The sequence below is a fragment of the Mirounga angustirostris genome, unplaced genomic scaffold, assembly GCF_029215605.1.
Source record: "Mirounga angustirostris isolate CCGP_5_RB_7025 unplaced genomic scaffold, mMirAng1.0.hap1 SCAF_7, whole genome shotgun sequence".
Classification (NCBI taxonomy): domain Eukaryota; kingdom Metazoa; phylum Chordata; class Mammalia; order Carnivora; family Phocidae; genus Mirounga; species Mirounga angustirostris.
Window position 1 is genome coordinate 122882868 of NW_026991715.1, and position 288358 is coordinate 123171225.

Here is a 288358-nt window from a genome sequence, read left to right on the forward strand (position 1 = left end):
GTTGCTCTAAGAGTAGTTTGAATACCAAGTGCTCATTGTCCACCAATCTTTTTCTTATTCCAAGTCCTTCATGGTCTTGTTCTCTTCTTCAGGTGCTTTTCATCTTCTTTTTTTTCTTTTTCGGATTTATTTGTTTATTTGAGAGAGAGAGAGAGAGAAAGAAAGAATGTGCATGTGAGTGTGGGGAGGGGCAGAAGGAGAGAATCTTCAAGCAGAGTCCCCACTGAGTGCAGAGCCCAATGTGGGGCAATCCCACAGCCCACAAAATCATGACCTGAGCCAAACCAAGAGTCAGACGCTTAACTGATGGAGCCACACAGGCATCCCAACTTTCATCTTCTAATCACTTTTTCTCTATTGCTCTCCTATTTTTTTTTTCAGTATGTTTTACTTTTTATTGGCATTTCTCTACTGTCTTCACCTTCTCCAGAAAATCAGTATGGCAGGGTCTGAAGGCCCCAAGTATATCTCACTCATTCTATTGAAATTTTTGAAGAAGAGCGTATACATTAAGGACCATAAGTTGATGGTGTTAGTGATGCTGATATTTTAATGTTTAATGAAGCATCATTAAAACATCAAAGCCTCCAGAACATGAAAATTGAGCATTGACTATGAAATTATGATTATATCTAATGGAAGAAATGTGATGCCTCTACTTGGATTCTCCAGAAAGTAGAGACTGAACCAAAAACTGAAGTTGTCATACTTCATTGGGGGGAGTGACATCCAAAGAGGTGAAGAGAGGGCCAGGTAAACGGGAGAGAAAGGAGAGCAGAACAAAGATGCATTATGAAGTTGACCAGAGCTACGGGTGACTAGTTGTTTGAGCTTCCAGGTCTGCCTAAAGAGGCATATGAAATGAATCTCAAGATTATCCATATAGGGAAATAAAAGGGAAAGTAAATCTATCAGCTTACATTCCCCCTTAGTCATAGGATCACCCATGGGATGATAATTTTTCAGCATTTTCAAGTTGTGCATTTGTGAATGTCAAGAGGATTCCAATGGGGTTCACTATTACAATGTCATTTAAAAAGCTCCTGGGCAGAAAGTAAGTGATGTGTTGTGCAGAACTGAGGTGAGGCACCATCATGTTGCCCTGGTGTGAAGGTCCAGGTGGCCAGAGTAAGAAACAGGTGAGACCAAGGGAACTTGAAGAGGTGTCAATAAATGTTTAAAATACAGGGAAATAACAACATTTAAAAAGGGTAGGGGAGAGACAGAAGACCGGGAATAAGACAGAGAACAATTAACCAGCTGAGTGAACCTTATAGAATGCAGTCCATCTCTTACAACCTCAGACCCTTCAACTGTGAAATGATGGAACTAATGTTGGCTAAACAGTGAAATCAGCAGTGATCTTTAGAAACACTAATGCTTAGGTCCCACCTTCAGATATTCTGATTTAATTTGTCTCTAGTGCAACCCAAGCATTGGAATTAAAAAAACAAAAACAAATGAACAAAAAAAACTGCCTAGATGATTCTCATATGTAGGCAAGATTGAAAATCTTCATTTAGAGTCTCTAAGGGCTCATTCGGTTCTAATGTGTTATTATTCCATCTGCTATTTTAAAAACTTTTTTTTTTTTAAAGTAGGCTTTGTGGAGCCCAATGCAGGGCCTGAACTCATGATCCTGAGATCAAGACCTGAACTGGGATTAAGAGTCAGACACTTAACCGAATGAGCTGTCCAGGTGCCCCTTTAAAAACTTCTAAGGAAAAATATTCTCCAGCCATGTACATCCAGATGTGTTTTATAGGACCTTTCAGATTCAGCAAACTTATATTCCTCCTTTTAAGAACCATATCTCAGTTAAGCAGATGATTCTGGATTCCTCAATTTTAGGTGAACTATAAGTTAAATTAATTATTTCAATGGGCCTTTCATTAATATTCTTTTGTTTCTCCGGAATGACTCTGTTGCAATTTCTATTGGCTGCATAGTATGGTTCTGCAGAAAGTCTGCCTGGTGATCTTCCCTCTTGCCAAATTCTTTTGGAGAAATTGCTGACTGGAAACTCTTTTTTCCTATTTTGCAATAATTGGACTGATTTTCAGTTACTTGTCTCTAAAAATATGAAATACTAAGTAGACATAAAAATTTTTAAATATAGGGCGCCTGGGTGGCTCAGTCGTTAAGCAACTGCCTTCAGCTCAGGTCATGATCCCAAGGTCCTGGGATCAAGCCCCGCATCAGGCTTCCTGCTCCGCGGGAAGCCTGCTTCTCCCTCTCCCACTCCCCCTGCTTGTGTTCCCTCTCTCGCTGTGTCTCTCTCTGTAAAATAAATAATTAAAATTAAAAAAAAAATTTTTAAATATAAAATATATTTAAGGTATAAAGAAGGAAGATGTAAAAAAAAAAAAAAAGTCCATGAATCCACTACCTATTTTAGAAGCAAAAAATTAAACCAAAATTCCCTGTGGGGATGCCCTTGCATTGTAATTTATTCTATTATGGTCACTCAAAGGTAGTCTCCACCATGAATATTATGTATGCATGTGATGGAGAGAGAGAAATAGAGACCAAGATTGAGAAGAACAGGGAGTGGGGTTGGGGGAGAAGGTCACTGCATGAGGCATTTATGACCACTACTAGAACTTATGTACACAAATTTTCCCACGTTTTCGACAGAACTCAAATATGTAGTCCCACCCAGATGGCAGTATGCCCAGTATGAAAATAAAGTGGTTTGCAAAACACATGACATATTCTCTGCTATACCATGATACTTTGATGAACATTCAAATTGCTTTCCTTTATTACAATTGAGCTGTTATAGACATTCTTTTATAAGTCTCTCAGTGTCCATGTGCAAGAATTTCTCTTAGTAGCTCTTGAACATTTTTTTTTGCCATAACTCAGTGTAAGAAATGTATTTTACATCATCTCTCAGTGTAAACATATACCCATATAAACACTTAAAACTGGAGGGAATTTCACCAAGAAATAGTTATCCATTATTCTCTAAAAAGAAATCACCAATTTAGAGTTCTGAATTTCTGTTGCTTTTAACCTGTCTAAATTTTAATACTAATTCTCCTCAAGCAGAAAGAACTAAAGGCTAATCCTGAGATGTTACATTCTTTTCTTGATTCATCAGACTTTTCAGTTATAACTTTCCCATGAAAAACAACTCACTTATTTCTGAAAATTAGATTTTTTCCCCACATTTCTCTTTTTACCAAGATCATCTGATCTCTTCCCTGAATCTGGTTGGGGGTTATGAATGAACCAACATAAATGAAGGAGTTTACTCAGGTCTCATTGGACTACACTGATTTCATGATCACAGCCCATTTTATTAGTAGTTTTTTTTTTTTTCCCTCAATTTTGTCAGGGGGTAGGAGAAATACCATATTGCTTTATGAATTTCCTCTGGAATGTATAAAGTGAACTTTTTATTTCCAAAATGTTTGTGGACCACTGAATGTGTATATGGATGTATTTATATGTATGTTTTTAATTATAAATTTCTTATAAAGTCCTTTGCCTCTCCCTTTTTTATTAAGTGTTCATATTTTTCCATATTTTGAACTTTTTATATAAATTTAACCATTAATATTTAAATGTAAAAATAGGTATATTTTATCTTATATGCAATTTCAGTATATATGTAATATATAACCATGCATGTGTGCTTTTCTTCATTTTATGATGCCAGGAGAGAACTATAATTTAAAATTATTAATGAAGAAGTAGTAGGAAGATCAGTTGGAAAAAAAAAACAAACGTGAAATTGGTACTGAGACAAATTGGGAAGCCTTTGCATTAATCCATAAGAAAAGGAAGTAAAATGTGAAATATAGAAAAGAGGAAATAGTAGAAGTTCCAACTAAGTATTTTTCAAGAAGTTTTGGCAGTTAATTTACTGCCTGTAAGAAGAGATGTTACAATGTCAATTTTAAGTTATTGCATCTGTTGCCTGGGAGGAAGGTGCTGCCAAAAAGAGAAATGAGAGTTGGTGTAAGGAGCAGTTTTATGGCGGAAATGATCAGCTTGGGAGATTTAAGAAGTATAAAGAAGCAGAAAAAATTCCCATAACCCTAGAGGGCAAGGGATACTAAGATTTTAACGTATATCCTTTTAGACTACTCAAAGTATACTTTACAGAGCTATTATTTTAAGTACAATTTTTAAAACCATTTTTATACTTAATATGAGTATATCTTCATGTTAAAAAACATTTTTTATAAATAGCTATTTAAATATGTGCAGAATAGTCTTACATAAATGTACCACTTCCTTAATTTTGGACAATTTGATTCACTTCAATTTGCCATTATTTTTTAAAGAAATCAGCATAATTTGAAATATTTTTGTGTACAATCTTAATTAAATTTTTGTTTATTACCTATAATAGAGTCTCAAAAATGTTATTATTACAACAATTATGTTTGTTTTAAGCCATTTGTAATGTGGCTTCTCCTCTCAGAAGAGCTATGCCAATGTATATCAGAATAGCTGCTCACCTTCTTCTACACTGAATACTCACATTAAAACAAATGGACAAAAGCAAGAAAAGAAACCTGCTGATTTAACATGGTGAAAAACAAAATATCAGCATCACATTGTTGCTTTATTTTTTATTAATTTTTTCGCCTATTCAAATACTGTGAGCTTTTAACATTGTATGTATGTGTGCATGTGTGTGTGCATAAGCATATGTAAAAACTGTTTATTTTGACTATTGAGACTCAGTATTTTAAAATCTGTTTATAAGTGTTTTATATATATCAAGGATTTCTTTTTTCACTTTAATATTTTTTTTGCAAATACATTTTCCCATTTGTTAAAGAGAGTCATGTTCAGTGTGCTCATTTTTATGGAATTCCTTAATGTAGTTAAAATATTTATCAAAGAAGTAAAATAGTAGGAGTCTCAGGGAATCCTTAGGTCAGCAAGTGGGCAATAGGCATTTGAGGCCCCACGATAAAGGATAGGAACATGAAAATGGAAGGATACCAAGGATAAATGTTGTCTGTGGATTGCCTAGAATATGGTAGGCACTTAAATATTTGTTGGCTGGTTGCTTCTAAATCCTGCCTAGGATTTGTCTTACACCTGTCTCTCCTCCAGTCAAGATATAGTAATGAATTTCTTATGTTCAGTGAGGGCAAAGCATTTCTGTAACTTACAAGTAGGTAAAAATCAGAAATCTTTCTGCCTCCGTGCTTTGAGCCCCAGTGTTGCTAGACCTGGGTAAACTTTGGTGGATCATGTTCTTAGCCGTAACAAAAGCCTATGGCTTTGTCTCTTTTCTGTGTAATGTTGAAACTTCCTGGCATAGTTGTGTCTTCATGTAACATAGAAGCAGGATGGGGACCCACTGGCTTTAGAGGCAGGGCAATATTTTAATAATAGTACCCCCTGAGTAGATGAGGCAAAGAGGGATGTCACCAAGAGGTTTCTTGGTAAAGCCAGTAGCTTTGTGTTCTCTCCCACATTATACTGTATTTGAAAGAGATAAAAGGTTTGCTTCAGATGGCTTTATCTCTTTATAAATAGGCTGCTCCACTATACTTGATGGCAAGTTCTAGTTAGCATGATGAACCGAGCCTTCTGCTACTGATTTAGATTCATTCTTAGATATGGACTAGAATTCATCTCCAGCCTTCTAAGATTCTTATGGTGGATGATTGAAAAAAAACAAAACAAAACTAATTGTGTGAGATAAAAGTGATTTTTCGGGTATTTTTTCCATCTTCACAATTGACTATATGCACCAAGAAATGGCTGTAAGTGTACAGTAAGGGGTGTACCTGAAGGGGTGTGTGCTCAGGGACAATCTACCTGACAAGAGTCTTGATTCCACCACCTACTAACTGTAGTGACTTCAGGCAAGCCATCTTATCTCTTCAACCTAGAGTTCCCTCATTCTTAAAATAACCTCCAATATCAAAGCTCTTGCATCCTGCAGTCTTTTGTTTTCTCAACCCTGGGTCTCTGCAGATCCTTCCTTCTCTGAGTCTCTGGGTCCCACAACCAGGGCACTTGACATTTTCTGGGTCTCCCACATTCCTTATACAGGCCTTGGAGAAATGGAAGTGTTGCCATGTCCTTAAGTATCGAGCCATCTCCCTCTTTGAGTGCTGCACTCAGGGTACTGGTGGGGCTGTCTAGAGGGCACCAAGCTGTATAGGGGACAACCCCCTCACAATATAGACCCTTTGTCTTCAGGTGCCCCTTTCTCTATTGAGAACTTTCCATGGGCCCCCAAAGCCCTACAGATTTCAAAAGGAGCAAAGGGACCATAGTAGTATTTGTCCTTTGTGCTCTAACTCTTATTATCTCCCTGAATCTTTCAGTGTTTCTCTTTCTTCCCCTCCAGCCCACCTTTTCCATTTATTCCCTAGGCTTCTATATGTTTCCCCTGTGCTATAGCCTGGTAGATCTTTCTACCTCTGTCTTCAGTCAATCAGACCTGTATCCTGATAGTTAATTATAGATAAAAATCTAGAAAACTGTTTTATTTTCTTCAGTAATACCAAGTCTTCAAGTCTCTTCTTTGCTTTAAATTTAAAATTTCTTTTTTGAAAGTCAAATCTGGATATTAGCTCTTTGTCTTTGAATTCCTGCTATAACAACCTTTATCATCCTTAAAGTAAATGAATGCCTCTGACTGACTAAAAAACGGTTGGTACAAAAAAGTCAAAAGAGAAAATATATTGACATTATTCAGTAATTTAACTCATTGACCTTTCTTCAGTTATTATTATAACTTGAATGTCTACAATTATTTATTAAGATATCAAGTTTCAAATTTCAAAATTTAAACTTTATTTTATTTTTTAAATTTTATTTTTAAGTAATCTCTACCCCTTATATGGGGCTTGAACTTACAACCCCGAGATCAAGAGTCACACACTCTAATGACTGAGCCAGCCAGGCGCCCCCAAAACTTAAATTTTAAATGAAAGTAGTAAAGTTCTACTTGTCATTAATTAATGCACACTGGCCTTTTGATAAACTTACTGTATCACATTTGATTGGAAATGTATTCTATGCATCTGAATATATTTATTCTTTTTTGGGTGAACAACCTTCCTGAAGCTTTATTATTATTATTATATTAGCTTTACTGGCCTGTAACTTATAGAATCTAAAATTCATCTATTTTAATTGTAGAATCCATTGACTTTGGACAAATATATAGAGCTGTGGAACTACCACTACAAACATGATGTAAAGCATTTCCATCACCCCAAAACATTTCCTTATGCTCCTTTGCAGTCAACACTCACAGCCCCTGATAAACATTGATCAGCTTTATTTTACTATAGTTTGGCTTTTTCTAGAATTTTATGTAAATGGAACTGTACTTTTCTGAAGTCTTTTTTTGTCTGGTTGACTTCAGATAGTATAATGCTTTGGAAATCTATTCATGTGTCGCATGTATCAGTTGTTTCCTTTTTTATGCCGTGTAGTATTTCATTTAATGGATATATCACAATCTGATGAGTTGTTTGGGTTGTTTCCAGTTGTGGCGATTGTAAATAAAACTGCTCTGAATATTCAAGTTTAAATTTTTGTGTGGAGAGATGTTTTCATTTCTCTTGGGTGACTCTATTGGAATAGGATTACTGGGTTTTATGGCAACTGGTATTTAACTTCTTAAGGAACTACCAAACTGTTTTTCAAGTGGCTGTTTTATTTTAAATTTCCACAAGTGATATGTGAGAGTTCCAGCCGCTCCATATCCATACTAACACTTGACATTTTCAGTCATTTTAATTTAAGCCATTGGAGAGGGTACATAGTGTCCTCTCATTGTGACTAATGACTGATGATGTCAAGCATCTTTTCATGTGCTTATTTGCTATTTGTAATAAATTCTTTATTGAAGGTCTGTTCAAATCTTCTTCTACTGGGTTATCTTTGAATTACATTGTAAGTGTTCTATACATAGTTTGGCTTCAAGTATTTTATTGGAGATATGTCTTGAAAAATGTCTTCTCCCTGTCTGTGTTTTTCCTTTTCAATTTCTTAACATGTCTTACAAAAAGCGAAAGTTTTTTTCCCTTTAAATATCGATGAGATCTATTTTGTCAATTTTTTTCATTATGTGATTGTTTCTTTATTTTATATATTTTTATTCTATACATATATAGAACATATATATATGTTCTAAGAAATCTTTAACAAATTCAGGGTCACAAAAATATTCTTCAGTTTTTCTTCTAGTATATAGTAATTATATAGGTTCAGCTCATAGATGTGGGTCTATAATCTATTTTGCGTTAAGTTGTGTATATATAAAGTTAGGGTTGAGTTTTTGTTTGCTTGCTCTGTTTTGTTTTTTTTCCATATAGATATCCAAATGTTTCTGTATAATATGCTGAAAAGACTGTCCTTCACCACAAAATTACCTTGGCATCTTTGTTTACAACTAAATGTCTATATATGTGTTAGTCTATTTCTGGACTCACTTTTCTGATCTATTTATCAATATATGGTTATGATTATACCAATATTATACTTGACTACTATAGATTTATAATGTCTTAAAATCATGCTGTCATTTAGTATAAATCCTTCAGCTTTGTTATTCTTTTCAAAATTGCTTTGGCAATTCTAGATCTTTTGTGTTTCCATGTAAATTTAGAATTAGCCCATCAATTTCTCCAAAAGCCCTGGTGAGATGTCAATTGGGATTGTGTTGAATCTTGACATCAATTTGGGAAAAATTGACATATTAACACTATTAAATCGTTCTATTCATAGATATGGCTGTGTTAGCTCAGTTGCCATAAGAGAACACCATAGCCTGGGTGGTTTAAACAACAGAAATGTATTTTCTCCCAGTTCTGGAAGCTCAAAGACCAACATCAAGATACTGACAGGTTTGGTTTTCAGTGATACCTCACTTCTTGGCGTATAGCCAGTCACCCTCTTTCTGTGTCCTCACATGGCCTTTCCTTTGTGCACATGTCTGGGGGGGAGGGCAGGAGGAGAAAGAGAGAGAAAGGGAGAGAGAGAGAGAGATGTTGTCTCTTCCTCTTCTTGTAAGACACCAGTCTTATTGTATTAGGGCCCCAGCCTGACAATATGTCAAATCATTCAAACAAGCCAATCCCATCTTCCCATGGGAAGCAGAGGTCACTCTACTCTCTGGGTTTTACTTCCTGGCCTCAGGAAATCTTGAAGGCAGGAAACAGAAATTGTTGGAAGTCTAACTACTTGCCAATATTTTGTGAAAGCCTGCATCATATAGTTGAAGAGAGTGAGCTAGGGTATAGGAGGATGGAATAAACAGAGGACAGTAGGGGTTGAAAAAGAGACACCGCCTTCAGGACCTATGGCTTTGAAGTTTACCTAGGGACTCCAAAACTTAGCTGATTGCCAATCCTGGAAAATCTTCCATCCTATACTTAGTGTGACATGGAAACAGCAGTCATTGGTTTAGATGAACTATGAAGGCTTAGGTCAGTATGGAGAAGAGACTCGAAAGTCTTTTTTTATAATTGAAACAGTTGGCCTAATGTAAGAAATAAAGGTCAGATTTAAATTGATTTAAAAAAAGTAAAGAGATTTAAATTTCTTGAATATATGAGTTTATGGTTTATATTTTCTAAAATTGCCAGATTGTTACATATGCTTGGACTAACTAATGAGTAAGTAGTCACTGGCCATTGAGTCAAAGTCTTACAGTTCTACAGAAATGACAAAAGAAACCCTTGGTGCCACCAAAGTGAAGGATTATGTATCCATTTATTCCTTCTCAATGAATACAAGTGTGGGAATTCATGTATGACCATCCACAACTATTCACAACAAATAGACTAGGATATTGAAAGGTGAAACCCTAGACCCCTATAAACTGGGATCCAGTTTTGGTAATGCAGAGTATCTCTGTTACAACAGGTATGGTTTTCTTTATAAGTGTGAAAACTTCTTTGTTTCAAGTGACAGGTGTTGGAAATATTACCTTTGTTTTTGGCAAAGGCTTGTAAGGTCTAGGCAGAAGAGAATGTTTTGGATACTCAGTTCAGAACCTAATCTCCACAGAAGCTAAGTCTGTCAATCAATATATACAACTTTGTCATGCTTCTTGTCACCACTTTGAGATGCTTCTTTCTTGGCTTTGAAAAATCTTATCAAACAGCAAAAAAAGTTGGCTAAACAATTATAGAATGCCCAATAGGAAGCTCTAGACAGTGTTTTCCCTGGGGCTTCTATCTCCGATGGCTACCTTTCTCCATCTGACAATTGAATGTTGTATTATGAAAAGAGAAAACTGTACTGGTGTTTTAGATTTCAAAGCCATTATGAAATTTGTCACAGAATAAGTTTCAAGTATTAGCATTGATCTGGTACATTGTCTTCTATCTTTCACTATAAATATCTTCTGTAGTTTTGGTAAGTAGGAAAGGTCACTTTTGCTCTCCACCATTCCCCATCCCTCCACCACCCCACCTAAAATAACATTTTTATACTCCCTGAAGTTTTTCCAGATTTAGTCTCATCAAATTGTAATTTTTGATGATCTTCATACAGGTGTGAATAAAATGTGACAATTAGGATAAGTGTCATATTTGGTAGGTCTTTCATCAGTTTTTAAGCTTAACAAGAGTATGTTTCTAGAAAATTTTGAATGCATAAAACTTACAAGTTATTATGTTTTATGGCTCCAATATAATTTAGAGTTCACAGTTGTAGTGAAATGAATCCTGGATGATAAGTAGAAGGCCTGGCTTTGTGTCCTGGTTTCACCAATTCCTATCACTGTGATCTGTTGTTGTTGTTTGAAATTTTTCTTTCTTTTTCTTTCAAGATTTATTTATTTATTTTAGAGAGAGAGAGAGAGAGAGAGCGAGCACAAGGGAGGGGCAGAGGGAGAGAGAGAGAATCTCAAGCAGACCCCATGCTGAGGTGCAGAGCCCAAGGGTGGTGGGCTCAATCTCACTAGAGATCATAACTTGAGCTGAAACCAAGAGTCAGATGCTTAACCGATTGCGCCACCTAGGCGCCCCTCTTTTTTTTTTTAATTGAACTATAGTTGACACACAATGCTACATTAATTTCAAATGTACAACACAGTTGTTCAACATCGCTATGTGTTACGCTGTGTTCATAAGTCACCATACGACACTGTTAAAACACCACTGACTATAGTCCCTTTGCTGTGCCTTTTATCTCCATGACTTATTCATTCCATAGCTGGAAGCCTATATCTCCCACTGCCCTTCACCCATTTTGCCCATCCTTCCACCCCTTACCAATGTGATCTTTAGTATATTTTCTGTGAGCTTCGTTTTCTATATTTTTACAATGGAAATTCAATCCTTGCCTTTCTAATCTCACAATTTATTGTGAGAATCCAAGAAGATAATGAATGTGAAGATGTTCTGTAATGAGTGAAGTGTTCTATAGATTTGGGTTATTACCTGCTCCAAAGCTGTCCTTTCATAAGTGAGTAAACCAAAGCCTTGGTTTCTTAGTCATCCAAGGTCAAATAAACAACTCTGAGAAATAGAAAGTTTTAATATAATATTTCTGAAGTGCTCTGATAAGCCCTCTGGATTTTCTCCACTCTAGATTGTATATTCTTGTCTCTGTACCCAGATCTGTTCATGTAAAAAGTAAGTAAAAGATCAATCATTTTTACAGTGGTTAAGTATATCTTTCATACCATGATTGCTTCTAGTTATCCACTTGCAGCTAAAAAAGGAATGAATTTTGAGGGACATATGTGATTTTTAGTTGCAAACATAAACACACTAATTCCCTAGGCTCCCTGAATATAGCAAAGTCATGTCAGGTCTCAGTAAACTATGGGGAGATGCCATTGCTGTGACTTCATGTAATCTTTAAGAGGTTTCCTTTTTGTTTACTTTGTTTAATAAAAGAGGATCTCTCTGAACTCTCTATACTGTTAAATCTATACTACCTAGAATATGGCCTAGCATATATTAGGGTTCAATGGATATTTATTGAATAAATGCTTTTATAATGGGAACTTTTAACATTTATTGAATAAATGCTTTTATAATGGGAAGTCATTTATGTGTATTTGGAAGGAATGTGGTTGATAGATTAAAATATATTGTGTATCAACAACTTTGTAAATGATACTGGGAGATGTGTAGGAAAAAGCCCTTTCTTGGAGTTTCTTTTTTGATGTCCAGGCAGGTGGGAGATGGAGTGAGGAGAGCACTGAGAGAAAAGAACAATGAGAATTCAAGTTTTATAGAGAAAAGGAGCAAAACTTTACTCTGTAGCCCCAGGCAGCAAAGGATTCTTAAAAGAGGTAGAACATATGGGGACATGTCAATATCATAATTGGCAATAGAAAAAATTATAGGAGACCATTTCTGAGACAAGATGTTTAAACAAAGAAAACAGACTAAAGATATGAAGACAACCTAGAGAGGGACACATGCAGAATTCTAAAAAAAATAGTTTCCCAAATGTGTGTCTGTGTGTATATATATATATACCTATTATGTGTGTGCATATATATACCAAAGTTGTTCTATTCTCTATATGAACTCTCCACCAATATGCAAAGGCAAAGCAATATTAAGTTACTTTCTTGGTTTCATGTTTTTCAGGAAGGGACAGGGGCTCATTTGATAGAGGGTGTATGGTCTTTGAATTCAAATTCTGGCTCAGCTGGTTACCTGACCTCTTGGAAATTCAGTCACCTCATCTCTAAATGCAGATAATAATAATGATGAGATTTGTCGAGGTACTTAAATATGTAAGTACCCAGCCTAGTGGCTTGACATGTGATCTTTCCTTTTCTTCCTCCCTTCCTTCTGTTCTGCTACTTACCTTCTTCCCTCCCTTTCTCCTTCCCTCTTCTTTCCTCTGCCTCCCTCCTTGAGGAAAAAGAAGACTTTCTGTACTTAAAAGAACCATATATACTCTGTGAATACTAAGGGACAATTTTATTTAACCTGAATTTATTAAATGTCAAGGTCTCTAATATTTCGTTGGGTGTCCCTTGGTGGGGAAGCAAAATCAATATGTGATATGATCCCTTAACAATATTTTGGGGGAATCGAGATTTACTCATGTGACACAAAGAGCCATAGGTGAATGGTAAGATTTTAACTAAATATAGGCAAGCACAATATAGTACAAAGAAAAATTTCTGTGACCAAGTGAGGAAGGAGAATGACTGATCCTACTTCTAGTTGCAGTGAAAAGAACTGGGACTACCAGGCTTGGGCAATCTCTCTGGGAAATCTGCTACTTCTGCAGAAAAATGAGGGAGGCAATTTTCACAGGACTCATTGACACTGTCTCTGTACCACACTTATAAATAAAATAAGATAAAGTATTATGTTAAGTACAGACTGGATACTTTGGAAGAGGATATATTTATTTCTAAAGATTTTTTTTTTTAATTCTCTGAGGCTCTAAGAATGTGAATTTGCTCAATCTCAAATTTCTTGAATCTTACCCAGTTTGGGAACAGGGTATTCAGAAGATATCATAAAATTAAGGATATCCCAGTAGAGAAGCGAGCGAATCAAACATAATCCTAGAGAAATAATTTCCTCAGTTTTAACCTTCATTTTGCTCTTTCTTCCAAACCCCATACTATTGGTCAAAACATATCAGATTAGAATTAAACATCCTCCCCACCCTTGGGAAACTTCAGCTATGTTAAAAATGTAATTAAAAATGGAAAATATGACTTTTGTGTTTTGTTAGCATCCTATCTCTGCTATAAAAATACTTGAATATATCATCAGACCAACCACCCAAGGAGGTATCTGCTTATTCTTAGGGAAAATTACAGCTGCTAGACAGTCCATGTTTTGGGGGGATATTAAGAGATATGAAGGTACTTAACAATTTTGAAAACACCTTGTTAAGAGTTTGAGATCTGACAAAATATGCGGAGACTCAGTGCACTGAGATCCCATTATTGGTAAAAATTAAAGTGCACGTATCTGGACCTTCTTTGCCAATCTAGGCTAGTTTTTGGAATACTTGTTTTTATACTTCAAGCAACAAAAAACATGGAAAGCAATAGTGGCAGGAAGAAAATATGCAGTTTCTGCTTACATAGCTTTTATTTCATGCCTTTTGCTTTAATACTGAAGCATGTATAAAATTGTTTTGGAGCCCAAACAATGTGTCTTGTGAGTCAGCTTTTCATAGGACATTGTAACATTGTAACAGGATCTTATATGTCTCACAAAAGCACAGGTGTGGGATATAGATACTACACACACACACACACACACACACACACACAGAGTTATTCAAAATGGCAGGTGAAACATAAACAGATGTTTCTGGTTTAGGAATCATCATTCAATTTGCTGATACCACAACCCTATTTTGTAATCTGAATCCAAATGCAAATCATGGAAGTGTCAACACTGTTAATATTCTGGTGGTACATGAGTTGACAGTCTGGGCATCTGGTTAGCTTGGAGAGAAGCTAGCAGCTATACTTTTCATTAAGTGGGTACAACATGACTTGCCACGGAGCTGGCAGGCATTTTTAAAGCTGAGTTACTTTCATAACAAATGCCAGATGCCAGCTAGATTTGTAAACATGAGCCAGGTTTCAAATAAATCTGGTTGAACTTGAAAATATTAATGTGTCCCATTGGAGACTCTGTGTTCTACCCATAGAGCTTTCCAAAGCTTCACAAGTGCAATTTAAGGAATGAATTCCTGAGGCTCCGGGATGGGGAGGTAGAGTGAGAGCTGGGGGCAGGGGTTGGAAGTGTGTGATTTAAAAGGAATGGAGTTGGTCCCTATAAGCCAAAGAGGCTGGGGTGCAAAGAAGGAGCACTCCTAGTTTTTTGGGGAAAAAAATACTTTGTGATCCTAAAGGATCATTATGATGAAACCAAGAGGCTTTATCTCCTGTTTCTCTCAATGCCAAGTAATAGTGGACTGGAACTAGTGAAACATGAGTTGTAGATTTTGCTCTTTTACAACTGATGTGAACACTCCACCTTTCTGGGCCTTCGTGTTTGTTGCCATGTACAAATGAATATAGTAATTTTTCCTACCATACTTAATAGTTCAAAAATTGTAAAGAGTAAACTGAGATAAAACTGTGAAGTTTTGTCACTGATGGTTCTCTGGAAGGCTTTAGAGACACCAGAATATTCTCTACAAATATCTACTTGCTTCCATTGTTATATATATTTTGAAATGCATTTTGGAATTTATTTGATTTTAAATTGTTGCCAAAATGAGATAATTCATGAGCTAACTATTGAACTTGAGTACATGCATCCTGTGCTTGTTCTTCATATATGAAAATAATTGAATGGACATGTAAAGTTGGAATTTTACTGCATAAGGAAAGAGATCAGATATTTATAATTAAAATCTTTCACAAAATGGTACACTAAGTATTGCATATATGAGATAATATTTGAGGACAACTAAATCATGGTTACATTCTGATTTCACGTTTTGTGGTTGGGTGATCTTGAGAAAGACATCTTGGTACTATTGGCCTCAGTCTCCGTATCATACAATGGGGTTATGTTTCAAAGTTAAGAAGACATGCGCATGTAAACTATTTAGTATAGTTCCTGGCTCATAGAAAGCACAATATAAATGTTAGCTATTAATACTGGTTATTATTTAGAAGACAGTTTTCTGCTAAGCTTTCAAAAATTGGGCCAGCTGAATACAATTGAATAAATATATAATCAGCATGATTGCTTTAGCACAAAGATAAAGGAAATTGATAAATATTTAAATGGAATATTTATCAATTCTCTTCATTCTGTTTAACACTGTGCTTCAGGATTACAAAAATGGTATAGTCATTGTATGAAAAAGTTCATGTGCTTGGGGACACAGTATGACCAGTGACTTTATAGTACAACTAGTGATCTGATGGAGCTGTCATGGAATTTCAGAGAAGAGACACCTGCATCTGACTCAGCTCCATCATGAGGCAGGGATAGCGAGTTCTGTGTCCAGAGAGACTTCTTAGATGAGAAGATGGTTAAGCTGAGTTTCAGTGGTAGCAAAGGGAAGGAGATAATTTCCAGGCAGAGAAACAGGATTCGCCAAGATGCAGAGGCCTGGAAAAGTCTGACAAGTTCATCAATATGAGTAGGTGTCAGAATGTCTTGTAGGAATTACTGCTTTGGGAATGTGGTGAGAGAATGGAATGTCCAGGAAAAGAGACACAGTAAAGGATGTGGGCTCTGTCTTGAAGGCAGACCTTTGGCAGGGTGATTTGGAGGTGACTGAATGAAGAGAGGGGAGGAGCATGGGCAGAAGTAAAACAACAAAACAAAACAAAGACCCGATGAAGATGTTGCTGCAATCCAGGTGAAAATGATGATGACATAAACTAAAGTGGTGGCAGATGAGGTGGAACCAAGTGGCAGGATGAGAGAGAGAGAGAGAGAGAGAGGTGGAACCAACTGGCACATGGGGAAGAACATAGGATAAAAGATGAGTCACAGATTTCAGGCTTGGACAATTCAGAGCAAAATAACAACCTGTTCCTTAACATCCTTCAGGAACTTCCCCCCCCCCCCCCCCCGATTTTCTCATCTCCATAATTGGCTTAGTGCCTAAAGCTTTCAGAAGGTCTTGTGTCTTAGAGCAATTTCCCAGAAAACAAATATCACCAGGTATCAGATTCAAAAATCTGAGCAACTCCTTCACCCATCCACTCCCAGGGACATTGGTGATCCTTCCTGCACATTAAAATTCAATTACATCCTTCTCTTTATGTAAAGTACACCTCAACCAAATGTGATGTTTGGGGTAAAAACACATTTTTTAAAAAAATACTAAGCCTGAATTGAAAGGATGTAGGTGAAAACCTTCAGATCAATATAATGGGATGTCTGACCTTAATTTTAGTTCACTTCTCTAGATCTCAGTTTCCTCTTTTATAAAATAAGTATACATCGGTCTAGACTTTTGTTCTTACCTATTGGAGCATAGAGAGTTCTTTGAGAATGTGTCTCCATTTCCAGAAATATGAACATACCTATGTATAAATAAATACCACTCAATTTCAGAGGGGATCCTGGATCTTTCCTAAAGTCTGCTAATGAATCCCAAAATAAAAACCTCTGATCTAGATGACCTAGGAGGTCCCTCCTAGCAATCTATGCTAGAAAGAATGCATATATGAAGATAGGAAGCCAAGGGACAGGAGAGAAAGAGAATGTATGAAGGAAACTATGGCCCTAACTTTTCCTTCTTCTCTTCCTCCTCCTCCTCCTTCTTCTTCTGATGATTATTATATAATCATATATAATTATACATTATTATTAATTATTATGTTAATTATTATCATTGCCTTGATTTAGTACACTGAATTTTAATGGAAAGCATACTATTAGGTTGAGTCATTAAGTCACCAATTAAGTCATTGGTGGTGAAGCCGATAGCTTAATGTGTCTCTTTCTTTAATTTATCATGTAAGATAAAATCTATTTCAGGTGTCTAAATTAACCCTAACCAAACCAAACTGAACCAAAAAATTCCTTCCTTTCCAAGACAAGATTCCTTTTCTCCACTTGGATATGCATGTTTTCTTAATAACATTTCTAACAAAAACATCTAAAAATATTTGTGGCAGGTTGTACTGGTGGAGATGTACATTTGGGATGGGCCAAGTGTGTTGGATGTGTAAAGAAAGATACTGAAGGGTGCTTTTGCATATTATTTTCTAATTGGATTAATCTGTCCTTATGAATTACTATTTTAGTTACAAATAATAATATATCTGTCAGGTTGGAAAGACGGTCACCTCTTAACCTTGTAACACCGTGCTTTGAGTTGGTTTTTATGAAGAGGAGATAGAGAAATTTAAAAATATGCCTTACAGGGGTGCCTGGGTGGCTCAGTCATTAAGCGTTTGCCTTCGGCTCAGGTCATGATCCCAGGGTCCTGGGATCGAGCCCTACATCGGGCTCTCTGCTCAGCGGGAAGCCTGCTTCTCCCTCTCCCACTCCCCCTGCTTGTGTTCCCTCTCTCGCTGTGTCTCTCTCTGTCAAATAAATAATACAATATTAAAAAAAAAACAATTAAAAAAATAACACATTGATTAAAAAAAATATGCCTTAGATGTACACTTGTCTTTTTATTATTGCTCAACAAAATAACAATGTGCATTATTTTTCTCTCCAAAGCATCTAGTTATGAATCATTTTCCAAATTGAGAATTTTCAAAACTGAAACAACCCATATCAAGTTCTTATTTGGTTATTTCTTTGGTGGACTGAAGTTTTCATCCTCCCTATAAATCTAAAGTTAGTTGCAACTTTGATTTGATATTTAACTGTTGAATAAACGTCATGAATGTGGTGACAGAATTGTGTATGAATTTCAAAAGTTATATTTAGTACAAGTACAGTACACCACCAACTGCTTTAGTAAGTTTAACATATTGTGGTTTTTATTTTAGTTTAAAATGGAAAATGCACTTAGTTTCTCAGTATTCCCAGGATTTAAAACAGCCAGTGAATCACCAAAACAAATAAAGCAGGAGAAAACACAATATTTATGAGGAATACACAGTATATATAAGAATATGAAAATCACCAAGAAAATGAAAACTTTTTCTAAACAGTGCTTTATATTAAATTATTCTAATTTCAGGGGCAAATATAAGCCATGTGATACATTAACTTTTTTTAAAATTCTGAACATGTATCTGTTTGGCTTTGCAGAATAGCAAAGGTTAAAATTTTGCAAACAGCTGCATACTCTTTGTAAAATTGGAAGGACTGGAAGGAATAGACTTGGTGGTTAAGAGCTGTGGAGTCAGGTAGAGATTGATTCATAGCTTGGCCCCATTTCTTGTTGATTGAGTAAAAGTGGGCAAGTTTCTTAACTGTAAAATGGAGATATTGCCCTTTCTTTATGAGATTGTTTAAAGGATTAAATAAGATGACATGCATCACCTTGTATTAATGGCTCTATAGGACTTTAATGCTATTGGAATGATCTGCTTCACTCCTGTCCCTCTTAGAAAGTAAACTCTTACACACAGAGACTTTACCTATCCTGTTCACCATTGCATTACTTACTTTTTAAAAATTTATGTTGAAGTGTAGTTGACACACAATGTTACATTAGTTTTAGGTGTACAACATAGTGATTCAGTAGATTATACATTATGCTGTGCTCACCACAAATGTAGCTACCATCGGTCACCATACAATGCTGTTACAATACCATTTATATTTCTTATGCTGTACCTTTTATTCTTGTGATTTATTCATTCCATGCTGGAAACCTGAATCTCACCCTCCCCTTCATCTATTCTGCCCATCCCCCATCTGCCACCCCTCTGGCAACCATCAGTTTGTTCTCTGTATTTATCAGTCTGTTTCTGCTTTCTGTTTGCTTGCTTGTTTGTTTGTTTTGTGTTTTAGATTCCACATGTATGTGAAATCATATACTAATTGTCTTTCTCTGTCTGGCTTATTTCACTTAGCGTAATACCCTCTGGGTCCATCCATTGTCACAAATGGCAATATCTCCACCATTCCATTTCTTGGAACAGTACATGCACATTGTAAATGTTTTATAGATATTGAATCAATGGAGCAATGTTTAATGCCAGGCTAAAAGGGTTGTGTATTATTTTCTGCAACAATGAAAGCTACCAAAAGTTTTTAAATGTGAGGAGGAGTAGGTGGTGGTAGCAAAATAAGATATCAAAGAACACAGATCTAACAATAGCATATTAAATACGTGGTAGGGAGATGAGGTGGAGATCAATACTAGAGGGAGGAATCATCACTTAGATCTGATTTCAACAACTTTGGAACAATAAAATGAGTTTCAACAATCCTCACCTTAAAATAAGTAGCTCCACATTAAAAACCATGGCTTTTTGGTTTGATACTTTACAATGACCTCATCATTTCTAAAATATCACTGTAAAATCTAAATCTCCAAACATTTCTTATTAATTAGAGAGTAAAATGGTTGCATGAAAAAGGCATGGATTCTGCTGAATAGAAGTTACCACTGATTCATCAGTTTTCCTACTTTTGAGGAATAGAGGAAATGCTGAACTGTCATTTCTATACACATGTTGTGGTCTCACTTTTGAAGTTTGTACATCCAGTCTTTTCCAGGCTGGCTTATTTTGTTTGGATTTGTATGCTCAGAGGACAGAAGGGCCACTTCTCATCTTGCTCATGCATCTGAGCCAAGGCTGAAGTGCCCTTGAGATTTCAACAGGAGTGCTAAATTTTGCAAAGTTATGCCAAATTCAGAACAAGATGAAAATGAGCCATGCTGAGTAATTGGCTTTATTTTCAGAGTCGCTCAGTGAAAGAGAAATTTATGTAGTACAGCTTAGATACGAAGCTAAAGGTTTTCAGCGACCACAGGAATTTACACTGATGTGCAACGACAGATCTTTCTTCTTCCTATATTTGCCTGAATAAAAAACACATTTATATTTCCTTCCTCCCACCTACCCAGATCATTATTTTACACTTCTCAATCTTTTGTCTGTCTCTAATATCTCCTCTCTTCCCATTCCCAGCTGATTAGCTCAGCTGATATCACAGTCATTGTGACATACCAGACAAGAACTACTACTCATCCTCCCTCCATAAAATCTATAACCTACTTGCATGCTTACTGCTTCTGCTCTCTCTCTCCTTCTCTTTCATATATATATATAATAAATATATAAAATTTATTTATATTTTTATATATGTACATGTATGATAGGTAGGTAGATAGTAGCATTATGGAGCCCATATTATATTACATATATAATAGGCAAAGGGTCCCTGCTCCTCACAGAGACCTCGCATCCACCTGGGACCTGGATCCCATTGCTTCTCACCTACTTATTGACTTTGTTCCTCTAATTGCCTCACCCCACCCCCAACCTCTTCTACATAGTCAGTCTCTCCTTCTCCACAGAATTAGTTCTATGGACAAACAACTCCTAATATCTCTTCTTGTTCTGCATCTTCAGCTAACAGCAATTTCCATGCAAACTTTAACAGGAAAATTTTTTTTTTAAAGATTTTATTTATTTATTCATGAGAGACAGAGAGAGAGGCAGAGGGAGAAGCAGGCTCCCAAGGAGCAGGGAGCCCGATGTGGGACTCGATCCCAGGACGCTGGGATCATGACCTGAGCCAAAGGCAGACGCTTAACCATCTGAGCCACCCAGGCGCCCCAAACAGGAAATTTTCTATAAGAGTTATCTTCAGAAGCTTTTTTATTTTGCACCTTCCATTCTTCTTTTCACGGCTCTAATTCAGAAGTGAGATAGTTGAGCCAAACTTATATAAATATAAAACTTTAATAAATTGTGCAAGTCTGCCTTCAATACAGATTATACGAATGTATATTTTCACCAAAAGGCTATTTCCACCACAATCCTGAGATATTGAAAAGGCTAATGAAAAACCTTTTGTCTCATAGTGTGGAAAAAAAACTCTATGATTTTGGAGTGGACTTAAAAAGGTTTTTTAACAGAAATTAAACTAAAATTAGGAAGGATTCAAATTAAAATGCCTTGATTTACTTCAAATGTTATTCTATTGGTGATTATAATATAATAACTTGGGGAAAAACATAGTAAGCGAGGTTCACAGATTTGTTTTCCTTTCCTTTTACACATTTCTGAAAATAATAGCACAAACCCAAGAAAGTCTCATATATGTCCAGGCTCATTCATATCTACTTGTATTTTTCAACATATCCCCTAAGTTTACAAATTTAGAAATTTATAAATTATTTTCTTGAACAAGCACAACTAATTTATTCTCCACCCAGTAGCATGGATGCAATGTGCATGTAAATATTTTTTGATGTTATAATTTCTCAAGAAGCTAAGTAAAAAATACAGTCAAAATTAGCTTATTAAGTTGATATTTCAATGTGCTTCAATGCATAATTCGTAATTATATCTGTCAACTCACAGATTACATGGACCTTTTTAGTGTGTTTAATGAATTTTTCAATAACTCTAAGGCATTAGTCCAAATACAGTTTTTCTTAGCAAACTGAAAAGTAACAATAACATCTGTGAAGCTTGTGATCCATTTTTTATACTTAATAAATTTGACAGTTTATTTGCTTGGCTAAATAATTGGACATGACAGCTGACAACCTTTTAAAACAAATTAAACATTACAATTTCATCATCTTTTATACATAAATATTTCCTGTACAAAAATCTGGCCTTTGAAGATGTTTAATGAATGATAATATTTGTGTTTCAATCATTTATAATTTTGGAAGTTTCGTTTTGAGACATATTGCAACTTTTATTTTCTATGCATTGAATTTATCAGAGTTCCAAAGCACTCTCAGGACATATATTCAAGTTGCAAATTAATGACAGTTAGCAACCTTATGGATTTTCAAAAGGTTCCCATGGCCAAAGCATTTGGTCATAAACCTATGGTAACAGATATTCTGGTGAATGTGTTACTGTTCTGAAGACAACTCATACAGAAACCTCATTTGTGGAAAAAAAATTTTAAGGTGTGAAAATTTTAAGTATTGGTGAGATGGTGAAGCAACCAGAAGGATTTTAAATTTGTTCATCCATTTCAGAAAATAATTTTTAATTATTAAACAAAATTGAAAATATGTATTTCCTATTATTCAGAAATTCTAAGGATACACTCACAACTGCTTATTTGCACAGGCTATGGTGACAAAGATTCTTTAGCGTACTGTTTTAATATGAAAAGAAATGGAAACAAATAACAAAGCCCATAAAGAGTTGAAAGAATAAATGAAACATGAAATTTTGATCTATAATAGTTGAAATAGAAATACTACACAGCAATAGAAATGAATGCAGCATAGCTACATGCAAGATTAAAAATTAATATCAAGGCATATTTTAGAGCAAAATGCTAATTTCACAAGATGATATAGCATATAATACATTTACATGAATATTAAAAATATGCAAAATGAAGAAGTGTCTTGTTTAGGATACAAACATTCCTGGTAATGCTCTAACAATAAGCAAGAGGGAGATGAATACAAAATTTAGAATAGTGGAGGAAGGGAGGGAAAGAATAGAACAAAACAAGGTGGTGGATATGCAGGTGTTTATTGTATTTTTACTTTATACCTCATATATAATTTATAAATATTGCCTTGTAGTTATTTAGTATTTAACAAAAATAAATTTTCAGAAACTCGGTTGAACATTTTAAGAATTCAACATTGGGGAAAAAACATTGTTTTAGATGTACATCTTGGCTCAGTAAGTTTGTTGCTTTAGTTAGGGCTATCTTGGAAACCAATTCAGGTAACTCAAAAAAAGAGGTGGGATACATCCTAAAAATACCAATATTTCATGCATATTATGCCCAGACAGGCTTTATGGGGCCTAGAACCAGGATATAACACATGAGGGATAGAAGCAGATCTCCCTCTCGCTCTTCTTTTTTCTACCTCCTTCTCTGCTGCATATTCTCTCCTGTGGGAGCTCTTGGATTTGTCACTTCCCCACCAACACCCAACTTCCTCTGTTATCCACAGTTTTCTGTCTCAGTGCAGTGACTCAGTCCACATCATTACATGCTAATTCTCAAGTGCACCTACTCCAGCTGTCCACAACCCCTCTGTTTCTTAGTATATTTCTAAGGAAACAGAATCTTTTTTTCCCTAAAATTTGAGTTTGTTTGTTTGTTTGTTTATTTATTTATTTATTTATTTATTTATTTATTATGTTATGTTAGTCACCATACAGTACATCATTAGTTGTTGATGTAGTGATCCACGATTCATTGTTTGCATATAACACCCAGTGCTCCATGCAGTACATGCCCTCCTTAATGCTCATCACCAGGCTAACCCATCCCCCCACCCCCCTCCCTTCTAAAACCCTCAGTTTCTCGTTACTGAATGATGATCATTTTGACTGACTTGGAGTCAGTTGCCTCCCATTCATCCAGCTAGCCATGGCCAGAATGAAAGTGATGGGACAAGACACAATGTGCATCCCACAGGGGCTGAGGTCTGGAAAGAGATTCTGAGAAGAGAGGGTGGGATAGGGCAGCCACTTCAAAATATACTCACATTTATATTATGTTGAGTCTTAAGATCCTCCACATGGGGCTTGTGGTGATTCCAGTCATTTAGTCTGAGCTAACTATTCTCGAGGATAAATAAACATTTCCCTAATGGATGTTGTGGTCTCCTAGCCTCTGCATTTCTATATTTTAAGGTGATGTTCTGCTACTCCAGGAACTTCAATTAGAGATCAGGAGAAGGGGAATTGAATTGTCTTCCCCTGAGATGACTAGTTCCCTGAGGAGGTGTTTTAGATTTCAAAGAGCTATCTAGCAGCTGGTGCTTCCTCCCTAATTAACCCCTCCTTTACCTTTCCTTTAAGCAAGTCGATAGTAGGATAAAAGCGGTAAAAATCCCAGATCTCTTTCTCTTCTCCGTGGGCCCACTAGATCAAGTCATTTTGAGGGATAGATTACTCACGTAACCCTCTGCTATTGGCTGCAGGAAACAAAAGGGACCAGTTGAAAGGGTATGGGTGGATGACCAGGCAGCTACTTTTAGTACGCAGAAAAACCCACAACTCATTGTGGGCAGAATAGCATAACGCCTCCTGTGCTGGACATGCATCTGGATACTCTCAGATCCCATTCTCCCTTCTGGACTCTGCTATGTCATTCTGTGAAACAAGAGTCTACAGATTGCATTTATCAGCCTCCTATGACCACTTGATTCCCATTAGGTTCTGCCAATAAGAGGTACTAGTGGGAGAAGGTAGAAGTGAAACTTCTTGCTTCAGATTTCAGTACTTCTTTTCATTTATCTTGCTCTTCCAGTTTTCTGTGTTAAAGTCATGTTCTGGAACTACCTGGGGTGTTTTTGTTTTACTTACTAGATGCATATACTGCCACTATGATTTCTCGTTCTGGTTAGGCGGGGGCTTTTACAGCACGACTTTGCCCATCTGGGAGGGGAAGCCATCTCTCTGCACCTGAGAAGAGGAATTTTGGAGCAAAACTAGAAACTCGAGAGTACTCTGTGGATGCAGGCTTCTGGGTGTCACCTTACTCTTTAAGTATGGTAAAATTTCTAGGAAATAAGAATCCCATGCACACTATGTATGTACATTCGTTGTTCGTTGGTGCTATTCCTTACAGTATCAGGTTGAGTTTTCAAAAATTCGAATGGAACATCTTTCACAGAATGTTTATTTTCATTTCCACGAAATGTTTTTGTTTTAGCAGAATGATGAGTAAAATAACTAAAAGGTGTTTTAACGCTTCCTAAATTGGGTCTCTATGCTTAACAATATTATTTTATCAAATTGAAGTTGGAGGCATTATAAAAAATAGGTTTGAAAATTTGACCATAAAAAATGTACCACTTCAAGACAAGAATCAATGATTTGTGAATGACCTCCCTCTAGAGGCACTGACAGTCTAGCATGAAATTTTATAAATGATTGTCCCTATTTTTGAATAATCCATCTAGCACTCTACTTCAGACTGTTTTTAAAATCTAATTCCACTTAAGTTTTTTTTATTCATTTGGAATTTTATTTATTCATTTTTAATTTAAATTCAACTAATTAACATATAATGTATTATTTGTTTCAGGGGTACAGGTCTATTCTTCATCAGTCTTATATAATACCCAGTGTTCATTACGACACATACCCTCCCCAATGTCCACTTAGGTTTTTAAGCACCAAATCCCTTCCAATTGCATATAGCAGGAGTCTTCACTAAGGAAGGGCAAGTTGCTTTTTATTCCTTCTGCTATTTTCCAACCAAGAATTTGCATGCATCTTCTAATTTATGCAGGACAGATGAAATAAGAGAAATCATAACAAAATGCTATTTGTGGGCAAGTGTTGGAAAAAACATTATAAACATGGGAATGACTAAAGCTGGTGCCTACTTCTCCACTCCTTTCACAGAGCCATCCCAAAATAGCTTGCATGAGGGCATATCTCTAAAGGGATGTATTTGTAAAGACATTCTGGAATTCTATCCAAGTTCGTGAGAATCTTGAAAGATGGGAGATTTCTGAACACAAATGCTTCTGAATTCTCAAACATTGTGCTTGGAATGAAAAACTCCAAGCTGTAAAAATAAAGACATAGAACGTGAGTACAAATCAATAGCCTAACTTGGGTCTGTGGCAAGAAGCAGCATCAGGATTTGTAACTACAATGAAATAAGTAGAGTCTCATTGGATTCAACATCAAAGTACATCAATAGAAACAACCACTGAAGATCATTAAACCTTCCATAGTGGTTACCTTTGTCCTGGAAACTTAAGCAAACCGAAACGCAGAAGCCAAAAAATGAGAGACCTTGACCTATCACTTTAGTCTCTGAGAATAGTAGTGGTGCTATGACAGCTTAGCTTTCGGAGACAGGACTAAATTGTGTAAAGAGGAAAATACCACACATCTGCCCCCTAAGAGTCCTTGTTCTATGCCAACAGTTTAATTAATTCTTGCTGGGATGACTGAGGAAGATTTCACAGGGCTGGTTATATTTGAACTTGGTCTTTAAAAACAGAGAACTTGGACAGTATGAAAAGAGGAAAAGGCAAACCAAGTGGCCCACTTAAAGAAAAACATAAGCAGCATACGTTTATGAGAAGATAAAGTGCCTATTTGAGAAACACATAAAGCACCTGCAACAGGCAGAGAAAGAGGATAGAAAATGCTAACTTTCTTACTTTGGGGTCAAGGCATGGTATTTGGGACAAATCGATAAACCAAGGATTTTCTGAGTATGTCAGCATCGTAGGGATGATAAACTCTGGTGGTCACTTTGAATGTTAATAGGGTTTTAAGGTGAGGAAAGGAAGTATCAGCTGAATTAGACACAGTTTCTGAAGAGGATTCCAGAGGAGTTACTCCTTTTATGGTCAGTGTTACATGCATTCTTTGGAAAGCAATAAACATAATACAATGCAACAGAATGAGCATTAAAAGTATAAGCCACGGGCCAGAGAACTGAAATGGTATTTGACATCAGGTGACTTGCCCATCTACATCTTCTGAAGATTCTGGATTTATCAAAAAGGTGTAAAAAAATGTTTTTAAAAGTGGGCATGCAAGACCATCAGGATATTTAGGTTTAATCATTACAGCTCAAGGAAGGAAATGGCCTCTCAAGTCAGACCTTTTTACCTTTATGATTACAGTTCTCAAATGCATGTCCTGCTGCATATATTTTTTTGGAGATAGTAACAACTTAGTGACGTTTTACTTTCCAAGTCAACAGTGGTTTTTCTGAATGGAAATGCAATTTACCTTTGTGCCCAATGATCTTGAAGGAGTTTAAAAGGTGCCTCAGACACACACTTCTAAATTCTTAACTTTAATGCAGAATAAGAAAGCCCTCCGCAGGTGAACTTTTTAAATCATATAATCTGAATACCCTGGCAATTTTTATTTTATTTTATTTTTTACAAGATTTTATTTATTTGACAGAGAAAGACACAGTGAGAGAGGGAACACAAGCAGGGGGAGTGGGAGAGGGAGAAGCAGGCTTCCCGCCAAGCAGGGAGCCCGATGTGGGGCTCGATCCCAGGACCCTGGGACCATGACCTGAGCTGAAGGCAGATGCTTAACGACTGAGCCACCCAGGCGCCTGTACCCTGGCAATTTTTAAATCCTGGTGTATCACCCTTGTCTGGTTTAGACTTTCATTGTTTTCATTTGAATTCAGGAGAAATTATCTTAGCAATCTGAAAGAATCACACTTCCCTCTCTTTGGATCAAAATGAAAACAAATCTTTTTTTTCCATGGAAAAATCCAAGACAAGCTTTTCCCTGGACAGTGAATCTAAAAAACTCTTTTTAGCTATTTGGCTTTGTTTTCCTGAATCGAACATGCTGTCTGTCACTAAAATTAACCATTACTTATCATTGACTAAACCAATAAATCTGGCAGAAATCAAGTAGGCTACATAGCAAATTGAGTAAAAGCTAACATAGCCATGCCATCTCTTTTTCCTGAGAAAAAGAAAAATCAAATTGTGAAAAGTCACTCAATCTGAGTTAATTTTTTCTTTTTCTTTTTTTTTTTTTTTTAAGATTTCATTTATTTGACAGAAAGAGCATGAGAGAGCACAAGCAGGCAGAGGGAGAGGGAGAAGCAGGTTTCCCACGGAGCGGGGAGCCCGATGCGGGGCTCGATCCCAGGACCCTGGGATCATGACCTGAGCCGAAGGCAGACGCTTAACGACTGAGCCACCCAGGCGCCCCTGAGTTAATTTTTTCTATTGAAAAACATTTTTTTGTGTGTGCAAACGCTTTCTTTTTCTAGCCTATTTTCTCTACATTAGAGATACTTATTTCATTCAACACACACATGCACAGTCTGATTTATCTTTTTTCTTTTTAATGCTATACCCAAAAGTGTTGAATCCTACTGTTTTCTCCTTCACCATATTTTCCACATACCTTTAAATGCTTTTGAAAACAGTAATAAAGGGTTAGGCTTTAATTTTTATATACAGTTGGACATATAAAATTCTACAGATTCTTTGTAACTTTCTTTTCCTCTAACCAACTAATTGATTTAACCATCTCATTTCAGAACTCATCTAATGATAAAGATTTTCCCTAATATAAATGTTCCCATATATACATAAAAGTGAATGGAAAAACTAGTGTATTTGTTTCTCTTTCTACAATTTTTGGGTAGTTACAAATCTATTCCAAGTTTCCAAGAGGTTGGAACTAAAGAAACTAGGCCAGATAATAGGTGTGCAGAGATGAGGGACCTGTCTCTTGGCCCCAACACCTGTGTCTTTATATCACATCTGAGTATCTCAGTTGTTACAGGGAAGTGATGAGCTAAGTGACTTACCATTCTGTTGCCATCCAGAATTTACATCTTCCCTTGGTAGCATCAGACTGTGAGCATCTCAGTTTCCTTTTTGGTGCTCTGGAAATAACAGAGTGACCACTTTAGCAAGTAATTGGAAACTGTGAACATTAATGAAGATTAAGAAAACATTTTAGGAGCTTTCAACAAAAGGTATGACTGAAAAAGTTCTATGTGGCTCCTTCAGGCAGGAGTTGTGAATTGTCATATGACATATTTTTTCACCTATCTTGTTTTGCTTTCAGGGACTAGTACTAACAGAATCCCATTGGTTGTTATCATAGAAATATCATAGAAAACACCGTGATATCTTGATAGTGGTTATCTAGCTCACAGGATCTCTTTCTGAGGCTAAAATGTAACTAGAGAACAGAACGTCTTCATTAAATGATACTCCCAGAGTTAACAATTTAAGCTTAGCTCTTATGAAAAGTGCAAAAAAAATCGTTTAAAAATTATCTCATTTATTCAAAATTTGATTGAAGGTATGAAAAACTATTGGTTAATTTTTGCAAGCCATCTACCTAAGCTCCTGTTGTTTTATTACTTTATACATATAAAGCTTAAATAATATATTCATGAGAAGTGACTAAGAAAATTAATTGTACAAACATATGATTAAAAGGTACCTACAGAGAATAAAGATGTAGTAGGCAGAAATATAAATGACAGTTTCAGGGATGCTATATTTATGCTGTGGTTAATCATTTTTCTACAGAATTGGAAAATTTAATGTAATGAGCTATTGAGCTTTTAATCTGTTTGGAAGTTATTTTCCATATAAAAATATTAGCTTCCTTCTAACTTGAGAATAATTTAGAAAAAATTTATATGAAATATTATTGACCGATTAGAAAGATCTAGTGCTATATAAATTTAGGGTACTTTTTTATTGTGCAAATAGACTTGATATTAATAAAGATGAGAACACCCTATTTTGGAAAGGCTCAACCTCTCCCAACCTGCATCACCATCTCTATGATGATGACCATCACCTTAGGATGTCCACTCCTTCCTGTTCTACAACATATATTCAGCTCACTCTAGATGTCTTCACTTGAATGTTTCTTTATCATTTAGGCATAGGCCTAGGAACTTAGAACTTTTCCTGAGCTTTGGGAAACTTTGAGCCTGGAAAAACATGTCACCAAGATATGAAAAAGAAAACTTCAATATCAAAACAATATATGGCATGATGTCAACTATTCCAATAGCCACAAACCAGATACCACATTGTTTTAAGCAAATTGTGTTTAATGTGAAATGAATACATTTAAGACTTTTTGTTGTAATGTGGGATACGATTTCCAAAAGTAAGACTGTCTAGTATTGATGTATGGCCTTAAATGACCTTTGCTCAAACCCAAAATAGTTAAAACTGTTCTCACTTCCTCTTTCATAACATTCTTACTCATTGTTCTCTAATGTACCAGAGTAGCACCCAGAAGTCTGGTCTCCACACTTGCCTTTCATCCATCTAAACATTCTCTCTCAGTCCCTCCAGAATACATGCCTTCCTTCCATTCTTCCTGGCTCTTCTTTAGTTTAGGTCCTCATCTTTCTTAACTGTGAGCTGGACTCTGGGTTTCCAGACTCGATCCCTTTTGCCCTAGTAGTTTTCATACTTAAACAGCACGTGGGGTGCTTTTTAAAAACATGGATTTCTAGGCTCCATGTACCAGTTAGACTGTGATTCAGTTCATGTTGGATGCTGCTTGGGAATCTGTTGGCTTGTTTGCCTTTTAAGAATCTCCCCAGGTAATTTTGACCCATACTTTGAGAAATATTATAAGGTTCCTTGTCCAAGGAATAACTAGAACTGTTTCTCTCCCAAGACACCTATTTCATTCTTATGGCTTAAAATAAATCATTGCATTCAGTGTAAAGATCTATCTTCTCAGAATGGTGCTCAAGGCTCTCTGATGAGATACTTGCCTGTATCTCATCATAATGCATTATGTCCTTATATGCTTAGAGAATTACAGCAAAGGAACACTGGCCATAGTCTAAGTAGGCTAGATTATGCCAATGTAAGTTTTTGGCTTCCAAATCTCAGGGGCTAAACTCAGTAAAAGTTTATCTTTTGTTCCTGTTACCTAGACAGTGCAGGTTGCTTCAGGGCTCTGGCACATGCAACTACTCAAAAACCCAGGCAGACAGATGATCTGACATCTCAACATAAAGCATCAGAGGTTACTTAAGAAGCTTCTTTTCAATGTTTTAGTATGCATGTCCCATGCCACTTTTTTTTTCATGGTCTATATGCTAGAGGTTGCACACATTACTTAACCTTTCAAGGGCAGGAAGTAGGGGGGAGAACACATGGATATTCAGTGAAGAGTAAATGTCTCTACCACAGGAACTTATGTGTGGAATTTAAAATCTCCCTCTAACTGAGCCCACAATCTTCTGGAGCTGTCATTCCTGATATTGACTGTCTATATTGTTTACATACATGGCATAGCAAATGGAAGACTTAGAAATCAATGAATAGCAACAGTCTCAATTTGAAACCCTTCTAAATTATTTCATCTATAAAAGATGGTCAGAGAAGTAAAGAATAGTGTAACTATTAATTTCCTCTGGTTATTTCTTTATTTAAAACTGATCGGATTAATAAAACCTGCCAGAATCTTTTAATCAGTTCTGTATCTTTTGTATTTTATTCAAGTTAAGTTTACTGGTCCTAGTTTTTGTCTTTAATTTGTATACCTTTATGTGGTGAAGTATGGAATATATGCCAAGCACATTCAATCCATCAACATAAGGACCTTGGTGTTCTTCCAAATGTCGGTGGCCTTGTTAATTCTTAGATGTTGTATGCTGGGAAAGGCCAGTGCAAATAGATGTAATTTTCTACAAATGGGGGACGTATTTCCTCAAATTATACTGTTTGGCTAATTGTCATCTCTGTCATAACTCACAATATATTCAATAGCTTATTTTTTATAGATATTTGAAAGAGTTGGGGCTTTTTAGTTATCAAAACTAATTTTCAATAAAATAGATTTAACCCCTTGTCTGTTAAAAAAAAAAAAAAAACCAGTTCCTGGGAGCTGAGGCAGGTGCAGCCATCCTGCTGGTTTCACCCTCATCTTACCGATTAATCTATTGGTCAATAATAGCACAGGTAACAAGTTTCAAAGAATGATGCAAACTGGCGCTAGCAGTTGTCAAGATGTTGATAAATGTCTTTTCTGTCACTTAGCTCTCCACTGGTCTCTCCAATTCAAAGACATTTTGTCAGTCAGTAGCAGCAGTGATTTAAAAATAAAAGAGGGAGTTGGAACGGCATCAATTGAACTTACCCAGTCAAATTTGTGTCTTCATTGTAGCAGGTCAACTGACCATTTTGAGCAGAAAAGCAGACCAATTTTGTGGCAGTTAATGGTATTGATTGTCATGTGTGTTCCATCTTCCCTGAATGAAGTGATTATTTATAATCCACTCCAAATTACAAGGGAAACTGAGGAACAACCCAGTGAGAGGGCTTGAATGTACACTACCAGCAATCTAAAATTTGAAAAGATATATAGATTTGAAATGATACTCTCCTAAAGAGAAGGATTCTCATTAAAACACACACACACACACACACACACACAGTATGCTTATATTGCCCGTCTTAATGGATTGTGCATCCAGATTATACCTGCATTATTTCACTCATCTTTTTTTTTTTAAGTGGGAAAAATTTAAGATCTGGAGTTAATGTGAAGAGAAATCAAAATCTTTCTTTTGACAACTTGGTAGGTCAGTTTCAGGGGCACCAGAAAAACATAGGCCCTTATTCTTAATTTGTGGCTACATTTATGTCAGTGTTTTCTGATTCCATTCAAGTGTTTTCTGAAAGTTTCTCTCAAAGGAAAAGCTCTGTGATCAAGTAAGCATGAGTACATTGCATATTCTATTTAGAGAGACTTAATGTACATTTTTAAATTCAAGAAATATTAAAGGGCTCCTTTGGTAAAGAATCACATTTAATTTTACTTAATCCAACAAACACAGAGTTTTTCTTTCTTGGTTTAGTTACACTTACCAACATTTCCCAGAGCACAGCTTTCAAATGATACTCTACTATGTGCAGTGAATTATGTGTGCGTAAGTAGTGAAATAGGAATTAACACAAGGCCTGTCCCCCACTGGCTTCTGGTCCTCGTAGGGAAGAGGTATGCGTAATGGACCACCTGTTGCAGGGAGTGATTAGATATGCAAATGCAATCAATGTGTTCTTGGTTTCCATCATCCTTCCATCACTTGTATGACTCAGTTTGTTTAAAAATCATTTTACTGCTGTTTTTTCTGAACTGCCACATGGAAGAGGCCCAGCTCATGCCTAATGCTCAAACACCAGGGTAGGAATATTGCACAGGGGAGTTGTTTAACTTGGCATCACAGAGTAACTGACTTTCTGCACATTTATGGCACTTATCACTGAGAACCCAGGTGGTTGTCCTCAATATGAATGAGAACTTGAGCTGCTTCTCATTTCTTCAAAATGAACTGATCATAATGTTCTTTTGCAAAAATCCTTTTTTTTATTCATAGGAAGTATCATTTGAATCAACTCTTATGTTCAACATAGTCATTTCAAGAGAGATACAGTAGGATTCAAATACTCATTAATGCAGCAGGGAGCATGTGTCTTTTGATGTCTTCTTACTTTCTGACTGTTATTTTGATGTGGCTTTTAAGGAATAAAAAGCCGCATCTTAAAGTAGATGACTACATCCTGGGTGTGAATATAGGTAAGTTGGTTTGATTGTTAAGTCGATTCAACTTCAATATATTAAATCCAAGAGGATGATTAAAATGTCCTAAATGGAACTAAACATTATACCTATCTCTAACCTATCAGAAAGAAAACAAAAATCTCAAAAAGACTGAGACAAATCATTTTGGACGAATCATATTTTATATAACCTCATTGCCCTGAAGGATTCTATTATAGACTGAATGTGTCTCCCTAAAATTCATATGTTGAAGTCCTATCCCCCAATGTGATTTTATGAGGAAGTGGGTTTTTGGGAGGTGATTAGGTCATAAGGGCAGAGGCTTCATGAAAGGGATTAGTGCCTATAAAATAGACCACAGTGAGCTCCCTTGCCCCTTCTGCCCTATGAAGATACAGCTAGAATATGGCCATTTATGAACCAGAAAGCAGTTCCTCACCTAACATGAGATCTACTGGCGTCTTGATTTTGGACTTCCCAGTCCCCACAATGATGAGAAATAAATTTATGTTGTTTATTAGCCTCCTAGTCTATGGTATTCTATTATAGCAGCCCAAATAGACTAAGACAGGTTCTGACTACTATTTGAGTATAAATAAGGAAAAGATCAGAGTACTTTCACATTTCCGATAGTGATAGCATAACAGATGTCATCCCTTTTTCATGTGCAAGGTCATGCACATAATTATGCTTGGGTATTAAAGAAATCTGCTGAAGGTGAAGTTGGAATCAAGTATTCACAATTTAAGACCACTAGAAAAAGAGATTTTGTTTTCAAGAGAAAGGATGTAGAAAAATTTCACCTGACTGGCCACCATAGGGAAGGTTTATCTGTTGCCTGGGTAATCTATTTCAGGGTTATCATATCAATCAAAATTTCATGGATAAGGAAAAGAACAAGCAGTGAAAAGCTAGCTATTTTGGTGCAGAAAAGAAGGAAATTTATATGATTTGTTTTTCTATTCTAAGAACTGATTTTATGGTCTTATAAAAGAGTATGGGAGCTTTATTGCTTCCATTTCCCATCTTCTGCGCATTTGGGGTCAACTTCCAAGCAATGCCTACTGCAGAGCTTTTTACATTAGCTAATGTGCTGTTGACCACTATTGTACAAAATAGCAGAGTTGAACTGCTTAGCATGCTTCATAATAGCACATTTACTGTTCTCCAGCCATGACTTGGAGCTGCATCTTAAATTACTAGGAATCTGGACAAGCAGTAGACAGAAATCATTCACACTTCCTTGATTTGTTTTTGTTGTTGTTTGTTTTATTTTGTTTCAAGTTTTTATTTTAAATTCTAGTTAGTTAACATATAGAGTACTATTAGTTTCAGAGTAGAATTTAGCAAAATTCCTTGATTTGAAATTTTACTTGCATGACTAATTCTTTGTGTTTCTATTTCTTGTTTGATTGTTTACTAATTTATTAATAACTTACTTATTCATATAGTCATCCAACAAATATTTATGAAGGGACTGTTTTGTACCAACATTATGTGCTAAGTTTTAAAGACCCAATGAAGATAGCATCCTTTAGTAGCTTCCACAAGTAGCTTCCACTTCAGAGAGGAGCAGAGAAATGTGCAGCTACCAAGCCACATAGAAAGGGCTAGACTGCAGGCAGCACAAGGGTTATACTGAGAAATTAACTCAATTTAGACTAGGGAACTCAAGAAAGTCTTTCCAGAGGAGGTGAAGATAACCCCAAACAAGTTAGGAGGAATGGTGGGGAAGGAGTGTGAGAGGTGGGAGAGAAGCAAATTGGAGAGGGGGAGAATAGTTAGGAGGCTGCTGTGGTAATCTAGAAGAGAAATGAGGAATGACTGAACTGGAAAAGGGAATGGAAAGGTAAGGTTCCATTCACAGGTCCTTGGTGACTGGGACATGGAATGGGAACAGTGACAAGCAGGTTAGGGAGGAGCAAGGTGACTCTTAGGTTGCCATGCAGAACATGACTCCAAATCCATTTGACTCATTCATTTTTGCTTCCAAAACTGGCTCCAAGGATGTTGAGCTCTGTCATGGCTTCACATTCCTTAGAGAGCCCTAATAAGAATGAATTAAAATAATTCAGTTCTACAAGCTGACCCAGTTCCATATCTGTCTTTATAAAAGTCCCAGGAAGATGGATCACATACAGAACACAATGGTAGTGAAGCTAAGTAGATGGTGAAACTAAGTTATTTTTAAAATTGTCTTCAGCTAATTATAAAAAATCTGGGGGAAGAATGTATTTCCTTGCTTTGAAGATCAGAATTTCTATTGGAAAAAAATATGGTTGATCTACTGACTTGCATAACATTAAAATCCTCATCAGAGTTTTTCTATCTGGGTTTACCTAAAACTCCAGGTATAAAGAATACCATAACATGTGACCCTCCCCTAAGGAGACTGCAGTTTTCACTGAGAAAAATAAAGGGTTAAAGAATTACCAACAACTGACAGACCATCTAAGATCAGTACATCTCACTAGGGAATTTCTTGGTCTATTCTGAGCAGATTTTAATTCATGACTTGGTAAAATTCTTTTAATCCGTTTATCAAAGCAGAAGAATGAAAGATCACTGAATTTATTTTTAAACTATAGAGGAAGCCTCCCATATCCGTTATCTTATTTGAGTTTGCTTTTGCCTCCAAAATGGACATTAATATTATATTCTCACAGAAAACTACAGAGCATTATATTATAGCCAGAATGTAACAGAAGTATAATAGTTACATGGAAATGTAACTGAAGGGGTTGAAGACACAGTCACAGGATGTATGTGATGATAAGGTGAAGTTAGCAAAAATAACAGCAGCAGAGAAAATTCAAATATACCTTTAAATGTGTACTTATATTATGACATCTTTTTGTTGGATAACTAACAACTGACTCCCATCCAATTGTGCTTGAGGTGGTTTACTTGTAGTAACTTCCTGAAGTCATAAAGCAAGACCATGGTGATGATGGGAACAGATTGTTCTAAGTCCCACAAAAAGATTCTGCCCACTAAACTATCATTAACATTGCTTTGAAAAGTGATATGTAAGAGTTTGACGTCACTAGGTTTCCTGCATTGCTAGTTATTTTGTTACATATTCTCTCATCTTTTACATAAGTTTTCCTATCAAAAAGACTTTTAGTATATCTATATTGATTTAATGCCATATATTTTATCCTTAATATTTGTTTATTGATAAACCAAGAAGAAAAATATTTAAACACGTAGTTTTGAGGATTGTATAAGCTCAACACATTTATTTTCACAAGTGGAGAAACTGACATCCAGAAAGATGTTAGATCCAAAATCATACTGCTAATAAGAGAGCTCTCTGCCACGAGGATATGGGACTCCTGGAATCCAGACCCACACTTTTTCCATCATCACTCCTGTTCTTCCCCTTTATTTGATATAAAAAGCCTATTTCCTGTAGCTCTGATAAAACATTACCAGCTATATGTTGCTTTGAAACTAGAGTTTTTGTTTCGTTTGGCCTTTGCATTGTTTTTAATGACCCCCAAATGCTCAGGGCCAGATTGGCTTCATGGGCATTTCTTTCTTATTGTTAGTGCACCTATATTCCACGAAGAAAGGTGTAAATGTCTATGTAACCCTGTTCTCTAGCAAAGTCCCACATTTTCCCCTTGTTTCTGTTTTGTCGGTCTGTAATATAGTGGTCCATCCCTGCAATGTGGTGGACCATCATCAAAAGGCTAAAGAGAAGGTCAAAGGTGAGCAAATCCAAAGGAGTCCATATTAAAGGTAATGTGCACACATCTTAACTGGCATTCAAGGTTCTTAATAACCTATTCCTACTGGGCCTATCCAGGTTTGCCTTCTGTTAGATATAAGGGACTCTCTGCTCCTATTGGAACAAATATTTTCAGTATTTTCTCTGGTCAGTTAGTATATACTTTTCAGTAGTGTGCTTCCACCCCTGCTTCATCCATTATGGTTACAACCATGAATATCCTTACTCATTTCATTTCACACTTGAATCCAGCAATTTATACATGGTCTCACCTTGTCTATATGCTTCCCTGACTCACTCATCCGCGTTTATTTCTTCTAACTCTGCAATTCTTAACCACTTTTTTCCTTAGCACTGCACTCTGAGACTTAGAACATTTTATATCTGATACTCAACTTTGTTTACAACTAGTTTCTAAAGTCTTTGAAAACAGGCTTGTGCTTGTGTGTTATTTGATTTCTCCTTAGGTAGAGCTGTGGTGTTAGGACTATTCAGATATGGCTCTTCCCCTTTTGGGCACTTGGTAGGATTATACTTCCTCGATCCCTTTAAAGTCAGGCACAACCTTATGACGTCCTTTGGAAAACAGAATGTGAGAGAAGCGATGTATGTCACTTCTCGGTGTAAGTTTTAAGAGCCAGTGTATGGTTCACCTTATTCCCAACCCCTGCCATGATATCATGGCAGCAGATATGAAAATAGAATCTCCATCAACTTGGACCCTTGAATGGCTATGATGGTAGAGTTTACTGTTGATCTATGATGAAAATGTACTCTGAGTGAGAAATAAATAGTCCTTTTAACATGGCACTAAGATTTGGGCATTCTTTGTTTCTGCAGCATAACCTATGACATCCTATCTGATTAAGCATCCTAGGTAAGTGTCATACCTATAGTAGATATCCAATAAATAGTTATGCTGTGGGAGCACCTGGCTGGTGTAGTCGGTTGGGCCTCCAGCCCTTGATTTTGGCTCAAGTCTGATCTCGGGGTTGTGAGATCAAGCCCCGCATATGGCTCCACGCTCAGCGAGGAGTCTGCTTGAGTTTCTCTCTCCCTCTCCCTCTTCCCCTCCCGACTGTTCTCTCTCTTTAATATAAATAAATCTAAAAAAAAATATTTGTGCTGTGAAGAATGAAAAGAATCAAACTAGACAGCCAACTAGACACTGTAACTTGTAATTAATTTTGGAAAATTCCAGTGACAACCAGTAAGCATAACCAGGGATACCAATGAGAAAGTAAAAACAGTGAAAAGGAGATTTTTGTACTGACATAAAAAATAAAGCTTAACAAATTCCTTTAACTCTGATTGACCTCAGAAGTACTGACAAAGTCCGGAACAGCCTGAAGTTGCAAATATTTGATGTCTCAATTCCTGGAATATTCATTTCTAAGGCCAGTTAGGAAATGGAGAGGAGGTAAGAAAAGAAAAAGAAAGGAAAATCTGGAAAAATGGATGTTTTATAGAGTTGGCTGACTGTGTGAGTGAATGAACTGAACGGGGATTAAAAAAATTATTATTTTGAGCGCATGTGAGACATGCTTACCCATTATACATGTATGTATTATATGCATTTAATACCTATACATGTTATATGCAGAAACATGACAGAAAGCAAAAGAGGCAAGTTGGCATGTGTTTTATGAAAATTATTGCTTTCAGAAAGATGGCTGAACAAAAAAAAGTAAGATTTCAGTTATTCAGACAATTCATCCCAAACCTGTAAGTAGCACCATTATGACAAGTTTTGCCTTACTTGCAGGCATCTACAATTTACATGTTTTTTTCAAATAAGCTGTGTGTGCTTGTATAAGTGTAAATCATGGCAAGGTCCTTAAAAATAACAAAAAACACTGCAATATCCTTTCAGTTCTCTGCGTTTCCATTATATAATTCACACAGTTTTATTCCAAAACTATTGGTTGCCAACTTATTCTGTACAAAGTAGTGTTCTAAAGCAATCCTTAAAATTTAATGTGCATAATAATTAGGAGGGAATTCTTGTTAAAATGCAAATTCAGGGGCCCCAGGGTTTTGAGTTCAAGTCCCATATTGGGCTCCACACGGGGTGTGGAGCCTACTTAAAAAACAAACAAATAAAACAAAACAAATAAATAAAATGCAGATTCATAACCAATGGACTAAGATTCTGCATTTCTAACAAATATCAAAGTGATATCAATGAAACTGGTAGGGACCACCCTTAAACCCAAAGCAAAGCTTTGAGTAGCAAGGTTTTAAGTAAAGCCTCTCAGGTCACCATTGGTGGCCATTGGTTTGAGAGGTCAGAGCTCACTGGAGACAGTAGCCACTACCTGAGTGCCCCATCAGAAGAACCTCAAAGGGAGGCACCACATGGTCATCTCATGTCCAGCAGTCATGAATTTGTCCCAACTCATTGAGCCTAGCCAAAGAGAAAATCTATTTGAACAGTTAGCTAAGCGCTCTTCTCTGCTCATCGTGAATATGGGACTTACTGAGCTGATGAATATGTGTTCCTGATATCCATGGAGAAAAATGGGCAGCTTCCCATTAAGGAAGAGGAAGCAAAGAAACCCAATGAGGACTCCACAGGAATAGAGCACCAAGTGGCACATTGAGTGCTGTCCTCACATATGGAAGATTCTTAAGCTCATTTGCAGCAGATACGCTCTTGCCACAGTAACCTGGTTAGCTGAATGATGACTGCTTCAAAGATATATATATATATTCTGCAAATTAGAGCTTTTTTGTTATTCTGAAACTGAAAAGTTTGAACATTCCCATTATAACAAGATATTACAACATTATGTTTATTGATGAAAATAAGAACAATCTGACAGCTACTATAAATATATTTCTTTTGTACAAATTTTTTATCTTTTTTTTTTCTAAAAAAGTTACTCATGATGCTATTAAGAATTTGAAAATATCGGGGTGCCTGGGTGGCTAATTGGGGCACCTGGGTGGTTAAGTCATTAAGCATCTGCCTTCAGCTCAGGTATGATCCCAGGGTCCTGGGATTGAGCCCCACATCGGGCTCCCTGCTTGGCGGGCAGCCTGCTTCTCCCTCTCCCACTCCCCCTGCTTGTGTTCCTGCTCTTGCTATCTCTCTGTCAAATAAATAAATAAAATCTTAAAAAAAAAAATTGAAAATAGCATCATTAAAAACTCATCAGACATTATGCTCTTATTTTAAGCACAAAGCTTAATAGAAGATAGTATATTCATAAATGCCAGATCATATTTCATATTACAATTTTGTAAAGGTTTTATTTAAAAATGTTATACAAGTTTAATATTTAATGTGATCCCTAGTATTTGTATCCTATTTGTCTTATTATAATTATATACTGAATATAATATTTTTTGTTAAGCCCTATATCAAGATGCTAAATCTCCTTCAATTTACACAAATTATTTTTTATTTTATTTTTTATTATTTCCATGTGTCCTACAATGTCAAAAGATTGGAAAGCAACGTTATTGGAGCTAGAGCAGTGAATGAGACAAAGTCCCTGTTTTCTTAAAGCTTTCATTCGTATGGAAGGAAAAGAAAATAAATGCTTAAACAAGAAAAATATCAGTGAGTTATAACTGTTACAAAGAAATATATAATAGGTTGTTTTATTAGGCAGTAATGGGGTGGCTTCTTTCAGCGTGTGATCATAAAGATCTCTGCTAGGAGGTGACACTTAAAGTGGGATCTGAAGGCTAGAGAGAAGACAGCCATATGATGATCAAAGGGATGGGTATTAGGGCAGAGGGAATAATCAGTTTCAAGACCCTGGGAAAATAACTTGGCTTGTCAAAGGAAAAGAAAGGTCAATGTGGTTGCAACATTGTAGGCAAAAAGGAAGCAGAAGAGATGAACTTGGGAATATCTGCAGGGTCACACTATGTGAGGGCCACAGCAAGGAACTTATTCTGAGCATGACAAGAAACTATTGAAGGCTTTTATTGGGGATGTGGCAGCATAGAGCTGGTGTTAAATGCATGGCCTCTGGAGTTGACCAGCCTGGGTGCAGATCCAAGCTCTGCTATTTCCCAGCTATGTGATATGGGTAATTTGTTTTACTTCTCTGTGCCTCAGTTTCCTCATTATAAAACATAGGTGACAATCTCAATAAAGTATGTAGGTTTGTTGTGAGAATTAAGTTGAGTTATTATTTGTAGAGATGATAATAGCATAATATACTGTAAATATTAAATTGTGTTTTGTCAGATAGTCATTATCTTGAATTTTTAAATAGCCTTCCCTAATCCAACCCTATATTTGAGATTTTCCAGGAGCCAAGCCTGTATTTTTCAATGAAACTCTCTAATCCTATAACTGAATACTTATAAACTTTGATTCTATTTTGCCTTGCCATTGGCTCCTCTCTGTATAAAAATATCTTTGCAAGAAATTAAATTTTAATAACTTTTTGAAAACAATGTGAATAGGGAAATAATTTATATCCTTTTCTAAATTATATCCCTTTCTAAAAATATGTTAACTTTCTAGGATTTCACCATCATTGGTAAAGATTTTTGCATGGACTTTCATTTTGGATCCAAATGAATATGGTAAATATTAAATCATCACTTAACATTTTTTTTCTGCATCAAAATAAGTTACTTTTGAAGAAAAACATCTTGCTTATTCACAGCTGCTTATATAGTCATATAAATGGAGTAGAGGTAAATTATATACTAAGTTTAGCCTTGGTTAGAGATTCTGATTGTACTTAGACAAGAATATAGGAAAAGAGGTAGAATGAACAGGATGAGAATTCAGGAGCCTGTGTTCTATTCTTAGCTGTTAAAATAAGATATATCTCACAAAGTTTCAGAATCATGGTTGGCTTCAGTTTTTCATCTGTAAACCAAGAAACTAGAATAACATTATCATCCCTACTTTACAGAGGAGTAATTTGAGGCAAGATAAGTTTAAGTAATCTTCCCAATGTCACACAGCTATTAAATATAGAAAGGGAGGGTCTTGCTTTCATTTTTAGAAGGATTCTGTTTGATAAACTGATGCTGCTGTCTATTTTACATTTCTCATTTTTCTCCAGTATTATACAATTTTCAGTGAAGAAGTTTTCAGTAAGGCATTACATTTATGAAAATTTATGAAATTTAGGAAATTTCTCACATGAAATACACCTATGAATTTACCCTAGCAGTTTCTTGATTTAAACAAACAAAAACATTTTAAAAGTTATAAAATCACTCTCCTGTTGAAAGGAGAGAGCATAAGCAAGCTATAAAAAGCCTTCTAAATTTTTCTAGAAGTAGTAGAGTTCTGCAGAGGTACAGTTTATTTATTATTATTATTATTTTTAAAGATTTTATTTATTTATTTGACACAGAGAGACACAGTGAGAGAGGGAACACAAGCAGGGGGAGTGGGAGAGGGAGAAGCAGGCGTCCTGCTGAGCGGGGAGCCCGATGCGAGGCTCGATCCCAGGACCCTGGGACCATGACCCGAGCGGAAGGCAGACGCCAAACGACTGAGCCACCCAGGCGCCCCTGCAGAGGTACAGTTTAAATAGTATTGGAAACATGTAAAAAAGTAATGCTGGAAACATGTAGGTTAAATTTCACTTTATATATGTGGGAATTGATGTATGATAGGAAGAAGCAGTTTCAGCGAAACGTAATTTGAGTTTTTAACCACAATTGATGGTTGAAACAAAGTACAAAGGAATCCACTTATCTTCCTTGAATATATAAGAAATTCTAGCTTAAGGCTATATTTATATCAGAACAATGATCTAAGCTTAGTGCATTGGTGTAAATTTAGTTTCCAGCTAAAGGTTAACTTCTGATATGATAGGAACAAACAAGCACAGACTTCTTTCTTTTCACTTGACCGAGTCTGGGTTGTACCTTATAGTGATGGTGGTAGTGTGTGTGCCAGTGGGTGGGGATGGGAGTGGAAGAAGTTAGTCATCAAGAGTGCAGACCCTCAGCTGTGTAGGTAGTGCCCTCTGCTGGTCACTAATCATGTGAGTCAAGACTCTCTTTGGAAAAGGAAGTTGAAAAAAAAAAAATTATCCTTATTGCCCTAAAATAAGCATTCAATTCTAGACTGGGTATTAAATTTATTTTTCTAAGTCTCAATTATAATATTAAAGGAATCAGGGGTCTTTTATTTGTAATACCTAAGTCAGTTTATCACATGATTTTGACTATGGCTAACATGAAGATTTATAGCATAATTTTAAAAATTTGGTATGTGGAAATACAACTTTCTAAAAAATAATTTTTTGAATAGCAGAAAATATAATGATGCATTTCCTTTAAATATCCACTTCTCATGGGGATGTTTAAAAATTTTAAATTGTTATTCTACTCATATTAAATGCTTATAATAATTTACTTTAAACACACAGTTTGCATATACCTCTACTGGGGGAAAAAAATCTGGTTTTCCACATATGTTACTGTAAGTCTTACATGGGAACAAAGCAAAGGTCAAGGAAACTAAACCGAGATTGGTTGAGTAAGGCTTATCATAGTATGGAGAAGAGATTCTTCAGTGCCTCCTGCCTCAGTCAGAACCAGTCTGGGCACTGGACCAGTATTGAGGTGGTAGGTGAGTAACAAGTAGCTCAAACTGTGGGGTTCAGGTAATAGTTCTAATGAATCTGATATCTATACCTGGAATCCACTCTTTTGAATTGCTCTGATTTCCTCTTAAGGAAACCAGGGGCAAGGCTTCTGAACTCCAGTTTTTTACAGAGGATAGTTGATAAGAATGTTCTCCCTTTACTTATTATAGGTCCAAATCATGTGTAACGTAGATATCTTTCATTAAAGACCAGACAGCAGGATAATCCATCCTGGCCCTGCACCACTTGAGGAAAGTATTACCTTTTATTGCCTTTAGAGTAATCATAGAAGTTAACATTGATCATAATGCATATATTGAAGCTAGAAAAGGAGAGAGCAAGGATTAGTCACTCACAGTGCCTTACGAATGACAGATCTTAGTGAATATTGTCCATTTCTCCAGTGTGCATACATAACCACTATTTCAACTGTTAAAGAGACTTCCAGTCACACACTGGAGGGGAAAAAAAGCCAGAGCAATGTCAAGTAGAATAATTAGAGAGAAACAGCACACTAGACTCTGTTCTGACCACAAGTCCCTGGATATGGCTGCCATTGACGTGAGTGAACGAGACTCATGCCAGGAGAAACAAAGTCGGGCTCAGAGAGATGCCTTAACACCAGTTAGCAGAGTAGTAGGGGAGTCCGTCATTCATTCAGTCAACATTTTCCTTCACTTAGAGTGTAAAATCGGAATTAGATAGTGTTGATTTTTTTTTTTTTAAGAAAGCAATGAACAAGGAGAAGCTGTGATTTCCATCCCCCTAAAACCAGGGATACGACAGGGGTCTAGCTACATACTGTGTGGTACAAATGTGTGTGTAAATATATTTGGGAGTATGGTGACAAACACATGCATAGCAGAAACACATAAGCTCATGAGCAATGTGTCCTTCAGAAAATCTTTGGGCTTCATTTTCTTTTCTGTAAAAAGAAGGGATTTAGGCTAGTTAAATGTAATGTTTCTTATAGGTCTAAAATTCTATGAGTCTGTATATTCAGCCAGTTTTACTTGCATATAAAAATGTTTTGGAAGAAAGATTGAGAAATTTTGGAACTGGCAGAATGATGAAAATCCGCGAAATCTCCCTCAAGGAAGTTTAATGAGGAAATGGGTCTTGTTTGTGTAGATGCTTATCTAAATTTGGCACCTAATATGTGAGTTATCTTCTGATAACTGAGAGAAATGTTTTCCTTAAATTATTTTTTTTTCTGAGTTGGAAAAGCCTTACATAGAATTTTGAAAGAGAGAAGCTGGGTTTGAGAGGATTGGGGTGGGTATGACTAGTAAGGGAAATCACAAGGTTTAGAATTTTAGAGTGGGAAGGTCACTTGAGATTAATGAATGCAGTTTTCAACCCAAGCACAAATCCTGTCCTGAAAGTTTGTTTTGTTTTGTTTTTTACATTTTTTTATTTTATTATGTTATGTTAATCACCATACATTACATCATTAGTTTTTGATGTAGTGTTCCATGATTCATCGTTTGCATATAACACCCAGTGCTCCATTCAATACGTGCCCTCCTTAATACCCATCACCAGGCTAACCCATCCCCTCACCCCACTCCCCTCTAGAACCCTCAGTTTGTTTCTCAGAGCCCATCGTCTCTCATGGTTCGTCTCCCCCTCCGATTTCCCCCCCTTCATTTTTCCCTTCCTGCTATCTTCTTCTTTTTTTTTTTTTTTTTAACATATAATGTATTATTTGTTTCAGAGGTACAGGTCTGTGATTGTCCTAAAGAGTTTTAATAAGTTTTAGGGGCAGTACATGCACAAAGTGGGATAATATCATAGATATTAAGTATTTGAACATGAGTCAGAGTTAGCCAGATAAATAAACGTGAAAAAGAAACTCTAGAGGGAACACCATGACCAAAGGTGAAAGGATATAAAAAAATCATGGGGGTGAGGAGACATTACAGGCATCTCCCTATTATGAAAGCATTAATTGTGAGATAGGGAATAGTGGCAAATGTTACTGGAAAAATAGTATTTGTGTCATGTTTTGTGTTGAGCCAGGAATCTCAGGATTTATCCCATTACTAGCAAGGGTTTTAAACAAACTAGTTTTAAACAAACAAGCTAGCTTAAACACACTAGATTTACATTTTCGGTAGAGCAACCCAGGTACGACATGGAGAATGTATTTGAAGGGGGCAGGACTAGAAGCAGGCTCTTTCGTAGAGCTCACTCGAGCTGGGATCTAGGGTAGAGTCGAAGTAATAGGGGGGAGGGAGGAAATCAGGAGTAGAAATTTTTGGAAAAGCAAATCGGCAATTTTGTTTAATTGCTTGCTTTTCCGAAATAGTAGACAAGAGGCGGAAGTGGAGCCGCCGCCGCCTGAGGAGGGGGCTGGGGAGGGACGCGGTCACCGCGCTGCCGGCTTCGCTCACACGCGTCTCTGCGCCCTGTTGCCCTCCCCCCGGGAACGACCGCGGGTAAAAGTGAGCTGGTACGGCGAGCCATGGCTGCGGCCTCGGAACAGGGGCACGAACTCTCCAGTGGGGAGGCAAATCTGCTCTCCGTCGCCTACAAGGACGTGGGGGGCGCCCGCCGCTCGTCGTGGCGCGTCACCCCCAGCACTGAGCAGAAAACCGGGCGGACGGAGGAGCAGCAGCGGCTGGGCAGAGAGCGCCGGCGGAAGACAGAGGCCGAGCGGCAGGTATCCGCGATGATGTCCGGGAGCTGTTGGACAAACATCTTGTTCCCAGCGCTACACAACCAGAAAGCAAGGTGTTCTGCTTGAAAAGGAAAGGAGATCATTTTAGGTATCTCTCGGAGGTGGCATCTGGAGGTAGTAAACAAAGCACTGTGTCGAACTCCCAGCAGGCTTCCCAGGAAGCATTTGAAATGAGTAAGAAAGAAATGCAGCCTGCACACCCAGTTCGACGTGGCCTGGCCCTGAATTTCTCAGTCTCCTGCTATGAGATTCTAAATTCTCCTGAAAAGGCTTGCAGCCTGGCAAAACCGGCCTTTGATGAAGCAATTGCTGAATTGGATACACTGAATGCAGAGTCTTACAAAGACAGCACCCTGATCATGCAGTTGCTTGGGGACCGTCTCACACTGTGCACGTCGGAAAACCAGGGAGATGAAAGAGATGCTGGGGAGGGAGAGAACTAATGTCTGTTGTGCTTCGTGATCTGTTCAATGTCACTCTGTACCCTCCACATATATCCCTTTGTGCGATTAAAAGAAAAAAAAAAGAGTCGGACGTCGACTTTCAATTTTTCACAGCCTCAGCCTAGCAAAATGGTCCATGGGATAAACAGCTGGTGTTTGTATCTAAAACTCAGATTGGTCACATAAATGCCACGGCATTCTGAAATTTTGATTTTGATTGACATTGATAGGATTACTGTGTGTTGAATTTTTTTTAAACTGAACACTGTGATTATGGGGTTTTGTAACTTAGCAGAACTCTTACTGGTAGAAAAACTAGACCTGAATTATGTGTAACTTTTTGGAAAGTTTAATCTGATATCAAACTAGTCACTGAAATAACAGTTCCACGGTAAAGTTGTACAGAAAGTTATAGAGATTATATTGGGACGTGGAGTGAGACACCTGTCCTGTGACATTCAAGTGTGACAGTAACTCACAGTAGTTCTGCCTGTTTTTTGGGGATTACAGACACTTGGCCAGTTGGGGCTGTTGCCACTCGAAAGTTCATGACTGCAGATGTCCACAGTGTCTTCCTCTGAGTAAACTCGAAGCCTGAAATGGAAACTCTTTGTGGCAGTTAATTGGATTTTGACACCATGAAAAGGTCCAGTGTTCCTAAAACATGTGACTGACACCCCTTTCCCACAGCCATCTGACTGATTTGCAACTTGTGCTCCAGTAGTGGAATCTGTTTTCCTTGTAACCAGGACCTGAAGAAGAAAAAAGCCGTGTATCTCATGAATGGCCTTCTCTGTTTCCTGGGTAATACCTTAAGAGTCATGTTCTGCAGAGATTGCCTTTCACTTAAGAAGTACTCAGTCTTTGGGTGCTTCCTAGCTTGGGGCTTTTAAAATTTTGAAATCAAACATTCTTCCCACTGTCCTTTTTGACTGACTGTTGACTTTGGTTTTTCTTTTCCCTCCTTAAGTTTCTGTCCTGTTTCCTTACATTTTTTTCTTTTTGAATTCTGTCGTTGTCTTCTGTTCTTTGTTTAATACTGTTTGGGCAGGGCGGGGGCCTGAAGGGGGTGAGCAAAGATGGCGAGCACTTTGGTCAGCAGACCTCGCTTCAGAGAGTTGAGAAGAGCTTCCAGCACACAGCTCTGGCTTCCTCCGGTTCTCAGCACGCTTGTTGCTCTTCAGTCAGACCGAGATTGAATCAAAAAAGTGTTTTTAAATACCCATGATTTCTCCCTGTGTTGCAGCCAGCCCTGATAACGCTTGTTAGTACCTGTCACCAGGTCTCCCAAGTGTGCTCCTCCAGCCAAGTTCACAGACCTGTTTGAACAAGACCCTATAATGCAGGGAAGTTGCATGAACACCGCAGTGGGGAGAGTCCAGAATAGCCAGTCCTACCAGTCTCACAGTACCCCCTCTCCCTTGAACATTCCACGTAGCTGTAGTGTCCACCTGTTTGTCCATCTGCTGAAATGAGAAAAGAAACATTCATGCACTGATTTAAAACCAAAAAAAAAGAAAAAAGAAAAAAATCCCTCCCCCCCTTTCTAGCTGAACAAAAACGTGCAGTTAAACGTGCACTACTGCTTGAAAATGCAGTAGTGAATGTGGAACGAGCCTGTCTGTATATCTGGTAGCTCTTTCTTGCTTCCGTTTTTCCTTACCAGTATTCTGCCTCACATTTGCTTCTGTGACGGTCAAGCACTCCTGTGGTTGTGAAAATAGTATAGCCAAAAAAAAAAAAAAAGAAAAAGAAAAATCCCCAGTTATTGATGTACTAGATTTGTGTATGTCTTTTAAACAGTTCTAGTTTCCACCTTAACATGGAATAATCAGGAAAAGTGTGAAAATTCAAAAGTGAAATAAAAAATTTTATCAGTTGCCTGTGGAAAAAAAAATTGTAGAGAAGACCTACGGATTTTTGGTTTGGTAACCGTTAACATAGGAGGAAAAAAAGGGTGGTAGATGAAGGGAGGAATATGGTAAGTAAGCACATGGCCTTGGGCATATTGAATTTGGGTTGTATGTGGGATATCCATGTAAGTCTAATTAATGCCATGTTTAAGACGGGGGGGACAGAGACAGAAGAAAATGATACTACCATCAAAGATTGAACAGTGCCTAAACATAGGGTTTGAATTATTTGATAAGATTGAGTTTAGATGAGTTCATGAAAAGATCAAATTATAGGTAAAACATACAACTTTTATTTTTCAGTGCATCTGAATTTTTTGAGCAACTTAATTGCTCCCACTACTTAGTAAAAACCTTTAGCACCTTGTAAATATTCAAGTAATGGTGACTATAATTATTATTAGTTAGAATTTAACATCACCTTGGCATTGGGGAAAATCCCAAGATTGGGATGTAAAAATTCTTGTTTCTTCCAAAATCAGAGTCCATAAAACTCCATGTGTGAACTATGCAATTAAATCATGTTCTTGTGATTAAGTGTCTGATAGAGTGAGAAAGAGATGAATAGACAGAGCTGGGTTAAGAATAGAGGACATTTCTGAAACAGACGGACTTGGTTGGTTTTGAAGGTCTGGAAAGGCAGGTGGGGACAGATTGAAAAAGGACTCATGTGAAGCCAACGAATATGGACTTGATCTTGTAGGCATCGACTATTTAAACATGAGGAGACTTGCTTGAACAGATATGATTTTGATGATGGCATCTGTGTGAAGACACACTGAAGGATGGAGAGGTTATAGTCACAGAGCTTAGGGACTAAAGCAGTGGGAATGGAACAGGAACATGATGGAGAAAACCTAGAACCAATGTTGTCTGACCCAGTGTAGTGGTGGGTGGAAGACATTTGTGTACAATACTCTGAGGTTTCTAGCTTGATGTAAAATAATTGCTTCATGGTGAATGTTTACTTCACTTTCTTCAAACTTTGCTGTGAAATGTTTCATCTATTTTTTTTTTTACAAGGTAAAGTGTAAATGATCGGCACTTTTGATCTTTGGGTTTCCCATTACTAGATAACTAAAGGCAAATCATATCATTGTTCTCACTGATTTTCAGAGGGAATATTAATCCTAAACTAAATATCATTCTTCTTAGTATAAGATATTTATTATTGCTTTTTTCATCATCCTTGTTTCCATTAACATCACTGGTCGCCCTTTCGGTTGTAATGCTTACATTTATTAATATTTGTTTAATACAGGTATATTTAGAAGTGGCTCTGGGTTAAAGTTAGCCATATTGGAACAAAAAGAGTTCAAAAAAACCATACTCTATGAAGTGATTGTCTGGAAATGCTATGAGGGTGCATGATATTTTCTTTTAGTCACTGATTCTTTTTCATTTTATAATCTAGATTTAGATCTAGATGCCATTGACTTAGTTAGGCTTACATAGTAGTGTTTCTCATTGTTTTAAGCCCAGGTGGCGCTAAGATATATACATTTCATACAAACATACATACACTTCATATTGTGAATTAGGACCCAGTAATTTCCTTCACCTTCCGGAATTCCCAAACAGCCTGACAAACAGTCTTGTTCTAATTTTTATATAGCCTTTAAACAGAGTTCCATTTTAAATTGGGGTTAAATGCTCTTCTGGCACAAATTTTCTTTTGTAATGCAGATTTATTTCCTAGAGCAGCAGTTCTCAAGCTTTTTGGCTCCAGACCTCTTTATATGTTTTACATTTTTGCAGTGTACATCTTAAATGTTTGACTGGGTAATAAACTGGATTTTCATATCTGCTTCTGCATTCAATCTGTTGCAATATGTGTTTCATTGAAGTACAGGGGAAAAATCTGGCTTTACACAGACATGTAGTTGACAAAGAGTGGTGCATTTTAACAGACTTTTCAGATAACTGTGTATGTGCTTTCATACAACACCAAAACTTGACAAGTAGTTTCTCGAAGGTTGGTTACAATGTAGAATCTGAATATGTAGCGCTATACCTTCTATATTCTGTTACATTAAAATCTATTGGTTTATCTTGCATTTTGAGGGGCACCTGGGTGGCTCAGCCGGTTAAGCGTCTGCCTTCCGCTCAGGTCGTGATCCCAGGGTCCTGGGATCGAGCCCTGCATCAGGCTTCCTGCTCAGTGGGGAGCCTACTTCTCTCTCTCCCTCTGCTCTTCCCCCTGCTTGTGCTCTCTCACTCTCTCTGTCAAATAAATAAATAAAAAATCTTTTATCTTGCATTTTGAGTGGATCTTTTATCCATGAAGTTTAAGTCGCATAATGCATTGGTTATTTGGAAAATATTGTTCACTGAGTTATGAAGATGTACCAAACGTGGACACATTTCATGATTCAATGTCATTGTCATGTGGCCTCTGGAAAACTCCACCGTACACTTGCGTGACAGGGTGTGAGAAAAGGGTAAATAATATGTTGACGATGATAAGAGAACCCCTGTAAGGGCTTGGGGACCCTGAAGTGTTTGTGGACCACACTTGGAGGACTAATATTCTGGGACAATCGGCTTCCTTTTATAAAGAAAATGAAACTGTTGGCAAAGTTGTATGTCTAGCTCATCTATATTCTCTTTTCTCTTTGCATTTACTAAGAAAATGAAAATAAGAGGTGTCAGTAGGTTTAGGAAGCCTAGTAGAACATGTCTCTGACATCTTGGGTTCCATTCCTCATAATCAAATAACTCATGATTTTTATATGAAGGACTCATTTCACATAGATTAGACACAGCAAGCCCAACATCTATTAGTATTCATGTATTCTAATAATATATGAGACAGCTACTGCATAAAAAATATTTTTCATGAAGAATATGGGAAATACAGAGAATTCAATATGTTATGCCGAGAATAAACAGGAAAGAACTAGAATAAAATGTGTGATTATGTCTTTTTAAGATCTTTTAGTGCTTAGATACAATGGGTGTGAATATAGTTAAATTCCATTTTCCTTTTCCATGGAGACTAAATATGAGCTCCATGTTGAATAGGGTATGAAAAGTTTCCATTGTCTAATATCTTATTTAATGGTTAGATAAGCATAGAGTATTTGAGAATTATCAGATGGCATCTAATATCAAATAATTTAATCATTCCAGGAAACTAGCTCATCCTTATGGTCTTTTATTGACTAACTTATATGCAAATATTGAATGATATTTAACAGCATACATACATGCATAGGAACTAAAGTATTAAATGATATTTTTTTCCCTCTGAAGGACAACAACAGGTATGAAGTTTGCCTGATTTTTGGTTTACTGTTCTGAAGACAAGAGACATATATTCACTACTAAGAAAGCAAATTTATCAAACTGGAGAGAAAAATATCCTTTTCAGATTGGTCTTATTTAAAGCAAGTCTTCATTTCTTGAGTAGTCATCTAGAAAACATTATATTTCAAGCTGCATAGATCTTTGTAAAAGAAGTTTTGAAAGTAATTTAATATAGTTTTTTCAGACTTGGGTTTTATGGACAATAAAATGTAATTTAATACAAAAGAAAAAGATCTGATTTTATCTCCAACTCCTTATTTTGCTAAGACATTAAAAACTAACAAACAAGATGCAAGCAAACTATTAATATGTACTTATTTAGAACCCTAGTTATCATGGTCTGGGGAAACATATGTTATAAAATAACAGTTAAGAGAAGGTTGGAGAGTGATTCTGGACAGTAGCATTAATACTACTGGTGAGATTACAGACTAGTCTCAAATATGACCAACAATTTATGAACTTGTTAAAACTGATATTTTTAGATATTTTATCATTAGCTTATTAATATGATTTCACTGATTTCATTGGTGATAGACTCCAGGCTGAATCTTTAACCTCCTGCACATAGACTTCATCTTCTTTTCCCTTCCCTCGCCTTCATCATACAACAATACCAATAAAACATGAAACAATCAAATGGCTATTCTTTATATATAAAACACTATAAAAGTGATTTGACACTACGTGAATCACTGGTAGTGTCTTCTTATCATGGCATCAATATATACATATATATTAGAGCATAGATCTATATGTGGATTCTAAGGAAATTATCTGTATATTTTGCATTTAGATTACACTATCAAAAGAGAATTATGTCAATGAGCAAAGTAGATTTAGGAAAAATAATGGAATTCATAGAGTAGTTATGTATCGAACAAACACATCTTCACACTTGGACTTAGCCAAAAGGCTGAGAAGCGATGAACAAACACATCTTTAAAAAAATGTTTCTATCAGCCTGAAATCTAGGCAGGGATTTGTGTCTGTATACAAAATAGAGAAGTTTTGAATTGGTTTCCCCAATATCTGTAGGCAAACATTTCTAGGACTTATTCTTTCTATGAAGGAAATTCAGTAGTATTTGGTGATTCAACTAAACAAAGACTGATATATAAGTCTTTTTTCTGCTGAGTACCTCTACTCTACCCCCTTGTCACATAATTTTTAAATCATTGACTCTTCACTGATTAATTCCTTGGAAAAGGTGTCAATCTTCCATCTCTTGTTTTCCAAATCTATATAATTCTTCATCTTATTATGAATTATTCTACATGTAATGCAGTTTTAAGTTATCCCCAATAAAACTCAGGTATCAAACACATAATTTCATGTGCAGAACAATGTTTAACAAAATAGCTTTGTCTGAAGAACAATTATGAGGCAGTGGACTCTGACAACATTGGCAAAACTTTTAAGTTCAATAACAATAAAAAGTTTGAATAAAAAGTGAGGGAAAGGACACTAACACACTGAATGGTTTAACTTCCTGGGTCATAGTGAATAAGGTAATGCTAAGTTTTTTTCTGTTGTACTACAAATAGATCTTGTATATTTTTCTTTTTTTTTTAATGAATTACTCAAGAAGTTACATTTACTTAGTGCTAGTGAATATCTTTTGTCTAAGACACATACCATGTTTGGTTCATTTAAGATTGTCATGTTCCAGTTAGACAGTTTCCCTCATCTTCTTCTCCCTGGCCATCTATTCTTCTTTCCAAGGTGTTTACCAATGTCGTAAGAGGCAATTATTTAGAATTTCTTGTCTATGTTTTGCTTCCTGGTTAAATTTGTTACTCCTAAAGCATAGTGTACATCCTCAAACGTGAATAGAGTTAGTCAAACTACCTTGAAATGGGGGCAGCAAAGGCTTTTATGTTTATTTGTGAGAGCTGATTAGGGCAACTCTTTTCCCATCTTCCAAACACTTTTTCATCTTTGTTTCTGCTCACATTCATTCCTAACTTTAACTCCTCTTTTGTTTTCTCACTTTTCTGTGAGCCTTCCTTCCTGTGAGCACAAAGGTTCTCATTTCTGTATTTATTTATTGTGGTCAAGTAGTAGCTTTTTAATTAATAAAATTAATTTATTATTAATACCTTAATTATTTATTAATTATTCTATTTATTAATATATTATGTATTAATATATCCATTAATTCAAAGAAATGACTATTAATTGAATACATGTTATGTTGTAAGTATAAGATATAGTGGTGGAAAGACAGATATGGTCCTTGCCCCTACACTGCTTCTGAATCAGACAGCTCAATATAACTATAAATTTTAGATTCCATGAGTGCGATGATGCGAATGCACATAGTACAAACATCTAACCCAGCCGAGGAAGATCCAAGAAAGCTTCCTATTGGAGATGATCACCAGCATAAGTCGATAGAAAAATAAATAGAAGTTATATATAAGTTTACAAGGCAAAAATGGGTCAGGAAAAACTAAGAGATGTTCTAAGTAGTTGGAACAACCTACGGGAAGGCTGTGAAATCAGAGAATATGGCAGGTTTGAAGAAGGAATTTGATAGAGTTGGGAATAAAGTTCATGAGAGAAGATCTTAAGAAAAATAGGTGAGGTAAAGCTAAGGCTAAGGTTAATTAATTAATTTGTTATTATTTTTATTTTTATTTTTTACCACTTATAAATAGTTCGCCATTTTATTTATTTATTTATTTATTTATTTATTTATTTATTTATTTTTGTTTGTTTGCCATTTTAAAGAGATGTATCCTAAGGGCTAGGAGAAATCATTAGTTTTAAGCAGTAGACTGATAAAAGCTATTTAAGTTTTAGAAATAATAGTCAAAGCTGAAATGTGTGAAGTGATTGGAAGAGTCATTACCAGAAGTAAGATGATCAGACTATCAGAGGAGTCCAGGCAAAAAATGAATGGAAGCTGGAGTTAGGGCAGCGGAAAGGAGAGAAGAGGAAAGTAAGAGTAATATGTAAAGATTTAAGGAGTAGCTTCAATAAGGTAAGTGAATAAGAAAGAGGAAGAAGTCAAAGACAATAGCCAGATTTTTGTCTCAGGAAACTGAATGAATGGAAAATTTATTAACACTGATAGAGAACACTGAGAAAGCATATTTGGAGGGCATAGAAATGAATGAAAACAGATTTCAGAATCCTGAATTGTAGTTGCCAGTGTGACATGTTAGTGCAGCTAGTGGATCAGAATCTCAAGTGGTATCTCAGTGGTGAAGATATACATTTTCAAACCGCCAAAGCACTTGCCAACTGAAATATAGAGACTGGATGAGGTGAGGTGCCTCATGGTTTGTGGAGTAAGAGAAAAACAAGGAACAGAGCACCAAGGAACACCAATATTTAGTGGATATACAGAGGAAAAATAATAAAGATAATTTGGAAGAAACAAAACAAACGAAAAGATAATTTGGGATGGGTGGGACAGTTAAGAAGGAGGACGAAAGTCTCAGTGAAGGGAAGGAATAAATTGTTTCAAGATGGGTTAGGCCGGTGATGGGTGTTAAGGAGGGCACATACTGCATGGAGTACTGGGTGTTATACGCAAACAATGAATCATGGAACACTACATCAAAAACTAATGATGTAATGAATGGTGACTAACATAACATAATAAAAAATAAAAAATAAGAACATCTGTAAAAAAAACTAATGATGTAATGTATGGTGATTAACGTAACATAATAAAATTTTTAAAAATGTAAAAAAAAAAAGAATAAAGGCATAGATAAAATCATATGTTGTAATAAAATAAGTAAAATTATTCCGAGAGTATATATCAGTTCTATTTTTCTTCCTTATGGAGAAAGCACTGTTAATGAAGTGCGGTAGTACTGTTCAGTTTCAGGAGTGTAGAAAGTATAAAATTCATGCAGAACCTAACACAATATTATCTAATCAATAGACATTTAGAATATTATTTCTACCAGCAGTGTATGAAAGTTCAGTTTTTTCTTTCTTTCTTTTCTTTTTTCTTTTAGATTTTATTTATTTATTAGAGAGAGAGAGAGCACACAAGCGGGGCAGTGGGGCAGAGGGAGAAGCTGACTCCCCACTGAGCAGGGAGCCTGATGCGGAGCTTGATCCCAGGACCCTGAGATCATGACCTGAGCTGAATGAAGATGTTTAATCGACTGAGCCACCCAGGTGCCCCAAGGGTTTCAGTTTTTTTCTTAACACTTGATATGGTCAGTCTCCAAGTTAAGCCATTCTTATAGATATCTAGTAGTAGCTCATGGTTTTAATTTGCGACTAATGATATTGGCTATCTTTTCACATGCATTTTTACCATCTTTATATTTTCTTTGGTGAAGTGTCTGAAGATTTTACCCATTTTACTTTTGGGTGCTTCTTATTATTGAATCTTGGGAGTTCTTTATATACTCAATATATAGGTTATTTATATGATATGAAAATATCTTCTTCTAGTCTGTGGGTTATCTTTTTACTTTCTTAATGTCTTTTGAAGAACTTTTAAATTTTAATGAAATGCAATTTATTATATTTTAAAACTGTACAGATTATTGTTTTGGTCATGTATCTAAGAAATATTTGCCTATCTTGTTAGTGATAATGTAAAACGGTACAGTTACTTTGGAAAACTAATTTGGCAATGTCTTTAAAATTTAAACACATCTACCATATGCTCTAGCCATTCCAGTTCTAGGTGTTTACCTAAGAGAAATGAAAGTATATGTTTGCACAAAGACTTACACATAAATATTCATAACAACTTTATTTGTAATAATCAAAACTGGAAATAACCCAAATATCCATCAACAGTTGAATAAATAAATTGTCGCATATCCATGCAATGGAATATTACCCACCAATAAAATATAACAAGTTATTTTAATACAACTTTAATATCCAACTGGATGGGGGGAGAATAATTACAAGAGGCATGAGGAAATTTTGGGGGATGCCTGAATATGTTTATTATCCTGATTGTGGTGATGTTTTCATGCATGTATTTTGGGTCAAAATTGTACATGTGCAGTTTATTGTTTGTTGATTAACCCCCAACAAGGTTGTAAATATTATTTCTACACTCCAACATCACAAATATACCAACTCAAAAGAAAAAAAAATCCTGCTTGTTCTTGTGATTTGATCAGATAATTTGCTTGAAATCATCAGGCATCATCAGTTTCATGGATTTGTTCAGTAGTTTTTCACTCAGAATGTGAGAACTCTGAGAACTGATAATGAAGCCTGGAGAATGTGGTAACAAGTTGCAAAATATGTCCCCTTTTGCCTTGAACTCTCACACACTAAGTTGGGATCACTGCGTTCAACAGAAAATACCTCTCCCTAGTTTCTAAATAAACTTCCAGGAAATGATATTAAATATATTTTTTTTGGTCTCTTTGTAAAGATCTGTTTTTCATGGATTTGGAAAATAGATTTTTTTTTACAATGTTTTGTTTTCTAATAAAATTTTCCCAGAAGCAGATGTCTTAGCAAAATTATATATTGGAAACACTGAAAAATGACTTCACATTTGCAATTTTTAAAACATGTTTTAATATTTCACAAGTCTTTCGAGTCCTTTGGTTTCTTGTATGTAGTGTTTTTAAAAGAAACTTCATCTCAATTTTCTTCATCTTAAACATTTGTTGTAACCGTAGCACTTCAATGCCATTTTTAAAAAGATTTTTCACACTTTTGCCTTTTGTTGTGGGACATTTAATTTAAGAACATTCAATTAGCAAAGTAAAGTTCACACAATGGGCTTAAAGTTATGTTATCTTTAACTAAAAAATAATCATTTCTTTGATTGAAACTTTTTAATAGTTTAGGATAAAGTAAACAATTCTCTCTCTGGTCCTGAGGGATTGTGATCAGAAGTAAAAGAAAGGAAAATCAGTCCCTCAGTCTTCTAACAGTTTTATATACCAAGGAAGTAATGGGATGGAGGCAGGATGAGCACATATTCCTGTTTGCCTGGGACAGTCTTGGTTTATAGTTGTTGGGGGGGGGGATTGGTTGTTTTTGTTGTTGTTGTTATTGTTGTTGGCATAATTATCAGTAGCTGTATCTTTAATTTCAAGATTATCTTTGAATGATGTAGTGGATCAGATCTCCTTCACTGGGCTGGGGCGCCTACCCCACAGTGGTCATAAGGGCTGGTTGCTGAAAACTCACAGCCGGTCCTTCCCAGGAGAAATGACCTCAGCTGAATCAGGTTCAACATTATGGGGAGGTTATGCTCCACTTTCCTAGACTCCATCCCCAAGCAGCCAGAGTCTGAAAACTGACTAATGAAGCCAGGTTGACTCCCTTGCTCAAGGTAGGACCAACTCTATGATTCCAACTCCGCATTGAATCAGACTAAAACTAGTCTCTAGCTGAGACCACATCCCTGTTTGTGTTTGTTTTCTACTTTCTACTGCTTCCCTTACTCCCTTTCTCCTGAGATTTCTTGACCAATAAATTACACAGGAATCTTAGGTGCTGCTTCTAGAGAACCTGACCAAGATGTGCTGGAATTTGTACCCCCAAGCTGTAAAGATGGGACTCAGGAATTGGTTAACTTGGTGGCTGGATGGCAATGAGAGCCCAGTCACTGGTGGAAGGCAGAGTTGGTAGTCTGTGGCTTGCTTTGGCTTTGTGATTGCTTTAAGAGCTTATCAAATAAATGGAAACTTAAACATAATAATCTATTTGATAACTTTAATTATACTTTTATCAGTATCTACTAAAATGAAAAGGAAATTATAGTTAAATGTCATTTTATTTCTGAGTATATTCTCTAAATATCCTATTATCTTAATATTTTGAAATGATTTTAATTATATCAAATTTGAAAAAAAAAACTTGGTTTTCTAAGAAGATCCCTAAAGGTAATGACTAATAACCAGATTTTCATAAACTCTGTCTACCTGATAAAGAAAATAATTTAATATATTTTTAATTTGATTCAAAAAGTATTGCAGCTGAATGCCAAACATATAATCCCTATATGTGTTTCTACAGAGTGGTGCCAGATGATCATTTTATGGGAAAATCAAAAAATACATTGTTTGATTAAAACAACTCCGTTTGGGCTAGAAATTCTGGACAGAAAAAATAATGAGATTGATATATTAATGCAAAGAAATAGAAAAAGAGAACCAGCATATATGCCGTTATTGTGAGACTTTCCACTTAAAAATTCGATGTAAATATCTCTGAGAACCTCTTCAGACTGCTCTATAGTCATGATTTTCCATCTACGATCTTTGAGTGCTAGAGCTCCCTCACTGGATTATCATTTGCAAACACAGGACAAGAAGCGGGGCCCTAGGCTTTCCATTCTGTATTGAATGAGAGCAGATTCATTTTTATTTACCCAAAACACTGAACTTCTAAATAGGATTACATTTGAGGAAAGAAATAATTACACTTGAAAACCATTACCTTAGTTGATAGCTAGTCAAGAGGAAAATGATTATAGACTTCTGTCTCAATTGATTTTATCTGCTAAACTGGGTCTTTTGTTTAGAGTAACAAGTTAACTATCTCATCATTACACCTTAATGTCGCTTGCAAAGATCCTCATGTTGTGTCTCCCTTTGCTATATCTCCTACTACTTTCCATTACAAGCCTTCTGCTCTTTGTCAAATTAGTGTCCTGACTATCCCCTGCCGCAGCTGTGTTTACGGCCAGCCCTATAATCCTGCCCGCACTGATGTTCTCATCTGGAGCCTTTTCCAGGTCACTTTCTTGATGGCCTATTGTATGTATTGCCCATATTACATATATCCACTAATCCACCATTTTCATATATTTCCTCCTTAGTTTTGACTAAATAGCAGCCATGTCTTGTCATGTAGACCGCTGGAACCCACATGGAAATTCAATAGGTAAATGTCCATTGATCGATTTCTGTATTACACCTATATCCATACATTCTGAAACTCTTGCCTCCTAAATTAGGTTAGGAGATTTTTGCTCTTTTTAAAAAAATAAATTCTAATTTTGAAACAATATCGAAGTTACAGAAGAGCTGCAAGTACAATGCAAGAGCTTTTCCCCTGAACGATTTGAGGAAAAGTTGCCAACCTGATGTCCAATCACCTCCAAATATTCTGTGTATTCCTTTTTTTTATGTTATATGTATTATATATTGTATTCACACAATAAAGCCAGAGAAAAGAAAATGTTATTAAGAAAATCATTAGAAAGAAGAAATACATTAACAGTGCTGTACTGCAAAAAATCCATGTGTAAGTGGACTTGCACAGTTCAGACCCGTGTTGTTCAAGGGTCACTTGTAAATCAGAAAACAAGATGTCCAAAAATGGTATCATTTCAAGAGCCATTAGGACAGAATTGTTAACACTATTGATGCTATGTGAGGTAAGTCTATATATATTTCCATTTATTTAGATTTTCTCTAGTGACATTCCATAAATTTATATGCATCTTTCTATGAAGGATTGCCCTTTTTCATTAGAGTTATTCCTTTTTTTTTTTAATTTAGTGATTCATCACTTACATGTAACAACCAGGGCTCATCACAATGAGTGCTCTCCTTAATACCCATCACCCATCTAGCCCATCCCCCATTCACCTCCTTCCATCACCCCTCAGTTTGTTCTCTATTGTTAAGAATCACTTATGGTATGCCTCCCTCTCTCTCTCTTTTTTTTCTTCCCATATGTTCATCTGTTTTGTTTCTTTTTTTTATTAAGATTTTATTTATTTATTTGACAGAGAGAGAGAGACAGTGAGAGAGGGAACACGAACAGGGGCAGAGGGAGAGGGAGAAGCAGGCTCCCCGCTGAGCAGGGAGCCCGATGTGGGACTCGATACCAGGACCCTCGGATCATGACCTGAGCCAAAGGCAGACACTTAACGACTGAGCCACCCAGGTGCCCATTTGTTTTGTTTCTTTCTTTTTTTTTTTTTATTCTTATGTTAATCCCCATACATCACATCATTAGTTCTAGATGAAGTGTTCCATGATTCATTGTTTGTGCATAACACCCAGTGCTCCATGCAGAATGTGCCCTCCTCAATACCCACCACCAGGCTAACCCATCCTCCCACCCCCCTCCCCTCTAGAACCCTCAGTTTGTTTTTCAGAGTCCATCGTCTCTCATGGTTCGTCCACCCCTCCGATTTCCCCCGCTTCATTCTTCCCCTCCCGCTACCTTCTACTTCTTCTTTTTTTTTTCTTAACATATATTGCATTATTTGTTTCAGAGGTACAGATCTGAGATTCAACAGTCTTGCATAATTCACAGCGCTTACCAGAGCACATACCCTCCCCAGTGTCTATCACCCAGTCACCCCATCCCTCCCACCCCACCCCCCACTCCAAAAACACTCAGTTTGTTTCCTGCGATTAAGAATTCCTCATATCAGTGAGATCATATGATACATGTCTTTCTCTGTTTGACTTATTTCACTCAACATAATACCCTCCAGTTCCACCCACGTCATTGCAAATGGCAAGATCTCATTCCTTTTGATGGCTGCATAATATTCCATTGGATATATATACCACATCTTCTTTATCCATTCATCTGTCGATGGACATCTTGGCTCTTTCCACAGTTTGGCTATTGTGGACATTGCTGCTATAAACATCGGGGTGCACGTACCCCTTCGGATCCCTCCATTTGCATCTTTGGGGTAAATACCCAGTAGTGCAATTGCTGGATCATATGGTAGCTCTATTTTCAACTTTTTGAGGAACCTCCATACAGTTTTCCAGAGTGGCTGCACCAGGTTGCATTCCCACCAACAGTGTAGGAGGGTTCCCCTTTCTCCGCATCCCCGCCAACATCTGTCGTTTCCTGACTTGTTAATTTTAGCCATTCTGACTGGTGTGAGGTGGTATCTCATTGAGGTTTTGATTTGGATTTCCCTGATGCTGAGTGATATTGAGCACTTTTTCATGTGTCTGTTGGTCATTTGGATGTCTTCTTTGGAAAAATGTCTGTTCATGTCTTCTGCCCATTTCTTGATTGGATTCTTTGTTCTTTGGGTGTTGAGTTTGAGAAGTTCTTTATAGATTTTGGATACTAGCCCTTTATCTGATATGTTATTTGCAAATATCTTCTCCCATTCTGTCAGTTGTCTTTTGGTTTTGTTGACTGTTTCCTTTGCTTTGCAAAAGCTTTTTATCTTGATGAAGTCCCAATAGTTCATTTTTGCCCTTGCTTCCCTTGCCTTTGGCGATGTTTCTAGGAAGAAGTTGCTTCGGCTGAGGTCAAAGAGGTTGCTGCCTGTGTTCTCCTTTAGGATTTTGATGGACTCCTGTCTCACATTGAGGTCTTTCAACCACTTGGAGTCTATTTTTGTGTGTGGTGTAAGGAAATGGTCCAGTTTCATTCTTCTGCATGTGGCTATCCAATTTTCCCAACACCATTTGTTGAAGAGACTGTCTTTGTTCCATTGGACATTCTTTCCTGCTTTGTCGAAGATTAGTTGACCATAGAGTTGAGGGTCCATTTCTGGGCTCTCTATTCTGTTCCATTGATCTATGTGTCTGTTTTTGTGCCAGTACCATACTGTCTTGATGATGACAGCTTTGTAATAGAGCTTGAAGTCCGGAATTGTGATGCCGCCGGCTTTGCTTTTCTTTTTCAACATTCCTCTGGCTATGCGGGGTCTTTTCTGGTTCCGTACAAATTTTAGGATTATTTGTTCCATTTCTTTGAAAAAAGTGGATGGTATTTTGATGGGGATTGCATTGAATGTGTAGATTGCTCTAGGTAGCATTGACATCTTCACAATATTTGTTCTTCCAATCCATGAGCATGGAATGTTTTTCCATTTCTTTGTGTCATCCTCAATTTCTTTCATGAGTATTTTATAGTTTTCTGAGTACAGATCCTTTGTCTCTTTGGTTAGATTTATTCCTAGGTATCTTATGGTTTTGGGTGCAATTGTAAATGGGATCGACTCCTTAATTTCTCTTTCTTCTGTCTTGTTGTTAGTGTATAGGAATGCCACTGACTTCTGTGCATTGATTTTATATCCTGCCACTTTACTGAATTCCTGTATGAGTTCTAGCAGTTTGGGGGTGGAGTCTTTTGGGTTTTCCACATAAAGTATCATATCATCTGCAAAGAGTGAGAGTTTGACTTCTTCTTTGCCAATTTGGATGCCTTTGATTTCTTTTTGTTGTCTGACTGCTGTGGCTAGGACTTCCAATACTATGTTGAATAGCAGTGGTGATAGTGGACATCCCTGCCGCGTTCCTGACCTTAGGGGGAAAGTTCTCAGTTTTTCCCCATTGAGAATGATATTCGCTGTAGGTTTTTCATAGACGGCTTTTATGATATTGAGGTATGTACCCTCTATCCCTATACTCTGAAGAGTTTTGATCAAGAAAGGATGCTATACTTTGTCAAAAGCTTTTTCTGCATCTATTGAGAGGATCATATGATTCTTGTTCTTTCTTTTGTTAATGTATTGTATCACATTGATTGATTTGCGGATGTTGAACCAACCTTGCAGCCCAGGGATAAATCCCACTTGGTCATGGTGAATAATCCTTTTAATGTACTGTTGGATCCTATTGGCTAGTATTTTGGTGAGAATTTTTGCATCCATGTTCATCAGGGATATTGGTCTGTAATTCTCCTTTTTGATGGGGTCTTTGTCTGGTTTGGGGATCAAGGTAATGCTGGCCTCATAAAATGAGTTTGGAAGTTTTCCTTCCGTTTCTATTTTTTGGAACAGTTTCAGAAGAATAGGTATTAATTCTGCTTGAAATGTTTGGTAGAATTCCCCTGGGAAGCCATCTGGCCCCGGGCTTTTGTTTTTTGGGAGATTTTTGATGACTGCTTCAATTTCCTTAGTGGTTATAGGTCTGTTCAGGTTTTCTATTTCATCCTGGTTCAGTTTTGTTAGTTGATACATCTCTAGGAATGCATCCATCTCTTCCAGGTTATCTAATTTGCTGGCATAGAGTTGCTCATAATATGTTCTTATAATTGTTTGTATTTCTTTGGTGTTGGTTGTGACCTCTCCTCTTTCATTCATGATTTTGTTGATTTGGGTCATTTCTCTTCTCTTTTTGATAAGTCTGGCCAGGGGTTTATCAATCTTGTTAATTCTTTCAAAGAACCAGCTCCTAGTTTCATTGATCTGTTCTACTGTTCTTTTAGTTTCTATTTCATTGATTTCTGCTCTGATCTTTATTATTTCTCTTCTCCTGCTGGGTTTAGGCTTTATTTGCTGTTCTTTCTCCAGCTCCTTTAGGTGTAGGGTTAGGTTGTGTACTTGAGACCTTTCTTGTTTCTTGAGAAAGGCTTGTATTGCTATATACTTTCCTCTTAGGACTGCCTTTGCTGCATCCCAAAGATTTTGAACAGTTGTGTTTTCATTTTCATTGGTTTCCATGTATTTTTTTAGTTCTTCTTTAATTTCCAGGTTGACCCATTCATTCTTCAGTAGGATGCTCTTTAGCCTCCATGTATTTGAGTTCTTTCCGACTTTCCTCTTGTGATTGAGTTCTAGTTTCAAAGCACTGTGGTCTGAAAATAGGCAGGGAATGATCCCAATCTTTTGGTACCGGTTGAGACCTGATTTATGACCTAGGATGTGATCTATTCTGGAGAATGTTCCATGGGCACTAGAGAAGAATGTGTATTCCGTTGCTTTGGGGTGGAATGTTCTGAATATGTCTGTGAAGTCCATTTGGTCCAGTGTGTCATTTAAAGTCTTTATTTCCTTGTTGATCTTTTGCTTAGACGATCTGTCCATTTCAGTGAGGAGGATGTTAAAATCCCCCACTATTATTGTATTGTTGTCGATGTGTTTCTTTGCTTTTGTTATTAATTGCCTTATATAATTGGCTGCTCCCATGTTAGGGGCATAGATATTTACAATTGTTAGATCTTCTTGTTGGATAGATCCTTTAAGTAGGATATAGTGTCCTTCCTTATCTCTTATTACAGTCTTTGGTTTAAAATCTAATTTGTCTGATATAAGGATTGCCACCCCAGCTTTCTTTTGGTGTCCATTAGCATGGTAAATGGTTTTCCACCCCCTCACTTTCAATCTGGGGGTGTCTTTGGGTCTAAAATGAGTCTCTTGCAGACAGCATATCGATGGGTCTTGTTTTTTAATCCAGTCTGTTAGCCTGTGTCTTTTGATTGGGGCATTTAGCCCATTTACATTCAGGGTAACTATTGAAAGATAGGAATTTAGTGCCATTGTATTGCCTGTAAGGTGACTGTTACCGTATATTGTCTGTGTTCCTTTCTGGTCTATGTTGCTTTTAGGCTCTCTCTTTGCTTAGAGGACCCCTTTCAAGATTTCCTGTAGGGCTGGTTTTGTGTTTGCAAATTCCTTTAGTTTTTGTTTGTCCTGGAAGCTTTTTATCTCTCCTTCTATTTTCAATGACAGCCTAGCTGGATATAGTATTCTTGGCTGCATATTTTTCTCATTTAGTGCTCTGAATATATCCTGCCAGTCCTTTCTGGCCTGCCAGGTCTCTGTGGATAGGTCTGTTGCCAATCTAATGTTTCTACCATTGTAGGTTACATATCTCTTCTCCCGAGCTGCTTTCAGGATTTTCTCTTTGTCTATGAGACTCGTAAGTTTTACTATTAGATGTCGGGGAGTTGACCTATTTTTATTGATTTTGAGAGGGGTTCTCTGTGCTTCCTGGATTTTCATGCCTGTTTCTTTCCCCAAATTAGGGAAGTTCTCTGCTATAATTTGCTCCCTTATACCTTCTGCCCCTCTCTCTCTTTCTTCTTCTTCTGGGATCCCAATTATTCTAATGTTGTTTCGTCTTATGGTATCGCTTATCTCTCGAATTCTGCCCTCGTGATCCAGTAGTTGTTTATCTCTCTTTTTCTCAGCTCTTTATTTTCCATCATTTCATCTTCTATATTACTGATTCTCTCTTCTGCCTCATTTATTCTAGCACTTAGCGCCCCCATTTTTGATTGCACCTCATTAATAGCCTTTTTGATTTCTACTTGGTTGGATTTTAGCTCTTTTACTTCTCCAGAAAGGGTTTCTCTAATAACTTCCATATTTTTTTCAAGCCCAGCTAGTATCTTTAAAGTGATGATTCTGAACTCTAGATCTGACATCGTACTAATGTCCGTATTGAGTAGGTCCCTGGCAGTCGGTACTACCTCTTGCTCTTTTTGTTGAGGTGATTTTTTCCGTCTTGTCATTTTGTGCAGAGGAGAATAGATTAATGAGAGAACAAAATGCTAGCAGAGTAACCACGTCCCCAGAAAATATACTCTAAACAAATCAGAAAAGACCTGAAGCAGTGGGATAAGAAAGGGAAAGAGAGAAAAAAGAAAAAGAAAAAGATAAAGATAAAAACAAAAACAAACAAAACAAAATAACAACAACAACAACAAAAAACCAGAATGTGATCAAATATGATCTATATGGTATATAGATCAGTGCCACACACTAGATTTGGGGTGTATTTTGGTCTTTTAGAAGAAAGTGCCTCCCAAAATTTTAAAGAAAGAAAAACTTATATATGTACAAAAATGAGGGTTGATATGATGAAGGGATGGAATATGACTGTAAAAATGGAAATTATAAAAAATTTTATAAAAGGAATTGATAAGAAGTTGTTTGAAAAGAGAAAGAAGAGAATTTAAAAAAAGAAAAAAGAAAAAGAAAAAGAAAAAAAAAGGGAGAGGATGTGATCAGGCAGGGGAATAGAAAACACCATATACTAGAGATTTAGGGTATATTTTAATCTGTTAGAAGAAACTATCTCAAAATTTTAAAGAGAGAACAACTTATATATATAAGCCAAAAATATGGGTAACTACTATGAAGGGATAGAATATGACTCTAAAAATGAAAAATAAAAATGTTTCTTTTAAAAAAAGGGATTGATAAGATGTTGGTTGAAAAAGGGAAAAAGAAAAATTCAAAAAGAAATAAAAAGACAAAAAGACAGTTAAAAAAAATTAACTTTAAAAGACTAAAGAATCATGGTAAAAAAGCCGTGAATTCTATGTGCAGTATTCCCCTAGCGCTGGAGTTCTGTCGTTCTCATTGATGGGTAAACTTGGTCTTGGCTGGCTGTTCTCGCTGATCTTCTGGGGAGGGGCCTGTTGCCGTGGTTTCCAAATGTCTCTGCCGGAGGCGGAATTGCCCCGCCCTTGCCCCCTCCCGGCTGAGTAATCTGCTCGGGTTTGCTCTCCGGGGCTTTTGTTCCCTGCGAGCTTTCCGTGCAGCTTTGGAGGCAGAGAGTGAAAACGGTGGCCTCCCAATCTCTGCCCCGGAGGAGCCGAGAACTCGGGCCTGCTCCTCAGTGAGCCCCCAGAGAAAAGCCGTCAGTCACTCCCGCCTCCCCGGTCTCCGGCTGCACTCCATGCTCACCCGGCCTGTGACCGCGCGTTTCTATCTCTGGCCCCCGACCCCGGGTGGAGTCTCCAAACCCAGCAGATCCCTGCGGTGCCCTCCCGCGCGGCTCCCCCCAGGGGAGGAAGGTGAGTCTCCCCGGATCTGCCGCTTGTTGGGTCCCTGCTGGAGGAGCAGTGGCCCGGCTGTGCCGCGGATCACGGTTTATGGCCACCCCGAGCTGAGAGCCCGCGCCTGGGCTCCGCCTCTGCAGCCGGCTTCCCTGCTCCGTTACCTGGGAGCTCTGCCACACTCAGGCACCCCCGGTCTTTCTGTGACCCCGAGGGTCCTGAGACCACACTGTCCCGGAGGGTTCCACCCCCCCACTTAGCCACCAGAGTGACGTCCCTCGGCAGAGCAGACTTTTAAAAGTTCCGATTCTGTGCTCCGCGGCTCTATCACTTGCCAGAAGCGGCCGACGGAGGCCCCTCCCCCGCCGTCTATCCTCCCGAATATCGCCTCGGATTCACTTCTCCGCACGTCCTACCTTCCAGAAAGTGGTCGCTTTTCTGATGAGAGAGTTGTTGCTCTTCTTTTCTTCGATCTCCTGTTGAGTTTGTAGGTGTTCAGAATGGTTTGATCCCTATCCAGCTGAATTCCTGAGACCAGACGAAATCCAGATCTCCTACTCCTCCGCCATCTTGCTCCGCCCATTTGTTTTGTTTCTTAAATTCCATGTACGAGTGACATCATATGGTATTTGTCTTTCTCCACGACTGACTTATTTCACTTAGCATAATACACTCTAGCTCCTTCCACCTTGTTGCAAATGGCAACATTTCATTCTTGGTGATGGCTGAGTAATATTCTGGTGTGTGTGTGTGTGTGTGTGTGTATGTATATATATATATACATACCACATCTTCTTTATCTGTTCATCAGTTGATGGACATTTGGGCTCTTTCCATACTTTGGCTATGGTTGATAATGTTGCTATAAACATTGGAGGGCAATCACCCCTTTGAATTGGTATTTTTGTATACTTTGGGTAAATACACAGTAGCACAATTGGTGGATCATAAGGTAGTTCTATTTTTAACTTTTTGGGGAACCTCCATACTATTTTCCAGAGTGGCTGCACCAGTTTGCATTCCCACCAACAGTGTAAGAAGGTTCCCCTTTCTCTGCATCCTAGTCAACTCCTGTTGTTTCCTGTGTTGTTAATTTTAGCCATTCTGACTGGTGTGAGGTGGTAACTCATCATGGTTTTGATTTGTATTTCTCTGATGATGAGTGATGTTGAGCATCTTTTCATGCCTGTTAGCTATCTGGATGTCTTCTTTGGAAAAACCTCTATTCATGTCTTCTGCCCATGTCTTAACTGCATTTTTTTTTTTTAAAGATTTTATTTATTTATTTGACAGAGAGAGACAAAGTGAGAGAAGGAACACAAGCAGGGGGAGTGGGAGAGGGAGAAGCAGGCTTCCTGCTGAGCAGGGAGCCCAATGAGGGCTCAATCCCAGGACCCTGGGATCATGACCTGAGCCAAAGGCAGATGCTTAATGACTGAGCCACCCAGGCGCCCCTGCATTATTTGTTTTTTGGGTGTTGAGTTTGATAAGGTCTTTATAGATTTTGAATACTATCCCTTTGCAAATATCTTCTCGCATTCTATAGGTTGTCTTTTAGTTTTGTTGATTGTTGCCTTCGCTGTGCAAAAGCTTTTTATCTTTCTAGTGTGTATTTCTTACAAAGAGTTTCTCTCACATAATTATAACGCAACCATCAATCTTAGGAAATTAACACTAATACATTTCTATCATTTAAATCTTAGACCCCATTCCAGTTTTGCCAAGTGTCTCAATATTGTCCTTTATAGCAAACGTTTTGGTTCAGAATTATGTGCTGTATTTTGTTTTCATGTCTCTTTAGTCTCTATGATACTTTCAAAGATTATAGTTCTATTATTTTGCAAACTGCCCATAAATTCAGGTTTGTTTGATATTTCCTCATGATTTAATTCAAATTATGCATCTTTGGGAGGAATATCACAGAAATGATGCTGTGTTCTACTCATTGCATTCTATTATGTGTCACATGATTTTAATGTTCCCTAACATTATTGGTATATACTTAGATCACTTGATTAAGGATAGTATCTGCCAAGCTTTTCCACTATAAAGTTATTCTTTTTCTCTCTTTAATTAGTAAGCATATCATGGGGAGATTTTTTTTTCAGATTTATATATTTGAGAGAGAGAGAGCATGAGCAAGAGGGGTGGGGGAGAGAGAATTGCAAGCAGACTCCACCCTGAGTGTAGAGCCCAATGCAGGGCTTGATCTCAGGACGCCGAGATCACAACATGAGCTGAAACCAAGAGTCAGGCACTTAACCTGTGACACCTAAGCACCCCTCATGGAGAGATATTTTTAACTTCGTAAACATCCAATGCCTTATGATAGTTTTCATTTGTTACTTTACATGTATCAATATGAACTCATGGTTTCCTATTTTATTCAATGGGTCATAAGACATTGCTATCATTATTTATTTTGATTCTCAATTTGTATCAGATGTGTCCACTGAAGATGCTTCAAACTAGCTTCTGTAAATTCTTGAATATCCCTATCATTCTTTGAGTCCTTGTTGTCTGGCATAAAATGATGCTCCAGGTACACCTTCTATTCTCCTTGCCCAAGGCCTGGGCTCAGCCATTTCTCCAAGGAACCCTAGTTCTTGCAAGTGGAGAATGATAGTTAGAAGCCAGATTTAAGTGGAAGGTGTACTCTTGTTATTGGGCTATTGTTGCTTGCAGGCCATTCTGGAGGATAGAACTTAGAGTATATATACTCTATATTGATGGTTGTGTTATAATTATGTGAGAGAAACTCTTTGTAAGAAATACACACTAGGAAAACAAAAAGCTTATATATATACCCATACACATTTTATATCTACATTTGAATCTGTCAGCATATATTGAAAACAACACATTTCTTATCATCTTCAATTGCAACCCAAACCGCAAGATTCTTTCTACCTTTCTCTAATTTAGTGCTTGTAATTCTTTTCTCTGGCAATACCAATCTGGTCTCCATTATCCTTAATATATTTAATTTGCTCAGTACCCCATATGTAACCAGTTTTCCATTACTGCTTGCACCCCATTCCCTATTAACACTGCTTTGCCTGATTTCTTACACTTGCCCCCCTTCCCCCTCTGGACTTTCTCTTTGCTGGGCTCAGGCTCTGACTCCTCCCCAGTCCAGGCTACCTCCATAAGAGTACCCACTTTCTCACTGTTTCATCTGCACTACTCATATCTTCTCTACACTGTTGTCCTCTGACACCCACAATTGGCTTCCTCTCCACATGGATACCTCCTTTACTATTTGGGCTCTGTCACCCCACATCAAACTTTTCCCATGTGTGGTTAGCCTCATCACTCCCACTGGACTCTGACACCTAATGACAAGCTGTCCCTTTACAAAGATACCCTCCTCATCCTGCTCAGCCTCTAAAACCCTAAGCCAGGTCACCTCTTCACATGGATTATTTCCCTCTCACCTTGTTTAGACTCTGACTCCCCACTCCAAACTTTCCCTTTGTCCCCCTGTTGGGCTTTGATAGCCTACACTGCTCACTCATGACACATAGCTGCTTTCCTCACCTGCTTGGTCCTCAGCACTCCACACCAGGCTCTGCCTCCACCTAGATTCCTAACTTGCCCTGCCTGGCTCCAGAGCGTTGGGACTGAATTATTCAGGAAGGAAATAGAAGGAGAGAGCAAAAGGAAGAAGAGAGATCTTTGATCTTTTTGCTTGCTTATAGTCACCCCAAATTTCCTCTTTCTGTTGTTTTTGTTTCTCTGTCCAAGGAGTCACTTCCAATTTACTTTGGTACTCTTATCCCAGTGAAGCTTTTGTCTTCCTAAGCAATGATTTCAACCCTAGCTTCTCTATTATGTATTATTATTATATGAAAGTCATTGTCAGATGAAACTTGACATCCTGGGTGTTTAATATATACTATTTAATTTTAATTCATACCAATGTAAGAAATTATTGGCTTAGCATAATGTGCTCTGATTTGCATACTCTCATTGAGAAGTAGAACCCTGCAGGAATTGGTAGTATGTATCCTTATTTTATTCATTTTATTTCTTCAGGATGTTTTTATATTACACTGCAGCAATACTTTAAAAGAGAGAAAAATTCAGCCCATCAACCAGTAAATGATTTTAATGAACATGTGACTTTTATCCCCACTGAATTGACTAAAGTCATCTATTATTTGGCATTATCTACTTATATCCTTATAGCAGTGAAATGCTCAAATCATTGTGAGAGCTAAAATAAATATACAATAAAAATGTAAATACAAAGAGGTAATTTTCTCAGGTAGGCAATATTTCTAAAAATGCTTTTTACTATGTTTATTCTTCATATAATTACAGTGGGAAAAATATATACACATAAAATTAAGGTTTATAATATAGTTTTAATGATGTTTAAGGAAGTATTTGGGATTCTGATATAAACATATGTTCTAATCACTCCAATATTTATTCGTGTCCAAAGTAACAAAGACACCACATTCTAGATAGTTTCCCATTGTCAGGCACAGTTACCCTGCAGATAGAGCAGAATTCTAATGTGATAACTTAAGAAAATAAAGGATGTTTGAATAGATATGCTGCTTTAAGTAAGAGTGATATGATTACCTAAATGCATATTATCTTTTTCATGGAAAGACAACCTTTGTTGGCTTCCTCTACTATGAGTGAACAGAATTTCTTTCTCACTAATTTTAATCAAAAATAGTCCAGTGACTGGCTGAGCTCCAATGGCTGAAACAAACCAAAGATTCCAAGTTATTTGAATTGCATCTGATGACAAAAGTCATAAGATTTGCTCCACAGATGCAGGCAATGCATAGGAATGAGTGGAGAGGGAAGGAGATAGTTTTGAGGTACATTGTTTGTGTCAAGTGCCATGATAATTATTTTATATGTTATTTCATTTACTTCTCAGGCAACCCTGATAGTTACCTTTAATCTCAAATAACAGCAAATTCATAGAGAAATTAAGTTACTTTCTTGATCAGTGTATTTTATAATAGATACCATCTGGGGCAAACAAATAAAGCAATGTAAATGGCAGCTCCTGGAGATTGCATATGGTGGCCCCTCGTAAGCATCAAGCACAATTTAATTTAGTCTCTTCCTCAGCTTTTCAAGACATCAGTTTCCTTCCTAAACAAGCTTCTTATAATCATGCAAGAGGTTTGTAGAGCTTTATGAATGTTAAGTAAAATCAAAATCAGAAATTATATTTCTAGTTGAGTTTGCATATAAGATTTTCTTCAATTAGGAAATTGGCTAAAAATAAGAAATAATATTATATGGAATAGGAGAAATTCACTCAAAAGTTATTTATTAAATTTTCTAATCTTACATTAATAGAAAAAAATCCCCTTTTCCTTGAACATCTTCAGCTGTAGAACAGTGATTTTTCTTTAAAGGTTGCAATAGTGAACGTAAAAATTGTTTGATTTTATAGTCTTGTGTGGCTAAGAATTGTAAACATTTTCATTTCTTCAATATGCCTCCTCTGTATATTTCATTATATTCACCACTGATCCTACATTAGTGTTGGTGACAGGCTTTGACAGGTGCCTAATACTGTCTTTTAAAATGTTACTAATGTTAAACTCAGCTGGACTTAAAGGTTGTGCTTCAGATTTCACTTTACTTCTCCCAAATTTTTCTTCTAAAATGACAACTCCTAAAGCTATCTGTAGCTTGGTTTTCTGGGATCGGTTTGTGAAATTAATGTCAGTTAAGAAGCTATATACAAGTGCTTGAAAGAGAGGTAGAATTATTAGAGTGGTATTTAATCAAGAGATGGTCATTGTCACCTGTGTGTGATATTTTTATATTCCATCTACTTGTGATTGTGTCCCTACCACTCTTATGTACCAACATGTACTCACACATTATACATAATACATAGCCACACACACACACACACACACACACACACACACACACACACACCCCCTGTGGCTTGGATTCTTGTTTTACAACCCCTTGGTCTTAGCAGTCAAGCAGCCTTGGGCAAATCACACTTCCAGAATTTAGTTTTCCTCATTGAGCAACAAGAAAAGGGCATACTTAATTTTATTATGTAATTATAAGGATAAAGTGAGTTAATATATGGAGACAGCTTAACATATAGTCAACAAATACTTTAGTTATCAACACAGGATTTGTTAACTATCCTGTATGACCTGGCAATGGATTATATCAAATTTATTATGTTATAGTTTATAATTATTTAAATGTTTAATGTGTATTGGTTTTATCTACCTCATTATATTTTATGTCCCTGAAGGCAGTTGAGGTATAAAATTCATTTATGGGAAGAATCATTGAGATACTGAGTTTTGGAGCTAAGAAAGGGTTTTAATCTCTATAACACTATTTAAAAAAATTATTCAAGTCAATTAAATATGTGTTTATGTGAACTAAAAATGTGTGGTTAACAAAAGAATTCCAATTAATTCATATTTTGGTATTATAGGGATATCATTGGAGATATTTTGAAAGACTAAGATTTTGCTTACAGCTGAATTTGAACTTGAGTACAATTTAATAAAATCAGAATTTTCAAAATTTAGGGTAAATGTTTGTTGGGTTATGAACATTTATTTTAAGCATTATAGCTACAAATAGAAATTGGTCCAGACTTTGCTAAACACCATTATTTACCAACTTCCAACCTTATTTGACCAAAGACCAAAGATATACTCTTGAGCTAAAAGGAAAGCTGTTTCAATTATTAAATTTGTATTATTAAAATTAAATTGTATTATTAAATTGTGTTATTAAAATATTAAGTTTTAGGACTACCTTTTTCCTATTTGGGAAGAAATATCATGTGATTCTATAGCACAAAACAGTAAATTTATTTAATTATTTCTTAGATACAAATCTTCAAAATGAGTCCCAGATGTTGTATCTTAATAAACAAGAACCCTATTACATAATTAAACAACTTCAAAGAGCACTTGTTGAACTGATTCTCCTTTTGGACTCCCTATACTTGATGACAGCAATGAAAATATCATTTTAGCTCTTCTTTGAAAATTATCAACCCTCATGACATAAAAAAAGACACTGAAATGCAAGATAAATGTGTATATGCATATATAAAATTAGGATAGCTCTGTAAATATGCACACACATATAAATATACGCAATTGGTTTTGCTATAATCATTTACGGGTAGCAAATATTCTTGGCGATAGGATCAGTGTTACTGATTTTTCCTTTTGCCTTAGGCTTCAGGATGACTCGGCAGGTCATGGTTACTGATTCAATCTTTATTTAGCCTGTTGATATTTTGTTCACCATGGCTTATTTTGCCTGTATTTTGATTTTTTTAAAAAACATGCATTGCATTAAAATATTATTTCTATTGTTTAGGAGATAACTTTAGTTTACTTCATCTCCACCCCTCATAATATAGATCCTTAGTACTGAATTCTGTTATTATTGGTCATCTGTTTGCTTTGAAGCCCTTGATCCTCTTTATTATTGATAACTAACTTCCTGTTTCTCTGCAAGCATCTGAATTTGTGTGCCTGCTTCGTTCATTAAATTTAGGAAAGCTGCCCATTCCAAGCACTATCAGCTAAATGGTGCTCATGGTTAATCTCAGGGTTTCTTTGTTCTAAGTGCTATCAATGGTATCTACCAAGTTTACTGGTAAGCAAAACAAGTTTTCAGAAAATATTGTGTATCTTCTTAAGAAGAATTTACAGTGGACCTTGTATACCCTACATTCCAACAAAAGATGATTATGTATTTCCATGAAAATACAAATTTTACAAAGAATTATCTGTGTTACTTTTTCACTTGGACACTCAACTGTTGAAAATCATCCTTTCAGGAGTTTGATGGTTTTGTTTCTTGGGGTTCTGAGTGACTGATTTTAACGGCGATTTTAGAAAACATTATTGGATAGCTGTTTAATAAGCTGTGAAGTAGTAAAGCCACCAGCATTTCCGTAACTTTCTGTTGTATTAGTTACTTGTTCTTTGACATTTTTGTCTTGAAATGACCTTGCTGTTAGATGAATCACCTTTGGAATAACCAATGCGGCAATAAGGTGGTGTAAAAAATATGGGTAGATGCATTTGGCACCTTCTTATTTATGTTGCAACTGAGGCCCTCACTTTCATTCCTTTTTAACATTGATTATTATCACCTGCCACGACCACAGACTCACTCTACACAGGTGAGCAACATGGTCCAAATGTGTCATTTTTCACAGAAATTAGGAACAGACATGCTTAAATGGGGGATAATGGCAAAAGTATTAGAAATTTTAACTCTGAGTCTTTCCATTTAAATTTTATATACAATTTATATATAAATTTTATATACAGAGGAACAAGTGGACTGGAGGCTTGTGAGAATTCATAAGAAGGGCTTAAAGGGTGCTTAAACTCAGACACAGTCAAGGAAACCTAACTCCTGTTTAATAAAATGGTTCCAGGCACTGTGGGAAGTCTTACCAATAAAATGAACTCTGTCTTCCTTTGGGATGTGCTGTATCACTTACCAACCAGCATGCCAAACAGGATTTCAAAAGATTACAAAATACATTGTTGTATTTTAAACCATTTATGTTAAAAGCTTTACCTCCTTTAACAATAAAAAAGTGGTAATTGTGCCTAGACATTGAATGTTACATTTAGAATATATACCACATATATTAATACTCTTTCTCTCATCACTACTAAGTATAAAAACCCCAGAATTGCCTCTGACAAGGCACCCAGTGGGGTTTTCTCAAATATAATTTGTAAAAATATTGGACATTGTGGGTCACTTCTTCCTTCAACAAAGGCAATTTTTTATTGCTTTTGGTTACTTCATACTACTAGTTTTCCTTTGACTTCCCTGGTTAAACTTGGTTGTTTTGTATGTGAGAGTTCCTTAGATAATAGCATTATTCAGAATTTTATCTTTAGACTCTCCTCTCCTTCCCTTTCCTCTCCATCACTCCCCAGGTTTCCCTGTCCTGTACACTATCTCTTGGCAATCCTACTCTCATGGGCTATATGCTTGTGACTACCTAATCCATATCTCTAGCTCAGAATCTGCTCCCTAGATCCATCTATCTGCAACTACATACAAAAATCTTCCCCTGGATGTATTGCAAATACCCACATTCAATCCCAAAGTGCTCCTCCTCCGAGTTCTTCCATATAGTAAATGACATAATTCCTACACCCACTTTCCCAAACCAAGAATCTGAAAGCTATGCTGAATTCTGTCCCTGAATCATTCCATCAAATTCTGTCCATTGTGCTCCTTCTTAAGCTCTCAAATTGGTCTGCTTTTTGCAGTTACCATACCACCACCTTAATTTTGCTTTTATTGTTTCTCAGATTACTAGAACAGTCACCTAGCTCCAGATTCCCTGCCTTGAGTTTTGTCACTCCCCAAGCGCATGTCCACACTGCCCAGAATCGTGCTTCTGAAGTCTTCATGGAGGCCTTCTTGAACTGGCCTGTTCTCACTTTTCAGTGAGAAGTTTCTATCTACCCAGCATCTCACTATCCCCTCCTATCCATCAAAGTGATCATCAAACCTGTTATTTCCTATCACTTTCTCCAGGCCTTTGGCCAGGCTATTTATAACACATTCTTTATCCCTCTTCCCTGGGATAACCTCCACTTGTTGTGTAAGGTTCAGCTTCAGAGTCCTACCTTCAGGGAAGAAACCTTGACTAGTAATCTATAAATGCCTTGGCTGGCCCTCCTCTCTGCACCCACAACACTTTCTGCTTCTCTTTGTTATTTTATTGTATCTACCAGATTCTTTGTCTGCTTTCCCAACAGAAGACTCAAGGGTAGTAGATAGGAGACCTTTGAGGAGCAATTCTGATCACATGTATAACTCCTGCCAGATTGCCAAAGGAAAGGATTTGGACAGAAGAGTCTCAGAAAGCAACTGAAATCGCCCCTAATCATTGTGGGGGCAAAAATGATCAAGTTTGGGGTTGGGAAATGAGACCCATTTGTGTTCACTAGTAGGTACAGCCAACTCACATATTGTGTTACATTGTACAGCACATTTTTTAGCATTTTCTTACTTGGAGATTGTTTTGAAATATGTGTTTTGTTCTCCTCATTCATTTTAAGCTCCCTGTGGTAGAAGACTTTAATCTCTACCAGATATAACATCAGAGGTCAGGCTCCAGAGTTGAAGAGTCAGGTTCCAGTCCCAGAAATTATAACAATCCCATGTGAATGTATCAATAAAGTGATCATAGGATGGTGATCAGTGAAATATAAATGGACTGTAACTGAGAACTGTAGTTTGGGGTAGAGATTAAAAATGTTCTAAGGAAAATTTTAAGAAAATGAATAAAAGAAAATGTTAAAGAAAATAGGTTTCAAGTTTTTATATTGGAAAACAATTGAAAAAGACATAATCATGTTAGTGTTGAATTGCATATTTGTGTTAATTCATGATTTAAAAAAGAAACTATTTTTTTAAAGATTTTATTTATATATTTGACAGAGAGACACGGCGAGAAAGGGAACACAAGCAGGGGGAGTGGGAGAGGGAGAACCAGGCCTCCCACGGAGCAGGGAGCCCGATGCGGGGCTCGATCCCAGGACCCTGAGATCATGACCTGAGCTGAAAGCAGATGCTCAACGACTGAGCCACCCAGGCGCCCCATAAAAAAAAAAAAAAACTATTTTTTTCAGTGTTATGACCATGTGGTTACTTACAGTAGCACCCTGCTCATCACTGGTATTCATTGGGAACAATCACATATAGATTCTTTGGCCTATATATTTGATCCCTTTTTTTTCATATTTGATCTCTAATACTATTCATCCTTTATAAGAAACAAGTATCTTTGGAGAGTAGCTAATTTCATGTCTCAGGGTAGGAAAAAAATCAATCTGGGTTTGAAAATCTTGTTTTTGCTACAAATTTTTCTTTCAGAAAATCTCAAAGGGTACAAAAAGGTAACACAGTCAGCATAAAGAATTCCCAGGTCAATTTGTGATGCTCGAATACCCCAAATAAAATAATAAGAATTTTAATTAAATGGAAAGTTGAGGTTGTTATATGAATCATAAAGTTGCTTCAAAGAAAAATTTATAGAGCATGTTGCAGGCTTGTTGTAATATAAAGGAAGGGTAACTATAGTAGGATATGCTTAATGTAAAACTTATTTTTAGTGAGCAGAAGAGTTTTAACATATAGACCTATTTTGTATCTTTTATTAAGTGTATGCCGACTTACAACATGTAGCTTATTGAATTTCTAGCTGTGTAAATAGGGTTGTGAAAAGTTTTACTTCTCAGGTACTGCATAAAATGGCTGTAGAATTCCTGAGAATGCCTGGTATTTAAAGCTGTTTTGTTTTGTTTTCCTTCATTGGTACTTTTGTGAGTTTCTTCAATGCCCATGGTGAGAACATTAAGCTATTTGTGTGTGTGTGTGTGTGTGTGTGTGTGTGTGTGTGTGATGTTGATTACTCATCTTCCTCTAGCTAGCCACTTTCCTTATCCTTAGCCCTGCATTTCTGATGGTCCAATATGCAGACTCTCTCCTTTGAGGTCCCATTTTCACTACAGGTGCCCTCTTAGGCAGCATTTAAAATGGCTCCAGATCTGTTTATCCTCACCTATGTGGCTCCACATCTGGTTTATGGGAAATAGTTATTCATCCTTCCCTTAAAAACTTTGGGAGTACAAACTGCCCAATGCAGATACTTCTCCTTTGCTTCTGCTGCTAGAGTTTATAGCCACCAATTGTTCCCTTGTCATTTTTATGACAGGTTTAACAAAAGCTACAACACTCCCTAGCTGCAGATGGCATATGGCAGCTTCTGTGAGAACTCCCATTGAAACCCTGGTCTTCTGACTTGCGACAAAGGGGGAGAGCACACTCAACTCCCCTTCTTTACCGGTTTAGATAGAACTGGGAGCACAGCTGTTCCTCAGGAGCTCCCTCTCACACAGCTCACCAATCTGTTTTCTGGCCTCAGTCTGAATAACGTTTATGTCCTCAGTCAGGACAAGGTCTTTAACTTGTTCTTCGCCATCCTTTTTGAAATGTCTGAATGCTAATCTCTCTCCCACATCATTTTGGGATCTGCAATCTATTGTTTTTGGGTCTCAGATACAATTTCATTTTAATATCCAGTTAGACATGTTTCCCATAATGCTAGTGCATTTGGGACAATATAAGGAAATAGCAAGAGAATGAGTTTTATAACACTGACCAAATTAAACTTTGAAAATGTCATTTTAAAGAAAGGTACCAGGGTACAGACTCCTTATTAGTCACTCAAGGTTTGCATCATTGTGACCCCATGTGGTGACTTCCAACTGATTGGTTGATAACACAAATCGAATACCCTTGGCATGTTTGAGATAATACAATTGTGTGTGTATTGGGGGCTGGGGGAAGTCTTGTAACATTGCTATAATCCAGAACGGTATTAAAATATTTATTATTGTGGGTCACCTGGGTGGCTCAGATGGTTAAGCATCTGCCTTTGGCTCAGGTCATGATCTCCAGGTCCTGGGATTGAGCCCCACGTCAGGCTCCCAGCTCAGTGGGGAGTCTGCTTCTCCCTCTCCCTCTCCCTGTGCCTCTCCCTCTGCTTGTGCTCTCTCTGTCTCTCTTTCTCTCAAATGAATAAATGAGATCTTTAGAAAAATAAAATAAAATACTTATTATTTTAAGTAGCCTAAAAATTATAAGGCTAGAAATAATGAAGAGATAAGCCCACAGGACTGATAGTTTTAAAAAGTAATGCATTTTAAATTATTGTATTTACGTATGTTTTGCCTGCTATTTTAAGTGTTTAAGAAAACTAAATTTTTAGGTTTTGTGGGGTTTTTTTTGTTTCTGTTTCTTTTTTCTTTTCTTTTCTTTTTTTGGGGGGGACATGGTTAGTAGACACTGTCAGCTCTCTAAAGAGATTATACTCTGCCTCAACGGAATAAATAGTAAAGAATTTGCAACCATCTTTAATCTACCACATTAACTATATGGAACTTTTCCCCCAGAGATTCTTTCTAAAAATTTTAAATGTCTTAACAAATTATTTCTCTACATGAAAACTATTTTATACAGCAAAGTTTAACAGATTGATTATTAATTACATTGCAAGCAATGGTTAGTATGCCTCTTCACAACATAAAAGTACCACAGACACTAAATAAGATTAGCAACAGCTAAACTGATTACACCAGAAGAAGAAAGTAAAATACAGAAATATAAAATTATATGAAACACCAGGGAACCACTCTTAGAGCCATCTCACTGTTAGTTAACCTTTTCAAGAACTATGTGTAAGACACTGTAATAAGTGTTTTGTCCAGATTGTCTCACTTATTCTTCATAAAACCCAATGAGGTATGGTCTAGTATTGTTTGGACAGTTGCATAATTGTACAGTTGTATATTTATAATTGTGAGGAAATGATAACTTGAATTAAGTAAATTGCCCAAAGTCAAAAGATTAAAAATGGCTGAATTCAGTCCAGGATTCTGGGACTAAACCACAAGGCAAAACCTGGATACTCACAGCTCTGTGTTGAACAAGGATTGTCTTCTACATGCTCCCTTATGGTAGTAACAAGATTAAGGAAGTTTCTGCTTTGTGTGTATTTTTTTTTTTAAGCATTGTTCTCAACCATTTGATTTATTGAAAGGAGATGCTGTTCTGGTTCTTGATTTAGCACCAACCATTCTTTTGTTTACATAGAGTTACAGTTTTATTTGTTGTTTTGCTCTGTACTGGAAACATAAATAAAGTTTTCTACATTATTTGCAATCAAGGGTTGTGGTATAGTTTCTTTGTGTATTTGGCATGATATGTACATTGTCTTTCTGGGATTCATCTCCTCACCATGGAGTAAAGAGAGCTTTGGGTTCGTTTCAGCATGAGTGATAATGTTAAGAATTAGTATGCTGAGAAGGAGCCACTGGGCACAAAAAGAAGGTTGTAAATGAGATCCCAATACATAGGTACCAGGTGCTTCTTTCTCCTGTTCACAGAAGCAATCCTCCACCACTAAACTCCATCCACTCAGGGGGCTCAATGAAGGCTAACCAGTCTGATGCATGTGTAGGCAACAGTCCCATTGACTGGCACTTATAAACAGCCAATGCCAAACCCATGAGGTTTCCAATGAGATACATCAAACCCTGAAGAAGCTTTAGCATCTTGAAAGTGGCTGAAATGGCCATAAGTGCCTGAATGGGCCACCAAGCCATCATATACACCATCATAGTAGGGAAGATGGAGATCGTATTACCTGCCATGTACATGAAGAAGAGGTTCATGGGAATCTGCTTGAGGGGACCTAAGGCAATGTCCCAGCAGCGCTTCTCCACCAGGGTCCGCTCTGTCTCTTGCACGCTGGTATCAGGCATTTGCTTGTCGAAGTAACCGACAGGGTACAGCAAGTCTCCCTGGCCACTGCCCTGGTCACTTTGGCTTCTGCTGCCTCCTCCAGGCCCGCTCAGCTCAATGGTCCCCTGGAAGCGCCGGCCTCGGTTGGCCACCAGGCTCCCCTGGGCCATCATGGCCACGGCCGCCTACCAAAGCTGTGAAGCTCCTTACTCTAAAGCAGGGGACCCAGGTCCACTGACACTGGCTACTCCTTGGTCTTACTCTGCTGTGTGTTTGTTTTAATATTGACTTTTCCTATTAATATGTGGTACTTTCTTCCAGTTCCTTCTTGAGTAAGAGACACACTGATTTTTTTTTTAGTGCTTTCAATTATATCTTGTACTTTTTTAGCTTAATTTTATAAAATTTAGAAATAATTATGTAGAAAAAAATCACCCATTATTTCACTTTCAAGATTAAGTTGTTATTTATATATTGAACTCTTTATGACCTTTCTTCTACACATTTTCTACATTGTTTACACTGCATTGGCCATTTTGTGGCCTGCTTTGTATTTTTGTTTACCATATCATAAACATGTTCTAATGTTATTGAAAACATTTTAAACATCATATTAAAATTTTTATACTAAAGAACATTTCAAATATACACAAAAAGAGACTAGTACAGTGAACTCCATGTATTTGTTATGCAGTATCGAAGTAGCTAATAATTCATCCAAAGCGATTTCTACTCCCCTCTGCTCCAATTCCTACATCATTTCATCTAAACATTACTTTCAGTATTTGAATGTTATTCAATCTCATCATGAACCGCATTTTCCCTATATAAAAAATCTAGTTATCATTGAAATCTCATCACAGTGTTCCTGACTAGATTAAACACACTGTTCTATGATTATATTAAGAAGAAAAAACGTTATTTGTGCTCTCGTATGAACATCTGTGCCATATGAAACTTTCTCTAATTAACTTCCATGCTGCTGCTGAATTCTCTAGCATATACATGACACATTGACATACCAAATCCATTAGGCTAATGAAAAAGCAAGGCTCTGGTATTAATCACTTTTGAAACCATAAACTCATAACTAGTAACGTTGAATACACGTGATAAATTGCAGACACAGTCGAGGGTTCTGAGGCAAGCATTAGAAAGTGAACACACCTTTCATCTTAAAATATTAACAGCTCTTCACGGTAAAAGTTTTCTTTTCATTATAGACTCAATTTGTTTTAACACTTCCATTGGCCCTCACCTTTGCCCCAAATAGTATTTATCAGCCTGATTGACGTTTCCTGTCCACGTAATGAAGCTAGTGAAAAATGCCTGCCCTCCAAATACTGCCTCAGGGGCCTTGCTAAAATTCTCTCAATAATCTTTTACATCAGCAAAAATAATTTAGGGGAAAAAAGTCTGTGACAAGAACTAGGGATTGTTTATGAGGTAAAAGAATGTCTTAGAGCCAAATGCAAGGATATCAGGTTATGTGACCATAGGCAAAAGTCTGTCAACAATTTCATTTAAAAACCCATTTCTAAAAGGTTTACAGCTCTGCTGATATGGTTACCATGGGTCCCACTCTAACTTAAAAAAAAAAAAAATTGTGAACTTTTAAATTACATTTGCCAATCCATTTGGGCTGAGGACTTAAGAAAAAGGAAAACAGTAAAGTATTTTACTCTGAAGCATATTTACTCTTTCTACATTAATTACTTTTCCTGCAAATACGTGCTCATTCTAGAATTGAGATACAAATTAGGAACTATTTTTGCATTGTTCGCTCATTTTGCATTTAATTCTCATCCTTTCTCTCTCTCTCTCTAGTCCACTAAGTACATGGATGTTAAAATTGCACTCCGGTCCCATGTATTCACCAGTGTAATTTGGTTCCTATGATTTTTATTAACAAATATTTGCTTCCATTTATTGAATGCTTACCATGTGTCAGGCACTTTACAAACTTTACCTCAAAACTTCACCTCACAACCATGTAAGGTAGATGTTACTACTCCTTATAACAGATAAGTGAACTGAACATCAGAAAGATTAAGAAACCCACCTGTGGACACTCAGGTGCTTGGGTTGTGGAAGAGCATAGCTTACAAAGCCTATCTATTCTTGAATATTTTCTGAATAGATGATAGAAGGAGCTTGCTCTAATAATGCTCATGTCCTTATGCTACTTTGACTATTGATATAATAAAATACTGTTAATTTCAGTTATATCATGTCCTCTTTGGAAAATTTATAATTCAACTAAAGTATATTAAGCTGTCTGTATTTACAGATACATAAAAGTTAAATTTAGAAGCATCTTTAAAAACTAGTTTAGCCCAATACAAAAAAAAAAGTTTTCTTATTCTTTCAATGTTTTGGTTTTAAATCTAAAATATTCTGTAGCTTTGACCTCTGCCAGAGACATGGAAATTAGCAACTACCATCTGAACCCTTCCCATCCCATCTGCCATGTCTAGAAAACGAATTCTAATTTTATAAAAGCAAAAAGAATTTTAGCATCATGGTAATTAATTATTGCTTTTAAAACACTATTAACAAGTCAGGAAATGACAGATGTTGGCGAGGATGCGGAGAAAGGGAAACCCTCCTACACTGTTGGTGGGAATGCAAGCTGGTGCAGCCACTCTGGAAAACAGTATGGAGGTTCCTCAAAAAGTTGAAAATAGAGCTACTGTACAACCCAGCAATTGCACTACTGGGTATTTACCCCAAATATACAAATGTAGGGATCCGAAGGGGTACATGCACCCCAATAGCCAAACTATGGAAAGAGCCTAGATGTCCATCAACAGATGAATGGATAAAGAAGAGGTGGTATACATATGCAATGGAATATTATGCAGCCATCAAAAAAACGAAATCTTGCCATGTGCAACAATGTGGATGGAACTAGAGGGTATTATGCTAAGCGAATAAGTCAATCAGAGAAAGACATGTATCATATGATCTCACTGATATGAGGAATTCTTAATCTCAGGAAACAAACTGAGGGTTGCTGGAGTGGTGGGAGGTGGGAGGGATGGGGTGGCTGAGTGATAGACATTGGGGAGGGTATGTGCTATGGTGAGCGCTGTGAATTATGTAAGACTGATGAATCACAAACCTGTACCTCTGAAACAAATAATACATTATATGTTAAAAAAAAAAAAAGAAGATAGTAGGAAGGGAAAAATGAAGGGGGGGAATCGGAGGGGGAGACAAACCATGAGAGACCATGGACTCTGAGAAACAAACTGAGGGTTCTAGAGGGGCAGAGGGTGGGGGGATGGGTTAGCCTGGTGATGGGTATTAAAGAGGGCACCTATTGAATGGAGCACTGGGTGTTACACGCAAACAATGACTCATGGAACACTACATCAAAAACTAATGATGTATGGTGATTAACATAAAATAACAATTAAATTTAAAAAAACCACTATTTCACTTAACCTTTGCTTCAGGCATTTCTCTGGGTTCATGGTTGTAGCTGAAATACGTCCTTTCTTGGTTCTTTTTAGTGGGGCTCTGTTGGCATCAAAACCCTTCAGTCTCTTTATGTCTGATTATGTCTTGATTTTGTCATGAGAATTTGGATGGGTTGTAGAATTCTAGACTGACAGCTATTTTCCCTCAACATTTATTGTTGCTTTTGAGAAGTCTGTTGTCAATCTAAGTGTCTTTTCTTTAAAGGTAAAATGTCTTTGTTAGGAAATATGACTCCAGAGGTAACTTTTACTGTTTTTTCTTTGATGTTCTGAAATTTCACTGTAATGTGTTTAGATGTAAATTTATTCTATTTTTGCTTCTTGGCATTTGATTTTCATGTTCTATCTGAGGAAACAAATTTTTAAAATTCTGAAAAACACTAAATGAATGTCTCTTTTAATACTGCCTTCTTTTTTTGGCAGGGAGGAGCAGAGAGAGAGATTGAACAGCAAGCAGACTCCATGCCCAGCACAGAGCCTGACTCGGGAATTCCATCTCACGACCCTGAGATCATGACCTGAGCCGAAACCAAGAATTGGATGCTTAACCAACTGAGCCACCCAGGTACCCCTTAATATTGCCTTCTTATCAACTCATCTTTTTTTCACTTCTCATTCTGGCCTCCATGTCTCTCTCTTAACTCTGCTTTCAAGTATTAAACAAGCATTTTTATCTCTCTATATTACTTTCATTGTTACCATTCAGTTTACTAATTATCTACTTATCTCTCTTTTTTTTGTCCGTTGACTTTTTTTATTTCAATGTCAAAAATTTTTTTATTCCCAGGATTTCAAATTGGTCCTTTTATTATTATTATTATTGTTATTATTATTATTATTCATAGCCACATGCTTTTTTCCCTGAAAACTTTTCTTCTTCTTTTTCTTCTTCTTTTTATAAATATGGATATGGTACATTTTTAAATCTCTGCTAATACATCATGTATGTATAGTTTTTAGACTGCCGTGGTGTTTCTAATTTCTCAGGAGTAAATTTCCTATTTATAAAATGTGTAAGTGATCTTTCATGACCTTGATTTTCCTCATGTAGTATGGAGTTTTAGTTTGTAAGATTGTTCCAGGTCTTTCTTTTTAACCCTTTTTTCTGTACCTGTTTCTCCATATCTACTGATTTTTCAGTTGTTTCTACTTGGCTACCTTGAGGTGCAGGTGTTAGGTGGGTGGTTTGATTGTGAATCTTTGTTTCCTCTTCCACTATATCATTCTCCATCTCTTCTAACAATGGTCTGCTGAGATAGTGATTTTGATTTTGAGTCTGACCATATCTTTCAAAAACCTAAACAAGAGAAAGATACATTTAATATTTTTTAAAGATTTCACCTATTAGATTATCTTTCATAAACTGAAACAAAAATTCACAAGCCATCTTGAGCAGAAATTTTACAGTGACATATTAGTTAGAATCATAAGATCACATAAGGTCACAAGAAACTTTTCATTTTATAAAAAAATAAAGTTCAAATTCAGAAAGGACAAGGAACCTACATGATGCCACACATTTGGTGAGTGGAATACAGAAAACTATAAACCAATTCTCCAGACTTTTCACTTCTCTACCCCACATACTTAATCCTCCTTGTGCAAAATGCTCATTGACTTCTGAGAAGAAAGGCTGATGTTACTTTCATTCAAAGAAATAGTTGTCTTAAAATATCTCCAATTATAGATTACTGTTGGTCCATAAGGCTGATTTGGCCTGTACATATATGTGTTTGGTTCACTTAGAGTTGATAGTTTACATGATTTCTACTACTAAAAGTGAAAGATAAAAAAAAAAAATTCAGACGGGAACACTTGGCAGCTGTAGGCCACAGTCTAGCCTGACAGTAATTACACAGGAATGAGTAACTACTGTGTCCATTTCATTGGAACATCGTTGTTCCTTCACCGCTCCCCATCCAGCTGCCTTACTCATTTATACCCCTTGCGTCTCCTCTGAGTTAGGGATCGCTGGTCTCAATGCTCACAGTGTTGTAACGCATCATTGAATTTTCATGTTTCTGCTACAGTGGTGCCTCACAAATATTTACTGTAAACACCTCATTACACATTAGTTTTACCAGATTAAGTATTTCTAGTAAAGCAAAGTACTTTTTAGTAGACATTATTTTCTAGCACCTGGCGGAGTAGTGGCAGGTGCGGGACTTCTGCAAAGTTAGACAGCAGGGAAGATGGCTTGGGCACCTGGGGGGCAGATGCCAAAGAATTCAGGAGCCAGACCAAGGCAGAACAGAGGGTGCTGATGGTGTGTTTCGCTTTCTTTCTAATGGTGCTGGGCACTTGCCCTAAAGCCCTTGTGCTACTACTAGGCAGCATAAGGTCTCTGTCATTTCCTTGCCCCTTTCCCGGGAGGGCACAAATACTCGTGGGACTCAGGGTCTCTCTAAAATTGAGTTCTAGGGCTAAGAGAAACTACCTCGAGCCGGAAGGTCCTCCTCATTTGCCCTCTGTACCAGTAGCCGGGCCTCCTTATTTCACTGGGGGTAAATTGAGGGTTAAGTATCAGAGGAATTAGAATGCACATCGGGCAGCAGCCAGAAAAATACCTCTCCAGCAGCAGCTGTTGTAAGAACTACCCTGTTTGGTGTAGAACTGATCAGCAAAAAAACCCTCAAAATGATTGTTATACCTTTGTGTGTGTGTGTGTAACTTTTATTAAGACCTTACAGTTACTAATCTAGTCTCTCCATTGGCAATCCTGGCCATACATTTCAGACTCTAAATGCCATTAGCCAAACTTAATAGTCATTTGGGTTTTCTGCCTCCTGGCTATCTTTAGCTCATTATATTGGAAATCACCAGTCTGAATTACTGTATATTTGTGTATTTGTACACATACATAGAGATAAATTTCCGCTGACATCCAGTAATATTCCTCAGAGAGTGTGCAGATAATATGGAGTACAATGTGGAGGAAGTTTTCTTCATGGCTGCAAACTATGTGTAGACCCTCTTCTGTTTGCTCTTACGGCATCTTATGCTGACATCCATGTGGAGCTCACCAAATGTATGTGTTTCCTAGGGCTGCTATGACCAAATAACATAGATGTGGTGCCTAAACAACAGAAATTTATTTGCTAACAGTTCCAGAGACTGAAAGACCAAGATCAAGGTGTTAGGAGATTTGGTTTCCGTTCTTCCCTTAGCTTGTCAATGGCCATCTTCTTGCTGTGTCCTCGCATAGCCTCTTTGTGTGTCCAGATTTTCTCCTTTTATAATAATACAAATCAGGTTGGACCAGGGCTCACTCTAACAACCTTATTTTAGCTTAATCACTTTTTAAAGACCCAATCTCCAAATACAGTCACAGTCTGAGGTATTAGGGGTTAGGACTTCAATATATGAATTTGGGCTGGGGCATGCAATTCAGCCCATAACACCAGGCATATTGCATTTGGTCACTTGATCTCTCTCTCACTAAAAATGAACCCTTGAAGGCAGGAGTCATGACATACTTATCTTTGTGTTCCTTATATCCATCATTTTTTATTAAAAAGTATTTATAGAACTGAACAAGCTCACAAATATAACTATGATGTTTTGTGGCTTTTTTTTTTTAAGATTTTATTTATTCATTTGAGAGAAAGAGAGAGAGTGCACAAGCAAGGGGAGAGGGAGAAGCAGACTCCCTGCTGAACTGGGAGCCCAGCGTGGGGCTCGATCCCAGGACCTGGAGATCATGGCCTGAGCTGAAGGCAGATGCTTAACGATCTGAGCCACCCAGGCACCCCTGTTTTATGGCTTTTAAAGAAGTTTTATCTGGTCCTGACATATTTGGTTGGGAATGATAGGTGTCCAAGGGACTTATCTACAACTAAATTACTCTTAAAAAAAAAAAAAGATTTTGGGCGCCTGGGTGGCTCAGTTGGTTAAGCGATTGCCTTCGGCTCAGGTCATGATCCTGGAGTCCCGGGATTGAGTCCCATATCGGGCTCCTTGCTCAGCAGGGGATCTGCTTCTCCCTCTGACCCTCCCCCCTTCTCATGTGCTCTCTCTCTTTCTCTCTCTCAAATAAATTAAAAAAAAAAAGATTTTATTTATTTATTTGACAGCGAGAGCATGGTGGGGGCAGATTCCCCACTGAGCAGGGAGCCCAACGCAGGGCTCAATCCCAGGACCCTGGGATCATGACCTGAGCCGAAGGCAGAGGCTTAACTGACTGAGCCACCCAGGTGCCCCCTAAATCACTCTTATAAAGAAATTCCAGATCTAGCCATATATTCAGAGATAGGTGAGGAGTGTAATATTCTATTTAAAATGAGTGGCGGCAGAAAATAACACAAGGAAAGAAATAATAAGAGAACATGAAAGGATAAATATATATTGGGAGAGGCTGGTTCCTATGTCAGATAAAATAAGCCATTGTCTATACCTTCAAAGGAGTCATAACTAACTTAGAAACAAATATGTTCAAATGCTTAGGAATCCGTAGGAATAAAATATGGACAAAATTGTATCAGTGGGTAGGAGTTAGCAAGTGCTGCAGCATTAACAGAGACCAAATTCCATTGTGGTCTAAAAAAACGGCTGTGGGTTTTGGTGAGCAAAAGTTGTGACTGCATTGAGGACAGTAGGTTAGAGTTGGACTTTTAAGGATAAAGGGGGAAAAGCAGCACAATTTAAATTGTGCTTGGTTCCAGAATTTGGAAATCAGGGATGGTGAAATTATCAGGAGGCAGTTGAAAAAGAAAAACCAGCATAGTTTTCATAGCACAAATCTTGTAATTATTTTATTGACTAACATATTTGCCTTTTTAAAAATGTTCTTTCAACTCTGAACAATGAACTGTCATGAATATTTCAATCATAACATAAATTAAGTCTACCCGGCATAAGCTTAATGTTTTCAAAGGATAAATAGCTAATTAGTCATAACGAAATGACTTATCCTTCTGTCTAGCTGGCATTGGAGTTAAAGTTCTGAGATTTAGGTCATGAATCATGAGGTGATGGGTTCCCCCTACCCCAATCATAAGCAGGGAAGAAAAAGAAAATATAGAAAAACCCATAAGATGTTTTGGATGTCAGTAATCTACTACTGTAAGCTCATAGGAAAATTCCTGTTCGCTTAAAACATGACATTTGGCAAGTATTTTATGTCACTTTATCCTATACACATGCCATGGCATAACTTAATTTTTTTCTTATCTTTTTAGCTCTAGGTGTTGTTTCCAAATCTTCATGGTCAAATGACAGTTTATATTGTCTTCAACAGAAAAATCAGCCCACACTTTAGGTACACCTCTTGGAAAATATGTGTCTGTCCATTGATGTTGGCTGAGTTTTTCTTTCTTTCTTTCTTTTTTTTTCCTGACCTGGCATGGTTTACACTTCTCTCATGTTTATCTTAGGAGGTATATGTCCTAGCATGGAATGCAAATTAGGAGTACAGAGCATTCTAAACTAGTTTCCGTTTGACATTATTTAATAACAGATTATTATGATTGCTTTAAATAGTGTATGAGGTATTTCTTGGAACTCAGGTTTTACATTCATTTATTATAGTTTTTTTAAACTTTGTTATAGATGATAGTAATTAAGATTATTTTAAATGTTTTACTAAAGGTGTATTACAAACCAATTAAGAGATAATTAGATTCTAGGAATTTACTGTATGCTTTTATAAGGAGTTGAAATCCCTTTCTTCTGCATGCTGTTCCTTGGAGTGTTTGAACTCAGAGTCATTCCTTATTCTACCTCCACTCTGATCCCCCCAACCCCATGCTCAACTCCATGTATTTTAGGGGGGTGTCCAAGATGATCTTCCTCAATCATGTGTCAGATAGCTTCTGGGTGGATTTGGCTAGCAGTGGGCACTATCAGGAGATTGGAGATGAGAGAAGGGAGAGTCCAAGGCCCACCCTTTTTCCCTTCCTTCTTTCCTTCCTTCCTTCCTTCCTTCTTTCCTTCCTTCCTTCCTTCCTTCCTTCCTTCCTTCCTTCCTTCCTTCCTTCCTTCCTTCTTCCTTCCTTCCTTCTTCCTTCCTTCCTTCCTTCCTTCCTTCCTTCCTTCCTTCCTTCCTTCCTTCCTTCCTGTCCATCTGTCTTTTTTCAGTATTATTTTTGTGTGTGTATGTATGTTTTTCATTTTTGTTATTAAAGTATAGTTGACATGCAATGTTATTATCCAAGACATTTCTTCACTTCTCTCTTTGCATCAAACAACATATCCATCTGCACCTGTGTGCTCCCTGCTTCCAGCTCCCACCTAACAGGCCCTCCTAGCTTTCTCCAGGTGAGCCAAGCTCTTTTGGATTCCAATAACCCCATCAATTCCCTTTGTCCCAGCCTATGTGTAGTGGCAGCTTCTGCTATTTCTAATCTCAGGGTTACCACATTTTCCTCTCGCTTGGAGTCCCAGGTCTATCTATTAAACCAGTGTCACTCTTATTTTAAATACTTGGAATGATTATCTTTTTCTGGTTGGATCTTGATTGATTCATTCCATTTCTTCTTTCTTTATCTGATGATTGGTAAAATCACTCTCACAAATCTGTTATTATTGTCATCATCATTGACAATGTAATATGTGTATTGCTATCTGCAGGGCACAGTGATCAGTGCTGTAGATAGAATGAGGGATAAGACTAGGCCCGAGTAGTGGAAATGATAAGAAGGAAGGCAGAAACACTGACATACATATTGGGTTTCTGAGTTCATAGATGGCTCAATATATGGACCTTGTTGAATGAAGATACTAGTGAGGAGTATTGGAGCTTCTGATCTGACAAAACTTGGGGTAGAATTTCTTTATTCATTCACAGATAATTACAGGCTCTAACCAAATAGCAGGGTCTTTGCTAGGCGCTAGGATGAGGTACTAGGCAAGACTAGGAACATACAAGATGCAGGGGGAACTGCATTCCTTCTAGAGGCTCTAGGAGAGAGTCCATTCTTTGCCTTTTTCAGCTTCTAGAAGCTGCCTGCATTCCTTGGCTTATAACTCCCTTCCATCTTCAAATCCAGCAATTTTATCACTCCAAGACCTCTGCTTCTCTGACTCTGACTCCGCCCCCCTTACCTCTTTTACTTTTAAGGACCCTTATGATTATACAGGGCCCATCTGAATAATCCAGAATAATCTCTCCATTTCAAAAAACCTCAACTTAATCACATCTGCAAAGTCTCTTGCTATGTAAAGTGACATATGCAGGGATTAGGATGTGGCCATCTTCTGGGGACCATTATTCTGCCTACCACCCCCTTCCCATACCCCCTGAAGCATTGGGATGGTCACAATCAGACTTTGCAAAGGAGATGCTAAAAGCAATAGGTAAACCCAGCTGGGTGCCACATGCCTTTCCTTCCCTCCCTTCTCCCCTCCCCTCTCCCACTCCCCCCTTCCTTTCAGCAGTTCTGCTTCCTGGTGAATTCTGCAGAGTCCAGAGAAAGACTCACTGGTTGTCACCTCCTCTGTTCAGGCCTTGACCTTCAGGAGCCTGCTCCCTTCCTCTCCTGGATCTTCCTGTCCTTCAGTTTTGAAGTTGGTGGCATGGTGGCTGCCCTGGCAGGCTCTCTGAGAAATGTGGCAGAGAAGCCGGTCAGCAGCTACCCAGCAGCCTGAGCTGGGCAGCGTGGACTCCAGACTCACCCTGGTCCAGTTCACCATGTGAGGGGGCAGCGTTCAGTTCTACAAGTTAACAAGTATCCACAGGCAGTTTTCTTGGAAGTAGATGTGCCTCAGTGTCAGGAAACAGCTGCTACCAACAGTCTATCAGCAACACTAATATTTGTTTTTTCAAAACAAAGTGAGACTTGACCAATATCGAGGAGCGATGCTGTGGGATTAGAAGACAGAAAAAGTTAAGCAGTACTTAGAATATGACCCTGGAAGCTGTAGGGACCCAGACATTCCAAAGGGCTGGGTGGATTTAATGTCTCCTATTAACATGCTGCTCATGTCTTAATGAAAGCAAAGAGCATGGGTTTGACCACTGATTCCAAAAGGCATGACCTTGGAATGATTGTGATGAACAGCTACTTATTACTGTAGCACGTAATCAACTGCTAAGCTCTATTCAATGAGATTGCAAGGGCCAGCTAATAGTCAGGGGCCTAAATATGTAAAAAATCTTACCAATCTACCCCAATCTATGGGTTTTGAAGAAGCAGAAAGAAGTGACTAACTCAACCTCTGGAAATAATGGAGGATAATATTAAAGAAGATGGCATTGTCCCTCTTCATTATTATTAATCTTAACAGTGTAACTATAGTTGTTTGGTCCAATCAAGGTGAAGAAACCATAATTTCATATGTTACCTTTATTGGTACTGCAGTCCAAGCAACAAATATGAATGACTTTAAGCCAGTAGTTGGCAAAAAAGGAGAAAGCCGCACAAGATACAAGAAAACCGCACTGAAATCCTGTTTATAGCTCCTGGATAATTGCTTGATTCTCCTCAGAGACTGTCGATATTCCGTTCATTGTTATTACCAATAAATCATTGCTTTTGTTCAGATGGTATCACTAGTATTTTTATTGTAATCTTGATACATGCAATGGCAAATAAAAAGTCACTCATTTTTGCCAAGCTTAAAAAAAAAGGCAATAGCTAAAGCCCAAACTCTAAGATGAACTGGAAAATTTGCATTGTTTCCCAATACCCCTCTTTTTAGGGAAGAGTTTTCAAAATCAGAGAGGTGGCAAGACTCTTAGCAGAACTGATGAAACCACCCAGTTCCTGGATAGTCAATGGAAAACTTTTATTGGAGAACAGTTTTGCAGTATTTTTTTTTTTTTGGAAGATTTCTCTGAAATTCCAATTTAGGTGACAGCAAACAAGTAGGCAATGACGAGTGGTGGTAACAGTTTTTTTCTCAGCAACTGGAAATAGGTGTATGTTTTGTGTGAAATGAGGGCTCAGTAGTACACACCTGTGGGATCTTCCAGCAGTGGCTGGACCCACACATTCTGGGACATCCCATCCATACTGATAGCCATAAGTAGTGCCCCTTCATACATTCAAAGGACAACACCAAATGCATGAAAATCCCATGTGAAAGGATATTTCTAGACTATGGATTCATATATTATAAAGGGACTCTTCCCAATTTTCTGCTGAATATTTTGAGCAGAAAGGTGGAATTTATAAGAGATAGAATGTAATCAAAAGAATTAAGGGATCAGAAAGATGTTCCTAACCAGAAACAGGGGAGAGGAATGGATGCCTGAAAGCCTCTACTGTGATCTCCTTCCATTTAGGGCCTAGGATGTGTGAAGTGAGTCCTAGGACTTCTATGGGGACACATCCTGGAAGAGCAGAAACACTTCTTTGGGGAAGGATACTCTTCTACAAACTTGAGAGTACCCTACATTTCTCAGCTCTGTTCAGGAAAATTAAAGGACAGTTTCAGTTTTATTTTGTTCATAAATGTCTATCACCCTCCCCTCACTCCATGAGATTTCAGGAATAATGCTAAATTGCACATCTGAGAAGTTTGACTCAAATCAATTATCTAAATGTGGGATTGATAAAAACAACTATTTAAGTAGCACTGATAACTGATGAGAAGGATTGTATTGCTTCCCTACTTGCCCCCTGGCCTGAGGCAACCTTTTAATTGTCAAAGTATCATGATGAACTATTTCACAAGAAGATTAAAGATTTCACATCTAGTTCCCCCTAAATTTATGCATGTTCAGAGTAGAGATCCTTCTCTTTCAGCCAGGAAACAAATTTCACAATAAACAACTTATTACTTTTTAAAGTATGGTGTAGGTAATAAGATAGAGCATAAGGTTGATATTTCTCAGTAGTTTAATTCACAGGGCCTGGTCTATTTGGAAAGGAAAAAAAAAAACTGTTTTCTTTTGTTTGCTAAACCCTCTTTTTTCCAAAATCCTTCTTGTCTGGGAATGGGGAGGTTTAGATCACTAGCAGGTATCAGGGGGAGACACAGTAGTCAATGCTAAATAGGCAATGATTATTACACAGGATATGTTTATATCCTTTCACACTCATTTTCAAATTACCATTACTCAATTGAAGTAGATTTCTGTTCAACATTTTCCAGGACCATGTTAAGTAAGACCAATGATATTAGCTACCATTTGTCTACCATGTGGCAGGCATTTTATTATTATTATTATTTTTATTTTTATTAACATATAATGTATTATTTGTTTCAGGGGTACAGGTCTGTGATTCAACAGTCTTACACAATTCACAGCGCTCACCATAGCACATACCCTCCCCAGTGTCCATCACCCAGCCACCCCATCCCTCCCAAGCCCCTCCACTCCAGCAACCCTCAGTTTGTTTCCTGAGATTAAGGATCTCTTGTGGTTTGGTTTGTCTCCCTCTCTGGTTTCTCTTGTTTCATTTTTTCCTCCCTTCCCCTATGATCCTCTGTCTTGATTCTCAAATTCTTTATAACAGTGAGATCATATGATACTTATCTTTCTCTGATTGACTTATTTCGCTTAGCATAATACCTTCTAGTTCCATCCATGTCATTGCAAATGGCAAGATTTCTTTTTTCGATGGCTGCATAATATTCCATTGTGTGTATATATATATATACACCACATCTTCTTTATCCATTCATCTGTCGATGGACATCTAGGTTCTTTACATAGTTTGGCTATTGTGGACATTGTTGCTATAAACATTGGGGTGCATGTGCCCCTTCAGATCACTACATTTATATTTTTGGAGTAAATACCCAGTAGTGCAATTGCTGGGTCGTAGGGTAGCTCTATTTTCAACTTTTTTTTTTAAAGATTTTATTTATTTATTTGACAGAGACAGAGATAGCAGGAGCAGGAACACAAGCAGGGGGAGTGGGAGAGGGAGAAGCAGGCTTCCCTCTGAGCAGGGAGCCCGATGTGGGACTCGATCCCAGGACCCTGGGATCATGACCTGAGCCAAAGGCAGACACTTAATGACTGAGCCACCCAGGCACCCTCTATTTTCAATTTTTTGAGGAACTTCCATCCTGTTTTCCAGAGTGGCTGCACCAGCTTGCATTCCCACCAATAGTGTAGGAGGGTTCCCCTTTCTCCACATCCCCGCCAATATCTGTCATTTCCTGACTTGTTAATTTTAGCCATTTTGACTGGTATGAGGTGAGGTATCTCATTGAGGTTTTGATTTGGATTTAATCAAGGATTAAAATCAATGCACAAAAATCAGTGGTATCTCATTGAGGTTTTGATTTGGATTTCCCTGATGCCGAGCGATGTTGAACACTTTTTCATGTGTCTGTTGGCCATTTGGATGTCTTTTTTGTAGAAATGTCTGTTCGTGTCTTCTGCCCATTTCTTGATTGGATTATTTGTTCTTTGGGTGTTGAGTTTGAGAAGTTCTTTATAGATTTTGGGTACTAGCCCTTTACCTGATACGTCATTTGCAAATATCTTCTCCCATTCTGTTAGTTGTTTTTTGGTTTTGTTACTGTTTCCTTTACTGGGCAAAAGCTTTTTATCTTGATGAAGTCCCAATAGTTCATTTTTGCCCTTGCTTCCTTGCCTTTGGCGATGTTTCTAGGAAGAAGTTGCTATGGCTGAGGTCAAAGAGGTTGCTGCCTGTGTTCTCCTTTAGGATTTTGATGAATTCCTATCTCACATTGAGGTCTTTCATCCATTTTGAGTCTATTTTTGTGTGTGGTGTAAGGAAATGGTCCAGTTTCATTCTTCTGCATGTGGCTGTCCAATTTTCCCAACACCATTTGTTGAAGAGACTGTCTTTTTTCCATTGGACATTCTTTCCTGCTTTGTCGAAGATTAGTTGACCACAGAGTTGAGGGTCCATTTCTGGGCTCTCTATTCTGTTCCATGGATCTATGTGTCTGTTTTTGTGCCACGACCATACTGTCTTGATGATGACAGCTTTGTAATAGAGCTTGAAGTCCGGAATTGTGATGCCGCCAGCTTTGCTTTTCTTTTTCAACATTCCTCTGGCTATTCAGGGTCTTTTCTGGTTCCATACAAATTTTAGGATTATTTGTTCCATTCCTTTGAAAAGAGTTGATGTTGATAGGGTTGCATTAAATGTGTAGATTGCTCTGGGTAGCATAGAGATCTTCACAATATTTGTTCTTCCAATCCATGAGCATGAAACATTTTTCTATTTCTTTGTGTCTTCCTCAATTTCTTTCATAAATATTCTACAGTTTTCTGAATACAGGTTCTTTGCCTCTTTGGTTAGATTTATTTAGGTATCTTATGGTTTTGGGTGCAATTGTAAATGGGATCAACTCCTTAATTTTTCTTTCTTCTGTCTTGTTGTTAGTGTATAGAAATGCCACTGATTTTTGTGCATTGATTTTATATCCTGCCACTTTGCTGAATTCCTATATGAGTTCTAGCAGTTTTGGGGTGGAGTCTTTTGGGTTTTCCACATAAAGTATCACATCATCTGCAAAATGTGAGAGTTTCACTTCTTCTTTGCCGATTTGGATGGCAGGAATTTTTCTTGTGGTATTTTTTATATTCTCAAGAACCCAACTAGATAGTTGATACACTCATCATTTTATTATGAAGAAATCAAGAATGAGTACATTTGTAGTAAATAACTGAGTTGGAATTTCAACCCAGAGAATTTAATCCCAAAGTTTGTCATCTTTCTATAATGATTAGTTGTCTCATTCAAAGTATATCACTGAAAATATTCTCCCTGAGAGAAGTGCAGTCATCAATGAATTATCCAGGTACTGGGACTGAGTTACACAGCTGATGCTCTAAAGCCCCCCTTTTTTTTCTTCTTCTGGCTACATCCCTTTGGTCTCTAATATTGGACTTCTTTCTCTTACCATTTAATCAGATTTCTTTTATTTTTTTTAAAGATTTTATTTATTTATTTGAGAGAGAGAGAGAGAGAGAGCATGGGAGAGCACAGCAGGGGGAGGGGCAGAGGGAGAGGCAGACTCCCCACTGAATAGTGAGCCCTCCACGAGGGATCCATCCCAGAACCCCAGGATCATGACCTGAGCTGAAGGCAGATGCTTAGCAGACTGAGCCACCCAGGTGCTCCTAATCACATTTCATTAAGCAGAAATATTTTCTCCTTTCAGGGAAAATGAGAACAATTAGAACTTAATCATCCAAAGTCATGAGTTTTCATAGCTCTACTTTTGCTAATAGAACAGAATAGAAAAGTATTCAGTTATAATTTTGCAATATTATTGTCACCAAATTTTTCTATTTATGGGAATTTTTAAATATGTACAAGTGACTATGCTGGGATCACAAATGTGTAAATGTGTGCACAGATGTGACAACTTCAACTTGTAGATGCATAGAAGAATTCAATAAATTTATCATAGTCTTCTCATTACTTTTCACCCAGTGGTATCATGTACTAACTAGTAATAGAAAGAATTAGCACTTGAATTATTTATTATTTATTTTTTGGGTGGGGGGGAATGAGCAGGGGAGGGGCAGAGGGAAAGGAGAGAGAGAATCTTAAGCAGGTTCCATGCTTAGCACAGAGCCCAGCACTGGACTTCATCTCAAGATCCTGAGATCATGACCTGAGTGGAAATCAAGTGTCCCATGCTTAACTGACTGAGTCACCCAGGCCTCCCTTAGCACTTGAATTAATAGCTCTTGCCATGCCTGATGTATGTGTGGTCTTCTTACTAAAGTTCATTTATTTGCTAATATATTGGCTAATACATCTGAGCCATGCAAAGGTAATTTCCATACCTAGAAGATACTGAAGAGTGCTCAAGGTTGAGAGGTTTCCAAACCGTGGTCATCAGTAATCTCTTGGGAGCTTGAGAGGAAAGAGGAGCAGGTAGGCTTAACACCTGCAACTTGGCTTTAGACAAAGCAATTCTGCATCTATATAAAAATAGAAAATGAAAAACATATATATATATATGAAATTTTAAAAGATATCTATATAATACATATTTTAAATATTTATAGACATCCCTGTAGGATTTTATTTAAAAAATGATTTTAGCAGTAAAATGGTTATTTTTGTCCATCCCATTGAAAATTCAGATGATCACTCTGATGCTCCAGACACACAGCTACTAAACCTAAGCCAGAATGCACATTTTAAAAATCCTGCTCTTCCCTAGATTGTTATTTGTGAAAATGTTTTATGAAATTTTATTGGTTGAAGTTTATCATTTTCCTAAACACTTAATTTAGTTTTAACTGCAAAGATACTCTTTTTTCCTTCTTTTTGGGGGGACACATTCTTCTCTTTGGAATTGTTCTTGGAAGTTTAGATTATAAAATCGAAATCCTTTCAGAGAATTTCTGAATAGATAGTTTTTTCTAGAAGAGGTTTTTTTTTCGTATAAATTAAAAAAAAAAGATAACTGTGGGTGTAAGTCTTGCTGACTTGTTCTTTTATGCAGCTCAGATGTGGTAAGATAGAATTTTCCCAACCTAAAACTAGAAGTTTACATTTGTCAAGTATGCTTTTGCTCTTGTGTTGTAATATTTTTGCTTCCTTCAGGATGACATCTAGAAAAATCAGTTAAGTTGTGCTCAGAGGGAAATTCTGTGTATAAGTTTTCTTTTATTTTTTAGAACACATAGCCTGTTTAAGTAAGTTTGCTTATTCTTCCAAGTAAGCAAAGTGTTGAGATGAAATATTTGTTTGACTGAAGGATTTAAATAGGTGTCTGTTTTTAGAATCCTTTCCAGATACTACATTGATGTGTACTTTAAACAGCATTTATCCTAGGGGAGCACTGAGGACCTCTTGTTTATAACTAGAGCCATTCTGATGCCTGCTATTTCTTGCCACATTCTTAGGCTTCCAACCAATTTTTGTGTTTCTCCCCAGAGATGCAAGTACAGAACAGGGAATGGAATATAGAAAAGAAAATAAATACTTGGTTTCAATATTTTCTCCTTTCTTTCCCTTGACTTCCTTCCACTAACATTTATAAACATATTGGGATATCAAAATGGGAGACAGTAGCAAATAATAATAATAATAATAATAACAAAAATGGACCTGGGTCAGGATTTGGATTTGAATATCAGTTTCACTATTTATCAACTGTGTGGTTTAGGCAGCTTATTACATCTCTTCAAAGCTTTTTTTTTCCCCCTCTTGTAAAATGAGGATTGCAATACATATGTGGAATGGGTATTAAATTCTATGTCTGATAAATAATGGGTATTCAGAAAAATGTTAACTGAATATGAATGTGATATTATAAATAACAAAGGATCAGTTAACTACAAAATATTCTTTTTTACCATTATGGATAGAACTAGAATAAGTCATTTTTTCTGCAATACATGAAAATTACAATATGCATTAAGTTATAATTATCTAGGGAATGAAGTAATGAACATGCAGGACCAAACATACCTTTTATAGGATGGCTGATTTACCACATAAGATAGGAGAGCGTATCCCTGAAAAAATGGACACTAGGTCATGTAACTTTTGGCAGAGAAGTGAAAGGTCAAGAACAATGTGGCTTGGAACTGATAGCATCTCAGTGGCTAGATTCATGGCTTGGTAACTAAATCTAAGAATATTAGTTATTTGGAAAGAGCTTACCAAAATGACGAACAGGGTCACTGAAAGGAAAAGCTAACAAGAGCTTTAAGATAAATTATATTAGCTACTTGATTTTTCCCAGGTTCTACCTACGCACTGATGTTTTGGGAAACCATGTAGTAGAGAAACAGAGCAGAAAGGGAATAACACTTCTTGAATTATGTGTTCCAAAAATTGTGTTAAGTATGTTTTGCACGTAAAAATAAAATCATTCTGTAAATCATCTTCTGATCGGTAACAGAAAAAACATCAAACAACAGAACAAAACAACCCAATCCTCTCATGCTACCAGAAGGATGCTATAAGAAATACAAGCCGTTTCATTACATGCATATTTAAAATGCTAAGGAGCCTAAATTTTATTTATTTTCATTTCACATCCATGGATATAGAAATAAATGTAAGATCATAGTGAATGAGAATCATAAGTGAAGTGGTATTACTTTGCTAGGGCTGCCATAACGAAGTACCACAGGCTGCGTGGCTTAAACAACAGAAATTTATTTTCTCACAGTTCTGAAAGCTAGAAGTCCAAGATCAAGGTGTCAGCAAGGTTGGCTTCTTCTGAAAGTCATGAAAGGTGGATCTCTTCTAGGCCTTTTTTTTAGACTTGTAGATGGACATTTTCCCCCCCTATGTTTTCACATTGTCTTCCCTCTGTATGGGTCTATGTCCAAATCTTCTGTGTCCAAATCTTTTTTTTTTTTTTTTTAAAGATTTTATTTATTTATTTGACAGAGACAGAGACAGCAAGAGCAGGAACACAAGCAGCGGGAGTGGGAGAGGGAGAGCAGGTTTCCCGCTGAGGAGGGAACCCGATGTGGGACTCGATCCCAGGACCCCGGGATCATGACCCGAGCCGAAGGCAGACACTTAACGACTGAGCCACCCAGGCGCCCCTGTGTCCAAATCTTATAAGAACACCAGTCATACTGGATTGGAGCCCACTCTAGTGATCTCATTTTAACTTACCTAACCTCTGCAAAGACCCTATTTCCAAACCATAATCACATTCTGAGGTATAGGGGCTCAGTTAAGACTTTAACATATGAATTCTGGAGGTGAGGGGACACAACTCAGCCCATAAGAACTACATTCCTCATTTCTCTTCACAATTCCTAGCAGGAATTGACTTGGTTGTAAGAGATGCTCCATAAATATTCACTAACGATAATTCAAGGACTCTTTGCATCAAATATGCAAAATAAAACTTTGTTGTCCTAAAGATACCATAAATATATAGTTTTATAAGTTAAATCAAAACAGAAACCATCCAAATTAGAATACTTTGGGCATTTGAACCAGGCCAGACCACAAAAGCTAATTTAGGTTTGAGGACTGGATGGAATGATCACTCAGATACAGGGTCATTTCCTCTTTGGTTTACAACCAAACCAGAAACATACAATTAAAGATATATACCAAATGAAGACTACAAAAGAATGAATATGGCTCTCTGTCACCTCCTTTTATTCCTACCAAAAACATGCCCAAAGTTTGGTGAGCTTATCAGGTAGACTGAAAATCTCTGAGTTCAGAGGATTCCCAACTGTAGTTTACCTACACTCTTTGGAACTGAAGATCATGGGATGGATGAGAAAGATAAAGGTGTAAAACTTCATTATTCAAGGATCCACCCTATTTCCAAGGAAATTCTTGCTGAGCCACAATTACATACTTCCAAATTCTATTTCTTATTGTGTAATTGGGTCTCTTGAAGTTTCAGGGAATAGGCGTGCTCTATAGCAATTTTTCAATGAAGTGTAAATTTGAGTATGTATGAAAAGCACTTTGTAGAATGTAAAGTATTATGTCAGTCATCCACTTTGAATGTTATAAATAAATAAGTCAGCTACAATTTTTATATATGTATATTTATATTTATGTATGTGTACACACACACACATTGGTACTGGCTATGTTCCAGGTACTTGCTAAGGATTAAGGATACAGAAATAAAAAAAAAAACATGTTATTCCTTTTGCACGGAATATATAGTATAGCAATTTTGACATAATTTTCATAATGCTAGTCTTATCAAGGCTACATACTACCAAAACAGTTGCAAAAAAAGGCTCAGGAAGCCTCCAGAATTTGGCAACACTTTAGTGGGTTGACTTCCATAATTCCAGGATGCTAAATCGAAACATATTTAGTGGTATTCTATACTTCTCTCTTCTTTATATACAGAGTACACACTCTCTCCAAGTTCAAAAAGAGAGAAGGTTTTCTTTGCCATTTTCTGCATTCTTTTCCATGGCTGTAGATTGTGGCACTTTTCAATCTCTTTTTCACAGAAATAGGCAATTTGTGGGACTAGTCATTTGAGAAGAACATAATGTCCCTGAGTCTTGGCCTAAGAAGTGCCAACTAGAGAATGCAAGAGTAGGGACCTTGTATCAGGCTGTACCCAGCAGGCAAGAGTGGGGAATACTCAAATTCTCCATCCACTAATACAGCCACACAGGTTCAGGTGTTATACATAAACTTTCTACTCGTGGATTGAAAAACTGGGATTCTTACTGTTAAGGGTTATAATTTTAAGGGATTAGACAAATTTATCACAGTGTCTCAGAAACCTACAACAAAAGATCAAGGGTAATTCATTGCATTAACTATTTTAATTAAATCCCCAACCTATCTAACATTTAGAAAACATGTCCTCCATGCTTTTGGCCAATTGTTTTTTAATTGAGATCCGATGAGTTCCCTTTTTGTATATCTTCTGTCAGAACAAACTTGTTATAGCTGCAAAGATTGTGTACCAATGTCATTAACCCTCCTTCCTTGCCAGCTAATTAAAGCTAAAGAACAAAGTCATAATTCCTCAGACACTGAAGGATGGGCTTTAGGTAGAATTGTGTGGGCTGTGAATTATCTTCAGCAGTAAATTATTGTACAAATAACCCATTAAAGTCCACTAAAATTGGAAAGGTTGGTGTTAGTACAGTTCTTATCCAAGTCTTGAGTGTTAGTGATAGCCCACTGCCCTGTGGTAGCCTGAAGGGTACATCATGTGCCTCATGAAAAAAGGAAAGCTCTTGTGGTTTTTCTCTTTTCCATTGCACTGTAGGCTGAGCTGAGCATCAGTTAAAAATCCTTGTCAAGAATAACTATTGAGAGTTCAAGAGTTCATCTCTAAAGACCCAAGAAAGAATATCCTGTTTTATTGCTCTTATTTGGACATATATTAGAGCTGTTAGAGATTCTGGTTAAGACTCTTGAGTCTTTTGACTTCTGACAAACACTCTCTGTAAAGAGAAATTTTAGCCTACTGTATTCTAATATGTTATATTGGAATTAACACCTCTCTTCTCACATGGACCTCTGTAAGAAAGAAGTTATTATTATATCCCTGGTAGTCTAGATTACATTTAAATGGGTAAACAAGTAGTTACATTTGTTGTGTGAGAAGTTGGTAAGAGAAGGAGCTAGTGCAGTTGTGAATAATAGTCTTCATGCAAAACAATTTTCCCCCAAATTTCCAAATATTGATTTATCACCCCAAGAATTTTCCAGACAAATACCTACAGTTTCAGGCTATTGTTCGGTTATTCAGGCACTGATCCTACCTTGAACTCCTTCCCCATTTCCCTGTAGTGTCTACCTCTGTCAGGATTTGTCCTTCTCATGGACAACAACTCACTCCAACCACCTTTAGAGCTTTCTAGCTGAGTCAGGGTTGCTCCAATTTCAAGTTCCCCTTGTCACTTATGTCCCTATGGCTATTTGGATTTTTTTCCCCTTTCTGACCCAATTGTTTGTCCCTATTCTCCTGAGTATTTCTGAATTTTGAGTGCTTGCCTAATCTAAGGACCCTCTAGCTTCCTAATTTTTGTCCTGTGAATCTACTTTCCTGGCCTGTCTCCAAAGTCAATTGTCACATGCTGTTCCAACAAGTTAACTATCCGAACTTGAACAAGTCTCTTAATCTTTTTGGTCTCAATTTTCTCACTAAAAATAAGAAGCTCAGTGGTACTTTGAGGCCTTTCATTTTAATGTGTCAATGGTTTTGAGTTGCACTTGATGTATAAATTCACCAGTTTGGGCCCTGGTTATAGTGACTTTCAAATAAATGAATATCATATGTGAAAAGGGATTTAAACAACCTTTTGTTTTTTGTTTTTGTTTTGTTTTTTAAGAAAGTTGGTTTTAGAAAGTGTTTCTAGGGTAGTATTTTATAAAGGGAAAAAATCTAATAGATAGCTATCTCAGTAGCTTTAAATACTCTAAAGAATAAAAAAAAGAATATATTTTATTTTGGCATTAATTATTTACAACTTATATGAGTCTTGATTTTACCTAATTATCTATCTCACACAGTATCAGATTCAAAAAAATATATAAATGCAAATTACTAATATTGGTTTGATTTCCTAATATGTATTATATCTCCTTATACATAGATATTAATTAATGTGAGTTTTCAGAAAAACAAAATGTCTAGATGGAAGCCAGAGGGGTGTTCTGAATCTAAAGGTTTCTGTCTTTAGTTTACTTCTTGCTGTAGGAATTCCCTGGATGATGAAGATGAGGGAATATTTGGGCCTGTGTTATGGAGGCAGATGAATCAAAAAGCCAAAGAAGTAAAAAATTTGGCTTCCATCTAGACATTTTGTTTTTCTGAAAACTCACAGTAACATTTCAAAAGATAATGTCTGCTTTGAAAGAAATGTAAGTTATGATTTGATTCCACATATATAAGTTTCTGGCTCACAAGATGAACTGAATTTCTCACTCTCCTCCTGACTGTTTAGGGGATAAGGAAACACAACTAAGGAGGAAGAGATGGCCTAAGACAACGAACTGGTTTGTCTTAGAAGAAAAAGAAAATGGGGCACCTGGGCGGCTCAGTCAAGTGTCTGCCTTCAGCTCAGGTCATGGAAGGTCCTGGGATTGAGCCCTGCATCTGGGCTCCCTGCTCAGCAGGGAGCCTGCTTCTCCCTCTCCCTCTGCCTGCCACTCCCCCTGCTTGTGCTCTCTCTCTCTGTCAAATAAATAAATAAAATCTTTAAAAAGAAAATGAAGAGACCTAGAAATTTGACATTAAATTTTAGAGCCGTAGAGCTTCACTATTTAAAAAGGGCACATTTGAAATCAGTAGCATGACAAAACTTTCTTAAAAATGGTTTGTGAATCTTAGGTGGGCAATTAGCAAAGGACTTATAAAACCAAGTTATAATTTGGGGCATCTGGGTGGCTCAGATGGTTAAGCATCCACCTTCGGCTCAGGTCATGATCTCAGGGTCCTGGGATCGAGCCCCGCATCGGGCTCCCTGCTCAGCGGGGAGCCTGCTTCTCCCTCTCCCTCTGCCTCTCTCCCTGCTCATGCTCTCTCTCTCTTTCTCTCTATATCTCTGTACCTCTGTGTCTCAAATGAATAAATAAAATCTTAAAAAAAAAACAAGTTATAATTTATAATCTCAAACTGACAATGTTAGTAATTGATTTTATTCTTTCAAACTTTAGAGAATGACTTAATCAGCACCTGCTCATATGTGAGTGTGTGAGCTCATGTTTGCTAATAAAGAGAAGAGTGATAAGTCAAGCTGACTCACCACTGGTACAAGACATTTTTACTTCTGCCTGAGACAAGAATGAACCTCAGATGAGTTTGCTTCTGGACACACTGCTGATTAATCACTATGATAACATTTAAGTAGTCATTCTGCATCATGGATGTTTAAAACAAAGCTTTATTTTCTAGAGATGGAACTCAGTTTTTTTGTTTTTGTTTTATTTTATTTTCACATATTCACTGAACTTACAGAGCTTATTAGGAGTTCGACTATTGGGAATAAACTATTAGAGATGCAGGAAAAAAATTTCTAGCTCTAGGGATCTAAACATAATTGGTAGATTAGAAAAATATACATGGGGCGCCTGGGTGGCTCAGATGGTTAAGCGTCTGCCTTCGGCTCAGGTCATGATCCCGGAGTCCTGGGATCAAGTCCCACATCGGGCTCCCTGCTCCTTGGGAGCCTGCTTCTCGCTCTGCCTCTCTCTCTCTCTCATGAATAAATAAATAAAATCTTTAAAAAAAAAAAAAGAAAAATATACATGAAAATCAAATACTAATAGAATAATCCAATTCAGTGATACTTTACAGTTCCTGGAAATTTTCTTATCTGGGTAGATAAGATTGCTGGCTTGCTAAGAATAAACAAGAAAAAAAAAAGGCCAAATTAAATGCCAGCTATTAAGTACTTAAACACATATTTTGCGTCTTAGATTCCTCCTCAGATTTTCACTCAGAACCTAGTTCTTAGTTTACATACAACCTGAATAACTTTGGTCATATCTTACTCCAACTGTAAGAAAGTGGAGGGCCATCTACATGCAAGGACTTTAAGGATATGAAGGAATGAAAGTAGACTACTTATCCCATGAGATAATAAGCAGAATAACTAAAGACTTAAATGCTCACAGGAATCACATCCAAAATGCCCTCTCAGCCTCCCCTAGGCTACACAAAATCAATGTTTTAGAGCACAGTCCAGAAATGTGTGGGCGTAACAATGACTGGAATTATCAAGAAAAGATTTAATTAATACATCCTCTATGTATGAATTTATATGAATGGATTTTAATCGAAAATGGTTTAACTATTGATATTTATTTAGTTAAATCTTACTAATCTCAAAGATTGCATTCTCCAAAATGGCTTTTTCATAAAGTCCATTTAAGGCAAAAATATAAGAATATCACAGGACATTGTGTAAGTTAAGAATCAAGTATGTGGCGATCATAGTATTCTTGTTAGAGTCAGAACTGTCTCTAGCAGATGCTGTATCTGAGGTGTATATTTAAAACTAAACACAATTTTTCCAGGTTCCACAGTAGCACTTTCAGTTAACTTAAATACCATAAAACACACACACACACACACACACGAACTAAATAGGAGAGGATCTAGGATGAACCTCTTAGGACCAGTTGGGCAATATGAGACTGAAGAAGTTCAGATGCTCCCATAATTCACCTTAGTGGAGAAGGGGGACATTATCTAGAAATATGAAGGCCAGAGCAGATTTAAAAGGTGTGATCTTTAAACTTTAGTAGCTTCCAGAACCGTGTCTCTAATCCTGAACGGTTATTTCAGTGACTACCAGAAGGAATATCTACAATCTGTACCTTTGTCCAAGATGTCAAAGATGATTCATTCTCCTACAAAAGAGAGAGCCAGAGAATTCTAAGCAATAATGGCTCTTTGGCCAGACTACCACCTGCTGCTCCCAAGGGAGGCTCATGAACGATCATTTCCAGCATCGCCTCTCTGAAGTGTCTGGTATTTATTTTTCCCATAGGACTCCGGGGCCTTGGCAGCTGGCTAGCTGTATGAGTCTGTTTCGATCATCTCAATTAACAGCTTTTATCAGAGGAGCTGTTCAGCTTTGTTTTGGCAGCATTGACGGTACACCATTCTTTCTGAGACATACCACTAAAGGAAGTTACATTGAGAACTACATTGAGGCAATAAGATTGTGTCACCCCCACACAAATTGTATCCTGCCCATCTCTTTTTCAAGGGAAGTTCAGAGATCAAAGAAGGAATTGCACATTCATGCATTATTTGGTACTTTGGGTAGCTATCACAGGACATTGTAAAGTTAACTTCTGTGTCACTGACTCAATTTAGTTAATTTGTTTCTCTTTGTCTGGATATGAATATGGTGCTCTATTTTTCCCTATCAAAAATTCATTTTTGAAGAAGAAATCAAAGAGTTTATGAAAAGAACACACAGAAGAAAAATCTTAAGCTATTAGCTTTTATAAAAATACGGGAGATTTTAGTAAACTTCCATAACTTTTCAGGTTTAATATGAATTTTGGAGAGTGCTTATAATTTTACTTGGTATTATTACCTTAATCATAGCTATAAAATTATTCTCATATGAAAAGTGCATCAATTACTAGTTCTCAAATTATTTTCATGTTATTCTTATTTATTTCCCATTTGGTAATATGGTTTACAGGATTAAAGAAAATTTTTTAGCTAATTTAAATTCATATTTGGTGACAATTAGAATGGTATAATTGATATTTTAATAGACAATTATTTTCCTTTTATATTTTCTCAAGAGAATATTCTATATTCCTAATTTTTATATTAGCATATTTGAGAACCAAGTTTATTGTCTAAAATAACACAGTTTTACTTACATAATAAAAGTCAATGGATAGATGAAATTTAAGAAATAAAATATATGGAAAATATATTATAAGTAATATACTTATGATGTGGGAATATATTTTTATTTAGTTATTGTGTCTGTTGCATTATTAGTTTATTGTTTTATAGGGGCACATAAGTATTTGGGGAGCATATTTTTAGGATTTTTTTTAAAGATGTTATTTATTTATTTGACACAGAGAGAGACAGAGAAAGAGAGCATAAGCAGGGGGAGTGGCAGGCAAAGGGAGAGGGAGAAGCAGGCTCCCCACTGAGCAGGGAGTCCAATACAGGGCTCAATCCCAGCAATTCCAGGACCCTGGGATCATGATCTGATCTGAAGGTAGATGCTTAACCGCCTGAGACACTTAGGTACCCCTCTAGGATTTTCAACAAGCAACTCAAACTCTTTGAAGGCTGAGAAATGCCTTTTATTTCTCTGGAATCCAGTACCAAGTATAGTACTTGATAGATTATATGAACCAATAAGATGGCTGTATTTCCAATGGATATAATTGCCAAGGTAATTTAAAAATAAATAGATTCAGAGTCCATAGTCTCTCATGGTTTGTCTCCCCCTCCGATTTCCCCCCCTTCATTCTTCCCCTTCTGCCATCTTCTTCCTTTTTTTTTTTTTTTTAACATATAATGTATTATTTGTTTCAGAGGTACAGGTCTGTGATTCAACAGTCTTACACAACTCACAGCACTCACCATAGCACATACCCTCCCCAGTGTCTATCACCCAGCCACCCCATCCCTCCCACCTCCCACCACTCCAGCAACCCTCAGTTTGTTTCCTGAGATTAAGATTCCTCATATCAGTGAGATCATATGATACATGTCTTTCTCTGATTGACTTATTTCACTCAGCATAATACCCTCCAGTTACATCCACGTCATTGCAAATGGCAAGATTTCATTCCTTTTGGTGGCTGCATAAAATTCCATTGTATATATACACCACGTCTTCTTTATCCATTCATCTGTTGATGGACATCTTGGCTCTTTCCACAGTTTGGCCATTGTGGACATTGCTGCTATAAACATCGGGGTGCACGTACCCTTTCAAATCCTTACATTTGTATCTTTGGGGTAAATACCCAGTAGTGCAATTGCTGGGTCGTATGGTAGCTCTATTTTCAACTTTTTGAGGAACCTCCATACTGTTTTCCAGAGTGGCTGAGGGTTCTAGGGGGGGGGGGGGGGATGGGTTAGCCTGGTAATGGGTATTAAAGAGGGCACGTTCTGCATGGAGCACTGGGTGTTATACACAAACAATGAATCATGGAACACTACATCAAAAACTAATGATGTAATGTATGGTGATTAACATAACATAGTAAAAATATTTTTAAAAATAATTAAAAATAAATAGATTCATTTATTCGTTCATTCATCCATTCTTTTATCCATGAACATATATTTCTTGAATATTTACTCTATGCCATATATTGTATTTTATGTTAGAGGAGAAAGATCAATAAGGATGTATCCAATGTTTAAACTGCTCAGAATTCTTAAAATGATAACAAAAAGGAGTCTGTTTTTCTAAGCCATTCTAACAGTCTAGCATAATTCTGATACAAAAACAAGGTAATAGCATAAACAAAAGGGAAATTATAAATCTACCTCATTCAATATATATATTTATATATATAATTAAACAATAATGTATTGAATGAAAAATTTATCATGGACACAGTGAGTTCATCCTAAAAATGGAAGCATGGTTCAACATTAGAAAATCTATTACTGCAACTTACTGACTTATGACAGGAAAAAAAATTGATATAATGCAATCTGGGTAGATTAAAGATCTGTATTATTTATTTATTTATTTATTTATTTTTTATTTTTAAAGATTTTATTTATTCATTTGAGACACAGAGATACAGAAAGAGAGAGAGAGAGAGCATGAGCAGGGGGAGAGGAAGAAGCAGGCTCCTCGCTGAGCCAGGAGCCCGACATGGGGCTCGATTCCAGGACCCCGGGATCATGACCTGAGCCGAAGGCAGACGCTTAACCATCTGAGCCACCCAGGTGCCCCAAGATCTGTATTTTTTAAATCTGTGAGTGAATTAGGAGAAAAAAAGAAAAGAAAAGGTGCTTAAAAATTGTGATGGAAAACATACACTAATACTATATTCTGAAGACATAAAGGAGAAGATAGACTTACTTGCTTAAGACTTACTTGCTTACAATTTAAAAACAAAAGATAGTTTTTATACAGAAAGATACCATAAGTAGAAAATGCAAGTTATAGAGTTTTGGTTCTGGACAAGATGGAGTCAGTGCCCCTTTATCTTCCATTGGACTCAATTATAAAACCTGGACAGATGTATGGCCAGCTATTTGAGAACTCTAAGAAGTAAATATAAGAAGGCAGATTGGGGAAGAACACCAGAATTCAAAGGACCACTGAGCCAGCTGTGTGTTTGCCATTGGTATGCGCTGGTATGCCGTAGCTGGAACTCAGCACTTTGCACAATCCAGAATAAGCACTGTGAAGAAGACAAAGATCTCTCTAGTTCTAGCTCAAGAAACTGAAAAGGAAACTCCTAAAACGCAGAGACAGTTGGGGAGGTTTCTTGGATTTTTTCCCCTTTGTTCCCCCTCCATTGTCTTGGGAGGAATGGTAGTGGCAAGAGCTTTTCCCCCCCATTTTTTTTTAATTGCTATTAATTTTTCTTTGGAGAAAAACATTCTTTCCTTGAAGGAAAAAAAAAAGGTTGCATAAAATCTACTTTGTTCTAGAAATATAAGTGGCCTTTCCAATACGTAACACTTCAAATATCAAAGTATATGGTAAACATACAAATAAGAAGGTAACATACCTCCTATATATAGTATGCTATTTTAAATCATAAAATTAGCTCCGGAAAGTACAACGGACAAGTCAGAAACCAGCCAAAACCTAGAAGGCCGGGAAGCGTCCCCTCCTTCAATCCAGCTGCAGCTTCAAGAATGTGTCACTGGACCTGCTGTGTTTGTTTTCCTTCTCTCCCTTCCTGCTGTGTATAACCCTGAACTGGGTGGGAAGGGGCAGTCTCTGGTTGGAAGGCTGGAAAGAGCAGCCTGTGGAACTGGAAAGTTCTTGGCAGATAATAAAGAGGAGGCATTCAGGAAGGCCTCGCTGTAAAGCTGTTTATGAAATCCTGGGCTCACCCCCAATCTGTGCTATACCAGAAGGAAGTGGCATGACATCTTTAAAGTGCTGAAGAAATGAGCTGTCCCCTCGGAATCTGGTAGAGGTGACAGTGTCCTTCAGCACTTTAGGGGAATGAGAGACATTCTCAGATGAAAGGAAGCTAAGAGTAGTTGTTGGCAGCAGAACTGCTTTAAAAGAACTGCTAAAGGAAGTCTTCAGATTGAAGGGAAATGATACCAGAAGGAAACTTGGAACACCGGGCGTGAAGAAAAGGGAACAAAGGGAAAATATCTAGGTGTATATAATACTTTATTTTTCTCCTCTTGAATTTTGTAAAACATGTTCAGTGGTTGAAAGCACAAAATAGAACATTCTTTGATGGGAGTTTTCGTGTACAAAGAGGAAATAAAAAAGACAGCTGAAGCATAAAGGAGAGAAGTTATAGTGGTAACATTTCCACATTCCAATTAGGTGGTAAAATACTGATTCTAAACAAACTGGGAAAAATCAGTATGTATTTTGTAATTCCTAGAGTAATTACATACAGTCAAAAGGACTAGGAGGTGTTTAGAACACTGAATAAGAAAAGTATCAAAAGAAAAGATAAAAACACCGATGGCCAAATGATGTTAAATTTAGAAAAAAGTATAGTCTTTCTTCAGAGTCCCTGTGGAAGTTTTCCATAATATATCCTTGATATTTAAAAAGAGGTCATCTGGGACACCTGGGTGGCTCAGTCGTTAAGCATCTGCCTTCTGCTCAGGTCATGATCCCAGAGTCTTGGGATTGAGTCCCGCAATGGGATTCCTGCTGAGCAGGGAGCCTGCTTCTCCCTCTGCCTGCAGCTCCCCCTGCTCATGCTCTCTCTGTCAAATAAATGAATAAAATCTAAAAAACAAAAAAACCAAGAGGTTATCCAATATATCTTTAGGGATATGTTGTGTTGAACACACACACACAGAGCAAAGAGCAGTGAAACCAGTTGAATGAAATAGCTGTAGAATCTTAAAAAATTTTTCTATTACAGCTATTTAATTTATGAAAAAAGACAACTGCTATCATTTTGCCATCGATCAGTCACATTAAATAATAAATAATCATTACTAGTTCCCTTGAATGACCAATTGCTAAAATTTGAGCTGCACATGTGTTTGGCTAAATTTGAGAAGTGGTTATTATAATTTATTAAAATCATCTTTGTTTTACATGAGAAATGCTACATTTCACTTTTAGTTTTATTTCATTAATGATTAATAGATATTAAATAGGCACATTTCTACTGGATGCTTTATATTCTGTGACTACACTTAAAGCAACATGTGTTGATTTTTTTTTTTAATTTATGCATTTGAGAGAGAGAGAGGGAGTGCGAGGGAGAAGCAGACTCCCCACTGAGCAGAGAGCCCAACATAAGGCTTGATCCCAGGACCCTGAGATCATGACCCAAGCTGAAGGCAGACACTTAACCGACTGAGCCACCCAGGCGCCCCAACATGAGTTGATTTTATAGAGCAACTAGGACTCTCATACACTGCTGGTGAGAATATAAACTGGTATTCTGAAGAACTGTTAGCAGCATCTACTAAAACAAATACATGCAAACTCTATGCATTAGTTTTTTATTGCTGAGTAACACATTACCCCAAATTTAGTGGCTTAAAACAAAACCATCATTAGCTAATAGTTCTGTGGTTCAGAAGCCCCACACAGTATGGCTGGGTTATCTGCTCAGCGTTTCACAAGGCTGAAATCAAGCTGTTGGGAGGACTGAGTCAACATCTGGAGGCGCTGGAGAGAAATCCACACCCTAGATTATTCAGGTTGAGGGCAAAATTTCAGTTGTCGAGGCTGTAGGACTAAGGTCCTGTTTCCTTGCTGTCAGCTAGAGGCCACCATCAGCTACTAGGGGCTGCTCTTCAGTCCTTGCATGTGGACCCCTGTATTACCAAGCCAGCCGTAATGCAGCAAGTCTGCCCTGTGCTTCAGATTTCTCTGACTTCATCTTCTGCTCCCAGCAAGAGAAAAATCTCTGCTTTTAAAGTGGCTGGTGCGATTAGATTAGGCCCATCTGGAGATCTGTCTATGATAAAACCCATCTGGATATCTCCCTTTCATTAGGCGTTGGATCCAGGAGGCCATTTTTAGTATTCTGCCTACCTCCTCCCATGACTGAACAGTTCCTATCCTAGATAATACCCAACAGAAATGCATATATAAGTTTGCCAAAATACACACATAAGAATGTTAATAGAAGGAGCACTCATATTAGCCAAAATTGGAGAAATTATTCAACAACAATAGGATAAACTGTGGTATATTCTTATAATTGATATATAGAAACAAGAATGAGCAAACTCCAACTACTTACAACAACATGAATAATCACCCAGACATAATGAGGAGTAAATAAATAACAGTGTTTATGGCAGCAAATGGAGGGGTACCTAACCCAGCCCAGAAAGTCATAGAAAGCTTCCTGGGGAGAGTACAGCTTTCACTGCAAAAAATTAGAATATGAGATGGGGAATGGGAAGTAAGGACTGAATTTTAAATTGAGATAATATGAACCAAAGTAAAAATCTGTAAAAATTATAAGCAGATAGGTGTTATGAATGGATGGCAAAATTGTGGAAAAAAAGGGTGTGCCTAGAGATTTGACAGAGGTCAGAACATGGCAAACCTTCCAAGCTATATTTAGTTTGACCTTAATCCTTTGGGTCAGGGGGACAAGAGAGATCCTTGCAAAAGGAAAGATATGGACATATTTATGTTTGGGATAACTGACACTGCAAAGTAGAAGACAAAGAGGAAAATGTCAAGGAAATTGGACTCGTTCGGAAGCTATCCAAGGAGTACAGGTGAGAGATGGTGGGAGCCCCAGTTAGCTGGAATAAAGAGCAAAAGGGAACAAAGTAGGAAGAATGGATGCCTTGTATCTGCCTCCCTTTCAAAAATCTCTTCTTAAAGTCTTAATTCATGCCAAAGTACAATTGACTAGTAATACAGTTGCTGAATATTTCTATGTCTAACAAGAGAAGGTGAAATTACCAATTAAATAGGGATCAAGGCTTTAAGTTGAAAAGACGACTTCTAGCTGTGCAATGTCAAATATTTTCCTGAATAACTTTTTAATTCTTTGTTTGTTTCTTTGTTTCTAAGTCATCAGGACTTTTCCAAATGCACCACATCTATGAATAAAGGAACCAGGCTGAGGTGACTCAGCAAAATCTACGCTTTAATTCTGTGACTTTCACCAAGTCAACAACAACAGAGATCTGGGACAGAAATTCTTCAGGACTTTCCATACTACTATGACCTGGGTTGGCGGGGCAAGTTGTGTGAAGGAAATTTCCCAAGCCATAGATTTACTATATCTGCCAGAAAAGCCTCACAAAGTCAATTCCTATAGACTCATAGTAGGCCAACAGAGAGGCCAAGGACATCTGCATAAATGTGTGCTTGTATATACAACTTGTATATACAAGTAGAAATGTCCTTTTCTTTTTAAGTTTCTATTGTGATTGTGTTTTATAAAGGCTTCCCCAAGGTTTTAACCCTAATTAGCTTACAAAGAGAATGGACTTGACTTTTGAAATAAAGTGTATGTGCTGATATGATTAATTTCACTCAAATTCTATATAAATTTAATTGTAACTTTTCAATAGAGAAATAAAGAACTAATTTTCTGTTACTTTAATTGAACTAAAATTAGTCTAGAATTAGTATTTAGGTTATTTCTTTGGATTTCCGCTTCCCTTCCTATCAGACACACACACACCCTCACACACATACACTCACATACACATATGTACACATATTTTGCCATGAATTATTTGACAAGCAACCCTTTCATCAGGCAAATATTCCAAACTTTATTTGTAAATAATTTCCCTACTCACAACAGGACTTCTACATTTTTTTAAAGAGAGAAAAAAATAACAATGTATTTTAGCAGAAAATTACTCTTTTGAAAGTTTTAATTTTTCTCACATTTTTCATCATGGTTTAATTAAGCTATCTTAATAAATCTTTTGGTCTAGGTTTAGACTTTTATATAAGAAGGCAAAAAATAACTTAAAAATTGATTACAATATTCCAGATATTCCATATTTCTGAACTCCTTTTGGAGGTAATAAATGTGACTAAAAAGTGACTTGAAGGCTGGGGCTTTTCTAATTATCATTTTTTCCTTATTGGCAGATACTGATTAGGTGCTCAATAAATGTCAAATTTAGCTCATTACTGCACCCTGTTAAGAATTGTTAAATTCTGAGTCTGTCATCCCCGCTCTTGAGATCCCACCAAGCTTCATATCATCTTCATTCTTAAAGATGTCTTCTATTCTTCTAAGTCATTGGTGGATTTGTTGAACTTCGAAAGATTAAGAACTGAATACTGTGATATAACACTTGAAACCTCTCTTCAGGCTTGTAAAAGGATTTCTTTATGTTTAAAAGTAATCATTTAGCAAGGTGCTAATACACATAATTCTACTAACATCCTCTGCAACTTATTATCATATGGGGCTATAATAATACATTGAGAGCTCTTTCCAAATGCCTCACTAAAGTCTATGTTCTCTATGTGAACGAAATTTTCTTGAATTATTATTAATCTAATATTATTAATAAAGATGTGTTTGCTCTTAAGTTGAAAGATTCCTGGCTCTTAGTAGACATTAGGAGTCAGAATAACGTCTTTTCTCTTTGCTGCTTACAAACCATCTATGTGTTCTGTAGCAGATAATATCTTGAAATATTAGCACTTTTATATCTATCTGGAAATTACTTTTTACCCTAGGACATGTTCTTCATTTAAAACTGGACCTTGAGGCTAAGAAATCCATTGCCTTAGTACTGGGTTGTGCAGGAATTAAAAGAAAAGGCAAGGAAGTTAATTTTTGCTTTGATTTTCAAAATATGTGGCTAAAGCACATTTATAAGACAACTCCTAGAATGGTTTGAGGGTTTAAGGATAGCAAGGACCATTCTGAAATGGTCTGAAACTAGATTCAGATCTTAAAAGTAGACACAAGGCCACAAAATAGTACATGGAGACACAGATGCCATATTATCTTTGGATAGAGCGGATAAAGTGGAGGTGGTGATGGTGATGGATTCTTTTCTTTGGGACCTAGAACATGTAGAGAAACATGATAATGGAAATATTTCAGAGGTTGCAAATTTGGGTAAATCTTTATGATATAGAACCAGATGAATTTTTTTCATTGATGCCCTACTTCTGTAAAAACAGGTACCCTGAACTTGGATGTCACCTTAGTGAAAAATGGGAATGAAGAAAATTATCAATAGGAAAATTCTGGAATTATCAAGGATAAAGATTGAAATAAAATTTGTCACTTATTTTTGGACTACTTTATTTTTATTTTTTAATTGAAATATAGTTGACACACAATGTTACATTCATTTCAGGTGTACAACATAATGATTTGACAAGTCTGTATGTTATGCTATGCTCATGGCCAGTGTAGCTCCCGTCTGTCACCATACAATGCTATAACAATATTATTGACTATATCCCCTATGTTGTACCTTTTATTCCCATGACTTATTCTGTAACTGGAGCCTGTATCTCCCATTCCCCTTCACCTATTTTGTTTATCCCCTCCGCACCCTTTGGCAACCATAAGTTTGTTCTCTGTATTTATGGGTCTGTTTCTGCTGTTTGACTGTTTATTTGTTTTGCTTTTTTATATTCCACATATAAGAGAAATCATATGGTATTTGTCTTTCTCTATTTATTTTATTTCTTGTCTCTCTCTTTATTTCACTTAGCATAATACCCTATAGGTCCATCCATATTGTCACAAATGGCAAGATCTCATCCTTTTTTATGGTTGAGGACATTTATAGATATTTTTACACATCTAATTTTATTAATCTGTGACCTGTGAAATTTGAAATTTGCACCAGTCATTCTAGAATCAAGCCTGAAACCACTCATATTTCTCACCACTTGTTGATTTCAAAACTGTGTTTACCCGCCTTCAGTCTTCTAATACTTCTTCCATTCTTTAAAATTCTTCAAAGTTTACCAAAAATAACTCTATCATGATAGTTAAAATTTCCTAGGAAATTCAAACTTATTTGGAGCAGGCAAGATTCTTTCTTATATGCTTTAAAAAAGCTTGTTATGAGAATAGTTGAAAGAATAGTTGAAAGAATAGTTGAAAGGGTTTCACAGTGAACACCCATATATTCACTACCTAGATTCTACAATTAACATCTTATATTTGCCCTATGATCTATTCTTTCCCCACCTCTCCATCAATCTATTTTATTTTTGATGCTTTAAAAAACATATATTAGTATATTTATATATATTAGTATATTCTCCTTTAAATACTTTAGCACCATACTATTAACTTGAGTAAAAATTTTTTTGTGGTTACTTTTTTCTGTTGGTGTAAAATCTATGTACAATGAAATGTGACTTTTAAGTATAACATTAGATAAATTTGATAGATATTTATATTCTGATAAATAAACAGGATATTTTATTGTCTCAGAAAATTCTTCCATGCCCCTTTCCAGTGAATTTTTTTTTTTAAAGATTTTATTTATTTATTTGACAGAGAGAGAATGAGAGAGAGAGAGAGAGCACATGAGAGGGAGGAGGGTCAGAGGGAGAAGCAGACTCCCCGCCGAGCAGGGAGCCCGATGCGGGACTCGATCCCGGGACTCCAGGATCATGACCTGAGCCGAAGGCAGTCGCTTAACCAACTGAGCCACCCAGGCGCCCTCCAGTGAATTTTTACCTACACCGCTCAGAGGCAACCACTGTTCTGATTTTTTTTCACCATAAAGTATTTTCTCTATTTTAGTTGGAGTCATGCTGCATGTCCTCTGTGGATCAGGCTCTTTTTCACTTGGGATGGCTTCAGATTTATCCATTTGTTGTGCATTCGTAGTCTGTTCCTTTTTACTGATGTATTCCATTGTATTAATATACCATTTATGTATCTATTTTTTTGATAGACATGTAGGCTGTTTCAATTTTTGACTGTTATTAATAAAGCAGCTGCTATATTCTTGCCCACATCTCTTTGTGGACATTTGTTTTAATTTCTTGAGTAACTTTCTAGAAATAGAATTACTGGTTCATAGGAACAATGTAAGTTTACTTTTGCAATGAACTGCCAGACCTTTTCTAAAGTGGTATCTTATTGTGGTTTTTACAAGCTTTTAAACTACACTGTGCTTTGTGTTTGTGTAAACACCATTCCTTTCACTAGAGAAGTTGAAAAAATAGAAAATAAAATTTTTCAGCTTAATAACAAAGATATTTGTTCCTCTTTGTCTAAATATAACATTTAAAACCAATCCCCCTTAATAATTGTTCTTCATACTATATCTAAATTCTGTTTCAGTTTTGAACTCTGCTTAGGGGCATTTTATGTCATTAATTTTAAGTTCAAAAAGCATTTGTGAGTATCTAACAAGGTCTAGAAAAATTCTTAAACTTGATGGTTAAATAAATAAGTCATAATTTCTGCCTTCAGTGGTCTTAACAAGAGGCAAATGTGTAAATAGCTATGTTTAAGGATTATAGATACTATTTTGGTTGCATATATATATGTGTATATATATATGATACAGGAGGGCAAGAGGAAAGAACGAACTGTAAAATTTGCCTGGTGAAATGAGAGAAAAGCCATCTTTGAGGGGGGAGATGCTTATACGTAATTTTTTATACAGGTCTTTGAAGATACTATGTGGTTTAAATCCTTCATTACTTGAAGGATTGTTGTTTTTATAGTTTTGTGAATGTATTGGCTTTCTTCCTCTGCAGTCAATATTGTAGACAGTGAGCTGGACCAAAGATGCTCATTCTGGCCCCATCTCTGTCTCTTGGCCTGTGATTTTCAAAGTCCTTGGTTCCTAATCTGTTTCCCTGACAACCTCAACAACACTGGGGTGGGGGGAAGTATGGCAACTTTCTTTTTGAAACCTAAGCAAATGTGAGCATTGTGAAGGTATATTGTCAGTTATAATACTTTTTCTTTGCACTTTTCTCAGATGCTCTTCAAAACACTTCCATGTTCAGTGTCTTGATCCACACAAGTACATACCTACATGAAATAATGCACAATTGCCTCTTAATATGTCTGTTTCCTTGATCGAGAACTCTCTTCCATCACCTTATTTCTGTTATTAGTCTTCTCTCTTCAGGTTTGCATCATATCCATAGAGTTAGAGTTACCAAAGTGTGTTCTAATCTCAAATGTCCCTTGTTTATTATTCCTACTCTGTTTATTAGTGTATGGAGATATTCAGAAAACCAGTTGTTTTAGTTTCTTATTGCTGTTGTAATAAATTACCACAAATGGAGTGGCTTAAAACAATACACATTTGTAATCTTTTAGTTCTGGAGGTTAAAAGTCTGAAATGGGTCTCACTGGGTCAAAGTCAAGGTTTCTGCAGGGCTGTTTTCCTTCCTAGAGTCTTTAGAGAATTCTTTTCCTTGTCTCTTCTAGCTTCTACAGGCCATCTGTAATTCATGGTTCACATTCTCTTCCTCTGTCTTTAAAGCCAACAGGGTAGCATCTTCAGATCTCTCTTTGACTCTGCTCTTTTGCCTCCCTCATCCACATTCAAAGGACCCTTTGATTACACTGGGCCCACTGGATACTTCAGGATAATGTCTTTATCTTAAGGTCAGCTGATTAGCAATCTTAATTTCATCTGCAACTTTAATTCTTTCTTGCCATATAACATAACTTAAACATAGGTTCTGGAAATTAGAACATGGACATCTTTGGGAGTCAATTATTCTGCCTACCATACTGGTATTAATTTTTTTATTTTTTTGTTTTGTTTTTACTTAACAAAATTCTTATTAGAAACCCTGGACATCTCCCTCACTGTTGGCCCTTTGTTCCTGTCACAACATGTTCTGCATGGTCACTTGCTGCCCAACATTGTTTGGAATCTTCTCTCTCCCTTGCATTTAAACATCCTTTGGACAAATGACTTGCTCCCAGAGCTTGAGAGATCTCAGTCCTAAGAAGGGCCCTGGGCTTCAGTCTTGCATTTGGCCATCCATTTATTTCTCTTGCGATCCATTCTCCTTTCTTGTTAAAATGCTAATGGTTAGTGAAAAATAAAAATAACATTTTTATTATTCCTTGCCATTTTTCCATTTCTTTTTCAGGAGTTCAGAAGCTCTTAATAACTTCATGATTAAATGATTTATTTTTGGTAAGTGTCAGTCATGAGTCTACAAATAAGAAGTAATGGGACACACACAAATTTTAGTTAACTGACAATCTACTTACTGTCATGTTCTATTTTTTCATTCCAAGTGGATTCTGTGTGTATGTTTGTATGGGGAGGGGGTGTATAATACTAACTTTTGTAATAAATAACCCTCAAAATTTTATTGTCTCAACATTAGAATTTTATATCTCACTAGCAAATAATCCAGTGTGATTGTTGCTGATTGGCAAATAACTTTTCTCCATTTGGTAATTCAGGGACTCACATTTCTTCCCCATGGAGGTCTGTCAGTCTATAAGGCCTTGAAGTCATCTGTGGAAAGCAACAGAAGAGGAAACTGGTGATTTGATACATGGGAGTTTTTTAATGAACCTGGCCTAGGAGCAAAGCATTTAATTTCTAATCAGTTTCTATTGGTATGAACTAGTCCTATGACCACAGATAGAGTACTGAGAAATAGAGTTTGTGGATGGACAGCTGCTTGCCAGTGACTCCACACTGTGGAAGTGAGAGCAGGAACATGGACAGATCTCTAATCACGTTACAGCCATAGCGTATTTCTTGATTGGCTCTGTTATCTCTCATACCTTCCCTTCCATATCCACTACTCACCATCAGGATCTTCCTTAGTTTTCCATGATTTTTCCCCAGAAATTCTGCATTCTCCTCATATGAGTGGAGAGAGGCTCATGCCCATGAGGTGGTTTCAGACACGTGGATTACATGTATCCCTCCTCCATGACATAGCCTATAACATATCATACAAAGTATCTCGCTTTCATTCTTATCTCTCTCCCCAGTATCGCCCCATAGAATGTTAAGTTTCTGCTTTCTTTAAATTCAGAATGCTGAACTGCTCCATTGAGAGACTTTCATGCTTATCTTGTAACTCCAACAAAGTTGCCTTTCCTTCTCTTCTTTCTGCTACCATTGCTCACCTTAACATAGGTTTCAGTCTTTACCAGATTCTTCAAACTCTCATGCCTCTTAATTTTTTGTATTGCTTTATATTGTATATCTAATATCAGTTCATCCACTCGGACAAATAAGATAGTAAAAGCATTTTCTTAAGACCTTACCTCTCCTCCCTATAAAGAACAGCAGCCAATTTGAATAAACACACTAAAGGTTCAAGATTGCCTCGGTAGGAGACTTTGGAATAATTCCCTGGGCTTCTATGTGGTCAAGTCTGATTTCTCAACTATTTCCTACAGGATAACTCTTTTGGTCAGTGACATGCTGCATATAATTGCTAAAAATGCATGTGGGTGGTCAATCCCAGAGTTGGCCATTCTCTGGATTAAAATAAATGAACTGAGAAAACAACAGTTACAAAATAGTTTAGGTTTCCATTTTCTGGGATAAAAAACACAAAGTAGAGTTGCTTTTTATATTGTTTACTTGATTGAAGATAATAAACTCTTTATTAGGGACTATAAATTTTCTTGTTCTAGATTTTTCCATAAAACTGATCAAAGCTAGGGCGCCTGGGTGGCTCGGATGGTTAAGCGTCTGCCTTCGGCTCAGGTCATGATCCCAGGGTCCTGGGATCGAGTCCCACATCGGGCTCTCTGCTCCTTGGGAGCCTGCTTCTCCCTCTGCCTCTCTCTCTCTGTCTCTCATGAATAAATGAATAAAATCTTAAAAAAAAAAAAAAAAAAAAAAAAACCAAAAACTGATCAAAGCTATGGCTCATCACTACAAAATCCCAACCTCACTCCAATCAAATATTTATAGGTAGAGTTGTACAAGATTCTTTGTACAAATTCAGGGGATTTCAAGATTTTTGAAAGCACATGAAACCTTATTTTATACTCATCTCGAGGAAGTATAGCACAGGGATCAAGATCATGGCCTCTGGAGTAAGACTGTCAGCACACAGGCTTTCTGATCTTGAGTAAGTTTCTTAACTCTTAGATGCCTCAATAGTCTTCTTTTAAATTAGGTAAAAATACTAGACCCTATCTAATAGGGTTGTTACAAGGTTTAAATTAGTTAATATTTCTAAAATAATGCCTGCTACATGGTAGACACTATAATTACTAATTAAATAAATTTATAGTAAATTAATTTATCAGTTATGTATCGTCTTCAGTTCAAGGGCTCCAAAATAGAACAGGTCATCACTATGTTCTTCTTCATCCAAATTTCTGATTACTAAACTCTTAATGAAGCTATTAAAAAATCTATTCAAGTTATTATACTGGCTAATATGGACTTTCCTATTTTTTAAAGTGTTATATTCTTACACTGATTAAGAATCAATGTGTGAATTCTGTAATAAAAAAATCACTTAATTTATAATATTGGAGTATAATCTTATTTTTAGAATAAATGAACTAAAAAAATCTAAGAGAAATTCTACTTTAATAATTTACATATGCTTTCCCAAGAGATGGATTAATTAGGCCCTGGTTGTGAAAGGTAGAGGAGAGGAGAATATTCCAAAAGAATTAGAAATACGGGTGCCTGGGTGGCTTAGTCATTTAGCCATCTGCCTTCAGCTCAGGTCATGATCCCAGGGTTCTGGGATCAAGCCCCTCATTGGGCTTCCTGCTCAGCGGGGAGCCTGCTTCTCCTCTCTCTGCCCCTCTCCTGCTCAGGAGCTCTCTCTCAAATAAATAAATTTTTTTAAAAGAATTAGAATTAAAAAAGAGAAAAACAGATTGTGCTATATTTTATTTTCCCTCTAGTTCCAGTCTTGTCTTTCTCTTTAGTATCTTTTATTCCCACCTGGTTTTTAATAATAAAAACATAAACACTATGTCTGTAAACCTGTAAGACAAACCATACTTGCCAATGGGTCTGATTTTCTCAATTTTTTCTTTTCTTATCTTTCTCTCTCTTTTCTACGATTGATGTGTTTTTTGGAGTAGTGTTGTTGGGGTCCAGAGCTGATGGCCAAGAAAGAATTCTTGAGACATTTTAGGTGCAAAAAAGGTGGTTTTATTAAAGCACAGGGACGGGACCCAGGGGCAGAAAGAGCTGCTGCCTCCAGATTCTGAGGAGCAAGTGATTATATACTTTGGGATTGGGGAAAATAAAGAGGAAGCGATGTTCCAAAAGGACTTTCGTATGCTAAAGAAGACTCACAGGATACTGGAAGACCAGGCTATTGTCAAGCTAAGGTAGTTTTTCCCTCTAGCAGGGCATTAACATCAAGACAGTTGGGAGTTTCCTGGAGGAAGGTTATACTCTGCCTGCCCCAAATACTTGTCAATGGGCAGCAGGTTATAAGGACATTTAATATTATCTACATTTCTTTCTGCCTTTGTTTCCCACGTCACTATTACTTTTTCATTTAGCCTTTAACCCCAAATGCACTAAAACTTAAAGTTTTGGGGGTTTTTTCTTGCAAGTAGAAGGAGTGTGTTTGCATGTGTGTCTGTATGTGTATTGGCTCCAGGGAGGTCTCAAAACACAATTTATAATCGGAAGGTGAAAGAAAACTTTGACATAGAATGCAGTGAATTAGCTGTGGTTAGCACTAAAGAAATAAGTTGTAAAACTTATGGGGCTAAACTAGAAGCAGTTCACAGGTGAAACTTAGAAAATTCTAATTCCTCTAAGAGGAAAAAACTCTCCTGATGTCCAAGTATTCTTGTTTATGGAAACAAAACAAAACAAAAACCTGTATCCTGAATGCTAAATGGCCATTTTAATACTCTACTTCTTAATTCAAATTATCACAATTCTGCTGAAAAAAACAAAACAGAACAAAACAAAAAACACAGTTCACCTTTTTACATCAGTCATTTAAGCAAGCTAGTTCCTTCTACAATTAGGAAAAGGAATCAAGGTTGGACATGGCATTTGAGATCCTTCTTGAATGTTTCTGTGGGTCTTACTTAGTGACTTCTATTTTGTAAGTGATTTCCAGACCCTCATCTGTTCCTGTCCTGATTTTAGCCTCCCTAAATTGCTATCACATTTGCTGTGAAAAGAGTTTAAACCAGAATCTTGAGAAAAACATATTTTATCCACATTGACATTCAACAAAATTAATTAAACTAGAAGCACATTTTTGGCTGTAATAATGCCAGCCCAACAGATTAAATAGACATTAATTTAGCATTAAATTCATGCTCTTTTAGAATAGTGGTTTGACAATATTTTGTTTGGTTTCTACTTTTTTAAGGATCTGAAAAGCTGTTTTAAACATGTATTATCATTTTCCATAGAAAAACTGGAGTCATCTGATAGGATCTATAAAGAACAGAGCACTGGGTATGGCATTAGAGATCCAGGTCCTCCTTCCCCATAAATCCTGGCTCTATTGACAGATGTCGAAAGATAATCCACTTACCCCTCTACCAACAAGGGTCAAAAGCAAGGCACCTTAAGACTTAGAGCATGCCTTCCCCAGGGTATAGCACTGTACATGGAGGAGGGCTCAGTATCCCCGTTGCTCCTCATAAGCATTTTTTGGCCATTCTCCCTTCATTTTCACAGTATTCGTGAAAGCAAATACAAAAGAAAAAAATACAAAACCCACCAACCAAAAATGCAGCTTGAATCTCTTGTCATCAGACTAAATTCCTCTCAATCCTGTAATATTGTCTTTCATTCTATTTTAGCCATTCCCTCCACTGTATTCTAAGCCTAGTCATGACCAGTAAGTGCCACACATTATAATTTCAATTTTGACAACTACTTCCTAAATTTTCAATTTATGACCTCAAAGTGTCAGTCCTTCACATGCTTCATTGATATTATCACTGCTTCAATATTCTTCATCCACTTGATACACTCTCTTCGCTTTCTTTAGCAAGCTTCAGTTCCATGGTCAATCATAATTTTTCTCTTGCACATACTTTTGACTCCAGGGTAACTCTTTTCCTTTGCCTTACTTGGCAACACCACAACCCTGGTTCAATCCAGCTCCTAACCCCTGTGTAGCTTGACCTTGTGGAGAAATACACAACCATGCTGAGCTTGTTTCACTTCATATTCATGAGCATGAAACTCACAGTGGGCCCTTAATATTTTCAGGAAATCATTTTAGTGTCCTCTGATCTTTTCAGTGTCTTATTCTCTTCAAGGATTATTTCGTATCTTTTCATTTCTCTAGAAACTCCCAAAACCTCATCCCCTATTCTTACTCTCAGCTGATTATCTTACTTCTTACCTAACTGAGAAAATTGAAGCAAATCATATCTACCCTCTAACTGCCATCTGCTCCCACAGGCTCAGCCTTCCCATTGATAAACTATCCCTAAGCCTACCTAAAGCTACTTCTCACCATCTCCCTTGCTGCCATCATCAGTTATCTGAGCCATCATCATTGTATGGATTCTAGCCTGACCTCCCTCATCTCCCTGCTTTTACCCTTGCCTGCTACACTTATCTGGTCTCATTACAAACTAATACTTTCAATACATAAGTCAGATCATGGAACTCTCCTGCTCAAATCCTTTCAATGGTTCCCCATTCTACTCAGATTAAAACCAATTATAATGGTCCACAAACTACTGTATTCTCTGAGCCCCTATTACAAGTCACCCCATTATCTTTCTCCTTTACTCACTCCTCTCCAGCCACCCTTTCCTTCTTTTTGTTTCTGGAATACTAGAGGAACACTCCAACATTAGGACTTTGTATGTGCTTTGCCCTCTGTCCAGACCAACCTTGCTTGATATATGCACATGGCTCACTCTCTCACCTTCTTCAAGTGTTTTGCAAATGTCCTCTTCTCAGTGAGACCTTCCTTGACTATGTTATTCAAATTACATTTCCATGCTCCTCAACATTCTTCACACTCTTAACTTGCTCTAGCTTTATAGAACTCATTGAATTCTAACATACTTTTTATGTATAATGTTCATTGCTTATTTATGGTTTCTGCCCACCAGAATATTAGTTCCATAAGGAAGATGTCATTGGTTTTCTTTGGAGATGGATTTCAACTGCTAAGAGTATTGTGCTGACACATAGATATATTGTCATATCACACAGATATTTGGATAAATGATAACTATTCATAAAGATTTGATACTGGCATTTATGAATGAAATTCAATATCAAATTTCTAGATGTGTATATTTGATGGAAATATTCAGAAGCATTTAAATTAGCCATCTAAGATGGAAAATATAAATTATATGCAAGATTTCATATACACACATACTCATAAACACTAACCAAAAAAATTTAGTGGAGAACTTCTTTCATTTCCACATATTAATGGACTATTAAGCCTGAGAAAGAGGACAGCCCTCTCATGTAAGCCCTCTGAATAATATCTTGTTCTTTAACTAAATTGTTCTTTTGTGGAACTTGTCATAAGGACACTAACTTTGGAGGAATGAAACAACTTACATAATTTTGCATCTATTACACTGTGCTTCCAGGTGTCAGGTATGGTTAAGACATACCAATATATTACGACATGATAAATCTCATGCTGAAGAAGTGCAGTTAGTAAAATAATAACCTTAAATAAAAGTCACCAATCTCCTATTTTAGTCTCTTGGTACATGTGTAGCATTAAAATTATAAATTAGAAAATATATGATAACACTGTAGAAAAGAGTTTGGAAAAAAATGTCAACTCTTGTAAAAATGAGAATTTCTTAATCTCTCCCTCATGAATATGTTGGGCAATGCGACAAAGAACAAAAATTCAATCCCAAAAATGCTATTTTGAAATCAAATTTGGTCTACATCTTGATATTTGTAGGAATGTTGCATATCTTTTTCCCTATGATTATGTGGTTGGGTTAGATCTTAAAATTAAGTGAAGTATTTAATGTTGATGTACCAATGGAGAAAGATGCTCCAGAAAAAAAAAAAAAATTGTGCCATAAGAAAACATACTTTTCTACTTGACTTAAAGATTTGGGACCACAGATCTTTCTATGATGGTGAAAGTTTCAGAAATTCTAGTCAGACTGAAGTAGAATTTTTAAAGGAATTGAATTCTTTTTAACTCTACTACTTGACTCAATTTACAACCATGAATTCCAGAACCATGCCCAGGGCCTGAGCCAGAGTCTAAGCTTTCTTCTCTGTTTTAAGCAAACCAACCAGCCTAGCCCTGAGTGTTGGCAATAGAACAAAGTGCAGGATAAACTGATTTTAAATAATGGTGCTTTATTGAAGTCTCAAACTGTCCTTGGACCCTTCTTTAGTGCAATTTATAATTATGGAAGTTCATGAGGTCCAAGCACCACTAGATTCAAAGGAATCCAAACATACTGATTGCACCACAGCACTATTAGCAGGTTCCAAAAGAGGCAGGTCCATGTGTTAATCCCTGGGCCTCTGCCTGGGATTCTGGCCCCACCCTCCATGCATAAGCCAAGGCCAGCACAGGGAAGAGGAAGGGGCCAAAGTTCACAGCTGAAAGTCTCACCCCTCTCCACATTTCTTTAATCAAGGAGGAGAGGTAAAGATTAAGGCAGAAGGTTGAAAGCAAGAGACAGGACACAAATAGGATGGGGGAAAATGAAGAAACAATAAATGTGTATCATCTGCACAGAAGTAAGTTAAAATTTTCCAGAAAGAAGCAACATGCCTCTTCAAGCCACTTCATCCATCACGGTCTTCTTAAGGCAGCCATGTGAACCTAATGGAAAGTGGGTAACCATATGAATATACACATCTATTTGCCAAGTATTTGTGTATGAAAGACTTACCTACCCTTCAAGGCACTGCCCAGATCTCTGGCTGATCCTAAGGAGTACACCAGGATTTGGAAAGGAAAGTCACAATGAATAATGCAAAAATAAAAAGTGACAAAGACTTACAGGTTGAGGTTGTATGGGGGTGCAGCAATAGGGTCAAAGTCAAATATTAAAATGTTTTCTCAAGTTTGGGGCATTTGGAAAAAAATGAAATTTAGTTAAGAGTTGTTCCTCTGAATCGACACTTTTTTTTTTTTTGGCATTGAGGAATATTTTACTTGTATTCTCTCCTGTATATAGTAAGACTTGTTTTCCTTTTTTATTATAGATTGACTACTAACCCTCAAATTATAGATTATACCACTGAGATAATAAAATTTAATCACATCTTTTCTTTGGAATTTAGTAACAATATAAAAAAACAAACATAAAAACTCATGAAATCTAATTAATCCTTAGATATGCTAATATACCTGCAACTTCCTTGGAAAATTAGGCCAAGGTAAACTCAAGTTACTCTTAAGATGTTTATTTCCTTTAGTTTTCCCAAAGTTCAGATGCTCCAAAGTAGAGTTACATTGCAGACTTGGAAACAAATTATTTTAGATTTGTGCTGCATAAAGCAGCCAAAGGAGCCTTTAGCAGTACTAATAATGAGAAGCAAAATTAAACTAAAATTTAAGGAACAGAAATATGATATTATTAAAAAAAACATTACAGGGCGCCTGGGTGGCTCAGTCCTTAAGTGTCTGCCTTCTGCTCAGGTCATGATCCCAGGGTCCTGGGATCGAGCCCCACATCGGGCTCCCTGCTGGGCGGGGAGCCTGCTTCTCCCTCTTCCCCTCCCCCTGCTTGTGTTCCTCTCTCACTATCTCTCTCTCTATCAAATAAATAGACAAAATCTAAAAAAAAAAAATTACAATAAAAATAATAATGATTCTGATTTTTTTAAAGATTTTATTTGTCAGAGAGAGAGAGAGCACAAGCAGGGGGAGTGGCAGGCAGAGGGAGAAGCAGGCTCTCCCCACTGAGCAGGGAACCCAACACAGAACTCGATCCCAGGACCCTGGGATCATGACCTGAGCTGAAGGCAGACACTTAACCAACTGAGCCACCCAAGTGCCCCTGATTCTGATTTTTATCCAAGAAAGTGTTCATAAATGTCATTAATGTTATTTAAATAATGCTGAGAATAAAACATGATAAAGGGAAAAATCCTTTGTCTCCAAATATTTCCTACTAGAGGAGAAATAGTGCATTGAGCCTGACTCTGGGACCAAGCAGTATCTAGGACAGATAGGGTGAAGGGGAAATCAAAACACCGCTTTATTAGCTATTTTTATATAAATTATTTCACTTCTCAACGTCCTTGTTTTCTATTGTATAAAACAAGAAGTTTGGAAGATAAACTTTGGGATCCTTTTCCCCTTTGAGTTTCTGTTAAGTTTAAGGAAGGACTGGAAGTGGGGCGGGGGAGTTATCTTCCATATGGGTGTCTCCTTTGAAGGAAAGTGAAGCTCAGAGAGTTGAGTTTAATCACAGTGAATATGGTTCGGACCTTGTATTCAAGTCCAGATGAGTTATTATATGGAATCCCAGTTCTATGTCCCTTCTCTTGTTTTAAGTCAGTATTAATATCTTATTACATTTTATTCTTCTCACAGAGACAAATAGTCAACTGATAAAGAAGTTAAGGAGCCTTGTATTCTAAGTTGCTCTTTGACAAGGACTCCTTGTCAAGCTCCTCTTCCTCCATCCTTGATACTTAATCAAGTTCCTGTTTACTAATTTCCCATCTTCTCTTTCACCCTGCCCCCTGGTTATGAATCTGCACTGGTCCCTGCTATATTCAGAGTTTAATTAAATCTCTATCCTTTATTACAAGTTTTGAGCTTTCTTGTCATTGTCTTGAGCAGTGTCTTCCTTGACATTTTTAACAAGTGTCTGGTACATAATTTTTCTTTAACATTATTAAACAAAGAGTAACACAGTAAAGTTCAGGCAATGCCAGAGTGTCTCTCCTCCGTCTCTTCTAGAAAAGTAGAGGCACTAGGAAAAATGAACCTGAGTCTATTCCTTCCCATGCAGAGGGAAGGAGTGGAGTAGAGGAATGAAGATCAAGAACTCTGGAGCCAGACACATCAGAAATCAAATTCTATTAACCAGTGCTTAGTGGCTGTGTGACTTTGGACAAACCTTCATTTCCTCACCTATAGAATGAGCACAATAATAGCACCTACTTCAAAGATTATTATGGGGATTGAGATAAATGTTAAACTCTTACTGTTAACTTTATACGTTTTCAATAAATGTTAATAAAAATCACAAAACTTTCCTCAGAGTAGGCTTTCTCTCCTACTGACCACCAGGCCCTCATTCTAGCCCAGCTTCGACTTACAAGAACTGGGCAGACCAAAAGAACCGTATGTGATTTGCAAAACTGAACTCTGGTTTTAGACTAACTTTGAAAGCTGCATTTATATTCTGACCCACTAAGGTTGGCACTGTCTCTAAGATAGCGGACTTCTCAACGTGGTGCAGCTTAGTTGTAGAGATATGATTAAATAAAATGGTAAAGAGGATGTTCTGGATGCTCTGGGTACCCTGCATCCTTAGGGAAATGCTCTATCTCAGGAATAAATGAAGCATTTATAAAAATCTCTTAGCAATGGAGGAATCTGAAGCACAAAGGCAAGAAGGTAGGTATGTAGCCGAAAAACAGAGACAAAATTTCAATTAGAGAAAGGGGCTAAGTTAATTTAGCATGCTTCAGGCACTGCCTAAGCTTTATGTGTTTCCATGGTATTTACCAGACAGCAAACATGGCCATTGTAGTGACAATAAGAGAAATGCTATTTTTGAACACTATATTTTCTGTGTCTATGTGGAAATGTTTTTCTCTCCAAGATCTGATACTTAATGAAATTCTCAAGATTTTTTCCATTATCTTTATGCCACTATAGAATTAGAACCACAAATGTGGAAAGTGGTGGTACAACCAGCAAAGAAATACTGATAAGGCATTTTAAGCCCTGAAAGATTGTGTAAAACATTACTCCCTATTCTATGAGCCTCTGTTCTTTTCTGTGTGTATGTGTAATCAAAAAGTCTATGAAAAAAATCTATAACTTCTCACATATAATAATGTATCAGTGTTCTCTTTTTAATAAGTAGTCCTATCGGTTTTTATCAGAAGATATTTATTAAAAGTCTACTATATAAGGCATTATGTTAGGCAAAACGATTCATAGGAAAGATTACCACCTTCAAGGAGCTTACAACCTAATTAAAAAGAGAAAACACTACAGGGTGTGAGTCACATAATTTTTGTCCTCCCCTCCCTTCCTTCAGTCTGGCACACGCTCATTCTCTTTGCCAGAGCCTGACAAACTCTGAGCCAAGGCCTCAACTGGGAATATGAGTTAATGATATTTAGAATAGACCCAGGAGCCATATAAAGAGAAGTATCAAGGTTTGTTTTTCTTATATTTTCTACATACAAAATCTAAGTAGTTTACTACCTCTAATCTCAGACCTAACTGTGGTGAAGCAAGATGGAGATAATTAATTCACAGTTGTCCCAGAGGCTGGGAAGAAGTGGCACCTGATGGGTCAAGCAGAGATATTCAAGTTACTTAAAAACCATGAAGAGAAAAGCAGAAGGAGAAAAAGTCTCAAAGGCAGAGGGCTGTTAGTTAATGACCACAAAGTAATGGTCATGGATATGGTACCAAATCCCAGTTTGAAGAATTCAAACCTGGAACGAAGTGGAGATTATGTTGACTGGAGGAGGTATCCATCTCTCTGTATGGACTGGGACATATGAGGGAGGCAAAAGTCTTGAACATTTTTCTGAATTAGATATGACTATCTAACCATAAAGTTGTTTAAAACAGTCCATACCAGGGGCGCCAGGGTGGCTCAGTTGGTGAAGCATCCGACTCTTGATTTCAGCTCAGGTCATGATTTCAGGGGTGTGAGATTGAGCCCCACATTGGGCTCCATGCTGGGCGTGGAGCCTGCTTGGGATTCTCTCTCTCTCTCCCCTCTCTCTCTGCCCCTCCTTACACCCTCTCTCCCTCTCTAAAACAAAAAACAAAACAAACCAGTCTGTACCAACCTTCCCTTTCACTATTAAAGGACATACCACCAGTAATAAAATAATAGAAAAACAAAACTTAAAAGTATGCAGCCAATATATAAGCCATAAATGTTCAGAGAAGGAAAAAACCTGTGTGTTATAGTCAGAAATATCATCAGGGAAAAAAATGTAACTGAGCCTTGAAAGATGAGAAAGATTTAGATAAATTGAATGGGATGGAGATAGAGGCATGGTTTATGTTAACCGTACAAATAAAGACTTGGGAATGGAAATGAAGTTGGCATAGGTAGAGGATAGTGAGGAAACCAGCACAACTGAATGCCAAGATTTCTTTCTATATAAACAATATCAGAAATAAGACTGGCTGGGAAGTACCATGTTCTAAAGCCATGTAGATTTGGGTAGAGGACTTTACACTTGTTAAAATAATTGGTAGAAAGCCTTTGGAAATTCTTGAACATTGGAGAGTGATGATGGAAGTTATATTATAGAAAGATTGGTAATTATAGTTAGGACAAATTTGTGCAGGAAGACAAACATTGGAAAAGAGGCCACAGCAAATCAGGTTTGAAAGGAGAGGAATAGACTACCCCGATAGACATTTCAAAGGAATAAGCAACCAGGGTTGGTGCTAGGTAATATGTAAGAAATAGCAGAGAAAGTTCAAAGATGACTTGCAAACTGGTAGACTAGAACAGTGTTGGGGTTGCCTGTTCCCAGGGCTTAAATGGGAGGTAAGGGTATCAAGTTGAAGTTCTGTCTTTTCTACTAACCAAATGTAGGACCTACTCAGGTAGCTTAATCTATTTAGTTAATTAAAGTAAATCTATTTTCTCATCGGTAAAATGAGACCAGCTTAGTTGATCTCTGAAGCCTTGAAAACTTGCTGTTCTTGTGACTTCCACTTTAATTGTGTCAAATTAGTGCACATACTGAAAATCATAATGTTGAGTGAGGCTTAGAAAACACTTTATCTCTAGCCAGTCAATACTTCTACTTTCTTTAATCTCTTGCTGTACATGATGGAGCGACTTATGATGGTATCAGCTGCTGTGACCTTATAGGGCTGTTTAATATTCTAACCAAGCAACAAAATTAACTTGAGTTTAAATATACAAACAGCCCTTTTCCAACTCTTTTGATTGTTTTCTTCTTCAATTCAGGGGAATTTTATAACATTGGTATAACCCTAAGCAAGAATGTAGAGTTCATTCCCAACTCACTGAGTCCAAGGCAGTGGGAATAAAAACAATATCACCAGAACAATAGTAACTAACACTTGGTTAAATTGGAAAGCAGTTTACATACATTGGATCTTTTAATATTCAGACCTTCTTCTGAGGGTTACATACTAATTTTACCCTATTGTTATAGCTGATAAAGTTGAGATTTAACAAAGTTATAATTTTTCTAGCCACAAAGTACTTAGTAGTGGAGTTAGAACTATGTCTTGAGTCTTTCTGATTCCCAAATCGAGTTTCTTAACTTCTAGATCATATTGTGAGGGAATTAAAACAGATTGTGAATTCTTCCAAAGGATGAGTGAGGTTTCTTCATTGACTGAATGAAACTCAAGAAATTAGAGACATAAAAAAGTTGATAGATACTGGATTAGCATCCATTCACCTTCCACTGGGCTGGCTTGGTAGAAAAGAAGAATACTTTGGAGTTCACATTTGAGAGTGGAAAGTAAAGAAAGAAATTAGAACCCTTACTCTCTATTCTTTCCCTTATAGCAGAATAAAGCAGGCAAAGGAAGATTTAGTCTTGACTAACCTCTGCAACAGAGAAATTTAACATTTCTTGCACCTTCTTCTTCAGTAGTCAGAATACTAGGCATGGAGTTGTAATTCACTGTGACATACTTGAAATCTGAAAACATTCGGTTTGACAATCATACAGAGTTTATAGGAAAGGCTGTCAGAAAAAACTTTCTCTAACTAAAAATGTTGTTGTGACTTAGTAGGTAATTACCAGTATTTTTACCCACATGTCATAAAGAATTTAAAAAGTTGCTCAAGCTATGGTATCAGTTTGGGGCTAGTGATATAAAGAAGAAAGAAAAATCAATATATTCCTCATTAACAGCTTGTGTGTCATGATAGATTCTTAATAATTGTGTATCATGTGTCTTTCCTTTAATTTGTAAAGTATTGATTTAGTGCAAAGGGTATGCTAAAGCGATAGCTTTCAGGTGAAAGAAAAAAACAGGGCTGAGACAGAACGTTTGTTCAAAATATAATGGAAAAAAAATCATGTTACTAAGAAAGGATTAGGACAGAAAACTCCTTCTGTCTGTCAGCCCAAACTTAGATTGTTATTTTTCTTCATCATCTATCTTTTGAAGTGTTTGTCCATTTTCAGTCAGGTTTAGAATACATGGACTAAACACATATAATAAGCATGTGAAAGACATATAGCTAGAGGTCTCCTTAGCAGCTTTCGGCTGACAATGCAAAACTGAAGGAGTCATCAACCCATTTGTTGTGAAATTTGCTGAAAGTGTGTCGTGCACTTGGCCATGGGGCCAAGTGCAGGCCATCAAAAAGTGGTGCACAACCATACATCGCTCTTGTAGACTTTCCAATCTAGTGGCTGAGAAATGCATGAAATAAGAAAGCAGACAAAATGTTATCTAATTGTATAGTACAGTAAGTGCTTGGAGAACAGAAAACAAGGAGCAATCCAAGAGACTAGCAATGGAAGCTACATTAAGTGGTCAGGGAAGACTTCAGTGAATAAGAGACATGAAGACAAGAAGGTAGCTCAACAAGGAGAGGGAGCTACAGCACTGCAGGCAAGGGAAAAAATAAACAGATGTAAAAAGTCCCGAGCAGAGAAAGTGCTGGAAGAAGGCCAGTATGGCTAAAATGCCCAGACCACAAAGAGCCAAACAAGGGATGAAGGGGGAGAGGAAGCCAAGACCAGGTCATGCAGGGTCTTGTAGACTACAGTAAGAATTCTGAATGAACTGAATGCAAGAGAATAACAAAACCGAATTTATATTTTGGAAAGATCTTTCAATTTGCTATCTGAAAAATGCACTGAACGGGAGTACCGGTTGGATGTAAGGGAAATGTTTGCAATGCTTTTGTAGAGTTCTAGCAAAGCAAAGGGGATAATGAGAGGAACAAGAGAAAAAAAATGAAAACTGATTTCAGATAGACTTGGTCAGGCTTGTCATTGTGTTTCATGTGGGAGGTGAGAAAAACAGAAGGTTTAAAAAGGTTCAGTAAAAACATAGGAGATCAGAACGTCTGTAATGTTCTATATCTTGATGATAGTTTGGGTTACACAGCATATGCATTAGTCAAAACTCAGCCAAAGTACTCTTATGACTTATGAATTCTTCTATTAAAAGAAAAAACTATAAATAGACATTGAACACTAGTTAATTATGTATGCTGAAGTATTTAGGAAAAAGTGTACTGATGTCTGCAATTTACTTTGAAATACTTAATAAAATAAGGTGGATTTGATGTGAGAAACAGAGGCAGAAGGAAATGCAGATAAAATTAAATGTCCATATAGTGCCCATTGACAAATACTTGAGGCAGGCAGAGCATAACGTTCTTCCAGGAAACTCCCAGCTTTCTTCATGTTAATGCCTTACTAGAGGGAAAAAGTACCTTAGTTTGACAATTGCAAGGCCTCCTGTATCATGTAAGCATATGAAAACCCTTTGGAACTTCCCTTATCTCTACTTCCCCCTACCCCAAAGTATATTATCTCTACTGCCCATCACCTGGGGGCATCATCTGGGGGCAGCTCCTTCTGCCCACGAGTCCTGTGTCCATGCTTTAATAAAACCACCATTTTGCACCAAAGACATCTCAAGAATTCTTCCTTGGCCATAGGCTCTGGACCTCACCCTACCAAACCTCACCCTACCAAACCTCACCTATATTCTGAAACTACATCAGATTGATGGAAAAGATAGAAGGATAAATAGATGAATAGATACAGTATAGATAAAATAAGCAGAGTAAATATCAATGAAATTGCTAAATTGTCATATAGTTGGTAATAATGGTACCTTTGGAGAGGTGTTTGGAAATGTGTATCAAAAGAATCAAAAATGTAGATTTCTTTGACCTAGTCAGTCTAATTCTAGAAATATGTCTTGTGAAATAATCAGAAATGCACACAAAGATTTACTATGTAATGTTTAAAGACAGTGAAAAATAAAGATTGATAAATAAGGACATGGGTTAAATATATTATATCTATATATGATTAAATTCTATATCCTTAGTATCATTCTGTGGGAGAAAATTTAAGCAGCCATGAAAAAAAATCAAAATAAATGTCCTAGTGAAAAAAGTAAGTTTGTAATACATGATCCATATTTTATAAACAGTATTTGAAATGTTAGGTATTTTACCAAATTGTTAACAATTCCATTATTTTATCTTTATATTTTCTCTATTTTCCACATTTTCTACAATATTGAATATATGTTTACTTCCTTAATTAAAAAAAAAGAAAAAAAAGAATTTTACCATGTTGTTTAAAATTAACTTAAATACCAAGATGAACAATATTTATCTATTACAGTAAAATAAGACTAAAATGTAAAGGTGGATTATGGCTTAGAACTTCTAAAATGTAATCAGAATATTATATGGGGACTTTGTTAATTTTTGGTTCTCTTAATTATCTGTAGTATGGGGAAGCAGTCTCCATGAAGTTTTAGAAATGGCCAAGGGGAGTTGGTGCCAGAAAAAGAAGCCAAGAAGATTGTTGGCTGACATTTAAAATCTCAAAGCAGACAGGAAAATCACTATTTGCGTAGAACAAGCCTTGATGTGTCTGAAGAAAACTGTTTATGTTTTGTTTTGCCATGTCTTTGGGTTTTTGTGTTTTTGTTTCTTTTCGTTTGGGCTTGGTTTCTTTGTTTAAGGTAATGGAAGTGCTGTGACCCACTAACCTTCTTATACCATTGTTAACCTTTGACTAAAAAATCGTAGATTCTTTCCCTGGGGCTAGCATAGGCCTTCTAAATCTCAGGCTTTCTGGAATTTTTTCAGGAACCTAGAAAGTCTCTCATGATGATAGTCTTTAGTATAAGTGGTGAAAAATGCAATTTAGATGAGTTCTGTTAGACTACTTTCTGGATAGTTAACTGCCCCCCTTTCCCCAAAAAAACCCCAAACCAAACAACATTAAATTATCTATTGACATCAGTCTGGATAGTTCTCAAATTTATGTTTAGTCCTGTGCTATTTGATGTCTTAATAGATAATTTTAATTAATATCAGAATAAGTTAATTTTTTAAAAGAATAGAGTGATTGGCAATGCCTTCAATAATAGAATGAGGGGTGTCTGGGTGGCTCAGTCGGTTAAGCATTCAATTCTTGATTTTGGTTCAGGTCATGATCTTTGGGTTGTGAGATCAAACCCCATGTCCGGGTCCATGCTCAGTGCAGAGTCTGCTTGAGATTCTCTCCCTCTCCCTCTGCCCCTCCCCTGCTCATGTGTGTGCGCACGTGCTCTCTCTCTCTCAAATAAATAAAATCTTTAAAAAAAATAGAATGAAAAGTCTAGAGATCAACACAGTTTGGAATGATGATATAAACTGAGATGAAATGTAAAATAAATAAGCAAGAAGTCATGTATTTTCATTGCAAATATCAACTGCATATGACCAAGATTGAAGACTATTGGCTTAAAAGTTGTATATAAAATCCAAGGATAGGTGACTATAATTTCATTATTTGCCAACATCAAGATTCAGTTGCCCAAAAAAGCTTATCCATTTTAATATGATCTGAGATCATTTGGGTCTAGATTATCTATTCTGTTCTTATGAGATTATAATTAGGAGTATTTTCCACTCTTGTCACATTTTAAGAGCTCACTATACAGAAGATTTACCTAGCTAATGAAAGATTTGTTTTCCACATTGAGTACCTTAAAATTTTGCATGGTTGTCAGAAGAATCAAATGGAAGCATAATAGATATCTTCAAATATTGAAGAGCTACAATTTTTGGAGTGAATTAACTTTATTCAGTGAGGAATTGGAAGGCAAAATGAGCACTAAAGAGAGTGATTATTAATGTCTTTTCTATATATACTATTGTCTCTTTGAAGTCTAGGACTATGTCTTATTCTTCTGTTTCCAACACTTAGCCCAGTGTCTGTAATATTTAGTCAGCATTTGTGATTATTGGGGGAATGAAAAAATGAATAGAAAAAGAGAGAGTCTCCTATGCATAAGATATTATTTTAACAATTAAAACTGTCCATGAGGAATATTTTGGTCCTATAAGGAATATTTTGTTGCTATCTTTTCATCTTTTATTTTAAAAAATTGTACATATTTTAAGGTGTAGAATATGATGATTTGATGTACATATACATAGTGAAATAATTGATACAGTCAAGTGGATTAACATATCCATCTCCTCACCTGGTACCTTGTCTGTGTGGTGAGAGCACTGGAAATCTACTCTCTTGATAAATTTCCAGTATTCAACACAGTAGTCACTGTGGTCACCACGCTGTACATTAGATCTCTAGACTTATTCATCCTACGTAACTACCACTTTGTACCAGAATAAAACTTTTTTAAAGTTAAAAATAAAACAAAACAGGGGCACCTGGGTGGCATCTGACTCTTGATCTCAGCTCAGGTCTTGATCTCAGGGTTGTAAGTTCAAACCCCCCTACTTTAAAGAAAAAAAAAGGATAAAAATAAAACAAAATGAAGTGTCCAAAAAATGGAAATGGTAACAATGTAATCACAGAATGACATGAGCAAAATCTACATTACCATTTTCAGAAGCATCAGAGAGAAATTTTCTGCTTTTACAGGCACCTTGTTTTATTCTGCATCCTCCCCATCTCCTTTATCTATAAGCAGCTATTTCCCATTATCATTTAAATTTGCTCTCATCTTTTCTACCTTAAAAAATCCTGTTTTTGCTACTATCCTATATCTCACCTTCGCTTTGAAGCCATTGTCTGAAATTACTTTTACATTATTATATTATTATTCTACTTCATATCCCCTTAACTCTTCAACTCAATGCTTCTTTCCTCACCACTCCACTGAAACTATACTCAGCATGGTGTCTAACAAATTCCTTAGTTTTAAATCTAATGGACATAAGTGCTCAGCAACATTTGACAATCTTGACTGCTTGCTTCCTTTGAGACATTCTCTTTCTTTGGTTTCCATGGTAACACAATATGCTGTTTCTGCTTTTTCAAAATACCATCTTTATGCCCATACTTTCCATCCTCCTTTTGGGGTTCCCATCTTCCCCCTCATTTGCATTCTAACTAGAGCTTGCTTTTCTTCTCATTCTACCATTCTCCTTCACGACTCATCCAATCTTTTATTTTAATTAGTGCATATATACTAATTACTCACAGATCTATTTTTTTTAAAATCCCAGGTCAGCTAACTAATTTCCAAACCCATATATGTATCTTCTTATTGACCATCCACATTTGAATGACCCATAGGAATACAAATCCAACTTGTCTAAAACTAATCCCTTATTGTTATTGCATTCTGAACCTGATTCTTCTTTTAGTGAGTGATACAACTAAAACATTTTTCCAAAACAGAAAGTTAGTTATTATTCTTCACTTTCCTAGACCATAGTTAATCCACCCATACATGAGTGCCTAAGTATATCAATTCTATCAGCCAAATGTCATGTAATATAACAAATGTGTCCTCATAACGTATGTCCTTATATCTCTTAGGTCTTTCAAACAAACCAATTTCTTAATTTAAGCCACCACGATCTTGTGCCTAGAGAGCTGGTATAATTTCTTATCTTATTTCCCTGATTTGAGTGTATATTTCACATAGCAGGCAGAGTAATTTTTCTAAAATGTAAGAATGATTGTGTCACTCCCTTCCATCGAACCCTTCAATGGCTACCAATTTCTTTCAGGTTATAGTGCCAAGTCTTTCAGAATTTGGTATCTACTTATAGTCCTAGAGTCATCTCCCTTTAATATCAATAGATCATGCATAAGCTCTACCTTTTCTTATCTATCAGTCTTAGAAAACACCATGCTCAGCCTCATGTCTGGCTCTTTAGATAAGAAGTTTCTCTGCTTGAACTATTCCTCCTTTCCTGCCTCATACCTGCTTCAAAAACCTCGCTCAACTATCTCATTTATACTCCAATAACACCCTTAGTACCCCTTTAGAGAACTTACAGTAATTTGTAATTGATTAGCTTGTTACTTCTTTTAGTTGCCCTTAGATTATAACTGTGAACAAGGCAGGGGCCATGATATGTAATCCAGCATTGTCTCCCCCACTAACTAGCAGAGTGACTGGCATTTAGCAGATTTTCAAAAAAATTTTTTAAAGAAACAAATGAATATAGAGGAGGAATGTTTATCAGATAAGAATAAATAAAATTAAGTTACACATTCATGAAACAAATAATATTTTAAGAGCATAGCAGGCACACATTGAAGACTACTTAAGAGTTTTTAATTGGAATTATGGCAAATAAGTATTGACATATAAGAAGTGGTCAGAGCAATAAGAAAGGGTCACCTTCATCTGAATAGGACCTAGTTTGAAGGAGAAGGAAGGATTGTCATTTCCGTGTATCTTAGCATGGACTTTGAGTTATGGTATTCTGTTCTTTGTATGACTTATTAGAAGAAATGTTTGAAAAGCTGTAGTGATGGGGAGAGCACACAGGACAGTAAAAAGTCTTAAAAGCTTTATTAGCAGAAATGGTTGAAATAATTGGTGCTAATTAACCTAGGGAAGACAAATAATTGAAGACTGACTCCAATATTTGGCTGAAATATGATTGCTTCCCTTAGGCTCTCCTAAGGGAAAGGGATATCTGCGTCATATGGCTCAGAGGTTAAAACTAGTATGAATGGGTCTGCATGGAGATTAACATCCTCAATATAGAGGGAAATGTCATATGATCTAGAGCTTTACAGAGAGCTTTTAGAGGTAAGACTTCCATGTTGTTAAAGGTGTACAAACATAGTATAGAGGACTACAAAGAGTTCAGGCATAAGGGAGTGTAGGAAAGGTTCATGAGAGATGATCACTGATCATATGTGAAGGTTTGTCAGTATGTAAGAGGTGGACAAAGGTGTGAGGCTAGAGTCATGTACTCTGTTCCATAAAGGTCAAGAACATAACATAAAAACCAAATCAAAATCAGGGAACCACAGGACATTGTAGCACTATGCAGCTCAAAAAAGAGAATCATGCAGGCCAAGCTGGGTCCAGTAGAGAGACTCATGCTCTTAATTAATGTGGGACCATTAATAAATGTGAGGACCATGCTTCCCAAACTGAGCCTTTAATCCCAAAGAGTATGCTGACAGTCATCTGACACTTCCAAACATTTGATTATTCTCTTCAAATGTTAGACAGCATGAGTGACAAACCTTAGCAAAGACAAGAGAGACAAACCTCCCTTCTGCAACTAGGTCTTCTGGTTCCAACAAGAGGATGTGGAGTCCCTCCATGGTTTAAAGCAACATAATTTTTCTCGAATTCTTTAAAAGCTGCAGATTGAGGGATGCCAGAGAGAGAAACAGGGGCCTCTGAATTTGAAGGGAAGTTCCTGGATATGTGGACTACCAAGATCCTCCCAATTTGTCCTCAGCCAGATCCATTCTGGAGTTTTGTTTTCAGATACTCCCCAGACCTCATGTCAGTAAGAGCAGTAGGCAGGGTCATCATTTGCCCTTCCAGTAGGACTTCCTTATGAAGAGCACTGTCCCTTTAGCTCCTCAATATCTAAAAATTAATCTGTAGAAATACTTTTGGCACCAGATATTCCTGGGAAATATAACCCCTCAAGAACTTCATAACATTATGTAAATAAATTTATTGGTCTTTTCCCTGAGACTAAATTTTGGTATTGGGGAAAAGAAAGGGATGTCACTATGAGGGAAAGTGTGTGAAAGGGAAGTGTGCAGATGACAGTTTCCTCCTCAAAACTTGCCCAGAGAAAGTATTCCTGCAGCAAGAGGGCTGGTGTGTCACCTCTGCTTCGGACTACCTTGAGAAGATTTTGACTTTGTTTTCTAAAGTTGTCCAGAAGCTACATGGGTTATGAATGCTTCAGTCTGCTCCAACTGCAAGGGCACATAGTGCCCTATTTTAGGTGCCAAGTTTGTGTTCTGTTGGAAACCACGTTGAATAGTTTGGCAGTATCAATGCTAAATCGAGCAGAGAGATTTCCCATTTTTATGAAACACCCACAAAAGTCAACATTCTGTTTTTTAACATCTATCCACCAAATAACAGAGTAATAAAAACAACATTGGAAAGACCTGAAAGTATTCACATTATTTTATTCTGCCATCCAATATGATTTCCACGAAATATTCAGTGGCTTAGTTAATAAAAAATGAACAAGAAAACAAGTATTTATTGAACATCTATCTTGTTCTTAGAAATGTAAGGAAAATATAGAATACATATAAAAAAAATTGATCCTATTCTGAAGAGTTAGTAATTTGGTAGATGAGAGAAGGCAAGCATACCAAAAATTTTATTTAATTATACCCCAAATAATTCATATTAGAAAACATATTTTTCCTTATTCTTGTTCAATACCTGACAATCTCTTCTCTAAAATACATCTTGAATCTGTTCTTTTCTTTCTTAGTGGAGGTTACCAGTCATCTTATGGCTGAACAACCTCTTTTAAACTAGTCCCCACATCCCCATCTCCAAACAAATCTCCACATGGTAAACTAATCATTTTAAAGCAAATTCAATTATGCCATTCTTTTGCATAAGATCTTTCAAGGAATTTTCATTACACACATGAAAAAAGCCACAATGCTCACTATGCTACAAGGTCCAGCATGAGGCAGCCTTGCCCATCCCTCCAACCTCCCCTTGGGCACTGTCCTTCTCTATAACTCACTTAGATGAGGGGTGTTTTCCATACCCTAGCCCTCTTCCCAAAATACTCTCCTCCCAGCCTTCCTTGGAGCTAGGTCCTTTCCATCATTTAGGACTCCACTTATGTATCTCCTTCCCCGAGAGCACTTCCTTGAACACTGGGTTTGAAGTCCGTCTCTGTTATTCTCCACCTCGACAACCTATTTCATTCTCAGCACGCTATGCAGCTTTCAATTTTTGCATCTTTAAAAAAACCAAATAGCATGCTCGTGTGTAGCCCATCCCTTGCCCCACATAAGCTCTGTGAAACAGGATCCATATTAGTCTTATGCGTATGGCTTCCAGCCCAAGTAACTGCTTTGGAGTAAGTGTTTTAATACATTTTTTAAAATGAATGATTAAATAAAAGAATGCTCCATTTTTAAAAAGTAGACTGATGTTTTCCAATTTGTGCAATACTTCACATAAATATACATCAAGTCGTAAAGTAGAGAAGAGAAGAACCGGGCCAGGAATTCCATCATCAGTGAAAGAGAATGAAGCAAACAGATGTATGTGGTTAAATATACTATCTGCTCAGTGTGTGAAGCAGCAGTTTGGAAATACTGGCAGACTCCATTTTGCTTTTAACGAAGTTGTAGAAAAGTAAAGCTTCACACAGCCTGACAGACTCAGGGACAGTTTAATGTAGGAGAGAGGGCTTGGCATACCAACTTGAAGGAAAGATGGAATTTGAGTTGGGATAGAAGGGTGAAGAGGAAGCGATGAACAAACCACGCAAAGCCATAAATGCTAGAAAGCCAGAATTACACGGCTTGCTGGGTACTGAGGAAGCCTAACTCCCTGCTTTTTAGATACCAAGATTCCATGGAATTAGATTTCTGAATTCTCTGTTTGCCCACTTAAATATCCTGATTTATTTCAAAGCAGTTCTTCCCTTTTTTAAAAGTGTTTCATACAGCATGGCTTCCTTTAACAAATGCATAAGAAGTGAAAGAAACCAGAATATTTTACTCTGTAATGCTTCCTGATATTTAGATTTTATTATAGATTATGTAATACTTTTATCCCTATCCATTTTGTTGAAGAATTGGCGACATTTCAGAACATGCTTGCATCTGAGAACAACTCATGGCCAAAGAGGCCCATTCATGAGGGCTCTGTAGTAATGAAGCCAAGTGGGAAGAAAATGTCTGACTTTGTTATTTGGTTATTTGATTAACCCTCCTCATCCAGCCTCATGTTGTACATCTTGAGCAGAGACTACCTCAGCGGCCAAGAGTATCAGAAAGTGCCTTGTCTGGTGTATCTGACACCGCTTTTTATTTCCTTCACACATCATACACTATTTTGGATTCTATTTGTCCCACTTCTTCCTTCAGCCTCTACTACAAAACCAGCTCAAAAACTTCGCTCAGTTTCACAAAAGTGCATCCTGACAGCACCTCACACAGACTCATCCCAGAGCTCTGCTTCTGCCGCGGGGCTTCTCCTCTGCTGCACGGATATTCTGGGCACTTGGGTAGGCAAACAAGGAAGCTTAGGGAGTTAATGCCGATGCCCTCATCCTTGACCAGTGGGACAGGAGCTGATGGATATAGACTTTCTTCTTTGTCCCCTGGGTGGACAGCTCTGAGGCATATTTCAAATGTCTCCTCTTAAAGTCACACTGGATCAAGCTCCAGCCACCTGCAGTGGGTAATGAGGTAACAACTTCTTGTACTGGCTTTTTTTCTTCTCTGCCACTTTCTGTCTTGACCCTCTCTTTCTCAAATGAACTACCTACAAACAAGCCTTTTCCCAGGCTCTCTTTTGGGGGATCTAAAGCTAAGACATCCCTTAAAACAAAGCAGAAATTGGCAAGGTCAAATAGCAAGATGCTAAAAGTACTCAAAAAGGCCTGGAGCCCAAAATGGCACTGATGCAGACAGTCCACAGTTCCACAGATCACCATTGTAAACACTAGCCTTTGTTACAGAAAGAAGTATCTGTCGGGATAGCTATTGGGGCAGGAAACTGGAACCAGTTTGGTTAAACAAGAACCAGGTTCCCAGCAGAAAAAACAGGCAAGATGGAGTTCTTTAACAACCAGGAGATACCCCTGGAGGACTGTGGGGTGGAGCCTTAAGAGCAACACTGAGAAGAGCAGTGATCCAATGCTGAGCACAATCTATGTGACTCAATCTTGTCTGGTGTCTGCCCAAGATGTGCAACCTTAAGGGCTGGCACTCTGCTGCTCTTTCTCTCTGTCCAGCTTGTTCTTGGTCAAAGGCATGTGGCCTTTGTATAATGTAAATGTACTTTAATAATCTCACAAATGGTTAAAAACCAATTCCATAGCATTAACAACAGCAAGCCTGTCATCTTGATATGGGCAATGGGCCATGAATTATTGAGATCATTGTAGTAGTCTGTTTTACCCATAGAAAAGGGTAAACCTCAGCTGATAGTCTTAGGTACTTTTAACTCTCTGCTATGCCCTGCTCAGCTTGCATAGAGTCATAGATAAAGTGCTCCAAGGAAATTTGCAGATCAGGAAGCAGGGCTGTGGGAGAGGGAGCGACCAAGCTAAGGGCAGGAAGCAAGGTCTTCTGACTTCCAGATCAGACTGCTACGTTTTCTCTGATTCGTGTACCTTTTTGAAAAGAAAAATGAGCAAGGTTGAGTGGCGAGAGCAGATCTAGGTCACAATAATATAGCCTATCTTTAAGAATCTGTTGCTTTCTTTCTTTTAGAAAAGATTTTGCTTTTTATTTCCTTCACACATCTGTGTTTTCCTCTACTTCCTGCTCCTCTTTGCTGGAAATACAAGGTTTTTTGGTTTTTTTTAGCCACATATGTGCATAATCACCCAGGGTTTGTAACATCCACTTCGTTCTCCTTATTTTTAAAAATTTTTTATTTAAACTCAATTAGCCAACAGACAGGACATCATTAGTTTCAGATGTAATGTTCAATATTTATCAGTTGCATATAACACCCAGTGCTCACTCCATTCTCTTTAGCAAACACTTTAGTCCTAAGCTTTAAGGTTTTCAAAAACATCTTAAAAAGTCAGCACTTAGCCTATTTTCCTATCCCAACCACTGACAAACACATTGATTATGTTGTGGTTGATGTTGAGGACAAACCCCTGTTGGGCTCACTAGGACTTGAGATTTTAAAAGGCTTGCTCTTGCCTCTTTAAGTTAAGCTAATAGTTTTTCTTGATATTGCTAAAATTTCTTTTATTATTCTTATTCTTATTACTATTTAAACAGCTTGATGTTCTGAGCACCTTGAGTATCTCCCACAATGTACTTTTCCCTAGGTAAATCTGATACTTTATAATACTTCTGTTAAATATTTAAAAGCAAATTTAGTACATTCCCATTCTATGGGAAACAGTGATAAAACTAAATTTTCCCATTAATATTACATAACTAGTTCATCTAAGGGGCCCCAACAGTTCAAAGCTCACATAAATATTAACTTTAATCCCTTACATCTAGGGCTTCCCATTGTTAGTTTAACCCAGAGACCAATAACTTGACTCCCCTGAGGCAAATCCTCAGGAGCACTATCCAGTTTTAAAATCAGTTTGCAGCTCCTGAATCATTTCTTAGACTCTGACTTTGCTTGCCTTACCCATCCTGGTTTTGCTATTGTCACTTGTTTTGTTTTATCTCACAAATATGTATGTGAAATGGATCAGCATAGAAGTTTGAATATTTGTGGCCATCATATTTTTCATTTGATTGCTAAGTCTATTTTGACTAATGCAAGAAAAACTCCAACTTTCAGAGTCAGCAAGTATTTTGCAAAAGTTCTTTCCAAATGGAAATGGTAGAAGAGTCTAAAATGATTTGACCACTGAGTCAGTTTTTATTATATTCTAAATAAAAAACTTCAGATCTTTGAGTACCTTAAATCCAAAGAGTTTAATCTAGCAAATGAATATTCATTACACAGTAGAAGCTTGCTGACAAATGTGGAAAATAAGCTAATAGGAAAACAAGGAGCATGTAAAATATGTTATTTTCATATTATTTCCTGATGAATGGTTGATTCAATAAGCATTCCCAAATCCTGTCTCCATGCCTTTCTTTATAGAATTAGCCAAATACTTGTTTATCCAGCCTCCTTTACTTTCCTAATGAAAGGGACCATTGTGGTTGGCATCACCACTCTCTCCTATGGCCTATCAAAAAGAAAAGGAAATCTACCTCCAGACTTTTTGTAATTAAAGAAAAAATTAAGTTCATTTGTCTGATCCACTATCAGCTGGGTTCTGTTATTGTATGTATTTAAACACATCCAAACTGCTACACCACCATATTCAAGATATGTGCTGCCAGGACCAGTGTTTGCTCTTAAGTATCATTGTCCTTCACAGACTAATATGCAAAAGGAAGCCACAGACAACTATCACTGCCTAATAATGGAATAGAAATATTCTCCTAACAAAGTATTCTATAATGAGTGAGTGTTACTTTATTCAAATAGCATCAATTAGTTTTGTACTGATTATGATGAAGAAGCAGTACAGAGATTTTTGTCAATAATTAAGCCTTTTGTTTGTTTGCTTATTTGTCTTTGCTGCAATACAGTTCTTCTGAGCTTAAGTAATAGTTCTTCTTTGATTGTTGGGGAGTGCTAAGAAAAATAACTACCCTAAAGTACGTTGGCAGTTAGAAAAAAGATGTTGAGGGCACCTGGGTGGCTCAGTCGTTAAGCGTCTGCCTTCGGCTCAGGTCATGATCCCAGGGTCCTGGGATCGAGTCCCACATTGGGCTTCCCGCTCTGTGGGAAGCCTGCTTCTCCCTCTCCCACTCCCCCTGCTTGTGTTCCTGCTCTCGCTATGCCTCTCTCTGTTAAATAAATAAATAAAATCTTTAAAAAAAAAAAAAGAAAAAAGATGTTGAATTATAAATTTAGATGAGGACACTCTACTTGAGAAGACTGGGACCTCAGTTCTTATTATATTCCACTCTTACCAATTTCTCTCCTTTCCCCCTGAATAGAAGTGAAGTAAGAGATAGCTTGATCCCTTTAGTTTGGATTCCTTGCAGAAATATAACTTTTATACAGAGACAAATATCATCATTGGTCCTATTACTTCAGTAGAAAGGGGAGATATGAAAGAAATTAGAAATTCAGTTATTATTATCCAAACAAACGTACCATTTTTCTAGAACTACCACTATTTGTACAAATAAAGTGACATGTGGACTCTGTTATTAGAATGTTCCCTTTTTTAAAAAAGATTTTATTTATTTATTTATTTGAGAGAGAGCGAGAGAGAGAGAGAGTGAGAAACAGCATGAAAAGGGAGAGGGTCAGAGGGGAAAGCAGGCTCCCTGCTGAGCCCAGAGCCTGATGTGGGACTCAATCCCAGAACTCTGGGATCATGACCTGAGCCGAAGGCAGTCACTTAACCAACTGAGTCACCCAGGCGCCCCTAGAATGTTCCCTTTTATCTAACCAGATGAGGCATTGTTCATAGATCTAATACTAGCCTAGAGACCAAAGCAATTGAGAAGGCACGTCTCTACAGGACCATCGATATTAGGGCTCAGGGCTCAGAAGATCCTTGGCATAAGACTTGCTACATTCAAGACCACATAGACATCTTTTCTTTAAAGAGCATTGGAAGCCAAACCATGAATCTGGATAAAGGGTTTAAGTTGAGTCTATATTAAGTACATTTTTGTGTCTAAGCTTAATGAGCTTTTGAGAATAAATGAAGGAATAATACTCCCAAGAATGAGGTAAGAGATAAAGAGAAGGCTCTAGGTGAAGTTTCCTATCTTCATGTAAGAAGAAAGAACAACAACAAAAGGACTTAATTATTCTTATCCTCATTCCTGTTTTAAAAAAATTCCTAAAAATTCAAACCTTTAGGTTGAATTGGGACAATAAGCCAAAACTGAATGTCCTTTCTCCCCATGAGAAAAAGAAACACTCCCAACTAGATTTGTCAGGTTCCTAAAACTGTCATAACAATGTACCCCAAATGGTGGCATAAAAAATAGACATTTATTGTCTCACAGCTCTGGCGGCTTGAAATCTGTGCTCCAAGTGTCAGCAGGTTTGGTTCCTCCTGAGGACTATGAGGACGAATCTGTTCCATGACTCTCTCTTAGTTTCTTGTGTTGTTTGGCAATCACTGGTATTCTTTGACTTATAGGTGCTTTGCCCTGATCTCGACTTTCATCATCACATGGCATTCCTATGTGCATATCTGTCACTATGTCCAAATTTCCCTGTCTACAAGGATACAGTCACAGTGGATTAGACTCCACCCTAATGACCTTGTCTTAACTTGATCATGTTGAAATAGGTTTCTAACTAAGGTCACATTCACAGGGACTGAGGGTTAGGACTTCAACATCTTTTGGAAGACATAATTCAACCCATAACATTAACTGAGAGCTCTCAACAAAATAATGAAGAACAAGAAAATTTCAAGTTCTCAACAAAGACTCCACAAAATTCCAGATAATCTCCCAATCCTGCTCCTTCAGGCTTGAGTGAAGTGTTTAGAGGCAATATTTGTTCCTTATATTCCATGTTCAAGATCTTAGAAAAGGAGTAAAGGAGTCAAGGAGAGGTCATTAAAATGAAATAAAAGTAAATGGAATGTTTGGGTGGGCAAGATATAAAGAACTGTCACTGCAAACATGAACATTTTACAGCAAAAATAGGTAACATATTAAGCAAAAGATAGATGAAGAACTCAGTCTGGAAGAAATTCTAATCTAAACATCATAAGAAAACCTCCATGGGGGATGCCTGGGTGGCTCAGTTGGTTGAGCGTCTGCCTTTGGCTCAGGTCATGATCCCAGGGTCCTGGGATCGAGCCCCACATTGGGCTCCCTGCTCGGCGGGGAGTCTGCTTCTCCCTCTCCCACTCCCCCTGCTTGTGTTCTCTCCCTCTCTCTCTATCAAATAAATAAATAAAATCTTTAAAAAAAAAAAAAGAAAACCTCCAGGACTGCCCCATATTAAAGGAGAATTTAGTGAAGACATAAATTTTGAGGGAAATGTATTCAAAGATAAGATTATTAAAAATAACAGAGTAACATTAAAATAAATATTACTAAAGAAAAAAAATCAAGAATTAAAATGGCATTATTATAAACCAATAAATTGAATAGCATCCAAGAGAATAGAAGAGCTCAATTTTAATTATCTGGGGAGAAAAACCATTGCAATAAATGTAGAGAAGTACGAAATAGGAGAGAGGGGAAAAGATGGTGGAGGAGTAGGGGACCAGTCCCTGGAATTGAGCTAAGTATCTACCAGACCACTCTGAACACCCACAAAATCAGCCTGAGATGTAAGAAGATAGATCTGGATTTCCACTAACAGAATATTGCAGGTGGTTGGTTTCAAGGTACAAAGCAGGGAGTCGTGATTCCCTGGGCAGATACTGGAGGATAAACAGCAGTGGGAGGGAGCCTGGCCATCGAGATCCTACACCACCAGTGAGCAATAGCCTCCTGTGCTGGGGACAGGGTACAGACTCACAGACCGGTAGTGGTGAGGAAAGGACTTTAGGGTAGCCCCCTGACAGAAACCTGGAGCAGCGGGACTGTGCCTGCAAACTGGGGGCAGCTGGCGGTTTCAGAAACACAAAGGGCAGAGATGTGCCCCGACCTGGAGGCCAGGACTGGGAGCGCTGTGGAGGGGTGCACAACCCAGGATGCTACAATTTATAGCAGCACGGACAGAAAGGGAGACGGTGTGGCCTGGAGAGCTCACTGAAGAACAGACGGCAATCTCTCTGCTCTGAGGCAGAGGGTTGGAAACGGTCTCTTCTGCTCTGACTCTCAGAAGAGACATGGAAAGCCACCAGGGAAAGCCACCAGAGAATAAAAGCCCCAAAAAACCGGTTTTCACTGAGCCCATCCCCTGCCACAGGGGACAGGGCAACTCTGCCAAAACAGGGTTGCCTGAATAACAGCGCGGCACCCCCCCCCCCCCAGAAGATGGCTGGGAAAACAAGAGGCCAGCAACCCTAAAGTCCCTAGAAAACAGGTGCATCTTGCTTGGGTTGTGGTCAATAATTTGGACTCTATACATTCCCTCAACCACCTCTCAACAGAATGGCTAGGAGGAGGAACCCCCAAAATAGGAAAGACTCAGAGACTATGACTTACACCACAGATCTACAAATGGATTCAGATATAAACAAGATGTCGGAGATGGAATTCAGGCTAGCAATTGTGAAGACAATAGCTAGAATGGAGAAATCAATTAACGGCAACATAGAATCTCTAAGGGCAGAAACGAAAGCTGAATTGGCAGAACTTAAAAATGCTATCAGTGAGATCCAATCCAATCTAGATAATCTAACAGCTAAGGTAGTGAGGCAGAAGAACAAATCAGTGACCTGGAAGATCATTTAATAGATAAAAGGGAAAAAAAAGAGGCCAGGGAAAAACAACTCAGAATCCATGAAAATAGAATCAGAGAAATAAGGGACACCATGAAACGTTCCAATGTCAGAATTATTGGAATCCCGGAGGGGGTGGAGAGAGAGAGAGGACTAGAAGATATATTTGAGCAAATCATAGCTGAGAACTTCCCTAATCTGGGGAATGAAACAAACATTCATGTCCTAGAGGCAGAGAGGACCCCTCCTAAGATCAAGGAGAACAGGCCAACACCCCAGCATGTGATAGTAAAACTTGCAAATCTTAGAACCAAGGAAATCATCTTAAGGGCAGTTAGGGAGAAGAGATTCCTTAAGGACAGAGGGAGGAACATTAGAAACGTCAGGCCTACCCCAGAGACCTGGCAAGCCAGAAAGGCCTGGCAAGACATATTCAGGGTACTAAATGAGAAGAACATGCAGCCAAGAATACTTTATTTGTCAAAGCTGTCATTTAGAATGGATGGAGAGATGCAGAGCTTCCAAGACTGTCAGAAACTGAAAGATTATGTGACCAGTAAGCCGGCCCTACAAGAATTATTAAGGGGGGGTTCTATAAAAGGAGAAAGACCCCAAGAGTGATATAGAAAAGAAATTTACAGGGACAATCTATAAAAACAACGTCTTCACAGGCAACATGATGACAATAAATTCAAATCTTTCAATAATCACTCTCAACATGAATGGCCTAAATGCTCCCATAAAATGGCACAGGCTTGCAGATTGGATAAAAAGACAGGACCCATCCATATACTGTCTACAAGAGACTCATTTTGAACCTAAAGATACATCCAGACTGAAAGTAAAGGGATGGAGATCCATCTTCCATGCCAACAGACCTCAAAAGAAAGCTGGGGTAGCAATTCTTATATCAGACTAATTAGATTTTAAACTAGAGACTCTAGTTAGAGACACAGAAGGACACTATATCATTCTTAAAGGGTCTATCCAACAAGAAGATCTAACAATTGTAAATATGTACACCCCCAACATGGGAGCAACTATCTACATAAGCCAACTGTTAACCAAAATAAAGAGTCATATTGATAACAATACGTTAACTGTAGGAGACCTCAATACTCCACTCTCAGCAATAGACAGATCATCTAAGCAGAAAATCAACAAAGAAACAAGAGCTTTGAATGACACACTGGACCAGATGGACCTTATAGATATATATAGAACATTCCACCCTAAAACAACAGAATACTCATTCTTCTTGAGTGCACATGGAACTTTCTCCATAATAGACCACATACTGGGTCACAAATCAGGTCTCAACCAATACCAAAAGATTGAGATTACTCCCTGCATGTTCTCAGACCATAATGCTTTAAAACTGGAACTCAATCATAAGAAAAAAATTTGGCAGAAATTCAAACACTTGGAAGCTAAAGACCACTCTGCTCAAGAATGTTTGGGTCAACCAGGAAATCAAAGAACTTAAACAATTCATGGAAACCAATGAGAACAAAAACACATCAGTCCAAAACCTATGGGATACTGCAAATGAGGTCCTAAGGGGGAAATACATAGCCATCCAAGCCTCACTCAAAAAAAATAGAAAAATCCTGAATTCACCAACTAACTCTACACCTTAAAGAACTAGAGAAAAAGCAACAAACAATGCCTAAGCCACACATTAGAAGAGAAATAATTAAGATTAGAGCAGAGATCAATGAATTAGAAACCAGATACACAGTAGATCAGATCAATGAAGCTAGAAGCTGGTTCTTTGAAAGAATTAATAAGATCGATAAACCACTGGCCAGACCTAGCCAAAAGAAGAGAAAGGACCCAAATTAATAAAATTATGAATGAAAGGAGAGAGATCACGACTAACACCAAGGAAATAGAAACAATTATTAGAAATTATTATCAACAACTATATGCCAATAAGATGAGCAACCTGGATGAAATAGATGTCTTCCTGGAAACCTATAAACTGCCAAGACTGAAACAGGAAGAAATTGACAACCTGAATAGGCCAATACCCAGTAATAAAATTGAAGCAGTGATAAAAAGCCTCCCAAAAACAAGAGACCAGGGCCTGATAGATTCCCTGGGGAATTCTACCAAACATCCAAAGAAGAAATAATACCTATTCTACTGAAGCTGTTTCAAAAAATAGAAACAGAAGGAAAGCTTCCAGACTCATTCTATGAGGCCAGCATTACCTTAATCCCCAAATCAGGCAAAGATCCCATCAAAAAGTAGAATTTTAGACTGATATCCCTGATGAATATGGATTCCAAAATCCTCAACAAAATCCTAGCTAATAGGGTCCAATAATACATTAAAAGGATCATCCACCACAACCAAGTGGGATTTATCCCTGGGATGCAAGGGGTGGTTCAACATTCGCAAATCAGTCAATGTGATAGAACACATTATAAGAGGAGAGAGAAGAACCATATGGTCCTCTCAGTTGATGCAGAAAAAGCATTTAACAAAATACAGCATCCTTTCCTGATTAAAACTCTTCAGAGTATAGGGATAGAGGGAACATTCCTCAAGTTCATAAAATCCATCTATGAAAAACCCACAGGAACATCATTCTCAATGGGGAAAAGCTGAGAGCCTTTCCCTTAAGATCAGGAACACATCAAGGATGTCCATTCTCACCACTATTGTTCAACATAGTACTAGAAGTCCTAGCAACAGCAATCAGACAACAAAAAGAAATAAAAGGTATTCAAATTGGCAAAGAAGAAGTCAAACTCTCTCTTTTCACAGATGACGTGATACTTTATGTGGAAAACCCAAAAGACTCCACCCCCAAATTACTAGAATTCATACAGCAATTCAGTAATGTGGCAGGATACAAAATCAATGCACAGAAATTAGTTGCTTTCTTATACACTCGCAATGCAACTGTAGAAAGAGAAATTAGAGAAATGATTCCATTTACAATAGCACCCAAGACCATAAGATACCTCAGAATAAATCAACCAAAGAGGTAAAGGATCTATACTCTAGGAACTACAGAACACTCATGAAAGAAATTGAAGAAGACACAAAAAGATGGAAAAAACATTCCATGCTCATGGATCGGAAGAATAAACATTGTTAAAATGTCTATGCTGCCCAGAGCAATCTATACCTCCAATGCCATCCCAATCAAAATTCCAATGACATTGTTCAAAGTGCTGGAACAAACAATCCTAAAATTTGTATGGAATCAGAAAAAACCCCGAATCGCCAAGGAAATATTGAAAAGAAAAACAAAGCTGGGGGCATCACGTTGCCTGATTTCAAGCTATATTACAAAGCCGTGATCACCAAGACAGCATGGTACTGGCACAAAAACAGACATATAGACCAATAGAACAGAATAGAGAGCCCAGATGTGGACCCTCAACTGTGGTCAAGTAATCTTCAACAAAGCAGGAAAAAATATGCAATGGAAAAAAGACAGTCTCTTCAATAAATGGTGCTGGGAAAATTGGACAGCCACATGCAGAAGAATGAAACTCGACCATTCTCTACCACCATACACAAAGATAAACTCAAAATGGATGAAAGACCTCAATGTGAGACAGGAATCCATCAAAATCCTAGAGGAGAACATAGGCAGTAACCTCTTTGACATCGGCCACAGCAACTCCTTTCAAGATACATCTCCAAAGGCTAGTGAAACAGAAGCAAAAATGAACTTTTGGGACTTCATCAAGATAAAAATCTTCTGCACAGCAAAGGAAACAGTGAACAAAACAAAGAGGCAACCCACAGAATGGGAGAAGATTTGCAAATGACACTACAGATAAGGGGCTGGTATCCAAGATCTATAAAAAACTTCTCAAACTCAACACCCAAAATCAATTAATCAAGTCAAAAAATGGGCAGAATATATAAACAGACACTTCTCCTAAGAAGACATACAAATGGCTAACAGACACATGAAAAAATGTTCGTCATCATTAGCCATCAGGGAAATTCAAATCAAAACCACATTGAGATACCACCGTACACCATTTAGAATGGCAAAAATTGACAAGGCAAGAAACAACAAATGTTGGAGAGGTTGTGGAGAAAGGGGAACCCTCTTACACTGTTGGTAGGAATGCAAGTTGGTACAGCCACTTTGGAAAACAGTGTGGAGGTTCCTCAAAAAATTAAAAATAGAGCTACCCTATGATCAGCAATTTCACTACTGGGTATTTACCCCAAAGACACAGATGTAGTGAAAAGAAGGGCCATATGGACCCCAATGTTCATAGCAGCAATGTCCGCAATAGCCAAACTGGAAAGAGCTGAGATGCCCTTCACCAGATGAATGGATAAAGAAGAAATGGTCCATATATACAATGGAATATTACTCAGCCATCAGAAAGGATGAATACCCAACTTTTACATCAACATGGATGGGACTGGAGGAGATTATGCTAAGTGAAATAAGTCAAACAGAGAAAGTCAATTAAGGAATAGCATGGAGGACATAAGGAGAAGGAAGGGATAAATGAAGGGGGGGAATTGGAAGGAGGGATGACTCATGAGAGACTTTGGACTCTGAGAAACAAATTGAGGGTTTTAGAAGGAGGGGTTGGGGAGATGGGTTAGCCCAGTGAAGGGTATTAAGGAGGGCACATACTGCATGGAGCACTGGGTGTTGTACAAAAACAATGAATCGTGAATCACTGCATTGAAAACTGGTGATGTATGGTGACTAACATAACACAATAAAATAAAATTTTAAAAAAGTATGAAATAGAGACAAATGAAATTCATCGAGAGAAAAAGGACAGAAATGAAGGACAAAGACCCCCAACATAAGTGAAATTGGTGTGCTTTAAAACCATTCAATGATAACAATAGCTAAAAAATTTTTTGAAATGAATTTATAGGTCACACATAGGTATATGAAAAGAGGTAAATATATGTTTGTGATGAGTCATAGCTTAGAAAATAATAATTTATTTAAGTATATAGATGGAAATTTGAGTAGCTTATATAAGGAAGGAATGAGGGTGGCCTTAGACATCTTTCTACCATCATGTTGTGCCAGAGAACAATAAAATAGTATCTATATTTATGAAAGTCTTAAGAAATAGAAAATATAACAAGAAATTTATACCTAGCATTGTTCTTTATTAAGTCACAGACTTATTATTAAAATTACAGATTTTCTCAAGCATGAAAAAATTGAGGAAATACAGCACCCAAAATCCTTTCTTTCAAAAATTGATTGATTAAAAAAAATTGATGACCAAATCTAGACAGCAAAGATAAAAAAATACATAAATTATCTGATAATAGATAATCTTTGCTAAAATACCAATGTTGAACATTTGAATACAGATTTAAGAATAAATAACCATGGGGCTTATATAGCATAGTAACTTAACAGTATAATTAACAAAACTAAGAATAATAGAGAGGTGGAAAAAGTGTAGAGTGTACTAATTTACTTTACTTCCAAAGCAGGGAGACAATTGGTAGTAATTGGTAGTTAAAAAGAAAAAGAAAAAATTGTGTTTTTAAATTTTTCATTTTTTATTCTTTTTGGGGAAACTTTCATAGCTACCATCTTCTGAAATTAAAAAAAAAGAATCTCACCTTCACCATTTCTTTCATTTTCAGTTTGGTTTCTTTCATTCTGTTAAATATAATTTAAAAATACATTTTAATACTTTTTGTTAAAAATAGCATGCAAGGTGTGATTTTCTTTTTATAAAAGTTCTTTCTTTGTTCATGGGTCTATCCTTCTCTCCATATTTTTAGAGATGCTTGGAATAATGTCCACCTCATATCTGTCATGATTAGTTCTAGGTGGAGAAATGTGGGAATTTTTTAATCTTTTATTTTTCTGTATTTCTGCATTTCTTCTTTGAATTTGTAACATTAAAGCAATAACAAGTCAATTTTCAAAATAACAGAAATGGCCATTTATATAGAACACTAAGCAGCTAAATAGAGAACCACTAACCATTTCTATATCCTTATTCATGTTAACAATCAGATTTATTTCCCCATCTTTAGTTCCATAGCTCCATACACTTTGAATTTTGAAGAATATTATTAGGCTGTTTATTAACTTAGGAGCCCAAGCATATAGAAATTCTGTCATAGTATAGTATTAAATATTCTTAGGTTATTGATTCTACACAGAAAAAGAGTTCATATTCTCAATTTCCTCAAAGGGAACATTGTTACCTGAACTTAATTTAGCCTTATTTTTGTAAATGTTGTTGTTGGCATAATGAAATATTGTTAACCTTCAGCTCACTAAGCGTATAATCCCATCGACTATTAGCTGGCTTCCTCAGGAAGTGCAAACACATTGCTAAGGATCTGTCATCTTACCAAGCCATAACTTCTAACCCCCAGCAGAATATACAAATGAAAAAGGACACAGTTTTAAAGAAGCAGTATAGAGTAAATAATGTCTCTGTATGAACAGAGAGGGGCAATCTTATGAGAACACTGTCTACTACTTTGTCAAAACTAAAAGAATGCTAGAACTCCGTATGGCATGTTTACATGTAGTTTTATTTCCAACTTTCTTCTCCTTCAAGTTTTGGGCAAATGTTCAATTCATTCTGGTTCAACTAGATTGATTCATATTTATCAATATAAGCTTGACATTGCAAAAGTTTACCTTTCCTTTCATTGTTCATCTACCTTAAGTAGATTGTTCTGAAGGAATTACGGGTTCATATGAGGTCAGTATGTATTTTTGATTGCTAAGGGGCTGATCACCTGGTGACCTGATTACTTTATTCATCAATGTTGGATAAAGTCTCCAAAGCATTGGATATTCCACCACGTGGATTCAATAAACAGAAGTTTTGAATATCCAGTATCGACAAAGCTTCATGCTGAGATGGAGAAGTAATTAAAGATAAAATCCAGGTGATCTCTTGTGTCAATTTAGATTTTAACTTTTCCATAATTTACACACACACACACACACACAATGATAAAATGAGCCATCTATCTGTTAAAAGTAAAACATTTAGAACTTTATAAAATGTATTTATTAACCATGTTCTATATGGATGACTCTGCTAACTATAATATTTTGGATAATGTGACTCATAGCAAGACTAGTTTCTTACAAGAGACTCAGTACAGGGAAAGTGGTAGCAGAATAGAAAACAAGGGAAGGATTTCTGGATATAGCCAGAGTTGAGCAAGAATGGAAGAAGAACTTTATAGCACAGTTGTATCTTTAAAACAGAGTACAAGATAACCAGCAAAAAGAAGAAAAAAAAGGGGCACCTGGATGGCTGACTCAGTTAAGCATCTGGCTCTTGATCTCAGCTCAGGGTTTGGTCTTAGGGTTGTGAATTCAAGCCCTTACTTTAAAAAATTAAAAAAAGAAGAAAAGAAAAAAGAAAGGGTCACATAAACCAATTGTTGGCACGTTTGACTTTGTATCAGTAGCAATGCTTGATTTAGTATAAGGATTTTAGGAAAGGAAAACGGCCATGCATTCATACAGCATAATAACACAAATATAGAACTGAGCAACTGACATTACCAGGCAGATCAAAATTGAAAAAGCCACCATCCTATCTTCAAGGTGCCTTCCATCTAGTAGGCAGGGTAATATAAATAAATAGATAACAATGATATAAAAATGATAAATTGTGAATTTTCAAAGGAAGTATGGTGGCCACTGTGATGCACCATGCACATCCCCTTCAGGAATGAAAGATTCGTTCACCCACTGCTGGAAGAAAACACTTAGGGGTCACCCCCAGAAGAATGGCCTCAGCTGAAGAGACATACTTCCTTGCTAGTTAGCTGCACCTAATGATTAATTGATGTGGGGGTATAAATGCCAGTTCCCTATCCTGATTTCAGGACACTCCACAGAATTATCTGAGGCCCTCACTGAAACTAAATCAACTACTCTTGCTGTCCAGTCCTGCCTTTTTTATCTTTCCTTCCATCGGTGTTGATCTCAAGATTATTCCCTGGGGAACCATCTACATGTTAATTGCTGTATCAGTGTCTGCTTCCTGAGGAACCAATTCTGTAGCACTTCATATCACTAATAGTTCAAGAACACAGATGGTGGGATGGAATTCTGAGACTGGACCATTTACCAGTTGGTGAGCAGTAAGATCCCAGTTGCTGGTGGTAGGTGGAACACAGCCCCTGGTAGAAGGTGGCCGTGTCATTGTTAGACCTTGCACTGGTGAGCTGGGATGCAATAGTGGTGGAGGAGAATTCACTAGCTGGTATGGTATTATCAGGCTTCTGAGAAATAAAGCAGAGATAGGATCTATAAGGACTATTAAGGTAGTTGACTCTTGCTAAGTTTTATTGATATGCAGGACCAGCAGGCAAAAGATGAGTTACTATTTTGGCTTGGGTGTTTGATACTGGGCAAGGCTGCTGTCGTAAAAGGGGTCAGGGAGGAATGAGTTTGGTACCAGATGGTATGGTTGGGATCCTCTTGATGGCTGCTTACCCCATTTTGACAGTAAATGACAGTTGTTCTCTCTCCTATCATGGAAGCAATGTTGCTTTAGAAGCCAGAAGCCAGAAGACCCAGCTGAATTCTAATTTGAGCTAAGTATTAATTATCTATGTGAGTTACTACATATCTCTGGTTTTCAGTTTCCTATGTGAGGCTAGACAGCTGATATCAAAGTTTTTCTTCAGCATTATTATTATAAAAGAAAAAAGTGGGCAAATATAACATTTAAAAGAAGCCACAGATTTCGTGTGTTGTTTTTTTTTTTTTTTAATATAGCATTTTCTGTATAGTCTAGAGAAGAGAACATATAACCTTGTGTTTTTCACTCTTTTAGTATGGTAAATGGAACAAGTCATTTTGTGATGTGAGGAATGATCAATAAAAGACAAATTCACCAAATAGAAGTTAAAGGGCATATTAAAGCAGATACTGTTAGAATATCTCTACAATTTAAAGTATGTTGTGCTTCTATTATACACATGGAAAGGATTAAAATGGAATACTGATAGAGATAGAAAACCCGGCTTCAGAGTTGGGATGAAGCATTCATGTGAAGGAGGGTAGGTTCCACTTGATTTCTGGAAGCTGATTCAAAAAAATTTACAAAAAGTTTTAATGCTTAGCATTCTACTGCTCACTTATAATTTTAGAATGTTTAGTTTTAAAAAAAAATTTATCCAAAAAAACTAATAGAGCTTTTCTGGATCTGGTTTAGAGATGGTCTCTGTAGTAGTAAAATTTTTAAAATCCAGTTAATATAGCAATACAGAAGAGGGTGAGTGATACAAGCGTTCACACATTTCCTTTTCACCACCTGCTAAGATTACTCAGGAAGCTGTAGATTATATGGAAATATGTCATATTAAAGTCAGAAATTCCTAATACAAATTACATTCACTTTGTGAGTCAGGCAAACTGCTTAAACTTTCTGCACTAGTATTCTATTAAATTGATTTTTTTAATGTGTGTGTATGTGATCCATAGTGGAAACTCAGAACAGTGAGCATTACTGATATGTCAGTTGTTGCTTCTTTAATTCATTTAACTTTATTAGTCAAAGAATATCTTGTAGATAATTTGAAACAACTATGAAGTCATTTTGCCCTTCAGAAATGTTGGTTTTCTTTATAAGAAGTTATCTTAATAAACTTCCATTACCAGGCTTACAGAGATAATAAAAACTTCAACTGGTATATAGTATTAATAACACGATGTATTCTCATGACTTAGAATGTTGTAGGAAACAGAAATATCAGGAAGGGAATCCAGTTCAGTACCTTCACTGACCGTCATTGTTCCTCATTAGTCAAGCCAGCAATAGATCTGGTTTTGCCATAATAGCAGTGGGTAAGAGATAATTATATTAACTTCCAAACAGAAACCTAATTGTAAGCATAATCTTAGCATTTTTTTTTTTAGGATAAGACTAGACTTAGTTTCTAGAAATTTTATTTTACTCATCATTCTTTTATCTTACGTATTAACCACATACACATACAGTTGCTATGATATGCCATTTACATAACAAAATGGTTACTGCTTTGCAGGTTTGGCTTTACACTCTATCTAATAAAGCATTCTGATTATAGAGCTTTCTCAAGATCTTTGATCTTTTGGTCCATAAGAATTGTGTATGGTCTAAATACATCATAGAAGCCATGCCTACATTTTCTAACTTTCCCTTTCTCTACCTATTTTCCCCTGCTCTGTTTCCTACTGTGCCGTTCATTTTCATTACTCATTCATTTCTAAAAATAGATGTAATGACCATTCATTCTTCTGAAAATTTCTGAAACAAATAAAAAAAATACTATGTCCATGAATTGGGAAGATTCAATATTGCTAAAGTATCAATTTTCCTCAAATTAATCTATAGATTTGAAATAAACCCAGTCATAATCCCATCAGGCTTTTTTAGTATAAACTGATAATCTGATTCTAAAATTTACATGGAAATTCAAGGGGCCTAAAATAGGCAAAACAATCTTTTTTTTTTTTTAAGGTTTATTTATTTTAGAGCAAGAGAGGGAGAGAGAGCGTGTACATGAGTGGTGGGGAGGGGTAGAGGGAGAGGGAGAGAAAGAATCCCAAGCAGACTCCCTGCAGAGTATGGAGCCTGACGCAGGGCTTGATCCCACGACCCCGAGATCATGACCTGAGCTGAAATCAAGAGTTGGACACCCAACCATAAACATAAAAAGTAAAAATATGATGATGTTTTTAGAAGAAAACAGAAGGTCTTTAGGATTGGAAGAAAGCAAAGGTTTTTTATTTATTTATTTATTTATTTATTTATTTATTTATTTATTTATTTTAAGATTTTATTTATTTATCTGACAGAGAGAGACACAGTGAGAGAGGGAACACAAGCAGGGGGAGTGAGAGAGGGAGAAGCAGGCTTCCCGCTGAGCAGGGAGCCATATGCGGAGCTTGATACCAGGATGCTGGGATCATGACCTGAGCCTAAGGCAGATGCTTAACGCCTGAGCCACCCAGGCGCCCTGAAAGCAAAGGTTTTTTAGAAAGTCACAACAATCAATAACCATAAAAGAAAAATCATTTTATCTTTATGATGAATAAATTACTCTTCATCAGAATTAACATTTGTTCATCAAAAGACACAATTAAGAAAATGAAAAGGCAAGCCAAATCCCAGGGGAAAATATTCACAAACTATATATCTGACAAAGGCGTATATATTTCTGGAGAGGTCACTTACATCATTAGTCATCAGAGAAAGTAAAATTAAGATCACAATAAGATGTCACTACATACCTACCAGAATGTCTAAAATTTAAAAAGACACAACATAGAATGTTTGTGAGTATATTAACCAACTAGAATTCTCAAACCCTGTTAGTTGGAGTGTAAAATGGTATAAAAATCTTAGGAAACCTTTTGGTAGATTCTCATAAAACTAGACATACACTTTACTTTATAACCCCGCAATCCTGCTCCTAGGTAGTCACCAAACAGAAATTAAAACATATGTTCATAAAGATCTAAAACAAATGTTCATAGCAGCTTTATTTATGTCAGAAAAAAACTGGAAGCAGTCCAAGTGTCCATGAAAAAAAGTAAATAAACTCTGGTGTACTCAGCTAATGGAATACTATTAAGCAATATGAAGGAACATGATACTAATACATAAAACATTGATATTCCTAAAAAATTTTGATGAGAAAAAGATACCTTACCCAGAAATGTACATATTATATTTTTCTATTTACATGAAGTTCTGTAATAGGTAAAACTAATCTCTGGTGGGAAAAAAAGAGTAGTTGTCTTTGGGGGATATGCAAAAGGATTGATCAGGAAGGGGCACAAGAAAACTTTCTGGAGAGATGATATTCTTTATCTTGGCAAATCTTTGGGTTACATAGATATTCATATTTATCAAAATTTATCACATGGCGCACTTAAGATTTGTGCAATTCGCAGTATGGCAATTTAAACTAAAAAAAGAAAGAGAGAACTATAAACAAAATTGAACCCTAGTTAATGTTATGCATCCTGAAGTGTTCAGGAGTGAAGGGTACAGATATCAGCAACTTTAAAATGTATCAATAATGATACAGATTGATGAAAGATCAGAGAAATGGATAGTTGGATTGATATGTGATAAAGCAAATAGAGCAAAATGTTTATTTTAGCATCTAGATTGTGTTTAAGTCCAAGTTTCTTATATTTTTGAAAATTTTCATAATTAAATATGGGATAAAAGGAATAAATAAATATGAAAGTTGATTTTATAAAATTTAATGGTGCTTATACTAAATAGCTTCTAATTTGAAATTATCTGACTCAATATATTGTCTGTTTTACAAGAAGATATTTTTTTTTAAATGGCAAGCCGAAGAGAGAACCATGAATGAAGAAACTGTTTTTAAAGTGCTATAAGGATATTGAGTGCCATGGGATTGAGTTTGATGTTTTAGTCAAATTTTCAGTAAAACACTTATAGCCATGAGAGCATATTTGATCTTACCATATAGAATAAGATTTGCGCTTAAATTAGTAGGTAAAATTTTAAAATTGAAAGAGACCTTAGCAATCATCTTCTAATCCACTTGAATAGCAGTGTGTTTACCAACAAGACTGGGAAATCTGACTCATTGCCCTCTGAAGTTCTCTTGTGCTATTTTGAGAACCAGTCGGACAAGCATCTGGACTACCAGGAAGAGCCATCTGTGAAATGGGCACAATAATGCCTGCTCTGATATTTAAGACCTTACAGAACATACCAACTCTTTGGATTGTTCATAACACTGTGAGAAACTTAAATACCACTTGTGATTTTCGATTTTATGTGTACTACATCAAGGAGATAGACATTTCAGGTCAGAGGATTTCAAAAGGTGAGATTTACCAGCTGTAATTTAACCCTTGATTTCCCATAAAGCATGCATCAGTCAGAATGCAGTAATCCAAGTGACCACGAGAGACAAACACATTTGAAAGTAGAGCAAGTAGCGGTGAGAACACGTTTAGATAGCTATAAGGTTCACCACTCTTCACCATAAATTAAATTCTCCAGGTGAAGGAGAATTTACAAGTTTTATTTTTATATACACTTCAAAGATATTTAGAATAAAACAAATGTATTCAAATGCATAAATGTGAGCTTTCCTCAAAGTAAATCATTAAATCTGAAGAAATACATTGTTTGATAGGGACATAGCAATAAAATATTTAACAAAACAAACCAGTTTCTAAAGGATTTTCATTTCACATGGATTCAAAGTATTCCGTTTTTAAAAATGCTCACTTTCAATATACGTCAATATAACCTTTACTGCATCTTGCCCCTAGAGAGAAGGCTAAGAAAGGAAATGTGCTCAATAATTAGTTTCCTCATAATAAAATTCCCAGAAGAGCATTATAAGAAATAAATTTCCAGGTTGCCATAGATGTATAAGAAACTTCTGAGAGCTCTGGGGAACACTATTTGTTAATATGCTAAATAAGTATGTTTTAATTTATCTCTTAAATGGCTGAATGAGTGGAGAGAATAATAAATTTCCATAGTATTTTATAGTTTTCAGGATATTTTGCTTTCTTTATCTGATTTGATCTTCATTGTATCAAACTAGGAAGTATCAGAAGATGGAGTGGGTGTTAATACCTTTATTTCACCTGTTAAGCAATTGAGGCTCAAATAATAGTCTAAAAAATAGTAATGTGCTATTAATAAAATCAGATAATAAAAAACATATAGTAATTGGTCAAGTTCTCAGAGTAAATAAGTACCAAAGACAAGACTAAAACATATGCTTTCAAGCTAGTGTTCCTTCCACTGCAACTTCTTTCTAAATTTATCACTTAAAGTGGTATCACATTAAGTAATCTTTTTATTTTTAAAGAATACATCAGTTTAGGGGTGCCTCGGTAGCTCCATCCATCAAGCAACCGACTCTTGGTTTCGGCTCAGGTCATGATCTCAGGGATTGAGCCCTGCATCAGGATCCATGCTCAGCATGGAGTCTGCTTGGGATTCTTTCCCCCTCTCCCTCCCTCCCTCTCTGCTCCTACCCAACTCCACACTGCTTGCATGCTCGCTCTCTCTCAAATAAATAAATAAAATCTTTAAAAAAATTAAAAATTAAAAAATTTAAATACGTTAGTTCCATCAAAGCATCATAAATCTGTTTCCATGTTTTTCTAATGTGCTTGACAAAATGACATATAAACATAAGATTCCATAACAGGGCCTAATAATTCAATATACTCAAATTGGTGGTAGTAAGAGTTAAATGGTCAGCACAACTTGCCTTTCTTGCTCTTTCTCCTTTCCTTCCTTTCTTCTATCAATATCTATCTATCGGGCGCCTGGGTGGCTCAGTTGGTTAAGCGACTGCCTTCGGCTCAGGTCATGATCCTGGAGTCCCGGGATCGAGTCCCGCATTGGGCTCCCTGCTCGGCAGGGAGTCTGCTTCTCCCTCTGACCCTCCTCCCTCTCATGCTCTCTGTCTCTCACTCTCTGTCTCTCAAATAAATAAATAAAATCTTTAAAAAAAAAAAATCTATCTATCTACCCATCTATCATCTATCTATCTATCTACCTATCTATCATCTATCTACCTATCTATACTTACGAATGTGTTAGAATATATTATTGTGAAAATTAATAAAAGGAAATCTCATTTAGAAAGGCGTTGGAAGGCCAGCAAGGGGAGCTTTTACGTCCTACCACTCACTCATCATCAGTTACAGACCCAGCAGGAGAGACATGCATTGCAAGTCCATATTACTTTAGATACTGCTTTACGATCCCAGCAGGAGGAAGAAAGTTTTTCCTCTTCCTTGGCAACAGGCAACAGCGCAGCTAATGAGAGACTATCATAACTCAGCCAATAAAAAGCCACTGAGCTTCAAATTCCCAGTTTATTCCAATGGTCTTTTTCTTTTTTGTTTATAAAGTTCCCTAGTTCCCTCCTTCCTCTATGAGGGGCTTTTATTCCTTGGCCTTACCTATGGTTTTGCTGTAGCTTACTTCTCCCAGATTACAGTTCTCTGCTATTCCCAAACAAACCCATTGTTTTGTTTTATTTTGTTCTGCTGGTAAAATAGCGGGCAGTTTTATTTATAAGGTTAACACTATTAACCATTTAATAATTTCTATATAGTTCTTTCCATGTTGGAACATAATTATTTTTTAACTCCGTGTTGACTATTTTATAAAGAGAGGTACCTAAAACACATGGCTTCACATGGGATTAAGAGAGCTGCAGTATAGAAAAAGAGAAGTAGGTAGTAAAAGAAATAAGTGGGTAGACTTTGTAGGACATCAGATCTTTTGAATTCATCCATAATTGCAAAGTGTTATGTTTCCAACTCTACTCTAAATCTGGGAACACAGAGAACAAAATGCTGTTTGTATGGCTTTAGCCTATGTGACAAATCTGGGTTTTATTCTCCAGGTATTATGAAGCCTTTGAATGTTCAAAACTAAAGTTTTGGTCTAATCAGAGAAAGAGTAACCCATTTTGGGTTTTTATAAAATAAAGTATATGATTCATAGGAAAGAAAAGCTGAAAACATGATGCCTGATTAGAAGAGCAATAGAGTAATCAACACAAGAAAGTTTAGGGCCTGAGTTGAGGGAGTTACAGTGAGTTTAGAGAAGGGATCAATAATACTTAGGAAGTAGAGTCAATAGGATATGGTGGATGAAGAGATGTTTAAATCAAGGAAAGAGAGGGACCAAAGATGCCTCTGAAATTCCCCTTTAGAAGAATGGCAATTCCAATCAAGCTGAACATTGGAAGAAATGTTTTATTTGTTTGTTTGGCCCTTTCAATTTTGTCAAGTCAGTATGTGTTGAAGAAAAGTGATCCTAATTAAGTTTAGAAAATGTCACTTATCTACTCTCCTCAGATAAATTGCAAACACTGTTAGGATTCTTCATGGAATATAGTAGATGGTGGCTACTGAGAGGAGCAGCAATGGATTTGCCTTGATATACACCATACAGGGAGAAGGTAGGGATAGAGAACCGCTAACTCTAGAGAACAGGTAAATCTGAGTTTCATCAGTAATTAGAGAAAGGTTTTTTTTTTTTTTTTGAAGATTTTTTATTTATTTATTTGACAGAGAGAGAGAGAGTTAGCGAGAGCAGGAAAACAAGCGGGGGAATGGGAGAGGGAGAAGCAGGCTTCCCGCCGAGCAGGGAGCCAGATGTGGGGCTCGATCCCAGGACCCTGGGATCATGACCTGAGCCGAAGGCAGACGCTTAATGACTGAGCCACCCAGGCGCCCCTATTTTTTTTTTACTTTTATATTCAAAACTGATGGGTATGAGTCTCTATATACTTGCGTGTGGGTAATCTTACCTACTAAGGAGTACCCCTCCCCAAATATTTCAGTGGATCTCTAGAATAAGGCCACATATGTGCCCAGAATAAGTCCACCGAATGCTCTTTTGCCTGCCCTTAAACTCAACAGTACACTTAAATCACTTGAGGGCAAGGCTTCTCAAGCCCTCTGGGAAGTCAATGCTTCCTTTCTAGTTTCCAGGCCAAATCAGTGTGGCCATTGTTTCATTTGTTCCTTTACATTTCCAAGAGGGCATGACACCATTTTCTAGATCTGCGGTGTGAATAATTCATCTCTGTCCTTCTCTGTGTGCTGTGTGGTCTCCACTCATAAGAGAGTCCATGAGCAGCAGGAAGAGTGCAACAAAACACTTCCTTCAGCTTCAGATCTTTAAAACTTCTTTTTTTTTTTAAAGATTTTATTTATTTATTTGACACAGAGAGAGCGAGCACACAAGCAGGGGGCGTGGCAGGCAGAGGGAGAGGGAGAAGCAGGCTCCCTGCTGAGTAAGGACCCCGATGCAGGGCTCGATCCCAGGACCCTGAGATCATGACCTGAGCCAAAGGCAGACACGTAACTGACTGAGCCACCCTGGTGTCCCGATTTTTAAAACTTCTGAATTTGTGGAGATGAGCAGAATACCGATGCTGTCACTTTCCCATAATTATCTCTCTTTGTACTTCTGTAACACGCCTTCAAACCCAACAAACCTAGCTCTGTAAGACAAGCAATCAAAACATCCCCTCTTCATACTTTGGTCAAAGGCTGAGAACCACCAGTTACATCAATTTATGCATTTATTTGGGAAGTAAAACTTTTTTCCATTATCCAGAGGCATCTAAACCCCGGCTTCTCCTCACATAGAGCATCAGAATGGCAATTTCCAAATAAAACTCAAGCCAGGATGTAACTCTCTTCTTCTTTGTTGTCAACATGGCATCAAAGGCAGCCATCTCCCCCACTTCATAACAATGGCTCCAGCCATCCTTACCTTTTTACTTCATCTTTACATTCACCCAGTGTGATCTATACATAATAGTGAGAAAAATTGCAATTGTTTAGACCCTACAACTCCCCACCTGATCCCCTAACTTAAGTATAGGCCCATTACTCTGCTGAGTTTTGAAGTTTTACTGAAATTCCCATAGCACTGAGAAGAGATTTATTTGTTTGTTTTGGTATCTCTGAAATTTCATATTTAAAAAAATTTTTGCAGTGTTTGGGTCAAGGGAGATTCCAAAAATGCTGTCTCAATTTCTTCCCAGAGGAGGACTCAACGCTTTAAATTGTTGTGGGTTAGAATTTGTGGTTTTATTTTTTTTTAAACATCTACTGCCTACTGTGTCTGTAGCATCAGAAATTTATGACATGTTATCATTCGTCAGTTAAATCAGCAGAATCTGTCTCTGTTTAATAACTACCCCAAATGGAGCTGCCATCTTGCGTCCCCGCGTGTGTGCTCCTAATCTCAGCTGGTCCGCCCGAGACCCCCTGAGCGCCAACCCTATTCCCCGCGCTGTCCCATTTCCACTCCAACAAGATGAAAGAAACTATCATGAACCAGGAGAAACTCGCCAAACTGCAAGCACAAGTGCGCATTGGTGGGAAAGGAACTGCTCGCTGAAAGAAGAAGGTGGTTCATAGAACGGCTACAGCAGATGATAAAAAACTTCAGTTCTCCTTAAAGAAGTTAGGGGTAAACAATATCTCTGGTATTGAAGAAGTGAATATGTTCACAAACCAAGGAACAGTGATCCACTTTAACAACCCCAAAGTTCAGGCATCACTGGCAGCGAACACTTTCACCATTACAGGCCATGCTGAGACAAAGCAGCTGACAGAAATGCTACCCAGTATCTTAAACCAACTTGGTGCAGACAGTCTGACTAGTTTAAGAAGACTGGCTGAAGCTCTGCCCAAACAATCTGTGGATGGAAAAGCACCACTTGCTACCGGAGAGGAGGATGATGATGAAGTTCCAGATCTTGTGGAGAATTTTGATGAAGATTCCAAGAATGAAGCAAACTGAATGGAGTCAACTTCTGAAGAACATAAAACTTGAAGAAGTTACTGGGAGCTGCTGTTTTATATTATGACTGCTTTTTAAAATTTTGTTCGTGGATCTGATAAAATCTAGATCTCTAATATTTTTAAGCCCAAGCCCCTTGGACACTGCAGCTCTTTTCAGTTTTTGCTTATACACAATTCATTCTTTGCAGCTAGTTAAGCTGAAGAAGCCTGGGAATAAAGTTTGAAACAAGGTTAATAAAGTTCTTTGCCTAGGGAAAAAAAAAAAAAAAACTACCCCAAATGGAAATGAATTAGTCCTATAATTTAAATAATGAACAAAAATACACAGCTGATGAACATTTTTTTGGAGTCAATTATTTTTTCTTAAGTTAAAAAAGTGATGTCTAAAATGTTCCTTCCGTGCATATCTCAATATGTTTTCTCACAGTATTCTTCAGAATTCAGGAAACATGCTTGCCCATCAGGAAACAAAATTAAATGGATAATAAATTTGTCCAGGTTTCTTCATGGACTCAAAAGCTGTTCCAAGGACCCAAGAATTTCCTATCACAATTCTATGATTAATAGATTATATAAGTACTAACCATGAAAGGGCACTGTGTAGATAAAATAAATTTAATTGAAATTATTTTAGTATTAACCAACCTCCGTCCTTCCAGTTACCCTTCAACGAACTCCTCCTCTAGGTATTCACTTACAAATTGAGTTTCTGGAATTCTGCAAACACTTTCCTTTACAAAATTTTAAAATTTCCCATTAAAAAAATTTAAGAATCTTTTTTGTTAAGACTGTCTTGCTTCATTCTTTAAATTGAGCCTAAGCATTATAAAGAAGTAAAAGTATCCTCTTTTTGAGCTTGAGTTTATTCCATACTGTTTTAAAAAAGTAATGACTAAGTAGAAAACTACATTATGATTAATATTTGAATCCAGATATAACTTAATTATTCTTGCATGGCATGGTTATTGTTTGAACAAAAATTTCAAACTTATTAAAATGACATAATCTGAACAACTAATCTTATTACATTTTGTTGCTGAGGAAATACATGAAGTCCTCTCAGCTGTGATCAGAAATGTTAAAAATTTCTTTCTTATTGGAATAATAAATGATGGAAAGAAGAACTAAATCAAATGGCAAACATGTAGGGCTCTTTCTAAATTAATAAAAAGTGAAAATAATTTATTATTGTTATATTTGCTCTCAAAGGACTTTATGTTTTCTTGATTTGACTCACCAATTTTCCATCTCTAAAGAAATCAGAAAATGGGAAAATTACTTTAATCTGGTTGTTAAAATGGTAGATTATAACTCCCTTAAAGTTTGAGTGAGTTGCTCAGGTAACATATGAAATCACTTTTAGAGATTATTAATGTTAGGTGCTCCTCTTTGCCAGTTGATACTGATGTGTGTTAGGAAACTTAATCCAACTGTTCACAACAAACTGACATAAGGAGCAACTGAGGCAACAAGATTGGTTAAGAAGTGATCTTGGAGTGCCTGTGTGGCTCAGTTGGTTAAGTGGCCGACTCCTGATTTCAGCTCAGGTCATGATCTCAGGGTCCTGTGAACGAGCCCTGCATTGGGCTCCTTGCTCAGTGGGGAGTCTGCTTGAAGATTCTTTCTCCCTCTCCCTCTGCTTGCATGCTCTCTCTCTAAAATAAATAAATAAATCTTTTTTTTTTTTTTTTTTTAAGACGAGATGTCAGTACAGGCCTCCAGTTATGGAATGAGTAAATCATGGGAATAAAGAGCAGAGCATGAAAAATGTGGTCAATGATACTGTAACAGCAATGTAATGGGACAGATGGTAGCTACACATATCTAGTGAACAGAACATAATGTATAAACTTGTCAAATCAAGAAATTGTACACCTGAAATTAATGTAACATTTTGTGTCAACTATACTTAAATAAAATATATATAAAGAAGCAATCTGAAAAGTTCAAGTGAGAGATAATTATGTGTGAATTACTGGTGCAAGTGGAAAGGAATGAGGGAGAGATATGGAAGAGCTATTATAAAAGGACATTGAGACTGTGTGAAAGAAAAAAATTTTAAAAAGACAATATTTGGGGGTACCTGGGTGGCTCAGTTGGTTAAGCATCTGCCTTCAGCTGAGGTCATGATCCCAGGGTCCTGGGATCGAGCCCCAGATCCGGCGCCCTGCTCAACAGGAGCCTGCCTCTTCCTCTCCTCCCCGCTTGTGCTTTCTCTTGCTATCTCTGTCACTATCTGTCTCTCTATCAAATAAATAAATAAAATCTTTAAAAAAAGACAATATTTGTATAATATTGATGGTATAAAGGCAGGGTGAACAGAGATATTATTTGTGGATAAAGACTCAGAAAAAAATGCTGAATTCATGACTGGAAAAGCAAAGAATATTTGTTCAATTGTAAGTTTAAGTTGAGTGTGAAATCCTCATAGGATGATAAAGGTAAAGATACTCCACAAGCAAACAACAGCAGAAACATAGAGAAAGAGCACAGGACAAAAGTTAACATCAAGTGCTACAATCTGGTAATCTGCATCAGTACTTTTCAAGTTTTCATATGGATATGAATCATCTAGGACTTCAGAAATACACTTTTTGTCCTAGCATATCTCAAGTGGGGCCCAAGATTCTGTATTTCTATCAAGTATCCAGGTATTGCCCAAATTACTGGTCTGGTGACCACACTTTGGATAGTAAAGTCATCTTTTTTTTTTTCTCAAATGTCACTACTCATTGGAATCTCAAATAAATTTTAAAACAAACAGACAAACCAAACTGATGCCTGGTTCCCAGCCCCGGAAAACCTATGTTGATTAAAGAGCATCCTGGGCATTGCATTTTAAATCCCAAGGCAATTCTAACATGCTGCAAGGTTTGAGAACCTTGTCAAGGTGGTAGTTTGAAAGAGTGAAAAATAAAAACAAACCGTATTTAGACCGGTGTAGGGAAAAGTAAGAACATAAGGAAAAAAAGCAACTAGAGAGATGGGAGGAAAACTAGATTGGTTTTTGTATTTTGTAAGTCAAGTGAGAAGAGAGAGTAAAAGGTAGTAAGTATTATCAAATGCTTTAGAGAATGTGGAAAACATGAGGCCGGACTAATGACATTAGATTCTGACTGGGAGACCCACCCTGGTCTTAAGAGGTTTTATTTTGGGTACTGGGAGAGTTGTTATTTTCATTAATGAAGAAACAATAACTCTATAGTGCTCATGGAAATGATTATGAATCAATCCTTATTAATAATAAAGGAAAATGCAAAGTCAAAAAGTACATAAAACCTCAAATTCTGCTACACTAAAATAACTAGCATCAAGATTTTTTTCTTTCATTCAGGATGATCCTTTTTCTTTGTTTGGATAGATGATAGAATCATCATAGCTAAATAGATGAACTAATTTTATCAATATAAGATAACACTTCTATAATTTAATATTAACATTGACTTTATCAGTAGATTAAAAAACAAGATCTTGGGGCACATGGGTGGCTCAGTCAGTTAAGAGTCTCTTGAACTCAGCTCAGATCTTGATCTCAGGGTTGTGAGTTCAAGCCCTGTGTTGGGTGTGGAGAATACTTAAAATAACAATAAGAACAATAACAAAAGTTAAAAAAAACCCAGATCTCCAATAGCTTAGGTAAATATTAAACCATAGAAAAACGTATTATTTCCTCCAAATGTGTCTATATAGTTTAGGAAAAATGAGATTATAGGAAATTTTGAAGTAAAAGCCATTATTTTTTTGTTAGATGCATATGGCAACATTAGGCCATACTTATCTCTGAGAAGAGAAATGAGGAAATCAGTATGTTCATTTCATTCTACTTCACCTCCTTCCATTTTTAAATTATATATATATATTACATTGTTGAGATTTATTACATTATATGCTGTTCCATAATCACAATGGGCACAATTTTCAGCTAACTTTTATATTTATTTTTTTTTTAATTTTTAAAGATTTATTTATTTTAGAGATAGAGAGCGTGAGCAGGGGAAGGGCAGGGGGAGAGGGAGAGAATCTGAAGCAGACTCCTACAGGGGGCTCCATCTCATGACCCTGAGATCATGACCTGAGCCGAAACCAAGAGTCAGACACTCAAGCGGCTGAGCCACCCAGGTGCCCCCAGATAACTTTTATATTTTAAAGAATTCAATATTCACTAGTGGTCTGTTACCACAATTACTTCTTACTCTTTTAAAAAAATGCGTATATTGCTTCCTTAGGTTTTACTGTAATCTTGTTTGTTTGTTTGTTTGTTTGTTTAAAGGCAGTCTTCCTGGGTGCTATTCCCTGATGTCTTGTTTGTTTCATGTTCTGGGTTGTCATTATACTTAAAGGACACTTTGACCTGATATAAAATGAGTAGCTTTTACTTTTGTTTTCCCACTTAGAACTTGGTAACATTACAATACTATTTAACATTTGTTGGACAACAGTTCGTATGCCAAGAAATTTACATTTATTATCTCCTTTAGTGCTCATAGTAACGCTATTGCTATAGACTAAATAATGTCCCCCAAAGATATTCAAGTCCTACTCTTTGGAAACTGTGAGTGTTCCCTTATTGGTGGAAAAGAGACTTTGCAGATGTGATTAAATTAAGGGTTTTGAGATGAGGGGATCATCCTGGATTATATGGGTGGACCCTAAGCACACTCATAAATGTTCATAGAAAAAGGAGGCAAAGGGAGATTTTATTACATAAAGAAGAAGAAGGCCATGGGTGGAAACAGATGGAAGCAGGGTCAGAGAGAGAAGATGCTGTACTGCTGGCTTTGAAGATGGATGAAGGGGCCATGAGCCAAAAAATGGAGCTCTAGAAGCTAGAAAAGGCAAGGAAACAGATTCTCCCTTAGAACCTCCAGAGGAAGCATAGCCCTGCTAACACCTTGATATTTGGCTCAGTGAAACCGCTTCTGACTTCTGATTCCAGAAAAAAAGACAATATTTGTATAATATATTTGTATAATAAATTTTTGATGCTTTAAGTCACTAATTTGTGGTTATTTGTTTTAGCAGTTATAGAAAACAACTACACCTATGAATTAAATACAGTTATTGTTTTAGTTTGGGCTGTTCCAATAGAGTATCATTGGCTGAGTGGCTTAAACAGCATTTATTTCTTACAGTTCTGGAGCCTAGGAAGTCCAAGTTTAAGATGCCAGATGATTAGGTTCCTGGTGTGAACCCTCTTCTTGGTTTTCAGAAGGTTGAGGATGGAGAGAGAAAGAGCAAGTTAGCTAGCTCTCTGGCATTTTCTTATAAGGGCATTAATACAACATCATGGAGGCTCCACCCTCATGACCTAATGACCTATGTATAAATTTTGGGATGGACACATATATGAAGTTCATAATAGTTACTATCCTGATTTTATAGATGAAGAATATCAGATATAGAGAAGTTAACTAATTTGCCCAAAGTCACATAACTTGCAAGTGGTAAGAGTTAGGATTTGAGCACTAGCAACCCAATTCTGGCACCTGCACATTTAACAATATGTAGGCTTGTGAAAGAGCCTCCCTGCCATTTTATCCTTTTCAATTCTAGTCTGTTTCACATTAAAGGGTTGCTGAGACTTTCTTTTTAATTATGTCTTCTGATTTTCAGCATAGTACTTAGCACTAAATGACCTAAGCTCAAATTAAGAACATTGTTTCAGGGGCGCCTGGGTGGCTCAGTCGGTTAAGCGTCTGCCTTCGGCTCAGGTCATGATCCCGGGATCCTGGGATCGAGCCCTGCATCGGGCTCCTTGCTCTGCGGGAAGCCTGCTTCTCCCTCTCCCTCTGCTGTTCCCCCTGCTTGTGTTCCCTCTCTCTCTCTCTCTCTGTCAAATAAATAAATAAAATCTAAAAAAAAAAAAAAAAAAAAAAGAACATTGTTTCAGGCATAAAATTTCTTCATTCAGCAAATATTAACACACTGCTTATGAAATCCACAAACATTATACTAACACCAAACTAAGAGATTTTGATATTGTCTTATACAGAATAAACCACAGTTCCTCATAAAACAGTTAAAAGCTAATTCACTAGAATTTTGTCTGCATCAAAATCAGAGGATTAGTATCTCAAGGTTCAGCAGGGATTTTTATCTCCACTGAAAGTAACCATAAAAACAGTGATTCTCAATAGTTTGTGTAGGAATATAAAAAAGTTTATTCTCTGGGGTGCCTGGGTGGCTCAGTCGGTTAAGTGTTCGTCTCTTGATTTCTGCTCAGGTCATGATCTCAGGGTCATGGGATTGAGCCCGGTGTCATGTCAGGTTCCTCGCTCAGCAGGGAGTCTGATTGAGATTCTCTGTCTCTCGCTCTGCCTTTGCCCCTCCCCTGCTTGCATGCACGTGTTCTCTCTCTAAATAAAAATCTTAAAAAAAAAGTTTATTCCCATTCATTGAATTTCAGAGAATAAGTTTCACACACTTTACAAAAAAGATTCTAAGAAAAAAAGTAGTAAATACACATGGCAAAAATTCAAATAGTATAGAAAGGTATAAAATGGAAAGTTACATCCTTGAGTGCTGTACTCTCTTTCATAATTAAATTAACTATTTCCATATTGGAGGAGTGACCACATAATTTATCACCTAACCAGGATATTTTTAAGAGTGGCAAGTGCTAAGCTAACAGAAAACCAGCAAGGGGACAGGCAAAACCTAGGACCTAACTGGGTTAATTGGTGGAAATTGAAGATATTTTCAGGTTTTTCCAACAACTAAAAATGCTGACATAAGGTTTATTGTATCGTGGTGTTCTTTTGTAAGAATGACTATGAAATGAATCACTAAAAATATGTCAAAATCTGTGTGGACTTTGGTTTTGTTAAATATCAGATTACTCTCCAAACATATGACACCAGTTTATTCTCCTACCAACAAAGTATGAAAGTATTTCTTTCCTATAAGAAATAATGCCAAATATATTTTTTGACAACATATTTACAGATTTAAAAAATCACTTTTCTGATTTGTTTTGTAGTCCTTTAGTTTTAAGTAGAATTTACCGTTTATTTGTTTGTGCATTTGTATATTTTCTGAGACTTATTTATTCAAATCATATTTCTATTATTTTTCTCTTGTGTTATTATATACATATTACATATATACATATAATATTTCTATTCTGCTCTTCCTATATGCATATATAATATATATTATACGTAATAAATATAATATTTCTATTAGATTGGGCTTAGGTAGACTCTGTGAATTCAAACAATTCACCCATTGCCTGTATAAGTATTCCAAATATTTTCCTAATAGATCATGTCTTCAGTGTTTCTTACGGCATTTTAAGAATTGTACTTCTTATATGTACTGAAATTTATTATTCATTTGCTTATTTTCTTCTAAAGCCATAACATTATGAGCACTATTTTCAAAGAGAATTGATACATAGTCAAAATCATTGTCTTGGTTTTACAAGATAAGAGTGAGGTCACTATTTGAATGCTATTTTGAACATTTAGATTTGTTCTATCTGTGGGCAAAGTCTATATAGTTAATCTCATACACTATCTCCTCTGGTCACAAACCATACAGAGGAAGAGAATATAGATGAACTGGTTTGAGTCCATTGTTACTGCTACTACAAAATAACAACAGCAACAATACCCAGCCACTGTGACGTTGATAGTGCACCATGAACATCATCTTGGTACCAGATGTAATAGAAAGGAAGAAAATAAGCAAGTACATTAGTCAGATTTCTGTTCGTATTTCTGAAAGCAACCCTATTCTTCATTAACTGCTCATCACTGTACTATGCAAAAGATAATATTCTAATTTCTCACCAATGCAAACCTCTCCTTTCAACATTCTCAACTTTGCTCAGTGGGCTGTCATCAATTAACAAGGTTCAGTGTCATAATTTAATTGAGAAATAATTGACCAAAATATAATTGAATATTACTTTGAATGAAACCTTGATGAGTTGTTATTATTATTGCTTTGAATTTGCATTTCCTTTGGATAAAATATAAAATTATTTTGTTAATTGATTTAAATACTAGTCAAAAATCAGTTGCGTATCCTTAATGGGTTAGGAATTGATGAGTTCTTAGGATTCAAAGATAAGTGATATTTTGGCTACATGCAAGAAATCCAAAAATGTAGTTGTAGATTAAGAAAAAAAGGTATACTGTAAAGTGAAAAGGTCTTTATCTATTTTTATTTATTTTTAAGGATTTTATTTATTTATTTGACAGAGAGAGACACAGTGAGAAAGGGAACACAAGCAGGGGGAGTAGGAGAGAGAGAAGCAGGCTTCCCACCGAGTGGGGAGCCTTATGTGGGGCTCGATCCCAGGACCCCAGGATCATGACCTGAGCCAAAGGCAGACGCCTAATGACTGAGCCACCCAAGCACCCCTGAAAAGGTCTTTAAAAATATACTATAATGAATGGAAAAGAGAAAATCAATCGGAACAAGTTGAAAACTATCAACAGAGAAAGACTGTATATACTCGTTAAGAAAAATTATCCAGACATCCAGTTATTACTAATATAAACAGGAGTTTAAATGCATTGAAATGTATTTTGAATGTTCCTTTGAAGTTCATTGTATACAGCTGGCCATACTCCTTTACCTGGGATCATTCATCATCATAACCGAGCTCAGTTTCAGGGGGGAGATTCATGAAATAGTGAGGGGAAAAAGTGAGTGGATATTTGCTTAGCCTATTAAATAAGCCTAAACAGTTTGGCAGACATCACGATGACAAACTTCTGAGTCACATCCACTTAATAATCCAATTCATTTTAAGGATTTTTAAAATCTTGCTTGAGAAAACTGGAAAAAATCAGGAAGTATCATAAAAAAGACTTTTCATATCAGAAAGATAAGGAAGAGGAAAAGGGGCAAAGGAGAAAGGTCAAAAATGTCTACAATCTATTTATGAAAGCACCAGAATTGGTCAATTGCCCCAAGGCAACAATAAAAGTAGAACAAAATCCCTGAAACATTAGGTATTTTCTTCTGGTTGCTATAGGCAACTAGATGTTAAGCACACAACTCCTAGTTCCTGCTCAATTACCCTGTGATGCCCCTATTACAAAGCCTTAAATGGCATGAATGTATGTGTATATGAGTATTTCCTTTTCTTTCTTTTTTTTTTTTTTTAAGCTGACTCCACACCCAGTGTGAAGCCCAATGTAGGGCTTAAACTCACCACCCTGAGATAGAGACCTGAGCTGAAATCAAGAGTTGGACAGCCAACCAACTGAGCCACCCAGTTTTCTTTTATAATACACAATCCTTATTAAAAAGCTAACCTTGCAGATAAGTGATAAAATTCAGATTCTGTATTATCACAGTTGTTTTCTTCCTGGGGCAGGATTGGTAAACTGTTCCTTGATACTTAGATTTTCCCAAATGTCTGATTCATTCAAATTCTACACATAGGTTTTACAAGACAGTTTTTATCTCATTTTGAAGTTAAACTTTGACCATATACTGTAGAGCCTGTGATTTGCTTTCAGAGGGGGAATTTCTTACCTTATGAGTGTATATACAAAGACCCAAGGACTGCTCATAAAACAGAATCCCAGTCAGAGATTGCTCACTCACTCTTCTGTATGCTCCTAGAAAGGGTTGTGGAGAAAATACAGGCCTATTAGCTATAGTCATTGAGGCTTGTGAATTCCAGTGAGACACAGAAAACTATGATCTCAGAGATTTAATAAGCAGCCCTCTGACCTACCATCTTCCCCTTGGAATCTTTGTCTACAGGATGATTTAATAGTTGTCACCAGCCTGGGCTCTCAGCAACCATGCAGTATAACTATAACCATCAGCTTTGACAGCTACACTCATTTACTACCAGCTAGGGTCTATAAAAATAGTGAGATATGGCCCATTTCACCAAGCAACAAACTTTATCATCAATAGCAATGCCAACGGGAGGCTTGCAGACTGAGTGATGCTTTAGCACTCCCTCTTATTTCTAGCTATGCAACCCATCAAAGAGAACCCAAATAAATATAACATCTGTGAAAAAAACAGTATGCTTGCTATAGAAACACAGCCCCAGGAGAAGTTTCCTAGCCTCCAAGCTTCCATCCAGACTGGGGTCTACAAACACTCCAAACAGAAATTCTGGATTTTAGTACTGGAAATTCTAGAAATTAGTACTTCAATCATGTTAATATTTTGAGATAATTCAAGGAAGTGATATTTATTGAAAAATGGTTCTGTTTATGTTATTTCACCTAGTTATTGCATTAATACTTTGAGGTAGATATCACTATTCCAGTTTTACAGATAAGTAAACACAGAATGAGATAATTGAAGTAACAAGATCCAAGCCATAGAGCTAAGAGTGGCAGGACTAAGATTTGAAGCATGCACACCTCTGAATGTAGAACAGAGCTCCTGCTCTATCATCTACATACACAAAGACAATATTGGCTATCATTAGTTGCTGCATCTGTTTGTTTCAATGTTTGGGTTAGGTAAACCTTAACAGCAGTCAGAAAATATGTTCTAGGTCTGAGAAAGGTGGCATGAATCCTAATTGGTATCCAGATTAGTAGTATTAGGAGTTTTTGTGCAGCCTTGAACTCCTGAAGATCTCTTGGCCACTGATTACTTACCAGGACTCTTGCTGTCTGTTTTGTTCTGCTTTCCTCTATATCTTTGCTGATTTTTCCCATTAAAAAATGTTTGATGTCTAAATATTTTAGGGTCTTATAACACCTTCTACTCTTTGATTTATCCATAATCAATCCTTATCCTTACTCTCCACAGCAAGAAATATTCTATGCCTTCAGTATTCTATGCAAGGTACTTTGTTAATCTGAGCTGCATCATTCATCTTTAGTGGATGCAGACAGTGTGAGAAGCTATGAAAAAACCCTCTTTTTTTCCTCTCACACATCCAAAAATAGCTATAGTTAGCTATCCTTATTTCTGTCACTGAAGAGATAAGACAAGTCAAACTTTTCATTTTACAATGAACCCCATCCATTTTTGTTCTCAATTTCACCCATAAAAGAATTATCCATTATTCATCCTTTATATCTGCTACTTCTTTCACTCCAGTAGCTTCGTTATCATCCCAATATCCTAGATTAGAATTCCTTCACATATACTGTTAGCCCAGAAAGGCCTGGAGTTCTACTATACAAGGATTCTGGGTGTAGAGGGGCCATTTCCTTTTAAAAAGTTAAATACATCAAAAAGAATACAATACCTAAGAATAAAATTAAACAAAGAGGTAAAAGAGCTATATATTGAAGATTATAAGACATTAATAAAAGAAATAAAAAAAGACACAAATAAATGGGAAGACATTCTGTGCTCATGGATTGGAATAATTAATATTATTGAAATGTTCATACTACCCAAAGCAATCTACAGATTCAGTGCAATCCCTATCAAAATTCCAGTGTCATTTTTCAAGGAAATAGAACAAATAACCCTGAAATGTGTAAGGAGCCACAAAAAGCCATGAATAGTCAAAAAATCTTGAGAAAGAAGAACAAAGTTGGAGGAATCACACTCCCTGATTTCAAACTATATTGCAAAGCTATAGTTATTAAAACAGTATTATGGGGCACCTGGGTGACTTAATTGGTTAAGCATCTGACTCTTGATCTCAGATCAGGTCTTGATTTCAGAGTCATGAATTCAAGCCCCACCTTGGGCTCCATGCTGGGCATGGAGCTTATTAAAACAGCATTATATTGGCTATTATATTGGCATAAAAACAGACATATAGGTCAATGGAACAGAATAGAGAGCCCAGAAATAAAGCCATACATATATAATCAATTAATTTATGACAAAGGAGCCAAGAATATACAATAAGGAAAAGACAGTCTCTTCAATAAGTGGTGTTGGGGCACTGAACAGCCACATGCAAAAGAATCAAACTTGATCACTTAACCACCATCTTACACTGTATACAAAAATTATCTTTAAATAGAGTAAATACTGGAACATAGCCCTGAAACCATAAAGCTCCTAGAAGAAAACACAAGCAGTAAACTCCTTGACACAGGCCTTAGAGATTATTATTTTTTTAATCTAACACCAAAAGGAAAAGCAACAAAAGCAAAAATAAATAACAGGGACTATAGAATACTAAAAAGCTTCTGCACAGCAAAAGAAACCATCAAAAAAGTGAAAAGGCAACCTACTACTGAATGGGAGAAAACATTTGCAAATCATATATCTGATAAGAGGCTGATATTTAAAATGTATAAAGAACTCAGAGGGCCTGGGTGGCTCAGCCATTAAGCGTCTGCCTTCAGCTCAGGTCATGATTCCAGGGTCTTGGGATCGAGCCCCGCATTGGGCTCCCTGCTCAGCGGGAAGTCTGCTTCTCCCTCTCCCACTCCCCCTGCTTGTGTTCCCTCTCTCACTGTGTCTTTTTCTGTGAAATAAATAAAATCTTAAAAAAAAAAAAAAAGAACTCATACAACTTAATGGCAAAAAAAAAAAAAAATGCTAACAATCCAATTGAAAAATGAGCAGAAGATCTGAATAGACATTTCCCCAAAGAAGGCATACAGATGGCCAACAGGTACATGAGCAGATGCTCAACAACACTAATTATAATGGAAATGAAAATCACAACCACAGTGAGCTATCACCTCACATGTGTTAGGTAGCAATGATCAAAAAGACAGGGAATAACAAGCGTTGGTTGTTAGTGGGAATGCAAACTGGTGCAGCCACTATGGAAACAGTATGGAGGTTCCTCAAAAAATTAAAAATAGAACTACGATATGATCCAGAAATTTCACTCATGGCTATTCATCTGAAGAAAAAGAAATCACTAATTCTGACAGATGCATGCCCATGTTCACTGAAGCATTATTTACAATAGCCAAATTACAAAAGAACATAAGTGCCCATGGATGGATGAATAGATAAAGAAACCATGGTCTATATATACGATGAAATATTACTTAGCCATAAAAAAGGAATGAAATCTTGCCATTTGCAACAACATGGATGGACCTCTAGGGCATTATGCTAAATGACATAAGTCAAACACCCTATGATCTCTCTCATATGTGGCATCTAAACAAATAAACCAATAGCTCACAGATACAGAGAACAGGTTGGTGGTTACCAGAGGCAGGGGTTTGGGGCAGAATAAATGGGTAAAGCCAGTCAAAAGGTAAAAATATGATAAGTGCAAACAAGGAATTGAGGTTTCCTTGTACTTAAAATATTATGAAGGGGATCAGTCTGCAATCTTTTAAGAAACATAGACTGAGAGTATTTCAGGAAGTATTTGCAGCAGCTTCCAAACAATGTTTACTTGAAAACCATTGTTTTAAAAAAAAAGTTAAGCACACACTTACCATATGACTTTTTAACCCCACTCCTAGGTATATGTACAATATAAAATGAAATGTATATGGATGTTTATAGCAGCCTTTTAATACTTACCCTCAAGTGAAAATAATCCAAATGCCTTATACTAAGTGAAAGAAAACTTGGGATATGTGTAGATTCTGAGGGCCAGTGAAGGAAACCCCATAGCCTAGCATGCTGTGGTTGTGAGCCATTTTTCAGGAGCAGAATAGCTTCTGAAACACGTCTGAAACTGCCCTAGCTGAATGAGCTCCCCACACTGAAGCTTGAGCTCCTGGCACAAAGCTGAGGACATAATTCATTCTCTGGGCCCTTTCTGCTCCCTCCTCAATAATTTCTGGAAATTCTTATACAACAGTAGTTTTGAAGAGACCCACCTTTGGGGAATTCAATTTCCAGATCCTTCCAGCCACCTTACGCCAAGCCCTGTGCAAGGTGCTAGAGCAGCAGGGCAGGATGAGAACACTCAGAAATTGGTCAGAGTTGAGTGGGAATTCTCCTTTCGGAGAATGTTTGAGGTATTCCCTTCCACACTTTCCACACTCCAGCTAATTTCAGGGTGGCAGGGAAGCTGTACAGAGGAGATACCAGAAGTTAAAGGACTGGAGTGGGCTAAAAGCACAAACACCAGTACTGGGTGTCCTTGGGATGTGCGTGCATTTGTGTGCAGCTGGGGCGGCAGGAGGAGGAAGCATGAGGGATTATTTTCTCTGACTCAGGCATTTCTTGTGTAATACCATCTTTACACACTTAATCCCATCTTAGAATATGCTTCTTGGACGAACTAGAAGAATAGATGAGTATTTATAATATTTATAAGACCATGAAATATTTTTTAACTGTAAGCCTAATTTTGGTTTACTGATGGGTTGGTCTGTTACATGAGTACAAGCCATAATTAGGTAGTTGATAAATTACACCTCATTCAGGTGTGCCCTTGAAAGATAATAGCAAGGAAAAACTTACCAATGGGGAGAGCTTTGAGCCATGTATCTAATGAGCCTCATTATCTATTTTGTATGTGAGTGGAGTGAAATAAGAATATAGATATATTTCTGAGCAAGAGCCAAAGGTCTGGCCATCTGAACAAGGACCTGGAAGGAAAAGGCCAGAAGGATGAGACACAAGGAAGTCTAGGGTAGAGACAAGTTCATGTACATGCAAAAGAGCACCTAAAGTGTGGGATATTTGTCTCATCTGTTAATGACCAACTGAAGGAATTCACCATTGGAAGAGACAGACAGATGACTTGCCAGTTGACTTTAACCATTCTCCATCATTGAACACCCAGAACAGGCATGGTGGTCATATGAATGAGAAGACCACAGTGGCTGATATGGATTTTACTTGCCAAGGCTAATCCAGGTACTGCTACATCTAAACGTCCAAATTTTCAGCAACAGAACTGACACTGAGCTTCTGATACAGAACTATACCTTGAGTGGATGAACCAGTCACTTGTTTACAAGCTGACTACAACAATCCCCTTTCTCCTAGGGACCTGGCCCCCTCTTCCATCAATACTAGATCTGATAACCAAAACTTGCTCAAGTCTGGCAAAGGGCAAGGAATTTTGATGTTTTCCTGGTGTTTCTGTCTTACTCCTTCATTCTTGCCTTTTTTGGGTTATCAGCAGGTGTTAAGCAGCATCAGTGTGTGTATCCATTTATTTTGCGCCTAGAGAACAATAGTCAACCATCTCCACAACTTACCTTTGATTTGAGTCTTCTTGGTTGTTCATCCAATTTTATTGGTCATTACAGTGGTTGCTGCCTCCTGGATTCTGATATTTTGGTGCCCCCACCTGGCTTTTATTATTTTGTGGCTACATCTCCATGGATAGTGATAACTTAGCTCTACAATGGCCTCCCCTAACATTACCCCTGACCTGCATAGAAAAGCTACCACTGAACCTCTTAGTGATGCTGGTGCAACTTTTATGAGCACATTCTTCATGGATTTGGTGGATAATGTGTTCCTCTGGCTTTCTCATGGAACATATTTTCTGCAGGGTCTTCTGGCCCCACATAATATATCTCTTCCAGCATGCTTACTTCCTTCAGCTTCTTTAATACTTCTGCTGTCTACCAAGGAAACTCAGGCATTTATACTTTTCTGAATTTCAGCCATCAATTTGTCCAGACTTCTAAGTCATCCCAGCAGCAAGTTTGTCCTCTGGAGTCCTTGCCAAGGAGTTAGATCCTGTGTCTTGAGAAAGTGAGCCCACGTCACAGAATTCTTGGTTATCTAGCCTTACTAAGCACTCTCAAAATTTATAACAGGTATTCTCACTCCTGCTGCTACATATGAGTTAACTTTTGAAGATCATTTGATGTGTAATATCTTTTTCTTATATCAAGCTTAGCACAAATCCCATTCACATCATGCTGAAATTTAATCTTAGTTTTTGGCCTGGCAGTCAGGACAGAACATGGAGGCAGTTTCTGAAGCAGATGCCTGTTGCCTTGCAATGAGGAGGTCTCTGCAGGATATTCTAGCACAGTAAAAGTGCTAGTTCTTAACTTTGGAAGGGTGGATCACCTCGACAAGCCTAGGGAGTTCAGAGGAGCTGCAGACCCAACCTCTATAGGGGCATCCAGCCAGATGTTAACATCTTATATTACAGGCTCCGGGCTTTCCCATCAGAGCCTTTATGTCCACATAGTAGAATTGCTTTTGCCATGCACATAATGTCTCTACAGCTCTACAACTTTAACAGTAAGATCCTCAGCCTGCTGCTTGGCAAGCTCCTCTTCCATTGCAGAGGACAAGGACTTTTTGTTAGGGTCTTTGGTTCTCATGAATAGCCATCAAAATCAAGCCTGCGTTTCAAAGGCCCTTAATCTCTCATTTTCCCTCTTCATGTGATTAGTACAACTTTTCAATAACCAGCAAAATCCACTGTATTTCTGGACTTCCCTCTCCCCTATATGTTTTAAATTCTTTCATTATTTTGCCCATAAGGTCATTTTTCTCTACTAAGATATTCTTTCAAGGTCTTTAGTGGTTAAGCTGCTGTCATATTCCAGGGATTTCCCACGCCCACCTACCAACCACAATGGTGTCCTTTTCACCTGCAGGACAGTGGATAAAGTCTTGAATCTCAATCTTACCAACTCTTTTCTTGGACCACCCTTGGAACCACAAGTGTTAATCTAGATCATCTGAGAAGCAGGCACCAAGACAGAATCAAGCATGTTAGAGATTTATCAGGGAAAATGCCTGTGATGGAAAACAGAGCTGGAGGAGGCTGGGGGAGCTGTAATATCATAGTGTTGGTCTGATCTGTGGGAAGGAGAGACGAGTAAAGGTTAGGCAGAAAGGTCTTAGATGACAGAAGTTCTATACAAGTTTACTAAGTCTGACACAGTGTTCTGAGCTCAAGTGATCAATCTGTCAGAGAAGTCTCATGTGTCCATTCCAAATTTACCTCTTCTATGTTCAGAATACTCAGTTACATGAAGATTTTTCCTTGTCGTCAGTAGTATGCTGGTAAATGTTTAATAACTGGTTCTCCAACAAAAAAACCCAAAAAACAAAAACAGTTCTGATTGACAGCAATATCCCAGCATATCCCATTTCAGGCTACCAACAAGCTATCACTGACTGCAAAGTTGAAAAGAGATGCAGCCATACACACCATTATAGTATTTCCACTCTCTAAATACAATAGACAGAAAACCTCAAGAACACAGAAAATAGCAATAATAAGGGAGTAATGATTATTAGCTTTGTTTTGCATGTGAGATTTAATTATCTTTATATAATTTAATTTTTAATTATTAACTTTGTTTTGCATGTGAGATTTAATTATCTTTATATAATTTAATTTTTAATTTTAATTTAATTTTTAATTTTAATTAATTAACTATATAATTTAATTTTAATTTTAATTAAGGAGCCCACTCCAGTGTACTGTTGTTTATGCCCTTTTAAATCCTCCTTCCCGGGCTTATGTCTTCTTACTCCATTCTCCTTAAGAGCTGTCTCTACCTTGGATCTTCCCCTTTCAATCTTCTTCATCTTTACTGACAGCTCCATTGATATGCCTTTGGTTCTCCCAGGTTAGCAATTCAGAGAAACCTAAATAAATAATCGATTCTTCCAGAAAGTACAGAGAAGTGGCAACTCTATCCACTCTAATCAGAAAACGTTCACCTTATGTTCACATGCCATCAGTGTCTAGAAAAAAAAAAAAATGACCTACACTCCTAAATTAGAAGGCCCACCAGCAAGAACATCTCATGTAATACATGCATCTGTCCTGGTAGAAAACTTGATCTTTTGGTTCACCATAAGGTCTTATATTGGGTTTTCCCAGGAGAAGGCTCTGCTGCAAGGATTCAAGTGCAAGTACCTGTGGGATACAGGAGACACTGGAGAGAGATACAGGCAAGTCAACCAACAGAGGGTACACTATTAAACCATCTACTACAGAAAACACCTGGAGTTTAATCCCACAGGGAACTCAGGAAACTGCTAAGCACATATCTAAGAATTATTCCAGCTCCTGAGAGCCTATGTGAGAAATGCGGGGGAGGTAGAATGAGACAGCTAATTTTTCAGAATTTTTTGTCTGCTTGGATAGAGCTTTCCTCCATTCCGATAACAAAAGCCCTCAGGAATACATGTGCAGATACTAGTGACTGCAAGTCCACTGGAGCACATTGAAGGATCCAGGAGTTGTGGCCAGAGCGCTGACGGCGTCTGCTACCCACGGTGAGGGCCTGTAGGAAAAACTTTCTTGGGAATCTAGAATCTCATGTTTCAAAATGACTTTGCCTCTTTATCCTTACAATTATAACCATTATTTCTTAAATATCCAATGTATTTATATACCATTCTTATGATTGTATGTGTGCTTCTTGGTGAATATGTGAAGTATGCTAAAACATAACATGGAGAAGTGCTTTTACAGCTCTTCTGATTTTGAAGATCAGAGCAGATTTCTTAATATTTTATTTGAAGGGTGTTATGGACTGAATTGTGTTCCTCCTCACAAATTCATATGTTGAAGCCTTAAACCTGTGTGTGACTATATTTGGAGACATGTTTTTAAAGAAATAATAATTAAGGTTCAGTGGGGTTATATGGGTGAGCCTCAGCCCAATACAGCATGACTAATGTCCCTATGGAAAGAGGAAGAAACACCAGGGAGGTGAGAACCCAGAGAAAAGACCATGTGAGGACACAAGGAGAAGACAGCCATCTAACATGACAAGGAGAGAGGCCCCAGGAGAAACCAAACCTTCTAACACCTTGATCTTGGACTTCCAGCCGCCAGAACTATGAGAAAATTAACTTCTGTTGGTTAAGCCAGCCAGCCTGTGGTATTTTGTTATGGAAGCCCTCACAGACCAATGCAAAGGGGGATTAGCTCATCATTTCTCAACTATAGTACAACCTAGCCTAACCCTGAGTTTGACAGTGACTCACAGGGACTTTGAAACAAATTAGAGGTTTTCAAAGAGATTTTTCAATCCATTACTCGTGAATGCTATACAACCTTCACATATATAGCACTGTAGATTTCCAAAAGACGGCCTTGAAACCAAGACTTAAAATAAAAGTACTGGAAATTGTTTCATTTTCTCTCTCACTTTGTTTCTGGCATAGCTGAGTTCGGAATGCCGCCCTCTCATTATGTTTAGACAGCCAAAGATACTAGCTCAGTCTGAATTTCCCAAACGTGCTACTCATGTCTCTGCGATATCCAGGAACTCGCTTTTATTTATCCAAGTAAACTTATGTGTATATTTTAAGGAATAAAATATTCATTAGGTATGTGACTTTTGTTGAAGTTTTTGACTCATTCTCACTGACTATGATCATAGCTATTTAATTATTTTAACATTGATGCTTTGGTACATTCTTTAATTGCTCCATTTATATAGCCAACAGCATAAATGTATGAAGATCATTTCTGTTAAAATAAAAACAGCATCACAGAGATAATAAAGTTTTCACATTACCTCAAATAGTACAAAAATACAAAAATAGAAGCAATGCTTTCCTTGACTATCTTATGAACTTATTTTCTGATGTCCTTTTAATATCTCTAGCTTCTTTTGGTTAGGTCATTATATAGCCAGTACTTACAGTTTGATTTTTAAAAGCTCTTTAAATACATTAAGACAGTTTCATGAAACTTAATCTCTCTCTCCAACTAGAGGGAGAAGGTTAACGTAACCACTGGTGAAATAATAGAAAATATTCACAGATTTATTAGGTTCAAGGTGTTCCTAATCTGGCCATTTAAAAACTATAGCGGGGGCGCCTGGGTGGCTCAGTCGGTTAAGCATCAGACTTCAGCTCAGGTCATGATCTCAGGGTCCTGGGATGGAGCCCCGTGTTGGGCTCCGTGCTCAGTGGGGAGTCTGCTTGGGATTTTTCCCTTTCCCCCTCTCTCTCTGCCCCTCTCCCTGCTTGTGCTCTCTGTCTCTGTCTCTCTCAAATAAATAAATAAATAAATAAATAAATAAATAAATAAAATCTTAAAAAAAAAAAAAAGACCGTAGATGTATGTTTCACAACCTTTTATCTGCATCCGATGTATCAGGTAATCTTCATGGCTGGAGAACAGAGACTGAAATTACACATGGACTTAATGTCATCTCTGCCAGTAAATTACATATATCACTTTGCCTTAAAACCTATTGTCTGGAATTAGTCACAGAGCCCTGTCCACTTGCAAGCAGGTGGAAAAGTGAAATCCAGCCATGTATCTAGAAGGAGAGAAGAACTGCATATGGGTAAACAACAAACCTTTCTAACAATAATTCCTCTTATTAGTACTCCCTAGTAGATGGAAAATAAATTGTCATTTTAAACTACATAGAAGCAATTTTAAAGCAGCAAAGTGTTGCACGTATTAAATCACTTTGCAATGCAAACGTATCCAATAATATATATCCAAGTTGGTGTTATGCCCCTGCAAGGGAATGCATGTGTATTACACCTTGGGATAGGTTTTGATAATTCCTTCTTGAAAATTGTGTGTGGATTCAGTCAAGTAATACATACCCATCGGTTTTAACTTCATAGCTTCTTGATCAAAGATAGAATGATTCACTTCATAAGTTGCCTATGTTTGAGGCCCAACTCCGAATTTTATTTACATTAAAGTGCGTGTATTTCATTTAGTTCTTCAAAAATATGCAAAACTATTTAATGCAGGCTCTCAGGAAAATTCACGCAAGTATATTCTTAGAAACGTGTTAACAATTTAATCACAGAATGTGCAGTGGGTTGCTCTGAATGCCTACTTGAAGGGATAATATGTTTGAAAGTATAACGTCAGTTCCAATTTTTTATTTAGAACTTTCTTTATTTCCTTAACTTCATAACTGTATTTATCTAAGAAGTTAGTGCAGGAGGATATTTAGGAAATCAGCACAATTTAAAACCCCTGTACAGAAGCCAAGCTGATTGGCACTGCACATCGTTTTATTCTGCATGGGCAGCAGTTTTGTATTTCTTTAATATTTGTAATAAAAACAAAGCTACAGGAAAAGCCAGGAATTAAATATAAAAGTTTTGAAAGGCACATCCTCATCACAAAAAAAGTGACGTGGAAGGAACACAAACCATGAAAACTGATTACTTCACATTATCACCAGTTGAGTTTTTCTAACACGGGAAGACTAGCTAAAGGCAGATGATGAGCATATAAGGAAGTAGACTGTCTTCCTGGCCTACATTACTCACAGGCAATTTGTAAATCCTGTTAACCCTTACATTTACTTCAGATTTTCCATACCCATGTGGGATTTTCAAGACCACCTGTGTAGTATCAACTTTGAACTTCTATCCCACTCTCATTTTATTCCTCAGAGGCGTGCTCTCAGATTAAGTTACTGTAACTAACAACAACAAAAAATGCCACTCATTCCAATGACAATCAAGAACCTGCACAAGCTAACATCACATTAATGTAGCACAGTCTGGCCACTCTCATTTTCTCTCAAAATTATTTGTCATTGCTGAACCAGGTAACCTTTCCAGGAGAATAAATTATTTTAGGAAGGTGAGTCTCATGTTTTGTTCCTTTCTTTAAGATTTATTTATTTATTTTAGAGAGAGGGAGAGAGAGTGTATGAGCAGGGTGAGGGGCAGAGGGAGAGGGAGGAAGGAAGAGGGAGAGAGAGAGAATCTCAAGCAGACTGCCTGCTGACGGGGAGCCTTCTGCGGAGTTCCATCTCATGATCTGATCTGGAGATTGTGACCTGAGCTGAAATCAAAAGTCGGATGTTCAACTGACTGAGCCACCCAGGTGCCTCAAGTCAGGTTTTTAAATTTATATAAAGAACCTCAGGATTTAATAAGGTAAGATGTTGCTTTAGAAATCTTTGCTAGTGACCTCCCAGGATGCCAGCCCATCTTTAACGAGGGCTAGTGCCACACCCTAAGCCACCAGTCCTGGGCACAGGTGTCCCAATGTTATTAGTACAGATATTATGTAGCATGAGAGATGTTCTAGTCCATGCTCTAGAAATTTGTTTAATGTTAACATCTTCTGAGACCATGGTCATGTTCCTGGGATTTCCCTGATAGAGAATTTTTTAATCTATCTGCTGTTAGCCACTCAAAGATCCTCAGTCAATTCACCAAAGATCTTCTGAAAAACGAGAAGGGTGTCAATGAGGTTCTTTGGGGAACGTGTCTTGTTCAGTCATGAGTCCCTGGAAACCCTGAGACCCTTTGCTAAAAGGTATTCAAAGTATAAGATAGATTACTACTGTACTTGAAGAATGACTATATTAAGTACAAAGTACTTTGCAGAAAGATACTACCGAGAAGAGAGCTTTTCACCATTCTGTTTTTCTTGCTCACTTTCATCCAAACAAGTTTTACCAGACTGCTTCTTGTGTTGCTAAGGTCTGCAAAGTTCGTAATTCTTCTTTACATGTGTGATGGTCAGTGTGCTGTGTCAACTGGGCTAGGCTACCGTCCCCGGGATTCAAGCAAACACTAATAGAGGTGTTGCCATGGAAATATTTTGTACATGGGATGTAACTATAATCAATTGAGTTTAGGAAGGGAGATTATCCTAGATAATCTTGGTGGACCCGATTCAATGCGTTGAAAAGCCTTGAGTGGAACTGAGGCTTCCCTGAAGAAGCAATTTCCTCTTGTGGACAGCAACTTTCCTCTGTGCCCAAATGTTCCAGCCCACCCTTCCTGATGATCTGCCCTACGGAGTTTGGACTCATCTAGTTGGTCTCCACAATACATTTCTTAATATACATCTCCTACTGGTTCTGCTTCTCTCCTTGAACCCCAATTGGTACAAGGGGTAACATACCCAGGAAGGCCCACACCAGCATTTGGACTAGATCTTAGGCTCCTCAGAAAAACCTCACTCTACACACTGGGAGCCCTGCATTGTGAGAAGTTTCTGTTATTAATAGTTCACAAAGCTGCTATTTATAGACTGAACAGCTACACAGAAATATCAGGCACTGACTTGCTCCCTTCTGACCGTGTAAGGCTGGAGGCAAACAAGAGGACAAGGACAATCTTTTTGAACTGGTCTAGGCATTCGATGGCAGCAAACATCTCCATTTAAACCTGAAAGACAGCACTGTAACCGCTGTGACATACTTCGCCTTTTCATAGCTTGACAAATCTAGAGTCTGTACCCTTTCCCAAGGGGAGAGGAGTTTGCCTGCTTAATTATAAGGCAAATCAAAGCCCTTATTAGTTTATTGTAGAGTCTGCAACAAGAGAAAATATTTCATCAGATTTTTGTACTCTACTTCTTAAAAAAGCTCTCAAAATTTTCATCAGCAGTATCACGGTATATTATCAAATTTTAGCTTTTGGAATAACCTGAAACATTGCAGATGATCAACACGCGATGCATTCCATGTGCCTGATCACCGGCCAGAATGCCTGAGCTGTGTATGAACAGCATTAGGGGCTCAGTTTTCCAGATGGGGAGATGAGAAGAATATGGCTGCCGCATCACAATATTTCATTTGAAGGCATTATTATATCTTACTCAAGTTTGAATTTTCTTTATAATCTTTTTCAAGAGATAAATGAGTTTTGCCAAATCAATCATTATGCTTCTTTTTCTAAGACGATAATCATTATTTGACCATCATTTCTTCTGTGAGTTTTGGGTACCAGGAAATTTCAGAATAAAATTCAGCTTCTGAATATGCCTATCTATCAGTTCAGATTTATTCTATCATTGTATTTTATAGTCCCCTTTTTGGTTTTAAATGTCCTCTTCATTTTAAGGGTCACAAAAGCAGAGCCTGAGTCCTGTACTTAGGCTCAGGCATCTGTTAGGGAGTCATTCCCGGAAGGAAGAGGGAGGGAACAGGGCCAAGAGGAGAGCGTGATGAATAGCCGGAGCCTTCACAGCATCACCGTGGTGGGCAGTGGGGCTCAGTATATTCACACCCTTAGGAGTATAGAGCATGCTCCCCAAAGTGCCCTGAAGGATGAGATTGGCGCCTTTATCCCGTGAAAGAAACTCACAAATAAAGTAGACTTATCACTTAGGTAATACACCAGCTCCTATCCACACTGATGGAGCCTCCTGGGTTATTTTGCAGTGGCCAAGGCTTCAGAAGAGGCACTTAGCCTTGAGGCAGGATACTCCACGTGCCAGGTAAGTCTGACTCCGCCCTGCTGCTGAACTCAGGTAGGCTGGGGAGACCGACGCAGGGCCTCAGTCATATCATGTGTGTGCCTTTTGGTACAGCACTTCCTGGTGAGGAGAAAAAACAATTCAGACACACACCTGTACAAACACACACACGCGTCACGTCCTTACTTACAAGTACCCGCTGCAAGCTTTCCCTTATTGTGGGAGTACCAACTTGAGTTTGGGTCTATAATTCTAAAGAAGAGGAAGGAATGAGTTGAAGGAGACGTTTTTTTTTGTTTTTTTTTTTAAAGATTTTATTTATTTATTTGAGAGAGAGAATGAGAGAGAGCACATGAGAGGGGGGAGGGCCAGAGGGAGAAGCAGACTCCCTGCTGAGCAGGGAGCCCGATGCGGGACTCGATCCAGGGACTCCAGGATCATGACCTGAGCCGAAGGCAGTCGCTTAACCAACTGAGCCACCCAGGCGCCCGAAGGAGACGTTTTTATAAACAAAGTAAAATAAATGCACGGAAAAGTGTCTGGACACACGTACTGCCTTGGAATGAAATTTACATTCTCTGAAAAGGCTTTACATGAATTAGCTAAAAACATTGCTTCCTATTTCATGGAGGTAACAGAAGCAATCACCAGATTTCCTTTGAAATCCTTCTCCCACCAACAATCTACGCACTCACAGGCTTGTGTGAGCACATACCCTGCCTTCCCTCTCAGGACATTGAGGAACTGTCTGTTCTTGCGTACAGGACAAACCTACCCCTTGCCGTCCATTCTCTTCCACCCACTCTACTGCACTTCCCTCTCTCTGAATCATTACTCTTCAATTAAAAAAAAAAAAAAAAGGCATCCAGACTTTCCACTAAAGGGAACACCAAAACAAATAAACCTTGGCTTGCTTTCACCCCTGCACTCACTGCTTAGTGTCTCTGTTTCTCCTTACTACGAAATTTCTTAAATGATTTATACACGCTTCCTGTCTGCAGTTTTCTCCTCTTTCTTCCTTGAATCCCTGCCAGTTACCCAGCCACAACCACTCCTTTAAAATGGCCTCCATGTTACTAAGGGCAGCTTCCCAGTTCTCACCTCATGCTGGCTTTCCTCAGGTTGGACACCGGGAATCCCTGCTTCCTACCACTCAGCTCCCAAGGCACCACCACCCTCTCTTACTTTTCCTCCTACCTCATTGGCCACTCCTTTTCTGAGGGCACACTCCCACCTTTTTAAGGTGAGAGGAGCTGACTGAAAACAACTACAGAACTTAAACACTTCCACGAAAAGCTAGTTAAAGGAGTAAACAGAGAGAGAATATGGGATCTGGGACAGTTGACAGCAGGGGGCTCTTTATGTGGTGGGAAAGGCGTACTTCCAGATCTCTGCAAGGTAGATGACAAACTTAACTCTCAGCCTTCCTTAAATGCAGGGACACTGCATTCCTAAAGATGCCCAGGGAATAAGGAGGACAAGTAGATTAAAATAACAACAACAGTAATAATAGCAATTTAAAAATGCATATTTACTATATAATACAATTAATTAATATAAATCCTTTATATAACCAATATATGTATGAATATGTAAGAAGCCAACAAAAATTTCTTAAAACTCTTCTCTGGCCTTCTCTTGTAAATTTCTCTGGTACATTTTTGGCATGCATCTGATAGAAGTCTAAAAGACAACTTGCCTATAATCACTGAAGAAGGTGTGCATGCTTATTGGGAGAGGAAATTACATATTACAGAAGTTAAGGCCATCAGTAAGTAAGTAAGACTTTGAGGAATTTAATGAAGTAGTCAGAGGTGCAGGACAGGAAGAAATAAATCTATGTGTCTATTCAGATAGAAAAAAAAAATAGTGTCAGAGACCCTAATGAGAAGACTGAAGTGCTCAGAGCAAAAAGTATCTTGCATCTCGACAAACTGCCTGGCACAGTGAAGGAAGAATATCTGAACAATGCTCTGGAGAAGGAAGGATGAACTTCCCATAAATGAAATGTATTTGCCACAATGTATTTCAAGCTGTTTCTGTACAAAGTGTCAACAATACCTATGTATCCAGTAGGCATATTTCCATTCGATACATTCTCAGCCCACAAGTTATAAAAATTAATTGCTAGGACAGTTCCATATGGTTAGGACATCTGCTAAAAGACTTCCCCCAAGCAGATTCAGGGAAATACAATTAAAGAAAGCATGTGGAATGTTTGGAGCCCTTTTTATGAGTTCCTAGGTTAGCTAAACTTCAACAACAGCTGTCGGAATCAGGTAAAACATTGACAAATGATATTCACATTCACCCACTGACCAGCAGCACAAACTGTTATTAAAATGATTCAAAGCCGCGTATTTCTGGGCAAGATTTTGCCCAGTGCAAGGAGATCTCTCTGAAGGAGACAGAAAACAACAGGAAGTATTTCAGTGCTGAGCTCAGGGTTCAGAAGAGAAGCACCTGGTTTGGTGGAAACAGCTGCCGAAGCCCCTCGGAGTGTTGCCCCCCCCCCCCCCCCCCCCCCCCCCCCCCGCCCTGTGAGCTCACCCTGGAACCAGCCGCTTCCCCTAAAGGAAGAGTCTCACTGACTTGGAATATTGAGGAAACTAGATTTGCCTTAGAGGGCAGAAGCAGTTTTCCCTCCATAGATATTCTACCAGACTACAGTTCCCAAACAAAGGTTTTTAAGCATTCTATTATAATGCTTAATTTTTAAGGACAAAGCAATCTGAGCATATCATTGATACCAAAGATAATCTCCAATGTGAGAAAATGTGTTACCATTCTTTTGTAACTACTGAAAAAACAGCACTGCATTCCAAACAAGAAAGTGTAGCATGTATAGGAAAAGTCTTGGAAAACTATTATGGGAATCATTTTTTGTAATTTGTTTTTCTAGTGATCCGCCTATCTCCTTTGACCTTTAGTTCTCAACCAAATGTTGGACTTGCTTTTTGCCAAGGCATGGAAATGATTTGTGTTTTCAATTTAATGTCCATTCACACTGCTTAGTCTAAAAACTCTAAACAAATATAGATTTTAGGTAGTTATATTCATAAACATTTTCTTGTAAATGGGCTATACATGTCATAAGAGAAACAAAGTATCGCAGAATGGGGGGAAGGGGACAGAAGAAGGGAAATTGCTCCATCAATCACCCTTCCATACTATCCAGAGAGGATGTAATGATTGGTTATAGAAACATGAGAGATTTCTATCTAGCACTTGCCTAAATCAGTGTGATGGGTGTGTTTCTTAAGACTGGTAGTGGATAGAGACAGTGCTTGAGGGAGCTCTTTGTCACTGTGGGATGCACACCATGTTTCTACTACTATACTTAAGCCAGCACCAGACCTGAATAACCAGGTTTTTCTTTGTTCCCTTTGCATTTTCCCCCCTGATCGTTGTACTCTGTCTTTGATGCTACCACACCTCATAGCAAGCATTAGAGAGACTGAGAAACAAGTGTGAGGACATGGAGAATGAGACATAATATTTCCTTACAGAGAATTATTTTCTTAAATAATTAATCCCACAGAGTGGCCTTCCTGAGTCCTTGATGCATTGCAGAAATACCCCCTTGGATAGTGTATAGTCATATATTTATATTTATATATATATATATGTATATATATATATATTTCTGGATTCAGTTTGCTTTTCGTTGTTCATTTTTTGGGGTTTTTGTTCATGTAGTGTTGTCTGTAGTATTCTTTTCTTGTGATGTCTTTGTTCTGCTCTAATACAGTAAAACTGGCCTCAGAGGATGATTTGGGAGCTCATTCTATTTTCTTTATTTTAACCTCTTCTTTAAAAAAAAAAAAGAATTTGTGTTGAGTTTGGTATTATTTCTTCCTTAAATGCTTGGTAGAATTGACCAGTGAAGCCATCTAAACCTATTGTTGATGATGATGATGATGATATTTTTTATTACTCATTCTTTGAGCAGCACAGCTGGTAAACCCCATCCTTCCTTGGCCCTCAGATTCTGCAGGGAGCTTATGATTATAAAAATAAAAACAGCTATTAACTCATTTAACCCTCACAATAACACTGTGAGGCAAGTTATTTTTATTACCCTTAATTTATAGATGAAGAACAGAGAGGTTAAGCAACTAAGTTAAGTTCACACAACTGGTAAGTGGTGAAGCCAGGATTCAAACCCAGGCAGATGGGTTCCTGTGCTCATTATCTTACCCAAAAAAAGTTGAAAATAATGTTCTTGTAAATATTTTGTCCTTCCTTCCTTCCTTCCCTCCTTCCTTCCCTCCCTCCTTCCTTCCTTCCTTCCTTCCTTCCTTCCTTCCTTCCTTCCTTCCTTCCTTCCTTCCTTCCTCCCTTCCTCCCTCCCTCCCATCCTCCCTCCCTCCCTCTTTCCCTTCCTCCCTCCCTTACTCTTTCTCTCTTTTTCTCTCTTTTTCATCCTAACAGGCTTTATTAACTAGCTTCACTACCTAGTCACACTTCAGAATCCATCTCTTGGCAGATGCATGGAAACAAATTTCTTTATAGAATATGAATTTTCTTTTATTATTTACTGGTTGAGGTGGCTTGAATGGACCTCTGCCTCATAATCCTTTAAAAAGTAAGTAATAATGCAAATAAATTGCCAGCTGGATTTTCTAAGGATCCATCTATGCTTTTGTCCAAGTATAATTTTTATCTGACCTCTGAAGAGTTTTTATTTAAAATGTGACAAATCCACTTTATTTAGTAAAAATTATGACTAAATATCTATTAAGTCATTACATAGGTTAATCAGCAAAAATTCTAATGTTAGACTTACTTTGGGGCCCAAGAAAAATACTGGTAGATCTCCATTCTCTTTCCCCTTTCTTCCACACCACAAATGACATTTCATGTCTGCTACTCAGGGTGAGTTTCCACACTCAGGATGCCTACAGATGGAGATCTTCCATATGGGTTTTCCTAATGTGGGGCCTGCTTCCTATTCTCTGTCTTCTGCCTTTGAGATCATGTGGGACAGAGAGTTACAGAGATGAGCTGCGTCCTGGATGCCTGGCTTTCTCTGACAAACTCAGACAGGAGAATGGGTTTGCTTGTTTTTGTTTGTTGGTTGGTTGGTTTGTTTTCTCACTTGAACCATATCTTCCTCCCTCCCCTTCAATGCCTTTTCTTTTTCTCTCAAGTTTCCTTTGGGATCTCTTTACCCATTTTCCCGATACATATCAGGGATGGAAAGTTCTAGACTTTCCAACCAACCCAAGGAAAAGTATAGCAGAAAGGATACTATTTGGTAGGCTGGTGATTCCATGATAACAATACTGCTATCACTGATGGGCAGAGAGAAATCTTTCAAGTGGTGGGTAAAGTATGAGTGTCCCCAAGCATCATTTCAAAAGCAATCTCCTTACTTGGTGCCCATTCCTTTAATATTTCACTATCATTTTTCATTATTATTCTAGGAAATCATCTGGATAAAAACAGTATGTTTATAGAAAGTCCCCTTGCTTTTACCCAATAAGGCTTTTGAATTCATAGGAATAATAATGCTGTGAACTTGGACAGTGCCCTCATACCAAGGAATGCTGAGTGCTTTCAATAATCAAGTGCCAACTCACCAGCCTGCCTGGAATTCCTGCTAGTAGGCCCTTGCCCATTTCCTCCAATTTTTCTTTACCACAAGAGAAGGGCATAAAACTGAGATATCAATATGCATATAATTTATACTAGTGAATGCTATGTTATCTCTCTTCCGTTTTGAAAGTTTTCCCAGGCTCCTTCCTCACATCATTGTATGACACTTTTTTTTCCTCTGAATGCTTTAATGTTGAGTCATTAGAAATGGAATATTAAATTGTTTAATTGATTATATATATGTGTGTGTGTGTGTATATATATATATATATATAACTTTTAATGCCTCCCCATCATTAAAATCTAATCTAACTATAGCACAACCTTAAAACCAGGAAATTGGCATTGATACAACCATAGAGCTTATTCACATATCACGAGTCATATATGCATTTGTGTGTGTGTGTGGCTCTCTGCAATTTCATCACATGTGTAGCTCTGTGTGACCATTGCCACAATTAAGATACTTACCTGGGCCATCACCACGGGGTTCCCTTGTCCTATGCCTTCACAGCCGCATCTGCTTAACCCCTTGCAATGACTCATCTATTCTCCAGATCTATAATTAGTCACTTCACAGACATGTTCCATAAGTGGACTCATGAATGAATCCAAAGTATGTATCCTTTTGAGATCAGTTTTTTGTGCTTAACATAATTTCCTTGAGGTTCATTCAAGTTATTGTCTGTTTCAGTATCTCTTTCTTTGTTAGTGCCGAGTAGTATTCCATGACGTGAATGTACCTACTGAAAGACCATCTAGGTTGTTTCCTGTTCTTGACTATTAGAAAGAAAAAAAGGTGCCATAACATTCAGGTACACATTTCTGCATAATTTTAAAAATTTCTCTGTAATATATGTCTTCTGTAATATATGTAGTAAGTCTATTGTTAGCATTAAAAGCAACTACCGAACTGTTTTCCAGAGTAGCCATACCATTTTACAATCCCAGAGGCAATAAATGTATGATCTAGTTTCTCTGCACCCTCTCCAGCATTTAGGGTAATCACTATTTTTTTTTTTCTAATTTAGCTATTCTGAAGTTGTGTTGTGATATCTCCTTTTGGTTTTAACTTGCATTTCTCTAATGACAAATAATAATGACAACAATGATGATGAGGATAGTATTTTTTATAGCTCCTTTTTGAGTATAGCTGGAAAACTGCCTTTCCTTGACCCTCAGATGATGTTGAACATCTTTTCTGTGCTTATTTTTCATCTGTATGTTCTCTTTGTTAAATGTCTACATGTGCCTTCTGCCCATTTTTAATTGGGTGGTTTATTTATTAATGTTGAATTTTGAGTTCTTTATACATTCATACTTTGATGAAGTCCAATCTAACAATTTTTCCTTTATGTTTTGGTGTTAAATCTAAAAACTCTTTGCCTAATCCTAGGTCCCAAAGATTTTCTTTCATTTTTTCCCCTAGAAGTTTTATAGTTTTCTGCTTAATATTTAAGTCCCTGATCCATTTTTGAGATAATATTTGTATGAAATGTGAGTTTTGGTTGAGATTCATATTTTCTCCATGGATGTCCAATTGCTCCAGCACCATTTATCGAAAAGGCTATCCCTTCTCCATTGAATTATTTTTGCTCTTTTGTCAAAAAGTAATTGGACAAATATGTGTGGATGGATATTTCTGGCTTCTCTGTTCAGTTGATCTGGGTGTCTGTCCCTCCACTGGTTCTACACTATCTTGATGACTATCGTCTTCACATCAGGAAGACTGACTCACTTTGTTCTTCTTTTTCAAAATTGTTTTGGCTATGCTAGGATGCAGCACTTCTGAAGACAATAAAACAAATAAGAGAAAAGTCAAGTCTAGCAGCCATATATACAGTAACAGAAAAAATCATGATATCAGTAAAAAAAAGTTGATTTATGTTATCTAAAGAAGTTTTAAAAGACTATTATTCAATTTCTTTATTTTTTAAGATTTTATTCATTTATTTGAGAGAGTGAGAGATTGAGAGAGAGCGAGCACGCACAAACTGGGGGGAGAGGCAGAGGGAGAGGGAGAAGCAGTCTCCCACCCAGCAGGGAGCCCGATGCGGAACTCCATCCCAGGACCCCGAGATCATGACCCAAGCCAAAGGCAGCCGCCCAACCAACTGAGCCACCCAGACGCCCCTATTATTCCATCTCTAAGAATTTATTACAAGGAAATAATCAGAAAACTCTATTAAGTTGTATGCCTAATAATATAGAAACACCTAACAGTGGCTTCTGATAGCTCAAATTTTGAGTGAAACTCTAACAGATCAGAATTACACAAGTGTGGTCTGCTTTTTATTGTTGGTCTGCAAACTGGTTTTTAGTGAGTCTATGACAGGATAGGGTAAAGAACTGAGAATAAGCATTAAACTTATAATTTATAGCAATTTGGCAAGGTAATTTCATATCTGTTGAACTTTGTAATTTAAAAAAATAGAAGCTTATATATACTTTTAAAGATTTTATTTATTTATTTGAGAGGGAGAGTGAGTGAGAGAGAGAGAGAGAGCACGAGTGGGGGAGCAGCAGAGGGAGAGGGAGAAGCAGACTCCCTGCTGAGCAGGGCGCCCATGCGGGCTCCATCCCTGGAATCCGGGATCATAACCTGAGCCGAAGGCAGATGCTTAACCAACTGAGCCAGAAGCTTACATTTTATGCCTTTTTTTTTTTATCATTTTCTTTTCTTAGTCATTCATTTTTATTGCCATTTAATTTGTCACAAAAGTAATGATCCACTACAGATTGGAAATTTTTTAAAGATTGGTCCTTCACCACAGATACTTTCAGAAGCAGTGATTGGACCAGTTCTTCCTAGCCTATATCACTCCATAGCACAGATTTTTAAAAAGTTGATATTTGTATGGGGCCCTGGGGTAAAGTCAAGGGCATTTACTTGCTTCCTAACTGGGTTTGGATGAAAAAAATATATATACTTATACCACATATTTATGATAAGAAAAACATAGTTCAAAACAGGAAAGAAATTCATTACTGAGCCACATAAAATATTTTCCAATATTTTTAAAATGAGAAATCTGAACTTGTTTCTGTGAAGGTGATTCTTTGCGTCAGGATGTAAAAGTTGAATTGATATTTAAGGAATCTAACAAGTGTTCTTTTCCTTCCCTCAACAAATAAAACCTTGACATTTTTTGTTTGAGAGTGCTAATGGATTTTTAATCCAAATAGACTGTTTTCATGTCAAGTATTTCAAAGTATCCAGGATACTCTAATTTTCAGAATGATCCTACATTGTCAGAGCAGGCCTGTTGCAATGCCCTGAGGGGCATCATAAGGAATACTATCAATGATATTGTAACAGGGATGTAATGGGACTGAGGGGAGCTACAGTGGTGGTGAATAGAGCATAATATATAAACTTGTCAAATCACTAATTTGTACACCTGAAACTGATGTACATTGTATGTGAACTATATTCTGAATTAATAGAGAGAACATTTTCAAACACAAAGAAAAAAACTATAAAGTAAAAACGAAAAACAAAACTCAGAGGATTGTGTTTTTCCATCTGTACTCCTCTTTTCATTGGGCTCTGTAACATTAATTAAATATATTTTATGAGGAAAAAAGAGAACAGATGCTCTGAGACTTGCAAACAGAAATGGAGGACGTTACCTGCAGCTGCCATTGCCCGGTGCCCCATCTCGCTTCCTTTCCCTCCACCACATCTGGCCGCACGTTGGTCTCTTCAGCATGCTCCTTGACACCTGGAATACAAACTCCTTCAACAGCTCCACAGCAGTGGTGGGCTCTGCAGCTGGCTGCAGATGTAGACATCCAAGCAGGAGAGGACCTCCTTGACGTTTTCACTGTGTCATGATGAAACAGCATGTGCTTGGTGCGCTCACTGTGTTCACAGCCTACAAGGCTAATCACAACCCCGCTCCAAGCAGCACCAAACTGGGCTGCTCCCAGTCAGAGACAACCGAACCAAACTCTTCCCTACTCTGTCAGACACTGCCCAATGACTGTTGGGGCAGAAGAGATCAGGATCTCCTGGCTCTTCATTTTGTGTCTCTGCACATCTGTCTGGAAGCTCTGCAGAATCATCTCCACTTTGTTCACTGCAGTACCTCAACGAACAGTGCAGTTGCCTGTCACATAGTCTGTGCTCAATAAAGACTTGTCCAATGAATGACTCTCCATCAATATGTGATTGGTTAAATAAATATGATCTGTCCATACAATGGGATACTATGAAGCCTCTAAATAGAATGAAGCTGTCAGTGAATAGCTCTAGGTGAAAACATTATGTTGCCAAATAGTATGCATAATATAATCCACTTTACATAAATTATATGTGTTTGTGTATACATACAGCAATATTATAAGGAACTTTAACTGTTTGAATTTGTTCTAATTTTTTGAATTCTTTCTGGTTGATTTCTAATCTTTTTTTATAATTACTAATGTAGACACTCCCTCACAGATAAATAACAGTGAAGAGTGGGGCCTCAGAGAGAAAGAACAGTAAAAGAACAGCCACTCCAAGGACTGAACTTTGTTCTTCCCTTCAGTTGCTCACATTGTGTCTGAACCGAGCAAATACACACCGTGAACACTTATTCAAATATCTCCCCACACCATTCCCCTGAAATTGATTTAGTGATCAATAATTGTGTTTTAGACTTTTGCATTTTTTAAATAAAATATTCTTTTCTGAATATAAAAGAAAACTGAGACAATTCAGAAAAGTATGAAAATATTTTAAAAGTTTCCATAATCTCATCCACACAGAGCTAACCACCATGGACATTTTTAGCATATTTTTTGTCAATCGGTTCTCTATGCAATTTTAGCTGGTAATAGATCATGAGCATTTCCCTGTATCATTAACCATTTTCTAAGCATGACTGAAAATGAAATTTTCTGTTGAGATTGTTATTTTTAAAAGTATTTTGAGAGGCATCTATCTATGCATTTATTTGAAAATACTTTTTGTCAGATTGACTCTCAATTTTATGGCATTTCTCATATGTAGAATACCTTAATTTTCATGCAGTATAATTTAACAACCTGTCTTTTTGTGCTTTTACTCAGAGAATGATCTTTCCCATAGTTGAGTAAAGTAATATTTACATAACTTTTCTCCTAGTCCCTTTTTTTTTTTTTTTGATATATACCCAGAAATAGAACTTCTGAGTCATATGCTAGTTTTAATTTTTGGAGGAAACTCCATACTGTTTTCCATAGTGGCTGTACTAATTTAAATTCCCACCACTGTGCAAAAGGGTACCCTTTTCTCCATACCCTTTTGGGTTTTTTTTTTTTTTTTATAATAGCTATCCTAATATGTGTGAAGTAGTATTCCACTGTGGCTTACTTTGCCTTTTCCTGATGATTAGTGATGTTGAGTATCTTTTCATATACCTGTTGGCCATTTGTATGCCTTCTTTGGCAATTGTTTGTTCTGGTCCTTTGCCCATTTTTTAACTGAATTATTTGATTTTTGTTATTGAGTTGTAAAAATTCCTTATATAATTTAAATATTAACCTCTTAACCAGATATATGTTTTGCAGATTTTATCCCATTTTATAGGTTGCTTTTACATTTTGTTAATTTTTCCTTTGCTGTACAGAAAGTTTTTAGTTTGATATGGTAACACTTGTATACTTTTGCATTTGTTACAAAAATACATATATATATATATACATACTGCCAAGATTCATGTTAAGCAGTTTTGTTGCTATGTTTTCTATAACAAGATTTATGGTTTCAGGTCTTACATTTAAGCCATTAATCCATTTTGAATTGATTAGTGTAACTTAAGAGTCTAATTCCATTCTTTTGCATGTGAATATCCAGTATTTCCAACACCTCCCAATAAGCTTTTTTTTTTTTGCCTTTTAAAAAAGGCTTTATTGAGGTATAATTTATATGTAATTAACTGTATATATCTAAAGTGTACAATTTGATAAGTTTTGACATACGAATACCCCCATGAAACCATCACCACAAGAAGGAATATTCATGATTGCCAACACTTCCTTGTGTCCCTTTTCAGTCCCTTCCCCCACTGTCCCCAGCCTACTCCCCAGGTGACGACTACTGCTGTCACTGTAGACCAGAGATTTTTCCTCGACTTTTGTGTAAGTGGCAACATTTTCTAGTCATCAGATGTGTATGTGTGTGTGTGTGCACATGTGTGTGCACACGTTTGTGTTTGTGTGTGCATCAGACTTCCCTTGTAAAATCCAAATATATATTTTAGAGAAATAGTATCATTTATAAGATTGGGGTCAATTTCTACCTCCTAGGATAATGACTGAAATTGCCTTGGCCAGAATTTGCCTTTACTCTACCACGACCATTTTGTACAATATCTTTTTTAAAGCACTTGTCTAGTTCTCAATGGGCCATGTACTTTGGGGTGGGAAATCAATTTACAGCAATGAGAAGGGGAAGAAATAATATAAGAAGAGATAAATAAGAACCATAATCCTTTTTGCAGTCTCAAGATGGAAAGATCACCATTGTATGTGGTAATTATATTAGTGTGTACCTTAACCCACATGCATTTATGCATATGCCCTAACTTAATGGTCTTTAAACTTAATGCCCACTGTAGCTATGGATCTGCCTCAATGACATAACACCCAAACCAATGAGCTGAGAATGAGCTGTAAGTATCTCCATAATATGTAAAGATCTATTTGAAATTTAAAAAAACGCACACACAATAGATAAATGCACAAAGAATAAGAAAATATAAATGACCTTTAAACATATGAAAACATGACCAAATGCACTCAAAGCAAGATATGCATGAATAAAAACTATACTATTATCTTGCTTCTTACTGATCATATGAGCAAAAGTCCAGAATTTTGATAATAAACTGTTAACAAGCTGTAAAAAACACATACATAGTTTATGGGTGGTGTAAACTATTAAAACATCAAATGTAAAATTACATGTAACGATGTTTAGTATTCTTTATAACATCAAATTTTGAAGCCCGCCTAAATGTCTATCAATAGTAAACTGCTTACATAAAGTTGTGATATAGGCATGCAGTGGAGTTTGAGGCAGCTATAAAAACTGAGGGAGATTTCTATGTTCTGGTATGGAAAAATCTCCAAAGCACTGAAAAACTATATGCAAAATAGGGTATGTAACATGGCATGTATTGTGTAAAATGGGAAAAATTAGATGTTACAGTCATTTGTGCTTTTTTATATACCATCATTTTTTTACATTTAAAAAAAATTTTTTTTTATCTATCAGAGAGAGAGCACAAGCAGGGGAAGTGGCAGGCAGTGGGAGAAGCAGGCTCCCCTCTGAGCAGGGAGCCTGATGTCAGATTTGATCCCAGGACCCTGGGATCATGACCTGAGCTAAAGGCAGACGCTTAACCAACTGAGCCACCCAGGCATCCCCATTTGTGCTTTTATATACATAAAAAACTTTGGAAATTGTATGTATGGGAGTACTAGAAGTTATTATTTATGAGAGATGCATGGGAACTAAAAGGATGGGAATAGGAATGAGACCTTTTAAATAAACTTGTTAGTTTTGAAATCATGCTAGTGTATTACATATACAAAGAAATTAAATTAAAAGAAACCATAATAATGTGAAAAGGGAAAGAGATAAAGGGACAAATAATAAAAAGGAAAGAAAAATCAATCCATTTGCTTTTGCAGATATAATTGGCAGAATAAAGCCAGATTATAGAAATTTTTCTCCCAGCACCCAACTAAGTGAAACAGAAATTGTAAAATCTCAATAGAGATTCACCAGAAGGACTAGGTAGGACCTAATGCTACTTGAAAAATGGTTGTTAAGGAAAAGAACACAAGATTCTGTTACAGTATAATTCTGTTCCTAAATTTTCTTCTTCTTTTCTTCTTTAAGATTTGTTTACTCGAGAAAGAGAGAGAACAAGAGCAGGAGGTGTAGAGGGAGAGGAAGAGAGAATCCAAAGCAGACTCTGTGCTCAGCATGGAGCCCGACACGGGGCTCGATCTCACAACACTGAGATCACTACCTGAGCTGAAACCAAGAGTCAGACGGTTAACCGACTGTGCCACCCAGGGGCCCCTGTTCCTAAATTTCCTAAAAGTACTTCGAAAAAGAGAGAATCGTTCAACAAAATATTGAGAATTCACATTTGCATCTTTGTGTTTGAAAATACCGGGGGTTTGGTCAGTAGTTCTGTCCAGTTTGGGTTCCCAGTCAGCAGACCCTCACAGCCATAGAGCCCATGCTAGAGCTGCAGCTGGACAGAGGATGCTGAGCCCAGCCTCCAGCCTCATTAAAGCTGGGATCCTGGTTGGAGATGCCAGGCAGCAAGTGGCCAACCAGGGCGGGGGAACAAATCAGCAGCCCCACCCAAGCCCTCAAGAAGGCTGGAAAAGAAGACCCCTTTCTCAAATGCTCAGATACCAATGCAAGGACCACAAAGAAGCAGGCAAATATGGCACTGCCAAAGGAAACTAGTGAAACTTCAATAGCTGAAGGGTGCCTGGGTGGCTCAGTTGGTTGGGCGACTGCCTTCGGCTCAGGTCATGATCCTGGAGTCCTGGGATCGAGTCCCACATCAGGCTCCCTGCTTGGCAGGGAGTCTGCTTCTCCCTCTGACCCTCCCCCCTCTCATGCTCTCTCTGTCTCATTCTTTCTCTCTCAAATAAATAAATAAAAAATCTTAAAAAAAAAAAAAAAAACTTCAATAACTGACCCTGAAGTAATGAAGATCTATGGACTGTCTGACAAAGAATTCAGAATAAGCCTCTGAAAGAAATTCAGTGAAAAGAAAACACAGGCATATAAGAAAATGAAATCACTATCTTGAAGAAATTGCTGCACTCCCATGTTCCTTGCAGCATTATTCATGATAGCCAAGTAACAGAAGTAACCTAAATGTTTATAAATGGAGGTTTATATATATACACATACATATACATATGTATACATACACACACACACACACACACACAGGAATATTTTTCAACCATGAAAAAGAGGAAAATCTTTCCATTTCTCTCAGCATGGATGAAACTTGAGGGCACTAAGGTAAGTGAAATAAATCAGACAGAATAGAACACATATATGATCTCACTTTTGTGTGGAATCTAATAAAGCTGAACTCATAGAAACAGAGAATAGAATGGTGGTTGGCAGACGTTGGGAGAAGTGGGGAGATGTTGATCAAAGGGGTCCAGACTTCTAGTTACAATATGAATAAGTTCTGGGGACATAATATACAGTGTGGTGACTATAGTTAACAATACTGTATTGTATGTTTGAATATTGCTAAGAGAGTAGATCCTAAATATTCTTACCATATGCACACAAAAATTATATGAAGTGATAGATGTATTAACTGACATGATTGTGATAATCATTTCACAATACATACATGTATCAAATAATCATGTTGAGTACTTTAAACTTGCATAATTTTACTTTATCTCAATAAAGCCAGAAAAAAAATGAAATCAAAGTAAAGGTAATAAAATAATAGAATAAGCTATGGAAATATCTTAACAAGAGTTACACTCTTGCATATTTAATAAGTGAATTAAAAAGAACAGGAAGAAGAATGACATTTATGACTAAAAATATTATTATGTGGAAGGATTTAGGATACTTGCAGTAAAGACAGGAGGAAAAATCCGAGGAAATTTAAAAGGTGAGATGTTTATCAATATGGAAGTGAAACAGAGTTGAAACAATGGAAGCAAAATTGGTATTCCTGATATAGAAACATAAATAAATACAGTGGAAAAATGTACTCAGAGATATAAAAGAAGAAAATTCCCTAAAATGAAGAGAAAATTTAATCTGTAATTTGAAATGACTCATTATATTCCAAGAAATATTGATGCAGAATAATCAATATTGTGGCACATCCTGATCATGTATTAAAATATAAAGATAAAAAAAATCTTCATGCATCTAAACAAACTAAGCAATCTACCTGTAAAGAGATTAAAAAGAAGCCTGGTCTCAGATTTTTATTTACAAGGGATTTTGCAGTGCTTTCCAGGCACTGTTCTGTTTTAAAACCGCTATCATGATGGTATTTAGTTTAACAATACAATGGAATCGTGACTATTAACCATAGAAATCAGGGAAGAAAAACTATTATTCCATAACTTTATCTAGAAAAATAATAATTCAAAAAATGGCAAGAGTTCAACAATTTTAAATAAGAGAGGTTGAGGAATGTAATACCACAGCCCATCTTGAACAATTATATTGTGGATAAAATCAGAATAATTGAGAGATGAATTAAAATAACATACTCAGAAATGGAGAAGCTTTGGGAAAATAAGTGATGATAATTATTGACTATTTGAACATATGACAAATATTAAATGTAAGGATGCTTAGGTCTACAGAAATCTTAAAAGTCTTGAAAAGCAATAGTAATAATAAAACTAATAAAGTGAGATGGGAGAAGGAAGAGTAGAGAGGATGTAAGATTCCTAAGTTCTTTACCTTTTATATCAGGGAGTCAATTTTTCAGAAAATTGAAAAAAGAAATTAAGGAAAAATGGATTATAACGTTTTTATATTTACATAATTGTTTCCCCCATCCTTTGAGTTGAAGAACCATTCATCAGAATGATATTCAGCATTCCCTTCACTTCAAATGCAATTTCCTTGTTTTTTTCCATTAGGTTCAAGTACGTTTAAACTTTAAAGTGTTATTAAAATTGTACATGTAGAATTATCAAAGTATTATAAAATTAATGCTATCTATAGGGCTGAAATATATGTACTACATATATTTGTTACACTTCCTTTACATCTTCATGTTAGTCTGTTTGTCCATGCACAGACAATATTTGTAGTGATGCTCACCAAATGTTGATTCTGGTTATTTCATGGTGGTGGTGTTTGGAGTCATTTTTACATCTTCTTTAAACTCTTTTTGGAATTGCTTGTATTTTCCATAAAGAACTCATGTTTTTTAATAAAAATAATGAGATCATTGCATACAAGAAAAAAAAAAAGGAAAGATACCATCTTGATACATGCCAGAAGCCTCTGGGTAGTTGACCACATTTTAAAAGGAAATATTAAATGATGCAACAGATAGCATTGTTGCAATGAAAGAGTCATTTTCTTGGTTTCTCTGAAAATCATAATATATCTGTAACTAAAAATAACCACTTGGTCTGATGTTGTTCATGTTTCTGAGATGGTAAACTAAGACTCTCTAGCTAGTCCATGAGGCCTCCCACAAGCTTATAGAATCAGGCGCTTGGGTTGGAGGATTTCCCTATGTTTGCTTTTGAGTGGAATCATAAAAGTATGGATTTCAAAAAAATTTAGGGGTCATCAAATCCCATTTCAGAGATGGGGTAAAGAGAAGCTTAAAGACCTTAGTGATTTTCACTGAAAGATTCACAACTAAGTGAACTGAGAGACCAGATCTAAGACCTGTCTTCTAAAATCACCCGAATTTAGCCACACTGCCGCATTGCATATTTGATTTTTCCATACAATGGAGATGAATGTTTTGCCAAATAAAAATATTATATTTTATTATCTGAGTATATAAAAATAATTATCCTTGTGTTCTTTTAGGTTACCTGTAATTAAACCAAAGCTTCAAAAGGCTATAAGACAAAAATTCATAGAAAAGAAACTCCCTGTTGGTCACAGTCAACAGAATTAATATCCGGGGCTGACATAGCCGGTGATTTCCTTGGGTTTTGTTTGTTTGAATCTTGTAAATTTTCTATAATTACATTTATTATTTTGGAATAGTAAAGGAAAATTTCAAGAATCAGAACCTCAGATTTTATTTTTTTTAAGCACCTAGCCATTTTCATCCTTAAGCTTCATGAAAGAAGTCTCTTTCTCCAGATAGGATAATGAGGCCATCCTTTCTTTACAAAAACTATTTGAAATCCAGAAAATAATTGGGAGAAAAGTAACTTTTCAGAGACTGTTCAAAATGGACCAAGGGTCCTGTGAGCCACATCAAGGACCAGCAGGGGAGGAAATGGGTCATCATGTTTGGGGACATCAACTCACGAGCCTGAGTCACCGCTCAGGGCCTCCCATGAAGCTGCTGGAGCGGCTGTCACCGATTCGCTTTTTTCCAGTATGAGCGGAGGACTATTCATCTGTTTCTGTGGTGATATAGGCTTTCACAATATCCTCTGGCCAAAGAAATGTAACCACAGCCATAATGACTTCAGACTCAAACTATTTCAGCAGCAGCAATAACAGCAAAAACACAGCGGCGGCCAATTCCCAAATAAACTCATGTGAATGCTTCATATTAGCTAATTGTCAAGGGGATTTTTTGGGAAACCATATCAAGAATGTTGCAGAGCTTCCTAGGATGCTGTTTTTCCTTGCTTGGATCTGAAAAAGAAATGGAATGCCAGGGCAGTAGAATTTATTTGTTGGGAAGTAGGGATAGAAATGTGAGGCTTCTAAGAGAGTCGTAGTCTTTGGCTTTGGTACTCACTGATCCCATGACTGTTGGTGAGTCACCTGACCTCCATGCATCTGGGCTCTTCCCCCCTCACCTATTCACTCCACCCCCAGGCCGGTGTTAGAAAAAGGGAATGATGCACCAATAAATACTTCTCAAACTCTTTTCTTCTGTGACATTCATAGCAGATGACTTTCACATATGTGACACTTTCCCATGAGCATGTCTATATTTTGACATACAAGAAAATCTGGTGGGACATAAAGCAAATGGTGCTACAGACAGACCAAATCACAAATGAAACAGACCACGGGTTATGTTGAATTCTTAGTGTAGCACTCCACCCCTTCTTACCCACTAAAGAAAATATATCAGAATGACCGAGAAAAGTGTTATTATAAGGATAAATTTGGTTCCACACTAATTTATGTGCCAATAAATTAAGGCTAATCTTCTTAAAGTACAACAGGTTTCTATGAATCAGTGGCGAAAACTAACAGTTTTTCTAAAAAGAACAAAAGAAAAGCAAGGGTATTTTATAGAAATAGAGCTATACATGTCTAAAAACACATTAAAAGTCCCTCAAAATAGCTCACAACTTAAGAAATCAAAATTACTGGAAGAACAATTTATTAAAATGTTTAATATTTAATAATATACACAGCTGTCTACGACATGAGTAACCAGAAACTCCTGTGTGAAAATGTAATTGACTCAGCCTTTAGAAAGATTTTGACTATATATATCAAGTTTTTTGTGCATGTATCTTTTGACCCATCAATTCCTTTTCTAAGAATTCATCATATAAATGCACTTGCTGAATTCTTTGAATTACATCATATTTTTAGCAAGAATGCAAGTAGCTGTAGCCTAATGAAAGAAGAATCAAGACTGGGTTTGGTAAACCTAAGTTTAAGTCTCGGCTCATCTTATTAACTACAGAAACTTGAGCAAGCACTTAAACTTTGATTCTCAGTATCATTTTGTAGTTTCTAATGGTATCTACCTTTCTTATTTACAAAAATTAAATGGGAATAGATAGAATCTCTTTGGAAATTCCAAATTATTGATAATGTTTTTACCAACACCACCACAACCAAAATTTCATGGTTGCAGTTGTATCCTACTTTATGAAAATAATCAAATACATATATCCTTTAGAATGAAGGCAGAAAGGATTCATATCCTTACCAAAAGAATTTGCTCCTGGGTTGCTCCATATAAATCATGTTAATAGTATGTTTCAACAACAATACCCTATAATAAAACATCAGTTTAAACAGAATTTATGGCGTACACATCAGCTAGGGAAAAAAAAATATATATATGGTTTTATTTTATTATTATTTATTTATTTATTTATTTATTAAAGATTTTATTTATTTATTTGACCAAGAGAGACACAACGAGAGAGGGAACACAAGCAGGGGGAGTGTGAGAGAGAGAAGCAGGCTTCCCACTGAGCAGGGAGCCTGATGCGGGGCTCGATCCCAGGACCCTGGGACCATGACCTGAGCCGAAGGCAGACGCCCAACGACTGAGCCACCCAGCCACCCCATTTATATATGGTTTTAAATATAATACAAAAACATGACTCCAAAATAAAATGTTTTTCTACCAGATTCCTGAACAGAAAAACAGTACTTTCCTGTTGCAGAAACAAAATTCAGGTGGATTGCTTTATATCAGAACCACGTGTTGATCTTTGGAGATGAAGACTGGAGAGCTATGATAAAAATATCGGGAAGGAAGAATCTGCTTGGAGCATGTGTGTGCTTGAAATGAATCATCCTGAGAACATGGTTCCTCCAAGCATATCTTAGTTCGAAAGCTAAATTAGTACTGAAAGGAGATTTATGGATTTTTTTGAGATTTTGTATATTTCAAACCTGATTAGATCACCCAAAAGGACATCTGCACCACACTAACCCACGGAGTAGAAACTTAATATGGGTCCGTCTAACAGAGGATGTCACTGACACAGAATCGACATGCTGATTTGTAGCTGGCACAGCATTTTCCAGCTCTGTTCTGTGGAATGCTGGGCTGGAGAACACTCCTACAGGAAATATATAATAAGTACTATGTACATACACACACTCACAGTGCTCTATGCTTAACAGTGTTTGGGAAGCTAAGTGTATTGTCAATCCCCTCTTGAGGGTTCCCGATGCTCATTGGCTTATAAAAGTGATGAGTATTCTTACTGTAAAGAAAAGTGGGAAGATGTAACCTAGAGCTTCCCAGTCTTCTGTAATCTAAAATTCTTTTGTGCTCAACACATCTGCTAAATTTCCAGAAAGCATTGTGTGGGACATCAGTTTGGGAGATACTGCCGTGGGAATGGAAAACGTGGTTGCAGAAACAATATTTTGAAGTGGCCTGAATATGATGCTTGAAAACAGGGCTTTAAAATACATTTCTTCTAGAATTGAGAGTCACAAAAATATTTATCCTCACGAATTGACTTTTTTTTTTTTTTTTTACTTTTAACAGATAATGTAACATAGAAAATAACAAAGTGGTCTCCCATTTGTTGTATTTATTGTGTACTCTATGCCAGGCACTGTTCTAGATAATGAGGATATAGCAGTGAACAAAGTAGACAACATCTTCTACCCTCATGTATCCAACCTCTAGGAAGTAAGTTACTATGGTGCTTTAAAAAGGATGACTGATTAGCTATGTGACTAAAGGTAGTCTAAGTTACTTGTGGACCTTCCATGAGTGAAGTGACTTAAGTGTTTCCCCAGTACATGTCCTCACTTTTTGCTTGTCTTTGGTCCATTTTTTTCAGCATTTAAAATATTATAGTAAAACACACAACATAGCATAAATTTATCATCTTAACCACTCTTAAGCATACATTTCAGTAGTAAGTACATTCACACGGCTGTGCAACCAATCTCCAGAATTCTTTTCACCTTGCAAAAGAGTTTTTCCTATTTTGTATACATTATATTTCCAGATACTCTAGAAGAATGAAAAAAAAGAAAGTGGGATAGATCTTGGGTAGTTTGTAAGTATGCAATAATATGTAAAAAACAAAAGCCTTTTGGTATTATCCAATATTATATAATCAAATTGAACATAATAGTTTAAAACGGGGGCCCGGGGGGGCAGGGAGTGGATGCCTTCTCTCTCCTAAACTTCTTTCTCTGCAGCATTTACTTAGCAATTCCCTGTTCAGATGAACAGTTTATCATGGAGCTTTTGGTAACTTAGCACTGACCTACAACACAAGTGGGTCTGAAGGAGCTTGGGAATACATCCAGGATCATCAAGCTCCAATTTACAGCCAACATTATGATTTAGAAGTGGGGTAGGATATCAGCTGCCACATCAGTAATTCCAAGTTGCTGCTTTTAGAATAACAGCACCATAAATAAGAAACCAGCAATGCTGATCTTATCTCTCAAACCAAGCATTCAATGCAAACCACAGAATATTACTCGAAGTCATAGGAAAGCATATACTCTAGCTGAGATTCAATATATTCTACACACTGAGCCAGTTTCTTTCTTTTTTTTTTTTTTTTGAAGTCACATTAACTATCACACTATTACAAGGGCCTTGAGAAATAATTGCAAGTCCATTATTATCTACACTTACCCAAGTTAATTTACTTACTGTTTGAAAAAAAATAATTATTTCTCAGCAACCTAAACAGTTTGTATGCTTTTCTAACAGCTTATGAGGTAGTGATCAAATTCCAACATATGAAGATGAACAAGATTATGGTACATAAAAGTTTACTGCGTAAACTTAGTTGAAATCAAAGTCTCCCCTTTATCATTAACTTGCTAGGTGAATTTATTCATAACCTGGACTAATCCAGTAAGGCACTACTAGTATTCTTTCTGAATAATTGTTCCGCCCTTCTGACTGGCCTGTGACTGTGTTACTTGGGTGTTTTAATCACTGGAATGTCATTACTATTTATCATTTACAACTTCTCAATGTCCCTCTTTGCATCTCTAAGTTAATTAGCTCAATAGTTGGTCGTGGGTCATTATCTGCCTATTTATTTGATTCTTTGCTTTTCTATAACAGGAATTCACAAACAATTTATTTAGATGTCTAGATCATCACCACCCTCCACAGATCTGAAGATATTAATAAAACCAAATGTAGCTACTTCCTTCAATAGGTGGAAACCCCTCTTTATATGACTACAATGTTTGAAGCTTTGAAAGTTCTATTTGTTTTATAATATTATACTTGTTTAAATCTGTCCCAGAAATGATTTATTTTGAGTTTCACTGTAAACAGTCCAAGCTTTCACTAGTAGTGGATGCTGCAGGATTTCACACGATATTAACTTATTTCATCATGTCTGAGTTACTCAAGTAAGGTACTTTGTTTAATATGACAGGGTGGCAACTTTTTCTCTTGTCTGAAAGACCTTTCCCTGAATTACTTTGTATTACAAAATCATCTTCAAACAGACAACCACAGACATTTGAAATTTCAGGCGTTCAAAAGCTTTATTCATTTAAGTGCTAGAAAGTTCTTACATTCCAACTCATTTCCAGTTCCCAGGCTTACTGAATTACTGACTCATGCTGACTCATGGATGGGTCTTATCCTTGGATGCTTCTTATTTATAACTTGAACCAAAGCCTTAAGTTATTTCTTTAACAGAATTTTAAGAAAATAAAACAGAAAGAGAAAAATCTACTGTCTGCAGCTTCGATTGATAATTTGAGTTCTGTACCTCATTTACCAGAAATATTTCAAGTGAGGCTGGAAAATGCCATAAAATACATGACAGCTCTAAAAGAAAATGGTCCCTTAACTATCATAATACTATTTTATATTTATATAGTAAAATATGTCACATACATCAGTTCATGTGAACCGCGTAACAGCCACGTTTTGCATGTAGAATATACTTTTACTGTCAGAAGGCTGGCAGTTGCTATTCTTGGGGGTCATCCAGTTACAGCCTCTCTTAACTATTTTCTGATGTCAGAAATGGCCTGACAAATGTCCCTCTTGACCTCTACCTATGAGTTTGAATTAACCCACATTCTGAGACTGGCTATGACCCGAGGCAAAACGCATGTAGGTACCTCTTGCTTAACTGGATATGTGGTTCGGTGTCAGGAATCATCTTGGCTGTAGGATGGGGCAGGAGCTTGGTACAGTCCCCTTCATTTCCAGCCCCTGGTCCTCAGGCCCTTATTGGAGTCACTTTCTACCACCCTGTTAATTTTACTGCCTATTTAATTGCCCCGTTGCCTAAATCACCAATTCGGTCTCTAGCCCTTAACAATAAAATCAGTGAAGGATTAGTTTCTTTGGAGACTAAGAAAGTGGACAAGAATTTAAGGTTTATTTGGACTAGTCGCTACATTTTCAGTTGAACCTCTCCTTTATTAACAGGTTTAATGAAGGAGGAAGATTTGCCATGCATATCTGTTCTTTGTGGTGTTATCGGAAGATAAAAACTAAACTAGTGCATAGACACCAGGGAATTAAACATTAATTTTTAGACATTGTATACCTTAAGCAGAAATATAACAGTCAGAGCTGTAGAAGTATGGAATGAGTACTTTAGCAAGAAATTTCCTATCTGTTGTGGTATTCAGTCATTAGCCAACATGAACAGTCAGGAAAGACTGATGATTCAATGATCATTTCTCAGTCTTCATCATTTTTGATTTATCAGCGGTATTTGACATAGCTGATCACAATCATCTATTTCCTGGATTATTGCAATAGTCTCCTAACTGATGTCTCTGTTTCAAACACACTATTTGGTTAGAAAGAATGCAAAGCAATTGTACAGAATCTTGCCCCGGGCTAGAGATTGAATTAGTGATTAGGTAGAAGGGCATATAAAACCAAACAATGGAATTAAAAGGATGGCAAAAAGTGCCTTATAGAAGGATCTGGGTACTAGGGGCTGGGAACAAAAAGGTTGAATAACAATCCTTGTCTCATCTGCACCCAGGATCATTGCCAACTATAAACATAAGTACCTCTTATCTACCCATTATTCTAAATCTTCATGTATGCGCCCGTTAAAATCTAATATAGTTCAAATTGTTTATAAAACGGGTCCACAAAAATTATTTGCCTAGGACTCCATACAACCTATGGGTGGCCCTGACTGAAATCCCACATCAGTTCATAAAATGGAACATCTTTTAATGATTTTCCTACCTAGAATGTGCCTTTGGCATGCTCTATACTGCCGACCCTTGCCCTGATACCAGACACACCACAATCTTAAGCTTTTTGCATTTGCTGTTCCCGAGTAACTCTTGCCCCAGATACCTACAGGGGTTGCCCCTCACCATCTTCAGCCTTACTCAGGAGTCATCCTCCCAGTAAACCTTCCCTCCATCATCTTATGTATGAACGTGATAATCTCCATTCTCTGGATCACTTCCCCTCACTATTTTCTTTATGCAGAGCCTTTGTTGCCATTTCACATATTCACTTACTTGTTTGTTGTTTATATCTACCCATGAGAATAAATAAGGCTCATCTGCTTATTCATGGCTCTGTCCCCGGTTATTGAAGAATATATTTGTTGAGTGAATGAAAGAATATTGGATGAATGGATGAATGAATGATGGCTGGACTTTACTCTGAAGTTTCCCTTCAACTCCACAATCCTTCATAAATTCCCATTTATAAAATCCAGTGTATATAATGATTTCCTTCTATAAAGATATCAAATTAAAATGAAGAACAAGTCATACTACAGTTAAAAATATTTTCTTTTTAAAAAAATTTTTTTAATTCAATTAATTAACATATAGTGTATTATTAGTTTCAGAGGTAGAATTTAGTGATTCATGAGTTGCATATACACCCAGTGCTCATTACATCAAGGGCCCTCCTTAATGTTCATCACCCAGTTACCCCCTCCCCCCACCCCTCTTCCCTCTATCAACCCTCAGTTTGTTCCCTAGAGTTAAGAGTCTCTTATGGTTTGTCTCCTTCTCTGTTTTCATCTTATTTTGTTTTTCTTTCCCTTCCCCTATGTTCATCTGTTTTACTTCTTAAATTCCACATATGAGTGAAATCATATGATATTTGTCTAAAAATAATTTCAATGAAAATTTTACAGAAGGTGATTTTCTGGTCTTCCATTTTGTACAGGATCATTAATGTTTCTCTCCATGGTCTTAAAACCTTGGAAGGAAGCATTCAATTCCAAAACTATCTGTCCATTGTTTTTTGTCTTATTTTAGCACAATATGTAATTTTAATTTTTTCCCCCATTTCTGGGATTTATTTTGAGTAAGTCAACTTCTTCTGCATTCTTTCTTCTTTGAATTTCATCTAATTTAGGCTGGTTTTCATTCCCTGACTATGGTCCTGAATATTATTTCTCTAACTCATATTGTTTTGTGGTTGCCGTATCTACAGATCGTTTTTCTATTGTGATAGTTTCAGAATAATGCTTAATAATATTTTCTATGAAGGATAACTCAAGAGAACCTACAGTGATACGCAATGTATATAAAACCTGGTAAACACTCTCTCATTAAAAGAAAAAAGCTACCAAAAATCATTTGATTCCTTCATATCTGATTCAGAGCATAAAGTAATATTTGCAATTCCCATGACTATTTTTTAAAAAATATTTCAGAGTGGTGGTTTACATAAAAGGTGTTAATGTCCTCCAACTATAACATTTGATTGTCTTTTTTCTCCCTTAACATGGCTGGGACTGGCATAAATCAACTTTAAGAAACACACTATGACTTTTTTTTTTTTTTTTTTTGATTTAAGACTAATGTTAGCAACAAAATCTGATTTCAGACTGATTTTGGAATGCAGGCTTACAAAGAGGAAATAAACTCTCCAACAGAAATGAACATTTAACTTTTCTGCCTTTCCAATAATATATTAATAAAGACAACTTTCTAAATAGTGTCAGTCAGTAAAATTTGAACTCTAAACCTTTTAGGAGTGGTGATTCAGCCTCAGCCACACTGGTCCCCAGTATAATCAATGGCATCATTTTGAGGACAAATGGACTATAGCAAGGCAAAGCTCTGTGATTTTCCATCCAGGATCTATGGAATTTGATCATTTATTCCTAATATTTATTTTTATGACCTAGCCACTTAAAACTTGGATTAATAAATTTAGATTTAAAGAAGTTAGAAAATTGGAAGGCCAATTATCTGTGTAATTTTACACATAGCTACACAAATCTACACGTGAGCTAATAACCTCAACTACTACTTTGATATAACAGTTAAGAGTTTCGGTTTGGTATCAAACTACCTTGCTACTTAGTTGCCATTGTAGCCTTGGGTAAATTTCTTACTGTTGTTTGTGATACTATTGGTGTTATTACTATCATTATTTTTGTTATTATCTTTTTAGGACTCTTAAGCAAGTTAGAAAATACTGATAATCCTTTCTATACAATGTTAACCAAATGATAATTAAAACTACGGGCTTCTGGGAAATAACAAGAGCTCTTTAAAAGCAAATAGATGAAATAAGTAATAATAATTTTGTAAAAACCCACATGATTTCAGTAGACTAAAGGGTATAGAAGTATAAATAACTGCCCAGCAAGGCCAAGATGAATTTGGAGTTCTAGAGAACCAGAGAAGCCTCACAAAAAAATCATGGCCTAGATATTATGGCAGGGGTTGGCGACAGTGAGCACCATTAATTAGAGGTGAGGACACCAAAGACATATTTGAAAGTACAATTTTGCCGAGTAACTCCAGAATAACAGTGAAGTTAATTTCCAAAACCAAACAGGAAATATGTCATTTAAGATAAAACATTTGATGTTTAGGCTATGTTACAGAAAATATTTAATAATTTCATGAAATCATGATGTCTGGAGGTTTTCTGGGTAGTTTAGCTAACCCAGTCTCATTCACTTCTTATCTTTAAAAGGGACTAAAGGGGGGCGCTTGGGTGGCTCAGTCGGTTAAGCGACTGCCTTCGGCTCAGGTCATGATCTCAGGGTCCTGGGATCGAGCCCCGCATCGGGCTCCCTGCTCGGCAGGAAGCCTGCTTCTCCCTCTCCCACTCCCCCTGCTTGTGTCCCCTCTCTCACTGTGTCTCTCTGTGTCACATAAATAAATAAAATCTAAAAAAAAAAAAAAAGAAGTGCCTCCCCTTCTTTAAAAAAAAAAAAGGGACTAAAGGATATGTGTTGATTTCATCAATAACTAAAGAGTAGAGTCTCCAAAATGTTTTTTCTTTTACTAATAAAGGAATATTGAAGAAAATACCCCAATGCATTTATCTGCAAGTTGATATCAATAGGTTTTCCACAAAAGTTTAATTAGCTGAAAAGACAAATTAGTAGATGATAATGACTTTAAAAAAACTATTATACTTATTATACTTATAAATATATCCACTATAGTCTGTATACCATGATGATTTGACACTCAACATTATCCATTATCCAGATTGCATAAACAATCTCTTCAATAGTCTTAAAACTTATATCTGTCTTTTTTTTCCCCATGAGCTATAATTTTCATTCTAGTTTCCACATAGCATTTTATCCCAATGTAATATAATTTCATGCTTGAAAGTCTTATGCTAATCACTCATACTTCTATTTAAGAAAAATATGTACATATTAAAGTTAAAATTATTAAATTCTCTGACCCATAAGTCTTTAAGTGATAGAAAGTTTTGTGTTGAAAAGTCATTACAATGATTATTAGTCCACAATTGATCAAAATGATGCAAATATTATACATTTTAAAAAACTATTAATCATAGAAAGTATTTTTGGAAATGCATCTGTTGTTGATTTGTACTGGTTTATTCAGCAATGAGTTAATATGATTATGAATAGTATATTTTTTGCTAGATTAAACAACATAAATTCAATTCCTATTTTTTGCTTTTATAGATGTAAGTGCTGAGAAACTGTGTTCACATAGTAAGGAAATAAAAATGCGAAGAGTTTTCCTAGTGCACTGTCACTCAATTCTTTAAGTTCCATCCTAGTTTTATGGCAAAAGCCACATAGTAATCTTTCACCAGAATTATTTTTAATGATGTATTGGCTAGCATTTTTATTATGTCTTCCTTCCATGTTCTTTAAAATGAAGAATTGAAAACCACCAGACCTGCAAAAAAGATTTTTTACCTATTTATTAGTTACTCATTTCCTCTTCACTATCACCTATATATATTTGAAATTATCTCTTTGGTGCCACAAAAGTTTTAATACCCAGGAGTATATGCCAAGGTAAGACTGAGTATTAGTGAACAGTATGCCTTTGTTGTGTAAAAGTGAGAGAAGAGTGACTTTGAAGGGGATCCTTGGATCACAGATGAGTTCTCAAGAAGATTTACTTTAGGAGTTAAAATTTAGGAGTCAATGTTAAAGATCTAGTAATTGATTCCCCTTAAAATTAATCTCTTAAATTTATTATTCTTCCCTTCTTACCACATTATTCCCTTTTCACATATTCTAGGGATACATGTACCCTAGTTTGAAGAATGCTGTTTTTGAAAATCTCAAAATAGTGATCAGTATTTAGAGTAGGACGAAAGTCCCTAAAAATAAGACTTGGAATTTGGAGGAGAGTGAATAAAATACATTGTATGGAAATGGTAGTTTATTTGTTTGCTTGTTTACATACAGATGTGCAAAGTTGCTCTTGAACATCCCAACTCAAACCACGGTATCTTAGCACCCAACCAATCTCTTTTATTTTGTAATCGTTCAGTATATTCTCCTCACACTCAGTATCTGGCCTGTATTTTATTATGTCACAGCAGATGTAGTACAACATTCTTTTCTTAGATACAAACATAATACATGGCTACACAAAATATTATGCTTCCATCTCATCCTTGCGATCTTCTCCAATTCAACAAAATGTGTGTGTGTGTGTGTGTGTGTGTTGCAGAGCTTGGGAGGAGTGTCATTACAAAACATTTATAAGTAGAAGATACGCTTCTGACTTGTTGCATTAGCCTATCCCTGTATAAAACTATGATTCAGTCTCACATTGACTATGGATATAGCTTATCTTTGGTTATACTTAAAAACTATTAAACTGCACACTTTAAATAGGTGACTTGTATGATATATGATTACATATCAATAAAACTCTAATAATAGAAAGGGAGTATATTAGAATGAATAACTAACCTCTCAGTAGAACAAGGACCACTAATACAGGGACAGCTAGACACAAGAGCTCTTCTAATTCATGAAGATTAAGAAGCAGATTGAAAATACCTATGCTTATGCAATCACACAAGTGAAAAAAGAACATTACATTATGGGGCGCCTGGGTGGCTCAGTTGGTTAGGCGACTGCCTTCGGCTCAGGTCATGATCCTGGAGTCCCGGGATCGAGTCCCACGTCGGCTCCCTGCTCAGCAGGGAGTCTGCTTCTCCCTCTGACCCTCATGATCTCTCTATCTCATTCTCTCTCTCGCAAATAAATAAAAAATTAAAAAAAAAACAAAAACTGAGAGATGGGTGCCTGGGTGGCTCAGTCAGTTGGGCGGCTGCCTTCGGCTCAGGTCATGATCCCAGGGTCCTGGGATCGAGCCCTGCATCGGGCTCCCTGCTCGGCAGGAAGCCTGCTTCTCCCTTTCCCTCTGCCTGCCGCTCTGCCTACTTGTGCTCTCTATCTCTGTCAAATAAATAAATTAAAAAAAAAAAAAAGAACATTACATTATTATAGAATTCTAAAACTGTGTAGTATTTCTTGAAATTAGAAAGAGACAGTTGAAGAAAACAAAGTGGTTTTTTGTTTTTTTTTTTTTACTTTTTTCTTATATGTATCAACTTACTCAATGGTATAACTAATCTACCCATTATTCTTTAACTGATCAAATGAATACCAAAGTATCTGAAGGAATAGTAATGAATCAGAAAAGGTGGGTGTTTCAAGGGACATAAAAGCCCATTCAGTCACTACTTTTATAGACTTTCCCAGTGTAAGAGGCCCAGAGTGGTAAAGATATCACACAGAGAACTTGTTAAAGGCGGAGTAAGACTAGTCACTGTGTCCTTTAGCTAATGACAAGATGTCTTACCTTAATGCACTGACTCCAGGCCCAGGAGGGGTGGAAGCTTGATAAAAGATTACAGATTATGATTTCTTTGAAAGTAAAGATCGAAGCAGTTTAAAAGCAGGAAAGTTAAGGGCTTAAATTAGAAAAAGAAAAGAAAACTAACTATAGAACATTTCAGTGAAAGCTATGGAGTTAATATCAAAAGGAGGGGGGGTTTCAGTTGAGTCAGTTACCGAAGATATCCACTGAAACACAGGGACCCCACCACGTGTCCCTTGTAGCATTAGACAGACTCGCATCTTGAATCATGACGCTTGAGTCAAGAAGGCCGAACAACTGGGCGGAAGAGAGAAAAGATGACTGATGAGATGGATTCATCACCATGATCCTCTGTGGATGGTCTCCGTCTTCATTCTTCAGATGGAAAAAATACATCACATGGAACTGCCCCATAAAAAGACATAATGTACAACCAAAAAACAATGAATAATCAGTTAAATAAAGATTATTCATGCGATCAGCTTTATTCGTGGTCTATTACTAGATAATTCCAAATTCAATATCCAGGATCTTTGCTGAAATTGTAAATAATCTCTCATACTTAAAGAAGAACTTCAAAAAAACTTTTAAATCACTTATCTTACAACTTTAGAACGTTGTATGAAGTGATTTCTATATTTTATTATTCAAAATAAATTAGAAAGTACAGTCTTTTTAGAACTTTCACCTTAACAAAACATCCATGGAGAAACAGCTCTTTTCACACATCTGGCAAAGGTAAAATTTGTATTATATGGAGGCTGTCAAAACTTAGACCGCCCCAACATTTGCAGGGTCTGGGGCAAAAGTACAAAATAAGGCTCATGTACCATATGTCTGTATATTTAGAAGGTATGAAACAAACCACAAACTATTTAATAATATATGCCCCATCCTCCTACACCAATCAATGCACATTCAAAACAATAAAATGAAAAATATGTGTAAGGCTGTGGATTTTATTTAACTAGTGTAAATGAAATATCCAAGACAGGCTATTAAATTATTTTGGCACATCTATCATTCTGTTGATGTCTCAGTGATACTTAGAAGAATTTTAATCACTATATATTGTTATAATTAAAATTTTCACATAATCAGTGTTCCAATGTCAGTGGTGATCTAAAGGATTAAAAATAACATGTGAATGTAGTTAAAGTATAACAAGTTTGGACATAGTTTCATTGGAAATGTAAACTACAGTGGAAGTAAAAGGAAATTATTGAAATCATTTTTATAAATTTATTAGTGTATTTTTTCTGAAACATTTAAAATTATCTATTAAAATTAACAAGAAAATATATTTACGGGATGCCAATTTTAAAGAGAGAATTTTCAAATTAACAATTTTTTTATTTAATTTTGAGACTCTAATTATGTCTATCCTATCTTTTTTTTAAAAAAATGACCAATTTTACAAATCCGCAGCAGGAAAATGTCAACACATTACACTAAAGTGACCTAATACTTATCGTCCTACAAATATTATGGCTATTTGCTTTAAATTTGGCTAAATTAAATAAGTATCATCAGATTGCTCTTACCCTAAACATTTTGGGGAAAAAACCCTCAGCATTATAATGTATGCGTGTGTGTGTGTGTGTGTTTACTCTTATATCAATTCCTAAATCCTATAACCCAGAAAATAGCCAAAATTATTTTTTAAATAATAAAGAAGTACTTATATGAAGACTTAAGTAAATTTTTCTGGTTTTGAGGGACGAAACCAATATATAATTATTTATGTCTCTAATGCTTTCAAAGGAGCTGTCTTGTGAATAGCGAGTGTCGCTGTGGGCTAGATGAACATGGAGAAGAAAGGAGAGAGCTGCCTGCACCGAACAAGAAACACATTCGCCTGATGCAGCAGTCCTGCACAGTCTCACTGATCATTTCATTAGTGAGCCGAATCACACTGAAGCTTTGAATTCACACTAAACATATTACTGGCGGGCAAACCACAACCTAATCTGTGTCCAGTAAGAGCAAATCAATATTTTTCTCAGCATCTATAACTGAATGACACGAATGAAGTGATTCTCACTACGGGTAAGGGGCTGGCTGTTTAGATTCTTGGGAATCTTGTCACACACAGCTAATAGTGCTGATGATGGCCGAAAAATGTATTCCCCACACTGACCTTTAATTGTCTTTGTTCTTTTCCAGTCCTCCTTCATGTGTCCTCCTCCTTATATTTGGCTATCATTCTGTCGATTCTTTTGTGTTCCTGATTTTAGTTTGATAGCGCATTTGCGTCACAGTGGTTACAAGTGGTTGAGAACTCGGGGGAGCCTGCAGTCCAGCAGCCCTCTGGCCCCGTTGCCCTGATCCCTGCTTCGCTGTCGCCAGACTATCACCCATTCTTGCCAACACCTCTGGTCACAGGGCTGGTGTGCCATCACACATGCATGCCTAGCTGCTTCTCAGTCACAGACTCATCATAAGCTCTTTTGCATGATATCTATAACCACCCAAATCTCACCACACTTTCCCCAAGGCGGTATTTATTCATCTCAGAAAAAAAAAAAGAGGCATTGAGACTATTCTGGGACTTTTACTACATGGACAAATTTGGAAGGCAGTAAAAGCATTTTATTTGAAATAACAATCAAAAGCCAACTTGGAGCATAGCAAGATGGGATTAGACCACCACATAATTAGCCTTACTGGAATCGGTTCCAAGAATGTAAGAATTTACTGAGAGGCAGTATATTTTCTGGAACTATAATCAAAGGTGGATGGGGAGGATAGGCAAGTAAAGACAGCCATTGGGAACTTGAACTTTCACCATCTTGGTTATAGTGTTTTCAAGTATTAACTGTGCTTGGCAAGCAAAAAGCAGTTAAAAGTCCAATAACCAAGTGTAAATTTCACACATCAAAATGTCTTGGAATAGTTCTAGACAATACTTGGCAATCAGCTTTGTAAATGAGTTTTAAACAAGCACTCTTAATGATGAAACAATATAGCAGAACAAATTGTGGTAAGAAAAGCATGTTGTTGATGTCAAAGAAGTCAGCCTATTACGGTAATGCTAACAACACATTTTTTGTCCACACTGACTGTGGTCCTGGTCATGGGCTAATTTCTGGTGCCTGCTTTTAAAATTATCATCCAGGGTGCATGGAGAAATGTGGAAACCTTAGGTGTGTTTAAAAATTGACAATTCAGTTAAACAAAATCTCAGAAATGTAGAACATAACCTGATATATTGACATATATTAACAAGGGACAAAATAGACAATCATCCTTTTAGTCATTTAAATGACACGTTATTTTTTTTTTTTTAAAGATTTTACTTATTTACTTGACAGAGAGAGAGACAGCGAGAGCAGGAACACAAGCAGGGGGAGTGGGAGAGGAAGAAGCAGGCTTCCTGCCAAGCAGGGAGCCCGATGTGGGGCTCGGTCCCAGGACCCTGGGATCATGACCTGAGCCGAAGGCAGACGCTTAACGACTGAGCCACCCAGGCGCCCTTAAATGACACGTTATTAACCCAAACATCACTCTTCTTTTTGTGGCACTCTCCTTAGTGGACATAGATCATTTTTTTATTTTTGGTTAATAGTTACATACATGCGTTTTATTTTATTTTATTTTATTATTTATTTATTTATTTTTAGAGAGAGTGAGTTGAGTGGGGCACCGTGAGAGGGTCAGAGGGAGAGAGAGAATCGTAAGCAGGCTCCACACTCAGCATGGACCCCAACGTGACTCATGACTCATGACACGGAGATCATGACCTGAGCTGAAATCAAGAGTCGAGTACTTAACTGACTGAGGCACCCAGATGCCCATACATGCATGCATTTTAATTCAAAACAATTATTATATGATTCTGATCAACATGTTTATTCAGAAAATAAAAATTGCCAGTTCCTTTTAAGATTTGAAACAAAATTGGATTTTTTCATGACTGAAACAGTATTTACTATTTACACTTAATTTTTTCATAACACTGTATTAGATGGTACTGTGGAGCATGGCAAATAATACATTTTATTCTCCTGAGAGTCCAATACCACATTTGGAAAGAAAAAAATATATGCTAGTTAAAATGAAAGTAACTAAGCAATTATTATCAGTCAAATTCATAATTTAGCTAGTAATAATTAGGGAAATTCAAATGAAGAAGAGTCAGTAGACAAGCCAGGCTGAGAATTTATGTTGAAAGGTCATATGATGGTGATATTAAGAGAGATGACTCTGGGACCAGACAGATCTGGGCTCAAAGTCCAAGCTTTTCCCTTACTTAGCATGTCTCAGCTCATTATTTTTTTTTTTCACCTGTAAAATGGAGACAATAACAATCCTTAACTTTATAATATTGCTGAGAGGATTAGGTGGGGAAACTTAATGTAGAATGCTGGCACATGGGAATAATTTCATAAATGTTTCAGTAAAAGGACAAGTAGAGGCTAGGGTTGCAAAAGAAGTGTGACACATTGCAGGCAAAACAATAAAAGGGGCCCTTTGACTATAGTACAATTAGATACTGTATAAACTATAAGAGATGTCCTCTATAAAGAATTTCTGAGCTTATAAGAAGAAAGGGAAATATTTAAAAGCAGAGAAGAAAATGATGAAAAAAGAGGAGAAGGAGCTGAAAGGGAAGAAGGAAGAGAAACAGAAAAGGAGAAGGAGATGCCTTACAAAGGAATGACTTTAGGCTGACAAAAATATTGTCAATGGCATTGAGGGAAGCCAAAAGAAAATATAATAAAAACTTCAACATTTTGCTGCAAAGTATACGTTAATCTGACATTGTGGCCTACAAAGAACTATCATCCTAGAATTAAAATATAATTAAGGGGCTCCTGGGTGGCTCAGTCAGTTAAGTGTCCAACACTCGATTTCAGCTCAGGTCATTGTCTCAGGTTTGTGAGATTGAGCCCCATGTGGGATGCTGTGCTGAGTGTGGAGCCTGCTTAAGATTCTCTCCCTCTCTCTCTGCCCCTCCCACCACCCCCCTATTCACACTCTCTAAAGAAAGGAAGAAAGAAATGATATAATTAAGATTTGTTTTCAGATAAACACATAAATGAGAGAATTAGCCACTACTACAGAAGGATATACCTTAAGAAAAAAAATAATAATTGTCCCAGAAGGAATAAGAAAGGTTTCTGAAATGCAAGAATGAATGGCAAGCAAAGACATTGTTTAATATGTATGTAAATCTAAAGCAACTGTGCCTTTAGAATCAATACCGTTGCTGCTTTTATTACTTCTTATTGTCACTATTTTTATTAAAGAGCAGAAGCTTTTAGAGGCATAAACTGGTAGGAACACTTCAGGGGTAATTTTGATAATTTTCTGAAGGCAGATTATGGACTAGCTTTAAAATAAGGAATCTCTAGGGGCTGCAGTCTTGGTTAGTCTGCTACACTTTCATTGGTTTACCTTTAGTAAACTTACTATATTCTCATGATGGAGATCCTGGAAAGATACCCTCTAGGCTCTAGCAGGAAGAAGGGAAGTGTAATCATTGTGACACAAGTCTAGATAATTCTCCATTTAAAAAGTCTATTCTCTAAGGAAAAGATTTTGCCAGAGCTTGACCCCAGCTCAAGACTATTTCTGCCATTCCGGCCCCTTCTAGATTTCCTTTCTTATGTAAGGAGGAGAAAAGCTGTATCACTTGAGAAATACTTGTGAAATACATAACACAACTAAACAATGAAGATTTAATCATAAGATTATAGAACGCTTCCATTCTTCCACAACTGACCACCATGTCAGTAGGGCTCTGGCATTATAACAGTGGATAACAGCTAAAAGAACAAGACGCAGACTCCCTCAGAGGAGGAATACTTAAAAGAACCCAGAGTCAAGAGGGGACACAAAAAGAAAGACAGTAGAGGAAAGTGAAGCCTCTGGCACTATGGTAGTGTTAAATGCATCCCGACTCTTAGCCAGATTAACAAATTCTCACACTAAAGGCCTATTTACTGTAGTTTCTGTTACTAACGCAAAATGTTCGGTTTTCATAAAAACTCCGAGGCAAGCCAAAAAGAAAAAAATTTCAGAGCCTGAACAGACAAAGCAAGCACCAGAACCATATACTCATTTATGAGACTGATACTGGAATTCTCATACTGACTACTTAAATAGCTATAGATAATTGTTAAGAGTTCCAAAAGAAAAAAGTAAACAAAATGCATGAACAAACAGATAATATAAGCAGAAATATGGAATAGCTCAGAAATAATCAAAGGGAAATAACAGAAATAAAAAAATATAACAGAAATGAAAAATGCTTTTTGATCTGTAAACTGGATAATGCCAAGGAAAGAATCAGTGAGTTTGAAGATATGTCAGTAGAAACTTCTCAAATTGGAATTCAAAGATTTTTTTCTCTTTTTAATTATTTTTTGGAATAATAATAATAAAGATATTCATCCATCCAAAGATATATCAATAAATGTAAATGGTTACATATGCCAGCAGCAAGACAGAGATCATCAGAGTGGCCTAAAACATAAGCCCCCACTATATTTTCTTCACAAGAAAACCAATTTTAAATATAAAATTCAGATAACTTGGGGTGCCCGGGTGGCTCAGTCATTAAGTGTCTGCCTTCAGCTCAGGTCATGATCCCAGGGTCCTAGGATCAAGCCCCATATCGGGCTTCCTCCTTGGAGGGAAGCCTGCTTCTCCCTCTCCCACTCCCCCTGCTTGTATTCCCTCTCTCGCTGTCTCTCTCTGTGTCAAATAAATAAATAAAATCTTTTTTAAAAAATAAAATAAAAAAATAAATAAAATTCAGATAACTTAAAAGTAAAGGCATGGAGAAAAATATACCATGGTAACATTAATCAAAAGAAAACTGGAGTAGCTATATTAATTTCAAGCAAAGCAGAATTCAGAACAACAAAAATTACCATGGATTAAATAATCCTAGGATTATTTATTTTTTGGATTAAATAATCTTAAGCGGAATAATTCTCCAAGAAGACCTAAAAAACCTAAATATGAATGCATCTAACAACAGAGCATTAAATACATGAAGCAAAGACTGATAGAGAACTCAAAACAGATAGAACTGAAAAGAGAAATAGATGATGGACCAGTCCACTATTACTTTTGGAGACTTCACCCTCCATCTTTCATTAATTGATAAATCAAACAGGCATAAAATCAGTAAGGATATAGTTGACATGAACAGCTTGGTATAATTGATACTTATAAACTATTCTGTCCAACAACAGCAAAGTATATATTCTTCTCACGTTCACATGGAACATTCACCAAGAGACCACGTTCATAGCCATCAAACAGCTTTAACAAACTTAAAAGAAATCACATAAAGTATGTTCTCAGACCACAGGGATTAAATTAGAAATCAATTACGGAAAGGTCGACAGAAAATATCCACAAATATTTTTAATTAAGCAACACTCTTATAAATAACACAGGTCAAATAAGAAGTCTTAAAATTATAAATTTTTTGAACTAAATGAAAATAAAAACATAACATCAAAATTTGTGAGATGCAGCAAAAACAGTGCCAAGAGGGAAGTTTACAACATTAAATACATCAATTAGAAAAGAAGAAAGATCTAAAGTAAATAACCTAAGTTTCCATCTTACAAAAGAAGAGACAGAAGATGAATTTAGATGTAAAGAAAGCAGAAGAAAATAATAAAAATTGAAGCAGAAATCAATAAAATTAAAAACAAAATGATAAACTCAACAAAATCGAAAGATGGTTCTTTAAAAGATCAATAAAATTGATAAATCTCTAGACAGGTTAATAAAAAATAGAAAAGAGACAAATTACTAATATAAGAAAGAGGGCCAAGTCTGCTGGGTGGCTCAGTCGGTTAAGCATTGACTCTTGATTTTGGCTCAGGTCATGATCTCAGGGTCATAAGATGGAACCATGTGGGGCTCTGTGCTAAGCGTGGAAACTGCTTATGATTCTCTCTCTCCTCCCCCTGTCCTTCCCTGCTTGCACTCTCTCTCTCTCAAGAAGAAAAAAATAAGAAGAGGAAAGAGGTCCTATCTCTACTGATCCTATGACATTAAAAGGATAACACGAGAATATTATGAACAACTCTATGCCCACACATTTTATAACCTAGATGAAATGGACCAATTCCTCAAAAGACACAATCTACCTAAAACCCATACAAGGAGAAGCTGACAATCTGAATAGGCTTATATGTATTAAAGAAATTTATTAAAGTAACTAATAACCTACCAAAGCTGAAAGAAACAGGCCCAGATGGGTTTACTGCTAAAATCTACCAGATATTTAAAGAAGATTACATACCAAATCTCTATAATCCTTTTCAACAGATAGCAGCAGAGGGAGTGCTTCCCAACTCATTCTATGAGACCAGCATTATTATTATTTTATTTATTTATTTATTTATTTATTTATTTATTTATTTATTTATTTATTTCTGAGAGAGAGAGAGAGTGGGGAGAGGGGCAGAGGGAGAAGGAGAGAGAGAATTTTAAGCCGACCCCATGCTCAGCAGGAAGCCCGATGTGGGGCTCAATCTCACGACCCTGAGATCATGACCCGAGCCGAAACCAAGAGTCAGGCACTTAACCAACTGAGCCACCCAGGTGCTCCAAGAGATCAGCATTATTTTTATGCCAAAGTCAGATAAAAACATTACAATAAAGGAAACTACAGACCAATGTCTCTCAAGAACGTTAGATGCAAAATCCTCACAAAAACATTAGCAAATCAATCAAACAGTAAATGAAAAAATTGTACACCAAACCAAGGTATTCCAGGTATGCAAGGCCAGCTCAATATCTAAAAAAATTAATGGAATCTACTACCTAAATAGTCTTAAAAAATCATGTGATTGTAGCAACTGATGCAGAAAAAGAAGCTGACAAAATTCAACACCTATAAATGATAAAATCTCTCAGAAAACTAAGAACAGAGAACTTTCTCAACCTTATGAGGAACATCTACAAAAGAATTAGAGCTAACATCATACTTAATGGCGAGAAACAGGATGCTTTCCCGCTAACATTAGGATGAAGACAAGTATGTCCTCTCTTACTACTCCTATTAAGTAATATTGTGGAAGTCCTAGCTAGTGCAATAAGGTAATAAAAGGAAATAAAATGTATACGAATTGGAAAGGAAGAAAAGAACTTTGTTCTTTTCCATGTGAACTTGAGAAGAATATATACTTTGTCTTTGTTCACAGATGACATAATTGCCTATGCAGGAAATGCCAAAGAATCAACAAAAAACTTCCTGGAACTAATAAGCAGAAATAGTGACATCATGGGGTAAAAGATTAATATGTAATAGTTATTTTTGCTCTCCTAGGTACTAGTAATAAACAATTGGAATCTTAAATTAGAAACATACCATTTACAATAGTAACAAAAAAACACAAGAAAAGAAATACTTTGTTACCAGTTTAACAAAATATGCACAGGATCTATATGTGGAAAATTACAAAACTCTAAGGAAAACAATCAAAGATGTAAATAAATGGAGAGATATAGTGTATTTATGGTTGGAATATCAGTGTCATCAAGATGTTAATTCTTCCTAACTTCATCTATAAATTCAGTGTGGTGTCCTGGTAAGTGAGGATGGGCAATATGGAGCTGCAAGCAAAAATCCAGGCCAATAAAGAGGGAGCTGCTTCCTTGGTCCGTCCAGGCTCCTACCAGAATCTCAGCTATTTTCATGTTACTATTTCATTGCAAAGGAGTGAGAAAATTAAATCCAAAGAAAGATTAGAAAGATAAGACAAAGTAAAAGAAAAGCTGTTCTCAAAGCATTTCCAGGCTGCCTGGAATGGAGCCCCTCAGACATAGGAAGAGGCTTATCACCCACCAGCTGCATGGCAGACAAATAACTAAAAAAAAAGTTGCATCCCAGTAAATGCTGGCCCCCCAAGAAGACTAGAATTCTTTGACTTCCAAAGCTTCATCCTTTTTTTTTTTTTTAATTATTATTTAAGAGAGAGGGGGCAAGGGGCAGGGGCATGAGGGGAGGGGCCGAGGGAGAGTGAAAGGGAGAGAATCTCAAGCAGACTCCGTGCTGAGCGTAGAGCTGGTCATGGGGCTAGATCTCACAACCCTGAGATCATGACCTGAGCTGAAACCAAGAGTCAGCTGCTTAACCAACTGAGCCACCCAGGAGCCCCCAGAGCTTTATCCTTTTTCTTTAGTTCCCTAGAAAAGCTGACATCTAGCACAGTCGTCCCACAAATGGTCTTAGATATGATGTATCTGAAAGCATCTCTCCTGACACTGAAGTATGATGTAAAAATAAACTTCAGTGTTCTAGAGATTAAAAAAAAAGTTCAAGGTGACAGAGACACATGTACAAAAGAAAATCTGAAGAGAGCTGATGTCAGACAAGGCTTTATTCATTTGCTAGGGCTGCTGTAACAAAGTACAACAAACTGAGTGGCTGAAACAGAATGTATTTTTTCACAATTCTGGAGTGTCAGCAGGGTTGGTTCCTTTTGAGGGCTATAAGAAAGATCTGTTCCATGCCTCTCTCCTAGTTTCTAGTGGTTTGCTGGCACCAGTTAGCATTCCTTGTCTTCACCCCATGCATCTCCCCAATCTCTGCCTTCATATTCATGTGGCATTTTGAACCCATGTCTGTATTCAAGTTTCCCCTTTTCATAAGGACACAGGTCATATTGGATGAGGACGCATCCCAATTACCTCACTTTAACGTCATTACCTCTGTAAAGACCTTACCTATCTCCAAATAGCCCACATCCTGAAGTACTGGAGGTTAGAACGTTAATATATGAATTTGGGAGTGGGGGAAACACAACTCAGTTCGTAACAAAGGACAATGTAACCTTAATACCAGTAAGTATAGGAAGCTGGCTTCATAATGTGCTATAAACGTAAGAACATTTATTAGGGGTTGCAAGTGTGTTTTTGGTAATAATACATGTTTTTGGAAGTTAAAAGAAAGCAAGATCAATTTTCATGTACCTTGGGCTAATAAAATGGTGTGATAAATAGGTTGATAATGCCCAGGATATGAGAAATTAGAATAAATTTAGTGAGTACAGGGAAGACATAAAACACACATGTTTATACAGTGCTCAGCCCGGCATAATCTAAAGAGCCTTGAATCAATGCTTAATTTAAAAACTGGGGGCGCCTGAGTGGCTCAGTCGTTAAGCATCTGCCTTCGGCTCAGGTCATGATCCCAGGGTCCTGGGATCAAGCCCTGCATCGGGCTCCCTGCTCAGCGGGAAGCCTGCTTCTCCCTCTCCCACTCCCCCTGCTTGTGTTCCTTCTCTCACTGTCTCTCTCTCTCTCTGTCAGATAAATAAATAAGATCTTAAAAATAAAATAAAATAATTAAAAAAAAATAAAAATAAAAACTGGTAAACAATGCATTGTCCCTAAAACTGAGTGTGAATTGCCAGTTTGGGCCTTCCTATGCTTCTCTCATGAAAAACCAGCAGCATCCACATGAAGAAAGGTAAAGAATATATTTTTATTTCTTTCCTTCTATGTCTCATAGCTCAGAGGCCTGAGCTGTATCAATGAAAATATGAAGCAGTTGACTTTCTCTTGCAAACATGCTGCTCATTGATGTTGCCAGAGAAAATCTCTCATCCCAATTCTATTGTCTAAATCTACCAAGGGAAGTGACACAATCTATCCTTGAAGGTATGGTCTCTCAGTGTGGTAGATGGAGTGTAAAAGACAAAGGCACAGCTTTCAAGGAGCTCACTCCCCTTTGGAAAAGACAGTGACATCTCTATAGTAGATATTTTTCCTTTGTACTTGTCCAGAATCATTACCTGCCTTCTTATGAATATTAAGTTTTTCCATATTATGAGTTCTGGCTTCCAAATATAGAACCTGGTGGGGGGGGGGGGAGCCTGGGTGGCCCGGTCTGTTAAGGGGCGGACTCTTGATTTCAGCTCAGGTCATGATCTTGGAGTCATGGGATCAAGCCCCGTGGTGGGTTCCACTCTCAGCTCGGAGTCTGCTTCTCCCTCTCTCTCCACCCTGTCTGCTCCTCCCCGCCCCCGCTCTCTCTCTCAAATAAATAAATCTTTAAAAATAAATAAATAGGGACACCTGGGTGGCTCAGTCCGTTAAGCGGCTGCCTTCGGCCTGGGTCATGATCTCAGAGTCCTGGGATCGAGTCCCACATCGGGCTCCTTGCTCAGCAGGGAGCCTGCTTCTCCCTCTGTCTCCCTCTGCTTGTGCTCGCTCTGTCAAATAAATAAAATCTTTAAAAAATAAATAAATAAATAAACAAACAAACAAACAAATAAATAAATAAATAAATAAAAATAAATAAATAAATAAATATAGAACAGAAAACTCACATATCCAATTTCTGTAGCTAAGGTATACAGTCTAGGTCTCACCCATCATTTGCATCCAAACAAATGAGCAAATAGAAGAGGCATGGAAATAGTGTGGGGAGAACCAGTCACCCGGCAGGTGGGGCAGATGCAGGTGAATCCCAGGGTGACAGGGCTGGACCTCCAGTTCAAAGTGTCAAATGACTGAGTGATCGTGGCTCAGTACTATTGCCAGAGATCTCCACACAGCATGGTTGAGAATTGTTACCAGTTTAACACAGCCTCGGGGTCTATACTTGAGCCCTCCTGGAAATTCTGAAAGTTGTCTGTAATAGTTAATAATTTCCATGCCCTCTCAAAGAGGTCAGAAAGCAGCCTCTTATTTTGTTATTTACACCTGAGAACCTCTGAACAATAAAGTAATCTACTGTAAAATGCTAACTACTGTGAAGAAAACAAACTGGTTGGTAAGAAAAAGCAGTGGTCCCCAAACAATTTTTGCTTACAACCCCCTTAAGAAATTTTAAGTTGGTATGGACCTCCAGCATGTTTTTAAGTGACATCCAATTTCTTCATAGGAGCCTAAATACTAATAGAGAATGTAATTTCTGTAATATGGCATATATTGACATTTTAAAATAAAATAGTTGCGATACTTTTAAATGTGTCCAATGCAAATGTATATGTTCGGAAATGTACCTCTTTTTTAAAAAGATTTTATTTATTTGACACAGAGAGAGAAAGAGAGTGCACAAGCAGGGGGGAGGGACAGAGGGAGAGGAAGAGGGAGAAGCAGGCTCCCCGCTGAGCAGGGAGCCCGATGTGGGGCTCGATCCCAGGACCCTGGGATCATGACCTGAGCCGAAGGCAGACGCTTAACCGACTGAGCCACCCAGGCACACCAGAAAATGCACCTCTTAATGAGATGAATAGGGTTTGTTTTTTTAACACTTCAGTTAGTTTATATGTCGATGGTTAAATATAATACTTTGCTAGAGTAAGTCAATTCCATTGTTATTTTTCATTTTAATATTTGCAAGCTTTGAGAATACTCCTTAACATACATAATTAGATGGTAATTGAAGGAACTGTATTAGAGCAATTTTATTTCTTTGAACGTCTTATAAGTTATATGTCAAAAATGACATCAGGATGTCCCAATTGAATTCTCAAATAATATATTGTTAAAAATAGTGTTGATGATAGACCACAATGACATACATTTTTTTCAGTTTCAATGATACCCAAGTGCCCTTTCCAAGAACTATCCAATAACTATTGATTACATTGGTTACATTTTCACATTTAATTCAATAAGCTCAGAAAACTTTGCAAAATCAAAATGTTATTATGTATTACACAGTTACCAATACAATATTCCTAATAAGAGGTTTTTATCTTACTATGTGCACAAAATCTATTTTTATTAAAATCTTGAAGCTGCAGCATTAGCATATTCAAATTGTGGAAAATATTTGCTTTGTTAATTAAGTTGGTAAATCAAATCTTCACTGTCATTTCAAATATACAGATTAGTCCTATTTTATTTTAGAAAAACACTTGATTTTTAATTTCAGACAAGTGTTAATAAAGCATTTCAATAAGTATCATAAAACCACTAAGAAGTCAATCATAGTATACACTGTGAAAGATAGTTCAGTAAAATCAGTGAATGTTAAAAAGATATAGAAATTATCTAATCAACCTTTATACATTATAAAAATGAGATAATATATCATTATAGTTTTTTCTGCTTAATTTTTAATGATACCATATCAGTAACTAAAATTACTTATGGTAGGGCATGATAAAAAATATGATACAGCCTTAAAAGTACGTGAGTACAAAGTCAAATTCTAATGGTTGGCTTTTGGGAAAAAATAAGAATTGATAATAAAAATCTGTAATAATGTCACTACTTTTGTTAAACATCATGATAAAATTTTTTCTATGTATTAATGCTAGTACACAGTAATAAAACATAACAGAAATTACAACAAACATCATGTAATTTCTCTTTTTTTGTTAGTAGGAGGTAGAAAATATTAAATAATTTATGAGATAAAATAATGAGCATTTATTAAAATTAGAAAAATAGGTCAAGATGTGATTTGAGTTTGTTTACCTTATTGCCTAATGTTCACTTAAAGCTATAAAATTATATATGAGTTTTGTCCATATATTTTTATCAAATGTATATTGAAAATTTTGATAATGTTAAAGAACATCTAGTTAGCAAGTAACAATGAGGATTAGCATTAGAATTGATGCAACTTCGACACCTTGAAAGGGATTGTTTTTAAGAGAAGATAAAGTATTTCAGAGATGAACATTAAAATTTCTGAAAATAATTGCTTGAATTTAAATACATTTTTAAAACTTTTTTTCTTGCATTCAACATTTCTTTCTTATGCTTTCTTAGCTTTGCTCTCATAGTACCCTCTCTTAAGAGTGATTGTCTTGGGGCACCTGGGTGGCTCAGTTGGTTAAGCAACTGACTCTTGATTTCAACTCAGATCATGATCTCAGGATCCTAGGATCAAGACCAGCACCAGGCTCCACACTCAGCAGGGAGTCTTCTTTTTTTTTTAGGATTTTATTTATTTACTTATTTTTTTATTTTTATTTATTTGAGAGGGAGAGAGACAGAGATAGCGAGAGTGAGCACAAGTGGGGAGAAGAGGGAGAAGCAGTCTCCCCGAGGGGCTCAATCCCAGGACCCTGGGTTCATGACCTGAGCCAAAGGCAGACGCTTAACCAACTGAGCCACCTAAGCACCCCAGCAGGGAGTCTTCTTGAGGATTCCCTCCTTCTGCCCCTCTCCCCACTCTCTCTCTCTCTGTCTCTCTCTAAAAATAAATAAATAAATCTTTTTAAAAAAAGCGGTGCAGTCTTCTATTCTCAAGTTTTTATTTAAATTCCAGTTAGTTAACATATATAGTGTAATATTAGTTTTGGTGTAGAATTTAGTGATTCATCACTTACATACAACACCCAGTGCTCATCACAACAAGTGCATGCCTTAATACCCATCACCCACTTAGCGCATCCCCCCACCCCACACCCCTCCAGTAACCCTCACTTTGTTCTCTATAGTTAAGAGTCTGTTTCCTGGTTTGTTTCTCTTGTTTTCTCCCATGTTCATCTGTTTTGTTTCTTAAATTCCTCATATAAATGAAATCATATGGTATTTGTCTTTCTCTGACTGACTTATTTTGCTTAGCATGATACTCTCTAGCTCTATCCATGTCATTGCAAATGACAAGATTTCATTCTTTTTTATGGCTGACTAATATTCCATTGTAAGGAAAAAAAAAAAGAGTGATGCAGTCTTTGACTTTGTTCATATGAATTTGTTAAATGAGTTATTCCTACCTGTACACTCCACTATGTATCTACATTCAAAACATCCTAACAGAGCCAAAACACCCTGCTGCCAGTGCCACATTTCACCATTAAGAGAAATGTTTATAACACAGGGAAAGAGAAGTGGCCTTAAAGGTTTATGGTTTATGGTCTTGACTAAACATTACAGTAAGCTTTCTTTGCTCCTTTGCTTGGCACCCGGGAAATTTTCATAAACCATGGGAAAATAAAATATCTGGAAGTTAAGTCAATTCATAGAATCCCTTAAATTTGTTCTTGCTCAAATATCCATGGGAATGTCTTCTCCTGTCTGAATGCCACTGCAGTAACTCTACTGGGTTAAGGTGGAATAACTTATTTAGATAGAATAGTTGTAGAAGAAAGCCTCATGACTGAGGTATATGTGAACTGAGGCATTATATATGAAAAAGAGTCAAGATACTAAACGTGGGTTGAAGATGATTTTAAGCAAAGGAAACGCATACACAAAAGTCTTAAAGAAAGGATGAACTTGACTGGTTCAAAGATATAACAGGCCAGTGTGGATGAGCTGGAGAAATTGAGAGAGTTTGACATGAGGTTGGAAAAGGATACAGAAGTAAAACAGTGTTAAGTCCCATGTGAGAAAAAGTAAAAAGTTTGCATTTAAGTTGAAATGCAATGAGAATCCATAGAAAGGTTTTAAGCATAAGAATTCATAACCTGATTTACATTTTTAAAAAGATATAACTCTGGCTCCTAAATGGAAAATCCACTACAGGAGGCAGTAGAATGAATATTGTGAGAATCTAAGTGAGAAGGAATGGTAAGGAAGATAGGGAGAGGTAGAACTGAAATTTACTTTGGAGGTATAGCCAACAGGATTTGCTGATGGATTGAATTTTCAAAGTATGCAAGAGGGAGAAATTGTGACTGGTACCCTGGGACTTGGACGGATGTCAGTATCATTTATTGAGATGAGAACTATTGGAGAATAATAATATGTAGAGAGGAATTCTATTTTGGACATGCTAATTTGTTATGAAATGAATAGAAATAGATTAAATTTTCCTATTAAAAATTCTCATATTAAATTAATAATATATTTTTTGTATTCTTTGAGTAAATACCTAGTAGTGCAACTGCTTGATTGTAGGGTAGTTCTATTTTTAACCTTTTGAGGAACTTCCATACTGTTGTCCACAGTGCCTGCACCAGTTTGTATTCCCACCAACAGTGCAAGAGAGTTCCTTTCTCTCCACATCTTCGCCAACATCGGTTTTTTCCTGAGTTGTTACTTTTAGCCATTCTGACAGATGTGAGTGATATCTCATTGTAGTTTTTATTTGTGTTTCCCTGAGGATGAGTGATGTTGAGCATCTTTTCATGTGTCTGTTGGCCATCTTTATGTCTTCTCCAGAAAAATGTCTATTCATGTCTTCTGCCCATTTTCTAACTGGATTATTTGTTTTTTGGATATTGAGTTTCATAAGTTCTTTACATATTTTGGATACTAACCCTTTATCAAATATGTCATTTCCAAATATCTTCTCCTATTCCATAGGTTGCCTTTTAGTTTTGTTGATTGTTCCTTCACTGTGCAGAAGCTTTTTATTTTGATGAAGTTCAATAGTTTCTGTTTGCTTTTGTTTCTCTTGCTTCTGGAGATACATCTAGAAGGAAGCTGCTATGGCCAATGTCAAAGAAATTACTGCCTGTGTTCTCCTCTAGGATTTTTATGGTTTCAGGTCTCACATTTAGGTCTTTCATCCATTTTGAATTTATTTTTGTGTTTGGTGTAATAAAGTGGTCCGGTTTCATTCTTTTGCATGTGGCTGTCCAATTTTCCCAGCACCACTTATTGAAGAGACTGTCTTTTTCCCATTGGATATTCTTTCCTGCTTTGACAAAGGTTAATTGACCATATAGTTGTGGGCTCATTTCTGGGTTTTCTATTCTGTTCCATTGATCTATGTGTGTCCATTTTTGTGCCAGTACCATACTGTTTTGATCACTACTGCTTTGTAATATAACTTGAAGTCCAAAATTGTGATGCCTCCAGCTTTGCTTTTCTTTTTCAAGGTTGCTTTGCCTATTTAAGGTCTTTTATAATTCCATACAAATTTAGGATTGTTTGTTCTAGCTCTGTGAAAAATGCTGTTGGTATTTTGATAGGGATTGCATTAAGGGACACATGCACCCCAATGTTTATGGTAGCATTATCTACGATAATCAAATTATGGAAATAGCTCAAGTGTCTATTGATGGATTAATGGATAAAGAAAAGGTGGTATGTATATAATGGAATATATATATATATATATATATATATATATATATAACCAATATATATATAATGGAATATTACTCAGTCATGAAAAGGAATGGAAATCTTGCCATTTGCAATGACATGGATGGAGCTAGAGAGTATTATGCTAAGCGAAATAAGTCAGAGAAAGACAAATACCGTGATTTCACTCATATGTGGAACTTAAGAGACAAAACAAATGAGCAAAGGGGGAAAAAAAGAGAGAGAGAAAGAGGCAAACCAAGAAACAGACTTAATTATAGAGAACAAATTGATCAGAGGGAAGGTGGGTGGGGGGATGGGTTAAATAGGTGGTGGAGATTAAGGAGGGCACTTGTGTTGAGCACTGGGTATTTTATGGAAGTGTTTAATCACTATATCATACACCTGAACCTAATATTATACTGTATGTTAGCTAACTGGAATTTAAAGAAAAACTTAAAAAAAGGATGGCATGGGCATGCCAATCCAACAGAGCCTTTTATCCAAATAGAGGGCAGAAGCACCTCAAATATGGCCCACTATTTATATAGATTAGAAGTAAAGGTAAAAATAAAATTACATATGAAAAGTTTTAAAAAATTAATTAATAATTAAAAACATTTGACTTATAAGAATTACATTTAAAACAAAATAGCAATAAAAGGTTAAAATAAAGAGATGGACTAAGATACATGTGAAAAATTCTGAAACATTGAAGTGCTATTCATATCAGTGCAGAATCTGAGATAAAAGGAATTAAATTAAGGGCTATTTTGTATTGATATGTTCTACCATGAGGATTTCTGTTCTTCAACCATAATACACATTTCTTCATCAATCAAGTAGACAAAAAGTAAATAAAAAACATTAAAAAATTCTGTTGCAGCTTATGTTACTGTTTTTAGTTAATGTCCTTTTCGCATCACCAAAATTTAATCATACTGAAAAAAAAAAACCTAATCATACTGTACCTTAAGCAAGAAGCCTGGAAGTTTCTGTCAACATGCTTAGCATGTAGTAAGTAGATAAATATTAGTTGTTTGTGATTCTCAATCTCTTTGGCCATTTGATTTCATTTTACATGTGCAACAACTTTCACACATACACACACACACACACACACACACAAGCTAATTCAAAAATAAATAGATTAGGTAGATAAATAGATAAATTGATGGATTGATAGATATGACAAATATATAAATAAATAAGTGGTGCTGGATCTCTGCCCCTTCAGATCCACCTGACTTTTTAAAAAATTATTTATTTATTTATTATTATTTAAATTCAATTAGCCAATATATAGTACCTCATTAGTTTCAGATGTAGCATTCAGTAATTTATCAGTTGTGTATAATACCTGGTACTCATCACATCCCATGCCCTTAATGCCCATCACCCAGTTAGCGCATCCTCCCACCCACTTCCCCTCCAGCAACCTGCAGTTTGTTTCCTACAGTAAGAGTCTCATGGTTTTTCTCCCTCTTTGATGACTTCTCATTCAGTTTTTCCTCCCTTTCCCTATGATCCTCTGTGCTATTTCTTATATTCCACATATGAGTGAAACCATATGATAATTGTCTTTCACTGATTGACTTATTTTGCTCAGCATAATACCCTTCAGTTCCATCCACATCAATGTAAATGATTAAGTAGTCATCCTTTCTGATAGCTGAGTAATATTCCATTGTATATATATACCACATTTTCTTTATCCATTCATCTATTGATGGACATCTCAGCTCTTTCCACAGTTTGGCTGTTGTAGACATTGCTGCTATGAACATTGGTGTGCAGGTGCCCCTTTGAATCACTACATTTGTATCTTTGGGGTAAATACATAGTAGTGCAATTGCTGGGTTGTAAGGTAGCTCTGTTTTTAACTTCTTGAGGAACTTCCACACTGTTTTCCAGAGTGGCTGTACCTGCTTGCATTCCCACCAACAGGTTAAGAGGGTTCCCCTTTCTCTTCATCTTTGCCAACATTTATTGTTTCCTATCTTGTTAATTTTAGCCATTCTGACTGGTGTGAGGGGGTATCTCATTGTGGTTTTTATTTGCATTTCCCTGATGCAAAGGGATGTGGGGCATTTTTTCATATGTCTGTTGGCCATTTCGTATGTCTTCTATAAGTTCTTTATAGATCTTAGATACTAGCCCTTTATCTAATATTTTCTCCCATTCCATGGGTTGCCTCTTAGTTTTGTTGACTGTTTCCTTTGCTGTGAAGAAGCTTTTTATCTTAATGAGGTCCCAATATTTTATTTTTGCTTTTGTTTCCCTTGCCTTCAGAGATGTGTCTAGGAAGAAGTTGCTGTGGCCAAGGTCACAGAGGTTGCTGGCTGTGTTCTCCTCTAGGATTTTGATAGATTCCTGTCTCACATTTAGGTCTTTCATCTATTTTGAGTTCTTTGTGTAAGGTATAAGAAAATGGTCCAGTTTCATTCTTCTGCATGTGGCTGTCCAATTTTCCCAGCACCACTTATTGAAGAGACTGTCCTTTTTCCATTGGATATTCTTTCCTGCTTTTCAAAGATTAGATGACCATAGAGTTGAGGGTCCCAAACTCTCCACAGTGTAGGGATAGAGGGAGCATACCTCAATATCATAAAAGACATCTATGAAAAACTCACAGTGAATATCATCCTCAATGGGGAAAACCTGAGAGTTTTTCCCCGAAGGTCAGGAACAGGATAGGGATGCCTAATCTCACCAGTTTTTCAACATTGTACTAGAAGTCCTAGCCTCAGTGATCAGACAACAGAAAGAAATAAAAGACATTCAAATTGGCAAAGAAGAAGTCAAACTCTCACTCTTCGCAGATGACATGCTACTTCATGTGGAAAACCCAAAAGACTCTACCCCAAAATTGCTAGAACTCATACAGGAATTCAGCAATGTAGCGGGATATAAAATCAGTGCACAGAAATCAGTTGCATTTCTATCCACTAACAATAAGACAGAAGAGAGAGAAATTAAGGAATCAATCCCATTTACAATTGCACCAAAAAACTGTAAGATACCTAGGAATAAACCTAACCAAGGATGTAAAGGATCTGTACTCTAAAAACTACAGAACACTTATGAAAGAAATTGAGGAAGACACAAAGAAATGGAAAAACATTCCATGCTTATGGAGTAGAAGAATATTCTTAAAATGTCTATGTTACCCAGAATAATCTACACATTCACTGCAATCCCTATCAAAATACCACCAGCTTTTTTCAGAGCTGGAACAAATTATCCTGTAATTTGTATGGAACCAGAAAAGACCCCGAGTAGCAAGAGGAATGTTGAAAAAGAAAAGCAAAGCTTCAAGCTATATCACAAAGCTGTAATCATCAAGACAGTATGGTACTGGAACAAAAATAGAGACATACATCAATGGGACACCTGACTTTTATAAACTGCATCACCACATCCAGTGCCCTCTGGCTTCCAACTTAGGTTTGGCCAATGGGAGGCACCAGCATACTGGAAGAGAAGTCTTCCTCCATGGTGAGCCTTACTTGGCAGTCCCTGCCTGGGTTTCTCTTCCGCTGGGCTTCTTCTAGGTTCGGTATTTGAGCTCTCACAGACTAAGGGTGTCTATGGTTCCCTGTTCTCCACCACTTACTTTCCCTACCTGCTCTGTATCCTTGCTGGAATTGACAATCTTTTTAACTTTAGCTCTTGTTGTAGATGTGTATCTCTACCTCATTGTGCCTTCATTTGCAATTCCCTGATTGCTTGGCTATTTGGACATCTTTCTTTGTGAAATGTGTATTTTAATATCTTAGCAGTCATTTGGATACATCCTTTTATGATGGCTCTGTTTAAGTCTTTGGCCATTTTTAAACATCATGTCATTCTTTTTTGTCTGTTTTATTTTGGAGCAGCTCTTTGTTATGAATATAAGTCCTTTATGAAATATATGTGTCATAAATATCCACTCTGTGATTTGTCTTTAGCAGTTTTAATGTTAAAAATGTCTTTCAATAAGTATACATTTTTATTTTTAATGTAGTCCACTTGTTAATGTTTTCTATTATGGATTGGGTTTTTGTACTCTTTTTAAGAAATCTTTGTTTATACCAAGGTCTTGAAAGAGTTTCTACTGTTTTCTTTGGGTAGCTTTATTGTTTCCTTTTTTATATTGGGTCTATGATCCATCTCAAGTTAATTAACTAATTCATTAATTAATCAAATATGTAAAAGATCAAAGTTCATTTTTCCATGTAGATATCCAATGAACCCAGCACTATTTACCCTACTCAACTGCAGTGGTGCTTTTGTCATATAGCATACCGAATATCATGTGCAGAACTGTTTCTGGGCTCTCTATTATAGTTCATTGGTCTGTTTGTCTGTGTTTATGCTAATCTTACAGTATTTTAGTTATTACAGCTTTATAGCTAACCTTTGTATCTGGTACTGTACATCCTTTATTTGTTTTTCTGTACCAAAATTGTTTTACTTTATTAGGTCCTCTGCATTCCTATGGAAATGTGTCAATTTCACACACACATAAAGTAGAATTTTCATTGAGATGCTATTGCATCTGTAGATAAATTTTAAGAAAATTGGCTTTTAAAAATATCAAGCTGGATGGAACTAAAGGGTATTATGCTAAGCAAAATAAGTCAATCAGATAAAGACAAGTATCATATGATCTCACTAATACGAGGAATTTGAGAAACAAGACAGAGGATCATAGGGGAAGGGAAGGAAAAATGAAACCAGATGAAACCAGAGAGGGAGACAAATCATAAAATTTTCCTTAAATGCAGTGTTAGCAGCATTCCATAGGCTTTGATATATTAAATTAATCATCCAATTTAAAGTATCTCCTAATTTCCTTTGTAAATTCTTCTTTGACTAGTGGTTTATTTAAAAGTGTGCTGATTGGTTCCAAATGTTTACAGATTTTGTAGTTATTTTACTTTTGGTGATTTCTAGTTTAATTCTGTTGTCTAGAGATCTCTGCATGATTTCAGTTCTTTACAATTTGTTGAGATTCACTCTGTGGTCCAAGACTTGTATTATTTTGGTAAATGTTCCCTGTGAAATTGAAAAGTATATATATTTTATGGTTTTAGGAGTCATAATCAATATATGTCAATAAAGTCAAGGTGGTTAATTGTGTTGCTCAAATCTTCTAAATTTTTATTGATTTTAGCAATTTTTTCCCACGAGTTACAGAGAAAAGTGTGTTAAAATCTCCAATATTGACTTTGCTTTTATTCTTCATTCAATTTTGTCAGCTCTCCTTTTTATATTTAAAAATATGTATTTAAGTGAATATAAATATTGAATTGTTACATCTTTCTCTTGAATTGGCCGTGTTACCATATCAAATGTCTCACTTATATCTGCTTGTATTATAATCTACTTTGATATTGATATACTTACACCAGCTTTTTTTTTTTTAAATAGTGTTTGCATGGGAAATCTTTTTCTTTCTTGTACTTTCATCCTCTTTATTTTTCTAAAGATTTTATTTATTTATTTATTTATTTATTTGAGAGAGAGAGAGAAAGAGAGAAGTGGCAGAGGGAGAGAATCTCAAGCAGACTGCCTGCTGAACACGGAGCCAGTGCAGGGCTATATCTCATGACCCAAAGATCATGACCTGAGCCAAAGCCAAGAGTCAGAACTTTTTTTTTTTTAAGATTTTATTTATTTATTCATGAGAGCCAGAGAGAGAGAGAGACAGAGGCAGAGGGACAAGCAGGCTCCCCGCAGAGCAGGGAGCCTGATGCAGGACTTGATCCCAGGACCCTGGGATCATGACCTGAGCTGAAGGCAGATGCTTAACCGACTGAGGCACCCAGGCATCCCAAGAGTCAGACCTTTAACTGAGCTACCCAGGTAAGTGCTCCTCATCTTCTCTATTTTTCTAATTAATGTGATTAATGTGTGCCTCTTACAAATAGCATATAGTTCAATTTTCTTTTTTTATTCAGCTAGCAAACTTTGTCTTTTAATTGGAATATTTTCCATTTATATGTAATGTAATTACTAAGATATCTGAGTTTAAATACTGGGCTTCCTCAAGGGAGTAGCAGGTTCCTCCAAGTAAGAATGGAAGCAAACAAGATAAGCAGAAAATGAAAATGTTCATTGCCACTGCTGCACATCTCTGAGAAGACTTAGACGGGCAGCAAAAGTGGTGAAGTCTGGCAACTGACGAGAGGAGCCAGGATCTAAACATGAGCTGTGTAACTAAAATCTAAGATCTTTTCTCTTCTAACAAGCTTTTTCCCAAGAACCGCATGTACTTTTCTACTTTGAAAAGATCTATTCAGATGCTACAATCTGAAAAGATAAACAGAAATGGTTTTCTGTGTGATGGTGGTTTAACAGCAACTGGAAACCCTATGCACAGAGTCAGGACTGAGTAAATGTGAGTAGCCTCTCCTTAATTGGAAATTTCTTTCAGCTATTTGAATACTCAGTAGACATATGTTTAATAATTGCCCTCTATGAATAAGGCACAGGGCCTAAAACTGAATAATATAAAGTGGTATTTTGGAGGAATATGGCGAAGAAATACCCGAGGGTGGTAAAGGCACTAACTTTTCATCTTCTTTACTAGGAAGACAATAGATGACATTTAAGGGAAAATATGGATAAGTATGAAAATATGTAGGTAAATAATGCCTAGAAGTTGAAATTTAATACTTCATTTCAATTGCATAAATTAAAAAAAGTTAATAAAAATTCCATAAATGTGATTATTTGGTAAAAAAACTATTTTAAATTAATTTACTAAAAAATGTTTTAAAGAAGACAATTTCATTACAGTATTATATTTATCTTGAAGAAGACAATGTTTTAAGTCTAGAAATAGCTAAATACCTCTTCACTATAAAATTTCCTTTAGGCTATTATATTTTTCTTAGGAAAAAAATATTTAATTTCAGCCCACATCTGATTTGTGAATGACGATGCAATACAATGTTACACTGAAACCCTAAGTTGTCTGAATGGGACCATAAGTCTGAGATATGAAATTAGCTACCATATATAAATTGTAGCCCAGGTAAATTACTGTGTGTTCAGGGGACCAAAAATACTATTGAATGTGCATCATTTTCAATATGATTTTTAAATTATGTAATTATATTTGTTTGGTTTGTTCCTAGAGGAAACATGTACAGTTCACTACTGCCCTCTGCTGCACAGAAGGGTGAGGGGAAAAGAACTGTCAGAGAAACCTATTTGACCTACACTTACCTGATGTGCTGTATTAACCCACACCAGCCATTCTTTCTGTAAAAATGAAATACTGACTGATATTACAAAATGAGACCTTGGATTAGATTGTTAGTGCCACTAGAATACCCTCATACTTTTAGAAAGAAGGTGGTAATTTAAAAAAAAAAAAAAACTCAGGGGCACCTGGGTGGCTCAGTTGTTAAGCATCTGCCTTCTGCTCAGGTCATGATCCCAGGGTCCTGGGATCGAGCCCTGCATCTGGCTCCCTGCTCCTCGGGAAGCCTGCTTCTCCCTCTCCCACTCCCCCTGCTTGTGTTCCCTCTCTCGCTGTGTCTCTCTCTGTCAAATAAATAAATATAATCTTTTAAAAAAATTTTTTAAAAAAACTCAGAAAGAAGATATTTGTGACGCAGCTACTATTTCAGAGACAAGGTCTGGAAGAAAATCTCATTACTAATAGATCAGTATAGTTTTTCTTAGGTGGTTTAGTATCTGATTAGGGGAAGATTTAGAGAATATATTATTCAAATGCCCAGGCAACGATAAAATCTTATTGTTGCTAACCAACACAACAATTTTGCATTCTAGAAATTTCAGAGTTCTTTTTGTCATGTATAGAAAGCCTTCAGCTAGCACTTCTCACTAACAGGTGGCTTACTATAATAAAAACAAGTCTTAAACTATCTTCTGACAAATACACATTTATTAGCAAGCAAGAAATCATCTTACCTAGACAGGCGAGCCAGGAGCATGCCCACTCAGTCCTCGTGGATTCTCCTGAGCAAAGTGCAATGTCAGTCCTTTGGCAGAATCATCCAGCACTCTAGGCAGTCCATAAAATGACTCCTCTGTGAAATGGGATGGAGTGGTAGTATGGGAGAGTCATAACATTACCAAACATTACACAGACAATTTAAAATCACACTCCAAAAGATAAAAGTGTCTTTTTATGTTGTCAGAATAACATTAGCTCTTGTTAAACAAAATAACAAAATAATGCCTAACACAAACAAAAGTTATTCCTGAATATATCATCACCTGGTCCTTTCCGATTCCCACGTATACCCAAAATGCGTTTTGTAACATCTAAACAGTGTCCCTCAATACCTTTTGGCTGATGCTTTGACTTGCAGAATGGTTTTCTACTAGCAGGGATTTTCCAGGTTAGTTGGGAATATTCACTACCCCGGGTCCTTGTGTGAAGGAAGGGGTTATCTTGAAGTTGTATTTAATAGCAGGATAAATCCACCTTTTTATCAGACATGGCAACTATTACTCTGTGATAGGAGTGGAGACACCAGACAAAGCAGAGCTTTGGGATTATAGTGCCACAAATCCTGTATTCTTATATTTTGTTCCTGAAGTGTCCAAAGTGGCTGAAGATGGAGTTCAAAGATTCCCTGAGATTAACAAACAAACAAACAGAAAACACGCCAGGACTTATGACTGTTTTGTGCTTTATTTCTAATAATTATTTGGTATTTGACAGATATTGGCTTAAACTTGCTTTCATTACAGTATTCCACCTTATAAAGAGGCTATGAAGGAGCTTCTAAAAGCTAGAGGGACTGATATTTATCACCTCCAAAAGAAAAAAAGAAAGTTCTGACAACTGATAAAAGGTTGAATCAATCAGTTCTCAAAGCTTGCCAAAGGCGATGAATTACTATAACCGACAGATGATGCAAGAGACTATAAAAGATGGAGGGGATGTTGTGAACAACAATGAGAAGCTTGGAATATTCTTGTGAGTTAAACCACAAGTAAAGTACAATTACTAAGCAAAACACTAAAACCAATATATCTAAGTATGCTAATATCAAAGATGAGGCAAAATCAAAGAGTAATGGGGTTGATCAGAGAAAATTTGCTGGAAATGAGCTTTAAATCAGATCTTAATGGGAAAAACAAAACAAAACAGATGCTTAGATATAAAGAACAAACTGGTGGTTCCCTGAGGGGAGGTGGTTGAAGGGATAGGTGAAATAGGTGATGGGGAATAAGGAGCACTGAGTCATGTATGGCATCGTTGAATCACTATATTGTACACCTGAAACTAATCTAACACTGTAGGTTAACTATACCAGAATTAAAATAAAATTTAAAAAAGGAGTACACTTACCTTGAGGAGCACTGAGTGATGTATAGAGTTGTTGAATCATTATATTGTACACCTGAAACTAAAATAACACTGTATGTTAATTACACTTGGGAAAAAATGGTAAAAAAAAAAAGTGAAATTAAAAAAATCAAGTTTAAAAAATCAACTCTTAATGGAAGAAAGAGGTCTGATTGAATTAATAGAATCAAATCTTTCTAGTTTGAAAGAACAAGCCTTAATGTTTTAGATAGATGAAGAAGTTCTCCAGGTTGAAAAGCCTGGATAACATAGATAAGGCATCAAGATGAGAACTACAGTATGAAGAGAATCTAATGAAATGAGGATGGCAGGCCTAAGCCCTTGTAACATAATTTTGATGTTGCCAACAACACTAATAATCTATGCAGTAACTCCACCACACAGGTGACAAAGTCTCCTTTCAAGCTGAAAAAAATTTTAGAATATTTTAGTTATAAGAATTAAATGCATTAAAATGATATTTTTGGCATAAATTTCTATTTGGATTTTCAATGAAAAAGTGAAAGTTTAAGTATTAAAAAATGAATGTAGTATATTAACATATGGAAGAAGAACAGAAGCAACGCTACAGAAAAGACAAGGACTACTTCAGTAATTAATAATGTGATCAATGAGTTTATTTCCTTGCCAAGCAACTTATCATTACCTTAGTGGAATGTCTTTATCCTAGTGGATTACCTTCATGGAAAAAATCAATGGGTTTTAATGTGCTGGAAATTAGGGTAACACTAACTAAGGACTGAAAATCATATTTGGAATAGGACAGAATGGGTTCTTAAGTCTGTATTTAACTGGTTAAAATGAGTCCTGTTGTTCCTTGTTCAGGAAAGAATCTTTGCTTAGATCTGGTGAGAGTGTAGAGTACTGATATCTCTCAAAATACCTTGTCATTTATCACCTTCAGCAGATGGCCTCTCAAAGTTCGTGGTCATCAGTTTCAAAGAGTTGTGATAAAAAATAGCATTTGGTTTTGATACCTTGTAGGCAAGTGCTGCTTTAAGTGGAAAAGTCTCATTTTACACAATGTGCAAGTTATCTAAATTGGATTTCTGTGTGATTAAATTCCCCTAGTATATCTTCATCCTTCCACTTCCTATACTTCATGGCCCCAGACAAACAAGGTTGGCAAAATACGATCATAGCAGGTGTGATTTCTGATAAAGGTAACATGAATAAACTTCCCAGGTATAAGGTTCATTGCTTGTACATTTCTGTACCTTGAATGAGTAACAGGATGGTGTGGTATAATAATGCTTTCCATTTGCTGGAAATGGTTCACTTGTGTTCATCTGGAATAACTTGATCTATCTGTTCTCATACAATTTATTAGATTTACTACAACCATAAAGTTAAATTTAGATTCTTGGAAAAAAAAGCTGTATGACCCAACATGAATTTACTATAATATTCAATTCTATACCTCTTTCCTTTGACCTGAATAAATTGGCCAATTTCAAAATTTCACATTGCCTAAGGATAACATTTAAAATACAACAAATATGTCCCTTCCTTATTCAGAGTGAGTTGGAAATATGATCTGTAACTAAAGCACAATGATGCAACTTATCCTTCACAGAAGAGACATCAATGATTGGCCTCTTCCAAAGTGAGTTATATTCCTTTATGATGTTTACCAATCTGGCATTTTGAAATGCAGCCCTTCATATATGCTCTATTGTAATTTAGAAGCTCTCCACTTTAAAAACTGCAAGGAATTGTATATCAATAGCCAATACCAAATGAAAAGTATACTAGTAAATGCCAGCTTACCCATTAATCTCCCATTGTTAATAAATTAAGGTAGTTTGTCTTTGTGACCACTGGCTGTAGTTATGTAGCCTTAGACAAGTTACTCAAATTTTATGTGCCTTCATTTCCTCATTTGTAGAGATAATAATAGCATCCACTCACAGGGTTCTTGTGAAGACCAAATAAGATAATACATGTAAAACTCATGGAGCTTGACACTAAGTACAAAATGTGTTAGCTAGCAATATCATTGCTACCAAATTCTGTACATTTGGGTGACATCCTGTTGTTCATTATTACTCTTACCATGAAATCACTCAACCAACTTACCAAGTCAAGAAGTAGGAAGGATAGATAACTCTCACAGGCAAGACATCTTATTTTGAGAGATGTCAGTTTAACTTCCGAGTTAAAGAATCTGAGATAAAAGGAATTGGGGGCATTAATTGCTTTCTTAGATGGGTCAAAAACAGAGTAATAAAAGAGTTCTGAGGTTTGACACATCCTGATCACTAGCCATGTGAGTTTTAGAAGGAATTAGTGGTAGAATTATAAGTAATACTTATTTTCTTTTCATGCTTTCTTTATCTTTACATTTTTGTAAGCCAAGCAAGTATCACTTCTACAGCAAAAATTAAAACAAGCAAGAAAACACAAACTCTGACATTATTTTTTAAAGGAATAAACTAAAGAAAATATTAATTTAATATAACTTCACTAGTTGAAAATAACTTTTTGTGATTTTAGGAAATAAGCTGTAGTTATCTAAGACCATTAAAAGCCACAAATCATAATCTGATGACATACATAAATGAAGAATAGCTACAGTGACTTGGAAAAATAATTTCTAATTTATCATTTATGAAAAACTTGTTCAAGATTTGTCTTAGGTAATGTGGGAGACATCCCCTCCACCAACACACTCGCAACAGAGCAAATGCAATCTAGGAACATTAACATTAATATCTGTTAGTACTAAAATCTTGAGCTCCAAATCCCTATTTGCCTATTAATGGAAAGCACCTCTTTAAATGTCTTTGAGGAGTCTCAAGGGTGCTTACAAACTGTGTCTCATCAGTTCTGGCCTTTTGCCTCCTCCTGCTACTGGTGTTGCTCCCCAATGTGGTTTGACTTCTTAGCCAAGGTGCCACCTTGGAGGTAAAGCCCTACTCCTGATCCATTAGCATATCACCATGCTTTCTGCGTGATGCTCAGTTTGGAGAAAGGCCTTCTAGCAAGGGCAAACCTGCTTTAAAATCTCCTGGTAGTTAATGATAGAGCTCCCCCATTTGCTGCATGAGTACCTGGCCAAGGCAGGGTCTCATGGCCCAGAAACCCACTGAGAGGGGCAGCTCCATGCATCCACCAGTTTCCTTAAGTGTCACCACGGCCACCATCCCCCCTGCCACGATTTACCCAGGAATCAGTATTATATATGGTGAGATGAATATTTGCCAACTCTTATGTTCGTTCATTGTGCTCAATCAGGGAATACTCCACAACAAAGCTGCAGGAGTCCCCACATGTTGTAGCTTTTTCTGGGCTCACGTATTTCATCATTGGTCCCAGGTCAGGCAAATACCCCACAGTCCCCAACTGGAATGAGTTTCAAAATTAGCTATACCTTATGGTCCTTATACCAACAGAACTTTTTGCTAAACGTGGACTCACATTTCAGGCTTCTTCCTTCCATCTGGGGTTCTGTTGTCTTTTTCTGTGATCTGTGCATTGCTGGGGCCATTCAAACTGATCAAATACACTTCTGTATCATTGTTTAGTATGTTAACATGGGTTCCAATCTCTTTCCTCAACCCCAGGAAGTCAACCTCTCTGCCCATTAGTAGATTCAGAGAGAGATTTACAAACTCTTACAAGATATAGGAGTGAAAGCTCTTATCCACCCCAGATAAATTTCAAATAAATACACCTTTAGTATATATTCATTCCCAAGAAATGAAGTTGGTAGCTCTGTTTTTCATGCCCTTTCAACATTTTATGTTTTAACTAAATAAAATGATGAGATTCATAGACCAAAGAGTAGTTAGCCAGCTTTGTAGGCATGTACTTTTAAAACTCTCAGATTTGTCAATGTTTCTGACTTTTTGCTTGTGATATCATTGTTTGCATAAGCAGTAAGAGATAATCTATACACTTTATATCTTTTTTGATTAAAAGTAAATACCTGAAAGTATTAAATAAAACAGTATGGAACTATGTAAGGTAAAGTGTGAGAAAAAGCACAGGGAAAATCAAGGAGGAGACGTGCTGATATCCAAACAGTGGTTATGCTGGAAATGTTTTCGGAGGGAATATTTGGTAATTTTTTCACCCTTTATATAATTGTAAAATGGTGTGGTTGAGGCTGTTTTACTTTTTTCGGTAATATGAGAAAAAAAAATAATGAAAAAAACAGTAATGTGGGCACCTGGGTGGCTCAGTTGGTTAAGTGTCTGCCTTTGGCTCAGGTCATGATCCCAGAGTCCTTGGATGTAGCCCCTTGCACCACTGGGCTCCCTGCTCTATGGGGAGTCTGCTTCTCCCTCTCCCTCTGCCCCTCCTGCCATGCCCGGAATGGCCAGCCATCCCTGTACCGACGGATGAAAGATGACTCCAAACTTTGCTGTGAAAGAGAGGAGAAGGCAAGGGGGTCAACGCTCAGAGATGAAGACCCTTTTTTGCTCCTGCTTTTATTGGTCCTTCAGGGTAATCACAAACCCTGTCACTGTTTCTCAAGCATGTGATGTGTGACAAGGGGTCTTACTGAAACCAGGAGGATCTGTTTATGGGAAAGCTATAATACGCTAATCTGCGTGTTCTGCTAAACATAGCCTAGGGGACAATGCATACATCTCTTAGATCACAGGGCAGCTGTTTGGGCAAAGAGAGCTTCGGGGAAGGCAACTCCCTGCCGCATTCCAACGGCAGAGTGGTCACACAGGCCCCAAGCATTCCAAAGGCCTACCCCCTTCTCAGAAACCTCCCCTGCCCTCAGAGTGTTACATTTTAGCGAGCCAGGTATTATGGCTAATTTCATGCTCTACATTAGCCCCAACACCTCCGCTCGTGCTCTCTCTCTCTCTCTCAAATAAATAAAACCTTTAAAAAACACACACAGTAATTTATTTGCACCTCTAGGGTAAGCAAGTGTACCTTTTAAACGACACTGCATTTATCCTGAATAGCTTCTCTAGATTTTGAAGTAATAGAAATAACATCAACTCTTTTGCCACAGATTATTTTTAATTTAAACGCTTTATATTTGCTAAAATGATATTAGTATAGTCCGGTTTTTCCATTTTGAATGTTATCCTCAAACTATCAGATGAGATAAAATTCAGTTGCTTTCTTATTGGAACCTGAAATTATCTGCATTACAAGTGGGAAAGGAACCCATTATCTATAAATTCAAAACCCACTTCTATTCTGTATAAAATGTAGTCAAAAGTAGGGTGCACTGTCTTAGATAAACCATTTGATTTATGTGGAAAACAAGAAACGCCAGCCAGTGTTCAAGGATTTCAAACCTGTTATCTTGAAAGTAGATTTAGTTTCATATTTATCATACTAATCTCCACTGTTCATTCTCTCTCTCTCTTTCTCTACTATTGATACATTTTCTGATGAAAAAGTACCCAGTATAAAGGTCAGGTTGTGAAAAATGATCCCATTTATTTTGGAAATAGTAACATACAATTTCTTACTTTGTTTTTAGATAGCAACAATATTTCATAGATTTCCTTGAAAGCTACAACTGATAAGTCAGTTGTGTAGCCCATAGAGATTGCAGTGATTTGTTTCTCTTTAACTTATCCTTGATCTGACTTATGAACCTCTTTTAGGACAAAAACTCCCCAAGAAAGAAAAAAGAAGTCTGTATTCCCACCCCTTACCCCAACTCACACTCAGATACTCTACAGAAAGAACAGTAAACATGGCCCTAAAAATGCAAACTTGAAGTGTAAAAAACTGCAGCAATGTTTGTGGCCAGTGCTGGTGATCAGAAATGGAAGAGAGAAAACAGAATTTATGTCATATTTTTCTTCTTTACCCGCTTTCTAGATTTCTCTGTTCTATAATATAAAATAGAATGGGAGATTTGTTTTTCTAGCTAACCCCAACCTGCAAAAGAATGGCATTAGACTGACTAAGAAAGAAATCCCAGTGGAGGAGACTAATAGAAGGTCTCAGACTTAGGGAGGACAAGGAGCTGAGCTCACAGCATAAGCTAACAGGGAAGGTCATTAGGACCTTTGTATTGGATGAGTCATTTTGTCCTTAACCAACAGGAAACAATCATTGTGAATGTTAGGGGAAAGGCACTGAAGATTTTTCTTGAGCAAGGCCAATGTCTCGTGCCGTGTTGTCAGTTAGTCTGGTGGCCTTTGAAAATTCGGACTTGTCCCCTTGAGCCAAGATGATAGGGTTCCACCTGTTCTGTTCTGTCAGCAGGGAAGGATGTAATGTGAGAAAAGAGAGTTTTGGTAAATCCTATCCCAAAGATTAAAAAACTAAAAATAGCAGTCCGTGGGAATTTCAGTTACCAATTTAGATTCAGGTTAGGAGCTACCATTCTGAGAAATTTGCAAGGTTTGTGATTCCCTGTTTGCAATTTCGTAGTTGGTATGGTGACTTTTTGTTGTTATTTAGCAGCTTTCCTGCTTACTCTTGAGAACAACAAATACCAAAGGAACTGGGGTCACTGTATCACATTTATGAGCTCAATTTTGGAGGGCAGAAGGGAACTCCAAGGGGCTTAAAGATAAGGTAGCATTTACAAAAGAAGAAGAAAGCATGTGAGTCCTTTGGGACCTACTGAAAAGAAAAAAGAAGGCCATGGGTGGCTGGCCTGGTTTTGCATGACTTTAGAAAAGATTTTAGCAATGAAAAACATTAGTTGATATTTCTTAACAGTTTTAATATTATTTGCAAAGTTTATGGAAACTCTTTTATTTCTATAATATTGGATTAAAAGTTTATACAAGTAAGAAGTGCCAGGCTGTTCAGTAAAAGACATTTAATTTAGTTTTCTAAGGGGAAGGAAAACAAAGCCAACAATGAGTATCCAGAAACCTCTCTTCCTCAAATTATCTTATCCTCATCTTCATAGCTATACTAAGGAATACATTCATTATGTTAGTAAAAGACAATCTGGTCCATTCACTTGGCATAATTCTAGAACAGAAGCATATTTTAGTAGTAAGTTATAAATTTCTTACCACTATGCTTCCTGTATGTGCCCACACCAAGTAGTCAGCAGGCTGCAGAAAAAGTAATTAGACAATCCTCTGAGAACTATCTTATTAAGTCATTTCCCTTCCTTTGGTACATATACAAGTTTATAAAGGGTTCTATAGTATAAGCCAAAATGGAACATAGCATTATGCAATAAAAATTACAATTAGAAGACTAAATATACATGAATTCAGGATCCTGATGACCACTCCTCAATCCAAAAATAAAAATAATTTCAGGCATTTGATCATGTTCTCCTCTGGCCTGGAATAATTTAGTAGTTAGTGATGGTAGCCATCACCTGTTTGCTCATATATCCCCCTAAGGGACTCTGCCCACCCACAACCCCCGCAGCCACATGTTCAAACCCCTCTCATTCCCAACCTTGGCCAATTGAAGCAGGACTAGTCCCTGAATAGAGGGAGTTAGTCCATAGGATGTTGAATCCATGGGATGTTGAATCCTTTGGTCTGACAAGAAAGTTAATCAGATTCTCTCTGTTGACTACAGGTGGAAGTAAAGAATTCACAATTGGAAAGCTGAGAGACACTAGGACCAAAACTCCTACAATATGGCCAAGTCATAATTGAAAAGTCTTAGAAGATAAACTCTATTAACTACCAATTCTAGGCTTTCAAGGATTCCTGAGAAATCCAAACCCTCCCTATCAAGGTTAAGTGAGACCTTGGTGTAGTGTCTCTTCCCAAATTTCCATGAGAAGCCATTTATTTCCCCAAGGGCAGCCTCATAATAAATTGAATTAGCTTGAATTTTTTCCATTTGTTGCAGCTATGAGAAGCAGACCAAAATACCCTATATTCTATTTTCCATCAAAGAAAAATCTCTTCCAGGCATTATTCAAAATCAAAATTTACATTCTCCAAGCAGCATTCTTTTTGCCTATCCTTTACATCTCATCCTAATATAAATGTAGTTTGTATTGTATAAAGCAACCATCATTTATTTTGTCCAGTTGTTTTCCTTTTCTTGTTCTATGCGTTTCACAACTGGGAGCAAAATTTTCTTTTCTCATACTCCGTATAGCATATAATATACTCACATATCAAATAGGAGCTTTGAAAAAATATTTTGGTATAAGAGCTAAGAGGAGAGGAAAATACTAAATTTGGAATAAGTCGGTGATATTAATAACCCAAGGCTTTTACCTCATGTGACTCCATTGCCTTGTACTTCCAACTATGGACTGAGCCAGCCATCAGAATTCTCCAGTTGCCACATGCTCTGGTTCAAATGCAGCATGGCTCACAGCACAATACTGTTCCCTTCAGTCAACATCAGGAGTCCAGTCTAAGTCTCATGGATCATCACATGGATGCCAGTCCCCTACTCTTCTGTAATGCTGTTATTCTAACTTCATGTCCCACCCTTCTCTATCCTCCCAAATGCTTCCCTCATGATTTCTGGAACTCCTAGTCTGTCGCTCCTACATCCCACAATCTCTTCTTTGAAAACTTCCTACCCCTTATTGCTCTAAATGAAATTTGGCTCTTGCCTGCATACATTTCTTCTTGCTTCTCTCTCAAATACAAGCATAAATTATTCTCTGTTCCCTATGGTCCTTACATTCCAGAAACTGAGTGAGTCTTCTCATAGTTCCCTCACTGTCACCCCCAAACGGTTTTACATCTTTCAAAACTGCTTCTTTTTTTGAAGCACTTGTCAGAGTGCTTACCACTCTCACTAGATCATGATATGTCATCTAGCAAACTTTCAAACTCTATCTCATCGATGGACTCTGCTACTCCATTCATCAGTCATCGTGAATTCAACATCCACAGATAGCCATCTAACATCTTGGTCTCTCAATGCTTGGACCTTTTAGGACCCAACACTTTTCCTCCTCCTTACCTCAACTATCCTCCCAAATCTCCATTCTTTGATAGTTACTTATACTCTTCTGTTCTATTTCCCTAAGCTAGTTCTAATCTATTGGGTCTGCTACTTTTTTTTTTTTTTTAATTGTCTATATCCCCTTTGTAGGTCCCTACTTTCTTCCCTGTCAAGCACAGTTTCCATTGTCCAAAACTATAATGACTCCTTTACAAAAATCCTTTCATCATACTGGACTGGGAAAACCCTAACCCTAGTTAAACTCAACCATCTGCTTACTTGATACAGCTGTGTCTTAGCAGCTAAAAACCCTGGACAAATTCCATATACTTACTGAGTGCTCTCACTATAAATTTGTGTTTATACCAATGGGCATCTGACACTGCTCTAGTAAATCCACTTTCCTCTCTGAGACAATTAATTAACAGACAACTAATTAACACCTTGTTCTCCTTAAATCTCTAAAGCTCAGTTGCCTCCCACATACAGTTTTCAACAACTTCCTCATTGAAAAGAATAAAATCTCAACAAAAAAAGCTAATCCCATTTTCCTGCTATGAATTTTCTCAAGCTACCACCAATTCCACAAACACAAATTCTGTTTTCCATCCTTTCCTAATGGAATTAGGAGTCTTAAATGATACCAGTTCAGGCCTTCCATGTTCACCCTTTCCAGGGCAATTAGCTTGTCCCTGTCTCCGAGCACTGATGTATTGTCCAGGGTTTTCTACACGTAAGTAGTATCTGAAATTTGTTTCTTTTATGTTTGTTTGCTTGTTTTTGGTTAATGTCTTTATCTATCTTTACCTAGAAGACTGTAAACTTGTGGGCAAGATCATCTTATTTGCTATTCTATATCTAGTACCTAGAATAGTATCTGACACATAGTAGATGCTGAAGAAATGTTTGTTTTCTGACTAATTTGGAATTGTGTCACCTGTTAGACCCCAAGACTGACCTTTACTGCCCACCTGCTTGTTGTACTCCCTAATTTGTCTTACATTTTTCCTTAAGCTCTTCTTTCCAGCTTATCTCTTTTTTAAATTTATATTCAAGTTAATTAACATATAGAGTATTATTCATTTCAGAGGTAGACTTTAGTGATGTATCAGTTGCATATAACACCCAGTGCTCATTATAACAAGTGCCCTCCTTAATGCCCATCACCCAGTTACCCCATCCCCCCATTCCCCTCCCCTCTAGCAACCCTGTTTGTTTCCTAGAGTTAAGAGTTTCTTATGGTTTATCTCCCTCTCTATTGGTTTTGTTTTTCTTTCCGTTACCTCTTAACTCAGGCAAATGAAACCTGGATCCACCACCCCTAGGATAGCGCTTGCCCTGACAAGACCTCCCACTGGTCTAGACCATCCAGACCAGTTGAGCTAAACCCCTGACTCGCCTTGTGCCTGTGGAGATGGAACATGGAGTGAACCCTGAAATGACTGGCAATTACCTTTACCTCATTATAATGCTAAAATCCCTGCCCAAGGAGAAGTCTCAGCCTCATTTCCATAACATACAATGTATGTATAGGCATGTTTCCTTACGGTGCATGCATGACCTTGTGCCCTGTATAGAAAGGACAAGGCTTCTCTATCTAAATATTCACTCTAACCCTAAACAAAAGGTACTCATTCACCCTCTGTTGGAGTCACAGCTTTGGAAGCTATCCCCTCCCCCCACCATGATCTTTTTATTTACTGCAAATAAAGTTTTCTTTGCGTAAGAAACTGGTGTAGTTTCTTATACTCACCTGGTATATTTTCTGTGATTCACCAACTGGTAAACTCACGTTGGTTCAGTTATACTTGGACAACATGGTTAAATCTCACACTACACCATGAACTCATTTTGTGGCTGAGTAAATTATTTAACATCATTAAATGCTAATTTCATAATATAACAATAATAGGCCTATAAATTAGAGGACTATAATGAACCTCAACTGAGATCACACAATGAAAAGTTTTATATAAACCATAAAATACTATAATTATACTCCAATCACCATCTATACAGATTGCCTACATTATTAAAATCCTGTAAAGACTAGCTGGAGTTTTATCCCAAGCATAGGCCAAAAAATAAATGAAAATGACAACTTCTACTATAGAAAAAAGGTTTTGTGTAATAATATTTGATCTTTGAAAGGTTATTTTAATGTATTACTCTTTTTTTCAATGATAAGAAAATAATATTCAACATTGGTTGTCATGCAATTTACTATAATTAAGGGGGAAACATCCATAGAGAATTTTGTTCAACATTCTTAATTAAATTTTTATATCCTAGGCATGATACTTATGAAAAATCTACCAGTACACCTTACTACCATGGCCCTTCCTGACTCTATCATTTTGCTATCTGCTTGAACAAACGCCTAGTGTTCAATCATGGGAAAACCTTTGAGTCAAAAAAGGAAATAAAGGCTACACTTCAGCAAAATGACAACTGTTAAATTCAAATTGCAACTCCATCACACAACTGATTTAAAGATAAAAGTGACTAACAATTAACCAATTAAAATGACAAGTATGTTTATCTGAAAATACATAGATTAAATTTTGACCAGAGGCAAAGATCTATTGGAAAGATCTACTGGAAAATTAAATGACCAGAATTGTTCTGTTGAGTTGAAAATAAAGCAGCGATCTCAAAGCAAAAAGTGAAAATTCTTTTCCTGGATTTAGAATTTATTAACTCTGATGGAATCTTCCACTTCTCTGGGGATAAATTTCTTTTTCCATAAAAAAATGAAAGGTATAGGACATGACCTAGATGACCCCAAGGTCTGTCACCTTCTGGAATTGGAATTCCATGAACATCTGAGAGACCAGCTCCAGGATGGGAGAAGCTACAGACCAAAAAGGGGCAATGACAGAAAGCTGGAAGGAGCTATCAAGGCCCGACACACATAGCCTTTAGGTAGAAGGAAATGCGGATGGGCCCGAATTCAATTGCTAGCTTTACTGCAAACTCTCTGAATGACCTCTGGGGATTTTTGCTTTAGTTTGGTCCCCAAACTCCAGAGCGTTTTGAAAATTATATGAGATAAGGGTGGGAAAGCACCTTTGTCTCTTGGAAAATTCCAAAGGATAATTATAAATACCTTCTATAGCTCATAATCTCAGTGTTGCTCATGGGTATTTCTTTAAATATTTGCCCAGACTTCTGCTATCATAGATGATATCAGAGATGACAGATTGCTTCTCTGTTTATCAGGCTCTAAAAGGAATGTACACACTTTGACACAGCATGTTGGGAAAATCAGAGCTCCCTAACTGAAAAGAAAACAACTCTGAAGTTGGTGATATTAAAGAAATATAGCTCTAACAAGTCATGGATTTAAAGACATTTATCTTTAGTAGATGTAGATTTTGCCAGGTTAGGTGAATTAAAATTGTATTGGAAAATTTCTCTGAAGATTTTGTACTTTTTTATTTTCCCACAAATTCACTTGAGTAACTTTGAGTAATTACAGGTTTTTTTACACTTTGTTTTTCCACAAATTCTCTCCCAAACTAACAGCGATTTAATTAATTACATTTTTAGTTTCATTGGTAATCATTGGCAACCCAAAGGAAGTATAATTGTTAGTGAGAAAATTGTTTGGGTTCCAGGTTTAGTCTAGCCTTGCCATGTGGTATGGCTAAAAAAGCCTGTCTCTTACCTATGCCAATTAATCAAAAGGTTATCCTCTGAACTGGAAGTTTAGTGGTCAAAATGTCCTAACAAAGAAAAACATCGTATTCTATTTAAAAAGCATTAAAAATTAAATCAAGATTTTTTACTTAATTATCCTTTTTCTTTCTTCATATACATACATATATGTACAAAATTATTTTAATGTGAACATATGATTTTGAATTATTATTTTCCTGTTAATATGGAATGCATATATTTTTCATAAGACTTAGATAACGATCAAGTTTGTAATTTATCTCATACTCATATTTTTAGTCAAACTCAAAACTGCTGAGATAAAAACTAATCTAAACATGAGGTATCACGTGCAAAAAGTAAGTAAAAAGTACAGTGCAGATTAAAGTGGACTATCTGACCACCGTGGATTCAAATTCATGTAAAAATGTTATTAATTAAAAATAACGTGGTGTGCCTGGATGGCTCAGTTGGTTAAGCATCTGCCTTCAACTTAGGTCATGATTCCAAGGTCCTGGAATCAAGTCCCACATCAGGCTCCCTGCTCAGTGGAGAGTCTGCCTCTCCCTCTGCCTCTGCTGTGCTCTCTCTCTTTCTAAAAAAAAAAAATAATAATAATAATGTAAAAATCCTCTGAAATGGGTGTTACAAACACATGTGGTCATCGTACCACATAGCTTCTGTTTTCAAATTCCTGGAAACATAGAAGGGAAATGGGAGACAGGCAAAAGGAAAAGATGGCAGAATGAATAAAATCGAGAGAGGAGGTATGGGAAAGCAGGAGAAGGAGAAAAACATGGAATAAATAAAAGGAGAATAATGAGGCAGTAGGATGAGCAGCAATTAGGTGTCCTGCTGATTTTTCTTTCCAAGCCTTCCTGCTTGATACTTAGTGTCTGGTTAAAAAAAAAAAAAAAGGTTGGGGGGGTAGTTTAGTGCTTTTGGATGATTCTGCTTCACAGGAATGGCAGTTCTTCCACTCAACTCCCAGTAGCAAATGGTAGTGGAGATGATTTTTCATATTGTTGCCTCTTCTGGAAATCAGTAGATCTTTACAGAGAAGGTAAGTGCCTCATCTTCCAAGATGTTAAATTACACACTGATAATCTTTTCTATGGGTTCTGAGACTCTGATATTACTCAATGGGCCCAATGGTGAAATGAGCTTGGTAGTCATCGTATGAGCAAATACTACAACACATGCACACTTCACATATTCTTGATGAAAACATACAGAGGAATGAACAGTGCAGGCATAATGAAATGATGAGACTATTTCACCTTTTATTGTTGATATTTTAGTTTATTTGGCTTGACTTTTATTTTAAGGGCTGGAATTGGCTTGTGGAAAGCATGGTGGGCAAAATATATTAAAAAAAAAAACAAAAAAAAACTTGACTCAGCCCTAGAAAGAATCTAATATTCCTCAATGAGCAGTTTATTTTCTATATATAAATCCCAAATCTAGTATTTCCATACTGGTTCCTTATTTGTTTTGTTTTTTATGCTATAAAATGATTACAAAAACGTTGGCCATTATTACTGTTTTTTGTAGTAATGTTACCAAACCACATAGTGGTTTAATAATCTATTTCCAATCAAACCTATTTCTTCTGTACTGCTTTGTCCTGTTTGTGGGAGTGTTGTGATATAATGGACCTCCTTAGGACACATCCTTCCTCATTTGTAATTTTTTTCTCTCATTGGCAATTGATCCCCAATCCCCTCTGTTATAATGCGTTTAGCTTCTGGAATCTCTATCCAAACCTGTAGCTCTGCCTGCACAGACTATGAACTGTTCCTCACATTTGGGGGAGGCAAGAGAGTTTAACCTATTTAGAACAACACCCTTGTGTTGCTATGAAATTTGCCACGGCAGAACTGAAAATCATTATCTTTGTCATGTGAGCAGAAGGTATGAATAAGGTGACCAGAGAAGCTCTATTGCTGGTAGCAACAGATGCAGCGGAGCCAAACAGCTATTCCAAGAATACTCCCCATATGCTGGTGCGAACAAAAGAAAGATCTAGCAGTCCCAGGCTAAGTGAATTAGTGCTCCTCGGTGATGCCATTGCCCAGGGCTGGGTTTTGTTCTTTTTCTATGATATCTGTTCAGTGCCAAATATCTTGTCAGTTCCCATTAACAAAGAGCCAGTCTGCCTAGAGTCTGGGTTAGACATATTCCAAGGATGGCAATTGCCTTATTCACACGTTGTTAATGTGACATATCCTTAGGCCTTGGATGCCCTTTGGGGTCCAAACAGTGCAAATGGGTTTTGTTTTGTTTTCCACTTTAGTTTTCCAAGCCACCACTCTTGTCCCTGCCACCATTTCTAGCTAGATTTTTGTCACTCTTCCTTTATCATTTGTTCTTCTTCCCCAAAATATGAAATGTAAAAGACTGACCTTGCCCATGAGTGGACGAAGTAGTTATATTTAGCTGACATCTGAGGGAAGAAGACCTTGAAGTTGCATTTTAACTCACAAGCCCATGATTGTGGGATTTGTACTTTTTTTCTAGCACAGCTGATGTGGTTGATGAACAAGTCTCTTTTTCACACACAACCTTGCCCCCAGGGTTTCCTGCTTATTCATATAAACATTAAGAATAGTCTTTAAACAAAATAAAAATCCTATTCTGGTCAATGTGGGGTCATAAAGGAGGAGAAATATTTGCTCATTTTTGCCTTGGCATTATTGATACAATATGGCTTGTCTACATGTGTATCTGAATGTTAGGATTTTAAAAACAGCTTTTTTGCTCTGACTGGTTTCTCCAACAATGTCAGCATATTTTGTGGTGCTGTAGATAAGATTTTAGTAGTCCACATTTACCCACTCGTAAATCAAAGACCAATTTGAGACTAACATTATACACAATATATTATAGTAAATCCTGTGGGGAGTACAAAGCTGAATTAATGTATTTATCAAATGCATCAGAGTCTGATAGAAGAGATTAACACCTACACACAAATAACTTTATACATGCTTTATTCTCTTCCATGGAGAATGCAGTTCCCATTGATTTAGCTCAAGCTAGAAATCTTTACATCACCCTTAACTTTCTCTTTTCCCTTGTTCAAAGGGAAATACAACATTGGTTATAAGAGCTACATGATTTATTTTCAAAATGTTTCTGAATGTTTCCCTTCTTTTCGGTACCAATGTATTAATTCATAAACTTAAACTTCCTCATTTGGTTTATTTCAATGAATTGTTTGTTTGATTATTCTGGAAGCTGTATGGAGTTACTGGAAGATTCAGAACAGAGGGACTATGTGATTATGCTTATTCTTTAAAAAAACAGTATTGTTGATAATTTAGGGTCTGGATCATAAATAGCCAGTTTTGCTAAGACCATTTCAACCCCATTGATGAAGAAAAAAGAAGAAAGCAGTTAAATCAGAAGTCAATGGTAACACAGACTTACCAGAAACTTAGTTCATTCCTTCTACTAGGGCCATAGTAAATGTGTGATAAAATATACTTCCTTAACAAATTAAAATATAATTATAATCATAAATTAAAATATAATTCCTCAACACAATATCCATTGAATTCAAAACATTGTACCACTAACGTGTGTTGGATGCAGATTCCCTTTTAAGGCCTGGGTGGTAATTGCCATAGACATACTTGAGAGTTGAAAGAACTCCCAATTTGGGTCCTTGGCCTGTGAGGCAAGAGGTATCACAGTGGGAAAAGCCAAGGGAAAGCCTAGAAAACTATCCCTCCTACTCCTGACCAAGGTACCAAATTAAAAACATTGTCATTTCCAAGAAAAGGACTCGTGGGCATTATCAAATGATTTAGTTAGCTAGTCAAAGGCCTGGAAGAAAGATTGGAAGATCCAGAGACAAAATAACTAAGACTGAGGTAGGTGTCTAGACCTATCAGAGGAGGCTAAATATGAGGATTTTTGTGTCATATGTCATCATGCACAAGATATCAACTATTACTGTAAAGGTACCAAACCACCAAGTACAGAAGCTGATGTTGGCTTCTCCATTGGCCACTCCAATGCTGGCAAAACAGGCACATGACAAAAGTGGCCACAGTGGCAAAAATGGACCAATGCTGAAATAACTACTGCCACCACCGAATGTTCAAACTGCCAACAAGAACAGAGAACTGATAGTGTTCTCAATAGAGAATAACACTGAACCCCAATATGGTGCCATTCCTACAGCCACTATGGAAATCAGTATGGTGGTTTCTCAATAGGTTAAAGATAGAGCTACCATCTGATTCAGTAATCTCATTATTCACTTTGGGTATATATTCAAAAGAATTGAAATCAAGATCTCAAAGAGATATTATCACTCCCATATTCACAATAGCTAAGATGTGGAAACAACCTAAATGTTCATCAACAGATGAATGGATAAAGAAAACATCACACACACACACACACACAATGGAATACTCTTTAGCCTAAGGAAGGCTGCATTATTCAGATTATAGGAGCTATTTAAAGTAGTCAAATTCATAAAACAAAAGACTGGAATGATGGTCACCCGGGGTGGGGGGGGGAATGGGGAGTTGTTAATTAATAGGCATAAAGTTTCAGTTAAATAAGCTGAATAAGTTCTAGAGATTTGCTATACAACACTCTACCTATAGTAACAATAATGTATTGTACATTTAACAATTGTTAAGAGGATGTCTTTAAGTTGCTTATCACAGTAAAATAAATTAAAAAGAAACACACATACACAAAATATGGCCCCATTTCTCAAAGAGACCAACTGGCTATATGATGCATCATTAATCACTAGTGCACAGGCCAGCTATTTGCTTTGATAGGAATAGTTATGTATTCTTAGTATGGGTTTTTCTTTCCTGCCTACAGAGTTGCAACCAGCATCACTATCCAAGGGCTTATAAAATGTTTGATCTATTGATATAAAATCTCACATACCATCACAACAGACCAGGTAGCCCACTTTACCACAAAAAATATGGGAGTGGGAGTGGGCCCATGCCATGGAATCCACTAATCATACCACCCAGAAGCTGCTGGCTTCACAAAATGCTGGAACAACATTTACAGTCAATAGTTGTCCCTTTTATAATTAGTCACCCTTACTTGTTTCTACTTACTTATTTGCTTTCAGAGAGCGAAGTGTGAGATAATTACCCATCACCTCATATGGCACTCCTCCTGTTGAAGGAATCCCATCCCCAATCCTATTTCCTTGAGGAAATATCTATTAAATTTATACTGACAGCTACTCTTTTCACCTCCTTTGACTTGTGAGGTTGGGAGAAGTATGTGTAACGCAATCTCTTCTCTATTTTGGAATGACTGGCCAACAGCAAGCACACTTTTTTTGGCCTATTTTATAAGAGGTCTGCCCCTATGGTGAGGGCTGTTAAATCTAGGACTATTTGGGTAATTATTCCAATTTGAGGGACTTTGAACAAGTTTTTAGGAAGTCTATTTGGCTCTTAATCCAAGTCATATTCTCCAAAACCAACTCTACCAAACATAGCAGTGATATTTTAATGTCCATCAGTTGAAATTTTATGTGCAAATATCTCAGATGGGGAGAGGAGTGCAACTAAACCCCAAACTCCAGCTGATTCCCCCACTGGTGATGACTTCTTTTCCTATTTATAAGAGTCCACTCTCGCTTTGCACTCAATTCATCCCCTGACCCCCTTCACTAATGCATCCTCATAGCCTGTGTGGCAAAGAGTCTACTTGAGTATTTACTTGCGATCACTGTATAGAAATTTAGGGCCAAGGGATGTAGACAGAATCAGGAAGCATTATCCTCCCTAATCCACTGTACTTGCTTCTACCTACAACCTGGAAGGCAGGCAACCAACCCTAGCAGGCAACTCCTTCTCTGTTAAGGTGAGGAAGGTCTCTGTGAGGACAGTTAGTCATTACCACCCACTTACCTGTCATTCTAAGATTTAGACTGAGAAATGTTTGCTCAGTATAAACAAGATTATTGGCACACTAACCATAATGAAGAATGTATTTTCTTACTATTTTACTTCACTTTTATTGGGCAGGGCAAAACGTGGCTTCATAATGATTTGTCTTGCATAACAAAAATAATATCATTGAAAAATATTAAACAGGTATATTAAGTTACTTTTCCATAGATCAAGTTTCCCTGCAGCTTCCCACAGACCATGGATATCATGCAGAACAAAGAAGTGAATGTTAACTTCAAATTTAAAAACATATTTTTGAGTCTGTAATGACATTATGGTCCTGAAAGCTTTTCTTTTGAAATATAGACTTTTTCTCTATATTACAGAAGCTTTCCTTTACATATTAAGAGTAAGCCTTATTAAGAGTAAGTCTGAGCTTAGAGGTTTACCATAGTTATGGAAGATGGTAAATATTCAGTTTCATATTTGTTGTATTTGTTATCATTTATTTTAATAATAAAACAGAAAAAAAATCTTTGCTTTTATTTAACATGATAGCACATGGTTTTTTTTTTTTCCATTTTTATAGTACCATTTTCTTGTCTCCATCCTCTCAGCACATATTTACATTCATATAAGCAGGTTAATATCCTACTGTGTATTATTTCACTCATTTGTCTATTTTCATATAATCATAATAACAATATTTAGGATGTTTCATTGATGTTTGTTTTTACAAGTCAACCTGTATATGCTGATCTTTGACCAGCTTTCTTACTTAATAATACATTACAGATCTGGCTAATTGCAGATAATAATTAAAAAATAAAACATGGACCAGAAAAATAAAATATATTTTTCCAGAAAGTATACACCTAACTCCCCACCCAGTCCCTCACATATATACACACACAGTTTTCCCTGTTATTAACATTTCACACTGATGGCTACTAATGTAAACTGTGGACTTCAGTTAATAAAAATGTACCAATATCGGCTCATCAATTGTAACAAATGTGCCACACTAATGCATCATTTTTAATTAACTACATGACATTATATTGTGTGGGTTTATCTCTCCATTCCTTAACTGATAAAGAAACTGGCTCTAGCTTTTTACCACTATAAACAGTGCTGCAATAAACATCCTTCAACATTTAGCTTATGCATTGGAAGCATTATTTCTATGAGGTGAGTTTTCATATGAAATTATCAGGTGAAAGTGTATGCATATTTTACCATTTGCTGCCACTTGTGTAATCATCCCCTTTTTCCATCAGGTTTTACAACGCAAATCACATCTTCTTCTAGAGTCTTGGTACATAGCTAGTGAGACTTTTGAAACTCATTTAATATGCTTGGATTTTCATGAACCATTGGATGACACGTTTGGTTGATATTAGTGTAAGTACTACTATTAAGTATTGTATTCTTAAGGGATGAAAATGATTAACAGACTGATATATAAGAATCTGTACTCACATACTCTTATTTCAATGTAGCAACTTTTTTTCCACAAGTTTTCTAATAGTTCCCTTGGGTTGTTTATTCTTTGGAGGATTATTCCATATGTTCTCTACTAAATGATCTAGACAGCTAGTCCAATCCAACATTCAAGCTCGGTCCTGCATTTTATATTGTGTGCCCTTTATACTCATACCACTTCTCATGGATCTGGAATTATTTTATAAGGAAATACTGTAAGATCATCTAGTTACTATGAAATAAAATTCCATACACCATGGACACATATAGTCAACATTGTGCCCATAATAGTAGTAATTTGCTGGTTTCTTGCCTATAAACTTGTTGACAAAGAACACATATATGTATGGAATGGGGAAGCAATAGAGTTAAATCATGATTTCTGAATGTGTATCTTTGTGGGCAAGGAAATCTAGATATGAGCCATTTTAACAACCAGATTTTGGATGAAGAAACTCAGTTTCAGAGAGGCAAAGGGAATTGCTTCAGATCACCCAGTCGGTTACTGAGTGCATCAAGACTAGAACAAATGTCTTCTTAAATGGCATCTCCAGCCTTTTTTCTCACTATGCCATGCTTCGTCCATCTGATATTTAGGATTGGTTCTGTGTGAACTCAGCTATCCCACTTCCCTCCTCAGTTTATTCACTTGGAAAAATAAACAAAATTTCTGCCTTTCCTCAACCTTTCTGTATTAATTATTTACTATAACTACTATATTATAACTATTTTCAAATTATAATAGCGAGGGCGCCTGGGTGGCTCAGTTGGTTAAGCGACTGCCTTCGGCTCAGGTCATGATCCTGGAGTCCCTGGATCGAGTCCCGCATCGGGCTCCCTGCTCGGCAGGAAGTCTGCTTCGTCCTCTGACCCTATCCCCTCTCATGTGTTCTCTCTCAAATAAATAAATAAAATCTTTAAAAAAAAATAAAAAATAAAATAAAATAAAAAAATTATAATAGCGAATTTTTGTATCACTTACCATGAGCCTGGCATCATGGTTGATTTTTTTTTTTTTAGCGATAATAGTTTTTTAAAATTTTAAATTGTGACAAAACAGACAGTTTTTATTTTGCAAAACTATCATATCCACTAAACAACTTCCCATTCCTCACTCCCATCAGCCCCTGGCAACCACCAGTCTACTTTCTGTCTCTGTGATTTTGATTACTGTAAATACTTCATGTAAGGAGAATCACATATTTATCTTTTTGTGACAAGATTATTTCACTTATCATAATGTCCTCAAGGTTAATCCACATTGTAATACGTGTCAATTTTCTTCCTTGTTTAGGCTAAGTGATATTCCTTTGTAAATAATATACCACATTTTGTTTATCCATTCATTCACTGATGGGCAATTTGGCTGCTTCCACTTTTTGGCTACTGCAAATAATGCTGCTGTGAATATGGGTGTATAAGTATCTCTTCTAGATCTTGATTTCAGTTCTTTTGGGTATACACCCAGAAGTGGAATTGTTGGATCATATGGCAATTGTATTTTAAATTTTTTGAGGAAACACCAAGGGCTAAAATGTGAGTGTTTTAATCCCTCTTTCTTTCTCTCTGACCCCAGTGGACATGAATAATTATAAGCATAAATCTTTGGGCAAAAATCACAAGAAAATATTTATGCAAGCAGTGAATTTATAAATAGAAAATTGATAGCAACAAAAATTTTGTAAAAGACTGTATATCAACTGTTTTGTCCCTTGGAGACTTTGTTGCCAATAAAATCACTAGCTGAGTAGATTGAGTGGGAGCCCCCGTTGCAAATCCAATCTTAGGAAATGATGGGCAGGTTGACAACTCTACACAATAAAGACACCAATGTTGGTAAGTTTAATTTTTTAAAAAATTTGGTTTTCCTGTTATCTAAATAATTCCGGGAAACAAGATTTGTGTATGGTTTCCCTTTGAACATCTATTATGAAAGCCTGAACAAAAATGATAAAATTTTAAGTTTTCTGGGAAATAGTTTGGTTTGAATTGTCACTAAGAATATTCCCTGGAGACAAGTCACACCAGTTTTTGAGGGACAAGTCTGTAGGCAGTAAGCACAGAAAGAGAATGGCTATGGTGAGTGAGGATAAGGCCGATATGTGAACCTGCTTGTCTTCCTGTCTGTTCAGTACCAACAATCTTAAGTGGAACACTGTCTAAGGCTGGGGTGAGTGATGTGGGACCCAGGGAAATCTGAGTCCAGCTGGAGCCCCTTAGTCCCATTTTTCTCACAAAGCTATATTTAGTAATCTGGGCCCTTTGTGCCTGGACAGAACTTTGTCAGTGATTCTGACGCATATCATCTGGATAACTTTGGGAAAGCTAATTAACTTTTTTTTTTTAAGTTTTTTTTTATTTATTTGCCAGAGAGAGAGAGCACAAGCAGGGAGAGTGGCAGGCAGAGGGAGAAGCGGGCTCCCTTCTGAGTGAGGAGCCCGATGCAGGACTCGATCCCATGACCCTGGGTTCATGACCTGAGCCAAAGGCAGACACTTAACCGACTGAGCCAACCAGGCATCCCGCTAATTAACTTCTTTTTGCCGCAGTTTTCTTTCGGAAAAATAAAGAACCATACTGCAAACCTGATGAGTGTTTTGTAAAGATTTTAAAAAGTAATACATGTAAAGGCACATACATGGAACTGCTATTGTAAAAAGTAGTAGTAGTATATAGCTCATAGATTCTTCTGGGAAAAGAGAATCTAGATTTTGAACATGCTGACCCACAGCTAACCACTGTTAATGACATTATGACTTCCTTATTTCTACTCTCAACTCCCCAAAAGACCACCAGAAAAAACTGGTAATCAAATGAACTTAAGTTAATCAGACTCAACTACAGATAAACAACTAGAGAAAATAATAGCTGACTAGAGTTTGAACTGTGTCTTAGAATGGAAAGTTTAAGGGAGAATTTTATAGGGTTTGAAGGTTTGGGCTCCAGTGATATAAGGCAGATCTTTCAGGTGAGGAATGAATTGGGATTGAGTAAAGTCTGTGACTAAAAACTCATGCTGAAAAATTAGCTAAAGGATTTTGGATTATGCCAGTCCTTTTTCTTGTATATGTTCCGTAATTACCATGATATATGAATAATAATAATAATAATAAGCACATAATGAAGAAAATTTAAAAATGTGGTTTTCCTGTTCATTACCTGAACAAGTCAGGGTAACAAACTTGCATGTTGTATCCCCCTGAATACTTATCTTATGAAAACCTGTACAGATAATAAAATTTTAAGTGTTTTCTACTTTGAATTAATCAAAGATACTAAGAAATAGAAGATACTGAGGAATTAAGTAGTGGGACCAAATGAGGATAAAGATTCCTAATCTCATTGTCCTATCTATCATCTATCTATCTATCATCTATCTATCTATCTATCTATCTATCTATCTATCTATCTATCTATCATCTATCTATCTTATTCTTTTGCCATGTACTAGGTGATGGATTCCATAATGAGGGAATAGGAATTAAATGTGACTTTGGTAGTGAGCTTTGACTCCTTTGTGAGGAGAAACTGAATACATTGTTAAAATCTTCCACTGAAATGTGTTTCTTACTCTAAAGATATTGTCATGTATAATACAAAACATACAAGAAGGGGCACCAGAGTGACTCAGTCAGTTAAGCGTCTGCCTTCGGCTCAGGTCATGATCCCAGGGTCCTGGGATCAAGTCCTGCATCAGTCTCCCTGCTCTCCCTCTGCCCCTCCTCCCTACTCGTGTGCTCTCTCTCTCAAATAAATAAATTAAATTAAAAATACAAAAAGTATTATATAAGAAATATGACAATGCATTAAGAATAGAAAGTCTTAATCTCTTGTGTTTTGTACGAACACAGAAGGTTAGACTTCCAACTGGAAATGTGAAAGATTAGATTGCATGGCTCTCTATTTCTGCTGATTTATTTTATTAGGCTTTATTTCACTATACAACAGCATATGAACTAAATGTCTCTTTTAATTTTTTAATAGTTATGCTCTTCTTGAGATATGTTGTACCCTTTCTTGGATTGCCTTGTTTGCATTCCATTCCACAGACTTGCACATGAGTCCCTGTTGAGAATATGTGTGCTCCTCCAATACCTGGATTATCTTCTTGGAATTGATTATAATTCAAACCTCATAAGAATTAATTTCTACAGCTGATCCTGTCATGTATGGAGTATGTCATTACTCGGTATTTTAATGTTTGTTATTGAAGTTTGAGATAACTATTTGAAGTGAAAATGTTGATCTCTTTTATCAGAATCCTTCCCAAATATTTGATAATCATCACTAAAAAGTCTGGTAACCAAAAGAATGTATAACTTGAAACACACACTGAATACCTGACAGGTATGAAGAATCTTGCCTTTACTTAGGGAAATGCTCAGTCAAGAAGGAAATGAAGGAGCCCTTAAATTAAGCCAGCTGTAGGCAAAGCATTGTCCATATGAATGAATGTAATAGCAAATATATTTTTTTCTGGACAACCGTGAGCCAAAAATGTGCCAGGTGTTTTCATAAGTATTATTATTTTATCATTTTAAAATGTGAGGAAACAGCTTCATAAAGGTGAAATAACTTGTCCAAGATTACACCATTATTATATGATACAACAAAACTTCAATTATATTCTAATCCCTCAAGGCCATTTTGTTCCTTATTATGTCATACTCCATTGTTTCTAAACCCTATTCTGTGACTTCTAAAACATGCTCTAAGGGCAAAGGATGTATCCCATGATGCAGGAAAAAGCCATTCAGGTAAAACAGCCAACTAGAGCTGATTTAGAGTCTACCCGAGAGGGCTTCCTGGAGGAATGTGATCTCAGCAGTAAATAAACACATAAACACAAAACTAGGGATTCTGCTAGATGCAGAGATGTATTTGCTCCTCTCAAGGATGGACCTGTGAATACCAGATTCCTATTAATGGGGCTGAGGCTTGGTGGTCTTCAAAGAACTCATGGAAACTTTCCAAAAGAGAAAATCAGTTCTAAACATGTACCAAACCCAGAGAACACCAGTGCTAGATAACTTACAAAACACAAATAAGATTTTTTCCTCTGTGGCAGGGAGAATCATGCCCCCTTTCCCCCAGAGATGTCCCTGTCCTGATCCCCCAAACCTGTGAAATGTTACCCTACATGGCAAAAGGGACTTTGTTGATGGGACCAAGTTAAGGATCTTGAGATAGAAAGATTATCCTAGATTATCCAAGTGGGCCCAGTATAATCACAAGGGTCCTTATAAGGGAGAGGCCAGAGTGTCACAGGCAGGAGAAGATGGAAGCAATGGAAGCCGAGGTTGGGATGCCGCACTTTGAAGATGGAGGAGGGGCTGTGAGCCAGTAAAGGGAGGTGACCACCAAAAGCTGGAGATGACAAGGAAACATATCTTTCCCTGAAGCCTCCAGAGGGAACACAGCCCTGACAATACCCTGATTTTAGACTTCTGACCTCTAAAAGTCTTTAAGAACTTTAAGAAAACAAATTTGTGAAATATGTGTTGTTTTAACTAGCTTTGTAGTCTTTTGTTACAGCAGCAGTAGGAACCTAGTTTTGCTTTCCTTGCCTCCCCTTCTTCAATTCTGGAGGGTCCAGTGGGGAAATTTAGTGGAGGGGGGGAGGGGGAGGAATGTACTTCTAGCTTGGGAATAAAGGCAGAACAATAGCAATGAAGTAGTCCATGACCCCTTCTTCCAACTGCAGGGGTCCAACCCAAACCAGTGCCAGGCTGACCTGGATGGGTTAGCTGCCGAACTGATTGAGGACTGACTAACCAAAGGATATTTTGTTAGCTAGGAGTTATGAGGTTTGTCCCTGACTTCACCCAAGGCTCAGGGATGGGCAAGATCATATGAGAAATGGAGAAAAGACTTTTCTAATTATATCCTATGAGTCCCACTTTTCCAAATTTATAGCAGCACATTGGAACAAGGCTCACTTTGAATTAGGTGACTGCTTTGTTGCCCCTTCATTCTCTAGGGCTTAGATTTTCTCCAAACACTCCTGTTTTCCTGATTCCTGCTAAATGTCTTTGCAATTGCATCCTTTCTCCCCTTCACCGTTCCAGTGAGGTTCTCAGTGCTGATATTCTCAGATTCCCCACATTTAGTCCTACCTACCTTGCGTGTTATCAGCCTTTGAAAACTCCTCTTGTTTATTAAGATAATAATAGCCTTGTGGTGATTGTCGAAGTGTAATTTTCAAAATGTTAGAAACATAATTGTCATACACAGAGATAGTGAGCATACACAACAATTTTGTTTGACTCATTAATGAGGGAACCGGTAGAATAAAAAATAGAAATTGTATATGGGCAGTGAAGAATGGTGCTGAGATCAGATCACTGAATTCAATGCTGATAAGATTATATTCTACGGAACAATAAAACTGTGACTGTGGAAGTCATTTACTCTGACAAAAGAAAACCAAATCGTTGTATCTTATCAGTTTTCTACAACTTAAATTCTATATTTCAGAGCTATGCAGTGCTTGGGTCCTAGTCAGTTTTGATTACCACAATGAAAGTTCCATTTTCCAAGGGAGTCAGGTGTGTTGGATAATACTTTGGCCTCATGTTAAAATGTTACACAATCATCTTGCTTATTTATTTCCAAGCTGAGGATAATTCTCTGTAACATCCTTAACAAATATTAAAGTATATAAAAAATTAAAAGTACTAAATAAATACTGACATGAAGGAGAGCAAATTTTGCCACATAATGTGACCTTCTAGTTTAAAAAACAAGTTTTTATTTATTTAATCCCTGTGCTGGATTGAGCTACACCTGTTTGGTTAAGTTGGGATTTATATTTTTCTGAATCTCCTTCTCTGTGTGGTTCTAGATGTAACGTGGAAGGGGAAAGGTAATTAGTGGCTGCGATTTGTTGAAGGACTCTGGGATAAGTAATAGTGATGTTCATGTGCAGAGGTGCCTAGCAGATCCCAGGTCGTCCCTCCTCCTCCCTGCTCTCTGATCAGCTTGCTTTCCGAACCGAGCATCGGGCTGCACACCACTGTTCCAGGCCCACAAACAGATGCTTGGCAATGACCACACAGAGGTTGAGAGCTTCTTGTAGACATCTCTATGGCATCCCCCTCTGCACCTGTTATGTAGCCTGGGTATGCTTAGCTTCTCTATTAACCTTCAAGCTCTGACTTCACCAATCTTGCCCGTGGTTTTGACAGATGAACTTAGTGACTCTGTGCCTGATCCCTACTCTCTGCTCCAGATCTTCCCTTCCCGAGCTCCTCCCCCATTTCTTTAAGATCCAATGTCTATAATAAATCTCTTATTTCCCAAATACTCAGAGTGGCTCTGCTTTCCTGGCTTAACCCTGACAGATTCGTTCCTATTGTTTTAGAGCTATGATCTCTAATTTCAACCCTCTTGGATGAGACATTTCCAAACACATTCTGACATAGAATTTCTCCACTAAATTTATGATGATAATAATGATACTACTAACAATAATAATGATAATAGCTAACACTAAGACTTGTGAGGGACTAACATTATTATAAGTGATTTACTACTAAATGCTTCATTGCTTCTCATCCTCTTTAAGACTGCTTCCTATGTCTTTGAAAAAAAAAATCATCTTTTAGAATGTGAAAAATATTCTTCTTATTCCTGAGGTCATATTGGTATGAAAGGATCACAGGGAAATCTAGGAGTGTAGTTAGAAGTATGGTGTGGGTAGCTAGGCTAGCCTGGAACCGGTTTTATTTATGTGGCAGAGCCGTTCTTAGTTAACTATCATTATTGGATCTCTAAGATGTAAAGAACCATTGCTAAAAATGCCCCAAAATGCTGTCTATTGCAGTAACAGGACTTGTTGTGAATTTGTCACGTCAGATACTTTGCAAAGGTGTTTACATATATTATCTCATATAATAATCCTGCCCATGACTCCAAAAAGTAGGAACTATCAGCCTCTTTATATAGGTGAAAAACTGAGCTTGAGAAAAGTAACTTGCCCAAGGTCACACATACATGGAATCGAGACTTCCAATTGTCTTCTTATATTCATTCTCTCCTGCTGCTAAACCCCAGGTCTTAGCTGAAGAGCTATTCCCAATAACAGTGACTACATTCCTATCCTTCCTTGCAAGTAGGTACCTCCATTTGGCTATATTGTGACCACTGATGTAAAAGTAGAAGTGGAAGAAAGTTGCCCTATAGGGAAAGACTATAGTCTTTCTTGCCTTCTTTCCTGAGTGCTGTAACGCAGATGTAATGGTTGGATCTTCAGCAGCCAGTTTGGCTCTCAAGATGACATTGGAAACGGCATTCTAATGCAATATGCCATAAGAATCTGGAGTCCTTGATACTGGAATACCTTCGACACCTGCCTCTGAGCTTTTACCTGAATGAAAAAATAATTTTCCATTCTATTTAAGCCACTGTTATTGGGGTTTTCTATAACTTGCAACTGAGCCTAATCTCAATTAATGCAATGATATGAACTTTCTACATACACATGCAAAAATAAAACCGAAGAAGTCCACTACCAATACCACCATTCATCCTCGCAATTCTTTTCCCTTGGTGGTAGATTAGAAATTAGAAATACTTCTCTGTTGTTATAGATTTCCAGCCTTGAGTCAGAGAACTTACATTTATCAGGAGTCCCTGAAAATGCCAATTTTATACAACGTGATCTCTCATCAGAGTACTGAGAATGGAGAGCTATTGCTAAACTGTAACTGATTTTTTTTCTGTAATAGCACATTGATGGGAAAATCCATGACCCAGGATCATGAAATGAAAATGACTTCAATCCTAAATGACATTCAATTGTAAAATTGGACTGGATTGCTTTTTACCAATTTTAAAAGCATAGCCTTGATTCACTTCAAAATATGACTGCCTGGGAATTTTTTTCTGTTCCTTTATACCTAGGAAAGAGCTGAACTGGCTTCCCTTTGGTTTGCTAACAGGAGTATATAAGTTATATCATAAGATCATTTTTTCTTAGAGTAAGAAAACCAGACTTCCAGTTTAAGATAAGTACCAGGGATGTAAAGTACAACATGATGACTAGAGTTAACACTGTTGTACGAAATACAGGAAGGTTGTTGAGAGTAGATCCCAAGAGTTCTCCCAGTGATGAGAGTTATCCCAGTTGATGATGTGAGTTATTTGTACTTTTTTCTTTTCCTTATATCATATCTGTATGAGAGGAAGGATATTAGCTGAACCTATTGTGATAATCATTTCACAGTTTATGTAAATCAAATAATCATGCCGTTAGGTTTTAAATTATACAGTGATGTATGTTAATTATTTTTCAATAAAACTGGGAAAAAAAGAGTTATGGAAATCAAAGGAGAATGCTAGGAAAACAAAACTCTTGTAAATGTGACATGTAAATGTGCAGACAGCAAGGCTTATACATGACCTACCCAAGCTCAGAATAGTTTTTGTAGTTCTTACCATTCTTGGGACCAAATACCCAAGATCATTGAATTTTGTTGCCAGTTAAAATTTAGAAGGCAGTGGGTCTTTAATTCATCAATTACACTGATTTTTGCTGGGCTTTAATAAGCATTGAAAGTTTATACACGTAATTTATGACTAACTAGGCACTCAGATCTGGATGAGGGGAGATAAATAAACTGCGTTAAGAATCGATCTGAGTGTTGTCCTGTGATGACCTTGTAGGGGGTAAAGAAAACCATCTATGTTTGGGATTTTAAGGTTCAATGAGACAATCCCTCTATAAATTAGCTCTCCTTAGATTTGTAGGTGCCAACATTTCACTGTTAGAGCTTCATTTGATTATAAGATTAATATGTCTCTTGTTTAACTTTAAACACTCCTTAAGTGAATAACATGTTAAGTACATCAATTTCTTTCTAAGTATGTACATCAAGAGTAGAATGTAGAAGAATAAGGGGCACTGGACTAGCACAGGGCCTCAGCACTCCTGTAGGGAGGCCAGCTCGAACGGCATGCTTGGGTTAACCAGAAGCCTTAGGAAAGCATTTTGTACCTTTGGGTGGAGGTGAGGAAAAAACAAAAGAGAACAGTGAGCTGACTGTAAAAAGAGGAGGCGTTGGGATCAGAGATTTGTTTCTTCTACTGACCTCCACGTTGCTTTCAGGTCACAAATCTGGCATTTGAAATCAAATCAATTTACTTCTCAGTAATACTCTCTCCGTGTGAGAAAACACACTGTTGAATCCAGTTGAAAATTGAAACATAAATACTCAATCAACTGAATATCTAATAATATATCAAAATGGTTTTAGTAATATGTTTCCCCGAGTTTACTAAATTGAGCAACTTTTTTGGCATCACTGGAACTAAGCCAGCAAGGGAAGACATAAATAAGGTTGATTGTGTCTTCCTTTGGATGGGTAGGAAGAGCATGAATGGTGAAGACAAGAGTCAACTGAGTAAATCATCCCACAAGGAACCTTGTACCAGTTTGTTTGTTCCCGTTACTACATAGCAATTCCTCATTTTCTTGTTGTGGCATCACTGCTTCTTTTCTAGAAGGAACCAAGTTTTCCAAAAACTTAGAATCCTTTTCCACTTCATCAGAGACAAATGAAAAGATACCTTTCTACTTTCAGGACCCCTTTCAAAGAGTTGGGTAATAGGGAAAAAAACAAACAAACCATAATCCAGTGACCATTTCCCCACTTCTAACTTATAATACTGGGATCTATTCAGAACTGAATATCATAGAGGAAACATAAAAATAATCTTTTTTTTTTTAAAGATTTTATTTATTTATTTGACAGAGAGAGACACAGAGAGAGAGGGAACACAAGCAGGGAGAGTGGGAGAGGGAGAAGCAGGCTTCCTGCTGAGCAGGGAGCCTGACGCAGGGCTCGATCCCAGGACCCCGGGATCATGACCTGAGCCGAAGGCAGACGCTCAACGACTGAGACACCCAGGCACCCCATATAAAAATAATCTTATTAGAAGTTGGTCCAACACTGGCCTCATTGAGAGTTCTCTATCCAAATCCTGAATCCCTTCCTTGTATTGAAGGGATTCAGGGAAAGGCCCAGTGGAACCAGAATTCCATGTCTCTAAGGATCTAGGTTGTTCAAATGGGAAGCAGGTTCACTTGCCAGTTATTTCCCTTTTGTTCTCACTATTTTTTTTCATTCTGAGATAAAATCAAGATCTAATGGTTTGGTTTTTAGAGATATAAGACCACTTCCTATAGCCCCTTCCCTGTGAAAGCAGATAACTTTGTTATTGCACATTTGACTTAATAGAGCTGCTGCTTTTAATGTAGTAATCCTTGCAGATTAAAATTGATTTAAGGCAGCCTGTCTAAAATGGAGACTCTAAAATAATGAAAAACGAATGCACAACAGATGACAGGACCCGACAATCCAGCAGTGTGCACTTGTCTTCATTTGGAAAATTCTGTTTCTGTTCACATATAACTGGGGAGCCCAACCAGGGCTACAACAAAAATTAAGCTGCCAGGAACTGTCTTCATGTTCATGAGCTTGAGATCACAGCCTGGTTTCCTGTTTCTTCATTAGTGGAGTACCATATGGCCTATTTCTGCAGCAATCACATTTAAGATCCTGAGAAGATTTGCCCATATTGCTAGGGCTTTAGGCCAAATTACACTGAGAGACATAATATAAGAATTTCTGAGTAGTTGTTTTATCTTCTTTTCTTGCATATAACAATCATCTTGTATTAAAGTTTCTGCTACTCTAGCAGGTGACAGTGCTGGATTCAACTTTAACTTTAAGAAAATTATTTTCTGATTTTAATTAGCATAAATTTATTCACATAAAAAGGTTTCACAAAGACCTTTCAATTTAATGTTTGTAGGCTTGGCCACCATATGTATTTTAGAAAACATATACTCCTGGTCAGAGAGGAGAAAAAAAAAATGCTCCTTCATTTCTCTTAACTTAAATGTGTGAAAAGCTTTCTCTGTTCTCTAATACTCAGAGATAAAGCATTTGGAAAAGACAGTTATTTGCAAAGAAGGTTGACAAGGGGTCTAGACTTCGGAAGACTGACTCACCAAATAAAAAATAAACAAGTACTTCCTGATGAAACTTCCCAAGTTTAACCATATTAGCACGTTTAGACTTCCTCTACTCATAATGGAAAACAACAATTTTCTTCCAGGAACGTCATAGCCACGAATGTCTTCCTATCATCAGGGACTGCACTGTAAAATACAGGAACGAAACTGTTCGTGGTAGAGAGTCAGCAATTTCAAAGAAATTTTAGAGTTTCCATTTCTTTGGAAGACTAGAGTTCAGAGGTCTGCTTTGTTGCTGCTGCTGTCCTTTGTTTTGTTTTGTTGTTTGGACTTCTATAAGGATGCAAAGTGAGGTTTCCACCCATAAGGCTGCAAGGCCAAGCTATCTCTGTTGCTTTCATAGTCTGATCCACTCAAAACCTTTACATTGTCATTTTGAGGAATTAAGGAAGAGAAGTGGGAAGAATGGCATTGAGAGTGGTGTGAAGAGGACAACCAAGGAAATGGGGCAACAGTCAGCACCAGTGATAACTCAGCGTTATCCGAAATACGGAGTGAGGAGTAAATATAATCCTGTGAAATTCCAGAGATTTGAGAGAAGTGGAGACCCCTCACAAAGTGTAGACTGAAAGGTCGGGCTTTTTTTTTTTTTTTTTTTTTTTTTAAGATTTATTTATTTGACAGAGAGAGACACAGCGAGAGAGGGAACACAAGCAGGGGGAGTGCGAGAGGGAGAAGCAGGCTCGCTGCTGAGCAGGGAGCCCGATGCGGGACTCGATCCAGACACTCCAGGATCATGATCTGAGCCGAAGGCAGACGCTTAACAACTGAGCCACCCAGGTGCCCCAAGGCTTATTATGTGGATGTTAATGAAGAGAAATCCCACTGGAGCATTTAGATACATTTAGGATCCTACTATGGCTTCCCAAAGTGCCATGTTCGCATAGTGTAGGTGAACAGATGCAGCACCATTTTAGAGAAAAAGGGAAGTCCACATATCTTTGTTCCCTTTTAGTTCAAATAGATACTTTAGTACCAGACTTCTGAAGATAATCTCTTAAGCCAAATGGGCCTTTGTATACCATATCAAAGCAAAGATGAGAGGGCATTTTTGGAAAGGGAAGGGAAGGGCTTTTATTGTCCTTCACATTACTCTACATAAAACATCAATTTTATCAACTGAAAGGTGTTTTATAACTTAAAAAAAAAGCCAAATCTCTCTTTAGAGGAATTGTCCTAACATACACAGGGCTGCTCTCCACTTTATGACTTTGAGGCTATTGCTCAGGGATAGTATCTTCCATCTCTTTAAGTAGAATGGACCATTTCTTCTCTTGTATGTGATACCGCCACAGTACCAGTTCATGGAGGAGAAGGGGAGCAGGACAAGGTATATCAGACCAGCTAGCATGGTCTTGCTGCTTAACCAGACAACTCGCAGTGGCTTAGCACAATCCACTGGACGTCCATATGGGATCCATCAGAGTCCAACGGGGTGTTTCCTGTGGAATCTCCCAGTGGGTGACTCAGGGACACAGGCTTCTTCCATCTTATGACTATATGCCTTCTGAGACATATGTATTTAATAATTTGCTATAAAATAATTTCAATTGCCAGAATCAAAGACAGGTTGTGGTCAAATCCAAGAACTAAAACTGCTGCACCACCAACTACACTGTTCCTGTTGTTGTTTTGAATGCTCCCCACCCCTGCTCACCTCTTTTAATGCTGATTGCACTCAGAATATGAAGTATGTACTTAATAAAAGGGCATCTGGCTCATTTTAATGTCTAAATTATCAAAATTTTATGCGTCCATGTCAGCCCCTGGTGTGTTGGCTTTGAAACAGGTTCAAATAAAGTTCACTTTGACAGAGAGCCATGATGACTTTATGTGTTCATTAGCCTGGTCTAATAGAGCATTAAGTGAAGTCAGTGGTCCTGTTCGTTAGCACCTTTTGGACATTATCTTGCTGTAAGTATTTTTGAAAAGTCAGGGCTCATTTTCTCTAGCTGTCACACAGAGATCCTAGGGTAAAACAAGGCATTCAAATACTCTAGGCTCCGAGGTATGACAAACTCCAATGCTACCAAAGCTCCTGCCATGACTCAAAAGGGTAGCAGAGTGGGGGCATAAAATGTTGCCCTGGGACCTAATGTTTCATAAGCCCCAGACTCATACCTTAATTGAAGTGGTGTTCCAACCCTTGAATAATCCAATTTGGGAGACTTCTGCATTTGAAATGCTTGATCGTCAATTGCGATGTCTCACGGCATCCACATTTCCTCCACGGTGGACTGTAGGCAAGCACTGATAGACATGCTCATCCACTAGACTGGAACAAAAGAAGCAAATTTGGGAGCCACGATGTATATTTCATTGTTATGCAAAAATAAAATAAAATTAAGCTCAGCTAATACTAATATAAAGCTTGTTGCTGTCAGGCTTACTCAGACCTCTGTAACAGAAACGGAGAACTATCCTGAAGGAAAAGTGGAAGTCACAGAGCCTTCAAGGAAGGCAGTTAAGTGGACTATACTATGTAATTTTAATTCAAGTAATCCTTATTTTAAAAATGGGAAAAAGTCTATAAAATATCCTTCTAAGAAACTGGGAATTGAATATAATATTGCACCTATAAGCCTAAGTGATCCATCCCAAAGTGGCAGAGCTGACTTCTCCTGTCTTTGTTAGCCTCCATGGGATGGAGGGGGTAGAGAGTAATGATCTCATAAGCTGATGTCACTTAGGATGTACCTGGGGAAAAAAATTAAAAGATATTCTTTGATTTCTTTATTGTAAAGAAGACAATTTTTAAATGAATGAAAAAGTAACACTTTTCTAAAGAAATCTCTGCTATGGAAAGAGTATTTTGAAAATGGACGATTGGAGAAGTTTCCATCATTATATGATTTAAGTGTGCAATGTTTAAAAACTTTGGAAAAAATCACCTGGATCTAAAATTTTCTGACTCATTTAAAATTTTTTCAAATGAGGGGTTTCAGTGAATTTTGAACTCATTATTAAAATTGTACAAAATCCAATTGTTTTGTATGAATAACCAGTTGACCTTGAGGACTATATAAATTTACTAATCAAATTACCAAACAACCCTTTTATTTAGTTTGTGACTGATATTTAAAAATGGTATCTTGAGTACGTAAACATAGCCAATAATGCACTTGTTTTATTTGGATTTGCATACATTTGGCCACCATAATAGCCAGTAGTAGTTAAGTGTCACGAGGAATTACATAGAAATCAAGGGAAAAAATACTGACTTACATTTAATCACATTCCTAACCCCCCCCAAAAAAAACCCCGCCCACCAGCCTGTGTGAACTCAGCTTTGTTTTTGTTTTTGTTTTTATTTTGGTGGGGGGAAAAGGGGTGACTACAAATAACTAAAATTAAAAATTAATTTAAAATCATTTCTTCATATTATTTTTAGTTTCCATCTCATTTTTATTTAAAATTTACAGTGTATTAGAATAAAAATACATACACAAATTATAAACTAATCAAATATATGTATTGATTTTAAAAACATGCACAACAGGTACATGCTCAAGTATTTTTTACTGATAAAGGAGCATAAAAAAATTTTAGAGGTACAGTATAAGGCTACAAAGAAGGGTATACCAACTTATGTATGAAATGAGCTTACAATATAAATATCATTGGTCTCTGTGTCTCACCCTTACCCCTAAAAATCTTGCTTCAACTGCTTCTATCTTGCAAATTTATCCAATATGTCTTATAGAGATAATGAAATAGTATACAAATGAAATTCCTATAATGTTCCTATCCAACCCACTGATTCTTTCAAAGAAACCCTAAACAAGTTCTGTGAAAATCAAGTACGGTGCCTAATTAAAATGGTTACAAGTTATACAAATATTTTTAACATAGTTGTTGTAATCCTATCAATCCTCAAATTTTAGCCCCTGTCCACAGTGTGAAAACCAACCACTGCCTTATAAATGACAATAATAGTAATCAACATAATGATTGTATGTTGTGTTATTTCACAGATTAAAAATAACCTGATTCTCTGAGAAGGCTATCACTTCAGTGACATGAGCCTGGATTTAGATTAAAAGGACCTCCTTTTTGTACTGATTCTACTTTTTATTATCTAACTGTAGACAAACCATTTACCTTTTTTCTACTTCAGTTTCTCCACATCCAAATTGAAGCTATCTGCTCTATCTCAAGGGGCTGGTGAGGGTATTAGATAATATTTACATGCCCTGTATAAGCTATACTAATTTATATTTGATATAATTTGATATAGGATTGTGTTGTTATTTTATCTTATAACCTATATACCAAGCTCAGACGTGAGGTTGTAGAAATAGAAAGAATAGAAAGATACACAAAGAATAGGAATATAAAGATTAGAATGGACAATTAAAAAAAAAAGCGTAGGTTGGAAAGGCAGATAA

General features: G+C 36.9%; 1 protein-coding gene, 2 long non-coding RNA genes and 3 pseudogenes across 7 annotated transcripts in view; 5 read left to right on the plus strand and 1 right to left on the minus strand.

Moving 5' to 3' along the window:
- Window positions 1-45856: 45856 nt before the first annotated feature.
- On the plus strand, window positions 45857-50717 carry LOC123833572 (14-3-3 protein beta/alpha-like; annotated as a pseudogene). Its single transcript, XR_006788299.3, has one exon. The product of XR_006788299.3 is annotated as a 14-3-3 protein beta/alpha-like (transcript).
- Window positions 50718-58111: 7394 nt separating this feature from the next.
- Window positions 58112-234746, plus strand: LOC135365441 (uncharacterized). Its single transcript, XR_010413300.1, has 4 exons — window positions 58112-58498; window positions 85863-86004; window positions 194699-194754; window positions 226559-234746. It is a non-coding gene; the product is annotated as an uncharacterized LOC135365441 (long non-coding RNA).
- On the minus strand, window positions 81501-82189 carry LOC123833577 (ER membrane protein complex subunit 4-like). The gene has a single exon (XM_045861877.3). It carries the CDS (start codon window positions 82125-82127, stop codon window positions 81591-81593), a length of 537 nt encoding a protein of 178 aa, XP_045717833.1. The 5' UTR covers window positions 82128-82189; the 3' UTR covers window positions 81501-81590.
- LOC123835651 (thioredoxin-like protein 1) lies at window positions 93027-94038 on the plus strand (annotated as a pseudogene).
- Window positions 170188-171073, plus strand: LOC135365439 (transcription factor BTF3-like; annotated as a pseudogene).
- A 13514-nt stretch (window positions 234747-248260) lies between the features above and the next one.
- The window catches only part of LOC123853282 (uncharacterized), a 125513-nt gene continuing 85415 nt past the window's right edge, over window positions 248261-288358 (plus strand). For 2 of the 4 annotated variants that reach the window (XR_010413303.1, XR_010413306.1), the window contains exon 1: window positions 248261-248569. This is a non-coding gene — a long non-coding RNA (uncharacterized LOC123853282). Of the gene's footprint in view, window positions 248570-271313; window positions 271850-288358 lie in introns of those variants that run through there. The other 2 variants (XR_010413305.1, XR_010413304.1) reach the window with 2 other exon arrangements.

What these genes read in the sequence shown, in the direction of transcription:
- LOC123833577 (XM_045861877.3), bottom strand. Translation starts at nt 82,127, where the DNA reads ATGATGGCCCAGGGGAGCCTGGTGGCCAACCGAGGCCGGCGCTTCCAG.